The sequence below is a fragment of the Saccopteryx bilineata genome, chromosome X, assembly GCF_036850765.1.
Source record: "Saccopteryx bilineata isolate mSacBil1 chromosome X, mSacBil1_pri_phased_curated, whole genome shotgun sequence".
Classification (NCBI taxonomy): Eukaryota; Metazoa; Chordata; class Mammalia; order Chiroptera; family Emballonuridae; genus Saccopteryx; species Saccopteryx bilineata.
Window position 1 is genome coordinate 44,060,826 of NC_089502.1, and position 288,358 is coordinate 44,349,183.

The following is a 288,358-nucleotide window of genomic DNA, read 5'->3' on the forward strand; positions in this document are numbered from 1 at the left end:
ATCGATGTTTCACTTTTTCTTTCTCTCTCTCTCCCTTTCTTTCTCTCTAAAATCAATCAATCTGGCACTGGTCTGCGAAAAATTTCAAGTCAGTCCATGAAGAGTTAACCATCCTGATGTTGTATGAAGATTATAGACCCAATTATTACAGACTTTATAATCTTGCAACATCAGGGTACTTAACTCTTACTCAGACCTGCATGAAATTTCTGGCAGACCAAGACTGGTCCACAGACCAACGGTTGAAAACTACTGGGTTACAGTATCATCCTAACAATATGCAAGTTGTGGGTTTGATCCCCAGTCAGAGAACATACAGGAACAGAACGATGTTTCTGTCTTTCTCTCTCTCTAAACTCAATCAAATTTTAAAAAGTGCAAATCTTTGGTTGTGTTAGGGCAGTAACATTACATGGGATTTCACTTTTTTTTCTCTTTTTTCCAAATGCTTCTTAAAGGGCTTACATTGTGTTTAGATTTTTCTTTTAAGTTAAGGGTTAAGGTACTCAGAAAAAAAAATAATAGTTAACTTCAAAAAAGCAACATTAAAAATGACAACAGAAATAATAGAAGTCAAAAGACAATGAGATGATGTTGTCAAATAGCTGGAAAAATAAAACCAAAAAAAGCAATGTAGAATTTGATATCCAGCAAAAAATATCTTTCAAAAATAAAAGTGAGCCCTGGCAGGTTGGCTCAGCAGTAGAGCATCGGCCTGGTGTGTGGAAGTTTGGGGTTTGATTCCCAGCTAGGGCACACAGGAGAAGTGCCCATCTGCTTCTCCACCCCTCCCCCTCTCCTTCCTCTCTGTATCTCTCTTCCCCTCCCACAGCCAAGGCTCCACTGAAGCAACGCCCCAGATAGGCAGAGCATCGCCCCCTGGTGGACATGCCGGGTGGATCCCAATTTGGCACATGCAGGAGTCTGTCTGGCTCCCCCTCCCCTTCTCACTTCGGAAAAAAAATACAAAAAAAATGAAAGTGAACACACACACAGATACATCCAATTGATTTTTGACAAGCTGAGAAAGCAATTCAATAGAGAAAGGCAGCCTTCAGAAAATGGTGCTGCAACAATTGGACATGCAGAAGCAAAAAATTAACCTTCACCTAAACCTTGCAGCTTATACAAAAATTAACTTAAAATGGATAACAGAAAAATGTAAAACATAAAATTATAAAAGGTTTAGTAGAAAACCATAGCAGTAAATCTTTGGGATTAAATAAATAATTCTTAGACTTGACTCCAAAATCATTGTACCATAAGGAAAAAATGAAAATTGAGCCTCATCAAAACCCTGTGAAATACATCAATCTGCACACTGGGCAAAAATATCTGCAAATCACATAGATGACAAAAGATTCACATTTAAAATATAAAATGAAATCTCAAAATTCCACGGTAAATAAAGTCCAATTAGAAAATGGTCAAATTCAACCTGACCTGTGGTGGCGCAATGGATAAAGTGTTGGCCTTGGAATGCTGAGGTCACCGGTTTGAGACCCGGGGCTTGCCTGGTCAAGGCACATATGGGAGTAGATGCTTTCTGCTCCTCCCCCTTCTCTCTCTCTCTCTCTCTTCTCTAAAAAACTGAATAACATTAAAAAAAATAAAATATATTTTTAAAAAAAGATTTAAAAAAGTCAAATACATGTACAGACATTTTGCCGGAGAGGACATACACATGGTAAATAAACACATGAAAAGATGTTCAACATCATTACCTATATTAGTTTGCTAGGACTGCCATAACAAAATACATGGCTTAAACAGAAATTTATTTTCTCACACTTCTGGGGCAAGTCGAGGTTTCTTTTGAAGCCTTACTCTTGCTTGCTGGTGGCTGCTCTTGAAGCTTCCTTACATAGCCATCCGTCTATGCACAAGTGCCCCTGGTGTTTTTCTCTTCTTATAAGGATACCAGGCATATTGGATTAGCTTCCCACCCTAACAGCTTCATTTCAAATTGATCACGCCTTTGAGACCTTATCTCCAGATACAGCTACATTCGGAAGGACTGGGGGTTAGAACTTCAACATACAAATTTTGTGGGGAATGCAATTCAAGCCATAACACTGACCGCCATGGAAATGTAAATGAAAAACACAATGAAATACCATGCCATGCCTATCGGACTGGCTAAAATAAAAATAATGACAACACCTGATACTACAATGGCTGCAGAAAAGCTGTATTACTTACATTGGAGTATACAATGGTACAGCCACCCTGTGAAAAGTGTACAACAGTTTTTCACAAAATTAAACATGCACATGCCATATGACCTAGCAATTCCATTTTTGGTCATTCATCCCAGACAAATGAAAAGTTATGTTCACACAAAATCTTGTGTTTATAGCAGCTTTATTCATAATATCCAGTAACTGGAAACAGTTCAGATGTACTTAACTGGGTGAATAGCTAAAACTGGAGTATTTCCACACCATGGGAAACTACTGAACAATAAACAGATACATATGACAACCTGAATAAACCTCCAGGGAATTGTGATGAATGAAAAAAAGACAATCCTTAGAGGTCACATACTGTATGATTCTATTTATACAATGTTTGAAAAAATAAAATTTTAGGAAAGGAGATTAGATTAGTACTTTCTGGGAGATAGGGTGTGTGGGAGATGAAGATGGCTGTAAAAGGGCAGCACCAGAGCACTTGTTATATAGAACTGTTCTGTATCTTGAATGTGGTGATGGCCACATAGAATTGCATAGAACAAGATACATGCACACACAAATACTATCAAAACTGGAGAGAAATATCAATAAGTCAGTATACTGAATCAATATCAATTTCCTGATTGTAATACTATACTATATTTATGCAAGATGTCACCATTGGGGCAACTTGGTAAAGGGTATATGGGATCTTTCTCTATTCTTTCTTTTTCCCCCCTTCTTTTTCCAAGTGAGAGGAGGGGAGATAGAGAGACAGACTCCCAAATGTGCCCTGACTGGGATCCACCTGGCAACCCCCATCTGGGGGCAATGCTCTGCCCATCTAGGGCCATGTTCACAACCAAGCTATTTTTAGCACTTGAGGCAGAAGCTCCACGGAGCCATCCTCAGCGCCCAGGACCAATATGCTCAAACCAACTGAGCAATGGCTGAGGGAGGGGAAGAGAGAGAGAAAGACAGAAGGAGGAGAAGAAGGGGTGGAGAAACAGATGGCCACTTCTCCTGTGCACCCTGACTGGGAATCAAATCCAGGATATAACATCCATACACCAGGATGATGCTCTACCACTGAGCCAACTAACCAGGGTTCTATATTATTTCTTACAAGTGCATGTGAATCTAAGTTATAAGAAAAAAATAGAAAAAGGCCAGCTAAAGTCATTTTCACAAACAAAAACAGAAAAATCTGTTATCAGCAGACTCCCATCTAAAGAAACATTAAATACAAATGAACTAAGATGGAAGCTTAGAGATGCAAGAAATAATGAAGAACAAAAATAGTAACTCTTGATAAATTGAGGTATATATCGACTGAATTTATCAACAATAATAATGTCACATAAAGTCAATAATATACAGAAAATTAATTACACAGCAACAATAGCAAATAAGTCATGAGGAGAATAAATAAGGTTAAAGAGTTCATGTAAAAAAATGAACTAAAGATAACAAGGATCATTTCATAAGGACAATACATTCAACCCACCAGGGAAAAATTATATATATATATATATATATATATATATATATATATATATATATATATATATATATATATATAAATTATATATCTATGTATGTATAATTTTAAGGTACATAACACCTAGACTCAAAAATTTTAAACCAAAACTACATAGAAATTAGTCATAAGACAATTGTATCATACTTATTTCTATAAATGACAGATCAAAAATAAGTAAAGCTATAGAATTGTGCAGTCTACTTACAAGAAATGAACCACACCTTTTTAATCCACTCATCCATTGACAGACACTTGGGCTGTCTCCAGATCTTGGCTATTGTAAACAATGCTGCAATAAACATGGGGGTGCGTATTTTCTTTTGAATCAGTGATATATTCCTAAAAGTGGGATGGCTGGGTCAAAAGGCAGCTGTCAGAGGGAAGGGGAATGAAGGGATGGGACCAGAGAAGGTGAAGGGATTAGTGAAACAATATATACATAACACAAAGATACAGATAACAGGACAGAAAATCCCAAAGGGAAGGGGGGAGGGAGATAGAGGGAGGGGAACAAAGGGGGTGTCAATAGGAACATGGGGGTGGGGGTGAGGGTGTTACATTCAGTGGGACACTTGAATCCATGTAAACACAATAAATTAAACTTAATAAAAAATTTAAAAAGAGTAAAAAAAAAGAGAAATGAAAACATATGACCACACAAAAACTTATATCACAAACACACATACCAACATTACTGATAATAGCTAAAATGTGTAAATTATCAAAGTGTACATAAGTTGTTGACTTTATATACAGATCATGATATATCCACACAATGGAATACAACTCAACAATGAAAAAGAACTAACTGCTAATAGTTAGCTACCATATGAATGAATCTCAAAAGCACTGTGAGCCTGACCAGTGGTGGCGCGGTGAACAGAACGTTAACATGGGATGCTGAAGTCCCAGGTTCAAAACCCTGAGGTCACCAGCTTGAGTGCAGGCTCATCAGCTTGAGCACAAGGTCATCAGCTTGAGCATGGGATCATTGACATGATCCATGGTCACTGGCTTGAAGCCCACGGTTGCTGGCTTGAGTAAAGAGTCATTGGCTTGGCTGGAGCTCCCCAGTCAAGGCTCGTATGAGAAGCAATCAATGAACAAATAATGTGCTACAACTATGAGTTGATGCTCCTCATCTCTCTCCCTTCCTCTCTGTCTCTCTCCCTCTCTAAAAAATACAAACAACAACAACAATTGTAAGTGAAAGTAGCCAGATGCCAAAGACAAAATATTGTATTACTTTGTTTATATGAAATGGCCAGAAAAAACAAACTAATATAGACTTTAAAAGAAAATTCAATATTCATGTGTAAAAGAATAAAACTTGACCTTCATCACACACCACAAAGTTACAGCTGCTATGAAAAACAGTATTGGCCCTGGCTGGTTAGCTTAGTCAGTTGAGAGTATCGTCCTGAAATGACAAGGTTGTGGGTTCGATCCCTGGTTAGGGCACACACAGGAAGTGACCAATGAATGTATGACTTAGAGGAAAGGCAAATGAATGCTTTCCTTTCCCCTCCCCTCTCTCTCCCTTACTCTCTCTTTTTTTTCTATCAATAAATAATAATAATAAAAAAATTAAGCCCTGACTGAATAGCTCTGTTGGTTGGAGCATCCTCATAAAATGCAGAGGTTGCTGGTTTGATTCCCTGGTCAGGGCACATATGGGAGCAGCTTGATGTTCCTCTTTCTCTCTCTCTGACTCTCTCAAAATAGAAATAAAAATAAAATAAAATAAATAAAGTAGAATAAAATAAAATAAGAGGGAAAAAAAGAAAAAAAAAGAAGAAAAACAGTATGACAGTGCCTCAAAAAATATAAATAGAATTACTGCATGACCCAGCAATTCTACTTCTGGCAATATAGCCAAAGGAAACAAAAACATTAATTCAAAAAGATATATCTGTATCGTCATGTTCACAGCAACATTATTCACAGTAGACAACTCGTGGAAGTAACCTAAGTGTCCATGATGGATGAATGGATAAAGGACTTGTGAGATGTGTATTATTCAGCCATAAAAAAGGAAAAAATCTTATCATTTCCATGGACCTTGAAGAATCTATGCTAAGTTAAATAAATCAGACAGAGAAAGACAAATACTGTATGATCTCATTTATATTATTTGGAATCTAAACAAAACAAAACCCACCAAACTCATAGAAAAAGAGATCATATTTATGGTTACCAGAGGTGAGGGGTGGGAGAAGGGGACTCGAAGAAAAGTGGTCAGAAGGTACAAACTTTCAGTTGTGAGGTAAATACTACAGATGTAATGTACAGCATGATTATAGTAAAACTGCTGTATGATATATAGGGATGTTTTTAAGATAGTACATCCTATGAGTTTTTATAACACATAAGATTTTTTTCTTTCTTTTTTTATTATATCTATATGAGATGAATATTAATGAAACCTATTGTGATAATCATTTCACAATATATGTAAATCAAATCATCATGCTGCATACCTTAAACTCATATAGTGAGACATGTAAATTATTTTTCAATAAAACTAGATTTTTTTTTTTTTTAGCGAGAGAGAAAGGGGGAGGACAGACAGCAACAGACAGACAAGAAGGGAGAGAGATGAGAAGCATCAACTCATAATTGTGGCACCTTAGTTGTTCATTGATTGCTTCTCATATGTGCCTTGATTGGGGGGCTCCAGCCAATCCAAAGACCCTTGCTCAAGCTAGCAAACTTGGGATCAAGCCAGCGACCTTGGGCTTCAAGCCAGCGACCATGGGATCATATCTATGATCCCACGCTCAAGCTGGTGACACCACATTCAATCTGATAAGCCCTCACTCAAGCTGGGGACCTCAGGGTTTCGAACCTGGGTCCTCAGCCTCCCAGGCCAACTTTCTATCCACTGCACCAGCACCTGGTTAGGCAAAACTGGAATTTTTTTTTTTGTATTTTTCTGAAGCTGGAAACGGGGAGGCAGTCAGACAGACTCCCGCATGTGCCCGACCGGGATCCACCCAGCACGCCCACCAGGGGGCGATGCTCTGCCCCTCCGGGGCCTCGCTCTGTCGCGACCAGAGCCCCTCTAGCGCCCGGGGCAGAGGCCAAGGAGCCATCCCCAGTGCCCGGGCCATCTTTTGCTCCAATGGAGCCTCGGCTGCAGGAGGGGAAGAGAGAGACAGAGAGGAAGGAGAGGGGGAGGGGTGGAGAAGCAGATGGGCGCTTCTTCTCTGTGCCCTGGCCGGGAATCGAACCCGGGACTTCCGCACACCAGGCCGATGCTCTACCACTGAGCCAACCGGCTAGGGCTGGAATTTTTTAAATCAGTGTAATTTTCTAATATTCTTCACAAAAGAATATGTAAGAATGGCCCATTGCAAATTAGATGCTGAATGTCATTAGTTGTCATTGAAATACAAATTAAAACAACTTTTAAATACTACTACACACCCCCTAAAATGGCCAAAATTAAAAAGACAAAATTTAAGAATGCTAAGTGCTGGCAAGAATGTGTAGCAATTGGAGCTCTAATCTATTGCTGATGGAAATGCAAAACGATAGAGTGATTTGGTGAACCATGTCATCCCGATAAATAAAAATAAATTTCAAAAACTGTTTGCAAATTCCTTATGAGGTGAAAAATAAATTTATATGTCCCATCGATACCATTCCTGGGTATTTATCCTAGAGCAGTGGTCGGCAAACCCCAGCTCATGAGCCACATGCAGCTCTTTGGCCCCTTGAGTGTGGCTCTTCCACAAAATACCACATGAGGGCGCTACCTTGATAAGGAATGTACCTACCTATATTGTGTAATTTTAAAAATTTTGGCTCTCAAAAGAAATTTCAATTGTTGTACTGTTGATATTTGGCTCTGTTGACTAATGAGTTTGCCGACCACTGTCCTAGAGAAATGAAAACACATTCACAAAAAGATTTGTACACAAATGTTCTTAGAAACATTATTCATAATAGCCAAACCTGAATACAACTCAAATGACAGTGACCAGGTAAATAGACATACAAATTGTGGTATATTCATACTAATAAAATACTAAAAAGAATAAATTTCTGATGTGGGCAACAGCATGAAATAATCTTAGACATTATGCTGAACAAAAAATGACAGACATAAAAGAGAATTTACTATGTGACTCAATTTCTATGAAACTCTATCAAATAAAGATAAACTAAATATACGACAGAAAGCAGATCAAGGGTTGCCTGGGCCCAGGGCTAGGGGAAATTGACTTGACTGGGGGAAAAGAATTTTTTAGGGTGGTGAAATATTTCTTTTTTTTTTCCTTTTATTAAGCGAGAGGAAGCAGGCAGAGACAGAATCCCACATGCGTCTGGACCAGGATTCACCTGGCAAGCCCTCTATGGGGTGATGCTCTGCCCAACTGGCAACTGAGCTATTTTTAGCCACAGAACCATCTTCAGTGCCTGGGGCCAACTGGCTGGAACTGATCAAGCCATGGCTGTGGGAGAAGAGAGAGAAAGAAGGAGGAGGGAGAGGGGAAGGGGGAGGAGTGCAGGAGCTGATGGGTGCTTCTCCTGTGTGCCCTGACCAGGAATCAAACCCTGGACATTCACAGGCTGGGCCAACACTCTCCACTGATCTAACTGGCCAGGACAAAAGCTTTCTATACTTGGATTGTGGTATGGTTGGTTACAAAGGTGTATAAATTAATGGAACTCATCAAAATCAAAACTTTAACTCAGTGTACTAATTTGTATGTAAATTATACCTCAGTAGTTTAAAAAAAAAACTCAGGGATACGCAAATTAAAACCACAACAAGATACCTTTATCCATGCAGCCAGATGGCTAAGATGAAAAAGGCAAATCATTCCAAGTGTTGGTGAGGATGCAGAGCTACCAGAATTGGGAATTATGATTGAGGTGTGTTAACTGGCACAGCCACATGAAATAGTGTTTGGTGTCCATGATTTCTGCCTCTTGATATTCATGCCAATGTGTAATCCTCTTCCCTTGACAATGATAGGGATCTGTGACTTGCCCTTTAATCAACAGAATATGGCAAAGGAGATGAGAAAGTCACCACTGTGAGCTTAGATAAGGCACCGTCTTGTTACCAGAATTGCTCTACAGACTCCTTGCTGGATTGATGAGGTGGCCATTTGGGGGCAACCCACATGGCAAAGAAATTTGGGCAGCCTGAAGAAGCTGAGGACCACTGTTAGAAGACCAGTGAAGCCAGGAACTGAGGGTGGCCTCCAGCTGACTACTAGCAAAAAGTCTGGGCCCTTCAGATCACAACCATAAGGAAATAAATTCTGCCAGCAGCCTGAGTAAGCCTGGAATGGATTCGTCTCCAGTTGAGCTTGTATGTGAGAACCAGCTTGGCTCACACCTTGGTTGTAGTTTTGTGAGATCCTAAGCTAAGGGTCCAGCTAAGCTGGGCCCAAAGACTTAGCCATTGAAATGGTAAAATAGTAAATGTGTGTGTGGTCATTTGTTACACAGCAATAGAAAATAAAGTGTCCAATGTCCATTCCAGCCTCATAGTGTGCCTTCCTGTATTACAGAAGCTAAAAAGCTAAAGGCTGTTTCCCAGATTCCCTTGTAACATAGGCCAGTCAGATGCACAATCGGGAGACTTCAATAACAGAAGGGAGGTGGAGGCTATGCTTCCGCCATTTCTTTTTTGTTATTTTATTGTGTTTATATAGATTCAAGTGTCCCACCGAATGCATCCCCCCTCCCCCGTGTTCCCCTCAACATCCCCCTTGTCCCCGTCCCCCAATGCCCTCACCCCTTCTGTTCAGGATTAGCTTTTCTGCTCTCTATAACTCTGTGTTATGTATGTATAATTTCACCAATCTCTTTCCCTTCTCTGATCCCATCCTCTCATCCCCTTTCCCTATGTCCGCTTTCCCTTTGATCCCACCTCTGTCTCTATTCCGTTCCTCAGTTCACATTGTTCCTTAGATTCCTCAAATGAGTGAGGTCATATGATACTTTTCTTTCTCTGCCTGGCTATTTCACTTAACATAATAGTCTTCAGGTCCATCCATGTTGTTGCAAAAGGTAAGATTTCCTTCTTTTTCATGGCCCCATAGTATTCCATTGTGTATATGTACCACAGCTTTTTAATCCACTCGTCCACTGATGGACACTTGGGCTGTTTCCAGATCTTGGCTATTGTAAACCCATAAATATGGGGGTGCATTTCTTCTTTTGAACTGCCTTTTGACCCAGCCATCCCACTTTTAGAAATATATTCTAAGAACACCAAATCACTGATTCAAAAGAAGAAATGCTTCTGCCATTTCTGCTGATAAACATTGTCGTGAAGATGTTTGGTTTTCTACTGCAATTTAGTTACTAGCTTGAGGGTACTGAGCAGCATCTATCTATTTACCTGGTATAAATCAAAGCAGGCGCAGCCCGATTCTGGAAGTAGCAGCTGTAGTGCTGGCTTTTCATCATGACAGTAGGAAGTAGCCGTTTCCTAGTCATAGAATTAGCAACTTCCTTGGTGGCCTGGTTCTGTGGTGGAGCTTTGGAAGTTGTTCTTGAAGCTCAACTTAGAGTCAGTTCCCTTGATAATTCTGTAAACCACTTAATATCTGGTAATAAATATTTTCCTAACTAATTAGAGTGAATTCTACTCTCTGAAACTGAACCTTAACTAATATAGGAAGGAATTCCTCAAATGATAACTGAGTTAAGTGTAAATAAAAATACTGTACATTGTAACAAGTAACATGACATCTTTAAGTAAACCATTTTTCATGTTTATTATAATAGATTTATATTTATTTTATAAAGACAAGTAAAGCCACTTGTAACATATTTAATTTAATATATAAGGTATAATTCGTCAGTTCAGTTTGACATAGCTACATAAGATTTTTAATATTAAGAACAACCCATTTGGTCAACAAGGCAGCAACTATAAAACTATGTATTTAGCTTATTTCTCCTATAGACTCAGAAAATAAACGTTTGTCTTTTTAACTTGCACATATAGTCTTTTTGCAATTCAAAAATTTCTTTAAGAATTCCATTTTAATTAATCTAGGCTACAATACAATACTAAGATAATCTTTAATATTCTGACTTTAAAATATCAAATATTAATAGCATATGCTCTTAAGAAAGTATCTTTAAAAAATACAATTGACAAAATATTCAACAAAATCTGTGCAATAGTGCCTTTGTATGTAAGCATAGAGCCTTGTGTCTTTCTAGAGTTACTTAAGTCTAATTTATCAATCACTGCACAAAAGCAAATGTGTGGTTACCAAGAAACTACTAACTAAACTCTAAAATGTGGACATGTTTCAGCACATCATTTCTGAGAAAAGGCATAGATGCTATTTACCAAGCATCTTTTTAATTGGTAATTACCTTGAAAAGGCAAGGTTGACTAAATTGTTTGAAAGACAGTACTAGTAAGTGTTTGGCCAAGTACAATTTATGAAATTTTCAAAGGGTCTACTTAAAAAGTCTTGAGTCTTTGTGAAAATAATATATTCTATGCTGACAAAGCCCTCTTGTGTTAAGCCTTGTTCACAGTAGATTCTTGTCACAGGCCGACTATAACAATTTCTTTCAGAAAGGGAGACTTTTAGGTCACTCTAAACTAAAGGATGTCTATCCTTTCACTGTTTCATATCTGAAAAGTCAAAGGACTTAAAACCAAAGTCTTTTTTGAAAAAAGAAGCTCAATGGATGAGTTCTCCCCATAATTCCGAAGTCAACTGATTACTAAATTGCTCCTATAAGAAGTATAGTTTGCTTATTTTTTTCTTTAAAGAGCTAATGAAGCCCATCATTTCTACATTGACTTTCATTGCAATGACTGATATCTAAGCAGCATAAAGTGCAGTATATAGGAATTATATATCTAAATCAGATAGTCAAAACTTTTTAGATACCAACAATTCTATACATTACCTTAACAATCATTACAGACACAAGTATACTTTATGAGCTTCCCAGACTAATAGAATAATTCAGTCTATCTAATATAATTTAAAACAGAACTAGTGAAAATCCAAAAGCTAAAGCTTGAACCAAAAAAGTCACAAGCTATTCTGAGACAACTGCCACAAACAGCAGTGTTCAAAAGAATTTCAAGTAACTTCTCAGTTTAATGAGAAATCTATACAGTTAATTGAATTGTTTCTTAATCCTTCTGAAAAGGCTGGCTTTATTCAGCTTCAATCTAAATCCAATATTGTTTTTCCTTAGATTAGCCCACAGTTTTGAGTTCTTGATTTGTTTTTAATCAGTAATAGAATTAGAAGTGTGAGTCAGCAGCTTACGAACCACTCAGGTAGGGAGAATTCAGAAGCTACCAAAAAAATTACTATTAGATGACCGAATGAGGTTAATATTAATTCAGTTGGATAACTCGAAAATGAGCCTCCCAAATGGTAATCTTATAGATAATTAAGGCTATAAAACTAAAAGCCTGGTTTTCTAAAGCATTCTAAGAGGACTGTGGCAATTTGGAAAATAGCATTTATCAGTATGACATATCATCATCGTTAATACTCAAACATAACACCACATTTTCAAAATTATCAGTAATTCATATGTAAATAGCAGCACAAGCTAAGAATTTCATTACCAAAAGTGATATGTTGGTGCCCTCTAGTGGTATCATTTAGCATACTCCCATGATATTTCATATTTTGAAAGGTGGAGGAATTAAAAAGTACAAATTGGTAAATTACAAAACAGTCACCGGGATGTAGAGTACAGCACAGGGAATGTAGTCAATAATGTGGTAATAACTGCGTACGGTGCCAGGTGGGCACTGGAAATATCAGGGGGAACACTTTGTAAAGTATATGATTGTCTAACCACTATATTGCACACCTGAAATAATACAACATTGAATGTAAACTTTAATTGAAAAATAAAAAATTTAAAAGTATATTTGTATTGGAGAATATCAAAATTAGAGATTACCACAAAGGAATGGTTCATTGTGCTTCCAAATATCTTTTTTAAACCTTCAAATACATTGGTAATATGATATATCCCTGTTTTTTACTCCCAGGAATCACGCTGACAACTATAGGGATTTTAGTAAACTTGCCTCATAAGCAATTACTGCTAAAAGATTATATCTTGTTTCTAGAACTTAAGTGAGACGTTTTTGCATTTTCAAGTTTGGCTTTTACATCTATGGGTTTCTCAAAAAACCTCACCACTGCTGGTTCATTCAACAAAGATGCAAGGATCTGTTCAAATGCAAATGACCACTGATGTTCTTCCCTGAGCAAAGAGGGATCTTTCTCCAAGGGGCTCTCCGTTTTCCCTTCACTGGGTCCTCCAGAAGCACAAACTGTACCAGAGAACCCTTTGGCTGATGATGTAGGGCTATGAAGTGTCCTTCCAACTTCTTCCATTTTGAGCAAAAGTCTGGTTACAACAGCTATGGCTCGATATAATGACTCTTCTTCAGGGTCCCCATGAAATAAGTTATAAAGGGTCTTTGAAAACTGAATAAATTGTGACTAGAAGACACAAGTTAGAAATACATTTGATATTAGATTTAGTAAATACAAAGAGAATTTAGAATAGTCACCTATTTAGAATTTGTACCACATAATCTTCACCACAAAAGTTACAAGAGCTGATGATTAATCCCCAAATAAAGCTCTGTTCTGGAAAGATGAATATCAACAATAGAATAAAATCACATTTAAGTTATCTTATTTGTTGCCCAATAGCAGCATTATATACAATAATTTTTGGACATTCCTTCAATGTTACCTGGTGCTTCTAATTAAGCAGTTTCATATTTCCCTATGTGTATATCATTCATTCATTAATCAATCTTTTTTATTATTATTAAGTGAGAAGCAGGGAGGCGGAGACAGACTCCTGCATGCACCCTAATGGGGATCCACGTGGCATGCCCTACCAGATGGGCAATGCTCTGCTCATCTGGGGCCACTGCTCCATTGCTTAACAACCGAGCTATTTTCCCCTGAGGCCATGGTTGCAGGGGCAAGGGGAGAGAGGAGAGAGGGAGAGAGAGAGAGAGAGAGAGAGAGAGAGAGAGAGAGAGAGAGAGGAAGTAGGGGGAGAAGGAGGATGAGGAGGGGTGGAGAAGCGCCCATCTGTGTGCCCTGACCGAGAATCAAACCTGGGACTTCCACACACTGGGTTGATGCTCTACCACTGAGCCAACTGGCCAGGGCCTCATTAATCAATCTTAATAAAAGGATTTGGGACCTATCTCCTAGTACAAGGTAATTCCAAGGAACCCATTTGGACATGCTTCTCTGCCAAGGTGGAGCCCAAGTGGAGAAGTCAATTGATTTTTTTACTAATTTTCCCTGGATAATCCACAGACATTCCTAGAAAGTATCTGTCAATTAAGAAAACAGAGTCCAATGTAAGAGTCTCTTAAATCAATCCTACCAGAAAATTTTATCTGTAAATAAAAAGAAAATACAAGGATATACCTACTCCATAAAATATACATTATATTAAACTTTTAAGTTTCATTTCTCTTTTTTCCTTAGTCTATAGTACTGTTTACTTATAAAAAATCCTCTCAATTCATTTTTTTAAAAAGTACTTATTGAACTATCAAATTACCTAGTCCATTGAGAAATACTAAGCTATTTGATAGTTCTCATTTTGGTAGGTTACAGAAATTCTAAGTATCTATATTAACAGATTTTAACTTAAAAAATATAATAACATTTACTGACTGAATACTGTGTAAGAAAGAGATGGATTTACAGGTTCAATCAAATACAAGATGATTGGGAACCAGGATGTGAATTATTTTAGTAATTTCTTATTCATAGTGCCAAGCATTGGGTAAGTCTTTTAGTAGTCACTAAAAATGTTTACTGAACAGATAAAAATTTCTAATAAAGCTGGAAGTAGAGAACACTGACATTTATGTTACACATTATCCATCTTTCCCATAGGTACACACGTCAGAGCACAGGAGTTACACTGAAACACTAGATGCATTTAAGTGTTAAAAAAATTGCATTCCATTCTTCTGTGCTCATATGAAACTTAGAGCTAATACACAAATTACTTAACTATTTTTGTAACAGCATGTGAGCTATTTTGAATCGGATACACTCACATTCATAAAAATATAAACAAACACCTAGAATTTTCTTCTTTGAAAGTACTATACCTGTTTCATTCTTGGTAAATCCTTAATGTTTTCTTCTTTTTTGAAAAGCTCATCTTGCCATTGACTTAGATATGCTTGCATATCAACTTTTTCTTTGCCTGAATGAGGAGAATAAAACCATTTAGAATGAACAGCCCACTATATTTCCCCAGATCTCAAAAAAGTAAATATTACTGAAAGATATTTCACTGAGTTCTAAGATTCTACCTATTTTTAATCCAGGAAATGATCTGAATTTACTTTTCATTTCACCTGCTGGCTCTCAGGATACTTTTTCATTTCCATTAAACTAAAACTTTTACTTTGGGAAGGTTGGGGATTAGGGAAGCTATAAAACAAGATTAAGAAGGATGCATTTTAGATTAAACAGTACACCCTGACTTGATAATGTAAATTTCATGTAGACATTTTCATGCATACTAGGTTTAAAACAGCTTCTATGTGATGTTCCTAATATGTGAAATTAAGTGGTCTTCAGTGGTTCTTTCTGAAAACTTCAGAATACAACTTATTCATTCATTCCTTTAAAGAGTTTAATTAAGATGATGTCACCTGACCAGGAGGTGGCACAGTGGATAGAGCGTTGGGCTGGGATGTGGAGGACCCAGGTTGGAGACCCCGAGGTCGCCAGCTTGAGCGTGGGCTCATCTGGTTTGAGCAAAGCTCACCAGCTTGGACCCAAGGTCGCTGGCTCGAGCAAGGAATTACTCGTTCTGCTGTGGCCCCCGGTCAAGGCACATATGAGAAAGCAATCAATGAACAACTAAGGTGTCACAACGAAAAACTGATGATTGATGCTTCTCATCTCTCTCTGTTCCTGTCTGTCTGTCCCTATCTACCCCTCTGACTCTCTGTCTCTGTAAAAAACAAAACCAAAAAAAAAAAGATGATGTTAATGTGACTTTATTAATAATTATATAAGATCCCTTAGAAAATTAGGTGGCTGTACTGAACAACCTGGAGAAGTTGTCAGAGATGAACAGATGTTCAGCAATTAATTATGTTTTAACTAATTACTAATTAGTTACTCAAAAACAAAAAAAAATGATGGATTTTTGGAGAGCAATTTGACAGTCTCCATCAAAATATTAAACGTGCACAGTATTTGTGAAATAGCATTCTCATAACAGCATTTTCCTACCCCAAATAAATATGTAAAAGTATGCTAAAATAAAGGTATAAAATGTTTGTTGTAGCAAGAGTTTGCAATATAAATCATTAGAAACAACATAAATACCCATCAGTATTGGGCTAGTTATTGAAGTAAATTATGGTATGAAGAACCACGAAAGCGACGAAGTAGGTGGAAGTGACATTAACATCCTCCCAAGTCCAAACTGCATTACAACTAAACGTAAGTCTAATAAGCAATGATTTACAAAAGCCACACCGAGACTGGTAGAGGCGCAAAAAGGGCTGGCCCCTCTCCTTTGTGCTGTGGCTGAGAATGCAGAGGGATATCTCAGCTACAAAGGTTCCTCCTTGGATGGATGGGGTCTCAATCCCATGATGGATACCCTAGACCAGAGCACCAGAGCCAGGAACAGACGCCCATATAGCAACTGGTTGTAAAAATCAGTGGGGATTCTGTCCACTAGGGAGAGATGGGAGTCTGCCAGCAACTCAGGTACCCTCTTAAAGGGGCAATGCATAAAATCTTGTTTGCAGTGACTCACCCTGGGTTCCGGGGAAGGGAGGGCAGAGCAGATTAGAGTCTGTAAAAAGAGACTGGCATTTGTGGCTCTGGGGGGAGGGCTAAAAGGATAGCCAGAGTCCCTGTGCTCAGTCCCTCCCCCACACTGCAGATGTCGTATTTCTTGGGTGCAGCATTCTCCTTCTTATGCCATCAGCTGTGGAAAATGCAATAACCTCACCCTCTGGATTCACTGTCACTCTACCCGGTGTAGCTCATGCCTTGAGTAATAAGCTGCCTGATCCCGAGATGGAGAGGTCCAGGTGGACTCAGGTTGTGCTGGAGACTGAGTTGTATGGTTCTAAGGCAGAGGCCATTCCCACCATCTTCCCAAAAGCTTGACTGGCGCCACACTTTTCTCATAGGAGATCCACTAGCCCAGGGGTCGGGAACCTTTTTGGCTGAGAGAGCCATGAACGCCACATATTTTAAAATGTAATTCTGTGAGAGCCATACAACGACCCATGTACATTACGCATTATCCAATAAAAATTTGGTGTTGTCCCGGAGGACAGCTGTGATAGGCTCCAGCCACCCTCAACTGTGAACATGAGCAGTAGGAAATGAATGGATTGTAATACATGAGAATGTTTTATATTTTTAACATTATTATTATTATTTTAACATTATTATTTTTTTTATTAAAGATTTGTCTGCGAGCCAGATGCAGCCATGAAAGAGCCACATCTGGCTCGCGAGCCATAGGTTCCTGACCCCTGCACTAGCCCCACCCTTCCAACTCTCCGGTAGCCCTACCCTATGAAACTCAGGCTCTCCAAAAGGTCAGGGCAGAATCCAGGGCAGATTGAGTTGTGTGGATCTAGCGAGGGGGCCATTTTTTCATCATATACATGTCCGTTGCAGAACCCTCCCTTCACAGCGCCAAAACCCAGTCTGCTTAGACCTAATAAAGTAGGCTGGCCTCCCCCTGATAATTCCAAGGCCCCACTCTACCACAAATGTCTACGAGCTCCTGGCAGGTGCTAGTTGGCCTTGATGTATCCTGAGACTTTTGCTGAGTGACCTCAGCTGGTGACTCAATGAGAACCTGCTTCATGCAACTAGCACACCATTGTACCTCTGAAGGCTCTTTCAGTGATTGACCCTAACAAGCAGTCGGCAAGCAGAGGTGAAACTGGGGTGTCTTGGGCCTTTTGCCTACCTGCCCCTGACCGTAGTACTGGTAGAAGCCCAATCTGGTGTACAGCTTGGCTCCTCTCACACACACTCAGGCCTAGTAGAGGCAGCAACAAGCTATAGATAGCTTTGTACCTTAAAACAGGTAGGCCAGGGTTGGTCACAGGTAATGCCTGACCATGACATGAACCAGAGGCCCTCAGAACAGGCCCTAGAGCCAATACATCCTGTGGTGGAATTCAGACCAAATCAGAGCACAATTCAATTACCGTTAAGATTGGCATACCCAAAGGGAGATCTTGGCAGGCACCAGATACTACTGGGTTGAATTCTACTTTGTGGGGTCAGCTACCTACAGGAGCTCATACTCTGTGGTCGAGGTTAATCCTCATAGTCAGCCAGTGAGAGGATCAACCTAACTCACAGGTGGACTGACAGCAATCAAGACTCAACTACAACAGGAGGGTTCACGTAACTCACACAAGAAACATTCCTGGAGTACTTAGCTCAAGTGATCAGGGAGACAGTGCCACTTAACCCCCACAAGACACCTTACTTCATAAGGACACCACACCAAGACTGGGAAACATAACAGATCTACCTAATACATAGAAGCAATTACAGAGGGGCATCCAAAATGGGGAAGCAAAGAAATGGCCCAAATGAAAAGAACAGGAGAAATCTCAGAAAAAGAACTAAATGAAATGGAGGCGAGCAATCTACCATTATTAAAAAAATTGCTATAAAGATGCTGAATGAACTTATTAAAAAATAGATAAACTCGAGGGAACTAAAAAAGATAACCAACATAAAAAAGAACATAAATACCATAAAAAGAACCATCCAGAAATGTGGAATAAATTGTCTGAAATGGAGAATATACAAGAAGGCATCTACAACAGGTTAGTCCCTGGTCAGCAAACTGTGGCTTGCAAGCCACATGCGGCTCTTTGGCCCCTTGAGTGTGGCTCTTCCACAAAATACCATGTGCGGGTGCTACCTCAGTAAGGAATGTACCTACCTATATAGTTTAAGTTTAAAAAATTTGGCTCTCAAAAGAAATTTCAATCGTTGTACTGTTGATATTTGACTCTATTGACTAATGAGTTTGCCGACCACTGGGTTAGATGAAGCAGAGAATAAAATCAGTGATTTGAAAGACAACGTAGCAGAAGACAATCAGAGCAGCAGAAAAAATAAGATAAAACAAAATAAACTAAATAGGATAGTTTAAGAAACTTCTGGGACATGAAGCATGAGAACATCTGCATCATAGGGGTAACTACCAGAAGGAAAAAAATAGAGAGGAATGGATTAAGAACTTATGTGAAGAAATAATGACAGAAAACTTCCCTAATCAGGTAGAGGAAAAGGACACATGAGCCCAGGAACTGTGGAGAGTCCCAAACAGAATGAACCCAAAGAGAGCCAGACCAGGACATTTTATAATTAAAATGTCAAAAAATTAACGACAAAGAAAGAATATTAAAAACATCAAGAGAAAAGAAGTCAGGTATCTAACAAGGAAGCTCCTGTAAGTCTATCCACTAATATCTCAAAAGAAACATTTCAGGCCAGAAGAAACTGGCACAATATATTCAAAGTTTTGAAAAGCAAGGACCTACAACCAAGTTTTACTCTACTCAGCAAAGGTGTTATTTAAAATTGAAGGAGAAATAGCAAGCTTTCCAGACAAGGAAAAAGTAAAGGAGTTCATTACCAACAAACCAATATTATAAGAAATATTAAAAAAAACTTATATATTAAAAAGACAGTCAAAAAAGAGGAATATAGTTATAAAGAATAAAATGGCAATAAATATGTAACTATCAACAATCAACTTTAAATGTAAATAGGTTAACACTCCAATCAAAAGACATAGGATAGGTGGATGGACAAGAAAACAAGACCCATATACATGCTGTCTACAAGAGACCCACCTCAGAATGAAAGACACACACACACACACACACACACACACACACACTTAAGGGATGGAAAAAATATTTTATGCTAATGGAAATAAATAAAAGCTGTGGTAACAATATACTTATATCAGACAAATCAGACTTTAAAACAATGGCTAGAGACAACTAAGGGCACTACATAAAGATAAAGGAAACAATACAAGTGGATATCAACCTTGTAAACATTTATGCACCCATCAAAAGGAGTGCCTAAATATATAATGCAAATCTTGATGGTCATAAAGGGAGAGAGTCACAGTAATACAATTATCATAGGGAATTTTAACACCCCATTGATGTCAAAGGAGAGATCTTTCAGAGAGAAAATCAAGAAAACAGTGGCCTTAAATGACACACTAGACCGAATATTTTTATTGATATTTGCAGAGCATTTCACCCTAAAGCAGCAGAATATACACTCTTTTCAAGAGCATGTGAACCATTTCCAAGGGTAGACCACATGTTAAGGCCACAAAACAAGTCTCAATAAATTTAAGCAGAATGAAATCATATCAAGCATCTTCTCTGAACACAATGGCATGAAACTAGAAATCAATCACAAGAAAAAACTGAAAAACATGCAAACACATGGAGGCTAAATAACATGTTACTAAATAATGAGTGGGTTAACAATAAGATATAGGAAGAAATCAAAAGCTACCCTGAGACACACGAAAATGAAAATAAAATGATACAAAATCTGAGACACAGCAAAAGCAGTCTTTTAAGGGGGAAATTCATACCATTCCAGGCCCACCTCAGGAAACAAGAAACATTTCAAATAAACAATTTAATCTTACACCTAAGGGAACTAGAAAAAAACAATAACAAAGACTAAAGCAAGTAGAAGGGAGGAAATAAAAAAATCAGATAGGAAATAAATGATAAAGAGTGAGTCTAAAACAACATACAAAAGATTAAAAAAAAACAAAAAACAAGAGCTGGTTCTTTGAAGAGATAAACAAGATTAATAAATCTTAAACCAGACCCATTAAGAGAAGACAAAACAAATAAAATCAGAAATGAAAGGTAAGTAAAAACTGACACCACAGAAATACAAAGAATTATAAGAAAATATTACAAATTAAAAAAAATCTCCTAGAAACATACAATCTTCTAAAACTGAATCAAGAAGAAACAGAAAATATGAATAGACTGTTTACAACTCATGAAATCAAAGTAGTAATGAAAAAACTGTAAACAAACAAAAGTCCTGCACTGAATGGCTTCCAAAATATTTAAGAGGAGGGAAGAATTCTAAGCTCCTTTCTACTAGGCCAGCACTACCCTAATTTCAAACCAGATAAAGACATTACAAAGAGAAAATTATAGACCAATATCCCTGACGAACATAGATGCTAAAATCGTTGACAAATCATTAGCAAACCAGATCCAGCAAGACATTAAAGATCACACACCATAATCAAGTGGCATTTATTCTAGAGATGCAAGGTTGGTACAATATTCGCAAATCAATAAATGTGATACATCACATAAACAAAATGAAGGATAAAAATTACATGATCGTATCAATAGATGCAGAAAGCACTTGATAAAATCCAGATGGGAGTGTGGCTATGTGAGGTAGGCCCTTGCACAGCAGATCCTCTAAGGTGGTTGTGTTTAACCCACACAGCTGATCAGCCTGGGGGTAAATCCCTCCCACCGACATAACAAGAGCAATCAAGGCCCAATTACAAGAGAGCATTTAAGGCCCAATTACAAGAGAGCAATTAAGGCCCAATTACGAGAGCAATCAAGGCCCAATTACAAGAGAAAGGTGCACACAGCCCACAGCTGCAGGAGGGCACGTGGAGCACCCAGAGAGGCTGCACCACTAGGCCCTTTAGGGTACCTACTTTACAAAGACACACTACCAAGACTAGGAGATATATCCGCTCTACCTAACACATAGAATCAAACGCAGGCAGGCAACAGAAAATGTGGAGACAAACATGTCTCAAATGAAAGATCAGAACAAACGTCCAGAAAAAGAACTAAATTAAATGGATATAAGCACTCTACCAGATGTAGAGTTCAAAATACTGGTTATAATGATGCTCACTGTTCTTACTGAGAACTTCAACAAAGACACAGAAATATAAAAATGGAGACAGAAACCATAAAAAAAGAAATAACCGGAAATGAGGAATACACTAACTGAAATAAAGAATACATTACAGGGCATTGCCCTGGCCAGACAGCTCATTGGGTCAGAACATCATCCCGAAGCACAGAGGCTGCTGGTTCGATCCTCAGTCAGGGCACATACAGGAACTGACTGATGTTCCTGTCTCTCTCTCTTTCTCTCCCTTCCTCTCTTTAAAATCAATAAAATAAACATTATAAAAAAGAATACATTACAGGGCATTAACAGTACAGCAGATGAAGCAGAGGATAAAATCAGTCATTTAGAAGAGAAGAAAGCTGAAAACAGCCAATCAAAAGAGAAAATAGAAAAATAATCCAAAATAATGAAAATTGTTTAAGGAGCCTCTGGGACTACAGGCATAGCAACATTCATATCACGAGAGTGCAGGAAGGAGAAGACAAAAAGCAAAAAATTGAAAACCTATTTGAAAAAAACAATGATACAGCCTTGGCTGCTTGGCTCAGTGGTAGAGTGTTGGCCTGGTGTGTGGATGTCCTGGGTTTGATTCCCAGTCAGGGCACACAGGAGGAGCGACCATCTGCTTCTCCACCCTTCCTCCTCTCACTTCTCTATCTCCCTCTTCCCCTCCCGCAGCAAAGGCTCAACTGGAATAAGCTGGCCACAGGTGCAGAGGATGGCTCCATGGCCTCTGCCTCAGGTGCTAGAATGGCTCTGATTGCAGTGGAGCAATGCTCCAGATGGGCAGAGCATCGCCCCCTAGTGTGAATGCTGGGTGGATCCTGGTTGGGATGCATGTGGGAGTCTGTCTCTCTGCCCCTTTTCCTCTCACTGAATAAAAAAGAAAAAATTAATGATAGAAAACTTTCCTAACCTGGTGAAGGAAATAAGACATACAAGCCCAGGAAGTGCAGAGTCCCAAACAAGAGGAACCCAAAGAGCCCCTACCAAGACATATCATAATAAAAATGCCAAAGCTTAAAGACAAAGAGAGAATCTTAAAACCATCATGAGAAAGTCAGTCACCAACAAGGGAGCTCCCATAAGACTGTCAGCTGATTTCTCAACAGAAACTTTGCAGGTCAGAAGGGAGTTACACGAAATAGTCAAAGTGATAAAAAGCAGTAAACTACAACCAATACTAGTCCACTCAGCAAGGTGTCACTTAAAACTGAATGAAAGGTAAAGGTTTTCCCAGACAAAGCAAAGCTAAAGGAGTTCATCACCACTAAGCTGGTATTATGAAAAGCGTTAAGGGGTCTTCTTTAAAACGAAGAAGAAAAAAAAGATAAAAATATGAATAATAAAATGTCAATAAATATATCTATATATCGACCATTTCTTTAAATGCAAGTGGATTAAATGCTTCAATCTGAAAACATATGGTGGCTCAATAAATAACAAAATTAGACCCTTCTATATACTGTTCATAAGAGACTCACTTCAGGTAGAAAGACACAGAGACTGAAAGTAAAGGGATGGAAAAAAATATTTCATTAAAATGGAATCAACCAAATAAAAAAAATCTGGGGTAGTGAGTAATACTTATACCAGATAAAATGAACCTTAAAACAAAGGCTATCATGAGAGACAATAAAGGACCCAGCAGTAACACTTTTGGGTAATTATCGAAAGAAACTTAAAACACTAAATTGACATAGACATATGCATCCCTATGTTCACTGCAGCAGTATGTATAATAGCTAAGATATGGAAGCAACCTAACTGTCCATCAGTAGATGAATGACTAAAGAAATGGTGCATATATACAACGGAATAAAACTCAGCCATAAAAAAAAAATCTTGCCATCTTCAATAACGTGGACAGGCCTAGAGGGTAGTGTGCCGAGTGAAATGAACTCAGAGAAAGACAAATATTATATGATTTTACTTATATGTGGAATCTAAAGACCAAAATAAAAGAGCAAACAAAACTGAAACAGACTCAAAGCCACAGGGAACATACTGATGATTGCCAGAGGGGAGGGGTGTTGGGGGTGGGTGAAAAGGTGAAGGGATTAAGAAGTACTCATTGGCAGTTACAGAACAGTCAGGGGGATGTAAAGTACAGCAGGGGATATAGTCAACCATTGTAATAACTGTATGGGGCCAGACGGGTACTAGATTTATTAAGATGATCACTTTGTAAGTTACATAGATGTCTAATCAGAAGGCTGTACATCTGAAAGTAATACAATATTGTACGTCCCCTATAACTGAAAAATAAAAAGTTATTATTATTTTCGATATATTTTTCGATTGACTTGAGAGGGAGAAAAGAGAGGGTGAGAGAGAGAGATAAGCATCAACTCATTCCACTTAGTTGTGTACTCAGTGGTTGCTTCTGCTTCTCGTACGTGCCCTGAGCAGAGATCAAACGTGTGACCACTGTGTGCTGGGACGGTGCTCTATCCACTGAACCACCGGCCAGGGCCAAAAAATTATTTTAAAAAGTTAAATTAAATTAAAAGGTCACATAAAAGTGAATATGCTTTCCCCCTTTGTATAGTTAACCCCCTCCTTTAAAAAAAAACCACCAGTATTTTAAATGATATTCTTTGATCATAGTACCTTTTTCAGGGCTGTTTTTCACTGATTCTGCTTCCTTTTCACTTGCAGACTTGGAAACTAGAGGAAAAAAGGACAACTGCAATTTGTAAAATATTTAACAAATAGCTTTTGTAAAACTTTATTTTATATTAAGGCTTACCGGCATGTAATTTTCTTCAATTTATCAAATCAATTTTAGCTGACCTGATCTCCTATCATTAGAAGACAAAGTATTCAAGAACTTCTATAGTAAAAAGAACACCAGGGGGAAATCCATATTAAAAAAAAAATTCCTAGGAGGAAATATATCAAATCTTTAATATTTCTTTCTGGGTGGTATTTTCATCTTTGTGACTTTCCTCAAATTAAATTATTGCTTTTATTAGGAGGGAAAAAACCATGCTGGAAGTCTGAAGACTGAGCGAACAGTCCTGATTGTGGTAATGACTCACTGTGAAACCTTGCACAAGTCATTATGTCTTTCTGGATCTCAATGCCCTAATCTATATAAATAAGGGACTCAAGTAAATGATTTGTTAGGTCTCTTCAAACTTAGCGTTCAAACACTAACATATAGTAACCATAAACATATATTAATCAGAACTTTTTCCCCTATAAGACATTCATATTTATGAAAAAGAAGCAAAGGACACAAAAATAAACTCATAACCCTTTCAAATTATGTCTTGGAGGTAGAATCATCCCTGTCTCCTCTTTCTATAATGATTTAAATTTTTCCTTCCCCACAATATTTGTGTGTGTGTGTGTGTGTGTGTGTGTGTGTGTGTGTGTGACAGAGAGGGGCAGATAGGGACAGAAAGAATGGAAGGGAGAGAGATGAGAAGCATCAATTCTTTGTTGCAGCACCTTAGTTTTTCATTGATTGCTTTCTCATATGTGTCTTGGCCGGGGGCCTACAGCAGAGCAAGTGACCCCTTGCTCAAGCCAGTGACCTTGGCCTCAAGCTGGCGACCTTGGGGTTTCAAACCTGGGTCCTCCACATCCCAGTCTGACCCTCTATCCACTGTGCTACCACCTGGTCAGGCCTCTTATAGTGATTTATAGTAAGTATTCACCGTTTCAATAATAGCCATGACCTTAAATCACCCAAGATTCTGTTGTCTTTGTTGTGTTTTGAATAAGGCATAAAAATAATCTAATACATTTTAGAAATTTCTGCAACATAAGTAGGAATAAACTGCATTTTCTTTCTAATTCTCCATTAAACAAATTCTATTCATCAAAATCCAAAATGCAGTTCAGTTAATCAGTCAAGTGTTTGTGAAGTACTTACCATGTATTTAGCACTGTAATAAGTGCTGGCATAGCACAAAAAGAATCATAAGGTTTAATTAACTCAAATTTTATTAGTGGTAACTGGGTAAAGAGTATTTACGCCAGGAAGATGTCTATTGAGTGACTAATCATCAAGCAGATGTTTTTGAACAGATATTTACCATGGAGCTGACTGAAATACAGTAATTCTTCCTCAGAAAGTTCATCTCCCTTCGAAGGGTCCTTCGATTTCACTTCAGTATAAGCTGAAAGCAGATTATCCAAATCAAATTTACTAACAATGAGAGACAGAAACAGGTCCTTTAACAGCTCAGGTAAATCTGGGGGGGGGGGGTGGCAAAGAGCTAAGTAAAGGGTTTCTGTAAGAGAAAGATATATGAAGAAATGTGGAAGTGGTACTATCCTCTTGTATAGTAAATTACCAAGATATACTTCATCACTCTGAATTCTATCATTTCTCCTACTTGCTTTTTAATAGTTGTCCGAGAGCCATTATAAGTCGATATAAAAAAATCCAGCATTTGGAAATCTCTGAAAATGTGACCTCAGTCATCTGAAAACATCTTCAATAATTTAAAAAAAAAACATGAATTTGAGTGTTCTAACAGCTATGTAGTGTTCTATTTTTGATCCTTCTATTGAAAGCATATTCATTACATGACAATATTAGACATTTTAACTGCAATTTGACTTGACCATGTAAAGTCATTCATAATTAAACTATTAGGTGTTTTGTCTTTTGTTTTTAAAGCTGCATGCTGTGTTTGTGATCTGAGTGGGTGAAGAGTTAAAGATGCCCTTTAGGATTTCTGGTCTGGTAAAAAAAAAAAAATGGTTTCTGGCTATCCTAGGAAGACTCTAAAGAGATTCCAGGTGTAGTTATAGGCAGTACTGTTTGTTTTTGTGAATTACCTTATCTAAGCTAAAAGATACTTTTGCAATGCTCCCTTAGTTTAAAGCCTAAGACTGTTTTCCCACAACGTGGGTCAGGCCTGGGAAAAGGCAGCCTCTCAAGGTGAGAGGGAGACACTTAAACTGGAATGGTGTGCTAACACGGAGATAGCACAGTGGTGTTCACCGCTCTCTGGAGCCAGAACTCTGTGTGAATCCCATCTATGCAATGTATTAGCTGTGTGATCTTCGGCAAATAATTTAAACTTTCTGATCCTTAGTTTCCTTATTGTCAAAATTGGAAGTATAACACCACCTTTCGGGAATTGTGAGAATTAAAAATATAAGAACGCATGTAAAGTAAAGGGCTTGACAGAACAAATAATCAGTGAATGGTGGCTTTTATTTTGTTTCCTTTTCCACTGTTTCAATGTTTCCTGTTTCACTAGCCCTGGCCTGGTCTCATTTTTCTGAATAACCTGTAGTATTTCACAAGTTTGGCAGTTTGTCTAAAGTTAATTCTATTTTCTAATGACAATACAAAGTCAACATTATACTAATATTCAAATGATAGGTAGTTCTTATATACAAACTATATTAAATTTATAGACCACCAGCAGGAGGGAAACTTGGGAACCCGTTTGTTACACAGACTCTCTTCCATAGATTTCACTGGAGCTGAATATCAGCAAAAGTACTGGGAGGGTGATCCCTGGGCCACAATAAAGAAATGACCTTACATACCGAACATAATGCAATTAGTTTTGTGTGTGTGTGTGTGTGTGTGTGTGCGCGCGCGCGCATGACAGAGACAGAGAGAGAGAGAGAGAAGGACAGACAGGGATAGACAGACAGGAAGGGAGAGAGATGAGAACCATCAATTCTTTGTTGTAGCATCTTAGTTGTTCATTGATTGCTTTCTCACATGTGCCTTGAGCAGGGGTCTATTACAGACCAAGTGACCCCTTGCTCAAGCCAGCGACCTTGGGCTCAAGCTGGTGAGCCTTGCTCAAACCAGGTGAGCCTGTAGTTAAGCCAGCGACCTCAGGGTTTCGAACCCAGGTGCTCTGCGTCCCAGCTTGACGCTCTATCCACTGCGCCACCACCTGGTCAGGCTGAACGTTATGCTATTTGTTAAAGTGGAACTGTATCTGTAATTACACTTGTTAAAATGAATTTAACTCCTAACATCACTGAAGAATGTTGAACTCTTACCTGGAGGAATATGCAGCTTAAAAAGTAGTTTAAGCTTCTCAGTAAAACTTCCATTGTACATTATGTCTGTTCAATAAAATTGAATAGCAAGTAATTACAGATCCAAAGGACATTCAACCAATTCCAGCAATACAGATTACGATAGTAGATATGAGCCAGGAAGTAGAATTCAGAAACCTTCTTTTACTTAAGCTAACAGTTAAATAACCACCCATTATCTCGGGGATAAAATGTTCTGCTTATGTCCCTTCCCCACCCTCAGATTTCTTTTTTCTTTTGCAGGTGGACTAGTGTCTCATTTGAAGAAAGGACTCCTCTTCAAGGGACAACCCTGATAAGAAAGCCTGCCAAGTACAACAAGTTTCCTGGACATTTCTCTACCACTTTCCTTGGCTATGTGGTTGGATTTTTACTGAGGGACAAAGTCCTCCTGAAGTATCCATTTGCCTGAGTATGAAAAATAAGGACATGTTCTTCCTTCATGTGAACAGTTAAAACATCTGTATCCGCCCTGGCCGGTAGGCTCAGCGGTAGAGCATTGGCCTGGCGTGCGGGGGACCCGGGTTGGATTCCCGGCCAGGGCACATAGGAGAAGCGCCCATTTGCTTCTCCACACCCCCCCTTCCTCTCTGTCTCTCTCTTCCCCTCCCGCAGCCAAGGCTCCATTGGAGCAAAGATGGCCCAGGCGCTGGGGATGGCTCCTTGGCCTCTGCCCCAGGCACTAGAGTGGCTCTGGTCGCGGCAGAGCGATGCCCCGGAGGGGCAGAGCATCGCCCCCTGGTGGGCAGAGCGTCGCCCCTGGTGGGCGTGCCAGGTGGATCCCGGTCGGGCGCATGCGGGAGTCTGTCTGACTGTCTCTCCCCGTTTCCAGCTTCAGAAAAATACAAAAACAAACAAACAAACAAACAAAAAAACCCATCTGTATCCAACAGCTGGCTTTCCTGGAAGGGCTGGAGTAAAATGAGACAAATATACTTAGATTTAGCAACAAACATGGGAAAATGTCCAGTTATTGCTAAAGCTAGAGACAATGTAAGTCAGGCAGATAAAAATCTGACTAAGTTGGCAATAATAGGCAGTTCATGTTTTTTTTAATTTTTCTTAAGTGAGAAGCGGGGAGGCAGAGAGACAGACTCCCACATGAGCCCAGACAGGGGTCCACCCAGCAAGCCCCCTATGAGATGATGCTCTGAACATCTGGGGCGTTGCTCCGTTGCTCAACAACCAAGCTACGTTAGTGCCTGAGGCAAGGCCATGGAACCATCCTCAGTACCGGGGCCAACTTGCTCCAACTGAGCCATGGCTGCCAGAGAGGGGGAATGAGAGAGAGAGGTGAGACAGGGTGGGGTAGAGAAGCAGATGGTTGCTTCTCCTGCATGCCCTGACAGGAAATTGCACCCGAGACATCCACACACTGGGCCAAAGCTCCACCATTGAGCCAACTGGCCAGGGCCAGTACAAGTATTTTTAGAGGTACCTTTATTTTTGCCTTAAAACAGAAAATTATTCAGCATCATCCTACCAATTGCAGAGGAGAATTCTTTGAAGTTTATAAGGCAGTCAGAGTTCTCGTCCAACAATCTGAATGTCCACAAAGCTAGTGAGTCTCTGTTTGCAGAAGGAGCCCAGGGACTCAACAAGTGATATAACACTCTGAACTGCTGGCAGTCAATCTGATACTGTTCCAAATATGGCAGGCTGGGGTCATGGTGCTTCAATACTGGACAACTCAAACACCAATAATAGGAATAAAACAGCTCTTTCTATTAAAAATAAAAAAGAAAAGGCATTAAATTAGAAAAAAAATAATTTTATAAGATTTTTTTATTCTTTTAAACATATCTACTAAAATAATTAAAGACAAAATATTTAAGGGAAGTTATGGTAAAAATTCTATTAAAAGAGTACTATTTAAAGAAGAACAGTACCTTAAAGATGACATAAAGTTCATCCAGTTCATGAAGGCTCAATTTCACATCTTGTGATACAACACGCAGCTTGAAAAAAGTTAAAAGCACTTTAGAATTGAACACTTCAGTATAGAAATTCTCTAACTCCATTTAGAAATCTCCCTCTGCCAGAGTAAAATATTTTATCTCAAACTTTTAAAAGGGATAACAAAGTAAATGTACCTATTTTGCTCTTTAAAAGGGCTGCACATAGAATACAGCTGAACTCCACTCTTATATGTTCAAAAAGTATTAGAACTAATGATAATCAGTAACATGGCCACTTAATAAAGCAACAAAAACAAATTCATAGCTTTTATACAGACAACAACAAATTAAAAATGTAAAGGGCAAAACATCTCATTTATATTAGCATCAAAACGATAGTAGTGGATAAACCCAACAAGAATGTATAAGACCTATATGATGAAAACTATAAATGCTTACTAAAAGACATTAAAAACATATCATTAAAATATATATATATATATATTTTTTACAGAGAGTGAGAATCAGAGAGAGGGATAGATATAAACAGACAGACAGGAATGCAGAGAGATGAGAAGCATCAATCATCAGTTTTTCGTTGCGACACCTTAGTTCATTGATTGCTTTCTTTTTTTCTTTTTTTTCTTTTTTTTGTTGCATTTTTCTGAAGCTGGAAACGGGGAGAGACAGTCAGACTCCCGCATGCGCCCGACTGGGATCCACCCGGCACGCCCACCAGGGGCGACACTCTGCCCACCAGGGGGCGATGCTCTGCCCATCCTGGGCGTCGCCATGTTGCGACCAGAGCCACTCTAGCGCCTGGGGCAGAGGCCACAGAGCCATCCCCAGCGCCCGGGCCATCTTTGCTCCAATGGAGCCTCGGCTGCGGGAGGGGAAGAGAGAGACAGAGAGGAAGGCGCGGCGGAGGGGTGGAGAAGCAAATGGGCGCTTCTCCTATGTGCCCTGGCCGGGAATCGAACCCGGGTCCTCCGCACGCTAGGCCGACACTCTACCGCTGAGCCAACCGGCCAGGGCCTGATTGCTTTCTCATATGTGCCTTGACTGTGGGGCTACAGCAGAGCAAGTGACCCCTTGCTCAAGCCAGCGACCTTGGGTCCAAGCTGCTGAGCTTGGCTCAAACCAGATGAGCCTACACTCAAGCTGGCAACCTCAGGGTCTCGAACCTGGGTCCTCTGCATCCCAGTCCGATGCTCTATCCATTGCGCTACTGCCTGGTCAGGCAAAAATGAATATTAAAAACTTTTTAAAAGCCTTATCAGATTTAAAAATGGATATAAAGTCATAGTAGCTAAATCAGTGTGCTGTTCTTACAAAAAAAGAGACTCCAGTAATAAACCAATATATGTATATAACTATTTAATATATGAAAAACAGAATACAGTAAAGATGGACTAGTCAATAAATGATATTGAGCCTAACCAGGTGGTGGTGCAATGGATAGAGTGTCGGCTTGGGATGCTAAGGTCTAAGGTTCGAAACCCTAAGGACACTGGCTTGAGTGTGAGCTCATCCAGTTGAGTGCGGGCTCACCAGCTTGAGCATGGTATCATACACATGACCCCATGGTCACTGGCTTTAGCCCAAAGGTCACTGGCTTAAGCAAGGGGTCACTGGCTCGGGTGGAGCCCACTGGTCAAGGCACACATGAAAAAGCAAACAATGGCCCTGGCCGGTTGGCTCAGCGGTAGAGCGTCGGCCTGGCGTGCGGGGGACCCGGGTTCGATTCCCGGCCAGGGCACATAGGAGAAGCGCCCATTTGCTTCTCCACCCCCCCTTCCTCTCTGTCTCTCTCTTCCCCTCCCGCAGTCAAGGCTCCATTGGAGCAAAGATGGCCCAGGCACTGGTGATGGCTCCTTGGCCTCTGCCCCAGGTGATAGAGTGGCTCTGGTTGCGGCAGAGCGACCCCCCAGAGGGGCAGAGCAGAGCATCGCCCCCTGGTGGGCAGAGCTTCGCCCCTGGTGGGCGTGCTGGGTGGATCCCAGTCGGGCGCATGCGGGAGTCTGTCTGACTGTCTCTCCCCGTTTCCAGCTTCAGAAAAATACAAAAAAAAAAAAAAAAAAAAAAAAAAAAAAAGCAAAAGCAAACAATGAACAGCTAAGGTGCTATAACAATGAGCTGATGCTTCTCATCTCTCTCCCTTCTTGTCTGTCCCTCTCTCTTTCTTAAAAAAAAAAAAGGCATTCAAACAATAGTCTGTTTCAGTTGGGAAAAAAAAGTACCATTATAGACCTATTTCACACTAGAAACAAACTATATACTTTAGGTGTAGTAAATATCTCACATGAAAAAGTATGTTTCTAAATTATATAACTTTATAAAGAAAAGACTGCTTGCTATGTTTGACATGAAACCTACACAACATGTAAGAAATATAATACATAACTACAAAAAAATTTGAAACTTATACACTCTAAAATATACCCTAAAGAAAATTTAAAAAGATTGAAGGAAAATATTAACCACAAATATAACTGACAATGAATTCATGTATATGAATATATAACATATAAAGAGCTCCTATAATCAATAAGAAAAAGACAAAAAACCTCATAGAAAAATGGGCAAAGTCTATGAATAGACAAGAGAAGAAATTTAAAAATCTAATAAACGTGATCAGTGAAATAAAAAGGACAATCTGTATTTTTTTCATTCAAGTTGGCACAAATTAAATTTTTTTTTTTTTTTTTCCGAAGCTGGAAACGGGGAGAGACAGTCAGACAGACTCCCGCATGCGCCCGACCGGGATCCACCCAGCATGCCCACCAGGGGGCGATGCTCTGCCCTCCAGGGGGCGATGCTCTGCCCCTCTGAAGCATCACTCTGCTGCGACCAGAGCCACTCTAGCGCCTGGGGCAGAGGCCAAGGAGCCATCCCCAGCGCCCGGGCCATCTTTGCTCCAATGGAGCCTTGGCTGCGGGAGGGGAAGAGAGAGACAGAGAGGAAGGAGAGGGGGAGGGGCGGAGAAGCAGATGGGCGCTTCTCCTGTGTGCCCTGGCTGGGAATCGAACCCGGGACTTCTGCACTCCAGGCCGATGCTCTACCACTGAGCCAACCAGCCAGGGCCCAATTAAATATTTTTAGTATCTAATGTTGGTGGAAATGTGGAGAACAAGGAATTTTTACACACTGTTGGTGGGACTTGTAATTTGGTACAGGCCCTGGTTGGATAGCTCAGTTGGTTAGCGTGTCATCCCAATACGTCAAGGTTGTGGGTTCAATCCACAACGTTGTGCCCAGTCAGGGAACATATAATCATCAACCAATGAATGCATAGATAAGTACAATAACAAACTGATGTTTCTATTTCCCTTCTACTCTCTAAAATCAGTCAAGAGAAAAATGTATAATTTGGTACAAATCATTTAGAGGATAATTTGGCAGGACCTGTCAATTTTCAAATGGGCAAACCCTGACCTAGCTTCTACTTCCAGGAATCTACCCTATAGACATCCTCTTACAAATATGTAAAAATAGATATACAAGGATGTTTAGATAAGGTATTACTTATAAAAACCACAAAAACTTAAATGTATACCTATAAGGAATAAAGTATAGCATATCCATACTATAGTATATTATTCAGTACATTAAGAAGTGAGGTAGATATGTGTATACTAATATACAGTAGCCATGATGTATTTTTGAGTGAAAAGTTACAGAACAAAGTGACTGGTATGCTCTCATTAAAAAACAAAAACAAAAAACAAACAAAAAAAAACTATGTTACCGGTCCCGACCCCCACATAAACATTTATATCTATAGATACACAGAAAAATGATCTGGAAGAATACATGCCGAATCACTTTAATACTGGGCACTCCTGAGGCAGGAAGCCTTTACATCTTTACATTTCTGGGATATTTGAATAATTGACAATAAGAATGCATTACTTCAGTATTTTTATTTATTTATTTTTCCCATTGATTTCAGAGAAAGAGAAGAAGAGACGGGGGGGGGGAGGGAGAGAGGGAGAAAGAGAAGTATCAACTCGTTCCACTTAATTGTTTTATTCAGTTGTGCACTCATTGGTTGTTCTCCTATGTGCCCACACTGGGGATCAAACCTGCAACCTCAGCATGCCAGCATGACACTCTATCCACTGAGCCACCTGACCAGGGCTACGTCTATATTTTTAAAAGTTCATATATAAAAACTAAAACCAGGTGGCTCTATGCTAACTATGTCACAGTAACAACACCGGTTGAATCAAAATCTAAACTGGAATCTTAAGAAATGTTAAATTCCCCAGATTTGTACCTCTGAGAACTTGGCCTTTAAGCAAGTAGGATCACAAAAACAATACATGTTCATGATAAAAACTCAAACAGTACAGGACGATATATATATAGTGAAGTAAAACTCTTCCTCTTCTGATCATCAGTCTATTAATCCCACTCACCAGAGGCAACCAATATTAACAGCTTCTTATATTGCCATCCAAATATTAAAAAATGAGAGTATTAAAAAAACCACTGTTGTCTGATCAGGCGGTGGTGCAGTAGATAGAGTGTTGGACTGGGATGCGGAGGACCCAGGTTTGAAACCCTGTGCTCACCAGCTTGAGTCCAAGTCGCTGGCTTGAGCAAGTGGTCACTTGTTTTGCTGGAGCCCCCCGGTCAAGGCACATATGAGAAAGCAATCAATGAACAACTAAGGTGCTGCAACAAAGAATTGATGCTTCTCATCTCTCTCCCTTCCTGTCTATCCCTATCTGCCCCTCTCTGTCTCTGTCACACACACACAGCATTGTTTTAGACATTTTCCACTTTACTATAGGTATCCTGGGTAATAATATATATGTTATATATATCTAATATACATATTAGATATATATAATATATATATCTCCTTTTTATAATATATAATATATATATTAGAAGCACTAATAATATATTATATATATATATTAGAAGCACTGATTACTGTTTTTATTGACAAAGAACATCACAAATGTTATGCTTAAATGCCTATATTATAGCATTCACTACTGAAGGTCAGATAAAACAAAACACATTGGAGAAACTGACATAATGGACTGGGGTGTAAAAGGTGAGGAGATTGAGAAATACAGATTGGTAGTTACAAAACAGTCACAGGAATGCAAAGTACAGCACAAGAAATATAGTCATTAATATTGTAATAACTACCTAACTACCGTATGTATGGCGCCAGGTGGGTACTGGAAATATCAGGAGGAATACTTTGCAAAGTATATGATTGTCTAACCACTGTGATGTATGCCTGAAACTAACACAAAATAATATAGAATATAAATTGTGATTGGAAAAAAAATTTTTATCGCAAAAAGAAAATAACTTATTTTCTCTCAAAAATTTATAGTAAGCTCAGCTGTGGCAAGAATCTAGCTCAAAAGTTTATTTATTCTCAAATTTTTTTACATGGAATGGTAATTGTTAAAAGGAAGGGAAAGAAAAATTGTCATTCCAGTTGCCTCCTCCCACTGGGTGGTTACTCACCACATTCTGTTTCGTCGTCTCCTCTAGGGTCTGTATCACATATAACCTATTTCGACAGCGCATGCTGTGTATATCTTCACAACGAATATAACCATATTTCTGAAAGAAATATGATTTCAGTGGATACTCATTCATAATAAACATCCACTTCTCTTACAACTGAATTTCGTCAAACTCGATTCTCAGAAGCCTTTGTTCTATTTCTAGCTATTTTCTTAACTTGTTCAGTGATTATGCAAATTTTCAACTCCCACATTTCATTTGCTCTACATACTTACTGGAGAGAATTCCATCTACTACGTGTCTAGAATAAGTACAAGAACATTGGTAACATTCTTAGTCTATAAGAAGAGAATAATTTTCTCCTTTTTATATAGTGATAGATATTTAAAAGCGGTCATTTGTGAGAGCAAATTTCATTTATATAAATTTATATAAATTTCATTTATATAATGAAAAGCAAATGGAAGCAGAGGAGACAACATAACCTACAAACTGCACAGAACTCATTGTTAAATTGAAGTCATAATTTAAAATTATGCTTTACTGGTATTATTATTTTACTCTTAATATACCACTAGAGTCATAACTGTAATATTGATTATTTAAAATATGCTATTTAATTATATATTTATTTAAAAATTACCTCATTTGACTCTCTAATCAAGTCTGTAATATCCACTCTTATATGGCTGCTTTTTCCATCACTCACATTTGAACCCTGCTGAACATTTGAAGGCAATGGGCTATCCTTATTGGTGATACTGTCAAAAAACCTATCCAACAGTGATAGCAAAACAATAATTAGTGCAAGTAAGATGCAGAGTAAATGACAGCTAACTTCTCCATAGTCAGGGGTTCATTTCAACTGAGAGGACGAGGGACGGTCTTATGAAGTAAATTTGAAGACAGTCTGGAATTAGGAAGACAAGGGAGTAGGGAATGGGATGAAGAAATGATTTCGGAGCTGGGGAGAAGAGTGTGATGGAAGCAAACAGTACTCTCAGAGTACTCAGCAAATACCACATATCTCAGTGAGGATGGAATATAGGCTTTGTAGAGGCATGTAAGGAGAAATAAGTTAAGAATAGGTACATCAAGGCCTTATCATAGTTCGATATGCTAGAGTGGGGTATTTATATTTTATTGTGTACATAATGAGATTTGATGCATCATTACAAGTTACCCAATCAAATATGCATTCATTTAATACACACACACACACACACACACATATACACACAGCACAGTGCTTTAACACAAAACAGCATTCATGAAAAAGACACTAGGAAAATAAAGCTCAGTCTACCACTTGGAAACCAGAGCAATTTCCCCCACTGGATATGTAACATTACCACTATCCATTCTCCTTCAAATTACTTTTTTAAAGTGACATTTTATGACTCAATCTGGGGCTAGGAAAGTCTCAGAATAGAGAATCAACAATATTAGTGGCTTCCTTTAAAATAATTTCCTTTTGTTATATTCTGTTTGGAAACAGAGAAGTGGACTTCAGGCCTAGATTTCTCATTCAAGTAGCTTTGTGACCCAGGGCAAACTGCTTCAAGTTTCTAGGCTTCCTTTTCTTACCTGTAAAATAAGGGAATGAACAACATAATCTCTAAGGAACGCCCCAGATTTAAATGTTGTGATTCCTTTAGTACCTGTTCAAAGCTGTCACAGCTTCAGCATCATCTCTACATGTCAGCAGTTTGTCCAAATTGTAGTCAAGTATGGCCAATCCCAGTTGTAAAATGGCCTTTATCCCATCATAGAAGAAACAGTCCACCACATTCACTGCACTTTCAATTGGTAGGACACTAATAAAAAGTGTGAGGAACCATGAGAGAGAAACTGAGGAAAAGAATGTCATATCAGTCATGTGTTCTGTCAGTTGGGGAAGGTGATCCCTGATCAGTTCTTCAAAGACGGCCTGATCTACCAAGGCACCTAGAAAACATAAAAGAAGTTTAAAAATGAATACTATTCAAAAGGATTTATTTCAGATAATTCCCACTCCTGTTAGTATGTTGATATATCTTATTTTTCTTCCTTAAATTATGTACTTCTTCAGTGCCTTTTCTATACTATACAAATCTCTTTATCTGCTAGCAGTGTCCTACATCAAGAAGCACTTCAGCCTGACCTGTGGTGGTGCAGTGGATAAAGCGTTGACCTGGAATGCTGAAGTTGCTTCTTCAAAACCCCAGGCTTGCCTGGTCAAGGCATTTATGAGAAGCAACTACTATGAGTTGATGCTTCCCACTCTTTCCCCCAAATCTCTCTCTCCCTTCCTCCCCCCCTCTCTTTCTCCCTATCCTCTCTCTAAAAATCAATAAATAAAAATATTTAAAAATATTTTTTTTTAAAAAAAGCATTTGAGAAACTCAATTCAAATTCATCTGAAGAGAACCTGTCCGATAGCTCAGTTGGTCAGAGCACTGTCCTGATATGCCAAGGTTGCAGGTTCGATCCTCACTCAGGGTACATACAAGAATCAACCAATGGAAGCATAAATAAGTGGAACAACAAATAGATGTTTCTCTCTCCAAATTCATTTGAACAATTATTTATTGAATCACTATGTGTAATATACCAATTAATGAAGTGGTCTCATCTTCAATAAGTTCAATATCTAGGACAGTGGTCGGCAAACTCATTAGTCAACAGAGCCAAATAAGAACAGTACAATGATTGAAATTTCTTTTGAGAGCCAAATTTTTTAAACTTAAACTATATAGGTAGGTACATCCTTATCAAGGTAGCACCCACATGTGGTATTTTGTAGAAGAACCACACTCAAGGGGCCAAAGAGCCGCATGTGGCTCACGAGCCTCAGTTTGCCGACCAGGAATCTAGTAGAACTTAAGATAAATACACAAATAACTAAGATGAAAGATCATACAATCAATGACCTAGCCATGATGCTTAAGGCTTATGAGGGTACAAAGGAGAGATTATCTATAGTTTTAATGTAGGGGATAACAGAGTTATAAATATTTGATGACTAAAGAAAATATTACACAATTAAGAAGTCAAGAACTTGGTCCTTTCAAACCTTTCAAATATCTATACAGTTCGTATAAATATAGCTGATTAATATCTATCTCTCATCAATAAACTATGAAAATTATCCAGCAGCTCTCAATGCTTCATTCAGATTACCATTGTTTTAGCAATCTAAAGAGAAGAAACTTAAATTTTCTATTCATTAAAAAACAGACAAGATATTTTATTTTTTTAAAAGCAACATATTAAATAATTTTCCAAACATTATTCAATACAAAAAGCTCTTCTCTCAACCATGTCAGTGAATGTGATTTTTTGATACTACTTACATTTTGTATATTTTAAAACCTAACTGATCAGTTCTTCCATGATAGGTAATTAGATAGACAAGAGGCATATAAATTGTTAGAAAACATATATGTGTTTTTACATTTCTTTTACCAATAATTCGACGATTAAAGTAATCAGGCAACATTCGTTCACATACAGCAACCAGAAGCCAAAAAGCTTCTTCCTCTTTTGCGTACAGAAGCAACACTGAAGTCAAAATATTCATTGCCTAAAATTCACAGGAAAATAAAAAAATAGTCATTTAGATAATTCATTCATTTAAACTACTTTTCAAAAAAATCCTCTATTCGTAAGTTACAAGGAATAAATAGGATCTATATATAACAATTATGGGTGCTCAACCCATTATAAATGATTCTGTGGCAGAAAGAGCTAGCTATTCACCATAATCCATACCACTTCTTCAAAGTACCTGTACATATGTGTGCTAAGCTGTATATTTTGCAGACATCTTTGTATATGGGTATGGCCATGAGACCAAGATCTTCCAACAGAATATAGGTGAGACATCAAAATAACAACTAAACTACAGAACTATCATTCAGAACCACCTGAAATCTGGCTGAACGGAAGTCCTACAACTAGGGAATTAAAGGAGTCATATAGAGCCTGACCAGTTGTGGCACTGTAGATAGAGTGTTGACCTGGGACAGTGAGGTCCCAGGGTCAAGACCCTGAGTTCGCCGGCTTGAGTATGGGCTTATTTAACGTGAGCACAGGCTTGCTAGTTTGAGCATGGGATCACCAGCTTGAGCACGAGATCACTGAAATGATCCCATGGTTGCTGGCTTGAGCCCCAAGGTCACTAGTTTGTGCAAGGGGTCACTGGTTCAGCTTGAGCCTCCCTCCCAAGTCAAGGCATGCATGCAAAGCAATCAATGAACAGCTAAAATGATGCAACTACAAAGTTGATGCTCCTTACCTCCCCCCTCTCAAAATAAATAAATAAATAAATAAATAAATAAAGCCACATCAAGATTGGTAGGGGTGGCAGAGGCAGTTAATGGGCTGGTTTCATGCCAATGTATGGAAGATTAAATATTGGGAGGGATATCTTGGTTGCAGAGGTTCCTTGCTAATGAGTGAGGCCACCCAGCTCAGGGTTCCAGAGCCAGGAAGAGAAATCTCCATAACTTCTGGAAGGAAAAACCAACTGGATTGAGGCTGAGGGAGATGGAAGCTGTTGGAGTCCTAGGCAGCTCCTCTTAAAGATCCCACACACGGACTTACATGAACTAACTCCTTCTTAGCTCCATTGCTGGGGCAGCAGCTCAAAAGGCATCTGAGTCATATGAGGAGGAACTGAATTGTCCAGCATCAGAGCAAGAGCTGGAGGGGGGCAGCTTTCTCCCAGACAGAAGTGCAGACAGAGGCAATTGTTCCTTTGATTATCTACCCCCCAACAAAGGTGGCAGGTAAATGCCATAATTGAGTCACTATCCACCTGGCTCACACTATTTATACCCCCCACCCCTAACTCCAGTTATTTCCTGAGGCCCTGTCCCACCCAACTTTCAGGCCCACTCAGGCTATTTCCAATGGCTTTGCCATATGGCCATTCATGCTTCAGATTTTCCTAAAAATCTCTCAAACAAGCATCATCTGGACTCAGCATGCCCTGTTCGTCTTGCTGAGTGGCCCCAGGCCCAGCACAAGAAGCTGCCAGACTTGGTTTGCAGCTTAGACTCACCTGGGCACCTCTAAAACCTGGGAGCTATAGAGTAGCTATCCACATATCACTTTATAACTCATGCAGGGAGGCCCTAGCAGAACACAGGTGATTCCTGACCTTGGCCTAGACCTCCTGGGAGGCCCAAGAGCCAGTGCACCCAGTGGACAGCTTCATACCATGTCAAAGGACAATCACCCAAACAACCTCCACAGACACACACTCAAGGATCAAACTCAGCGGGCACCACAGCCTCACTGAAACAAGTCTTACACTGTGGGTGGGCCCCTGCACAGATGATCCTTCGTGTGGTCAGTGGTTAGAGGTCGGTGATTGCAGCCAGTTCCTGTGGCTGATTGGCCTGGAGGTAAATCCCTTCCACTGATGTGTCAATGCTAATCAAGGCTCTACTACAAGAGGAGGGTGTACACAGCCCACATGGAGGTGGGGAGATCTGGAGTGCCCAGCTTGGATGATCAAGGAGGATGTACCACTGGACCCTGAAAGACACCTACTACATTAGGCTACTCTACCAAGCCTGGGAGATGTAGCAGCTCTACTTAATACACAGAAATGAATACACGTAGGTGCTAAAATGAGGAAACATGTCCCAAATAAAAGAAGAGAACCAAACTCCAAAAAAAGAACTAAACAAAATCAAGACAAGCAACATACTAGATGCAGAGTTCAAAACACTGGTTGGTCATAAGGATGCTCAATGAAGTTAGTGAGGACCTCAACAGCATATAAAAAACTAGTCTGAAACAAAGGATATACTAACTAAAACAAAGAATAATGTATAAGGAGTCAACAATAGAGTAGATGAAGTCGAGAATCAAATTAGCAATTTGGAATATAAGAAAGCAAAAAACACCTAATCAGAACAGCTAAGAGAAAAAAGAATCCAGAAAAGTAAGCCGAGTGTGAGGAGCCTCTGGGACAAATTCAAGCATACCAACATTCACATCAGTAGGGTGCCGGAAGGAGAAGAGGGGAGCAAGAAATTAAAAACCTATTTGAAATATGACAGAAAAGTTCACTAGCTTAGTGAAGGAATAGACATATAAGCCCAGGAAGTACGGAGAGTCCTAAACAAGATGAACCCTAAGAGGCCTACATCAGGACACATCATAATTAAAATGCAAAAGGTTAAAGGCAAAGAAAGAACCTTAAAAGCACCAAGAGAAAATCAATTAGCTATAAGGGAGTTCCCATAAGACTGTCAGCTGATTTCTCAACAGGAACTTTGCAGGCCAGAAGGGATTGGCAAGAAATATTCAAAGTACAGATATTGATCGACTTATGACCTATGCAACTTATGACCATTCGACTTTATGACCACAATCGCTAGCCACGACTGCTCCGCATCTGGCAGCGCAAGCGTTGCCCAGCTGGGTGTACGACAGTGCGGACCAGCTTCCGGCAGCACTACCATCTCCGCATGCACCGTTTCAACTGTTATCCCAGACTAGGTACAGCAATTTGTATTTTGTGCCTTGGCTATTTTTTATCAAACCCCTCCCAAGATGTCTACCAAGAGGAAATTGTCTTTGTCTACACCTCAGCTTGCCAAGAAGGAAAGAAAGGCCATCGATCTCGACATGAAAATGAGTGCGGGCTCATCCGACTTGAGCATGAGTTCACCAGCTTGAGTGCAGGGGCGCTGGCTTGAGCATGGGATCATAGACACGACCCCATGGTTGCTGGTTTGAGCCCAAGGTCACTGGCTTGAACAAGGGGCCACTCGCTCTGCTGTAACCCCCTGGTCAAGGCACATATGAGAAAGCAATCAATGAATAAGTACGAAGGAGGAAAGAAAGTGAATGTGATTGCACATGTTTATGAAAAAACCAACTCCGATAACCCCAACTGCTGCCTCAGATGACGACATCAATGATCCACAGCCAAGCACCAGCGGCCAATAAAATGTTTATAAATGATTCATCTTTATATAGCCTTTACCACCTAGCACAATATATTTTACAGAGCAAGAATTCAATAAACATTGGTTAAATGTAAAAGAAAAATAAATTCATAAAAGTCAGCTCTCCTAAATATTCCATCATTCTACTTAGATTAATAATATCCACTATTAATTGCAGACCAACCTCTGTCTTTATCACAATTTTCAAACTGGTTGAGTTGATTTTGATGTGATTTTTATTCCTTGGAACATGCACACGGTTGGGTTCATAATAAAGTCATACCTGGCAGTATCCAATTTTGGGATTCCTATGTGCATAAGCTGTGAGCACCCGCCTCAGAGCAGATATGCCAGTGTCGCTCTGAAAGGCTGGGTGTTCAGGCAGGGAGCGACGTAAATCCCGTTCAATTTCTTCAGTAGCCAAGTTGCAGGTCCCTAAGGACTGATCAACCACTTTAGCATAATAGCCAGGATTCGCAGCCATGTCATTAACAGCACCTGTAGAGATAACTGCATTAATATACAGAAGAAGAGGAATACAATAAAGCTACTACTTGCATATGTGTGTCTGTGTGTTTACAGGGAGTCCCTGGGTTATGCCAGTCTCAATATATGATGTTTCGAGTTTATGATGCTCATCCCATAAAGACTTTAAAAAACTGAGACATGTTTCGGCTTATGCCACTAGCGTCGTACTTACAGACTACATGGGCGAACTAGTTTGGTTATGTGTGGTGAAAGAATACACAGTGCAGTATATTTATGTCCTTTTCCTTTTTCTGTGGCTTAGTTGTGTTTTTATGTTCTAGATTGTGATTTTATAACTGTGTTAGAATAGTTAAATGACTTAGGGTCGGGTGTGTTTCTACTTACATGAAAATTTGCGTTATGTTACTGTCGTAGGAATAGAACTGTGCCATAATCCAAGGACCCCGTGTGTGTGTGTGTGTGTGTGTGTGTGTGTGTGTGTGTGTAGAATTGAAATGCTTTTAAACGTAGCTTTATGCTCAGGTGATGTCTGAGTACAAACAAAAGAATAGAAAAAGTTTCACACTGGAATCTATAACATGAAAACACTAATCTTATCCAACAGAATAACATTTTCATGAACTTGTTTTCCTGTGAACTTTTCCTTTGACACTAGAGATAGAGATCTTCCCCAATCAATTAGCTACAACTTGCCTAATAAATTAATCTGCACAGACAATGGATGTGTGGATATATAGCTAAGTATGCATGATTAGCGTACCCTCTTTGATTTGTTTGGACTCATGATCGGTAAAACTTTGACCTAGCCATCTTTGCAATTATTTTTATTCAAGTTGGTGCATAATTCCTAAGAGGGCCATAATTAAGGTTTGTTAAATAAATAAAGTAAATAAATGTAATACCTGAAAAAATCATCCAGAGTTCTCCTCTTAAGGTCTCTGGAATCCCTCTTAACACCAGATCTCGAGACTTTTTAGTTCGAAACATGCTCACACCACGCCCACATTCTGTAAATAGGATGTTCCAGAATTGTTCCTTCATCTTTTCTTTCAACTATAACAACAACAAAAAAATCAAAGTAACTAAAATAACAAGAAATTAATTTCTTTCAAATAACTTGATAACTCTTCACCATGAAAACATATATCTCGAAATCAACAACATAGGAATTCAAAATCAGTATTCAGAGGGGCCAAACACCAGACTACTGTCATCACAAAAACCTTTTAAGTTCCATGTGAGCATAATAGACTTAACTTACTGTTTTAATTCTTAGCTAAACTCACATAAAATGTGAAAAGCATTACACTTAGTAGGTAAAAGCTTTGAACCATCATTCTTCCCATATCACCTTGATTAGAACTGATTAGTAGAAATCCATGCAATTAAAACCTAATATTCAAGTTTCAGCCTTTATCTTAATTCACGACAATAGTCCTTTTGTTTTAATGGAACCAAACAAGTCACACAGTAGTACGTGCTGGAAAACCTTTCCAAGCCCCGAAAGTAGAGTATTCAGTTGTGGTACCTTCTAATCTGCTCTAAGATTTTTCTTTTTGATCCACTGTTTCAGTCCACAGATGTAAATATTGTGTCCTCTTACCATTTTGGAATCAAGATTCTCCATGTTCTGAGGGTGATACACAGCCATTAAGGCTTCAGTGTGCACGGTTTCACCGCGCTCTCTCTGAGATGCTGAAGACTGCACCTCAGTGTTATCACCTGGATCTACAGAATCAGAACTAACAGGAATCTGAAAAGAAAAAAAAGTACAAACGTTTTACTGTCATTTATAAACCACAATTTACATGCACAATAAGTATTATTAAAAGCAATGTCTCAGGTAGATAGGAAGATGTTGCTTTTCTATCAAAATTAGAGAAGATACAAACTAATGTCTGTAACAGAAAATTCAGGACCTAAGTGAACCCACTCCCCTACAAAAGCAATAAAATACTGGCAAAACACTGAAAAAAATACAGAATATAGCAAATTAACCAAAGGTACAGAACAAACTGAAAAGCAGCAATTCAAGTAAAATTAATGAATCTCTACAAGAACAGCACAGCCTGTGAAGTTTTAACTTGAGGCTATTCCAGTCCGCTGCCCTCCCAAGCTCAGAGGCGTGGCAGCCATGAAAGCAAGCATTACCAGAGCCAAGGAAGGACCCTTTGGAAGGTCACTAAAATCCTCATCCCTCCTAGGACACAGTCAGTGTTCTGACTGATCTAGCAGCTCCCTAGAAAATCTCCACCCCTACCCCCTTGTTATCATTTGATTTGATTCAAAGCTCAGCTGTGGGGAAAAAAGTCCCTTTCCCCTGGCATCAGAGAAAGCCATAGCAATCTGTGAATAACCTCATCTGCCTAAGGCTAATTATGTAGGGGGAAAACAAGAGCCTTACTAAAAACGTAAAAGACCTGGGAGCTAGATGGCCACAGCGAACTTTGAGAGGATTCAACACATTCTTGAGGATGTAAATGCACGCGCGCAAGTGCAGGGCTATAAACTTACTCAGGGGGAAAAAAAAGGACAAGAGAAAGACCCAGTCACTCAACTCTGGCTGACTTTGCAAGTAAGAAATGAAAGCTAAGGCTGATTTATAAACTGCCAGAAGTCTGAGGTATACCTTCACACAAAGAATCCTTTGGCAACAGGTGGAAAACTTAATGGTTTAAAGCAGGGGTCTCAAACTCGCGGCCCGCTGAACAATTTTGTGCGGCCCGCAGACTAATCCACAAAGTTCAAAATATTTTGGATAAAATTAAGTAAGCCTAGGGGCCTACTTGTATTTTTCATTTCTCTAGCATCCCAGCTAGATATTAGCTTAGTTAACAGCAGTTGTGATGCGAACTACAGTTTCTGGTCGTTTTGTGACACTGAGTAAACTGCATGTACGATTGTGCTTGTTGTACTGATTTTTTTTTGTTTACAACTGCAGTGAGAAAAGTGTTGCGTAACAGTTGCCTTTTGTAGACCTAGTGCGGCCGAACGGCTGTGATCTTGCTCTGCGGCCCACATGCTGAGCTGAGTTTGAGACCCCTGGTTTAAAGCATTTAAGGAAAGCTTCTGATGCATTTTGGCTGACCACTAATTTTTACTAACCTAGTGGCTGATCCAAGCAAGCCAGGCTTAAAAATAAAAACAAGAAGTATATACAAACAAACATAAACAACCACCTAAAAATGTCCTTGGAGGGAACAGTTCTTGGACTTTGTATTAAAAATGTAAAGCAGCCTGGGCTTGCCTGGTCAAGGCACATATGGGAGTTGATGATTCCAGCTCCTCCCCCCTTCTCTCTCTCTGTCTCTCCTCTCTCTCTCTCTCTCTCTCTCTCTCTCTCTCTCTCTCTCTCTCCTCTCTAAAATGAATAAATAAAAAAAAATAAAAAAAATAAATGTCCTCTCAAAATAAAAATGTAAAGCAGCCATTATAAATATATTCAAAGAAATAAAGGAAACTTAATAAAAGAAAAGATTCAGTTAAAAAGTGGACAAAAGATCTAACTAAATAGAGACCTCAACAAAACAGACATAAAGATGACAATTCTCTGCTCACAAAAATCAGGGGATATTTTATCGCTTCATATTCATTTTGAAATATCCTGATTTTTGTGAGCAGTATATATGAAAAGATGCTCAATATCATACGTCATTAGGGGATTACAAATTAAAACAATGAGATATCATTTGCACACCTATTAAAATGGCTAAGGTCTTGCCTGACCAGGCGGTGGTGCAGTGGATAGAGTATCAGATTGGGAGAGGAGAACCCAGGTTCGAGACCCCGAGGTTGCCAGCTTGAGCACGGGCTCATCTGGTTTGAGCAAAGCTCACCAGCTTGAGCCCAAGGTCACTGGCTTGAGCAAGGGGTTACTTGGTCTGCTGAAGGCCCATGGGCAAGGCACATATGAGAAAGCAATCAATGAACAACTAAGGTGCCGCAACGAAAAACTGATGATTGATGCTTCTCATTTCTCTTCATTCCTGTCTGTCTGTCCCTATCTATCCCTTTCTCTGTCTCTGTAAAAAAATAAATAATAAATAAAATAAATAAAATAAAATGGCTAAAGTCCCAAACACTGACAAGGACACCAAGTGCTACTGTGGATGTGGAGCAACAGGAACTCGTATTTACTGCTGGCTAGAATACAAAATGATACAGCCACTTTGGAAGATTGTTTGGCAGTTCCTTACAAAACTAAATACAGTCTTACTATATTATTTAGCTATTGTGCTCCTAGGTATGTACCCAGATGAGTTAAAAAGTTATGTCCACACAAAAACCTACATATTAACATTTATAACGGCTTTATATATAATGACCAAAATTGGAAGCAACCAAACCACCCTTTAATATGTGAATTTATAAACATTGTGGTATAATTGGAAAATGGAATACTTTTAAACAATAAAATAATTGAACTATCAAAAAAACTAAGAATTTTTTCAAAAAGATAAACAAAATTGACAGAACTTTAGCTATATTTACGAAGAAAAAAGAAAGAGGACTCAAACAAAATAAAACATGAAGGAGGAAACATTATGGCAGAAATACAAAGATCATATGAGACCACTATGGTCTCATTTATATGATTAAAGTTTTAATTTTGATGTACTCCAATTTGTGTATTTTTTTCTTTTGTCATGTATTTTTGGTATCACAGCTATGAAAAAGTTGCCTAATATAAGGTCATGAAAATTTACTTCTATGTTTTTTTCTATGTGTTTTACAGTTTCAGCTCTTACATTTAGGTCTTTGGTACATTTTGAGTTAATTTTTGTGTATGATCCTACTGCATTTTTTTGTATGTGGATAAACACTTTCTAAAAATTAGTAAGAAAAAGTAGAACACCTTAGAACTGTGCATATATCTGAAAATAAAGACCCATTTTGAAACAAAATCCTTTTCTGATAATTGAGCATACTCAACTACCAGAGTTACCCAAGAGTTTTCAAAAGAAAATACAAATTCTTATGATTTAAGAAACATAGGTAAATTAAAGGAGAAGGAAAGATAAACAGAGCATTAAATCTAACACCGACTGAATCTGAAATGCAACAGGACAGGAAAAAAGTGAAATAAGAAAGATTATGGGGAGCCCTGGCCAGGTTGTTCAGTGGATAGAGCATCACCCTGGTATGCCAAGGTCGCAGGTTCGATCCCCAGTCAGGGCACAGAAGAGAAGCAACCAATCAGTGCACAACTAGATGGAACAACTAAGTGGAACAAGTTGATGCTTTCCTCTTTCTTACCCTTCATAACCCCTCTTTCCCTTCCTCTTTCTCTCTCAAATCAATGGAAAAAATTTAAAAATTTTAAAAGAATATGGGATCATTAAAAGAAAAATTAGTAAGACTGACCAGATTTTACTTCTTTCTTTACATCAAACTAAAGACTATCCTGGGTACATACATGAAGAGAATGAAAGATTAGAAATTGGGGCAATAACTCTTGATGGCCAGCATGAAGGTTCTGTGTCTGGAACTGAAATAATTAGTCACATGTTTTCATTGTACTTTTCTATAATCAAAAGGAAAGTTAGTCTTATCAATACTGCATTATAATTAACTTAGCATAGTATTTTCAGTCTCTAGTCTGGAGAGAGAGATCTAAGTATCTATAATCCAATCCAAATAAATTAATATAGCTAGTAAAGCCAACACCAATTTTTTCTTTGGATTTTAATTAAAATATAAAGAGTTATGAAGTCATAAGTTTTGCCCATCTATTAAAATATGAGGTACCTAGCCACTGAAAAAGAAAATTAATTTGAAATTATCTACATTTCCATGAAAAGACATACTAAATATCAAAATCACCCCAATATTCAACCTTTCTCATCTCACGGCACACATAAACTACTAAAATTCTGTGGCACACCGAAACATATATTTTTTGCCAATATGACCCAAAAAAGGGTATGATTTGGATTCATTCACACCAGACAGCTATTATTGTGTTGGCTGTAGTCCTTCAATTTGAATCTAAAGAAAAAAAATGTCAGTGCACCTGACTAGTTAGGTATTACATGTTTTTTATTTTATTTTATTATTATTTTTTTTTTTGTATTTTTCTGAAGCTGGAAACGGGGACAGTCAGACAGACTGCCGCATGCGCCGGACCGGGATCCACCCAGCACGCCCACCAGGGGCGACACTCTGCCCACCAGGGGGCGATGCTCTGCCGCGACCAGAGCCACTCTAGCGCCTGGGGCAGAGGCCAAGGAGCCATCCCCAGCGCCCGGGCCATCTTTGCTCCAATGGAGCCTTGGCTGTGGGAGGGGAAGAGAGAGACAGAGAGGAAGGAGGGGGGTGGGGGTGGAGAAGCAAATGGGCGCTTCTCCTAGGTGCCCTGGCCGGGAATCGAACCTGGGTCCCCCGCACGCCAGGCCGATGCTCTACCGCTGAACCAACTGGCCAGGGCCACATGTTTTTTAGAGATTATTATTTATTTATTTATTTACAGAGACAGAGAGAGAGTCAGTGAGAGGGATGGACAGGGACAGACAGGAACGGAGAGATGAGAAGCATCAATCATTAGTTTTTCGTTGCACATTGCGACACTTTAGTTGTTCATTGAATGCTTTCTCATATGTGCCTTGACCGTGGGGCTACAGCAGACTGAGTAACCCCTTGCTCGAGCCAGGGGCCTTGGGTCCAAGGTGGTGAGTTTTTGCTCTAACCAGATGAGCCTGCGCTCAAGTTGGCAACCTTGGGTCTCGAACTCGGGTCCTCCGCATCCCAGTCCGACACTCTACCCACTGCGCCACCGCCTGGTCAGGCAGGTATTACATATTTTAAAAATTCTTGCAGCACACCAGTTGAAAATCACTGCCCTAAAGCAATAAGAGGAGAATCTTTTTCCTAGGCTTTGTTGAATTTTCAAATATACTGTTCACAAAAATTAGGGGCTATTTCAAAATGAATTAAGAAGCAATAAAATATCCCCTAAATTTTGCAAGCAGTATATATTGTTTGTTAAAAAATGTATTAAGTGAAAGTACAAGGTGTGTATATTTGATAAACAACAAACACAGTCAAGAAAGGTCAAATGGTAATAGTTTTTTAAAGTATGAGTTCCTAAGAATTAAAACTGTCATTATTTGAAGATGAATAATACTGTATATAGAGAACCCTAAAGATTACATGAGAAAATTACTAGAACTGATACATGAGTTCAGTAAAATAGTAGAATACAAAATAAATATTTAGATATAAGTTACATTTTTATCAACCAATGATGAATTATCAGAAAGAAAAACTAAGAAGGCAATCCCATTTACAAAAGCCTCAAAAAACACTAGGAATAAATTTAACCAAGGAGGTCGAAGACCTATTCATGGGGTCCTCAGGTTATGATACAATTCCATTCCTATAACAGTGCTATAATCCAAATTTTGGTGTAAGTCAAAACATACCCTAGCCTAAGTCACTTACCTATCCTAACATATTTGTAAAATCATAATCTAGAACATAAAAACACAACTAAGCCATAGAAAAAGGAAAAATATATAAATATACTGTACTGTACACTATACTGTAGTATGACATTAAAGGCCAGGCCGAAAACCCTCACATCTCCATTTTTTTAAGTTTCTATGAGAGTGAGCATCGTAAACTTAAAACGTCATATGTCGAGACTGTTGTAACCTGAGGACCCCCTGTAATTGGAAAATTATAAGACAGTGAAGAGAGAAAATGAAGAAGATACAAACAAGTAGAAGCATATATTGTGCTTCTGGAAAGGAAAAATTAATACTGTTAAAATGTCCATATTGCTCAAAGTAATCTACAGATTCAATGCAATTCCTATGAAAATAGGAATGGCTTTTTTCACAGAATTAGAACGAATAATCCAAAAATGTATATGGTACCACAAGAGATCATGAATAACCACAGCAATCTTAAAAAAGAACAAAGTGGGAGGTATCACACTATCTGATATCAAACTATACTATGAGGCCATAGTAATCAACACAGCATGATACTGGCATAAAAACAGACACATAGATCCATGGAATAGAACAGAGAGCCCAAAAATATGCTCATGCCTATATGGTCAATTAATATATGACAAAGGAGGCAGGAACATACAATGGGGTAAAGGCAGTGAATTCAATAAATGGTGTTGGGAAAATTAAACTGCTCGTGCAAAAAAAAGAAAAAAGAAAAGAAAAGAAAAGAAAAAAAAAAAGAAAAAAAGAAACTCGATCACCTTCTTATACCACATACAAAAATAAACTCAAAATAGATTAAAAGGCTTAAATGTAAGACTTGAAACCAAAGAAATTCAAGATGAAAACATAGGCAGTAAAATTACTGACATTTCTCTTAGCAATATATTTTCTGACATATCTCCTCAGGCAAGAGGAAGAAAGAAAAATATAAACAAATAGAAATACCTCAAACTAAAAAGGTTTTTCATAGCAAAGGAAATAATCAACAAAACAAAAAGATAACCTACTGAATGGAAGAATTTGTCAATAATACATCTGACAAGGGATTAATTATACAAAAATTTTAAAAAATCATACAACTCAACACTGAAAACCACAAACAATTCAATTAAAAAATGGGCAGAAGAATAGAGACTTTGCTAAAGATGACATACAGATGGCATATATATATATATATATATATATATATATATATATATATATAAAGATGCTCAATATCACAAATCATTAGAGAAATGTAAATTAAAACAACAATGAGACCTCACACTTGTCAGAATGGCCATCATCAATAAATCAGCAAACAACAAGTGTTGGTGAAGATTTGAAGAAAATGAAACCCTCATGAACTGTTTGTGGGAGTGCAGATTGGTATAGCCGTTGTAGATAACAGTATGCAGATTTCTCAAAAAATTAAAAATGGAACTGCCTTATGACTCAGCAATTCCACTTCTGGGTATATATTTGAGGAAACCTAAAATACTAATTCAGAAATATATATTCACCTCTATCTTCATTGCAGTGTTATTTACAATAGCCAAGAAATGGAAGCAACCCAAGTGTCCATCAGTAGATAAGTGGATAAAATGTAATGGTATAGATATACAATGAAATATTACTTGGCCATTAAAAAGAATGAAATTTTTGCAACAGCATGGATGGACTGAGAGGGTATTATGGTAAGTGAAATAAGTCGGTCAAAAAAACACTAATACCATACAATTTCACTCATATGTGGAATCTAATAAACAGAATAGACAAGATTGCTAGGTTGGCTGGAGCATTGTCCTGATAAGCAAAAGGTTGCTGGTTCAATACTCAGTCAGGACACATATAGAAACAGACTGATATTTCTCTCTCTTTTTTCTCTCTTTCTCCCTCTAACCCTCCCTCACTTTCTAAAAATCAATAAATAAATCTTAAGAAATAAAGAACAGAGCCTGACCAGGCGGTGTTGCAGTGGACAGAGCATCAGAGAGGGATGTGGAGGATCCAGGTTTGAAACCTCGAGATCATTGGCTCGAGCTCAAGGTCGCTGGCTTGAGCAAGGGGTCACTCATTCTGCTGCAGCCCCCGGGTCAAGGCACATATGAGAAAATAATCAATGAACAACTAAGTTGCTGCAACAAAGAATGATGCTTCTCATCCTCTCCCTTACTGTCTGTCTGTCCCTATCTGTCCCTCTCTCTGTCTCTGTCATACACACAAAAAGAAATGAAAACAGAATAAATAAAATTGAAAAAAGGTGAAGAGATTAAGTAGTACAAATTGGTAACTACAAAATAATCATTGGGATATAAAATACGGCATTGGAAATATAGTCAATAACATGGTAATATCTATAGATGGTACCAGGTGGGTACCGGAAATATAGAGGGAACACTCTGTAAAGTATATGATTGTCTAACCACTGTGCTGTACTCCTGGAACTAAAACAAAATCATATTAAATGTAAACTGTAAATGAAAACTAAAATTTGAAAAAATAAAGGATGAGTTCCTGAAAAAGGATAAATTCCTTAATTTACAATTCTGATTTTTATAATGGGACTTAGATATAATTTCTTTTGTATTAGTTTTTAAAAAAAGATAAACCTAAGAATGGATGGGAAAGGCTCTATGAATTCTATTTGAAATAATGGACCACACACAAAACAAAAACCTTTTTTTCAAAATAAAAATTTGATTGCTATATAATTACCTCTGTGATAATATCATGATATTGATTTGAAGCTGCCCCACAGTTGAGCCTGAGTTTTGCCACCAGATGTTCAAAGTCTGTAACTTCACTGAAGCGAAATGCTGTTTTCCCTTTGATACTAACGATGACAGATCTGCTGGAATCATTTGTCGTATCTACTGCTAAGACCTGGGGGGGAAACATATTATAAATGAATCACATCCTCTATTGATGCTGATATCTTCAGGCAAAACGTGTTTAGCTTATTCTTTTGTAGCTAAAAGTTTAAGTCCCTTGTATGACTTATTAAGTAAATAGACTTTGGGAAACAACAATGAGATCTCACCTAACACTTGTCAGAATGGCTATCATAAAAAAAAATCAATAAACAAGTGTTGGCAAGGATGTGGAGATAAGGGAACCCTTGTACCCTATTGGTGGGATTGAAAATTGGTACAGCCACTATGGAAAATAGTAAGGAGGTTCCTCAACTAATTAAAAACAGAACTACCATATGACCTAGCCTTCCCACTTCTTGGTATTTATCCAAAGAAATCCAAAACACTAATTAAAAAAGGTATACACATGCCTCTGTTCATTGTGGCATTATTTATAATAGCCAAGATATGGAAGCAACCTAAGTGCCCCTAAATAGATGAATGGATAGAGAAGTTATGGTACTTATATACAATGGAATATTACTCAGCCATAAAAAAGAATGAAGTCTTGTCAATTGTGACAACATGGATGGACCTGGCGGGTATTGTGCTAAGTGAAATGAAGCAGACAGAAAATAGAGAAATACCTTATAATTTCACTTACACGTGAAATCTAAAAAAATAAAACCAATAAAAAAACAAAACAAAAGGAAACTCATAAATACAGAGAACAAAGTTAATAGTTGCCAGTTGGGGGGGGGACTGGGCAAAAACGGTGAAGCAGTTAAGAAGTACAAATTGGCAGCTACAAAACTGTCACAGGGAAGTAAAGTACAGCATAAGGAATATTGTCAATAATAGTGTAATAACGATGTATAGTGTCAGGGTGTTCTAGACTTATTGGGGTGATCCTTTCATAAGTCATATAAATGTTTAAGCACTATACTTGACACTTGAAGCTAATGTAATATGGAATGTCAACTGTTATTGAAAAAAATTTAAAAAATAATAAAATTTCCTACTTTCCTAAAAATAAAATAGACTTTAGGTACTAGTTGTACCTCTGATACAAGTAACCTCAGTGCAAGTTATTTCACTTGTCAAGGAAAAGTCTTAACATGTAGTCTTTAAAAATGATACCAATGTAAAAATTCAGCACTGCAATACTGATTATTTCTGACTTCCACAAAAGCTATCAATTCTTTTTTTCTTGAACACATACATCAAATGTCTAAATTTTGGTATTCATGTCATAAATGTCTGAGTCGTCATATTCTGATCTGAGACATCCTAAACCCTTACCTTATTTCTACATTTTAATATATTTTTTCTTTTTTCACTTCCAACAAGAGCTATAAGGCTCTCATCCTAGCACTCTTTTCCTGAAGAAGAATGCTGGACTTAAAAAATGATTATTTAAAAATTACTAAAATAATGTGGCATATTGAGTTTTTAATAATTTGCAAAATTAAAGGACATTTTTCTGTGTGAATGATAATATCTTCAAACTAAAAACTGGCATGTAACCAAATTTACATTACCTCTCGAAATGGAATGATTACATGACAGAGACTGCCATCCTGGCTAGCAAAGCAGATATAGTTTTCTGAGATGCACATTTTGCCATGAGCACTGTAGTGGCTGAATGGTACCCATAAAAAACATTCATGTACTTCTTTCAAAGTCTCTTCTTTGGGCAGCCTAAAAAAAGCATTAAACTGCTCACTGTGGGCTCGATCTTCCAGACCTCTGTAGGAAAGCAAAAAGGCAGGACTTAAATAATGACTTCTAAAATGTACACATGTCTATATTGATTATTAATCCAAATGCACTTGCTGTAAAGCAAAAGCTATGCTCTTAAACAAATTATGACGTGGAATAAGCATATTGATTCCTAACAAATTAATTTTGTTCCGATTTCATTTCAGTAGTGGATTACAATGCACCAAAGTTAGAGATGACATAGGTCTTCAAAACATCTGTTAAGTTATTTTTTGGAAGAATATTATATTATTATATAGTCATATTATGTGAATGGCTAAAACCAATCTTGGCAAACAGTGATTTTTATATCTGGTTATCAGAGAATCACGAGTGACCCAGTTCAAAGAAAATAAAAGAATGAAAATTTATGAAGTCAAAATTCTGACAGGAATAATAGTGTGTAAAAGCTAATATTAATGTTTAAAAATCCAAAGTAGGGGCAAGATAAAACAACACTTGCTCCATACTGGGCATAGGATAGATGTCAATAAACATAGATTACTTGTTCAGTTATATATAAATATATAAATAAAAACCAATTATTTAAGACAGTACAATTTCTCTAGAAGCACTAAACACTTGAACTAAGCAGCAATGCCATCTAATAAACTATGCAAGTTCTAATTCAAAGCCAACAAAATTATAACTAAATTAATCCTTCTGGCACACACTACTTGAATATGAGAGACTTCATCATGTCTTTCAAAATAATTCTAATATAAACAAGAAACCACATTAAAGTATAACTCATTTAAATTGAAATTTGGTGGGTTATTTCATTACTATTTATAAGGATGAGGTCTATTTATATCAATGAAAAGATTTCCATGATAAATTATTTCAAGGGAGGGTAAATTATAGAATAATATGTGATATTTTGTCCAATTCATGGGTTTTACAAATATTTTTTAATTCATGAATTAAAAACATGGAAGGATATGCACAACTTAACTGTAATTATTATGTTTCTGTATTGTTTAAGTTAAAAAATAATACATATTTGTAAAAACAATAAGTGGAAACATCAGATAATCCATTTTAGACTTACTAGTCTCAATAACTAGTCTTTTTATTTTACTAGAAAAAATGATTTAGATATATATATATAATTTATATATATAAATAATTTTCAATAGGTATTTTTAAAAATGCACATAGACAAAAGTGGATTTCTTGTATCCTGTATCTAAATGCAGACTTGGTAATGAATAATTCATTGATAAGTGGCCTTGTAGGGGTTAAGGGAAATAAAATGGCTAAAAAGTTTATGTTTATGGTGCCCCATCAAAAAATAAATAAAAACTACAAACAAAAATGCCCAACTATAACAAATAGGATTCTTAATCCTTACAGAGTTCTATTTATAAATCATGCACACTGGGACCTAATTTTGGTAATATATGTAAAAAATTCACCTCACTGATCTACTTTACAGAAAAGGAGGCATGCTCATAAAGGAATCCTTATGGATACAGAGTTTAGGAATACTTTAAGACTAGGCAATAGGAATGACTGTACCTAGTTCAGATTACACCAATCACACAACCTTCCAGGTCACTTGTTCTGTCTATCCATAGGATCGTGGCTTAGATGCCTCCTCACTTCCCCAGACAGTCTATACCCTCATCCTCCTTTCCAGAAGCTGCTTTCACTAGCTGTTTCTGGATCCTCTCCTGTCTCCCTCCCCTTTGGCATGCTCATTTCAGTCAACTGTTCAGAGTGTTGAGCAGGAAGAAAGTGCACTGATCAGTTTCAGCAAAGCAAGTACAGTGGCAAACAGCTATCAGACAAACACGTCTGATGCAGGCACTAATAATGATTAGCATGTATCTCGTGATTTGTATTTTACAAAGTACTTTCACACATTATATTGCAAAATTCCTTGAAGGCGCTCTCTGAGGTAGAAATGACAGATGAAGAAACAGAGGTCCTAAGAGATTACGACATCCAGGAGTTCCTCTACTCTCCTTCTAAAGACTATTCTCCACTGACTCCACAAACTTGCTTCTTCATAAAAATCTATGCTTTTTTTGGCCCTGGCCGGTTGGCTCAGTGGTAGAGCATCGGTCTGGCATGCAGGAGTCCTGGGTTCGATTCCCGGCCAGGGCACACAGAAGAAGCGCCCATCTGCTTCTCCACCCCTTCCCCTCTCCTTCCTCTCTGTCTCTCTCTTCCCCTCCCGCAGCCGAGGCTCCATTGAAGCAAGGTTTGCCTGGGCACTGAGGATGGCTCTGTGTCCTCTGCCTCAGGCACTAGACTGGCTCTGGTTGCAACAGAGCAACGCCCCAGATGGGCAGAGCATCGCCCCCTGGTGGGCGTGCCGGGTGGATCCCGGGCGGGTGCATGCGGGAGTCTGTCTGACTGCCTCCCCGTTTCCAACTTCAGAAAAATACAAAAAAAAAAAAAGCTATGCTTTTTATAAGTTATGTTTTAAAATAATACATTTAGCAATTTTGGACTTGAAACTATCTAGACTACTCATACAAAAATTTAGAGTCAGACTACCCCTCCACACATAAATCTCTAAATTTCTAAAAGCACACCAGGGCAAATCCTACTGGTATCTCAAGAAGTCATTTTCAAATTTCTATTACTTCTTAGGATTAAATTTCATGGACAGAATACTACTTGCAAAACACAGATGAACAAACTTAAAAAAACATTAATAATTAATTTCAAAGGAAAGCTATCATAATGTAAAACAGTTAACTTTTAACACTAATCAATGCTACTGTTCTTTGGTCAAACAATATTTTTAAAATGTAAGTATTAATTAAGCTTTGAATACCTTTTGGTGATTTGTAGAGGATCATCAAGAATTGGGTCATTATCAAATGTTTCCTTATCAAAAAGTCTCTTGACAGCATAGCTTGCCAGCTGTTCCATAAGAAGGTACGTTTCGTTAATATGCAGAAACATTGAAAAGTAGTGACTCTCCCCTTGGGAACACACATGAATACTCTCTGTCAGTATGACATTTGAGGTCTTTTCAAGTTTTGAGACTGAATCCCAGGAGATAATGAGTTTTACTGCAAATAAGTTATAAAGAGATATGAATAAATTTCTCAATATTGATTGATGTTTATCAATCAGATCTTTACTTGAAAAATGCTATTAACAACTAAAACACTTGAGTTCAAGATTAGCTTTAATTTTGATTCATAACCGTGAACATACATAATTGGTGATTCTAGGAATAGTTATCACTTTAAAGATTAAAAAAATTATTCTGTTACTTTACCTACTCACTGGTACTTATACTGTATGTTTAAAGCAAGGATTATAGCATGGTCTGAAGAAAGTAGGTAGTATAGAACAACAGAATAAAAGGAGTTACCTGCCAGATCACCATCATCATTTCATATTCATTCACTTCCTACAATATGTAAGGCATTCTATAAACACTTTTTTTGGTTCTTATGTTAAGAAACCAGTCTAAAAATGATTCTTTCTCTAGGTGAAGTGATCTTTTAAGGTACAGTTTAATTACCCTTAATATTAATCCTATTACTTTATATACAACCTAACACCACTACAGAGTCGATATATCAGTCAGCAAGCTCCAAGTCATAGTAAACAATAGAATCCACTTACTTTCTGAGCCCAACAAAAAAGAATAGAAGCTCAGGAAGTTGGTGCTAAGATAAAGCCAGCCCTGACAAGGAACCCGTCCTCTCCAATAACTGCATGAGTAATAGGTCACTAACTTCTCCTGTTCTGGTAAACCAAAACATTTTTCAAATTTCAAAAGAGCTTCTCGAAATTTTTCAGGATCATCTTCTTTTGCAAAAGAATGTTTTCCCTCTTCAGCAATTAATCCCTAAGGGAGACAAAATATTTTCTGAAAATTAATCATTGCCTATCACAAAAATATATTTTGTATATTTAAACAGTTCATCAAATACAACTGTATATCTACACAGTAAATTTGTCTTATGTATATGTGTGCATATTACATATTTAGGACAGAGGGGAGCAGATTTTCTTTTTCTAATGCCTCCTAAAGAGCTATCACAAATATAGGTGCTAAATATTGTTTTTGATTAAGTGAAGTGCTAACTCAAACTCCAAACTCAAGAGATATTAAAATGAAAATATTCCTCTCTCAAGGGCGCCAAGGACTAACCACCAACTTTGCACATTTCTTTAGCACTGATTCTGACACTCAGGTGTACGCTTCTGCAATCCTAAAAGGTGCCAATAAATCACTGACCTTCCATGCAGCCTTTGATCCTCAAGTAACAGGGTCAGGGATTCTTGCATCCCATCTACAAATTATACCCATTGCCACTTACTCTTATCTTTCCTTGTACAAAATTAGTAATATCTTCACTCGAATCAAACACAGATAAGGTCTTCATGATATTTTGTTCCAACCAATCCCAATGCTTCATTATTTCTTCTCTGCTGGCTCCTGATTAATAATGAAAGAATAAAAGACTCAAGAAAAACTCCACAACAAAACTGCTCTTGATGTTTACAAGCTTATTCAAAAGAAATAAAATTATATTTGCTCACTTTCAAAAATAATATTCATAAAAACAAAGGTATTCCATTTATTCTCTACTTCATCCCTATATGTGGTCATGACCACTATTTTCATTATAAATAAAAAGAATAAAATATTTAATGAAAGGGGAGAAAAGTAAATATAACTTATGAAGAAAGACAAAATTCTGAAAACAAGATGCCAGTAACGGATGCCTACAATAACCAGTATCTTTTAATAAAATATATAGAGTACCAGAACAAAAATAAACATAATTTAAACCTTAGTCTTAAAATAATATGTAGTACTATGTCTATAATCTGTGTGACTGAAAGGAGCACACGTGTGGCAACCCAACGCACACTGTATAAATGTGGATTTCAACTGCGCAACTCAACTTATTTCAGAAGGTATGAAGCCTTGGCCCAAAGTCACCCTTAAATTAAAAATCCTAGTCACTTAAAAGAAACATCATGAAAGATGTCAGAAATCTTATAGCAGTGGTTCTCAACCTGTGGGTCGAGAACCCACAGGTTGAGAACCGCTGTCCTATAGCAAGGTTAAATTCATGTTACCTGCTAAATCAGGGGAAGGTGGTTTATTGGGGCTCATATTCAATAAATTAGCTCTGGGTTACTTTGGCTTGAAGAATATTACAGTTATCAATCTCCACATATGACCCACGTAACTTTAATGATCTCTCCAGTAATGTGAATTATACAAATATCAGTCAAAAGAAATACCTTGACTTCTCAGTATGTTATATAATATTTGGAGAGTAACACTTAAAAAAAAATTATTGAAACTGCAAAATTGCTGCCTGACCAGGCAGTGGTGCAGTGAATAGAGCATCAGACTGGGACGTGGAGGACCCAGGTTCACTGGCTCGAGCAAGGGGTCACTTGGTCTGCTGTAGCCCCCCCCCCAGTCAAGGCACATATGAGAAAGCAATCAATGAACAACTAAGGTGCTGCAACGAAGAATTGATGCTTCTCATCTCTCTCTTTTCCTGTCTGTCCCTATCAGTCCCTCTGTCTCTCTCTCTATCACAAAAAAAGAAAAAGAAACTGAAAAATTGCTCATTTCTTATAATTCAGTTTGAATTTTATTCATGTTAATTTTTTATTGGTTTTAGCCATATAGGAAGGGGGGGCGAGAGAGAGAGAGAGAGAGAGAGAGAGAGAGAGAGAGAAACAGGAAAATCAATCTGTTCCTGTGTGTGCCCTGACTGGGGATTGAATCAGTAATCTCTGTGCTTCCGATTGATGCTCTAACCGAGCTATCCAGCCAGGGCATATTCATGTTAATTAAAGTCACCATATCAAGTATAATAACTTTAATAAACTCCACGGGAAATTTTTAAGGCCTTTATTTTGGCTCTTTATGTATAAAAAAGCTTCCTCAGTAGGTAACTATTGTATTTCTGTATTAAGTCAGTTTGGAGGATTAGTTATATAATCATTCTTTAAAAAATAGAAGTAGAAAGGACATTATTTTTCTAAATAATTTCTACCAACCAAATTGACAGTTGAGGTTACAGATGTCTCATGATAGCAGCAGGTTTTCTTAATTTAGTTTAAATAACATTCAATATCAGGGAATCAGAAGAAAATACTCACCTGCAACACTAAAGGAAATTTAGAGGCAGATGTGAAAAGCAAGCAACATGTCTTTAAAAATTAATTGTATGCTGCAGCTATATGTTCGTACACATGAACTATCCAAAAGTCACATGAAATTTTTGAAAATATATGTACTTTTGAAGAGAGGAGGAGAAAAGAAAATGAGAAAGAAAAGAGAGCCAGAGAGAGAGAGAGATAGGAACAGACAGACAAGAACAGAGAGATGAGAAGCATCAATCATTAGTTTTTCGTTGCGCGTTGCAACACCTTAGTTGTTCATTGATTGCTTTCTCATATGTGCCTTGACTGTGGGCCTTCAGCAGACCGAGTAACCCCTTGCTGGAGCCAGTGACCTTGGGCTCAAGCTGGTGAGCTTTGCTCAAACCAGATGAGCCCTCGCTCAAGCTGGCAACCTCAGGGTCTTGAACCTGCATCCTCCGCATCCCAGTCCGACACTCTATCCACCGCCTGGTCAGGCAAAAAAAAAAAAAAAGTCTTTCAACACTTAAAAAGACAAAGGTCTGGGATTCTAATTTAGGCCAACATTATAATGGCATCATAAAAATAGTAATAAACTGTCATGGTTTTTAAAAAGTTTTTGAGTTGCTTTATTAGGAAGAATTATCCTAATTCCTTTTCTATCCACAATATAAATAAGTGGAAGCATCAGAACTGCTCCAGGGGGAATGAATATGTAGCATTACCTGAAACATCCCCCTTCCTAAGCATTTCAAGGATATGATGCCTTTTGTGAGAAAGTAGGTATGCAAGTAAAAACGATTCAATTTTTCAGGCTTATACTTTCTTAGAAAATGACTTTTAAGTTTTGGGCTTGATTCTCCTCATCTGAGTTATTACAGATGAAGCACAGTATTTTATGAGATGTTCCCATCTTCCCTACAGTTCGGTGAAGCACGACGAATAAGCTGAGAAAGGAGTTATAAAGCAGCATCAATGATCAAAATATGCTCAGAATGAGCACTGCTGGCACACGTTTCAGGTCCCTCACACTGATCAATGTTTTAAAAACCATAATAATCTGTAATCCTTCTTAAGTAAACAATTCGATGTCTTCCCATTTTCTCAAAGTAGTGTTCACAGTTCACAGTTCACATTTAACTCTTTTCTAAATCAAAATAACTGAGTAGTATCAACATATTTATTCAGCTGGACTGGTGGTGGTACAGTGGATAATGTTGACCTGGGATGCAGACGTCCCAGGTTCGAAACCCTGAGGTCGCTGATTTTTGCATGGGCTCATCTGGCTTGAGTAAAGGCTCGCCAGCTAGAGTACAGGGTTGCTGACTTGAGTGTGGAATCATCAATGTGATCCCATGCTCTCTGGCTTGAGCCCAAAGGTGGCTGGCTTGAAGCCCAAGGTCGCTGGCTTGAGCCCAAAGGTTGTTGGCTTGAAGCCCAAGGTCACTGGTTTGAGCCCAAAGGTCGTTGGCTTGAAGCCCAAGGTTTCTAGCTTGAGCAAGGGGTCAATGGCTTGGCTGGAGCCACCCAGTCAAGGTATGTATGAGAAGCAATGAATGAACAACTAAAGTGCCTCAACGATGAGTTGATGCTTCTCATTTCTCTCCCTTCCTGTCTCTCTCCCTCAAATAAAGAATAATAAATACATTTATTCAATTTATTTGTGTTCTTATTGGTTTGAATTACACATCTTAAAAATCATACTTACCACATGCAATTGACAGGTAAATTTGAGAATCTGGTGTCTGGTGTAGAATACGGAACGGAGCTACTTTAGCTGTAGAATCTAAGACTGAATCAAGAGTCCCAACCAGAAGCCCTGTTGTAATAAAGAGACTGTTGAGATAAGGATTTTACAAGAGATGAAACCAATACCACTTCATATAACAAAAAACAATGGACTTATTTTTATGAATTTCTAGCCCGAAGTTTCCTTTTAGAGATTCTTTTCCTGAAGATAAAAGATATTCTTGATGAAGAAATTAGTGTTCCGATATGAGTAGTGTTTGAGAAAATAATCTTTCAATAAAATAAGTCAGGTTCAATTGTCCAAATCTCAAGATACATAATGCAGCACTTATGTATATAACCCCTTTACAAGGTAGTGCATATAACAGGTAAGAATGCATATTCTGGTACTAGAGGCTACCTGGGTTTGAAGCCTGGCTCTGTCACTTGCTTATGTTAACTTGAGCCAGTTGTATATAACTTTTTCTTTAGCTTGTTTGCAAAATTAGGGGGTTAAAATAGAGCCTACCACAAAGTGTTGTTGTAAAGATAAAATGAGTTATTATTACATATAAAATACTTAAAACAATGCTTACCATACAGTAAAACACTCAGTTAGCTAAAACTAATATTGGAAAAATCTTAGTTATTTAAACAAGATAAAACCTTGATTAACTAAAATGCTTAGATAAAAGGATTTCCAACAATTAATTCTTTTTTTTTTAACAGGGACAGAGAGAGAGAGAGTCAGAGAGAGGGATAGATAGGGACAGAAAGACAGGAACAGAGAGAGATGAGAAGCATCAATCATCAGTTTCTCGTTGCGACACCTTAGTTGTTCATATATTGCTTTCTCATATGTGCCTTGACCGTGGGCCTTCAGCAGACTGAATGACCCCTTGCTTGAGCCAGTGACCTTGGGTCCCAGCTGGTGAGCTTTTTGCTCAAGCCAGATGAGCCCGCACTCAAGCTGGTGACCTCGGGGTCTCGAACCTGAGTCCTCCACATCCCAGTCTGATGCTCTATCCACTGCACCACTGCCTGGCCAGGCTTAACAATTAATTCTTAATTCTTCATTTAGAACAGTGGTCTCCAACCCCCGGGCTGCAGACTGGTACTGGTCTGTGGGCCATTTGGTACCAGTCCGCAGAGAAAAAATAAATAACTTATATTATTTCCATTTTATTTATATTTAAGTCTGAATGATGTTTTATTTTTAAAAAATGACCAGATTCCCTCTGTTACATCCGTCTAAGACTCACTCTTGACGCTTGTCTCGGTCACGTGATACACATATCAGTCCCACCCTAAAGGCTGATCCATGAGAATATTTTCTGACATTAAACTGGTCTGTGGCCCAAAAAAGGTTGGGGACCACTGATTTAGAATACAAAGCTTTTTGATCAGTAAGTTGCAATTTATTGACCTTATTATATTTCCTACTCTTCCTTAGAACAAAGTTGGTTGTTGTCTTAAACAACCAACTAGTTTCTCCCTCAGGGTCTTTGCTAAGCAATTATCTTTTTACCTGGAAATGCAAACACAAGTCTTACAGCCTAGTGCAGCTAATCTAAATTCTACATTTTCTTCAAGACCCACTTTCCCCATAAAATCTTCAGTGGCGACCCCAAAAATAATGTCTTCCCTTTTCTCTGATTAGTTAACAGCACTTACAGTCTATACAACAAAACCTATCATTTTGACTGCTAGGCTTATTACAACTACTTGCTAAGTACTTCAGGTATATTATCTTGTGTCTTCATCTGGATTCTCAGTTCTCTGAGGGTAATTACCACATCTACCTCTGGGTTTACATCCTTAACTTTCAACATATTTCTGGGCACAATAGGAGCTAAACTATCAACTTAATTGTATCAATGGATAGCTGAAATATAAAGATCAAACTTTCCTTTCTGGAAGTTTTGATTGCTTGAGTGTTGGTTTTATTTTATGAGGCATTTCTCTAAATTAGAGTGCAGACTTTTGAGAAAAAGCATTCAATCATTGTAAAGCAGGCTTTTTGGCTATTTTCCTATCTTAACATGTATAAAAAGAGTTGAATAAGAACATGGGTAGGTTGGCAGACATGGTAGGAAGTTATTATAAGCTTAGAGGGAGGTAAATTAGAAGAGCAGGAGATAGAATAAAGAGATAAGAGATATTTGGCTTAGCTGAAAGGAAAGGGTGGGAGAGTGGATGTAGCAATTGGCAAAAAGTAAAAATAGGGGTCACAAAAGTGGCATAATATCAATTAGCCATCCGACATAGGGTTTTGCTAGTGGGGATAAAGTATCAAGAGAAAAAAAAATTGGCAATGGCAACATGCACAGATGAAAGAAGTTATTTGATATGAAAAAAAAAAGTTACTGTATAAGTTAAGACTTTAAGAAATAGAAATAAGAAAAACCGCCCTGGCCGGTTGGCTCAGTGGTAGAGCGTTGGCCTGGCGTGCAGAGGTCCCCGGTTCGATTCCCGGCCAGGGCACACAGGAGAAGCGCCCATCTGCTTCTCCACCCCTCCCCCTCTCCTTCCTCTCTGTCTCTCTCTTCCCCTCCCGCAGCGAGGCTCCATTGGTGCAAAGATGGCCCGGGCGCTGGGGATGGCTCCTTGGCCTCTGCCCCAGGTGCTAGAGTGGCTCTGGTCGCAGCAAAGTGACGCCCCAGAGGGGCAGAGCATCGTCCCCTGGTGGGCAGACCGTCGCCCCCTGGTGGGCGTGCCGGGTGGATCCCGGTTGGGCGCATGCGGGAGTCTGTCTGACTGTCTCTCCCTGTTTCCAGCTTCAGAAAAATACAAAAAAAGAAAAAAAAAAGAAATAAGAAAAGCCAGGCAAATATTATGAAAGAGGCGGTGTGAGGGAAGAGAGAAGGGGAACGAGGATGAGAGACAGGAAGTTACTGGAAAGTTTGGAGATAAAAGGAAAAATAATTTTATCACATCCAACATGAAGAAGTCACTGTGAGAAACTGGAGATTTGGCCAAATCAAGAACTTAGAAAGTGGCAGCTGGTCAAAAGTAAAGTGGGAGCTAAACATATGCAGGTAACCTCCTCAAAGTAATGTAATAGAAATTATTTAAGAAATGGAAAAAAGGAGAATATTATCAGTTTGAAGACAGGAAAGTGAATACACTGAAAAGAAAGCTAAAAGAGTGGTAGTAAGACAACCAAAAGTGGTACTTTCTTCAGGTTGAAAACAGAATCAAGTGTATGACTGCCTGTACATATAAATATACATATAATCACTTGACAAAATTGTCAAAATACAGGAAAATGAATTATAACTTCAAATAAGACCATTTATTAAACAGAGCCCTGCTTTAGCTGTTAGATTTGCCTCCCAAGACTTCAAATTCTAAAAATGTTTTCAAAAAAGCATTTCCAAATTTATGAGAAAAATCATTTATTTCACCCTTACCACGTTTTCCCTTTTTTTCTTAAGGGTTACTGGATCATGTTAAGGAATTTATTTATTTTAGCTTTTATTAATTGAATTTATTGGGATGACACTGGTTTGCAAAACCAAACAGGTTTCAAGTGTACAACTCAATACAGGACTGTCTGCACACTGCACTGTGTGCTGTCCGCCCCAAGCAGTCTTTCCCGTCCCCTGCCCACTGCCCATCTGCCCATGTCCATCTAGCTGCCACCTCCTCTTTCCCTCTGGCTATCACCACACTGTTGTCAGGGCCTGATATTAAAATATATATATTACATAAAGTTACTGAACTCAAGTTTCATTCATCATAAAATTCATACAACTCCTCGTCACTGTCTAAAACTCCCATCCATTAGCTTGTCCTCATCTGTGTCTGATGACAAATCACTGTCTTCATATATTGCCTTGTCCTCAGTTCCATCTAAAGCATTTGAAATGCCACAGTCACTGTATAAGATGCACCCAGTTTCTGACCCCAAATTTTTCGAAAAAAAAGGTGCGTCTTATACATGAGGAAATATGGTCCGTGGTTTTGGCTAATCCCCTCACCTTCCTTCCTCTGGTGCCCTCACAACTGTCCCCTCTCACAGCTTTCAGTCCATTCCACCTGTCCATGCCTCTGACCTTTACCACACTTTCAATAAAACTAGCTCAAATCTGATTTCCTTATTTATATACACAGCAAAAAGCAGTATTAGAAGAGGAGAAAGAAAAAAAGGGGTAGAAAAAAGTTTGACTTAGATGAAAGATAACAGGGGGATGTGTAAAGAGGCCAAGGAAAGGAGAGGCAACAGATAATCATTCCTGAGTACCATTCTAATAATTAGTTCACAGACAGAATGTTTTCAGGTTGGGGACAAAGCAGTCAAAATCACTGGCAAAAAAAAAGGTCATTTCATTTGCAGCAGAAGTGTTTGCGAGATAAGTGCCTTGCACTATGTAGAAAGGATATTGTTTGGTTTTTATGAGTGCATTAAATTAGGCAGTTAGTATAAAATTATGCAACAAATAATTAGAAAACTAGTTCTAAAATACATTTCTAGTCACTTGGGAACTCTTCCAGCTCATTAAGCTATAATCATCAAGTCTCTGCAAGTCATTCAGGAATTAATGTGTGCCAATGTCTAGGTTCTAAAAGTACAAGAAAACAAGCTGACAACTTTGGGTGGCTTTTCCATGTACACATAGGTTTATCATCTGACGGCCTGAACATCCAAGGTCATGAATCTGCCTACACATGGAAAGTTCTCTAGTCATAGTAAATTTGGAAGAAAATAAATACTGTTTCTTAGCTGCATGATAAAACAACAGATTTAACAATAACAAGAAATATCAAGAAATTCAAATCATACTTTGAATGTCTGTAACTGAGTAAGGTAGCGATGTTTTAGACCCTGCTGAAGGTCTATGGGTTTTTTGATAGCATCCTACCTTACAAGTAATACCAAACTGTTAAAGGAAATTCAGCACCATAATTGATGTAAAATACTTTTTATTAAATGGGATAGCAAGATAACAAAAAAATCAAGCCTCCATGATAATAATAAAAAAAGGCAATTTCCAGGTAATTATTATCGTTCATGAACCAACTCTTTTTGGCTAGGTAGAGATATAGCACTCTTGACTTTACAGATGAAACACATCCTAACAAGTCCTGTAGTCCAAACTCCAGCGCATTCATCTACCCTATAGTATCCCTGACCGAAAGGCTAGTTTTTGCCTTTATAACTCCAGAGTTTACCTATCCCACGGCAGCCTACTGCATTGGTGAGAATGTCATTAATTGGAAAGTCTTTTCTAAAATATGAAAGGGTTTATATATATTCAAACGGCTCTTTTTTTGTTTTTGTTTTTTTGTGGCAGAGACAGAGAGAGTCAGAGAGAGGGACAAATAGGGACAGAAAGACAGGAAGGGAGAGAGATGAGAAACATCAATTCTTCGTTGTGGTTCCTTAGTTGTCCATTGATTGATTTCTCATATGTGCTTTGACTGGGGACTACAGCAGACCGAGTGACCCCTTGCTCAAGCCAGGGACCTTGGGTCCAAGCTAGTGAGCTTTGCTCAAACCAGATGAGCTCGCGCTCAAGCTGGTGACCTCGGGGTCTCAAACTCGGGTCCTCTGCATCCCAGTCTGATGCTCTATCCACTGCGCCACCACCTGGTCAGGTTATATTCAAATGTTATAATCAGGTCTGGTTTCATAAGCTTCATGACTTGTCCATAGCACCCCATGCTTGGTTAAATGCTCTGTGGTCATGGTCCTGAACTTAATTTTTAAACAAGAGCCCTGCTTGTTCATTTTGCACTGAGCCCCACAAATTAGGTGATTTATTTTGTTCAGAGTGGTTATCTCTGGGATATTGGTGGGAAAATGGGTAATCATTATTTTCTTTTATATACTTATACATGTTTTCTGAAATTTTTACAATAAACATTTTTAACCTTTAAGATAGAAAAATAAAGCTATCTTGCCTGATCTGTGCTGATGTAGTGGATAAAGCGTTGACCTGGAACATTAAGGTCCCTGGTTCGAAACCCTGGGCTTGCCCCAGTCAAGGCACATACAGGAAGCAACTAGGAGTTGATATTTCCTGTTCCTCCCCCCATTTCTCTCTTGATTCTTTTTAAAATAAATAAATATATATATATAGATATTTTTTTTTTTTTAGAAAAAGAAAGCTATTTCTTACACATTTAAAAAGGAAGGTCATTCTTAGAAAATGTTACTTCTTTGCAATTGTAAGGCAATTCTATTCAACATGATGGGTCTTCAAATATGATTATAGCTATCTTTTCTCTGTCTGCTTATTTTTCTCTTTTCCTATCTTCAAATATACCTAGGTCTTTCAATCGTTTGCTGTACGAGATTGCCTGAGCCTCTTATTTCTTCTGCCATTTTCTTAACATATCTATCTGTCAAGGTCTCTTAATAAAATGTGTCATTCAAACCTGAATATTAAATATGGTCTGAACAATTGTAGTTTTTATTTTTATATTTTGGGCTTCGTGGTTCTATTAATGCAGTTTAAGAGCATACTAGCTGTTTTTTGGCTACTATATCATATTATCATACTAAGCTTATGATCAACTAAGCTACTTTGATATTTTTCACAAATATAAGCACCGACCTATGTATTGTCCTATACAGCTAAAAAAAAAACACCCCAAAAAGACAATAAACCCAACTTAAAAGCAGTATACAATTACCCATGATAAATTTTATCTCATTGATTTCAGCTGAGCATTCTAACTTGCCCAGATCTCTGACTCTTGATTTTATCTTCTGTGATAGTGATTCTCAACCCAAACTGCAAATGTGATCATTTGGAGGAGGTTTTAAAACTACTCAAGCTCAAGTTTTCAAACTATGAAAGCCCAAAGATTCTAATTTAATTCAACTGGGGCAGGAATTGGGTATTCTATTTTTCCCTTCAATCATACAAAAAGTAGAGAATAATATATTTAAACTTCTTCTACGTGTCCATCACTGAACTTCAATAATTAGGATCACTGCCCTGGCCGGATAGCACAGTTGGTTAGAGCATTGTCCCAAAGTGCAGAAGTTGCTAGTTTGATTCCCCAGTCAGGGCACATATAGTAATAAATCAATGTTCCTGCCTCTCTCTTTCCCTTCCTATCTCTAAAATCAATCAAATAAATATTTTAAAAAGTAGTTATCATCACTTTGTCAATCTTCTGTCAATTACCCCATTTAAAGTAAATCCCACACATCATATAACTTTACCCATACTCTAGTGTCATTTAGTGTACTTTAAAGTTTCTCAATTGAATCAAATATGCAGCCAGTGTGGAGGAAACTGATCTATGGTAGTAATTGTCACTTGCGATTTTCAGACCCTGGCAAATTTAATAAACATTTCTTTTTTTGTTAGGTCAGTGATAATGGTGAACAGGTAGGGCCAAGGCTTGCGTGTTGGAGAAGAGACCATTAAAACAGCCACAGCTTGAAGATGTTACTCATTATCAATGTGCTAGTTTCATACACTTTAGTTTGACAAGTGGCTCTTTTTACCTGTAAACTAGATTGAGGGCACTGTGTAAGGCAACACTGCCCTAGCTGCAGAAGAGTCATTTAAATGAACTTTCTAATTACAAACAAGATTTATTTCCAGTTTAAAACACATGTTGAATTATAAATTTTGGCCATATGAATGGAACTTGATAGTGGATTCTGCATCTTGCCATAAATTGCCATGTTTACAAAGTCAAGCAAGTACACCTTTACTGAATTTTTTATAATCTCAACTTCATTAAATGTTAATGAAGAAACTAGTAAACTGCCAACACACTTAGTAGGAAATAGATTCAAATAGGAGAAAGTATTCTCAGTAGAGGTTGTGGGTTTTCCTGATTCTACTGCTTCTGCTATCACATCTAAATCCTTAAAAAGGACTATGCATGCTTATTCTAGAATAGTCTAATAGCCAGAGTTGGAATTTGGAAAGCTGCTAACTTAAGGAACATTGGAAAACAGTTAATAATAATTCTTCTTTTGTCCTGTTTTCCCTCTCCCTGCATTCTCTTAAAGACACTTACTTAAAAACTGGAAATACATAAACTCATTTCTTTCCCTAATTGAAATATTTTCTCATTAAAGGATTTACAAAAAAAAAAATAGGAAGTAACTGATGCCACAAATAGCAGATTACAATGACATTGGGGAAAAAGAATGTATGAATTATTAATCAAACCCAGCTCTATTTCTAAAGATGAAAACACAGGGAACTCTAAGAATTGCCATCTTTATTTACAGCGCCTTCTTACATTTTAAGACTTATGCATTAACATACAAAAATACTAGCCCCACAGAAAACTAAATACAATACAACATCTGAATACACAGGTGCAAAGTAACAAGCAAGTGTGGCAATAAATGCATAAATTCATATACAGTATAGTACGTTGTAAAAAAATCAACAAATGCAATTATCCCTTGTTTTAAAAATTCACCAGTTTTGTTCAGGTAGCTCAATTGGTTGGAGCATCGTCCCAATATGCCAAGGTTGCAGGTTCGATCCCTGGACAGGCCACATACAAGAATCAACTGGTGAATGAATGGATAAATAAGTGAAACAACAAGTCGATGTTTCGTCTTATTTTTCCTTTCTCTCCTTACCTCTCTCTCTAAAATCAACAGAAAAACTTTTTTTTAAATTAACTTCTTTTTACTGGAGTAAGAAAACAAAATAAAACCATCTAGGCTGGAGTTGAAAGAGCTATGGAGACAAAAATAACAAAGGTTTAATTCTCAGGTCCCTTTAATTCTCTATCTCAGGTTTTCATCTTCCACAAATGAGGTCATTGCTCTTCAACCCTTTCTAACTGCTCAGGACTCTCTCTCTCTCTCTCTCTCTCTCTCTCTCTCTCTCTTTTAGTGAAAAAAAAAGATGTCTTGTTAAATGATACAAATGTCTCTCTCTTTTAGTGAGAGAGAGAGAGAGAGAAAGAGAGAGAGAGAGAGAGAGAGAGAGAGAGAGAAACAGAGAGACAGGAAGGGAGAGAGATGAGAAGCATCAACTCATAGTTGCAGCACCTTAGTTGCACACTGATTGCTTTCTCATATGTGCCTTGATGGGGAAGGGGGCTTCCAGCCAAGCCAGTGACCCTTGTTCAAGCCAGCAACTATGGGGTCATGTCTATGATCCCAGGCTCAAGTCTGAGACCCCACACTCAAGCTGGCAACCTCGGGGTTTTGAACCCAGGTCCTCAGCGTCCCAGGTCAATGCTCCATCCACTGCACAACCACTGGGTCAGGCAGGACACTATGTCTTGATTCTCATATTTTCAATAAAAAATAAATGAATCTGGAATACTTGCTAAGTCCCCAACAACTGCCATTTTTGGCTTCTTCACTATCATATTATTCCTCCCACTTTGAATGTCCTCCTCACCACATCCCAGATACTGTTAGTGCTGATAGCTAGCTAATTTAATTTAAGAACAATCCAAACAGGTTTTTGGCAAGTGGTGCCACAGATGTCACACTGAAATTCTGTCTGACAATAGCAGAATAGTGTCTATTGTTATTAACCACTGCTTTCAGGAAATCATTGTATCATTTAACAAGACATCTTTTTTTTTTCTTCTTTTTTTCTTTTTTTGTATTTTTTCTGAAGCTGGAAACGGGGAAGCAGTCAGACAGACTGACTCCACATGCACCCGACTGGGATCCACCCGGCACGCCCACCAGGGGGCGATGCTCTGCCCTTCTGGGGCTTCGCTTTGTTGCAACCAGAGCCATTCTAGCACCTGAGGCAGAGGCCACAGAGCCATCCTCAGCGCCCGGACCAACTTTTCTCCAATGGAGCCTTGGCTGCAGGAGGGAAAGAGAGAGACAGAGAGGAAGGAGAGGGGGAGGGGTGGAGAAGCAGATGGGCGCTTCTCCTGTGTGCCCTGGCCGGGAATCAAACCCAGGACTCCACACCAGGCCAACGCTAACAAGACATCTTATCAGCATACTTTATACCAGTTATGGGCCTTGGAAAACTGCCTTTTGTGTTTCAAACATCCTTTATTTGTGACTATTAAGAAGCCACCAAAACAAGGCTGATATTATTGACTACCCTAGTAATTATACATGTTTGCTTATTTGTTTATTATCTGTCTGCCCCACCAGATTATAAACTCTGTGAGGGTAGGAACTATTTCTGTTTTATTCACCACTGTATACCTAACACCTAGCACAGTAGTCAGCGACCAACCCATTTTTGACAGCTTCCCTTCTCAGCAAAATTCCTAGAAAGAATTAAGCCTATTTCACTCTGCCCCCAAATATTTGCTTGGCTCATATACGCTCGTCTCTCTGGTCATAGGTTACCTTAAAGAGGCCTTTTCAGACCAAATTTATCTACAATATCAAGCCGCTCCCCACTCTATCCTTATATGTTATTTTATATTTCTTCATATTGCTCACCACCACCAGCAATATAATAAATTATTTTTGTTGTTGTTGTTGTTAGATACAGAGAGAGGGACAGACAGGAACATACAGACAGGAAGTATTGGGCAAATGAGTTTGTACAATTTGTATTTTTTGAGTTTGCTCATGATTATTGTTGAAATGGTGCTGGGTAGCGCCAGGTATGGGTATGTGATGTGAGAAATTATAAATTATCTTCCTGCTTGGGAAGGGCCATTGTCTTGCTAATGTGTGCTGAGGAGAAAGAAGCCATTTTTGCAGGGAGAGCAAAGAGAATGCAGAGTGCTGAAGGAGAAGCTAGGGAACAAAGGGTGAGGGGTTTTGAGACTGGTGAGGACTTTGATTCTAGGAGAAACCAGATAAGATTCTCCTGGTTGTGGAACCAGATAATGTGTCAGTAGCTTTGTGAGCTCTGAGCGAAAGAGAAATGTTTTCCTTGTGTGTTGCTCATCGGCCGGTGTAAGACTAGAATAAAGAAATATTTTTTGGCTCCACTGTTTTTTTACTATCTGCCTGAATCTAATGGGAACCTGCACCTGCATGGTCACGAGAGCAGTGACTACTGGCCACACAGGAATGGAGAGAGATGAGAAGCATCAATTCTTCATTGCGGCCCCTTAGTTGTTCATTGATTGCTTTCTCATATATGCCTTGACCAGGGGGCTATAGCACAGGAAGTGACCCCTGCTCAAGCCAATGACCTTGGACTCAAGCCAGCCACCATGGGGTCATGTCTATGATCCCAGACTCAAGCCAGCAACCCCACACTCAAGCTGGATGAACCCATGCTCAAGCCAGCGACCTTGGGGTTTTGAACCTGGGTCCTCAGTGTCCCAGTCCAATGCTCTATCCACTGTGCCACCACCTGGTCAGGTAAATTATTTGTTTATTTGCCTTCCTCAACTAAAATTTTAACCCATGAGAACAGGAGTTTTGTTTTGCTCACTATTATCGCCAGCATCTAAAAGTGTTTGGTTTTTAGCCCTGGCCGGTTGGCTCAGCGGTAGAGCGTCGGCCTAGCGTGGGGAGGACCCAGGTTCGATTCCCGGCCAGGGCACACAGGAGAAGCGCCCATTTGCTTCTCCACCCCTCCGCCACGCTTTCCTCTCTGTCTCTCTCTTCCCCTCCCGCAGCCAAGGCTCCATTGGAGCAAAGATGGCCCAAGCGCTGGGGATGGCTCTGTGGCCTCTGCCTCAGGTGCTAGAGTGGCTCTGGTCGCAGCATGGCGATGCCCAGGATGGGCAGAGCATCGCCCCCTGGTGGGCAAAGCATCGCCCCTGGTGGGCGTGCCGGGTGGATCCCGGTCAGGCGCATGCGGGAGTCTGTCAGACTGTCTCTCCCTGTTTCCAGCTTCAGAAAAATGAAAATAAATAAATAAATAAAAGTGTTTGGTTTTTAGAAGGCACCTGTAATTATCTGTTGAATGAATATTATCTCATACCATCATATTTCCCTTTGTGCTTATATAAGAGCAGCAAAAGGTGGAAATGTGGGCAAATTTTCTAACATAAAGGTAATATAAAACCTATGTCATAGCTGTATAACAACATGATAAACATTATAGTACCCTTTATTTTGTTATTAATTTTTAATTTACTTTACATCCATAGTTCTTCCACAACTTTCCAACAGAAGCATGGGTTTTCACCAGTGGAATCATTTCTTCAAGTATTCCGTTTAAAAAAATATAACTAGGATAACTAAAGTTATATGTACTCTTTAATTCCACTCAGTAAGACAAGTGATACTTATATCTATAGAAACTGTTTAAGATCCTCTTGGTTTTTGGCAATTGTAGATCAAAAAGTAATGCTGTTGTGATATTTTATTGCAATTGCTGTACATTATTCTGATTATAAAACATAAATGCACAGTCATCATCATACCAAAATTCTTTAATAATTAACTAGCAGTGTTTTGCTTTTACAGTGGTATCATTGCATACTGGACATACTAAATGCTACTAATTCCAATCAATTTCTATATACAACACGGGAAAAGTAATTACTAGGGAAAATGGTACTTAACATCTTACTCTTTCTTTCATAGATAAATGAATATCAAATGTCTATATATAGTTGCTCACAGGTTTCAAAACTCACTTCATTCACATAACAATGTCATGAGGTAGGGAAAATAAGTTTTGTTCCCATTGTACAGATGAGAAACATCTTTTTCTTTTTTTTTTTTTTTTTTGCATTTTTCTGAAGCTGGAAACAGGGAGAGACAGTCAGACAGACTCCCGCATGCGCCCTACCGGGATCCACCAGGCACGCCCACCAGGGGGCGATGCTCAGCCCCTCCGGGGGGTCGACATGTTGCAATCAGAGCCACTCTAGCGCCTGAGGCAGAGGCCACAGAGCCATCCCCAGCGCCCGGGCCATTTTTGCTCCAATGGAGCCTTGGCTACGAGAGGGGAAGAGAGAGACAGAGAGGAAGGTGCGGCGGAGGGGTGGAGAAGCAAATGGGCGCTTCTCCTGTGTGCCCTGGCCGGGAATCAAACCTGGGTCCTCCGCACGCTAGGCCGACGCTCTACCGCTGAGCCAACCGGCCAGGGCGAGAAACATCTTTTTAAAACAAGACTTTTTAAAACAATTACAACTAAGAGGCATCAAATATTAAAGAATTAGGAAAGATAAAGGAAGCAGGGTTATTTCATTAAGTCGAACTGCTGAACTCAGTGGCGTACTCATGTATTTGGGGCTGTTGGCTTGTAGTTAACTTATTAAAAAGAAAATCTCATAGAGTAACCCCTGGGGAGGGCAAGCACACTGTGTTCCTGTCTGTCAGATCTCCCTAAAGCCCGTGCTCTACAGCACTTAACAGAACCTAAGTGCTTAATTCCACTCATGTAGTAGTTCCCATCTGCCAAGCAGAGTAAATTGATTTGTGCTTAATAAGCCAAACATGCATGAATTATTTTTAATCACATAAAACCAGGTGCTAAATTTAGATGCCATAGAAGAGATATTACCCTTAATCAGGCAGGAGGAACAAGGAATAATGGAAGGTAATTGCAAAAATCCAGGATGGTGAATTACTTCTCGAAATGAAAGAAGATAACTTTATCTGTAAAATAAGCCTATGTATAACAAAAATTTCCACAAAATAGTCCACTCTATTGTGAACCAGGACTATTAAGTAAGATAAAGTTAGGAAAATGGTAAGTAATCTACCAGATATCCACAAAAAGTGTTTCAGAATTTTAAAAAGGGCCTGAGAATGCTAACTGCCAATCTTGTCTCTTATTATAACCATACTAGGGTTTTCTATAGCTCCAATTCCGTTATTACAAAAAGAAGACTCACTAACTCCACAACAAAGTTATTACACTGCTGGTGGTTATTGCCAATTACCACAAGGCAAAGAAATGAAATCTTAAAGTACAACCATTAACATTTTATATGTTCATTATATTTTATTAAACAAAATGTACAAACGAATCTTTTAAAGAAGTAGCCCACAGAATTGGATTTTAGCAAATAAAATGGACAAGGGCAAGCTTATGCTGGCAACAAAGTCCTGTGAGATCTAATCCACATGTAAATTCGTGATAAAGTACAGCAAAGCTCTTGGTTTCACAATTTCAAGAATACATTAATGTGCCTGACCTGTGGTGGCGCAGTGGATAAAGCGTCGACCTGGAAATGCTGAGGTCGCCGGTTCGAAACCCTGGGCTTGCCCAGGGTCAAGGCACATATGGGAGTTGATGCTTCCAGCTCCTCCCCCCCTTCTCTCTCTCTCTGTCTCTCCTCTCTCTCTCTTTCTCTCTCTCCTCTCTAAAAAAATGAATAAATAAATAAATAAATAATTTAAAAAAAGAATACATTAATGTATTCTTCAAATGGAGCAGCCATGAAAATTAGCACACACTTTAGCTCTAGACCGAAAAAAACAAAACAAAACAAAACAAAAAAAAAACATTTTCTTTGCTCCTTTGTTACCCATTGTTTAATTTACATGAAATCATGAAATATAGTGGCAGCTCTCACTGGTGATTTCAAGCATCTTGACAATACCACAGGTAAACAAGCATGCAGAGATATAAACTGACCACAAATATAGGGCTATGGCTATTCTCAACATTCATGTGAGGCAGAAATCTTGGTTCATTTCTTCAGACAAATCTCTTACACTAGAGATAATGGGGGAGAGTAAATAGATGGGATAGAGATAAGAAACTGGTGCAACTGGTCCATGTTTTAAGAAATCATGTCAAATGAAAAATCAAACACATCCTGCAAAGTGTGGTGACTTCTTGGTAGAAAAGCTTCTAAGAAATTGTCCCCAAACCCTTCTTGCTTTTATTACCCAGGGAGTACATGCCTGTCACTGCTGAGGTCTGAGGCAAGACATCCACACCAACCACAATTCAGGGTGGTAGCAGTCCTTCTGAGGACTTCCAAGCAACAATCATTGTGTCTTGTGAGCATTACCCATTGCTAGGAATTGTTTTATGTATTTTCACTTGTAAAACAAAAGTCCTTTAAATCATAAAATAACTCTAAATATTATCAGGTTCTCCAAATAGCCCCCATACTTCAAATCAAGAATAGTTAATATGAATTTTGAAAATTTATTGTTTATTACAATCTTTACAGCAGGGGTTGGGAACCTTTTTGGCTGAGAGAGCCATGAATGCCACATATTTTAAAATGTAATTCCGTGAGAGCCATACAATATGTTTAACACTAAATACAAGTAAATGTGTGCATTTTATGTAAGACCAACACTTTTAAAGTACAATAAGTCTCTGAATTCTTTTTAATAACGTTGTTATGCTGTTGCTAACCAATGATGGATAAAGTACTTCTTACCATTAAAAAAAAAATCAAACACAGCCTGACTGGTGGTGCACAGTGGATAGAGCGTTGACCTGGGACACTGAGATCCCAAGTTTGAAACCCTGAGGTCATCAGCTTGAGAGAAGGCTCTTCAGCTTGAGTGTGGGGTCACTGGCTTGAGCATGGGTTCATCAAAATGATCCCATGACCCGGGTTCGATTCCTGGCCAGGGCACATAGGAGAAGCGCTCATTTGCTTCTCCACCCCCCCTTCCTCTCTGTCTCTCTCTTCCCCTCCCTCAGCCAAGGCTCCATTGGAGCAAAGATGGCTCGGGCGCTGGGGATGGCTCCTTGGCCTCTGCCCCAGGCGCTAGAGTGGCTCTGGTCGCCAGAGCAACGCCCAGGAGGGGCAGAGCATCGCCCCTTGGTGGGCAGAGCGTCGCCCCCTGGTGGGCGTGCCAGGTGGATCCCGGTCGGGAGCATGCGGGAGTCTGTCTGACTGTCTCTCCCCGTTTCCAGCTTCAGAAAAATACAAAAAAAAAATGATCCCATGGTCACTGGCTTGGCTGGAACACCCCACCCCTCCCTGTCAAGGTACAGATGAGAAGCAATCAATGAACAACTAAAAGTGATGCAACTACTAATTGATGCTTCTCATCTCTCTCCCTTCCTTTCTCTCTCTCGCTCTAAAAAAAATCAAACACAGAAAACAAGGAGTGATTAAATAAAATGTGCAACAAGTACACCATTTAATACACTATAGTGATTTGCTTCTCAAGAATACCTTGCCTATTATTTTTCGGGAACATGGTTGTACAAAGCAAAATAGACTTTTTAATCTGGGCAAATGTAAGCAAGAACAGCAGAAAACTTATGGTTAAATAAAATTATGGAGAACCAAAAAACACTGCTCAAAAAAATTAGGGGATATTTTATTACTTCATATTCATTTTGAAATATCCTCTAATTTTTGTGAGTAATATATTATGCTGTAGCAGAGGACTATAATGATCTATTTAAATATATTCTGACGTATTCTCAATGGACTAAGAGGATAAATTACATCACTAAGTAATTATGAACACTGACTCTTAAATTTTGGTCTGGAAAATAAATGCTATTAAATGGAAAGATTCCTTTGGAAATAACACTTGCAACCTTTAAAAACCAGAAAAAGTCAATTTTAATGAGGCAATTTTCATTGCCATATTTTCAAGAGAGCCTTTTTTAGAAACTAGATGAGATAGTTCTGGCAAGATTTTTAAAAATGTCCTGTAGAGCCTATAATTCTCTCCACCCTCAGGGTGGCTTGAAAAAAGAAAATAATAGCACACATCTTAACAACATACATTGATTTGGCACCTGTTATCTTTCCCTTTATCCTCTCAACCTCGTGATGTAAACACCATCTTGCAGAAGAAGAAAAGCAGTGTCATCTCCTCCATTAATCTTAATTCAATCCTTCAGTTATTTGGTTCAAATTAGAATTTAACTGGTTTACTAGTTACTGGTTATAATTATAATCTGGTTTACTGGCTACTTTCCCCTAACCTGACCCTCTCTGACATAGCAGAATTACAAGAATTATTTCAGTTCAAGGCTGGGAACTGAAATCTTAATTGTCTGTACATCCTAGAACTACATGTGGCACATAGTAGGCACTTAAAGTTGAATAAATGAAAGATTTTGTCAAATGACATTTAAGAAGAGATGTGCCTGACCTGTGGTGGCGCAGTGGATAAAGTGTGGACATGGAACGCTCAGGTCGTGGGTTCAAAATCCTGGCCTTGCCTGGTCAAGGCACATATGAGAGTTGATGCTTTCTGCTCCTCCCCCCTTCTCTCCCTCTAAAATGAATATATAAAATTAAAAAAAGAGAGAGACGAGAATGGGACTAAAATGCAGGGTTTCAGATTCTTCCCTCTTTCTGCTACATCACACTGCCTAAATTAAGCCTGGTCCACCACTTCAAGGCCACAACACCAAACTAGAAATTGTCACGAAATAAAGCTCTGGTCCTCCCAATGTCCAAAACTTTGAACATTCCTACCTGAGACGAGTAGTCTAAAAATCAAGTTCTTTGGTGGCTTTAAACGTTTGACCAAGGAACATTTCTTGATTTTTAAATCAAAGAGCTGAAGACAAGATGGATTAGGCGGGAAGAGTTCAACTTCCGTTTGTTTAATTGGTTTGCTTACAATCAAGGTTGTGAAAGAAAGGACAGCTCCAAACACTCAAGACAGAAATGAACTGCAAAGTTCCTTTGAGAGGGAAGCCCAAGGATGGAAACCGTGGAGACGGAGTAAAAGGTGCTAAACTGGGAGGGGGCAGCAATTTGGAAGAACTCTCGCTCTGTCTCCCCCCACATCCTAATCTCTCATTTGAAGCCAGTCCTTCTGAATGTGATGAGGCTCTTTCCTTTTTCACCCCCTACCCCGCTACACACACACACACACCGACTCTTACACTCCTCAGGGTGGCAATTATCAATAGGGGGGTTTGTGAAAATAGTTCAGTCCACAACTGCGAACTGGCCCCAGTCACCAGCCTAAATGAGACCTGTCAAGATCCAACATTCGTCATCAGCCCCCTTCCCTATAAGAAACGACAGGGCAGGTACTTTGCCTTAGAAAGAACCCGTCCTCCCTTTCCCTGTCCCACTCAAAGAGCAACTGCTGATCCAGATATGCAGTCTCAGGACCCGCGGAGGGCAACGCAAAGGTGGTGTCAGGAGAAGGAGCCCAGCCGTCCGCCCGGGGTTTTGGATCCGTGGCGGGTGGCGACAAGTAACTGTTCTCCTCATCACCTTTTCAGTATCAGCGACCACGGCCCCGAGGGGGGTGGGGTGGCCACAACTCACCTGTGAGCCCCACTCCGCCTTCCTCCCCGTAGCCCCGACGCCGCTGCAGCACGAAGTAGTCGTTGGACCTTTCCATCAGCCACAGCTTCAGCGCATTTTTCAGGAGCACCTCTTCAGGCTTCAGCCACATCGCCAAAAACTTTATGCTGCCCGCAAGCAGCGACCTAGAACCTCTCTTCACTTCACCCTCCACCCGCCTTTTCCTCTTTACTTTTCCTCCCACCAAATCTTCCTCAAGCGGCAGTAGCTCAGATTCAGGTTTTCCACACTTCCCCCAACCCTCCCTTCTCTCCACGTAGGCATCAAGATTGCCAATTCCCTCCCACAGCGCTAACGCCAGACTGGGAAATAGTCCCGCTTCTTCGTGTCTGGGAATTGTAGTTTCCTACCCGCTCTTCTGTACTGATGCTACCGGAGCGCAGGACTACTCTTCCCACAATCCACTGGCGTGAGAATTGGGTGGGTGCTTTCAAAGTGTGTCCCGCCACCAATTAAGTGTATTTTGCCTATCTAAAGTTTAGAACGGTTTTTGCTGTTGCTGTTCAAGTAAGTGAACACCCGGTATAAAAGTTTTTCTTCTTCTCATCTCTTTACAACCGAAGATGTTAAACTTAAAAAACAAAGTTTCTGGAATAAGTAATGTCCATTCTGGGAAGCGGCAGTAGCACCAACTAACATTTAATGAGCTCTTATTATGTACTAAGAAGATTTCGCGTACGTCATCTCACATAATCCTTCTAAAAGTCTTGCCAAGTATATTTTATTCCCTATTATGTATGTAAGTAAACAAAAGCGCGGAAAGGTGAAACGGCTTATCCAAGGTCACACAGTAAGGGAAGTCATAAAATTCATTGTCTAATTCAGAACCTTCTTGCCTGACCAGGCGGTGGCGCAGTGGATAGAGCGCTGGACTCCGACGCAGAGCACCCAGGTTTGAAACCTGGAGGTCGCCAGCTTGAGCGCGGGCTCATCTGGCTTGAGCCAGGCTCACCAGCTTGAGCCGCAAGTTTCTGTCTTGAGCAAGGAGTCATTCACTCTGCTGTAGCCTCCTGGTCAAGGAACATATGAGAAAGCAATCAATGACCAAGTACCGCAGGGAAGAATTGACGCTTCTCATCTCTCTCCTTTTCTGTCTGTCTGTCCCTGTCTCTGTATCTGTCATACACACAAAGAAAACAAAACAAAAAAACCTTCCTTATATTAAGTTCTTTCTGCCCTTACAGGAAGAATATCAAATCTCCACAAGCCACCCAGTTTTCATCAGGCGCGCGCCCTTCCCTTTCCGCACGGTCGTCCTAATCTGTTTACTTAACTACTGTAATTAACCACCAAATGTTTTGTCAGACCTTTCTTTTCAGAATCTAAACAATTTGTGAGCAATATTTTTTTTCTTTCTTAAACTCTTAAAAAAAAAATAATCCCTTGCAGAACAGACTTCACGTCTTTGTACCTTGGTAATAATACATAGCTGCTTAAACACTTAAGGTAAATGATTTCAGTGATTTGCAGGACCTTTTTATATATTATGATAACTGAGCCCATTAAAGTTAAAGAGCACACTAAAAGTGAGGACAGGTTTATAAGAAGGAAGGAGTTGGGAGGCAATGTACCAAAATTAAGGGGCTCTTGGCAAGCTATTTTGAGAATGAAGTCTCAAGGCCATTTGGCTTAGAAAATGGGGTGGGGCACACCCACAGCCAAGTCGTGGAGCCAAAGAACTCTGCCTCGGAGCACGTCTCCGTCTTACACTTCTCAGGATGTGGGCCAGCTCCAGGGAGGCAGAGTGTGTTACAAGCAGAGATTTTTTTCCTTCGGGTGAGAACAGGGTCAATTTGCAATTCTTTTCTACTAAAAGGCAGTAAATAGTCCCAGGGCAGCTTTCTGGAGAGTATGGGAAGAGGTAATTTTCCCAGAGTCTAAATCCCAATGTATCTCTGAGAAAAAGCCTTCCCAATGTGGATGTGTACTAAGGAAGATAATTTCTTTTCCTGGTGAAGTATCAGTAAATGTGGCAAGATGTAGAGAGATATGAGGTGCCCTTCTTTTCTTTTTCCCTTCCCTTCCCTTTTTTATTTGATGAGTGCTTACTCATCAAACCACATTCTTTTTCAAAACCTCTTAAAAAATTCTAGTTGTGTCAAGTGCTGTCCAGGGCTGAATGGTTCCTCTGCCTTTTGATTCTGCAACTCCATCCAGATGAGCCCACATGCTCCCCACCTTTAGCTCGGCGGGACATTTGGAGAGCTCCTGCTTTATTTAGTAAATGTTTCACTGATTATGTAAAGAGACATTTTTTAAAATTAAATTACCCTGTGATATAAATTTTGGCTTGATCATGAACTATATTTCAAGCCTTTGCAAATCAAAGTATTTTTCGTAAAGCACCTTAAAAACAACAGAGCGTGTCACTCTATTCAATATTCAATTGTGTACATTAATGTAATTTGTTTTTAGGGAAGAAGGACTGGAATTACAAATTCTTTTGGATATCATTGCTGGTACCATACTGGACATATAAAATATATAAATATTAGAGAGAGAAAGATTGATTTAATTTTGATTAGTAAATACCCATTTTTACATCCTTTTTTTACAGATGAAGAACAGGAGACTTAGAAAGTTAAATATCTGGCGTAAGATCACATAGCTAAATAAAGAGCAGAGCTGGGATTTGACCCTGCATTTGTCAGATGCAAACCATGACACTATACTATACTTAGGCATATGGTTTATAAATACCTCACATACAACATATACAAATCCAAATTTATTTCCTCACTATCCCCCCTGCCCAACGTTATTTTTTTTTCTCCTACTAGGTTCTCACCTTGGAATAATCTTAAACTTCTTACCTGGCCACATCCACTGTCACTCACACACACACACACACACACACACACACACACAAACACACACACACCCGCTACTCTTTTTTTTTTTTTTTTTTTGTATTTTTCTGAAGCTGTAAATAGGGAGGCAGTCAGACAGACTCCCGCATGCGCCTGACTGGGATCCACCCGGCGCGCCCACCAGGGGCGATGCTCTGCCCATCCGGGGCGTCGCTCTGTCGCGACCAGAGCCACTCTAGCGCCTGGGGCAGAGGCCAAGGAGCCATCCCCAGCGCCCGGGCCATCTTTTGCTCCAATGGAGCCTCAGCTGCGGGAGGGGAAGAGAGAGACAGAGAGGAAGGAGAGGGGGAGGGGTGGAGAAGCAGATGGGTGCCTCTCCTGTGTGCCCTGGCCGGGAATCAAACCCGGGACTTCTGCATGCCAGGCCTATGCTCTACCACTGAGCCAACCGGCCAGGGCCCTGCTACTCTTTTTTAGAAGTCCAGCCAATTTTCCCATTATAGCTTCAGATTAGTCCCACCATCACTTTCCCACTATACTATTATATGAGCAACTCATCTGTTTGCTTCTAGTTTTGTTTTCTGATCTAAGCCATATAAGTATTTATGGACACATTATACTATGCACAGATGAATAATACCTCTTTTATCTAGAATCAGTCTTCCAGCTGAATCAGCCTTCTAAACCATAGCCTCAAACACCTCTGTAAAAAGGCGCCAGGATCCATGTTATTGTAAATGATCTGATGTCATCATTTCTTATGGCTGAGTAGTATTCCATAGTACATATGTACGAAAGCTTTTTAATCCACTCGTCCTCTGACGGACACTTGGGCTGTTTCCAGATCTTTGCTATTGTGAACAATGCTGCTATAAACATGGGGGTGCATTTCTCCTTCTGGAACTGTTCTATGGTGTTCTTGGGGTATATTCCTAGAAGTTGGATGGCTGGGTCAAAAGGCAGTTCGATTTTCAATTTCTTGAGGAATCTCCATACTGTTTTCCACAGTGGCTGCACCAGTCTGCATTCCCACCAGCAGTGTAGGAGGGTTCCCCTTTCTCCACATCCTCACTAGCACTTATTCTGTGTTGTTTTGTTGATGAGTGCCATTCTGACTGGTGTGAGGTGACATCTCATTGTGGTTTTAATTAGCATTTCTCTAATGATTAGTGATGTTGAGCATTTTTTCATATGCCTACTGGCCATCTGTATGTCCTCTTTGGAGAACTGTCAATTCATTTCTTTTGCCCATTTTTTGATTGGATTGTTTGTCTTTCTGGTGTTGAGATTAACAAGTTCTTTATAAATTTTGGTTATTAACCCCTTATCAGACGTACTGTCAAATATGTTCTCCCATTGTGTAGTTTGTCTTTTTATTCTGTTCTTATTGTCTTTGGCTGTGCAAAAGCTTTTTAGTTTGATATAGTCCCATTTGTTTATCCTGTCTTTTATTTCCCTTGCCCGTGGAGATAAATCAGCAAATATATCGCTATGAGAGATGTCAGAGAGCTTACTACCTATGTTTTCTTCTAAGATGTTTATGGTTTCACGCCTTACCATTTAAGTCTTTTATCCATTTTGAGTTTATTTTTGTGAATGGTGTAAGTTGGTGGTCTAGTTTCATTTTTTTTCAGATTGCTGTCCAATTTTCCCAATACCATTTGTTGAAGAGGCTGTCTTTACTCCATTGTATGTCCTTACCATCTTTGTCAAATATCAGTTGTCCATAGATCTGTGGGTTTATTTCTAGGTTCTCCTTTCTGTTCCATTGACCTTGATAACATTATACAGAGTGAAATAAGTGAATCAGAAAAGACTAAGAACTATATGAACCCATGCATAGATGGGACACAAAAATGAGACTCAGAGACAGGGACAAGAGTGTGATGGTAACAGGTGGTGGGGTGGAGGGGTGGGGAGGGGGCGAAGAAGGAGAGGGAGGGGGTAGGAGGAGGGTAGGGGCACAAAGAAAACCAGATAGAAGGTGACAGAAGATAATTTGACTTTGGGTGAGGGGTATGCAGCATAATCAAAAGTCAAAATAATCTGGAGATGTTTTCTTGGAACATCTGTACCCTGATTTATCAATGTCACTGCATTACAATTAATAAAAATAAGATTAAAAAAGAGAAAAAGTAAAAAAAAAGGTGCCAGGAAACCCAAGATAGCAATTCTAAACCATGTGCCATGGAAAAGCTAAGGCTGGCTGTCATGATTTTACTGGCTTCCTATTTGAAATGAATTTTACAAGCTTAGTTAATCCTATACAGTCTGCAGCAGGTTTAGAATAAGTAATATTCAAAACAGGAGAAACTTTAGTAGAGGAGGATTATTTAAGGCTTTGCTATTCAAAATGGGAATCCCAAGTCAGTAACCCGTGCATCACCCAGGAGCTTGGTGGAAATGCAGAATCTCAGACCTCATTCCAACCTTGTTGAAACAGAGTGTGCCATTTTAACAAGATGCCCAGGTAATATGTTGGCACATTAAAGTTTTAAATGCACTAATTTAAAGCAAAATAAGATATTTGAAAATCAAACTCTACAACAAATTGGAGGTGATCACATTTTCATGAAGACATACATAGGCATCTTTTAAAAGATAAGCTCTGTTAATGAATTTTAGCTGACCACATTGCTTTTTTTTATTTGGAAATTAAATGGCCTGACCAGGTGGTGGTGCAGTGGATAAAGCGTTGGACTGGGATGCAGAGGACCCAGGTTCTAAACCAGGGGTCCCCAAACTTTTTACATAGGAGGCCAGTTCACTGTCCTTCAGACTGTTGGAGGGCCGTACTATAAAAAAAACTATGAACAAATCCCTATGCACACTGCACATATCTTATTTTAAAGTAAAAAAGCAAAATGGGAACAAATACAATATTTAAAATAAAAAACAAGTAAATTTAAATCAACAAACTGACCAGTATTTCAATGGGAACTATGCTCCTCTCACTGACCACCAATGAAAGAGGTGCCCCTTCCAGAAGTGCAGCGAGGGCTGGATAAATGGCCTCAGGGAGCCGCATGCGGCCCGTGGGCCAGAGTTTGGGGACCCCTGTTCTAAACCCCAAGGTCGCCAGCTTGAGCGTGTGCTCATCTGGTTTGAGCAAGGCTCACCAGCTTGAGCCCAAGGTTGCTGGCTTGAGCAAGGGGTCACTGGGTCTGCTGTAGCCCCCAGATCAAGGCACATATGAGAAAGCAATCAATGAACAATGCAGAATTGATGCTTCTCATCTCTCTCCCTTCCGGTCTGTCTGTCCCAATCTGTTCCTCTCTCTGTCTCTCTCTGTCTCTGTCACAGAAAAAAAAAAAGAAATTAAATGTAATGGGGTGACATTGATCAATAAGAGTGCATAGGTTTTAGGTGAACATCTTCATGGCATTTGAATTGTTGATTGTGTTGTGTACCCAACACCCAAAGTCAAATAATTTTATGTCACTGTATATTTGTCACTCTTTACTCCCCCCTGGTCCTCTTCCTCCTGGTAACCACTTCACTTTTATCTATGTCCATGAGTCTCAGTTTTATATCCCACCTATGTGGGATATATACTAAATTTTTTTAAGATTTTTTTTATTTATCATTTTAGAGAAGGGGGGAGAAAGAGGAGGGGGAGGAGCAGGAAGCATCAACTCCCATATGTGCCTTGACTGGGCAAGCCTAGGGTTTCGAACCGGCGACCTCAGCATTCCAGGTCGACGCTTTATCCACTGTGCCACCACAAGTCAGGCTAAATTTTTTTTTATTTAAAGTTTCTATCAGGACATGTCCACTAAATTATTCTAAGGCAGTGTTTGAGAACTGAGATATCAGTTGGAGGAGAACTTGGCACAAATTATCCATGTTAAATCTTATTTATATATATTACTCTACTCATTAAAATCTGTGTATGTCCACAAGTGTCTCACATTCATGAGATCATATGTTTCTGTAGGAAAAAGTTAAGAACTAGTGGGTACTGTTTTTCAAACTTTTCACTGAATTAGCTATAAGGTAGAAGACAATGAACTTTTATCTCTGAAAGTCAAAGGGCCCTCCATAATCATGAATTTCTTTTAAATTTCATGTAGTATGTAAACCTAAATTTTATATTAATGTTTTAAAATATTTAAAAAATACACTCCAAATATAAGAGGTAAATAATTAAAAATTTTGTTATAGCCTAAGGTAATAAAATTTCTTCAGATGTTGTAGAACTGAATTAAAATATTTAGTAAATGAACCAAAAGTAGATATGGGGGGGGAGAATATTCCCAGAATTCCAATTGTATCTTTAAATGTATTTTTACTGATTTATCTGGGAACCATGTATATTCCTAGTTACAAGATAATTCAGCCTGACTTCTGCTAAACTTGGAAGTGACCTCTTAGAAAGCCCCTCTTTCTTAAGTTACAGAGTCCCTATACTGGGGTCTTTGGGTTACAACAGTCTCGACATACGAAATTTTGAGTTTATGATGCTCACTCCCATAAAAATTTTAAAAAAATTCAGACATGTTTTGGCTTATGCTGTTAGCATCATACAGCAATGACAGATTCAGTAAGGTCTACAAACCTGTATGGACGCCTTGTAATTCTATAGGCAGATTGTGGAAGAGAAGAAGTCATTAACCTTCCAGACTAGCCTGGAAACATTCTTGAAGGTAGAGAGGCTTGCAACAGATCCTGTACCCTCTACATCAGCTGCTTCTTGAGATGAAACACCTGTAGTACAGGTAGAACCATCTCCAGCATCTCCTGCATGTTCCTTAGGCAATCCTGATTCACCTGACCCAGTATCTCCAGCACTGTCTGCAGGTTCTCCTGTTTTTCAGCTTCCTCCTCCCAACAGGTTACTCTCTCCCACCTTGCAATGCCCCTTCCAGTGTGCAAGCCAACCATAGGAATAAAGGTAAGAAATTTATTTTAACACTAATTTTTTGCATTTTTTCCTGTTACTTCAGTACAGTGTACAGTACAGTGTATTTATGTCCTTTTCCTTTTTTGGTGGCTTCGTTGTGTTTTCATGTTCTAGATTATGATTTTACAACTGTGTTAGGATAAGTGACTTAGGCTAGGGTGTGTTTTGACTTACACCAAAATTCAGGTTACATCACTGTCTTAGTAATAGAAATATGTCATAACCCGAGGACCCCCTGTATTTACAAATATATCTACTACCACTTAAAGGAATCAGCTTGTATTTTGATTATTATGTAATAACATCTGTTGTTCAAACTATATTTTTCATTATCAGAAGATGATAGCTGAAAGAAAATTCACAAGTGACATGGAACTCCTCTCTTTTGTATATACCCAAGAAAATAAAAAAACATACACAAAGACTTGTGCGTGAATGTTCATAGCACCATTATCCATAATGGCCAAAAAGTGGGAACAACCCAAATGTTCATTAACCAATGAATGGATAACCAATGTAGAATATTAACATAAGGGGTATATTACTTAGCAATGAATAGGAATAAAGTACTGATGCAGACTTCAAAATGGTTGAACTTTGCAAGTATTTTGCCAAGAAGAAAAAGTCAGTGAGAGAAGACCATGTATTATGATTCCATTTGTATGAGATGTCATGTATTGGCAAATCTAGAGAGACAGAAAGCCGAGGGCTGGGAGTGAGAGCAGAATTGACTGGGAATGATAAATAAAATGTTCTAAAACTGGATTGTTGTAAAAGATACACAACTGTATATACATTTGCTAAAGATCATAGAACTATTTATTTAAAATGGGTGAATTTTGGCCCTGGCCAGTTGACTCAGTGGTAGAACATCAGCCCAGTGTGTGGAAGTTCCAGGTTCCATTCCTGGTCAGGGCACACAGGAGAAGTGACCATCTTCTTCTCCACCCTTCTCTTTCTCTCTCTCTCTTCTCCTCCCATATCCATGGCTCGATAGGTTCGAGTGCATAGGCCCCGGGTCCTGAGAGGATGGCTCCATGGGGCTTCCACCTCAGGTGCTAAAATAGCTCAGTTGTGAGCATGGCCCTAGATGGGCAGAGCATCAGCCCTAGATGGGGTTGCCAAGTGGATCCCAGTTGGGGCACATGGGGGATTCTGTCTTTTTATCTCCCTCATCTCACTTGGAAAGTAAAAAATAAATAAAATGGGTGAATTTTGGATATGTAAATTATACTTCAAAACAACTATTGAAATTCAAAAGATTATAAATCACCCCACTTAACTCTCTAAGGATATATGCCAAGTTGCTAGTATGGCATCACACACACATATATCTGGCAAACTCCCACATAAGACATATGTGTGCCCTGGTTTGATAATCATGGTTCTGAGGTGTTCCAAGCATCTGTTTATTCCTGATATGTTTGACAAATGAAAGAGAAGCACTTAACTCATTAACAGCATCCCAACAATCATGCTGCCAAAGAGAAGGTTGAAGGAAAAGAAAACTTTAAAGTAGTAAAATGGTCTTAAGTCTTGAGTAGTATGAAGGTGGACTGGTATCAAGGTCTTTTTGTAACCTTATATTGTTATAAGGTTCATATAACCTTATTATTTACTTTGCTGACATTTTAAAATAATTCATGGTAGGGTCAGTCATATTATAATGGCACCAGTTTCTATGTATTGAGATATGTAAATGTATATCATAATAAAGTTTTAGTTTTTATTTAGCAAATATATAAATTACCATTTTTTCTCCCAAATCCAAGCGTATGAAAAGTCAGAATTGATTGTTAAACTAAACACTAGACAAAAAAGTTTTATTGGAACATTTTATTTACATTTTATATTTAAAGAGAATCAATACAAATCAGGATATATTTACAGCATTTCAAATCAGTATATAAGAATGCAATGGTTTCATCTGTTCTACGTTTACCAAACAAACAGACAAACAAAAAATACATGTCTGTTCTGCATTTGTCTAAAGTCTGCTGGAATTTGCACTGGAAACAAAATTCTAAAACCAAAGATAAGCCACACAGAATACAAATAAAGTGCATTTTTAAATAGCTCTATTTAACTTTGGTGGATGAAGCTTCTAACTTTATATTAAGGCACCTGGAGTTATGCCCCCTCCCCCAATTCTTTTTCAAACACCAAGAAAATGCATTCATAAAATTTATAGCTACGTGGACAAATTTTTAGTTTACCTAGTGTAATTTTAGCCCATTTAGGTAAAATGTAAACTCAATTTTCAAAGTCAACATTGTTTGGAAAACATCTACAGACTATTTCTGTAGACTAATTCATACACAAAGGTCAATTACCAATTTTTGTGTGACTTATCCTTCTCAAATAGTATAATAATTCATGTACTTTGCTTTTGAAAATCCTATAAGTCTGAGAAATAGTTATACAGCAGTTTTGTAAGGAAACTTTGTCTATACCTTTGTGTCAAATTAGTGTCACTAATATACCAACCAATCCAGTCCAGTCTATGTTCCCTGATGAACTATGTTCGACACTTACATGAAGTACAGTTAGCCTAATTTTTTTAAAAAGAAATAGTTAAAATGATTATTTTGCATTAATCTTGTTCTATCAACTTAATGTAGCTTAAGTAGTCATTTCATGAAGGACTAGCCTAAGTTTGCTCTGCTTTTTACAATACAATTCCAGATCAATATAAGCACCTGGAGAAAAACCCTGACACATATAGCCCAAGCTAAAGTAGAGTAGTATTTTAATTAAGATACTATCATAAAATAAAATGATTACAACTACCTCACATTTTTAAAGCAATGTTCTTATAAGAAAATTGTTATAAATGAAAACATGACTCCTTGAAGACAGTTTTGAATGTTTAAAAATCTTACTATCACTATTTGGAGAAAACTAGCCTATGAAAAACATTATAATGAGTTTGTGAAAAAAGTTAACAGATTAACTATATTAAGAGATTTAAGTAGAGCATAATATTAGTCATCTCAGCAGTTTCAGTATCATTCTTTATTAAATTTATCCAATTCATTAATAGGAGACTAGGCCCTGATTGGCAGTTCTGTTATTACTAAAGTTTCAAGTTTTCTATTGACACAGAGTTTATGATTTAATTTCTCGAACAACAGTTTCTTGATCAGGAGTTTCATCTTCTTCAAAGGTTGGATTGTCAACGTGAGGAACAACATTCACTGCCACAGAACTTGCTTCATGGTTTACCAGCTGTAGATTTTCATCTTTAGAAAGAAATAACAATTTTAGAATGATCTTAACCCTCTCTTCTTTCAGATAAAATTCAACACTCATGTCTAAGAAGCCTTTTTTGTCTAATTCCATAATAGTCTTATTATTACTCTTATATCCTATTCCTTTACAAATTATGATTAATGCTATATCTTTCATAAAGCACCTATGACATTATTATATTAATTTACAATTACTCTTTTTTGATTCACATTTGTGTTTACTAGCACCTAAATTATAGCCTCATTAAAAGCAAAAGTTATGCCTTCTTCTTGTATTCTACCCTAAATATAAGAGTTCTTAAATCTAGCTTCACATTTCAATCACCTGGGCACTTGAAAAAATTACCTATGCTGGCTCTGGCCAGTTGGCTCAATGGTAGAGCACCAGCCCAGCATGTGGATATCCTGGGTTAGATTCCTGGTCAGGGCACACAGAAGTGGCCATCTGTTTCTACTCCCTCCTACTTATCTCTCTCTCTCTCTCTTCCACTCCAAAAGCCATGGCTTGATTGGTTTAAGCCATCATCCCCAGGCCCTGAGGATGACTCCATGGAGCTTCTGCCTCAGGCACCAAAATTAGCTCAGTTGCAAGCATGGCACCAGATGGGCAGAGCATCAGCCCCAGACAGTGGTTGCTAGGTAGATCCCAGTTGGGGCGCATGTGGGAGTCTGTCTATCTCCCTTCTAACTTGGGAAAGAGGGGAAAAAATTACCTATGCTTTTCCAAATGCATAGATAGACAGACAAAAGAAAAGAAAAAAAATGAAAACAAAATGAAAAAACCCTAATAACAACTGGGAAGTCAGGGAGAGTGCCCAAAATGGTATGCAAGTGGTAACAAATGAACATAATTATATTACAGATGAAATATATAACCATCCTGAAGATAGAGAAGGACTAATTTAAGTAACATTGGTAAACAGTATTTTGACTATATCTTATAAGGTTAAAAACAAAAAGAACTGTAAACAAGTTAGTGAAATTGTTTTTCACAGGGTTGCGAGTTAGCAATTTTGAAATTATTTTTGTGTTTTAGGATTGAACAAATATGTAAATATATTGTCGATAATGTGAATCATGTTTCTCACTGTCAGAGAAAGAAATTACAAATAGAGAAAGGGAAAGGCTAGAATAAACTCTGTGGTGGTGTATTAGAAATGGATGTATCAGTATAAGTTCACTGTTTTCTGGATGGATGGATGGATGATGAATGGAAGGATGGATAAATGGATGGATGGATGGATGGATGGATGGATGGATGGATGGATGGATGGAAGGAGGCAGATGTGTGTATATATTTGTGTGAGTACATATTTCCCAGCTTTGTTCATTAAAAGTGTTAATAGCAATGAGCATACCTAGTGCCCAGATCTTGGTTTCAAAATACTGTTCTCCAATAAAGGGCTCCTTGAAGAAATGGCCGATTCTAGGGCTAGGGCAAGGAGAGTATAAGATTAACCTAGATTCTAGCCTAGGGTTAGAATCCATAGCTAAGAATGGTTTCATTTTTTTTAAAGGTTGTAATACAAACAAACCAAAAAATGCAACGGAGACTTATGGCCTCCAAAGCCCATCTAGCCCTTTATAGAAAATGTTTGCCAGTCCCTGGTGTAGAACATCTTGTGATGCCAGAAAGTAAGGAAGGGATCAAAAAAAAAAAAAAAAAGATACGCATGTTGAAAGAAAACAGACAACAGACACCTACCTACTTGAGAGAGTCCTCAATGACCAAATCTAGGACAAGCTAAGTAATGGATTGATCATGAAAATAATATTATAGAATAAAAGAAATATCTATAAATTCATGCTATTATAAAAACTGAATAAATAAATGGAAAAAGGGTAGTTCTTCCTTAAAATAGAAGCTTAAATAATGTGGAAAGAAGGATGGAAATTTAAAAATTCAACACTGACATACAAGTAAGAAGCACCAATGATTGCTAAAATTAGTGGGTAAAATATGATGAGAAACAGGATATTTTCATAGTCTCCAAGTGTTTCTCTTTATAATAATTAATAATTACAAAGGGAAAATAGTAACTTTAAGAAGAGAAGCTTGATGGACAACACCTTAACCAACTGAGCAAAGTTCAAACCATCAGTAATTAAGACATGGACATCATGTGACTCATTATATGATATGAGGCAGAAAAGGGCACATCATTTCTGTGGTATTCTTGCCTAAAATAGAAAATGACAATGAATTTAATCATTGAGACAAGTAAAAATTGAGAGACATTCTACAACATAACTGACCAGTAGTCTTTAAAAGTGTCAAGGTCATGAAAGGCTAAGTCTAAGGAATAGTCACAGACTGGAAACTAAGAAGACATCACAAGTAAATGTAATGTGAACCTCTCAACAAATTAGGTATAGAACATATCCAAACATGATAAAGACCATATATGACAAACCCACAGTTCATATATACTCAACAATGAGAAGCTGCAAGCTTTTCCTCTAAAACCAGGAACAAGACAAGGGCTCCCACTCTCACCACTCTTATTCAACACAGTATTAGAAGTCAGAGCCAGAGAAAATAGTCAAGAAAATGAAACAAACCCAGAAAATCAGAAAGGAAGAAGAAAAACTGTCTCTATTTCCAGATGACATAATGTTATATAGAAAAAATACTAAAGATTCCGCCAAAAACTATTTGAACTAATACATCCAATTCAGTAGCAGGATATAAAATCAACATGAAAAAATCATTACTGCATTTTTGTACACTAACAATGAAATATCTGAAAGAGAAATATAGAAAATATCATTTACAATAACATCAAAAATATAAAATTCCTATGAATTAATTTAACAAAAGAGGTAAAAAAAAACCCTGTACAATGAAAACTATAAAACATTGATAAATGATACTGAAGAAGACACAGATAAATGGAAATATTCCGTGTTCATGTATCATAACAATTAATATTATTAAAATGTCCATATTGCCCAAAGCCATCTGTAGATTCAATGAAATCCCTATCAAAGTTCCAATGCCATTTTTACAGAAACACATTTTAAAAATCCTAGGCCAAAAAAATCCTAGGCCCTGGTCAGTTGGCTCAGCGGTGGAGCATTGACTGAGCGTGTGGAAGTCCTGGGTTCAATTACCAGTCAGGACACACAAGAGAGGAGGCCATCTGCTTCTCCCCTGTTCCCCCTTCCTCTTCTCTCTCTTTACGTCCCACAGCCATGGCTTGATTGATTTGAGCACATAAGCTCAGGTGCTGAGGATGGCTCTGTTGAGCCCCCAACTCAGGTGCTAAAAATAGCTTGGTTTCCAGTGGCCTCAGATGGGCAGAACATCAGCCCTACATGGAAGTTGCTGGTTGGATCCAGTTGGGGTGCATCTGGGAATCTCTCTATTTCTCCTACTCTCACTTAAAAATGAAATCCTAAAATTCATACGGAACCATAAAAAGACCCAGCTGGCAAAAGCAATCCTAAGAAAGAGGAACAAAGTGGGATGCATCACATTTCCTGGTTTCAAACTACACTACAAAGCTATAGTATCAAAACAGTATGGTACTGGCATAAAAATAGACACATAGAGAGCCCAGAAGCAAACCCATGCATATACAGTCAACTTATTTTTTTTGACAAGGGAGCCAAGAACACTCAACGGGGAAAAGATAGTCTTTTTAATAAATGGCATTGGGTAAAGTGTATATTCACATGCAATAAAATGAAGCTGAACCTTTACTTTACACCACTCACAAAAATAAACTCAAAATGGATTAAGGATTTAAACGTAAGAACTAAAACCATAAAACTCCTAGAAAAAAACATAGGGAAAAAGCTCCTTGACATTCATCGTGTGACAATTTTTTTGTCTATGGGACCAGAACACAAACTACAAAAGCAAAAATCAACAAGTGGGACTATTTGAAATTAGAAAACTTCTGCACAGCAAAATAAATTTCAACAGAATGGAGAAGCAACTTACAGAATGGGATAAAATGTTTGCAAACCATATATCGTGAAGGAAGTCACACAGCTCAACAACAGAAGAATAATCTAATTAAAACATGAGCAGATGAACTGAATAGATATTTTTTCCAAAGAATACAATAAAATGGCCAACAATTACATGAAAAGGTGCTCAACATCACTAACCATCAGGGAAGTGCAAATCAAAACCAAAATGAGATATCATCTCACACTTGTTAGAATAGCTGTTATCAAAAAGATAGGAGATAAGTGTTGGTGAAAATGTAGAGAAAAGAAAAACTTAAGTGTACTGTTGGTGGGAATTTAAATTGGTACACTATGGAAAACAGTATGAAGGGTCCTCAAAATATTAAAAATAGTACAACCATATGATCCAGCAATCTCACTTCTGGGTATATATCCAAAGGAAGTTATATTACTGTCTTGAAGAGATATCTGCATCTCCATGTTCACTTGCTGCAGCGTTTTTCACAATAGTCAAGATATGAAAACAACCTAACTATCTATTGACAGATGAGTGGATTACAAATTTTGGTTATATATACAGGGTATTCTTTAGCCATGAGAAATAAGGAAATCCTGCCATTTGCGATGACATGGATACAGACCCTGAGGGCATTGTGCTAAGTGAAGTAAGCCAGGCAAAGACAAAGACCATATAATCTCACTTATATATGGAATCTAAAAAAAGTAAAAAAAAAAATAAAGAATGCCTGACCTCTGGTGGCACAGTGGATAAAGCGTCAACCTGGGAACACTGAGGTTGCCGGTTCAAAACCCTGCACTTGTCTGGTCAAGGCACATATGGGAGTTGATGCTTCCTGCTCCTCCCTCCTTTCTCTCTCTCTCTCTCTCTCTCTCTCTCTCTCTCTCTCTCTCTCCCTCCTCTCTAAAATGAATAAATAAAAAAATAAATAAAATTTAAAAAAAAAAATTAAAGAAAGCCAAATTCATAGAAAAGAGAGCACGATAGTAGCTGCCAGGCACTGGGGAGTAAGGGAAATGGGGAAATGTACAAAGGGTTCAAACTTCCAGTTATAAGATTAATAAATTCTGGGGATCTAATGTACAACATGATGACTATAGATAACAACACTGCATCATATACTTGAAAGTTGCTAAGAGAGTAGATCTGAAATGTTTTCACCACATGCAAAAATTTTATAATTATGTGAGATGATGGTTTTGTTAATTAACATTAATGTACTATTTACTTTGCAATATATACATGCAGTAAATCATCATGTAGTATACCTTAAACTTACACAATGTTATATATCAAGTATGTACCGTATTACCCCATGTATAAGATGCAAACTTTTTTCAAAAAATTTGGGGTTTAACAACTGGGTGCGTCTTATGCAGTGGTTGTAGATTTTTTTTACTTGCATTTCCCACTTTTTGGTGCTTGTTTTTGCGCTCACTGTTGAAGACAGTGATTCATCATCAGACACAGATGAGGACAAGCTAATGGATGGGAGTTCTGACAGTGATGAGGAGTTGTATGCATTTTATGATAAATAAAACCTGAGTTCAATAACTTTATGTAATACATTTTTTTTCAAACTTCGGGCCCCCAAATTAAGGTGAATCTTATACATGGGAGCGTGTTATACATGGGGAAAACGGTATATCTCAATAAAGCTGGGGGGAGGAATAAAAAGGAAATACAATGTGGGATTCTGGGACAGAAAAACAACATTAGTAGGTCACTTGGTAAAATTTGAGTAACAACTTTAGTTTAGTTAGTATTTTATTACTTAAATTTCCTGGCATTCTTCATACTATTTTTGAAGCTTTTTTTGTCAGCCTGATATTTCAAATTAAAATTAATAAAATTATTAAAAAATTAGAAACCTGTTCTTGGTCCCCACACCTCATATATTTTGATTAAACAAATTGGGGGTAGAGCCCAGGCATCAGTAATGTTTAAAGTTTCTTTGGGTGAGACTAATGTACAGGAAGGTTTAAGAACTAAGATCCTTATTTAGTGGTTCTCAAAGTGTGGTCCCTGGGCCAGCAGCATCAGTATCACCTGGGAAGTTATTAGAAATAAAAATTCTCAGGCCGTGCCCCAGATCTACTTAGTCAGAAACTGGTGGTAGCCCCTCTGTTTTAGCAAGTCCTCCAGGTGACTTAAAGCATGCCCAAGTTTGACAACCAATGATCTAACAGAACTTAGTGCGATGATAGGACACACAGATATAAGCTGATCAATTATATGTTTACAAAATTATTTAAATCAACTATCACCATTATAATCAATGATTAATAAGCAAGAGAAACAAACTGGTAATACGTAATCACATATAAAATTAAATCGGTCCTAGGTGGTCATTCATTCAACAATTACATGAGTATCTATTATGTAGCAGACTATGCTAAGTGCAGATAATAAGATACTGTCCCTGCCTATTGGCCATCTGTATGTCCTCTTTGGAGAAGTGTCTATTCATTTTTTTGCCCATTTTTTGATTGGACTATTTATCTTCCTGGTATTGAGTTTTACAAGTTCTTTATAAATTTTGGTTATTAACCCCTTATCAGATGTATTGTCAAATATGTTCTCCCATTGTGTAGTTTGTCTTTTTATTCTGTTCTTATTGTCTTTGGCTGTGCAAAAGCTTTTTAGTTGGATATAGTCCCATTTGTTCATCCTGTCCTTTATTTCACTTGCCCGTGGAGATAAATCAGCAAATATATTGCTGTTCAATATCATTAATTATTACAGAAATGTAAATTAAAACCACAATGAGATACCACCTCACACCAGTCAGAATGGCGCTCATTAACAAAACAACACATAATAAGTGCTGGTGAGGATGTAGAAAAAGGGGAACCCTCCTGCACTGCTGGTGGGAATGCAGACTGTTGCAGCCACTGTGAAAAACACTATGGAGACTCTTCAAAAAATTAAAAATGAAACTGCCTTTTGACCCAGCCATTCCACTTTTAGAAATATATCCAAAGAACACCAAATCACTGATTCAAAAGAAGAAAGGCACCTACATGTTTATTGCAGCACTGTTTACAATAGTCAAGATCTGGAAACAGCCCAAGTGTCCATCAGTGGACGAGTGGATTGAAAAGCTGTGGTACATATATACAGTGGAATACTATGTGGTCATGAAAAAGAAGGAAATCTTACCTTTGAAACAACATGGATGGACCTGGAAACTATTATGCTAAGTGAAATAAGCCAGGCAGAGAAAGAAAAATATCATATGACCTCACTCATTTGAGGAATCCAATGAATAATGTGAACTGAGGAACAGAATAGAGGCAGAGGCAGGATCAAAGGGACCAGAGGGAAAGCAAACAGAGGGAAAGGGGATGAGAGGATGGGATCAGAGAAGGGAAAGAGATTGGTGAGATTATATATACATAACACATCGGTATAGAGAGCAGGAAAGCAAATCCTGGAGGGAAGGAGGATGGCACTCTGGGAGGCGGGCAAGGGGGATGTTGAGGGGAACACGAGTGTAGGGGGAATATATTCGACAGGACACTTGAATCTATGTAAACAGAGTAAATTAAAATCAATAAAAAATAAAATTAAAAAAAAAAGATACTGTCCCTACCCAAAGGAACTGTTAAAAGTTTTAATACAATTCAGTGCAATAAGTGCAATGATAGAACTTCTATGGATACAGACAGTAGAGCCACACATGCAAGTCAGGGGAGGCTTCCTCAAGGCGGACTTTTTAAAGGAAGAACAGGAGTTGGACTGGGCTTCGGTGGCAACACTTGGAAGAGGAAGCGTGGAAGAAATGCTCAGAGAAGAGACAGTGGCTCAAACTATGACTGTGGAATTAAGGTTGCAAATTAGGGAATAGATTAGAAAAAAAAGAATGTTGAGTCAATAGAAAAGGGGAGAGGGAGCGACCAAGGATCTACCTAGTTTCAGGTTTGAGGCACTTGGGTGGTTGTTACTATCATTCATCCAGATGAAGACTACAGGAGGAGGAACGCGGATCATCATTTCATTTGTTTCTCGTCTCTGTAAAAACTCTTCTGCTTAACACCCTCCCCCACAAGAACAGAGCACAAAAATAATACGTTGGAACTTTTTAAAACAAGCCTAGCAATAAACTGAATTATCTTGTATACTCTTCTTTATCTTCACTGAATTCTATTACCACACAGTTATGGGAACAAAATTTCATCTGGGGCAAATAGAAAATGATTTCCTCTTATAGGCAGAACAATCCAGAAATAATTACGATTCTTATGATGACGTTATACTTTAGGATATGTCTGAAGATTAGATTACACATAATAAATGGTATGTATTTGTGATAGTTTTCCTCATGAGATCTTCAGAAATGGTATCTATGGTACTGATAAGTGTACAGAGGACAAAGGTTTGTGTCATAGGAAGCTAACACTTGACATTTCACAAGTCATCTTGACATTTAGTTTTTCGTCTACTTGTATTCCGGAATTAGTTTTTCTCTAAATGAGGACTAAGGAAAAAAATTTCAAATAATCAAAAGTCTTGGGGACTTTGGAAGCTAAAGACATGGAAAATAATTTGTATAGAGGATTTTTAAGGAAAAAAGGAACAGAATTCCCTAAAATTTCTTTACTTCTATGATATTACTAAGCTACAATACTGAATTTTGAAAGTAATATACAGTAGTCCCCACTTATCCACAGGGAATTTGTTCCAAGACCCCCAGTAGATGCCTGAAGCTGTTGATAATGCTGCATTCTATATTTACTATGTTTTTCCTATGCATATGTATATATGATAAAGTTTAATTTAGAAATTAGACAGAGTAAAAGACTAACAACAATTAAGAATGAAATCGAACAATTACAACAATATACTGCAATAAAAGTCACATGAATGTGCTCTCTCAAAATATCTTATTGTACTGTATTCACCCTTCTTCTTACAATGCCTATGTGATGAGATGAAGTGAGGTGAATGATGTAGGGATTGGGGTTTTTTTGTTTGTTTGTTTTTTTGACAGAGATATAGAGAGTCAGAGAGGGACAGATTGGAATGGATAGTCAGGAAGGGAGAGAGATGAGAAGCATCAGTTCTTCGCTGTGGCATCTTAGTTGTTCATTGATTGCTTTCTCATATGTGCTTTGACCGGGGGGCTACAGCAGAGTGAGTGACACCTTGCTCAAGCCAGCACGACCTTGGGCTCAAACCAGTGACCTTTAGGCTCAAGCCAGCAACCATTGGGTCATGTCTATGATTCCACGCTTAAGCCAGTACCCTGTGCTCAAGCTGGTGAGCCCGCGCTGAAGCTGGATGAGCCTGCGCTCAAGCCGGTGACCTCAGGGTTTTGAACCTGGGTCCTCCACGTCCTAGTCCGATGTTCTATCCACTGCACCACCCACCGCCTGGCCAGACAAATGACATAGATGTTATGACACAACATTAAAGTACTACAAGTATTACTTCAACACAAGCACTGTAAGACAGCGACAGTCAATCTGGTAACTGATGTAGCTAATAAGTGACTAATGGACAGGGAGCTTATACAGTGTGAGATTTCATCACACTACTGAGAATGGCATACAGTTTAAAACCTTGGAATTGTTGGCCCTGCCCGTGTAGCTCAGTTGGGTGGAACATAGTCCCGATATACAAAGGTTGTGGGTTTGATCCACAGTCAGAGCACATACACGAATCAACCAATGAATGCATATATAAGTGGAACAACAAATTGATAGTTCTCTCTCTCCTCTTTCCTCTCTCTCTAAAATCAATAAAACTGAATAAAAATTTAAAACTTTTGAATTGTTTATTTCTGTAATTTTCCATTTAATATTTTCAGACTGTGGGTAACTGGAACCACAGAAACCAAAACTGTGGTGAGGGGACACTACTGTATTCAGTTTTAGTTTCCAAGGTTTGCTCATTTCATGGTAAATAATCAAAAGGAGGCAGCAATACTATCCTTCAAGTTTCAAAGTATGCAAAAGATGGGTTCCTGAGTTGTGTATAAATCAAGCTTTTGTAAAGTGAATTCTATTTTATCATTTTATAACTCCTTTTTAAATTTCTGATTGGTCTGCAATAAACAATGGCTTCTAAACTTTAAAGCTTCTCCTTAGCCTCTGTAAACTAGCAAGCCCACACTTAAATGCATAGAGAGAAACTTTCCAATGAACCTTTATCTTCTGTGAATAATTCCCACTCCTGATGTATTTCATTTCAGTTACATTTGAGTAGATGTATATTAAGTTAAGGTAGGAGTGCATCCTGCATCACACTGTTGTTCATAGAGAAAAATCTGAAATGTATTACTACATGACTGGAACAAATGCTAAAATCCACAATGGATCATTTGTGGGGCTCTTGACCCTCAGCATGGTGCTTACTTGCTGACTGCACATGTTCCTCCAAAGGTGGTTCATCTGCTCCCTGAACTGAGGCATACCCAGATGACGCGGTCTCACTGTGATTATCCTCTTCGTTAGGGGAGGCACTATGGGATGTTTCATTAGATACGGGGACTTGTAAAGACACTGAGCCATCTTCAACATCCACCTTTGGAAAGTATTTGAACAAATTAGAAGAATCTCAGAGTACATGCTTTTCCTTGACATATCATACAGATTTTATTCATAGGTGGGTTATCACAGCAATGCTTTTATACTTTTAAACCTGTAATCCCTCTTAATAATCACAAAAATCTCTTGCTGGTCAGTCCAAGCCAGAAGAGTTAGAGAACTGGGCTCACTAATGGGGCTCTACTAAAAGATATTGCAAGCACACTGTCTTCACACCTGGCATATTCATCTGGGTAATCCAACACTTCACAATATAGTGCCTGGTATAAGGTAGTCAATGAAAAAAAAAATCTCATGCTATTCCCTAGGAGAATTAAGAATCACTGTATTCTATATATCTCCTAAAATCAGAAAGATTTTGTTAAGCTTGACTTTCTGTTGTGTGTCCTGTGGAAGAGGTAGGTTTTTTTTTCATTTACCAAATGTAATTTAATATTTATTTTATTTTCTGAAACTATACATGCTTATTTAGCTACAAGTTTGGCTGCTATGGAATAGTAAGGCAGAAAAATGAGAAAAGAGTATCAGGAGCTGGTTAGCAGTTTAGGTCATTACTTCAAATTCTGACCAAAAAATAAGTACATTTGAGGAAAGGTGGGAGGTGGAAAGTGCAGGATTAACATAGCACCTCACTGTCACTATGATATAAACAGGTCCAACTTTTGGTATAAACTGTAAATCTAGCACACTACATAGCTAAAAAATAGGGATGTTATTCCCTTGAAGGCCCAGGTACATAAATAACACATAACTTGAGTCCCTTCATATAAATAGTTTAGAAATGTTTACCTCAATTCCCAAAGCTTTGAGTATGTCACATTTGCACATGGGGCAAGTCCTATGTTCTAACAGCCATGGGTCAACACATGTCTTATGGAAAATATGGCTAATGAAGGAAAAAACACAATTTAATTATCAGTTGTGAAACAGCAACAACACTTTGCCCAATATACTAACAAGTTACTCTGTAATTTTACTTAGCTTTTTAACAAGTGTTTTTTAATCCTTTTAAACACAGTATTACAACAGCAATTTCTATCCTTTTTCATCTGATGACACACGTAAACTAATTACTAAAATTCTGCAGCACATCAAAAAATATATTTTTTGCTGATCTGACAAAAACTACATATAATTTTAATTCATACTAGCGGCTATTGTTGTGTTGGTTGTTGTCATTTTTTTTTTTTTGACTAAGTGAAAAGGGGTCAGTATCCCTGACTAAATAGCCAGATATTGCATATTTTAAAAATTCTTGTGGCATACTGGTTGAAAATTGCATAAATACTAAGAAGGAGGCAAAGAAGCAAAATTTGAAAATGACATGATATAGTATTTTAAAATACAAAGCCTTAGGCCCTGGCCAGTTGGCTCAGTGGTAGAGCATCGGCCTGGTGTGCAGGAGTCCTGGGTTTGATTCCCGCCAGGGCACACAGGAGAAGTGCCCATCTGCTTCTTCACCCCTCCCCCTCTCCTTCCTCTCTGTCTCTCTCTTCCCCTCCCGCAGCCAAGGCTCCATTGAAGCAAAGTTGGCCCGGGCACTGAGGATGGCTCCATGGCCTCTGCCTCAGGCGCTAGAATGGCTCTGGTCACAACAGAGCAACGCCCCAGATGGGCAGAGCATCGCCCCTGGTGGGCATGCCGGGTGGATCCCGGTCAGGTGCATGCAGGAGTCTATCTGACTGCTTCCCCATTTCCAACTTCAGAAAAATACACACACAAAAAAAATACAAAGCCTTATTACATTAGCTTCAAAACAGTTTCAGTACTCATTATTTGAAAAATGGCCAAGACACTGCTGACCTAACGCTTTCTTCAGTATTTCAGATCTTAATTGTATGGCATTCTCTAACTGTAAAACAGTGCAGTTGGTAATTCCCAATAATATAGTAAGTACAATCTAGTATTGAGTACAACATAGTGCTGATGCTTTAGGCAATGTGATACATTCCTACAGCACCACTATTTAATAGCTAAAAGAGTGTTAAGAACAACTTTTCAGAGAGGGATTTTAAAAAAAAAAGAATGAAGATTTCCAAATGGGTACTAATAAGTTGATTTTATGTGTTTTATTTTTATTAATAGGATTCTTAGAATGAGTTTAAATAATCCAGTATATATATAATTGTGGTGTTGACTAGTTTCTCAGTTTTATATTGGACTAGTTTCCAAATTGTGTCGGATTATGGAAACTTTATATAATTAGCCTTATACCAATGTCCATGATATTAAAAATGAACAATATATTTAAATGAAAATAACAAAATAAATATTTTACTTACAACAATTTGGAAACATTCAAATTAGTTTCCCTTCATTACAATCATTTTTGTAAATCAGCTATTCTTTTCCATGATAGAAATAAAAATCAAACTTACTTGCAGGTTAAGATGCGCACTAAATCATTCGGTTTATATAGTTCAATACACACAGCACAACTATCTCCATCAGGGCCAATTTCCTAGGAGCAAATAGTTATTGTTACTTTGGCGGATAAGAAACAATACATTAAAACTACAGAGCAAGATCAGAATATACATGTATTTAAAGTGCATAAATTCTTATAGAAGGAACATCATATCACTAAATGACTCTGTTTTAATAAGCAATTTAAAATAATTTAGACATAACTGAAATCTGAAAGGAAGTCAAACTTATGGAAACAGAGAGTAGAAAAGTAGTTGCCAGGCACTGGGGGTGGGGTTAATAGGGGAAAGTTGGTAAAAGAGTATAAACTTTCAGCTATAAGGTCTGAGGATTTACTGTAAAACATGGTGACTATAGTTGATACCACCACATTATGAAATTGAAATTTAAAATAAAATTCTTTAGACTTAAAAATGTAAAAGAATAAAGTCAACAGAAGGGGAATAGCACAAAGAGAAACATGGAGCACTGATTTAAAGTGTTTTTCTAGTTTTAGAATTTACAAAATGATATTTATATAAATTCTTTAGCTATGTTGTCCTATTGAAAGAAAATTAAGATATAATTCACATACAGTAACATTCACTCTTTTTAGTGAATTTGCAGTTTTGCAAGTTTAGACAAACATGCAGTCAGTTAATCGTTACACAATCAAGATGTAAGACAGTTCTATTACTTCAACAAATGCCTCTATGCTGCTTTGTAGTAAATCTCTCCTTTCACTCCCACCCTCTGGCAACCACAGATGTTTTCAGTTTCTATACTTTTGGCTTTTCCAGAATGTCCTTCAAATGAACTCCTGCATTTGAGTCTGGCTTCTTTCACTTAACATAATGCATTTGAGATTCATTCATATTGTTGTTGGTATTGGTAGGGTCTCCTCCATTTATATTGCTGAATAGTATTCCAGGATATGGACGCACCACAGTTGTTGATCCATTCACTAACTGAAGGATAGTAAGGTTCTTTCCCATTATATATCACTATTAATAAAGCCAAACAATTGTGTACAAGTGTTTTTGTGGACACATTTTTTCCCTCTAGGGTAAAATATTTAGTAGAGATTGCTGGGTTGTTTGGAAAGTGTATATTTTACCTCATAAAAGACTGCTAAACTGTTTTCCAAACTGGCCGTACATTGCATTCTCACTAGCAAATGCATGAGAGTTCCAGTTTTACCACATCTTGGCCAGCTCTTAGTATTCATTTTGGCCATTTTAATGAATGTGCTGTGGTATCTCATTGAGGTTTTTATTTGTATTTACCTAATGATTAAATGACAGTGAACATCTTTTTATGTGCTTTTTTGCCATCCATATATATTCTTTGGTCAAATGTCTGTTTTGCCCATTTTCCACTAGAATTTTATTTTTATTTTTTTTACTGTTGAGTCTTGAGAGTTATTTGTATATTCTGGATAGAGTTCTTTATCAAATATAGGATTTGCAAATATTTTCCCCCAGTATGTTGCTTATCTTTTCATTCTCTTAATAGTATCTTTCAAAGAGCAAAAATTCTTAGTTATGACAGAGCTAATTTTCTGATTTTTTTCTTTAATGGACATGTTTTTGGTATCACATCTAAGTAATTTTTGACTAACCCAAGTCATGAAGATATTTTTCTCTGAAGTTTTTCTCTAAAAAATTCTTAGTTCTAGGTTTTCTATTTAGGCCTGTGATCCATTTTGAATTAATTTTTACAAAGGTATAAAGTATGGATAGTGGTTTATTTTTCACATGGATATTCAATAATTGCATATGGAAAGCTAACAATTAGCTATCCTTTCTTCACTGACTTGCTTTTGTACCTCTGCCAAAATCGATTAATTATATATGTGTAGGTCTATTTCTGGACTCTTTCTTCTGTCCCATTGATTTAAATAAAGATCTCTCCTTTCTCCAATACCACAATATCTTGACTATTGTAACTTTAAAATAATTCTGTAAATCAGGTCATGTGAGTCATCCAAATTTGTTCTTCTTTATAAAAATTGTTTAGGTTATTATAGTTCTTTTGCTTTTCCTTATAAGTCTAGAATCATTTTGTCATTTTTCTACAAAAGATCCAACTAGGATTTTGATTAAAACCAAATTAATCTATAGATTAGTTGGAGGGATTGACATTTTGACAACAGTGAGTCTTCTGACTCATGCACAAAGCATAAGTCGCCATTTATTTAGGTCTTCCTTATTTCCTTTTTCTTTTGTGTGTTGAAGTTTTCAGCATATATAGATCTTGTACATATTTTTAAGATTTATACCTAAGTATTTAATGGTTTTGGTACTATTATAATTAATATTTTTTTCTTTTTATTATTTTTTTTACTAGAACATGCTGAGCTGTGTCATGAAAATTTATGCAGCCACACACTCTGTCCACACACCCTATACTACTTATGACCAACTGGTGTAACATTAAAGGCCAAGTCTACACATCAGCACAGATCTTATTGATTGCTAAGCTCAAACTTGTGGCCATAGTTGCTATCACTTTAACATCCTGATCTCACCAACCAACAGGCCACGTACACACTTTCATTCTGTAGCTGATTTAAAATGAAGAGCATCAGAATCAATATAGCATGACATGGCATAGAGAAAACCCTAGGGAAGATTAGTCAAACCTGCTCATTTTTCAAGCTTGTGCTGTCCAATATGGTAGCCACTAGACACATGTGACTATTGAGCCCTTGGAATGTGGCTCATTTGAACTGAAATGTACTATAAGTATAATAAAATATACACTAGATGTTGAAGACTTAGTACAAAAATAAATGTATTGGCCCTGAACGGCTGGCTCAGAGGATAGAGCATCGGCCCAGTGTATGGATGTCCTGGATTTGATTTCTGGTCAGGATATACAAGAGGCAACCATTTGCTTCTCTCTCCCACTCTCTCCCCCTTCTCTCCTTCTTTCCTTCCTACAACCAGTGGCTTATTGGTTGAGTGTTGGCCACAGACGAAGGTTGTCGGGTGGATCCTGGTCAGGGTACATGCGAAAGTCTGTCTCACTATCTTCCCTCCTCTCACTTAAAAAAAAAATAATAAACTGCAGGCCCTGGCCGGTTGGCTCAGCAGTAGAGCATCGGCCTGGCGTGTGGGGGACCTGGGTTCAATTCCCGGCCAGGGCACATAGGAGAAGCGCCCATTTGCTTCTCCACCCCCCCCTTTCCTCTCTGTCTCTCTCTTCCCCTCCCACAGCCAAGGCTCCATTGGAGCAAAGATGGCCGGGCACTGGGGATGGCTCCTTGGCCTCTGCCCCAGGCGCTAGAGTGGCTCTGGTCGCGGCAGAGCAACGCCCCAGAGGGGCATAGCGTTGCCCCTGGTGGGCGTGCTGGGTGGATCCCGGTCGGGCGCATGCGGGAGTCTGTCTGACTGTCTCTCCCCATTTCCAGCTTCAGAAAAATACCAAAAAAATTAAAATAAAATAAAATAAAAAAGTAATAAACTGCAATTTTTTCAATTTATTGAGACTCTGCTTCCTGGCAATTGTTGACAGTTTGTCTCAAATAAACTCATAAAAAATTCCTACAGGTTTGGAAGTTTCTTATGTTGACATTTGTATTTATACACTCATTGGTTGATTATTGTATGTGCCCTGTCTGGGAATCAAATGAACCCACAACCTTGGCATATAAGGATAATGCTCTAAGCAACTGAGCTACCTAGCCAGTGCTATTCCATTTCTTAATAACCATGTGACAATTTCCACCCTGCTGGGATAAGTCCTGTGACTGTCCCCAGTTTTCCTTGTCCCCATCAATATACTTCTTAAACTTAAAGTATAAGAAGAACTTCTTATACTTTAAGAACTTCTTCTTTTGGGGAAGAACTTCTCAAGTCATCCCTCTGCCTCTTCCCATTTTCTTGTTAATTAAAATAATGTTTTTATTAGCATCTGTGAGACCCATAAGGGGAAGCTGAGATAACAAATCTGATGTCTTCTCCAACTGTTCAATTTTGTAGCAATACATATATGCACAAGGGAAAAATGTAAAATATTGCATTAATAATTATTGATTACATGTTGAAATGACTATATTTTAGATATATTACATTATATATTAAAATTAACTTGCCTTTCAAAAAACTTTTTAAATGTGGCTACTAGAAAATGTACTTTATTTCCTTTTTATTTTATTGAGTTGGTATTTTTTATTTCAATAAGTTCTATAGACATTTTTGATACACATCTTATACATTGATGGTAGTTTCCAAATGTCTTAAATCTGAACTTATTTGTTCAAGTAAACTTATACTGAAGTACTGTATTAGTTTCCTGTTGTTCCTATAACAGATTACAGGTATTGATCGACTTATGACCTATGCAACTTACAACCATTCGACTTTACGACCACAATCGCTAGCCACAACTGCTCCACATCTGGCAGCGCAAGCATTGCCCAGCTGGGTGTATGACAGTGCTGGCCAATAAAATGTTTCGTACATGTTTATATATTTTGATATGTTTTGCAATTGGGAAAATGTTTCCTATGGTATTTTTTACACCTGTATTTTTGTATGCACCTGTATTTTGTAATTTTGTATGTTTTGCAAATATTAAACCAGTTGTACTGGTAATGCAGTGTTTTACTTAAGCTTGACGAGTGTAAAAATAAATAAAATGGTGTAGAGATGATACAAATGGCATAAAATGAACAAAGAAAATTATGATATATAACAATGAAAGAAAATTATGATAAAATATGACTTAAAGATTTTTATAACATCATTTTACAGTACTGTACATATAGCCTACTCAACTTACGATCAAATAGTGTTACAACTGGTCTGTCAGAACCAATCGTGGTTGTAAGTTGAGCACTAGCTGTACTATTACTTAATGGTTAAAAATAACAGAAGTTTATTCTTTCATTGTTCTGGAAATCATAATTTTAAAAATCAAGGTGTTGGCAGGGCTGCACTCCTTCTGAAGGTTTCAGGGAGAATCCCTTTTCCAGATTCTAACAGCTGCCTTTATTCCTTGGTTCACGGTCCCTTTCTTGCATCACTCCAACCTCTTGCTTCCATCTCTTGCTATACTTTGGTCAAATCTCCCCCTTCCTCCCTTTAACAATAATACTGTGATTATATTTAGAACCCATCTGAATAATCAAGGATAATCTCCTCATCAGGATCCTTAATTTAATCACACCTGCAAAGTTCTTTTTTGCCATATAAAGTAATATTCACAGGTTCCACAGATTAGGGCCTAGATAACTCTGAGGGCAATAATTCAGTTTACCTCCAACATCAAACAGATTTTTAAAAGTCAGTAAGATTTATAAATTCCAATGAATAGATGACTTTGGAAGGATATTTAGCTTTAACAATGGCTTGCTATGTATTGCTTTAAAACAAAAAGCATTTTCAAGTCATAAATGTACCTTGTCTCCTTGTTTCAGGGTGCGTAATTGAAGCCTTCCAATTGCTTTTTTAGCATCTGCTTTTAATTGTCTCTGTAATAAAAGAGAATAGGTATTTAAAACACTATTTGTTAAAAAATACAATGATAAAGTTAGAGGATTAATAAATATTCAGTTAAACAATATTTTAAAAGATAAAATTTAATTAACTAAAATAAATGTCCTACTTATTTGATATAAGGCAGTATTTTTCAAATTACTGAAACTTTTCACTTAATTATATTTTCCTACCTTCTTAAACAACATCTTTGGACTACAATGGTAAAGCCACATTGAACTCCAAATTGATTCAACTGCTATGTTTTTTTTCTTTTTTTTAATGAATATATATATGTATATATTTAAGATTTTAATTATTAATTTTAGAGAGTGGGGAGAGAGAGGGAGGGAATGAGAAAGAGAAATGGGGAAGGAGCAGGAAGCATCAACTCCCACATATACCTTGACCAGGCAAGCCTAGGATTTTGAACTGGCGACCTCAGCATTCCACGTCAATGCTTTATCCACTGCACCACCACTGGTCAGGCCAAATGCTATGAATTTTCAAAGCATTTTTTCTACTTTCAAGTTCAGAAGACCTTAAAGTGAATCTTTTCCCTTTTTTTTTTTTTTTGAATAGTTTCTTATTTGGTAGAAAGTACACAGGATTTGGATTTAAATTTAGATGGACCTAGATTCAAAATCTGACTTTATTACTTATTAAATGAATAATCCTGGACAAGTCACTTAGTTCTTTGGGCTTGTTCAGCACATGTATAAAAATGAGGATAATATCAGTACTTACAGTGTTATTTGGTATTAGGAACCAAAATTACTATTTATAATCACTACTGCCTTATAAGAATGGCCGCTGCTTAGAGTGGTAGGTTGGTTTTTTTTTTTTTCCCACTGAGCATATACCTAGATGAATCTGGTATATATAGCTATTATATATATATATATATATATATATATATATATATATATATATATATATATATATATCTATAGCAAATATATTTTGGAATAGAATAATACATAAATATAGGTATGTGAGGAAATTCCCTAAAGTCCAAACCTACCTCTTATATAAGATGAAAGGTATTTGGCTTAATGCCAATAAGATTACTGGCCAAAGTATTTCTTTGCTGTCACAGGAACAGCAGAAACTTCTCAGATTTTTACCTGACCAGCAAATATAACTTAATAGAAACAGTTAATAGGAAGGCCTGGTCTTCAGAAGGAAAGCAGTGCCAATCCAGGCCCCTTCATTCTCACTTCGGGACTTCATTGTGAGTTAATTCACAAGGAGAATTCTGTGATGGCACTTAATTTTCCCCTTCTGTTTTGTTCTTTGCATCATAAGTAAATAATAGAGTGACAGTGAAAGGAAGTAAGGAAGTACACTTAGGATCTTTTTTTTTTTTGTATTTTTCTGAAGTGAGAAGTGAGGAGGCAGAGACAGACTCTGGCATGCAGCTGACCAAGATCCACCTGACATGTCCACTAAGTGGCGATGCTCCGCCCACCTGGGGCAATGCTCCATTGCAACCAGAGCCATTCTAGCACCTAAGGTGAAGGCCATGGAGCCATCCTCAGTGCCTGGGCCAACTTTGCTCCTATGGAGCCTTAGCAGCAGAAGGGGAAGAGAGAGGCAGAGAGAAAGAAGAGGGAGAAGGGTGGAGAAGCAGATGGGTGCTTCTCCTGTGTGCCCTGACCAGGAATCAAACCCGGGACTTCCACATGCTGGGCAGACACTCTACCTCTGAACAATCTGGCCAGGGCCCACTTATGGTCTTTAAAACTGGAAGAACTCTTAAGAGTTCAACCTTGCCTGATACCTAATCCGACAGATAAGAAAACTGATGCCCGGCCTGACCTGTGGTGGCGCAGCGGATAAAGCGTCGACCTGGAACACTGAGGTCCCCGGTTCGAAACCCCGGGCTTGCCTGGTCAAGGCACATATGGGAGTTGATGCTTCCTGCTCCTCCCCCTTTCTCTCTCTCTCCTCTCTATAATGAATAAATAAAATCTTTAAAAAAAAAAATTTAAAAAAAAAAAAAAAAAAAAAACATCTTGAGAAAACTGATGCCCAAAGAGCAGGAATGCCTTGCTCAAAATCTGAGTATAGTGGCAGTCCCACTGAACACCAGAGTTAAAAGTGTTTCTTCCTAACATGAAGGTAACCATCTTTTTTTACTCTGGCTTGGGGCAGGAAGCTAATACTACTTCCTTATTTTTATATAGTTATCTTATGATTTTAAAATGTTATATGTTACCTCACTTAGTCCTCACAACAACCTCCTGAAAGATAATATCCTTGTTTTAAAGATGAGTAAATGGAGGTTTGGAAAAGTAAAAAATAAAAGCCAAAACAAAACTCATTCAAAAGGGAATGCAGCCTGTAAATGATAAAGCTGTTAATGGAATTCTTCCTATTTCAAGATTCCATTACAATAAACCCAATCATAACTCAGCTACCTTTTGCAGTTTTCCCAACTCCTGGATTCTATGGTCTGTCAAATTGTAGCCAGTCTTTAAAGTCAACAACCAGTATGCTCACAGGACCCTGGCCCCGGCCTAGACTTCCAAAGGTCACTACTCTTTTCATACAGATCATGAGCTATTTAAATACCAAGATTAGAAAAAAGCAAATGATAAATAGAAGAGCCAAGAAGAGAAAATGGGAAAAGAAAAACATGGAGTTGATAAGTCTTTGCTAATCATTTTATACTTTGTCTTACGACCTCTTCTGTGTTAGGCTTAAGTCACCAACGAGCTCTACAACACAATTGAAGAAATGTGCACTCACAAGGAAGTGATACACCTCTAGTGTATTTACTTATATTAAATCTATATAGTTTGATTTCTTATTTTAAAATACTCAATTCAACACACTGTAAATGCCCAAATCTCCACTGCTAGTGCTTATCAAATTATTAAGAACAAATTATAAATATATAACTTTATATGCAAGACTAATGCAAATTAATTTGAGGGATTAGATTGAAGGCAAGCTTTAAATGTAATGTTCAAGTCTCTGCCAATGAGAAGAGAATTGACAGTAAGACTGAAGCTAAAATAAAGTCAGGAATATAAAAATTCAGGGCGAAACCCAAGATGCCAGAATATTCTAAGCAGAGGACTTTGAATATGAAGAATTTATAAAAGCTTTGCAGTGCAGTAGAAACTACAAAGCATCTCTGGAATAAAAAAAATCAAATCATGTAAAAGGAAATTTGGATAATTCCAGTTACTTCTCCTCAGTGTGTGTGTGTGTGTGTGTGTGTGTGTGTGCCATTTTCTTTTCTTTTTTTTTTTACACAGACAGAGAGAGAGAGTCAGAGTGAGGGATAGACAGGGACAGACAGGAACGGAGAGATGAGAAGCATCAATCATTAGTTTTTCGTTGCACATTGCAACACCTTAGTTGTTCACTGACTGCCCTCTCATATGTGCCTTGACCGTGGGCCTTCAGCAGACCGAGTAACCCCTTGCTCGAGCCAGCGACCTTGGGTCCAAGCTGGCGAGCTTTTTGCTCAAGCCAGATGAGCCCGAGCTCAAACTGGCAACCTCAGGGTCTCGAGCCTGGGTCTTCCGCATCCCAGTCTGACGCTCTATCCACTGCGCCACCGCCTGGTCACGCATGTGTGCCATTTTCTTTAAGTATGGATGTGAAACAGGTGATTTTGGTAAAAAGCACAAACTATATTTTTGGACCTTGGAAAACTGTGATTAATACTCAAAATATTCCACTGTTGCCCTTATAGCAAGGTATTCCAAGATACATTGATTCCTAATAAAACTAAAATATGAGAAGAACATTAAGACCAAGTAGTTTATATTACATACATATGTTTAGAAAATATTATTTAAGTCAAACTCCTAGGTGCTCAAATATGCTGCAACATTTAAAGACAATAATGCCTCAATGCAAACTCTAATTTATATATTATTCCTTTAAAAAATTTTCAAGAATATATCTACTTTGTTACAGAATTTATATCAAATACTTTTTCAATGCCTCTGCACCATATCATAATTCTCTCCTACTCTATAAATTCCAAAAGGACATTGTTTTTACCTCTTATCATATTCTGTTATCATATTATTCATGTCTTCCTCTCCCACTAGATTGCAAGGACTGGGCCTTAATCATTAAAAAAATTCCCATAGTGCCTTGTCATTGATCAAAGGTTATCTTCTGAATTTAGAAAATTAAAATAGATTTTCAAGATTTTATCATCCAAGTCACAGTTTTACTCATTAAAAGCCTCTACTCCACTACATTTGGGAAAAGAAAGACTTAGAGAACACATATTGGGCTCCTACTACAGGTCAGGTTCAATACTTAGCTTTAAAGCTTAGTGTCGTCCTGTTTAATCATTAACAACCTTATGGAATAGGTATTTTAATATCCAAGTTTTATAGACAAGAAAAGGTTCAGAAGCTTGACTAAAGTCCAGGCCGCCAGTTAGTTGTAGAGCTGTGATTCAATTCAAGCCCAGGTTTTAACTGGCTTTAAAGCCCATGATCTCTCTACTATATTACACTGCCTCCATTGTGCAATAGCAATGAAGCCTTTAAAAGGCTTCACATTCCTTATGAAGGAGATAAGTAAAAGAAATGAGAAAAAAATCTTAAAGCAGCTATTGTACAATATTCAAATCCTAATTTGGCTACTTACTGAGATGTGGGGAACTCTTTTTGCTCTAGTCACTGAAGAATCTCAGCCATATATATATATGGTTCTATGTGAAACTTTTTTGAGCTGCAAATGATATTCTGCCTAGTTCATTTGTGTATTTATATCCAATTAAGTAAAATAAATGTTTCAGTCTGGTGATTTGTCAGTTTGGTTTTGGTTCCAAGGCATTCAGCTTTTGGTTTAACTGAAACCCAGATGTATAACACTAGGCATGTAGTCAAACCTAATTACTTGATAGGGGTAGAGCCTGCAAAATCAAGAAAGGAGGGTGGATATAAGCAAGCTAGATTTTCCTGCCCTTAAGTCACTACTTTATTTATTTATTTATTTATTTATTTATTTATTTATTTATTTATTTTTGAGAGAGAGAGAGAGTCAGAGAGAGGGATAGACAGGGACAGACAGACAGGAACGGAGGGATGAGAAGCATCAATAATTAGTTTTTCGTTGCGCGTTGGGACACTTAGTTGTTCATTTATTGCTTTCTCATATGTGCTTTGACCGCGGGCCTTCAGAAGACGGAACCCCTTGTTGGAGCCAGCGACCTTTGGTCCAAGCTGGTGAGCTTTGCTGAAGCCAGATGAACCCATGCTCAAGCTGGTGACCTCGGAGTCTCGAACCTGGGTCCTCTGCATTCCAGTCCGATGCTCTATCCACTGCGCCACCGCCTGGTCAGGCTATTTATTTATTTTTTGTGACAGGGACAGAGAAACAGAGAGAGGGACAGATAGAGACAGATAGGAAGGGAGAGAGATGAGAAGTATCAATTTTTGTTGTGGCATCTTAGTTGTTCATTGATTGCCTTCTCATAAGTGCCTTGACCTTGACCAGGGGGTTACAGCAGACTGAGTGACCCCTTGCTTAAGCTGGCGACCTCAAGGTTTCGAACCTGGGTCCTCCGCATCCCACTCCGACGTTCTATCCACTGCACCACTGTCTGGTCAGGCAAGTCACTACTTTAAAAAAAATTCATAAAATTTGGCTCAGAATTTATAAAACACAATACTTAAAATCAGGAATTATAGCAAGAGGATTTTTTCCCCCTCCTATATTCCTGTGAACAAAATCAATGTCTAAGTCATGTGGCTGCTTAGATCTATAAAAACTGAATACCCTGACCAGGCAGTGGTACAGTAGATAGTGTGTCAGACTGGGACGCAGAGGACACAGGTTCAAAACCCTGAGGTTGCCAGCTTGAGCTCGGGCTCATCAGGCTTGAGCATGGGCTCATCAGCTTGAGCATGGGGTTGGTGGCTTGAGCAAGGGATCATAGTCATGACCCCATGGTCACTGGCTTGAGCCCAAAGGTTGCTGTCTTGAAGTCCAAGGTCGCTGGTTTAAGCCCAAGGTCTCTGGCTTGAGCAAGACGTCACTCACTCTGCTATAGCCCGCTGGTCAAGGCACATAATGAGCAAGCAAACAATGAACAACTAAGGTGCCACAATAAAGAACTGATGCTTCTCATCCCTCTCCCTTCCTGTCTGTCTGTCCATATCTGTACCCTCTCTGTGTGTCTCTATTTGTCTCTGTCACACATACACAAAAAAATTTTTTTGAAGAACTGGAATAAATCTATTTTTCCAGTAAAAAACTAAGCATAAGCCCTGGCTGCATAACTAGATTGGAGAGTATCATCCCAAAGCTCAGAGGTTGCCAGTTTGATCCTTGGGCAGGGCCCATACAGGAACAGCTTGATGTTCCTGTTTCTCCCTCTTTCTCCCTTCTTCTTTCACTAAAATCAATCAATAAATTTTTTTTTAAATATGCATACTATTTGAATGAAAGTATCCCTAAAGGAAAGAGGAGGTATAGGCTATAAATCACCTTCCCATAAATGTACAGAACTCCTAAGATTGGGGTAAATAGAAGTGCAGACCACTTGGATGCAGCTGATCACTGTGAAAATTGTGTGAGAATATTCTATGTCAGGAAAAGCAGTGAGGAAAAGGGGATTTCAACATGGTAGATAGACTATGGCTCAGATTATAGAATTTTTCAAAAAAAGATAAGCAAAACCTTTAGAATTACTATATAAATATAAAATTAGAGTAAATAAATATATAAAAATCCTGAGACCCATAGGAGTTTTCTTTTGTTCAGTGAGAAAATAAGAGAAAGACTATAAAACTATGTCCTACCCATACAAAAATCTGTTCACTCTGCTCTTCTCACATAACAGCCAAAATAATGATTTTGTAAAAGGCGTTAATTAGTTCTCAAATATAGGCAGAAGCAGATACATGCGTACAAACACAACCACCACAAATGTGTATAGTATATTGATAGTGTATGTAGACAACTGATAAACCTTCCAGTTAATTAACATGGAGAGGAAACTAATATAACCAGAAATATTTCAGATATTTTTAGTCACCCTTTAAGTTCAAGGATAAGTTTTATGAGAATGTAGTTTAGTTTTTCCTTGTCTGAGACCTCACAGGAGTGCTATCTCTTTTGTAGGGAACTACAAGGACATGTGTTACATATCTCTGCTCAGGGAGCCAATTTGAGTCTCAGGGTCTGAGGCTGAGATTGGAGGGTCTGGTCACTAGGTAATTCTGCTAGCAACTGGCCGTGCTGCTGAAAATCAGGAGCCCAGCAATGAAACTAGCTGTATATCATCAATCATGATTGATCTGTCAAGCAACCTTGACAAGTTGGTACAACATGGTCCATTGCTCTAGGTGTTTATAACAAAATCATCAATAACAACATAATGAACACTTTGAGTGCCATTTATTTGGGGTTGGCTAAGGGCCAATCATCCATCCGTTGATGATTTGTAAGGAGTAAGCAAGTAGATCTACTGTGTTATCTGCTCAAAATCCAACCCCTTGTTCTTGGTCAAGGTCTTTTAAACAACACAATAGTCATAGTTATTTGGGCTTTTACAGTTAGTACAGCATTTATATACCAGGTACAGTAAGAACAAGGCAAGTATATGTAATACTTTAGAAGCCAACAAAGGGTGAAAATAGGCTCAAAGAAACAACTTTTTCAATCTATAGGACAATTTCAAATATATTTATATCGATGTACCCATTTAACACCTGTTTCCTCCCTTGATCTTTGCCATAAACTGTATACAGGTTTTTAATATAGTAATGAACTAAACCTAGTTCTTCCTCAGGCTAATTGCTCTCCATTATTACCATACATCCTGGGAAGATTTTAATTTTCCAATAATTCAATTATCATATGATTTATTTATATACAATGTTGTTGAATATTACCAACACTACTATTATCACACCATATTACAATGTAGTTGTGATAAAGTTTGGTCTGGTTACAAAATAAATCAAGAAGTACCACAGAGTACTTATTAAACTTCTTAGAAGAGTTGTTCTTTGCCCACATACCAAATATTATGTACAAATGTTATCACCCATGACAATAATTCTATCATTTCTAGGTTTCATATTAGCTGAAGACAAACTCAATCATTTGTCTCAAATCATATTATTATATAATTAATAAGATCGCATTTACTGTTGTGTAGCAAGGCCATCTCCTTTGCCTGGAAAATATATGAGTATCATTCAGTTTTATTCCTATTCCTAAAAGCTAGTTTTATTTTGGTCTACCCTTTGGTCAAGATCAGTTAGAGATCAGCAATGTAAGTTATAAATTCCACCCAGAAAATTGTCATAAATTTGGGGATCTGCATGTATCTCAAAGATGTGCTCTCTGAGCTTCCATCGCTAAAAATGGAAGGCCATTAGCCCAGGGTTACTTGTGCCTCCATTAGCAGTAAAATAGTTAACAGACTCTTTTGTGCCAGAGTATCCCAGTCTTAAGAGCTGGTATACTCTAGCATTATGTATTGGGTCTGTATAACTATATTATCAAGGCTTTATCCTCTTTCCAAGTGGATTCTCATTCTTTTCCTTCTTTTTGGAAGATGATTCCTTCTAATCATCTTCCTTTTTATAGAGAGTAAATTCTTTTCTTCTGAAAGTCACTCTTCATTAAAAGTAAATTCAGCTTGTTCCATTATATGTAGGCCAGCTTTTACTTCACTAAGAGTCCACTTTTGTTTCACTAGCCAATGTAAAATCCAACACATGCCTTGTTGCCGTTGAGTATTAATTGCTTGAATATAGTTAGGATACATACACTGTACCTCCAAATGCTGGGTGTTCCATGCCAAAGCCAAAAGTATAGTAGTTACTCCAAAATTCAGTTTAGTATGAGCATACCATAAGGTTTTCCATAATCCTCCTTGTCTCAGGTTAGGGTTCTTCCCAGTGGAGACACAAATCTACCATGTAATGCCTAGTACATTATTTTCATTAACAACCCACGGCTAGTTTTCATCTTGTTTGAAAGCTTTCCATACACACAAAAAAAGAGATAATATGTGTTCTTACACATCATATTATAACATGTCAGGCATAAAGTCACTATGTGCTGCTCATTTTTGGGGGGCATTTTGAACATCAAAATTTATGGTTATACATTTATCAGTTTGCCTGACATTATACACTATGCATCATAATGGTTTATAGGGAAGAAATTCTTGAATATTCTAATAAATTCCTAACATTCTAATGAAGGTAAGTTTTTGTAACTCAGTTTCATTACCATTTCTACCTGTAAAATGGGAATAATGCAATTAAATATTTAGTGATACTTACAGCCATCATACACATCAAGCTCTCTACCCTTTAAAAATAAATAGGAAGTCAGGAAAATTAACATGTGAATAACATTCTAGTACTTTCAAGTATTTATTAGCAAGAGGGGTTATTATTCATATATTTAATCCTTTAGTCACCAAGGGATAAACAGATAAAGATACAGCCCACTAAGTAGTGACAGAGGCCTTTTGAAAAGCCTTCACTAGAATGTCAGAAGTAATGTTATTGTTTACCATTTGTACAGAATTAATTTTCATAAATTATACTATAAATTATGAAAATTACTTAAATTAACAATAAGACCAGAGTTAAATATCCAATGAAAGTTGTGGGCACCAGACAGTTCTTAATTAACTGTATTACTTGCTGACAGGGTTTAGTGCCATGTTAATAGAATTTTTATAACACTTAGAATATAGAAACACAGACACCACTATAAACATAAGCAAACCAAACACTCTTGTCATTGTAACTATAACTTGGGTAGTTACTCATATATGACATTTCTTTCCAATCTCAGAGATAAAAACAGCACAATATACAAATGTCAAATATTAACACAGTGTGAAATTATTGAATGGCCTGGCACAGGAATTTGAAACATCCTTTTGACTACAGCTAGTAACAGCTGAATCTGCCACCAATGTGATAGCTGCTTCTCTGTGGAGGTTAGAAGTCAATTAATTTTAAACATTGAAAAAATCATCACTCATTACCATATACTTGAATTTAATCATAATGAAGATTTTATAAGATTTCAATTCTTATCTGTTCCTAAATTCAATGGTCTTCCTTGCCATAAAGAAATCCTCACTGTTTCTCCATTCCCAAATAAACTGGGTTCACCTTTGCTTATTGGAGAAAGAGTGCACGAAACGGTGAGAATTTCACTGTCTTGGAAGGATTTTCTTAATTCACATAAAAATGTATTATTGACCCCTATTGAACATTCTGGAGACATAGCACATCACTCAGTTGCTATAGTGAAAATATTTGAGAGGGGGAGGAGTGAAGAAATAATGGTGGCTTGGACTAGGATGGAAGCAATAACATTGGAAAGAAGTAACCAGATTTTGGGTATATAATGATAATATAATGCTCACCAAACTTAGGGGATCAGAGAACATGCAGATGTTCCAGTACTTTTAGCCTTTTATATAGTGCATTTTCACAAAAGAAATAAGTTGGTTTTGCATCTCATTTGCATAATTGAATAACTTTCTTTGACTTGTCATTTGCTTTTCTAATATTCTTGTTTAATAAAAAAATTAAATGCTTTTTTTATTGCTTCATATTCATTTTGAAATATCCCCTAATTTTTGTGAGCAGTGTAGAATTGACAAGTTTTGCTTATAAAGGTTATATGGGAACTGAGAGAAAAAGAAGAAAAATAATAACTTCAAGGTTTCTGGCCTAGAGTCAAGAGAAATTCTTTTGAAAATGGAAGCAGTATTAGCATATTTCTGTGTTCACAGTAACAGAGGCCAAGGCAGAGGATACAGAATAGAGATATAGAATGCAGTTAGATGAGTAGGTATGGTAAGAACTTGTGGAAGCATTCTTTTGACTACTTCAATTTTCTCAGTGTAATAAGATAAAAAATAAAAGTTGAGAGTACAGTTGGAGCAGATGTTGGAAGTTAAAGAAGGAAGGAACACTTAGGAAAACAGGAGAGAAAATGGCTAAGAAAACATGGTATGATTGTTGAGCAGCATTAAGGGATAACTCTGAGTTCATGGTCAGCCTATCTATGTCCATGTTTTTCTATTAGCTCAGCTACACAAAGTGCAAGTAGAGAGTAGGTGAGAAACAGGATTTAACCAAGGTTGGATTTTGATAGCTAGTATAACAAAGAAAGAGAAGTGCAAGGAAACTGAAGATGTATGTGTGGGAGTAGCCATGGAAGTTAAGCTGGGTAAGGACAGATAGTTTAAGAGTGGTAGGATCAAAGACACACAACAAGAGGTACTTCCATAGTCAATGATTTGGTATTTTTGCTCTATTATTTATATACTTTGTACTTGTTTATATATCAGTTGTTAAAATATGGTGGGAATTAGGAACATGTGACTCTGTTCGGAGCCTAGCATTATATCATATTTAATTATATTTTTAAACTTTCTTTCTCAGGACCTTCAGTATAGTCTCTTTTCCTGGACCTGACCCCACTCCCCTACACATACACACATGCAAACACACACCTGCTTGGGCACACGCATATATACCTGTAAAATAACAGTGGTTACCTTTGCGCGGTGACTAGTTTTTATTATATGGAGTTTTGCATGAAGTTTGTTTTTCCCTTGCACTTTCTAATTTCTAAATTTTCTATATTAAGTATAAAATGCTTTTGCAATTTAGAAAATATATTTAAAAGAACATATATATTTATACCCATATATAATTAAATGCTGGCTGTGCCCCATAATGAGATGTCAGAAGACTTAATCAGAAAGGATTAAGGCTATAGACAATTTACAGAAAATAAAAGATTTGAGAGGATGAAAGCTGACATACATTTAAAAACCATAAGCTTTTATAAAACATATGTATGGATCATTGTCTAGCAAGTGAAATGATTAAAATGCATGACACTGAAACTGCAATTAAAATAGTAAAGTATTTTTAAATTAAAAGAAAGGACGATTACTAACCTGTTTTCTGTTTTGAGCCCTTGCATTCCGTAATCTTCGAGCAGAATAAAAGATAAAATAGCCCACAGTTGCTGCCGTAATAATAAAAAAGGACACAGAAACAAGGAAAATTGAATAGTGATTCACCCAAGGGCCATGTTTCTTCCCTACTTCGATGATCATTGTTACTTGTATGCCTCTTTGAATCGATTGTAGTATTTTTGTGCCTTTCAGATTGCCAATCATAATTGCAACAATGTCTCCTGCACCTGTAAAAGAAAAGGAATATAGTTTTAGTTTAGCAAAGCATTCTTATTATAAAAAATTTAAATGCTAATGTGACTTTAAATGAGGCAGGATACTAAGTGATTCAATTAACGTTTTTGCGGCATCTACTACACATATATAAGTTATAGGGATATAAACATGCTGACACTTGGTTACTGATCATAAGGAATTCAGTTTAGTAAGGAAGCTATGATATATAACAAATAACTTTCTTCTCCTTAGGTTAACCACTTATAATTCAACAGTACTGAGGTTGGGTCCCAATTTGCCTCTCAAATGGAGGCTTTCTGACAGATTAATAGTCCCCTGGATGATACAAAATAGGGCTTACATCCTAGGAAATCTGAGATTTGGGAAAGGAAAATATTTAACTATATGTTTTCCAATTTATAAGGTGATAGACTATCTTATGAGCTCACTACTAAAAAGTTCATTGTAAGAATTTACATATCCAGATTAGTAATTTGAAGCAAATAATGCTTAGAAGCACAAATGTACAACATATTGATAAAAATATTTGTTACTATTCAACACCAACTGAAATCAAGTCTGAAATTAGACTAAATTTAATACTTAGTCTAATAGTATAAGTCTTAGTCTTATTGACCTTGAGAATGAAGATACCTAGTAAGAAGGACTCCTGGTGGCTGATTGGGCTCAAATTTATACACAGAGCCTAGCAGTCATTGATGAACAAAGGCCTCTCACTTAAGCTGTGCTTCAGGGAGAAGCATGAATTAAACTGCCTGTGACCTGCACTGAACTGCCCTGTTGTACTGTGCCCCTGCTGTCTGAACTAATTTTTATAAAGGAGTTCCTGGAATTGTATTTCAACTGAGACATTCCCCATTCAATTGAAGATGCATAGTTATATCCTCATCAGCATCTTCATTGAACAATCAGAGTGGCTCCATTTCAATCAATCAAAACAGTTCTTTTTGAACCAATCAAATTGTGAGGATTTGGCGTCCTCATCTGCATGAGAACAGACCAATGAGGGACAAGTGGTGGGACTTCAGTATATATAAATAAGCTCCCCTCTGACTTTTGGAGCACACTTTCCCTTTCCACTGTAGATTGCGTTTGTCCAGCTGGAGCTGTATCACCCATGCTGCCTTGTTCTCTCATGTTGGACTGACCCGACCAGAGCAGAGCTCTCTATGCAGGCTGGAGTAGAGCAGAGCTATTTCACTGGAGAAGGGCCAGCAGCTGTCTGCACTGAATAAAATCTCCTCCTTCACCATACTCCAAACTGGGGATTCCTGTTGGTGTTGAATTGATGCCACTGACCATCGGTTGACAGTCTAAAGGCCTAATCTCTGTAACACCTCCCTCTCTACCTGACCTTTTACTAATCTTTGTCTTCCCTGACCCCTAACTGTATAAATCTTGTGAAAAAATAAGGGACAAACATTATTTTTGCCAATGTTATGAGGATGTCAAATTACTCATGCCATTTCAATGCTTATCAAGGTTTATATTCCTTCTAGTTTATATGACCTGATACCAATAATCTGAAGCAAAATAATAGAGTTCTTTGAAAGCTAAGAGATTACCAACCAGAGAAACCTCCCACTGATATTAGGTTAGGGTACTATTTCAGTTAATGATCAAACTCAAATCTGGAAGAAACAAAACAACACACCCAAGTGCATGCACATGTGCGCGCGCGCGCGCGCACACACACACACACACATACACACACCTCTAAAAGGCCCTTAGAATATAATTTAAATACAAAAGTACAATATGAAAATAGTATTCCCACTATCAATAATCAAAGAGGCCTGACCAGGCAGTGGCGCAGTGGATAGAGCGTCGGACTGGGATGCAGAGGACCTGGGTTCGAGACCCCGAGGTTGCCAGCTTCAGTGCGGGCTCATCTGGTTTGAGGAAAAGCCCACCAGCTTGAACCCAAGGTCGCTGGCTCCAGCATGGGGTTACTCGTTCTGCTGAAGGCTCGCGGTCAAGGCACATATGAGAAAGCAATCAATGAACAACTAAGGTGTTGCAACACGCAATGAAAAACTAATGACTGATGCTTCTCATCTCTCTCTGTTCCTGTCTGTCTGTCCCTGTCTATCCCTCTCTCTGACTCACTCTCTGTCTCTGTAAAAAAATAAATAAATAAATAAAAATTAAAAAAATAATCAAAGAGTATAAACCTTAAATGGCAATATACATAGCAGAATTACTACCCAAGTAATCCCTTAAATTTATAGTCCCTAGTGGCCAACATCTTCAAAAGATCAAGATCCTTTTCTTACTTGAAGTTACTAATTTAAAAACAATATTGCCTTGGCTAGATGGCTTGGTTAGTTAGAGTATCGTCCCCATACACAAAAGGTTGCTGGTTTGATCCCTAGTCAGGGCACATACAGAAACAGATTGATATTTTTGTCTCTCTCCCTCTCCCTTCTGCTCTCTAAAATCAATAAACAAATTAAAAAATAATATAGTCAAAAGGTATTACTTCAGATTTTTTAAATTCTGAAAGACAATTTGTATGTATGATAGCTATTTAATTAAACCCTTTCATAATGTACTGACTCATTTGCAATTATTCAATTTGGTAGACAATGACAACTTACTCTTCTCATTTACATGGGGAAAATTTAAAAAGCAATGGAAAGTCTGAAATGGAAAGGAGTCTGAAATGCCTTCTGTTGCTTATTTTTCTTCTATTAGTATATGATCCAATATCCTTCATGGGGCTAGAGAATTGGTGACTTTGCAAGAAGAGTGGCTCATATTTCTATTTATTTGCAGGCTGCACATTTCTAGCTTTGCCACTAAAAGCACAGACTTTGTCTTTTCTCTATAATACATCTGTCAGGAAGATTTCTTGTTATAAAGTTTTGATTAATTATATAAACTTGCATTCATTTCTGATGGTATAACCTGTATAATCTTTGAAAGCACGGACAATTCTAAAAATTAGTTTGGGGAACATATAATTTTACAGATTTATTTTTTTATCACAGATGTGTTCTTCTAAACTTTTTTGAATAATAGAAATAAGTTTTCATTTCTTTAGAAGATATGAGGTGGGTAGCAGGGGTGGATACTCAGGAACATACTGGCCATTGTAGTCAGATGGAGATTAAAAACAATGATAGTCAAGAAATACATTGTCAATCCATAATGAACAACGCTGTGCTTCAATTGCTCTATCCATATTCATACATGGTATATATAGTCCAATTATTTAATTAGCTCTCTAATCCTATGAAAGACCTACTTCTAAGCATTATTATATGTCTTCTCTTCTTCACACTACTGCATCTATTTAAAAATTGCTTCTCCTCCAGTGTTCTCAATAACAGTTAATGGCATCACAAACCTCTGGTCACTTGGTTTAGAAACTTCAGAATAACGTTTGAATACTTACTGCTAACCTACTAAGTCATGTAGATGCTACTTCCTTGACATCTCTCATTATCAGATCCTCCTTTTCACTTCTGGTGCCTACTTTCAACTCAAAACACTCAACCAAACTTGGGTCTGAAGAAGTAAAACAGCCTTTCAGGGAAAGAGCTTGAGGGCTTCAGTGCAAGTGCCCTCTGATATTTATATTGGTTGCTCAGTGATACTTTGTTTACGGCTTCAATCCTGGCTATACTCTGGATAACTGAGGTTGCCAGATAAGATTTATCTATAAACTAGACCCGGGGTCCCCAAACTACAGCCTGTGGGCCGCATGCGCCCCCCTGAGGCCATTTATCCGGCCCCTGTCAGTGAGAGGAGCATAGTTCCCATTGAAATACTGGTCAGTTTGTTGATTTAAATTTACTGGTTCCTTATTTTAAATATTGTATTTGTTCCTGTTTTGTTTTTTTACTTTAAAATAAGATATGTGCAGTGTGCATAGGGATTTGTTCATAGTTTTTTTTATAGTCCAGCCCTCCAATGGTCTGAGGGACAGTGAACTGGCCCCTGTGTAAAAAGGTTTGGGACCCCTGAACTAGACCTTGTTCGAAGTGCTTTATATCCATTAATATATTTCATTTTCACATCAACCCTATAAGGTAGGCTTTTCTATTATCCCTTTAAAGATAACATTGACTGGCCTGACCTGTGGTGGTACAGTGGATAGAGTGTTGACCTGGAATGCTGAGGTCACCAGTTCAAAACCATGGGCTTCCCTGGTGAAGGCACATATGGGAGTTAATGTTTGCTGCTCCCCCCTATTTTTCTCTCTCCCCTCTCTAAAAATGAATAAATAAAATCTTTTAAAAAAAGATAACACTGACTGACTTGCCTAGAATAACATAAGCTAGTAAGTGGACCACTGATACCTGCTTTATACCACTATTCTACAGCATTTCTTTATCTTTAATAAATATAAAGATATTATTTGACTGTAAATATGTTAATTAAATAGATACATTCGAGGGGGTTGTGGTAAATGTTTAAAAACTGGCTTTTGGTGTGGGGAAGGGGGAAAAGGAATCCTTGATTTCTATTATTTTCCAATTTCCGTGGTGTAAATACTACCCCCATGGCCATATGAATGTGGATTTGGGAAAATATGGGTACAACTGGCTAAGCCATATGACTCTAGTATACCACTGGACATTAGAGTCAAAACTTAAATATAAGTAGTATAAAATTCAAAACATAACAGAGTTATTTTGCTTATTCATTTCACTTATTCACACCTACTTTGAAAGACCAAAGTTCATGTACAGTATCATGTTAAATTTATTCTAGTTGTTACTCTGACGTAAACCATAAAATATGTATCATAAGTTTTCTAAGAAAAACAATCAGACTTCTTTTTGTGGAACACGGGGGAAAAAAATACTTTTCTGATTGGTGTGTGTGTATGCATTGCTAAAGCAGGTTTTGCTGAGCCTTTTTCTCTCTTAAGCTTTTTCTGTCCTTAAAATACTAGAGACTGAAGATTGAAGCTGTTACTATGCTGCAGCTAATTCCAAAACTCTCATATTAAAATTAGTGACTTTGTAAGTGATCTTCTTAAAGCATCACAAAACATATTCTGCACATACAGTTAGTCATTTATTATAAGTACCCTGTATGTGGTCGTGTTCGGAATTTATTCTGAATGTTTGATCTCCCTAATTTCTTGTGTGCCAAGGAATAGAAAGCGAACATAAAAATACACACACAAAGGCCAGAAGTTTTCCTCATTTTAAATAAGATTTAGAAGATGTGAAGGATAACATTTTCTCAAAAGGATGAATAGAATATAATCTTTTGCCTATTTGGAAGGATGTAGTACTGATACTCCCTTCCTAGGGAAACTCAAAGCACTTCTTCAAGTGTTTAGGAGAATTGATCTTCCCTGAAGGTGGGAGTTCAGACCCTCAAGAAAACAAATTCAATTAACAGATAACCAACCTATATCATGGAATATATGTTCTTTATGTGTTTATGTTTATTCACTTATAGTAGCACAACAACATATTAAATAGAAAGTTATATTACAATCTTTAAAATTATTAATATTTCTTCAAGACATCCTGATAGTTGATCTTTAAAACCAATGTTGATAGACTAATATATTGACTCTTGTACAAGTTGCCAGTCTTTTCACTTTTCTATCCAAAATTTCAGTATACCAACTCTCTCCTCTGGAAAGTACCAGGCTTAAGAAGCCAAATATGGGTTGCACACATTAGCTGATTAAAAGATAGTGCTAATGCTAATAAGATCAAGGTTATGGTTCAATTAACTTTCTTATGGACCAATTAAACAAAAGAGAATACCTCTAATCTCAATTCATTAAGGTTTTTTTAAAAAAATAGTTTTTTTAATTAATTAATTTATTTATTTAGTATCTATACACGTGCCAAACACTATGCTAAGCCTTAGAGTTACAGAAAGGAATAAAATGTAGTCTCCTCCCTCTAGGCACTTGCAAGTGTTTTCTCTATGTGAGCTATTCGTTATTACAAAGAATAAGAACTAAGCCAGTGAAACAAATTGTGCACATTTATTATCACCTCCAGTAGTAGGAAGAAATAATTTCCAAATCACATTCTGAACTTACACGAGGTTAGTATTTCTCCCTATATAAAAAAGAATACTTATTTTTCTTTAGTGTCCAATAATTTGTCAAAATAATAAATTGTACTTGTTTAGATAGTTCTGAATTCAGTAGTGCTCTTCATTTAAAAATTGGTAACCAGGCCCTGGCCGGTTGGCTCAGTGGTAGAGCATCGGCCTGGCGTGTGTGGGGGGGGGACCCGGGTTTGATTCCCGGCCAGGGCACATAGGAGAAGCGCCCATTTGCTTCTCCACCCCCGCTTCTTCTCTGTCTCTCTCTTCCCCTCCCGCAGCCAAGGCTCCATTGGAGCAAAGATGGCCCGGGCGCTGGGGATGGCTCCTTGGCCTCTGCCCCAGGCGCTAGAGTGGCTCTGGTCGGGGCAGAGCCACTCCCCGGAGGGGCAGAGCATCGCCCCTGGTGGACAGAGCGTCGCCCCTGGTAGGCATGCTGGGTGGATCCCGGTCGGGCGCATGCAGGAGTCTGTCTGACTGTCTCTCCCCGTTTCCAGCTTCAGAAAAATACAAAAAAAAAAAAATTGGTAACCAAAAATAGATTAGAGTTTGGGCCAGGGAAGATGCATAGTGCAGCAAAAATAACAGAGTTGCAATTTTTGCCTAGAGAAAATAGGGCTGTAATAAATTTTTAAAGGAATATAACTACATTTCTTCTTCTATCCCTTTGTAATTTCTAAATCAACTATTCATTTCATTCTTTTTTTTTTTTTTGTATTTTTCTTAAGTTGGAAATGGGGAGGCAGTCAGACTCCCGCATGCGCCCGACCAGGATCCACCCGGCATGCCCACCAGGGGGCGATGCTCTGCCCATCTGGGGCGTCGCTCTGCTGCAATCAGAGCCATTCTAGCACCTGAGAGAGGCCACAGAGCCATCCTCAGTGCCCGGGCAAACTTTGCTCCAATGGAGCCTCGGCTACAGGAGGGGAAGAGAGAGACAGAGAGGAAGGAGAGGGGGAGGGGTGGAGAAGCAGACGGGCGCTTCTCCTGTGTGCTCTGGCCGGGAATCGAACCTGGGACTCCTGCACGCCAGGCCGACGCTCTACCACTCAGCCAACCAGCCAGGGCCACTACATATCCACCTCAATGAAAAGGAATCTATGCTATAAGTATCTGATGATGAAAACTGACCCTTAATTGGACAATAAAACTCTGTGGCATAAAGCCCGATCACAGAACAGCTGTCATTTAGGGATTTCAATCTCTAAACCTGCACTTTGTTTCAAAGGTGAGTGTGAGCTCATTTACACACTTTTCCTTCTTGAACTGTTAGGCAAAATCATTAAGACAAACTATAAATTGCATTAGTTATATGCCTCACTATCTGACTTGTAGTGATAAATCAAGGATTTATTCATAAATACTAATGAATTGTATCTGATAGCTCAATTTTCAAAGTGGAATATCAGAAAGTTGTCATTTTAACAATTCAAATATATCAATAGCACTTTATATTTGACAATTGAAAGGTCAAGGTTATCTAATCTGAACCCTAATTGCTTAAACACCAGCCCGAATCCAGTATATCTCAAACCTCACTTATCTTTTTAACACAACTATAGCAGTCACTCAAGTTTTTATTATTTACTTATTCAATTTTTATTGAATTTATAGAGGTGACATTTGTTAATAAAATTATATAGCTTTCAAGAGTACAATTTTATAATACATTATCTGTATATTTTATTGTGTGTTCATCTTGAACTTCCTATTTAAAATCATTAATAACACAATATGGCTCACGTTTTTTATATTTTCACTCTGCTATCTAAAGTATTTTGGGAGAAGAGACTGATCAGGAGTAAGTAGCAATTACACAGCACAAGAAATACAGACTCCAATTTCAAAGGTTCAATAGTGAATAAAGGTTTTGGCATTTGCCTATCTCAGGAAAAAAGGTGATAAAATATGGTGTAGCAACTCTTACTACTGTTACTGAATATCTTTCAATTAAAATGTTAATATAAATAAAGGATGTCTCTTCTGGGCCCTACTGGCAAAAAGTTTTTTCTAGTTATTATTCATAATATATAGACATTTGATCAAGGATCTTGCTGGTGCTAACCCCTTTCATGTCTTTCAAAAAATAATGATATAACAAAAATAAATCAGTCAGAAAAAGACAAATAGCATACGATTTCACTTATATTTGGAATCTAAAGAACAAAATAAATGAACAAACAAAATTAAAAGACTCGTAGGCACAGAGAACAGACTGATGGTTGCTAGAGGACAGGGAGGTTGGGGACGGGGTGAAAAAGGTGAAAGGATTAAGAAGTACAAATTGGTAGTTACAGACTAGTCACCAGGATGTAAAATAGAGCATAGGAAATATAGTGAACAGTATTGTAATAACTATGTATGGTGCTAGGTGAGTACTGGAAATATTGGGAGGGAACACTTTGTAAAGTATACGATTGACTAACCAGTATGCTGTATACCTGAAACTAACACAAAATAATATTGAATGTAAACTTTAATTGAAAACAAAATTTTAAAATGCTAATGATATTATGGTTTTGGTATAATTTAATTATTTATTTGTGGCCCTGTGTGTGGTAGTCTCAGGTTCAATTCCTGGTCAGGGCACACAGGAGAATCAACCATTTGCTTCTCCACCTCTTCCCCTTCTTTCTCTCTCTCTCTCTCTCTCTCTCTCTCTCTCTCTCTCTCTCTCTCCTCCCCTTTTGCAGCCATGGCTCAAATGGCCTGGGTGCTGAGGATGACTCCATGGCCTCTCTCAGGTGCTGAAAATAGCTCAGTTGCTGAGTAATGGAACAGCAGCCCCAGATGGGCAGAGTATCACCCTGTAGGGGGCTTACTAGGTGGATCCCATTGGGGATGCATGTGGGAGTCTGTCTCTCTGTCTTCATGCCTCCCTCCCTCTCATTTAATAAAAAAGTAAAATAGCCCTGGCCTGTTGGCTCAGCAGTAGAGTGTCATCCCAGTGTGTGGAAGTCCTGGGTTTGATTCCTGGTCAGGGCATACAGAAGAAGTGACCATCTGTTTCTCCACCCCTCCTCCCTCTCTCTCTCTCTCTCTCTCTCTCTCTCTCTCTCTCTTCCTTTCCTGCAGCCATGGCTCCAATGGTTCAAGCAAAGCTGGCCCCAGGCACTGAGGATGGCTCCATAGCCTCAGCCTCAGGAGCTAAAATAGCTTGGTTGCTGAGCAATGAAGCTGAGACCCAGCCGGACAGACCATTGCCTGGTAGGGGCTTGCCAGGTAGATCCTGGTCAGAGTGCATGATTCAATCTATCTCTGCCTCCCTGCCTCTCACTTAATAAAAATAATTATTTATTTGTGAATGCCAACAAATTTATTGAAAAAAAATTATCAAGTGAAAATTCTGTAGTAAGTTCTGTGCTTCTGGACTTTTATTTAAATATTAACATGTTAATGTAAAATGTATTCATTTTTTGTGACAGTGACAGAGAGAGGGATGGATAGGGACCAACAGACAGGAAGGGAGAGAGATGAGAAGCATCAATTTTTCATTGTGGCACCTTCGTTGTTCATTGACTGCTTTTTCATATGTGCCTTGACCAGGGGGCTACAGCAGAGTGAGTGACCCCTTGCTCAAGCCAGCGACCTTGGTTTCAAGCTGGTGCTCAAACCAGATGTGCTCGTGCTCAAGCTGGTGACCTTGAGGTTTAGAACCTCAGTCCTCTGCATCCCTCTGCAATGCTCTATCTACTGCGCCACTGCCTGGTCAGGAATAAAATTTTAAAACCTTTTACAATATATTAAATATTCTAAGATTTAATGATGGCATACTTACAGCATCTTGGCATTCAAATGCAGAATACAAGAAGGCGAGGAAAGCTGTTTAGCATCTCTTTCAACCAGTAATCCAGTTTTAATATTAGAAAAGAGAGTAGTCACAAGGAATGACTAAACAAGAAGTAAGGGCAACTGAAGGCTAAAGTAGCTCTTCTAAAACTAAGCTTACATTCAATACTGCCCAATATCTTGAGAAAATTAGTTGGGTCAGTACTTCTGAATTCACGCGTATCTAGAATGAACAAGATCAAGTTATGAAGCATTCCAATGTAATTCTCTAGTAAATATTTCCTTCATTAGAAAATCTGAAAGCGGCCCTGGCCGGTTGGCTCAGCGGTAGAGCATCGGCCTGGCGTGCAGGGGACCCGGGTTCAATTCCCGGCCAGGGCACATAGGAGAGGCGCCCATTTGCTTCTCCACCCCCCTCCCCTCCTTCCTCTCTGTCTCTCTCTTCCCCTCCCGCAGCCAAGGCTCCATTGGAGCAAAGATGGCCCGGGCGCTGGGGATGGCTCCTTGGCCTCTGCCCCAGGCGCTAGAGTGGCTCTGGTCGGGCAGAGCATCGCCCCCTGGTGGGCAGAGCATCGCCCTTGGTGGGCGTGCCGGGTGGATCCCGGTCGGGCGAATGCGGGAGTCTGTCTGACTGTCTCTCCCCGTTTCCAGCTTCGGAAAAAAAAAAAAAAAAAAAAAAAAAAAAAAAAAAAGGAAATCTGAAAGCAATTGAAGTGGGCTTCTGAATATCAACTTTGTCCACAGTAGCTTTCAAGGGCTCTGTTTTTCCTCTATGGCCTGAACTCTTTGGGCAACTAGGGAAGGCCAGTGTATTTCAAAGAGGGAAATAGAAGCTTATCAAAGCAAGCATTCTTTATGTTTTTTTAAGTGGAATGTTTTTTTTTTTTTTTGAAAGAGAGAGAGAGAGAGAGAAGTGAAATGAGGAGGGGTGGAGAAGCACATGGGCACTTCTCCTGTGTGCTCTGGCCGGGAATCGAACCTGGGACATCCATACGCCCAGCCGACACTCCACCACTGAGCCAACTGGCCAGGGTTTCAAATAAGTTTAGATGGTACATAGTCTTCCTTGAAACTATACCAAAACTCAACACATGGTAATTTCTTAAATGTTAGGTGCAGGGTAGAGTTTGAAACCATACCAATAAACTCTGTACTTCCTTAAATGGGGTCCTTTATATATACGTACATGGTTTAGTAATATTTACATTGGTCATTGGAAAGTACTGCTTTATTAAGTTATTCATATCTCACAAATGTGACTCATTTCAAGATGATACAATACCAAAAAAAATCTGTTGTTTTTGATATTGTATCACCATTGCTAGCATCAGACAAATGTAAGTACTAGGATGTTGTCAAGCTCGCATGGTAGGTAAGGTTAATAAAGTTCTAATTTTTGCTTGAATACTTAAATTTTGTCATTAGCAACAAATTTTGTCATTTATTTTCCTTGACAAAATAGGCTCACTTAGTTCATTTTGGAGAAAAAGTCTTCCAAAATGCCCATGTCGGGATAACCACTGTTTGTTAACAGTTCTTTCAAGTTAAAAAGAGGTTGTTTGAAGAAAGTGGCTAGTTCAGCTCACAACGCAGTCATACAACTGCTTCCCATTTAATTCACCATCATATTTTGGTCTGCTCCGAAGTGTTTTTATGCCTACTTCACATTTCATCACACAGAATATGCAAAAATACTGTGTATGACAGGGTAAGATAAATAATAGGATAATAACATTAATTATTCTTACTGATTTATCAAGGACATTCTTAAGTAAAACTGACATTTTCTTTTTTGCTGTAAATGCATGGAGGTACAATACAGTTTGGTGCCAGTGTCTTAATTTGTGCTAAAGGGCTTGCAGTTTTTTCCAACCACTGCTTTTCCACCTTCTGAGTAAATGTTAACACAGTGAATATGGCAAATAATGTCTATATATTACTATGAAAATAGTTTTGACCTCATGAATCCCAGATCATATTTTGAAAACTGTTGGGCTATATCAATGATCCCCAAACTTTAATATGCATGAGGATAACCTGAGAAACTTGCTAAAACACTTTACTCCCAGGTGCACATTTACTGACTCAGTATGTCTGGCTGGAGAATCTGTACTTTAACAAGGTCCATGGGTTCTTTGGCTGCATGTTATCTGTGGCCCATAATTTTATTAATTTTCTTAGTGAAACACTTTATTTTGGTAACAAGGAGTAATAAAGAATTCTTAATTCCTTTTCTTTCTAGTAGTGACTGAACTGGGAGAGTCAAATGGATAGCAACATACAAAAATTCACTTGCAGTCCTTAATTTTTTCCAGAAATGCGAAGATGCCTGAGTTATGTGACTTGCAATTGTTATTTTCGCTGCAGCATATCAGCAGTTGCTCCATTTTTCTTCTTGTCTTCAGGTTTTATGGAAGGAAATAGAAGTACTTCCTTGATGTTATTGGAGTCTGTGAGGAACATGGTGACTTGGTCAATGCCCATGCCCCAGCCAGCTGTGGAGAGCAGCCTGTATTCCAGGATGGTGCAGAAGTGTTCATCTAGGAACAGAGCCTCATCATCACTAGCAGACTTGGCCTTGGCCTGTTGTTTGAAAAGCTGCCACTTCCTCATGAAGTCATTCACCTTGGTGTAGGCACTGCATATTTCCTTCTTCATGATATAGAGCTCAAAGTGCTCAGTCAGATTGTCTTCAGAGCCATGTCATTTAGCCAAAGGGTTCATTGTCGTAAGAGATCACAGATGAATGTAAGGTTGACGCAAAACTTCTAGGAACTCCATCAAAAACTTATCAAGGAACCTGGCTGTGGTCCAAGCTGGAGGGCATTCAACAGCCTTTGCCATGCAGATATCATCAAGAATTTTGTTTCTTCAGTTTTGAAAGGCTGTTTTGGGCAGCTTTTCTCAAGCTCTTTTACCATGCTGATCCTCTGAAAGGGTAGTGTGACGTTAATAAGTGACCTTTTAACTGCTTATAATGTGCCTCACTATTAACCCTGAAGCCATCTTTTTTTGTGTGTGATTTCCATAAGATCATGATAGCTTGTAGGACTTACAGGTGGTGAACTCAGAATTGTGAATCAAGTCAATTCCTTCATTCAGGAAATGGCCCCTAATTTTGTAAATCTGGTTAATGCCACCAAACCCAAACATCTTATGGAAGAGTTATGAAGCAATTCTCATATTTAAATTCATGTCTAGTTTGTTGTGGAAACGGCATGGCCACAACTTCTCCCAGGGAGATATTCATCACGAAAATTGGAATCTCTAGGAATTCCAGCTCACCCAACAAACTTCTTTTATACGTGATGATTTCAGGGTGAATAATACATTTCTGCCTTACAAAGTCATTAAGGATCAAGCTCAAGAATCTCTAATAATATGGTGTTTCCTTATCTTTGAAGCCAAAGTGAAGATGAGGTTACATATGCAAGCAAGGAGACAGCGGTATGATTTCTTAGGGAATGATTCTCAACTCATCCTTCTTGGTTTTCCTAGGATTCCTCTGAATTCCAATTATGTCTCCCTGACCCAGTTTGTTATTGATACAAATAAATTCTTCTAATTTATAATTCCTGTAACTGGCTATGACTTGCAACTTGATCCTCTCTCCTCAAAGGCCAGGGAAAATGAGCTTTCCCTAAGAGCTCTTTAGTCATGGATCCTACCCACCACCTTTAAGATGATGTCCTTCAGGTGGTCAACAGGCTGCAACCGACGGTATTCTTAGATGAAATGAGTGAGAGAGACATCTATATGGAACTTTTATGGGTATGGGTCTTCCCCATTGACCTTTAGTTGGTGGAATGCTTGGCTTTGGATACAAGTAGTATTGGTTTGGATCCAGATTCTTTTCCTTGACACGCAAATCATTGTCAGTGATGGGGTGAGTGGCAACAGCATTGACCTGGCTTAGTTGTTCTCACTGAGCTTCTCATGCTTGGCCTCCTTCTCCACTACGTTCTTCTCAGTTTTCAGGTGTCTTTTTAGCTCATTTCTTTTATTAGAATGTAGCTTGTCCTTGTGAAGTGCTGTGAAAGGAGCAAGTTGATCCAATTGCAGCTCTCTCTGCCCTCACTGTGCTCAGGAGACTGGCACAGGGACTTCCTAAGAAGCCTTACAGCAGCTTGCACCAACATGTGAGAATACCCAGGAACTAATGATTACCACCACTGTTGCTCAGCTTCAGCTCACCACTGTCACATTTATCTAAGGTCCCTGCATTACAGCCATCTCTCCAGAGGCCCTGACCTGAAAGGTATGGCCCATAATTTAAGAAATATTAGGCTGGAGTTTGATTATAGTTTCAGTTTCAAGGTTATGATCTGGTCACTCTGCCCAGTCCATTATACTGCATAGAAAAACTCTATCAATAGTAGTATTTTATTTTTATCAGTAAGTACTTCACATAGAGAAGTTTGAAAATTAACCACATCAGAAACAGGCTCATTCTATTCATGTTATAATACAACTCTACTGTCATGATTATCTCTCAGCTTAATCACTATAACAGCTTCCTCACTGGTTTCTAAAATTACCAGTATCAGCCTTACAATTTATTCCCCTCACAGCTACGAGATATATTTTTCTAAAAGGCAAAAAGTGTTATCTGGAGAGTGTTATGCTAAATGAAATAAGCCAGTCAGAGAAAGACAAATACCATATGATTTCCCTCATATGTGGAATCTAATGAACAAAATAAATAAACAAAATAAAAACAGACTCATAGTTATAGATAACAGACTGATTGCTGTCAGAGGGGAGAGGAGTTGGGGAGCTGAGTGATAAAGGTGAAGGTATTAAGCAAAAGAAAAGAAAAGAAATACCACAAAAAAAAAGAAATACCCCCCCCAAAAAACCCTCATAGACACAGACAACATTGTGGTGATTACCAGATGGAAAGTGGGGTAGGGGGAAGCAGAAGAGGGTAAAAAGGGAATAAATGATGATGGAAGGAGACTTGACTTGGGGTGGTGAATCCACAATACAATATACAGATGATGTATTATAGAATCGTACATCTGAAACCTATACAATTTTGTTAACCAATGTCACCCCAATAAATTAAAAAAATAAACAGAGAAATAAAAATAGAAGAAAAATGTACATATTATTCCTTTGCTAAAGGCCCTTAAAGAGTTCCATTTCACCTAAAGAATAAAGTTCAACCTCCTTTCAAAAGATTTTGGCCCATCTTGGTTATAAATTCAGCTTTTTCACTGTCTGGTGCAGACTTCCCTTGAGGTTATCTGGTTTATTTGAGTTTCACTTAATCTATTAACTCCTTAAGCTTAGTTAGGGACTGGGTCTTTCATCGATGTATCTACAACATCTAATAGAGTATCTGGAATGTAACATGTGTCAAATACATGTTTGATCAATGTAATTTTAAGTATGTTATGTTTAGTGATAATTTGAATCTTGATTCAATCTGAAAACAAATTAATCCTTAAAGATGATTATAATGAACAGATTCTAAGGTACACCTCCTCCCTACATTCAAAGATGGCATATCTTGACAGGACATGTCTGCCTACAGCAAGAATCTATCATATATACATAAGATAAAAACTTGAACACTAATTCTACTATATAGACATTGGGTTTAGTGAGATGCACACTGCCATACTGCTGATCCCATTGAAATGACCATACTGCCACAGTAGCACTAACAATGGTGGCAAAATCTCTCTCCAACAGGGCTTGACTATACCTAAGTTTCCTTAAATATTGTCAAACTCTAGAGAGGGCCATTTTGGGGTATATCTAAAAATCCCTAGCTAAATTGGCATTTGAGTGCCAGACTCATTTATGAGCTAACATTTAGGAGCTAATACAGATGACATTTTAGTCCCAAGCTCAATTTAGAATCTAGTTATTTTTTGGTTCAATAGGAGACCAGTGGTTTGGTCACTTAAGAAGAAGTTCAGAGGTCATAAAAGAGAAGTCTTAAAGTAGTTGGAAGTGGTTGAGTGTCTATACAATCTTAAAATAGTGCTGACACCGAGGAAAAGGAAATTATAAGACAGGCTATTGCAAAACCATGCAAAAATTGTAGTATATATGTTATTTAATTGTAGTATATATGTTATTAATTAATTAGGTATCCTGTAATTGTATTACAATTTTTATAGTAAATTTTTCTATTGTCATAGTTTTGGTTTTGGGGTAGTAAGGTTTCTAGAAACCAAATTCAACATTTGTTGTTGAATTTTTAATGTTTTCTGGAGGAATGAGAATCAGTTAACTCCAAGCATCAATGTTTTCCATCATTTGGGAAAATAAATTGTGCAATATCCAGAGCTGTTCAGAATCTGATAAGAATATTTGATGGTACAAGGTGAAGCAACTACTGAGTAATGATATATAAACAGCAGATCGAAAACAAAGATATTTGTTGAGCAGTATAAAAGGGTAAACAGGAGATTTAGGGGTTTCAGGGGAAAAAAACTCTTATCATTAGAAATTATGGTATATAGGCCCTGGCCAGTTGGCTCAGCAGTAGAGCTTTGATCCCACGTGTGGAAGTCCTGGGTTTGACTCCAGGTCAGGGTACACAGGAGAAGCGATGATCTGCTTCTTCACCCCTCCTCCTCCTCCTCCTCTCTCTCTCTCTCTCTCTCTCTCCCTCTCTTTCTCTCTCTTTTCTCTTCTCCTCCTGCTGCCAAAAAGAAGTGATAAAATATAAAACAAAACAAAACATTAGAAGTAATAGTATAAAAAATTAAAGTTTAAATTAAAAAGAGAAATTATAGTGATCCGAATAGAACTGATTCTATTTTCTTGCAATGTGAGATCTTGGGAAGGAGAGTTACACTGAATAAACTGTTGTTGTATAAAGAAGAAACATATAAGCACAAAGCCAAACCATGGCTTAGACTTACAATAAAAATGGGACATGGCTTCCACTACTTGCCACTTTACCCTCAACCTTTCAGACCAGGTAAAACTAGTATAAGAATGTATCAAAAGAACAGACATGCCTCTGTACCTTAAATATTGCCAAACTCTAGAGAGGGCCATTTTTGTGTAGATCAGAAGCCTTAGCTAAATTGACATTTGAGTGCCAGACTCAAATATCATTATTGCCAAAAAATGCAATAGAGCCTGAAAATATGAGCTCCCTGGAAGGAAAAGACCACATCATTGTTTATCCTGGGCTACTCCCTGCTCATTCTTCTCCTCCTACCACAACATCCAGCACAGTGCTGGTCATAAAGGGGTGTTTAAATTCTTGTTGAAATTGGAACCGCTTTTTGTGTACATTCTCTTCAGGTATACTTTCTAATAGGAAAATTAGGTTGGAAATTGCATTAATTATTAAAATTAGGGAGAGCAAAATTATGTTCAAGATAGGATATTTATTTTGGTCTGGCCACAAGACCCTAAGGGTACAAAAGTTAGGGAAATCCAAATAGTATTACTCTATTAAGTGTTCGAATTAGAGAAAAAGAGATTTTGGTATGGCTCTGAAGAAATTCTGGCATTATTTAGTATAAAAATTGATAAATAAGAATATCCTGCCAACTGAAACTATTAAATTTCTTCCTATATGAAGTATTATAAATGCTAACCTCTGTGCTAAGAACCACATACTAATTATAAAAATGAACACAAACTTGTCTCACTTGTGGTTTTATCCTTTCACAATAAATTGTTTCTGAAAGTCAATAAGAAAGATGAACCTATCCTTTAGAACTACACTTTTTTATTATACTTATTGGAGTGACATTGGTTAATAAAATCATGTAAGTTTCAGGTTTAAAATTCTATAATATATCATCTGTATATTGTAAGGTATTCACCACCCAATGTCAAGTCTCTTTGCATCACCATTTATCCCCCCAACACTATCCTCTACTACACCCACCTCCCTTTCCCTCTGCTAATCACTATACTATTGTCTGTGTCCATGAGGGTTTTTTTCTAAATCCTTTCAATTCCATTTCTGAGAATATATTCAAAGAAACCCAAAATGCCAATTCAAATAGATATGTTTGTTAGTTCATGATGTACACCTGAAACTAATGCAATATTGAGTGTCCACTGTAATTGAAAAATAAAATGGTTTTCAAAGAAAAATTAAATTAAAATTTTGAGGGAAAAGAAAGAAAGAATATATGCACCTCTATGTCCATTGAAGTGTTATTTACAATAGCCAAGATTTGGAAGCATCCCAAGTGTCCATCAGTAGATGAGTGGGTAAAAAAACTGTGGTACATTTACACAATGAAATACTACTTGGCCATAAAAAAAGGAAATCTTACCCTTTGCAACAGCATAGATGGACTTGGAGAGCATTATGCTAGGTGAAATAAGCCAGTCAGAGAAAGACAAGCACCATATGATTTCACGTATATGTGGAATCCAATGAACAAAATAAACGAACAAACAAATAGAAACAGACACATAAATAGTGAATAACTATCTGAGAGAAAAGAGGTTGTGGGGCTAGGTGAAAAAGGTGAAGGGATTAAGTAGAACTGCGCTTTGAAATCACAGGAACCTGATACAAAAGACACTGTATTAATACAAAGAAATATAATTAAAATGTTTGTCATCACACTGAAAAGATTCTGTTGTTATCATAGTGAGATAATTGATTTAATCACTCACTGACACTGACGAAACTTTTTACAGAATATAAGGCTAGTGTAATAAAATGAGGGACAGAGAAGTTATCAAGTTCATGGCAATTCATTCTTTTTTCTTTCCAATTAGTATTTCTTTTGTGATATGCATTGCCAATCTCCAAGACAGGGCTAGAGATGATGGTAAGGAGGTGGGTATCTTTTAATGAATCTGGCCGCATAGTCAGTATTTTCTATATACTGCTCACAAAAATTAGGGGATATTTCAAAAATGAATATGAAGCAATAAAATATCCCCTAATATTTGTGAGCAGTATATTATCTAATTTATCCCTCACAATAACAATATAAGGTAAGTAAATTATCATCCCCCACTGTACAGATTTAAAAACTGAGTTACGAAGAGGTTAATTTGGCTGAAGTCTGAAAACTATTACATGATAGGTTGGAATTCAAGTGAAAATTCATTTGATTCCTAAGTCCCCTCTCTTGACCACTGTTGTCATCAAAACATCCAAAAGCCATTTCTATTGTTAGAGGTTATCATCTTGATTTTAAGCTGTTGTTGATGCTAAAAATGGAAATACAGAGTGAAGAAGGAGAAAGTAGTTGTTTTAGTCAGTTAGTTATGTAATTTCTCTGTATTTCTCAGAAACTGCCTAGAAAAAAACAGCAATTTGGTTGTGCCAACTTTTTTTCTGCTTCTGCATATAAAACAATTACAGATTTTAAAATGTAGTGAACAGATAAAATTACCAAAGGAGACATATTATGTTTAGTAATAAAATTATTAGCAAAAGGTTCAAGAAAACTAACATTCAATAAATGTCCACTATGTGTCAAACACTTTATTTACAACATTGTAGAAAATGAGAATTATTATCCTCCCTTTTATAAACAAGATAAATGAAGTCCAGGTTAACAACTTGCTTAATGTCACATATTTATTAATTGGTAGATCTGGAATTCAAGGCAAGCAGTCGAACTCAAGGACACCTGTCCTCCCATTGTAATAAGTTGTCTCCCAATTTCAAATGGAGCACATTCATCTTTGGTACAATAGATTGAGATAAAAATAGAGCAATCATGGAGTTTTCCTTACCATCAAAGGATAATCCACTAGCTTTTAATTACATTACTCAAGGTAAGTCAATTTCTTTGTCTTGTTTGCCAGTTTAACCAAACATTAGCCAGATAGAATCAGCAAAGAGTGTGGGACACGGATGCTTGCTAAGGCAATGGAGGTGACCGGTGCTTTTGCACTAGCCAGTTTCTGTCTCTCTTACACATCCTGTTTCTTTGCCAAAATTAAATAGTGGTGGGAAAACAAGAATTCATAATACCCTACAACTTTAAATATTTTGGAACTGTGTTAAACATAGCTTGTTTGTAGATCTATAAATGAAAACCTCACTCATATATATAACCATACTTTTCTAGCCTTTATTTAAATGACTTTTGAAATTCTCTAATGGGAAAAGATGTACCGACCTGGAAATGTATTAATGGCTAACTAGCCAGAAATCAACGCTATCTTCTTTAAAAATTTAGAAACATTACAAGTGCTATTAAAATAAGCCAATTCTTTTCAGATCACCACAAGTTTGGGAAACGAAATGCAGTCCATAAGGTGAAGCACATGGAAAAAGTGAGCTAGAGCTTTGATTAATATTATAAAGAAACGGAACAAGTAAACTCTCTAAAGAAGCATGATTGGGAAGAATATATAGTTGACTCTTAAAAATTGGGGGGTTAGGGGTGCTGAGCCACACACAATTGGAAATTCGTGTATAAATTTTGACTCCCCCAAAACTTAACTACACTTGTCCCTTGTTATCTGCAGGGGATTGGTTTTCGGACACCCCTTATATAGAATGGGTATGCTCAAGTGCCTTAGGTAAAATGGCATAAAACAATGCATATAGTCAGTCCTCACCATCCACAGAATCCCACCTGCAGATCCAAAATATTGTTTTCTATCCATGGTTGATGTGAAACCCAGGGATATGGAAGGCCATTTTTGATACATACTTTGAATTAGTATAGATATTTTAGACAATACTGTAATTTTAAGGGAGTTCCATATTATTATATCAACAGTGTGCATTTCTGAAAGAGGCAAAACTGAGCACCACAGTATACAAATAGAAAGACCATGCTTGATTTAAGAAAACAGAAGTACACTAAGGATGTACAATATATTCGAGAAGTTCTTAAGCCTTATCCTCCCCCTCCTCCACCTCTTCAAACTCCTACTGTTTATAGGCTGTGCTGTTCTGGTACCGCTGGTACTTGAACGCCAGGTTGTTCACATTGTTCTCAGCCTCAGTGAACTCCATCTGTCCATGCCCCCCTCCATGTACCAGTGCAGGAAGGCCTTGCGCCAGAACATAGCCTTAAACTACTCTGAAATGCATATATTTATTTAAAAAAATCGTGTATAAATAGACCTGGATGGTTGAAACCTGTGTTGTTCAAGGATCATTTGTAATAAACTATATTTCATGGGCTGTCATTGTTAACACTAACTACAACAGAAACACTAATGGGTTGTTCTTTGGAATTATAAACAATACATTTTCCCATAGTAATATTGCTAAACAGTGTTTGAGTTCCCAAATGAGTCCACAGATTATTACACGTGAAATGCTTTGAGGGCTAAAAAATGCAAATCAAATATAAATTATTATTATACCCATATTTATAATAAAACTTTTTAGAAAACAATATCATGAAAATACCTAAAGCAAAACAAACAAAAGCACTTAAAATTTACCTTAAATTCTGGGACATAAGAAAAATGTATATTTAATCAGAAAAATTACATGGTTGATGACAGGTTTTTTCAGAGATTGTGTAAGTGAGTTATGGACACATTCAAGGTCCTTAGATACTGAGAGCACTGGTTTGTTTGTTAACTACACTTCAAAAGAAGTGGAATCACATAAAAGGAAGCTCAAACTTTTTGAAAAGATGGGGCCCCAAGAAGGGGTGTGTGTGTATTTATGTGGGTATGTAAGATTACTTAAAGTAGAATTAATCAAGCTATGGAGGAAAGATGAAAGGGATAGAAAAGTAGGTCATAAAACATGTCCCAAAAGAAAAAGAAATTGTACAGAAGCTGCCCTTGAATTAGTTTCTTGTGTGAACCACCAACTGGTGCATTTCTATATGGCAGAATATCATTTCAAGAGAAATGCTAATTATAAAAAACAAGTATACTTGAAATCTATACAATTTTATTAACTAATGTTACCCCAATAAATTCAATAAAAATTTGAAAACCAAGTTAATTCAATTTTAATGATGTCTTAAATGCTATTTTGATGTTCTGCATATTATTAATAAAGTGTACAATAAGAACACCATGATACCTCTCTGTCCTTATCCTAAAAATTTGTGCTGTTTTCTAGAATGACAAAAACTGCTGTCATCAGATGAACCCAATGTGTCATGGGTGAAAACTACTAATATATTGGTTTCTTCATACTAAGCTGTGAAACTTAGCACTAATCTGAAAAGTATTGAAAATGATGGATATTGAGGGGAGCTAGTGAGGGGAAGAAAGCTTCTAATGAGAAAAAAACAAAAATTCTAAAAATGGTGAGGTGTGTGTATATATGTGTGTAAGGCAGGAAAAAAAATACAAATAGTGATACAAAGTATAAAGAGAAGATAAATATTCCATACTAAAATAGGAAAATTAAGTTATTCAGTGTTTAAGGTTCATTTTACATATTAAGAAACTAGTGTTAACAAGAAAGGGCCATGTTAAAAATCATATGGGTTAGATATATTCAAAAAGCCAAACCAATTCTTTAAATTCTCATAGTAGTCTGTAAATCATTTCTATTATCAGATATGCTCTGTTCCTATTGCTGCTATAGTCACATCATTAATGTTTTCTTTAAGATTTATTAAAACCATAGGAGTATTTTGTTCCATTTTAATAACTTATTTTTCTTATCATAAGCATAAAGTTTCAAGTATTAAAAGTTCAGAAAATATATAAAAATAATGAGAGAAAAATAATCACCCATAATTCAACCACCAGAAATACCAAGGGTAATTAATATTTTGGTGTATTTTCTTTTTAAAATCTAAGACATTTAGGTGCAAGAAGGATTTAATTAAGCTGCTTCAATATTTTATCTGAAATTATAATGATTAATATCTTGAGACAGACATACACACAAGTGAGTTCTAGTACCATCATCTTTCAAAAAAGGTCAAAATAAATAGGGTTAGATAGTGTTTTGAAAATCACTGATTTATATCTAACTTGAGCATTCAAGCATTAAAACCAAGTAAATAATGACTAGATTGTGAACTTAACAGCCTCCATCAAGTCAGGCATAAATCACCAAACTTTCTTTTTGAAAGAAATGAATATTGTAACAAGCTTATGGATAAATTCAAGCAATAACTAACTACTGTATATACTACCATATATAGAAAGATATCCATAGAACCAATAAAGAAAAAGACTGAACAGGAAACGGAATAGTAACAAAGAGCCCTTGTGCTCTGCTTTAACCAAGGGCTCCAAAGTGGGTGTTAATAAAAAATGTGGCAACTCCTCTGCCTCTATTCCTTTCCTCAGTTCACAGAGGTGGGATCAAAGGGACCAGAGGGAAAGCAGACAGACAGAAAAGGGATGAGAGGATGGGATCAGAGAAGGAAAATAGATTGGTGAAATTATACATACATAACACAGCGTTATAGACAGCAGAAAAGCAAATCCTGGAGGGAAGGGGGGAGGGTGTTGGGGGAGGGGGACAAGGGGGATGTTAAGGGGAACACGGGGGTGGGGGGATGTATTCGGTCAAACACTTGAATCTATGTAAACACAATAAATTAAAAATCAATTAAAAATTGTGGCAACTCCGAACTGGCTTAGTAGCTGCATCAAAAGTACATTTACTCTATAGTTGGAAATAATTCCCTATAGTATATAGTTGAGGATTGCTACAGTTAACTAGCTTCAATGCCGTGAAGGAAGACTGTTTCCGTGGGTGACTAAGCTCTTACCACATGCGGCAAGACATGATTTCCTCAAGAGGCAAAGTTGACAATTGTGCTGCTGAAAAATTCTTCATCTTGGGGTGTAAAATAGTGTTCTGGAGTATTGGTTCTGTTCTGTTTCTTGATTGAGGTGCTAGTTACACAGGTGTGTTCACTTTGTGGAAATTCACTGAGCTATACACTAATGATTTCCATATTTTTCTGGTATGTATTTATGCTTCAATTAAATTTACATATAAAAAAGTAGCCTAACCAAGCGGTGGCACAGTGGATAGAGCATGGGACTGGGATGCAGAGGACCCAGGTTCGAAACCCCGAGGTTGCCAGCTTGAGCACCGGCTCATCTGGTTTGAGCAAGGCTCACCAGTTTGGACCCAAGGTCGCTGGCTTGAGCAAGGGGTTACTCAGTCTGCTGTAGCCCCCCCCCAGTCAAGGCACATTTGAGAAAGCAATCAATGAACAACTAAGGTGCTGCAACAAAGAATTGATGCTTCTCATCTCTCTCCCTTCCTATCTGTCTGTCCCTAGCTGTCCCTTTCTCTGTCTCTGTCTCAAAAAAAAAGTATTCATCCTTAGGCAATACTTGTGGTACTCCATCAAGTAGACTTTGGGGGAAACCCCAACAATAGTTTATAGTTAAGTGGTCATCATGAAATAAGAAAGCCATTTTAGTCAATTCTATGCTACTTAACCAAGCAACACAGAAACTTGGTGCAAACCTTATTTGTGGCAAAGATATCAGGTACAGGAATTTTATGGGAGGGAAGGAACTAAAGTGCAAATGGTGACAAAACCTTTTGAAAGACCAAGGCCACAATATACAATTCACGTGGGTTAGACCAGATAAAATGTATGGCTAATAAGTATATATATATCTTTATATATATATATTTCTTTATATTTTTTTCTTTTTTTTCCAAGTGAGAGGAGGGGAGATAGAGAGACAGATTCCTGCATGTGCCCCAACTGAGATCCACCTGGAAAACCCCATCTGGGGCCAATGTGTCCTCTATCTGGAGCTATGCTTACAAAGGAGCTATTTTTAGCCCCTGAGGCAGAGGCTCCATGGAGCCATCCTCAGTGCCTGGGGCCGATGCAGGCTAGAACCAATCAAGCCATGACTGCAGGAGGGGAAGAGAGAGAAAGAGAAGGGAGAGGGAGGAGTGGAGAAGCAGATGGTGGCTTCTCCTGTGTGCCCTGACTGGGAATTGAACCTGGGACATCCACATGCCGGGCTGACACTCTACCACTGAGTCAACTGGCCAGGGTGTAAATATATTTTTATGTAAATCTCTGCAGTGCATATTCCAATTTTCACCACTACCTGTCAACATTTCTGCATTTTCTTACTGTTACTTGATGGAAGAAATGCTCAATCTGCCCCCCATTCAAAGATTACCACCTTCAACTTATAACAGAACCTTCTTTCTATTTTTAATTACATGGGGTAATGCTTACAATAAACAAACAGGATACAAAACTGAATATACAGTATATAATTCTTTAAATAACAACTATCCAGAACAAAAGGAGGAAATTGCAACAAACATGCTAAAATGCTAAAATGGTTCTATTTATGCATATTATATTTTCCTTTAAATTGTATATATTTTCTTTTAGCGAAAGAGAGAGAGAGAGAGAGAGAGAGAGAGAGAGAGAGAGAGAGAGAGAGAGAAGGCAACAGACAGGGAGAGACAGACAAGAAGGGAGAGAAACCAGAAGCATCAGTTCTTCATTGCAGCACCTTAGTTGTTCATTAATTGCTTTCTCACTCGTGCCTTGACCAGGGAGCTCCAGCCAGGCCTGTGACCCCTTGCTCAAGCCAGCGACCTTGGGCTCAAGCCAGCAACCTTGGGCTCAAGCCAGCAACCTTGGGCTCAAGCCAGTGACCTTGGGCTCAAGCCAGCGACCTTGGGCTCAAGCCAGCAATCTTGGGCTTCAAGCCAGTGACCTTGGGTTCAAGCCAGCGACCTTGGGCTTCAAGCCAGTGACCTTGGGCTTCAAGCCAGTGACCTCTGGGCTCAAGCCAGCGACTTTTGGACTCAAGCCAACCAATGACCATGGGTCATGTCTATGATCCCACGCTCAAGCCAGCGACCCCGCGCTCAAGCTGGTGAGCCCACGCTCTAGCCTGCAACCTCAGGATTGGAACCCGAGTCCTCAGCATCCCAGGACGACTCTGTCTCCACTAAACCACTACCTGGTCAGGTTTTATGTATTTTCTTAATACAATGTTAATACTCATGAAAAAATAATCATTATGATAAAAGTAGGATACAAAACTATACCTATACATGAAAAAAGAGACAGGAAGGAATATTAACAGTACTACCTTTGTGAAATTATGCCATTTTTATTTAAGAATATTTTTGTATTTTCTAAGTTTACTGCAAGAAGCATGATTAATTTCATAATAGAAAAGAACATGGAAAGTGTCTTTGATACTTTCCTCTATTTCCTCCACAAGCCTAGGAATAGAGATTAAATACAGCATTCTGAATAATAGAGATTTTCTAGGGATTAGGGGAAAAAAAGGTTTTTTTATATGCTTAGAAAAACAATTTGCTAATCAAGCAATATTTCCTTTTTTGAAAAGTTTTATATTATAGAATTCCACATTTACTAACGTGTTCAATGGAAACATTTTAACTGGAGACATAAATTAACTGCTGATTTAATCAAGCTTTTAAAATATCCAAAAATAGAATGGGAAAAGTTCAATGTAAAAACTCATTGTTATTATTTCTTTGTTACCTAGGTTGTTTTGCTATTAGAAACCCAGAAACTGGCCCATATTGGTGATTGCCATAAAAATTAGAAAAGTTGCAGTCTTGAAGAATCTGTACACTCTTTTTCCCCCTACTTTACCTTAACTATTTTGTATATTCAGTCAAGTAGCACAGTGTCTAGCATAGAGTAGACCCTTGATAAATGCTCAGTGAATTGAATTTCAATCCCCTTCGACTAGATACTCTTCCACTGAATCTTATGACACTCTGGCATTCTTGGGTACTTAAGACAACTCTATAAGGATTTCCAGAGCACATACAGTACAAAGATTCCTTTGGGGAGTATGAAAATTAATAGAATAGTAAAATTATTATGATCCAGTAGGCAGGTAAAATATATAAACAAATAACTACCATCAAAATGCAGGAAGTACTATAAGAGATGAAGTGCTAAGGGAGCAAAGAAAAGAGATTATTTCATTTTTAGTGTGGGCTATGGTGGGAAGAGGAAAAGAAGGAATTGAGAAATACTTCAAAGATAAAGAGGCATTTGTGTTGGGTTTTAAAGGAGAAGTTTTGACCAGCAGAGCTAGGAAGAAAAGCGTATGTAGGCAAAAGCAGAAATATAGGCAAAGGAATGGTAATGGGAAAGGAGAGAGTAAATTTGGCGATCAGCAGGAGAGGAGAGGTATTAGATAGCTTTAAAAGTAGGCTGGGACTAGATTAAGAGTCTTCTGGGAAATGTAGTTTAAAATTTTTAAGTAATGGGCTTTTGAGTAATGGCATATATGTGATGCAAGCTGTGTTCCAGTGGCAATGCAGAAGAACTGGAGGGAAATAACCACTGGAGGCCAGGAGACTAATAAGGAGGATAAGCATGTGTTTCTATGAGAAGACATAGGAACTAAAATCAGGGTAATAACAGTTGTAAGAAAGAAGGGAACGCATGTTAGAAGATTTAAAGTGACAGAATCAATTGGACGTGGCAGTTATTTATTGGAGGGGGAGTATTTATTGAGGGCCTAGGTTTGAATGCAAGGGATAAGAGGTGTTAGGTGAATGAATTAATAAAATAATAAAAATAAAACTAAACAAAAGAGAGGCAAGAAAAGCAAGAAACTCTTTGGGAAAAGGTTTCAAAGGAGTGGTCAATAGTATCAAATATAGTAGTGCAGAGATATCAGAAAGGATGTATCTGCAAACAGATTTAGGAATGGTGCTTTACTTTGGTAAAGCATCACACCCAATCTCTTCTTCTCTTTTGAACCTTTCACTCTACTGAAAAAAGTTCATTTCAAAGTCAACATCCTAGAAAACAAAAACAGAATAAAAACTAAATATTAAGTGGTTTAGAAGGGATTAGGTGGTGATAAATCAGTGTAAAATACTATCCCATAGTCCTTTGTGAGAAAAAAAAATTGGTAGAAGATTGAAGGAGAAGCAGTTATTCGAGAAAAAATGACAAACACAGGTGGGTCAAAACATCATCTTCTCATAAGGAATTCAATCTACTCACACTATTCCTAAAGAGTTTAATTTAGGATTTCAGGCAATGTGGACTTTGAAGTACTCTAGGCCAGTGTTTTTGATCACCAGTCCGGGGACCAGTACGGGAAAGAGTTAACCACCCTGATGTTGTATGAAGATTATAGACCCAATGATCTTAGTTGAATTCACTTATGCTCAGGATAATTTCTGCCTTAGAGGTACCTGAAATAATTCTCCTATTTTCATCGATCCCCAGTGTAAAAAAGATTGAAAAGCACTGCTAGGCTATTCATTTGCAAATTGTGTACTACAAACCTAAGATTCAATTTTCATTTTCTAAATACATTTAACTAACTTAATTGTGATAGAAAAAAATTGCAGCAGTTTCCTATAAGCCAGGCATTGTCTTAAACATTATCTGCACTATATAGCTGATTTAATTCCAGCAACCTTATATGGCAAGTTTATTATGCCCATCTTGCCTAGGAGAAAACTGAGACTTAAAGAAGTAAAATAACCTGTCTAAATTTTTCAGAATACTGACAGAGCCTAACCTCTTAATATGCTCTATTGCAGTGGTCCCCAACCCCTGGGCCACGGACTGGAACCGGTCTGTGGGCCATTTGATACCAGTCCACAGAGAAAGAATAAATAACTTACATTATTTCCATTTTATTTATATTTAAGTCTGAATGATATTTTATTTTTAAAAAATGACCAGATTCCCCTGTTAACATCTGTCTAAGACTCACTCTTAACACTTGTCTCGGTCACGCGATACATTTAACCATCCCACCCTGAAGGCCAGTCCGTGAAAATATTTTCTGACATTAAACCAGTCCGTGGCCCAAAAAAGGTTGGGGACCACTGCTCTATTGTCTTTCAAAAATGTATAGAAACAACTGTTTTCCACCCAACCATTAATTAAAATACTTAGTTCATTTACTTTCTTACAGCCTTCAGGAATAATGCTCTCTTACCTTCCTATCGAATATGTTTCAAGTTCCTGTAAATGTGTTATGGATTATAAAAGTTGTAGCTCTGTACAGGTCTTTCAATAAAGTCATGCCTGCACATGTTGACTCAAAGAAAATTGCACAAGCAAGTATCTACACCACTTGAACCCACGGGCTATTCTCAATTAGACAGCATGCAAGGCTCAGACCCATCTATATGGTGAAAACAGAAGTTAGTTGCACAATAACAATACCATTTATACCTGTCTCACTGTGACAATCTTACATTTTAGATGGCTTTAATACTTAGTTTAAATTTTGGTTGCTTCTTTTTCTGATTTTCATAGTTAATACGTATGAATAGCAAATGGACAGCTGTCAGAGGGAAGAAGGAAGAGGAGACTGGCTCAAAGAAGGTGAAGGGATTAGCCAAACAAAAACAACAACAACATATATACATCATACATATATACAGAGCAATAGCCAGAGGGAAAGGTGGTGGTGGGGGTGGAGGTATGGGATGGGCAGGCAAAAGGGAAGACATGGGGGTGGAAAGATACTTTGCAAGGGACATGGTGGGTATGATACGGTGTGTAGACGATGTTACATTGAGTAGGACACTTGAAACCATGTCAACATAATACAATTTAAAAAAGACATATCAAGCCCTGGCCGGTTGGCTTAGTGGTAGAGTGTTGGCCTGGCGTGCAGGAGTCCCAGGTTTGATTCCCGGCCAGGGCACACAGGAGAAACGCCTATCTGCTTCTCCACCCCTCCCTCTCTCCTTCCTCTCTGTCTCTCTCTTCCCCTCTCGCAGCCGAGGCTCCATTGGAGCAAAGTTGGCCGAGGCACTGAGGATGGCTCTATGGCCTCTGCCTCGGGCACTAGAATGGCTCTGGTTGCAACAGAGCAACGCCCCAGATGGGCAGAGCATCGCCCCCTGTGGGCATGCTGGATGGATCCCAGTCGGGCGCATGCAGGAGTCTGTCTGACTGCCTCCCCGTTTCCAACTTCAGAAAATACAAAAAAAAAAAAAAGTTAAAAAAAAGACATATCAATAGTAATTAAACTTTGAAACCAAAATGTTCTCTTAATTTCTTCCAGGTTTCTGGATTGATCTGACTGAAAAATATTGAGATTGCAAGACAAATTGTTAATAAATGTATATCATTCACAATTATCTGTGTGAATCAGGATACCCTGGATACTTTGCAACCAAAATAATATTACACATAAATAAAGTACATGGGTTGATACAAGGCTAAAACTACCTTTTTTAAAAATGTTGGTACACATAAAAACAGCCCCATTTTCCTAATCAATTGCTTTTAAATAGTGGAGTTTCTCTCTGATAAACAATTTTAAAGTAACTGTTCTAAAACAGTTCTAAACCAGAACTAAACTGGCTACTTCTTTTGACTTGGAACAAATAGGTCTTCACGGTCACAGGACTGTAACAGGTAAGAGTGCGGATACTCAGCACAAACTCCAACAAAGGCCGAACAATTCAAGCACAGTCTCCTGTGAGAGTGGGCGAAGAAGGATTTTTGTGAGAAAAGAAGACAGCATTGGCTTTTCTACATTTGGTGGCCCTTGTGCAATTCACAGCAATCTATCATATATTGAGATAAACAGCATTTAACCTTTAGTCTTACCTCTCTGCCACTAAGATACAAGATAGGTAGTTTTTGACCAGAAATTACAGTAAACTCCAGGATTTATCTCAGGAATGAGCAAAGTAAACAAAACAGCACTTCAGGGGAAAAAAAGTTCAACAACACACATAAATGAAATGCAAAGTGATTTTCCCCCTGTGTTGAAAAGTAGTTTCTCCATTCAAGGGAGAAATAAGATTCCACACCTCAAATAACTAGATAGTTTTTTTAACCTAGTTAGTTTAAAGGTAAACTTTCCTATAGTTATCATTTCAGATAATAATAATTTTTTAAAGTATAAAAATTCCTTCTCAATATAGTTTAATGAAATGATCGATATTTAGGGCATTATTTCTATACAGTATCCTGAAGCAAAACCGCCATGATCAGATTCCCAGTGTATGTCTTCAAACTGACAGTTCCATAGTCACATATTTGCAAGTTAAGTTTTTGCATCTTGTTAGCATCCACCTATTATCATAACTAACTTTGAGTGTTTATTATCTGCTAGGTAGTTTACACATATTATCCTAGCAATCACAGCAATGTAATATTATCTCCATCTTATGGATGGGAAAACTGAGACTCAGTCAAGTTAAATAATATGACCAAGGACACAAAGTTGTTGTATGGTAAATCCAGAAATTGATTCCCGTTTTTTACTACAATGCCTGTGCTTTTCCTAGCATAATATACTGTCTCTCAATAAGGTATAAGAAAGATGTATGTGGAGTGCCTGGCACAGAGTGGGAGTACAACAAGAATTAATTTTACTATTCCCTAAAACTTTCAGGTAAATATTAAGCTTATATCCTTAACAGAAGTAAGATGAAAACAGTCTGAATAGAAACTCTCTAATAAAGAGTTCTCCTCAATTCCAAATCACATATGTATGTGAATCTCATTTTGGAGGCAATAAAGTCAAACCCTTGCATTTAGGTAGCCAATTCAAATGTAAGGACTTTAAAATTTACCAAGTCCTTATCCTTCATTTTTATTAGCCTTTAAGAAGGGAATGAGCAATAAAATAAGAGAGAAAAAAACAAAACTAAAAACAAAACAAAACCCTCATAGACACAGACAACAGTATTGTGATTACCAGAAGGAAAGGGGGCTGAGGGAGGTAGAAGCGGGTATAGGGGAGATGAATGGTGATGGCAGGAGACTTAACTTGGGGTGGTGAGCACTCAATACGGTATACAGGTGATGTATAGAATTGTACACCTGAAACCTATATAATTTTATTAATCAATGTCACCCCAATAAATTCAATAAAAAAGAAAACGGACAAAAAAGGAACTTCATTTTAATCAATGAATTATCAACCAAGAAAGATACAGTTGCTTCTTTAATCAATATAAAATCTAAGAATCACAGCATTTTAGAACTGAAAGGGATATTACAGTTCATCTAATTCACATTTGTCTCTGCACACTCTGCCAAATTGGCCTCCAAATCCTACCTCTATACTATCATTTGACTAGTGAGTAACTAGTACAAGGTCACACACTGGTAGAGGCAAAGAAGAGACTAAAATCTCCTGAGTTCCAGTTCAGCCTTCTTTCCATTATGCCACCCAGGCACTCAAAGCAAGAGCTCTCTAGGCAGTGCTAAACACAGTGTTTTAGGGCGAAAAACAAACAAAAAAATACCTCTAAGTATTTAAGTAGATTCATCTCTCCAATGACTCTTAAAAGACTAATCCTATTAGCTAAACTTTACTGAGAAGGATGATGTGTTAAATTCTTTCTAGGCATTATTTTATTTCATCCTCAAGGCAAACCTATGGGAGTAGTTATTAGTTCTCTCCCATTTGATTGATGAGGAAACCCAGACTCACAGACTTTAAATAAGTTGCCCAAGGTCACACAACTAGTCAGCAATGGACTCAGAATTCCAAGGTCTGACTTGAGGCTCAACTCTAAACAACTATGATATACTATCATGTCTCTTTTTTTTTCCTTCAAACTTGTTTCTTTATCCTTTGGGGCTTAGGATCATTATACATACAGTATGTATATCTAATCACAATTAGGGAAAAGGTTTCTGGAAAGATAACTGCAGAGAGAAAAATAGTAACCCACATCATCTCCACAAATTTAAGACCCACTTGTAATACTTTTTCCAAAGTCTAGGCCTTTGCTCTCGTCATGCAAAAGCCTCTTCTTTTTTCAGTAAAATTAATCACCTCTTTTGTCACTCAATAACACTAAATCAGATTTTTCAAAGGCAAAGGAAAGCACTGATACCAACAATCACTTGAGACCTGAGACCTCTGGGCAGAGAAGAGCCCAAAAGCTAAGCAATGTTTCCACCAAAACTGCAATGAAGTTTACAGGGCAGTGACACAATCTTGTACCTGGTACTAGGAAACAGGGAGAAAAAATCAAGCAAGAGCAGAGGGGCAAATATGCTGCAGGCCCCAGGCTGTTAAAGAGGAAAAGAATGAGGAAGGGATTTTTAGGCAGTCTTCTCCCAAGTCATTTTAAAGCCCAAGCCCACCACCAATTAATCCAATGCATGACACCCTTGTGAAACACCAGGTAAAGGCGACTCAAAGAGCCCCAACACTCCTTCCCGAGTTGCCAGCCTCCGCACTGTTTGTCTTACCCTTTTCTACCAGAGGCAAATTCTAAAGGATTTTCCTGCCCAACCCCCCACGCAGGGTGAATCTCAAGGAAGAGAGGACCTTGCCTCACTCAGAGAGTATAGAAAGACACTCGTTCTATTTTCTTTCGGAGCAAGGGTATAGGAAGAGGAGGAGGGCACCAAGGAAAATAAGAGAAACTGGCTTTGGAAGGGGGTTGGAAGGGCGCAATTTAGTAACTGCACTCACCCGGGTGAGACATGGGAATGACCTCATTGCGGGTCCCCGGGAAGTTAAAGATGACGGCTCCAGACGCCCCTCTCTCGTAAGCCAGATGGATCTTGTCTGCGAAGGTGCAACCCCCTCCGCGCTGGATGAGGGCCAACCAAGCGACTTGCACCGTGTTTCCCCAGTCCCCTGGGACGGTGGGCACCGTGAAATTCGTGTGTGGGTTACAGGCATTGAGTGCTCCCGGCCCGTCGGGCGGCACCAGGACCCCAGCCACAGGCTGGAGCGGCGAATCCTGACCGTACACGCCCTCCTCGCTCAGCTCCCACACGGTGCGGTTCACTCCGGTGTGCGGAACTCGCCAGGACACGTTGAGGTACGCGGTCCACACAGCTTCGGCTCCCCGGGAGCCGGGAGCATACGGACTCAGAGCCAACAGGAAGCACCACGCCAGCAATCGGGAAAAGCCGCAGCCCCCGCGGTAGGAGACCCTGGCCCCGGGCGGTGGCCCCATGGCGCGCTCGCTCTGCGGTTCCCTAGGGCCCGGGACACGCGTCCTCCTTGCTAGCGGCAGGACCCTGGCCTTGACCAGGTGCACGCCAGGTGGGGAGAGAGAGAGGAGAGACTGGCACAAGCGGCGAGCTAGGTTCAAGCCCAGAGGCACGTAGCTTTGGTAGAGATGTTGCCGCAGAAGCAGCTTTTCGCAGCTCCAGGACTCTTCGCTCCGCTGCGGCCGTGTCGGGCTCTGGGGCTTTGGCGTGAAGCTCCGCCCAGCCGACTGGGGGTAGAGGTGGCTGGGAGGGAGGAAAGGACACTGCGGGATCCGCCTCTTAAAAGGGTAACAGGATGGACAAGCAGTAGAGTAGGATCTGAGGCTGTGTGGCCAGGTGTGTCGCGTGGTTTTAGGAAAAATGGACAGGTGAGGGACTATAGAATATGCGAACATTCAAAAGCTCTTTGGTAACATTCGAGTTCGTTTTGAATTTCAAGAACACATTTTTCATCCTAACATTTACCTGAAGGGCGCTTCAAACTTAAAGTGCCCGAATGTGAAAGTACCAATAAAAAGCCTAGATCCGAAGGGTCTGAGTTGTAGTCAAGAGACTTTGGGTAGGTGGGTGATGCTGGAGGCCCTTTTACTCAATCTCTAGACGCGTGTTACCATTTTTTTAAAAGTAAACCCTTCTCCTTTCTTGCTCCAAACAAACACCATACCTGTGTATTTCTTTGTTATCCTTACCCCATATAAATATACAGCATCAGAGGCCCCTTCTGAAAGTAATCTTAGTCCTCAAAAAAGAATTACGTTTTCATACATGTCAAAGCTAAGCCTCTTTTCTTAGTCTTCCGCAAACCAGCCAAAGCCCCTGAATGGATATAACTGCACAATTTATGACATTAACTACATCATTTTTCTCCATTTCCCACTAACTAAAAGAAGTGTGATTCGCCTTAGCAATTCAGTCATGGCACTATTGCATTATGATTTCTCCTTACTTTAAGTGTACAATTTTTATGCACTCTGTTAGGTTTTTTTATTTAGTAGGTGCTCAATAATTGAATTAAAGTGAGTTAATACACCTGGTTTCAGATAATTTTGACCTTGGGGAAATTACTTCTTTATGCCTCAGTTTCCTCATCATCTGTAAAATGGGGACAATAATAATACCTACCTATTAGAGTTGTTCAGATGATTAGAAGAGTTTACATGTGTAAATCACTTAAAATAGTGCTAAGCAGAATGTAAAATTTATAGTTGTTAAATATTATCATTAAGCAGGTTCAGGGACCTAATACTTTTAAAATAATCATAAAGTTGTCACTTTGAGGTAATAATCAGAAAAAAATGACGTTCAGAATGCTAAACTTTAGCCACTTTTTCAGTTCAAATAAATATTGTTTACTTTATCCAGCCTAACATTTGTTAAATTCTTGATCAATCACTCCTTTCAGTATCAGCCCAACATTTACTTAATATTATTCCCAAATATTAAGCATGGGACAATTCTGCACTTGATACTTTTATAGCTTGAGAGAAGCCAAAGAAAGTAAATAGCATAATCAAACAGCACCTACAATCCAAATAAATGGGAACTTCTGTGAGACATGAACTCTAGGTATTGAAAGGGACTTTAGAGGTCAATGGGGTAGGTATATGGGGCCAGTAGCATGGCACTCCTAACTACTGATGATGTTAACTTCTAAGATAAAAATTAGCTAGGGAAAAAGAAAATAATAGGATCAGCTACTTCACAGAAATGGTACAGTTCCAGAATTTGTCTGAATTCATTAGTGAAGAGCTCTAAAAAGTTAATCAATATTACCTGCATGACAATCAACTATATTGAATTGAATAAACAATGTGTTCAAAAGAAGAGATCTTTTCTAAAGTACCTACAAAAATGAAGTTTGGAGAGACATTTGTTAACATTCATTCTTTCTTTTCTTAAACAAATCTTTATTGCACACCTACTGTATACCAACCATGGAATAAGCATTGGAGTAAAAAATCAAATAACATGTTAACTCTGCTCTCAAAAAGCTCATGAATTGCCTGACTGGTGGTGGTGCAGTGTATTGAGCATCAGCCCAGGACTCTGAGGACCCTGGTTCGAAACCCTGAGGTTGCCGGCTTGAGCATGGTCTTGCCAGCTTGAGCATTGGATCATTGACATGAGCCCAAGGTTGCTGGGTTGAAACCCAAGGTCGCTGACTTGACACCACCAAGGTCGCTGACTTGAGCCCAAGATCGCTGGCTCAGCTTGAACCCACCCCCACCCCCGTCAAGGCATGTATAAAAAGCAATCAATAAACAACTATACTGAAGCAACTATGAGTTGATGTTTCTCATCTCTCTCCTCCCCCTCTCCTTGTCTCTCTCAAAAAAGAAAAAAAAAGCTCATGAATTAACTTTGATGAAACAAACAAGCAAACTGATGACTGCAGTATAGAGTGTTCTACGTGTAAATACTCTGATAGCAATATGCATAGGGCAGTAGTGGGTAATAGAGAGGAGGATCCTAACCCACACTGCAAAATAAGGAAGAGCTTTCCAGAGGAGACTACACCTGTGCTGAATTTGAGAGGGTTAGCCTTCCTAGGCAGAGAACAATACAAGGAAAAGTGTTGAGGCATGAAACTGAAAATGTTGGGTAAAAACAAGTACTACAGGCTCTGTGAACACAATATGGTTGGATGCAACCCAGAGCACAAGACATAAAGTTGTAGAGTTCCACAGGGGGTCAGTTCTTGAGAGTCCTTTGGGTAAAGCTAGGGAATTTGGACTTTAACCAAAAGCAAGCAGTAATATAATCAGAGTTTAGAAGGGAGTAATATATCATCAGATTTGAATTTTAGAGATCATTATGGCTTCTGTGTGGATAGATTGGAGGGGACAAGAGTAGAAGCAGCGAGCCCAAATAGAAGATTGTTGGCAGTGCTCCAGGTAAGAGATGAAGGTGGCCTGGACTAGACAGGTAGAGGAAATGAAGATAAGCAGACATATTGGAAATGTATTTTGGAGGCAAAATCAACAAGACTTGTTTAGAGGATGAAAGAGAGAAGAATTAGGGATTTCTCTGAAATTTTTGGCTTGGAAGACTTGCTTAATCAGGAAGATTTGAAATGTATAGAGCAGATAAGAGAGAGATATGAGTTTGGTGTAGATATTGATTTTGAGGTACCTATGATGTAACTAGGTAGAACTCTCTGGTAGGCAGTTGGATTTTCTGATTCCTGAACACCTACTAAGTGTAAAACACTGAGAAAGCATGGGTATACAGAAAAAAAGGAAACAGTTCCTGCCCTCAATGGGTTCACAGTTTAGTAGGAAAGTCACAGAGGTAAACAGACAATAACGTACAGTGTAATAAATGTTATGACTGAAAAAAGCAAATGATGCTATGGCAACATAGGTGTGGCTGAGTCTATAAGAACAAATAGAGTTAATCAAGCAAAGAGAGTAAGGATATTCAGGCATATGCAATAGTATATTACATGAGAACACCAGGAAATATCCAGAGAGCTAACATTCAGTACTTAGGTATGGCAGAGATGTAAGTTGCTAAGTGGAGCCAAGGTAAGTAACACTGGTTAAGTAAGTTGTGCCAGAACATGAAGAGTTTAGAAATCTGTCTTAAAAAGTATGGACTCAATACACATACAAACATGTTTGCATACTCACACTCATGCATAAAGTAAATATGGCAAAATAATAATTATTAAACCAAGATGGTGGGTATGTAAGTGCTCAATGTACTATTTTTCAGATTTTCTCTATATTTTAACCCACAATGCATGAAACTGAAAATGTTACTTTTTGTAATGATGAGTTTAAATTTGTGAATTTATATTAAAGTATGTGGAACAAATGTATATGATCAGACCTAAGACTAAAAAGATCCACTGGATTGTATGAGGGCAAGACAGGACACAGAGAGACTAGTGAGGAAGCTAACATTCCCGCTACTATTCTGGAGGTCTGGTCCAGTTGTGGAGATGGAGGTATCAGACTATCATAGCTTGATGACATAAACCATTAAAATCATCCCATGAACTCTCCTTGTTACAAGTCCATCCTCACCAAGCAACCTTCTTATTATCATTTAGCTCCTCATGTAAATATGCCTACAGAGAGATAATGCACCTATGGGCAAACACTAGTATTTGGTCCACCTGGAAGTTATACTTCTCATTATAAATTAATTAATTAGCATTCCGGTTTACACATTGGTGTCTTGTGAATTTACTTAAATGTGAGTCAATCCAGAGGATGCCAGTTTCTGGTTATACTACCAATCAAATTTCAAAGCTTGCAAAGCTAAGAACCAGACTCCATTAAAGTCCTTCCATTCTATGGAGATTTGTCTGGGTAACTCTCTGGATTTCTCCAACCATATTCCTCTCTTTCACTGTGATTTCTTTTCAAAATTCAACCTAGCCTGGCTAGGAATTAGGTCTCTTGATTGGAAGCATCAGCATCATTGAGGAGCTCAAAAAAATTAAGAATCTTGAGAACCACCCCAGACCTGCTGAATCAGAATCTGCCTTTTAACAAGATTCACAGGGGATCTGTATGCACATTTACGTTTGAGAAACCTTGGAGTAGACTAGAATATTCCTGATGGGAAGTCAGCACCCAACCTCGGCCTGAACACTCCCCATGTCAGAGCTTACTACCTCACGAAGTATCACATCCTGAGCAGTATTATACTTTTCTTGTTAGAAAGTACATGTAAGTATTGTTTAACTTTGTTTCAGTCCTTTTTCTTCCTCCTACCCAACTCTTCCACCCCGGGTCCCCAGAGTTTCCATGCTACTCCCTGGTTCTATCACCACCTCACCAAGGCTTTTGCTCTGAGCAGTTTCCCTGTATCAGACCTCACCTGATTCCTGACCCTCAAACCCAATTTACTAGTCCTAGATGTATTCCCTCAGGGCACTTCTGTCCCTAAGGCTAAGAATAGCTACTGCTCATTTTGAACTCATTTGATCCTCACAACCCATCAGTCATGCTCCCCATTTTCAGAAGAGAAAACTGGCTCAGAGAGAATTAGCAAGTTACCTAAGATCATATAGCTTGTAATCGAATTAAGATTCCAATGTAGTTCTGACTGTATTAATAGCTGAATAGTGACTCAGTATATTCCCTCTGGAGAGTGACATTTGTACTTCAACAATTGTCTTATACCAAAAAAAGAAAGTCCAAGTGAAATGTTTCTTTTATGCATTTCAGGCACTGTGACCAGAGAGGAAGATATATTTGGGCCAGGAGCCTTTATGAATTCCTCAAATCATACCACAAAGGCTATCCCTGCCAAATATTTGTATTAGCAATACTGAACAGAAAGTTGTCCTGAGCAGTGCACTAAGGATGAACTGATAAACAGAGTAGCATCCTGCAGAAGCAATAGCAGGGCACCACTGTTGCCGATTAAGTTTCCAGTCACACTGAGTTTCTGCAGAGGTGCAGAGATGGACAATAGTGTTCAGCCTTTGATATGTCTGCAAGAAATGAGACATCACATGTGGCTTCTTATCATTAAATGAATGGCAAAGCTCCATCTGGTACAATTAGTGTCCTGGCATCTAAGCAATGCTGTGGCTACACAGCTTGACAAAATGGGTGTGGAGAATGTGTGGAGAAGAGATGACAATATATTTCCACTCTAGGCAGCTGCCCTATCTATACCAAGAAGAAAATGATGGGGGTGTGCAGAGACAAAGCAGAAGAAAAAGCCAAATGTGAGACTGCAGCATATATCAAGTAATATAACATGGCTTGTAAATGCAAGTAAACCTCAGTCAGCTCAAGTGGAAACATTAGAAAACAGAGGATTTTTTTTCTTTTTAAATTTTATTTAGAAATTTTAATTTAATGAGGTGAGAGGATTTTTTTAAAACAAACCTTTCATGCACTTGAAGAAAAGGCAGAATGTCACAGAAGAGCTTTACAACAGTAATTGTGCTATATCTGAAGCTAAGAAGAATCTTTTCATATCCATAACATTAATAGCTGACATTGAGAGTCTGCTATGGGCCAGGTACTTTATACCTATGACATAAGTATTATATGCTAAATCTTAGAGAAGAAGAAACTGAGGCTCAGGTTAAGTAATTTGTTGAGTTCACCAAAGGTAACCAAATGACTGAATTAGAATTTGACCCCACATCTTAGTACAAAACTACACTCTTCCCAATGTAATACTTTCCACTCTATACAACACTACCTTCAAAAGTAGAGGTAGGAAGGAAACATTTGTTGAGAATCTACTATGTGTCAGACACTTGACATGCATTGATTATATCATTTGGTTCTTACAACAGGTAATAAAATTCCATTATATAATAATTCCTATTTTCAGACGAGGAAAATGAGACTCAGAAAGATGAAGTGTCTTTCCAAAGGTAACACAACTAGTAGGTGACAGAGGTGGAATTCACATGGGAGTATGTATGAGTCCAAATTCTATGTCATTTTCACTCCGCTGTACTACTCTTACACATACATGGTGAGGATATTATTACAAAGTGGAAAGAATGCATGTTTTTCAGGCACATCTAGTAATACATTTTAGCACACTAATAAACCTTTCACTAGATGTCTTTGAATTTCTTCTGAGCAGCCCCAGAAATCCTAGATAACAAAGATTATGGGAGTAACCTATTTAGTCGAGTTGCTTCATCATCATTTATATATGTCTACATGTATGTTGTATACACACTCTCAGATGAAAATGTGGAGAGGAGTGCCTGAACCTGTGTTATGTGCAGAAAGGGTGTTTTATGTCCACTGGTGAAAACAGGTACAGAAAGGACTTTTATTGATGGAGGAAAATGCAGAAAATTTGAGCTAAATTGTGCTGACTTGATTGCTACTGGAGGATCAGGTTAGCTATCTTGAGTGTGAGGGGGGGGAGGTGATTAAGGGGTTTCCAAATGGCTAAACAGAGATAAGAGTGGAGAAAGGCCCAAGGTGCAGGAGTATGAATGGCTTCAGGGGGAAGTGGGGCAGGGAAGCTGCTGGAGGGAATGATGGACATGAATAGTTTTTGCTCTCTGCTGTTATCAGGGCAGTCTACTTGAGAAACTCATTTGGTTTCATGCTGTCTCCTCTCCTTTCTTTTTCAGGTTTCTAATGAGCTGAAAATTTCAAAAGAATTAAATCTTTGACCACAAGAGATTTATGCATGTTATTTAAAGAAATTACTTGGGGAGCCTGACCAGACAGTGGCACAATGAATAGAGCATCAGTCTGGGATGCTGAGGACCCAGGTTTGAAACCCTGAGGTCACCAGCTTGAGTGCGGGTTCATCCGGCTTGAGTGTGGGCTCACCAGCTTGAGTGTGGGGTCACTGGCTTGAGCATGGGATCATATATATGACCCCTTGGTCACTGGCTTGAGCTCAAAGGTCACTGGCATGAAGCCCAAGTTGCTGGCATGAGCAAGGGGTCACTGGTTTGGCTTGAGCCCCCTGGTCAAGGCACATACAAGAAAACAATCAATGAATAACTAAAGTTCCACAACTATAAATGAGTTGATGCTTCTCATCTCTCTCCCTTCTTGTCTGTCTGTCCCTGTCTGTCTTTTTCTCCCTCTCTCTTGCTTAAAAAAAATTCCCTGGGGAAACTGGGAGAGAAAAATGTTTTTCAATGAATTGTGCCCTACAGATAAGACTACATATTTGAGGTTTACTTCCAATCCATTCATACTACTCAGTAGACTAGATTCACACAGCTCCTCCATTCTAGTCTATTATTTTTAACTATGCTGTTGACTGGTTATGTGACACCAAGGAAGTTTCTCTCTCTTTTTTTTCTCAAGTACAAAATAAGGATAATTATAACAAAAATTTGTATAGATATATTTGAACTACTTAATATTCCTTCATATTAAAGCGTAACAAATCAAATAGTATACGTGTAATGCTGGTGGCCAAGGCTAGGCAGGTCCACACTGGATTCGGAGAAATGGTAGGGAAACTATGGAACCAAAGAGCATTGGGCCATTCCCATTTAGTAGATTCTTGCAACAGGGGACGAGCAAACAGGCAGGGGGAACCCTCCTCTCACAGCAGCAAGTGGACAAACAGCATAATGGCTCCTCACAATGGCAGACAGGCAATCTGCCATTCTCTCTCTGCAATCGCACGGGGTGCAAGCACCCATAGCCTTACATAAGCTATGCACATATGCCTCTGCCACATAATCACACACTAATCAAGCATTGTCCTTGCAGCCCATGAACCTGCGAGCAAGCCTAACAGCTGTTTTCCTAACAATATGTAAAATAAGTATCTATGATTTTCCCACTGCCTAGGACAAATGACAGAAGAGCTGTGGAAGAGAGTGGGCCTGGCAAGCATAGATATGATCAGTTTACTAAATTAGAGAGGAATTAAGTTCTTAAAAATACACATGGGCAATGAGTTTATTTTAACCTACAAATAGAATGGGATTTCTTCTTAATAGGAACCAAATCTGATAATTTTTCCCAGGAATGTTATGGTCCTGAAAAGCAAATTAAGAGTAAACATGCTTATATTATAGTGTATAACCACAATCACCTACTGAGGTCAAGGCTTACCCTTTAGAAGCTAAAGTGTGCCTGAATGTGGGCAAAGGCAGCCTTTGTATTCCAAGGGGCAAAGTCACAAATTCACAGCTGCCAACTATATGCATTAGGATTAGCTACAGCTGGTCATGGCGCAAAATTGATCAATAACTCGGAGTAAACAAGCATTGGCGGTAAGTGACAAGGTGCTAGCACATAGTTGAGACAACTGAAATCGGCTGTCTTACCACTCATGATTCACATAGTAATTAAGTTTTATCACAACAAAATTAGGTAACTATTATGGTTATGTTTGTTGCAGGAAACAGGCTAGGGACAAGCAAGCCTTCAATATAATGGTTTTTATGACTACAAAAATTACTTTGGTTGGACTTCACTGCAAATCATGCAGTATAAAGTATAAGAACTTGTAACGAGGAAAAATACTAATGGGAACATCAAAAGAGAAAGTGCTCAGGCCCATTGAACTACAGCACACTCGAGTCCATAAAATCACTCTTGCTTAGCTGACAATCTTCCAATTAGCAGGAGGTAAATACACTGTTTTCCTAAATTCTCTTTGTGTTATTTTGGGTGCAGATAACGTCAATATACTTTATGTTGTTCACAGAAAACAAGTTCAGGAGCAGGTCAATGACTCTTTAATATTCTGGAGGCTGTTAACTCTAGAGCAGTGGTCTCCAACCCCCGGGCCACGGACTGGTACCGGTCCATGGGCCATTTGGTACCGGTCCGCAGAGAAAAAATAAATAACTTACATTATTTCCGTTTTCTTTATATTTAAGTCTGAACGATGTTTTATTTTTAAAAAATGACCAGATTCCCTCTGTTACATCCGTCTAAGACTCACTCTTGATGCTTGTCTTGGTCACATGATACATTTATCCATCCCACCCTAAAGACCGGTCCGTGAAAATATTTTCTGACATTAAACCAGTCCATGGCCCAAAAAAGGTTGGGGACCACTGCTCTAGAGCCACAGAAAGTTTTTCATGAGAAGCAATGAGGAGGCTCAGGAATGTTTGCTTTTTGTGGAAAGAGAGAGAGAGAGAGAGAGAGAAAGCAGAAATTGAAATCCTAAAGCTCTTGTATGTTTGAAGAAGAGGCTCATCAAGTTTACCTACAGTGATTCCACTAGTTGATTAAAACTCTTCATTTTTCTTAGGTGGTGACATTTGAGGTGTTTAGAGACCTGATGAGAGCATATGTTTGGGCTCTACATGGTGTTCAGGTCACACTACCCTGCTGGTTTTAGGACCTTTTATTTTGTTGAATAGGCAGGATGAAAACTTTACAGCATGCACATTCCAGAGAGCAGGCTGTCATATATTAGTGCTTTTAATTAATCCCCGCATAAGGCATTTTCAACGGAGGGTTTCAAGTTTCAAGACAGAAGTAAGTATCAATTTCCTAAAAGTAGTATACTGGAAAATGGATTGATAATGCCTGCTGTTATCCAGATTTCTTTTAAACAGAATCTTACCCTCTGTCACTGCAAGTTGTTAGGTAATAGTGAACAGGTGAAGAACAAGCAGACTTCATGAGGAAAATATGCTAGACTAATCCCACCTGATCACTACAGTAGTATACAAATTTAGGAATAAACATTTTTGCTAAACTTGACCCTATGGGCTGTCTGGTATACAAAATTGTAAGTGACAACCATCATAGGGTATACAGGAATAATATATTTTTTCTTTTGGAGTTTCAGTGATTTTAAAAAGATACTCATTCTTCATTTCATAATAAACATTTTTAGAGCTTCTAATGTCTATAGTCTTATCATAATTGCTGGGGAAGATAAAAAAGATGGATGCAACAAGGTCCCTCCATTGAGTATCTCAGGGTAAGTTCTATCAGGACAAATTTTGTGGGCCTTCCCATAGTTTTTGCCTAGAAGCATTTAGATTATGAGCATTACAAGCTTTAACTGAAAGTATAGTCTAATCTCAATTGTCTCCTAATGGAGAAGTGATATTAATTTTTTCTTAGACTATTGTAAATAGCCTTGTAATTGATCTCCTTGTCTTTAATCTCTCCTCCACTCCAAATCATTCTTCATATTATTGTCATTATACTTTCTAAAACATAGATGCCATATGTCACTTCTCATTGCATATTGAATTAAATGTAAATTTTTAAGCTTGGAAGGATAGGCCTTCAACAGTCTAAGCCCATCTCACCACTACCCCCTTTATACCTCAACTATATCCAACAATACTTGTAATATATGTAACATCTTCTATACTATGCTGCATTTATTTATTTACATACGATTTTCCTTAATCAGGGAGTGAGTTCCTTGAGAGGAGAAACCATGTATTTTTCTTTTTTGTGTCTGAGTTGGTTGCCTGGCACATTATAGTGTGTGTAAAGAACAAGTAAATGGATGGCAAGAACTGCAAGATAGGATAGCTAGTTTGCTAACTATGTGGTATAAATTTTTTCATTGTTTTAAAGGTATAATTTACATAGAGTAAAATTCACCCCTTTTATTGTACAGTTTTTATAAGTTTTGATAAACATAAACAGTCATCTAGTCACTACCACAATCAAAATATAGAACAGTTTCATTATGCCCCCCCAAATTCCCTTGTGTTGTGCTTTTTTAAGCAAATCCTTCCTCTCACACTTAATCCCTGGGAACTTTTTATCTATTTTTTGTCCTTATGATATTGCCTTTTCCAGAATATCATATAAATGAAAACATTCAGTATGTATCTGTTTGTGTCTGACTTCTTTCACTTAGCACAATGCATTTGGGATTCATTCACGTTATTGCATTGGCATAACATTTAAACAAAAGAATGGTCAGAGAGATGGGTCCTGTGTGAGAATAGAGCAGGAATGTTTGCTTCTGGCTCAAGGAATTAGGGGAAGTTTCATGGAGAAAGTAATATATGCGTAGGACCTTGAAAGATAACTGGGGATATAGCAGGAGTAAAAGCTCTGAGTCATAAAAGAGCAGACCAAATTTGGAGAACACTAGTTTGGCAAGAGCACAAGAGAAGGAGTAGTGGGAGACAGGACAGCAAAGGTTAGGCAGTAGATACCCATTGCAGTTTTTGATTCAAGCAGTGTAGTTCTGTCTGCAGGTAATTCTGCTGGCCTGCCTGAACTGAAAGACTACCTCCCATCTGAGTGAGTATACAAAGGTTATCCTTAAGCAAAGCAACAAATGACATCCATCAAAATATATCAAAAGCATACTTAGGATCTAAAATATCTGAACTACTTTTACTTGCTAGAAAATGTGTTCATGAAATAACTGAATCCAATACGTAGCAAAGGCTCTCTTAATCTTTCCATTCATTTATATTCTTTCAATTTTCTCTATGGCCAAGGTATCAAAAAGCCAAGTATCGTTCCCATATTCTATTCTCCTCGTCCTCCACAGAAACATCTTCACTGGGGTAAGAATTAATGTTAGGGCTTCTGTCTTATCAGATAGGCAATAAAAATTCCAGTTGAACAGCATTTCTTTCTTTCGTAAGACCAAATTATCCACTGATATTACGCAAATTTCTATGTAAAAAGAACACATTCCTATTTTGAATGCTTTTTTCCCCTTTTTGGACAAAAACAGACATTTCATGAAAGAAGATATATAAATGCCAAACAAACACATGAAAAGATGTTTAACATCATTAACCATTAGGCCCTGACCGGTTGGCTCAGTGGTAGAGCGTCGGTCTGGCGTGAGGAAGTCCCGGGCAGGGCACACAGGAGAAGCACCCATCTGCTTCTCCACCCCTCCCCCTCTCCTTCCTCTCTGTCTCTCTCTTCCCCTCCTGCAGCCAAGGCTCCATTGGAGCAAGGATGGCTCCATGGCCTCTGCCTCAGGCGCTAGAGTGGCTCTGGTTGCAACAGAGCAATGCCCGGGATAGGCGGAGCATCACCCCCTGGTGGGCGTGCCAGGTGGATCCTGGTCAGGTGCATGCGGGAGTCTGTCTGACTGCCTTCCCGTTTCCAGCTTCAAAAAAATACAAAAAAAAAAAGGAGCATCATTAACCATTAAGGAAATGCAGATTATAACCACAATGTGATAGTGACATCACTTTATACCTACCAGAAGAGAGAGAGAGAGAGAGAGAGAGAGAGAGAGAAATAGAGATAAATAAGTCCAAATTATGATGAGAATGTGAAGAAACTGGATCACACATACACATACATTGTTATGGGAATATAAAACGGTACAGCCAATCTGGAAGACAGTCTTAAAATTTTTTTATAAACATGCAACTACTGTATGAGTCAACAATTTCAGTTATGGCCTTTTATCTCAGTTAAATGAAAACATATGTTCACTAAAACCTGTATATGAATGCTCATAGAAGCTTCATTCAGAATTGTCAAAACTTGGAAATACCCTAAATATGTAAATGGTTGAACAAATTGTTATACTGTATAGCTATGCCACGGGATACTACTAAAAAATAAAAAGGAATGAATGATGAATATATGCAAAAATATGGATGAATCTCCAGAGAAATATGCCAACCGAAAAAAGCCCATCCAAAAAGGTTAAATGCAATATGATTCCACTTATATAACATCTTTTTAAGTGAAAACATTATAGTAATGGAGAACAGATTAGTGGTTAGGAGAGGGTGTGGGGTGGAGACATGTGTTGCTAAAAAAAGGCAACGTGACCAAGACCTGTTGTGATGAAAGTGTTCTGAATCTTGACTATGGTTGTGGTCACATTAAACTACACATATGATAAAATTGCATAGAACATACAAATTAGAGCATGTAAAACTAATAAAATTTAAATAAGGTGGATGGATTATATCAGTGTCAATCTTCTGGTTGTGATATTGTACTATACTTATGTAAAGTGATTCTATTGAGTGAAACTGGGTGAGTAATATACAGGTTCTCTATTTCTCACAATTGTGTTTGAATCTATAATTTCCTCAAAATAAATTTTTTTTCTAAAAAAAGAGGAATATGAGTTGGTTGTAAAAATATATAATACATGACTTGAATTTAATTTTAAGAAATAATTTTTTAGATATCTAAAACAATAAAAAAGATAAAAAAATAAAAATAGCATGAAATTATGTCAAGAATGTAGAGAAACTGTATCACACATACCCATACATGAATAACTTTTAGAAATCAATTTGAAGCCCTGGCCGGTTGGCTCAGCAGTAGAGCGTTGGCCTGGCGTGCCTGGGACCCGGGTTCGATTCCCGGCCAGGGTACATAGGAGAAGCGCCCATTTGCTTCTCCACCCCGCCCCTGTCTCTCTCTTCCCCTCCCGCAGCCAAGGCTCCATTGGAGCAGAGATGGCCCGGGCGCTGGGGATGGCTCCTTGGCTCTGCCCCAGGCGCTAGAGTGGCTCTGGTCGCAGCAGAGTGACCCCCCGAGGGGCAGAGCATCGCCCCCTGGTGGGCAGAACGTCGCCCCTGGTGGGCGTGCTGGGTGGATCCCGGTCAGGTGCATTCGGGAGTCTGTCTGACTGTCTCTCCCCGTTTCCAGCTTCAGAAAAAAAAAAAAGAAATCAATCAATTTGATTCTATTTGGGGTGTTTTTTTTTGCTGAGTAATTTGAATATTTTTTATGACATAATTTTAAAAAAACACAAAATTTACCAAATTTCTAGTTTTAATCATGTTGTCAAGAAACTTAGAGCCCAAACAGGGTCAGCTAATTCTACTTCTGTCATAGTGGTTCTTAACCGTTTTGTGGGTTAGAGTTATTTCTGAAAACTTAATAAAACCTATGTACAGAATAAATAAACACACCATTTTGTGCATAATTTCAAGAGTTTTATGGACTTTATGAAGTTTATCCACTGACCCCATGTTAATGTTCATCTACTGTTTGTTAAGCTATTCCAGTGTTTTTTCAGCCGTTGGTCTGTGAATTGGTCTGCCAGAAATTTTGTGCTGGTCCACAGAAGAGTTAACCACTCTGCTGTATGAAGATTAAAGACCCCATGATCTTAGTCCAATTCGCTTTTTTTCAGGGTGATTTTTGCCTTAGCAGCCCTCAAAATAATTCTATTTTCATAGGTCTCTAAGTGTAAAAAGGTTGAAAACTACTGTGCTATTCAGTATAGTAGCCAATAACCTCATGTAGCTATTTAAAATTAAATAAAATTAAAAATTTAGTTCTTCAGGTACATTAGCCACAGGTTACTCATTGCTATGTATTGGAGATCACAGAGATAGACATTTGTATTACTGCAGAATGTTCTCTTGGACAACACTGCTCTAGAATATTTAGGATAATATTTACGTTTTGGTATTATAGAGATTGTATTATTTAAACCTTTCTTTCACATTCCAATGATTTCTTAATCATTGATGATATGAAAGACTTTCTTAGACTTTTATTATCAATAAATCAACAAATAGCAAGTGTTGGTGAGGATGTGGAGAAAAGAGAACCATTGTGCACAGTTGGTGGGAATGCAGACTGGTGAAGCCACTGTGGAAAGCAGTATGAAGTTACCTCAAAAAATTAAAAATGGGACTGCTTTATGACCCAGCAATTTCACTTCTGGGAATATATCTGAAGAAACTCAAAATACTGATTTGAAAGAATGTTCATTGCATATTCACAATAGCCAAGATGTGGAAGTAGCCTAAGTGCCCATCAGTAGATGAGTAGATAAAAGAAGCAGTGGTATATTTATAAAATGGAATAGTATGTATCCATAAAAAAGGGACATCTTACCTTTTGTGACAGTATGGATGGACCAAGGGAGTATTAAGCTAAGTGAAATAAGCCAGTCAGAGAAAGACAAATACCATATAATTTCACTTATATGTGGAATCTAATGAATAAACTAAACTAACACACAAAATAGAAACAGACTCATACATACAGAAAACAGACACAGCTGTGAGAGGGGAGGAGAGTTGACGGGCTGGGTGAAAAAGGTGTAACAAATAAACAAATACTTATAGGCACAGACAACAGTATGATGGTTACCATAGGAAAAGGGCAGTGGTGGGGGGTAGAAGAGGGTAAAGGGGGGATAATGGTGATGGATGGAGACTTGACTCAAAGTGGGGAACACAAAATAGAGTATACAAACAATATATTATAGACGTGTATACCTGAAACCTATATAATTTTATTAACTAATGTCACTCTAATAAATTCACCAAAATTTATTTAAAAATAGTAAGTAAAAAAAAATCTTACTTTTACATTCCAAAGGTTTATTAATCAGTCATGGTATGAAAGATTTTCTTAGACTTTTCTTAAAGCAGGTCTGATTCAGAAAGGAGGATTTTTACATATTCTAAGATATCTTAAACTATACAAGATAAGTTAGCCAGGAAATTATCACTTGGTTGTAAGATTCCATTTGATGGTTTTGGTTTATATTCATTGAACCCTATATAGAAAATAAGGATATTTCAAGAATATCAAAATATCATGAATGTTATTTTAAAGATTTTTGAGTGGAAAAAGTTTTTTATTCTAACAAAAAAAAAGGGAGAGAATGGTAATCTTGAAATATCCTATGTCCTGGGGATATATTTATCCATGTCTTTGCTATCATCAGCTTTTCTTAATGTTTTTTTTAATTGTAATACTCCTGGAATTTTAATATTCTCATTAAAGTTAGTGGTGCCATACTGAAAGGGGCCAAATGAATGGCTAAATTCACAGCATCACCATTCAGATGTCCATTGTATGTATGTATGCATGTATGTATAAATTTTTGTGTATCCTATTTCAACTTTCTCATTTCTTTTTAAAAAATTTATTAGGGTATAGTTGGCATGCAATATTAGTTTTAAGTGTACACATAGTGATTTGACATTTATATATTTTGCAGTGTGATCACCACAATAAGTCTGGTAACTGTCACCATGCAAAGTTGTTAAAATTTTATTGATTTTTAAATTTTTTTTAGATTTTATTTATTTATTTTAGAGAGAGGAGACACAGAGAGAGAGAGAGAAAGAGAGAGAGACAAAGGGGGAGAAGCAGAAAGGATCCACTCCCATATGTGCCTTGAATAGGCAAGCCTGGGATTTTGAACCGGTGACCTCAGCATTCCAGGTTGACGTTTTACCCATTGCACCACCACAGGTCAGGCAGTTTTATTGTTTATATTCCCTGCACTGTATTCTACATCTCTGTAGCTTATTTATTTAAGTTAATTTATTTATTTTACTTATTTCCTGGGGTTTTTTGGTCCTTTTTTGCTCAGTCCCTCTACCCTATGCTTATATATTTTATAGCTGAACTAAAAGTATTCTGTGCAGGGAATGAAATGATCAACAAAACAAACAGACAATCTACTGAATGAGAGAAGAATTTTGCAAGTGATATTTCTAATAAGGGGTTAACATCCAAAATATATAAGGAACCCATGTAACTCAATATTAAAAAGAATCTACTTAATGAATGAGCAGAGTTTATGAATAGACATTTCTCCAAAGAAGACAACAAATATGAGCAACAAAGGTGAAAAGATGTGCAACTTCCATAATGATCAGGAAAATGCAATTCAAAGCCACAATGAGATACCATTTCAATTCAGTCAGGATAGCTATTATCAAGAAGTCAACAAATAACAGTGTTTTGAGGTTTTGGAGAAAAAGGAATCTTCGTGCACTGTTATTGGGATTGTAATTTGGTGCATCGATTATGAAAAACAGTATGAAGGTTTCTCAAAAAATTAAAAATAAAACTACAAAAAGACCCAGAAATTCTACTTCTGGATATTTATCCAAAGAAAACAAACACTAATTTGAAAAGTTATATGCACCTCTTTGTTCATTGTAACATTTTTTACAACAGCCAAGATATGGATGCAACCCAGGTGTCCAATGATACATGAATGAGTAAAGAACATGAAAAAAATATATATGGAAAGGGATATTCATCAGCCATAAAAACAATAAAATCTTGACATTTACAACAGCATGGATGGACCTAGAGTGTATTATCTTAAGTGAAAACATTAGACAGAGACACAAAAATACCATGTGATTTCACTTATATGTAGAATTTAACAAAACAAAACAATACAGAAAGACTAAAAAATATACAAATGAGACTACCTTAAACTAAAAAGCTTCTGCACACACACACACACACACACACACACACAGTATGGGAGAACATATTCGCTGAGATATCTGATAAGGGGTTAACAACCAAAATGTATAAAAAACTTTAAAAAGTCAACACAGGAAGACAAACAACCCAATTTAAAAATGGGCAAAAGACCTGAACAGACACTTCTCCAAAGAGGACAAAGAAATGGCCAATAGGCATATGAAAAAATGTTCAACATTACTAATTGTCAGAAAAACGTAAATTAAAACCACAATGAGATGTCATCTCACACCTTCCAGAATGACTATCATTAACAAAGCACAAACAAGTGCTGGCAAGGGTGTGGAGAAAAAGGAACCCTCCAGCACTGCTGGTGGGAATGCAGACTCATGCAGCAACTGTGGAAAACAGTATGGAGTTTTCTTAAAAAAATTAAAAATCGAACTGCCTTATGACCCAGCTATCCCACTTCTAGGAATATATTTTAAGAATCCCAAAACACTAATTCAAAAGAAGATATGCACCCCCGTGTTTATTGCAACATTTTTTTATAATGGATAAGATCTGGAAACAGCCCAAGTGCCCATCAGTGGATGAGTAGGTAAAAATGTTGTGGTACATTTACACAATGGAATACTATGTGGATGTAAAAAAGTAGGAAATCTTACCTTTTGCAACAGCGTGGATGGACCTGGAGATTGCTATGTTATATGAAATAAAAAAGGCAGAGAAAGACAAATACGACATGATCTCACTTACATGTGGAATCTAATCAACACAATAAACTGAGGAACAAAATAGAAACAGAGACAGGGTCACAGGGGACAGATGGAGAGCTTCCAGAAGGAAGGAAAAAGAAGAGACTGGATCAAAGAAGATGAAGATATTAGTAAAAAAACATATATACATAACATAGATACAGACAACATGGTAGCAAAAGCCAGAGGGAAAGAGGGTGTTGGAGGAAAATGATGGAGGCAGGGCAAAAATACTCTACATGGGGCACGGGGGCACGACACAGTGTGTAGAGGGTGGTATATTGAGTGGGACACTTGAAACCATGTCAACACAATAAATTAAAAACTAAATATTAAATAAAAAAGAAAGACTCAGATATTAACAACAAACTGGTGATTGCCAGAGGGGAGGGGTTAAGGGGATGGGTGAAAAAGGAAAATTTACTTTATTATTATTTTTTTTTGTATTTTTTTCTGAAGCTGGAAACGAGGAGAGACAGTCAGACAGACTCCCGCATGCGCCCGACCGGGATCCACCTGGCACGCCCACCACGGGGCAACGCTCTGCCCACCAGGGGGCGATGCTCTGCCTCTCTGGGGCGTCGCTCTGCCGAGACCAGAGCCACTCTAGCGCCTGGGGTAGAGGCCAAGGAGCCATCCCCAGCGCCTGGGCCATCTTTGCTCCAATGGAGCCTTGGCTGCGGGAGGAGAAGAGAGAGACAGAGAGGAAGGCGGGGGTGGGGGTGGAGAAGCAAATGGGCGCTTCTCCTATGTGCCCTGGCCGGGAATCGAACCCGGGTCCCCCGTACGCCAGGCCGACGCTCTACCGCTGAGCCAACCTGCCAGGGCCTACTTTATTTTTAAAATCAGTTTAATGTACTTATAACTTCAAGACTATTTCAGCTGCATAAAAATCCTGTATGGCCCATCTGTGTGCTTCCAAGGACCCCAGCTTATGAATACAGTTAGATGGATTCTATTTTACCCACAAATGTTTTATTTTGTATTGGCTTTCTTTAACCAAGAGACTAAATTAAATCACCTTTGAGTTAAGTAGGCTATAGATCCTAAATTTTTATTATTTCAATTTTTTATATACAATGGCAGAAAAAGACAGGGCTTGCACTTGCAAATAGGAAGAATTGCTTCAAGTGCATTAAGTATTTTTGAAGGAACACAGACATAGATGTAAAGTATTAGGAAATAGTCAAGGGTCAGGCCTTATCTAAACAAAACCAAAATGGTTTAAAGTGAAATATTATGTTGTTTTGCTCAATTTGTATTTTTTACTTAGTTTAGTGTCATGTGAACATATATGATACTAATGGTGGCAAAGTGTTATTAAAATGATGGACAGACTCGGTGGTAGAACGTCGGCCTGGCGTTCAGGAGTCCCGGGTTCGATTCCCGGCCAGGGCACACAGGAGAGGTGCCCATCTGCTTCTCACTTCTCCCCCTCTCCTTCCTCTCTGTCTCTCTCTTCCCTTCCCACAGCCTAGGCTCTATTGGAGCAAAGTTGGCCCGGGCGCTGAGGATGGCTCCATGGCCTCTGCCTCAGGTGCTAGAATGGCTCTGGCTGCAACACAGCAACGCCCCAGATGGGCAGAGCATCGCCCCCTGATGGGCATACTGGGTGGATCCCGGTCGGGTGCATGCGGGAGTCTGTCTGACTGCCTCCCCGTTTCCAACTTCAGAAAACAAAAATAAAAAATAAATAAAATGATGGACAGAGGAGCAAAATTTTAAGTTTTGTGAAGGGAAAATAGCTGAGTTGAGTAACATTTTCTATGTGTAGGCAGAAAAAGGGTGGAGAAAATGTAAGGGAACTGTGTCTTTTTTTATTATTGATTTTCATTTATTGTGTTTACATAGGTTCAAGTATCCCACCAAATACATCCCCCCACCCTCGTATTCCCTCTACATCCCCCTTGCCCCCTCCCTCCAATGTCCTCACCCCTTCCCTCCAGGATTTGCTTTTCTGCTCTCTATAACGCTGTGTTATGTATATATAATTTCACTAATCTCTTTCCCTTCTCTGACCCCACCCTCTCATCCCCTTTCCCTCTGTCTGCTTTCCTTCTGGGACCTTTGATCCCACCTCTGCCTCTATTCTGTTCCTCAGTTCTCATTATTCCTTGGATTCCTCAAATGAGTGAGGTCATAAGATATTTTTCTTTCTCTGCCTGGTTTATTTCACTTAGCATGATAGTTTCCAGTTCATCCATGTTGTCACAAAAGGTAAGATTTCCTTCTTACTTATGGCCGCATAGTATTCCATTGTGTATATGTACCATAGCTTTTTAATCCACTCATCCACTGATGGACACTTGGGCTGTTTCTAGATCTTGGCTATTGTAAACAATGCTGCCATAAACATGGGGGTGCATTTCTTCTTCTGAATCAGTTATTTGGTGTTCTTGGGATAAATTCCTAAAGGTGGGATGACTGGGTCAAAAGGCAGTTCCATTTTGAATTTTTTGAGGAATCCCTATATTGTTTTACACAGTGGCTGCACCAGTCTGCATTCCCACCAGCAGTGTGGGAGGGTTCCCTTTTCTCCACATCCGCTCCAGCACTTATTCTGTATTGTTTTGTTGATGAGCGCCACTCTGAGTGGTGTGAGGTGATACCTCATTATAGTTTTAATTTGCATTTCTCTAATGATTAATGATGTTGAGCATTTTTTATATGCCTATTGGCCATCTGTATGTCCTCTTTGGAGAAGTGTCTATTCATTTCTTGTGCCCATTTTTTGATTGTATTGTTTATCTTCTTGGAGTTGATTTTTACAATTTCTTTATAAATTTTTGTTATTAACCCCTTATCAGACGTATTGTCAAATATGTTCTCCCATTGTGTGGTTTGTCTTTTTATTTTATTCATATTGTCTTTACCTGTGCAAAAGCTTTTTAGTTTGATATAGTCTCATTTGTTCATCCTGCCTTTTATTTCACTTGCCTGTGGAGATAAATCAGCAAATATATTGCTGTGAAAAATGTTAGAGAGCTTATGGCCTATGTTTTAAGATGCTTATGGTTTCATAACTTACGTTTAAGTCTTTTATCCATTTTGAGTTTATTTTTGTGAATGGTTTAAGCTGGTGGTCTAGTTTTATATTTTGCAGGTAGCTGTCCAATTTTCTCAACTTCATTTGTTAAAGAGACTGTCTTTACTCCACTGTATGCTCTTACCTCCTTTGTCAAATATCATTCCATAAAGGTGTGGGTTTATTTCTGGGTTCTCTGTTCTTTTCCATTGATTTTTATGCCTGTTCTTATGCCAGTACCAAGCTGTTTTGAGTATCATGGCCTTGTAGTATAAATTGATATCAGGAAGTGTGATACTACCCACTTTATTTTTTGTTTTTCAAGATTGCTGAGGCTATTTGTGTTCTTATATGATTTCATATATATATTTTAGGAATATTTGTTCTATATCTTTGAAGTATGCCATTGTTATTTTAATAGGAATTGCATTGAATTTAAAAATTGCTTTGAGTAATATAGACATTTTAATGATATTTATTCTTCCTATCCATGAACACAATATATGCTTCCACTTGTTTGTATCTTCCTTGATTCCTTTTATCAATGTTTTATAATTTCCAGAGTACAAGTCTGTAACCTCCTTGGTTAAATTTACTCCTAGGTACTTTATTTTTTGGTTGCAAAAGTGAAGGGGATTGTTTTCTTAATTTCACTTTCAGACAGTTTATTGTTGCTATATAAAAATGCCACTGATTTGTAAATATTCATTTTATATCCTGCCACCTAGCTGAATTCATTTATCAAGTCCAGTAGTTTTTTGACTGAGACTTTAGGTTTTTCTATATACAGTATCGTATCATCTGCAAATAATGAGTTTTACTTCTTTTCCAATTTTGATGCCTTTCATTTCTTCTTCTTGTGTGATTGCTGTGGCTAGGACTTCCAGAACTATGTTGAATAAGAGTGGTGAAAGGGGGCACCCTGCCTTATTCCTGATCTTAAGGAAATTGCTTTTAATTTTTACTCATTGAGTATGATGTTGGCTGTGGGTTTCTCATAGAAAGCCTTTATCATGTTGAGGTATTTTCCCTGTATTCCCACTTTGCTGTATTCCCAGTTTTGATCATAAATGGGTGCTGGGTTTTTTATAATGCTTTTTCTGCATCTATTGATATTATCATGTGATTTTTCTCCTTCCTTTTGTTTATATCATGAATCACATTGATTGATTTGTGAATATTGTACTAGCCTTGCCTCCCCAGAGTAAAGCCCACTTGATCATGATGTATGATTTTTTTTTTTTTTTTTATGTATTGCTGGATCCGGTTTGCTAATATTTAGTTGAGAATTTCAGCATCTAAATTCTTCAGGGGTATTGGCCTATAGTTTTCTTTCTTTGTATTGTATTTGCCTGGTTTTGGAGTCAGAATTACGCTCGCCTCATAAAAGGAGCTTGGAAGTCCTTCTTCCTCTTGAATTTTTTCAAATAGCTTGAGAAGAATAGGAGTTAGTTCTTCTTTGAATTTTTGGTAGAATTCACCAGTGAAGCCATCTGGCCCAGGGCTTTTGTTTGTTGGGATTTTTTTGATAACTCTTTCAATTTCATTTGTTGTAATCGGTCTGTTTAGGTTTTCTGATTCTTCCAGATTGACTTTTGAAAGATTATATGTTTTAAGGAATTTGTCCATTTCACCTAGGTTGTCTAATTTTTTGGCCTACAATTTTTCATAGTATTTTCTTACAATCCTTTGTATTTCTTCTCTGTCAGTTGTTACTTCTCCATTCTCATTTCTAATTTTATTTAGTTGGCTCCTCTCTCTTTTTTTCTTAGTGAGTCTGGTTAAAGGTTCATCAATCTTGTTTACCTTCTCAAAGAACCATCTCTTGGTTTCATTGATCCTCTGTATTGTTTTTTTAGCCTCTATTTCATTTATTTCTTCTCTGATCTTTATTATTTTCTTTCTTCTATTCCTCTGGGCTATACTTGCTGTTCTTTTTCTAGTTCTTTTAGATGCAGAGTTAAATTGTTTATTTGAGCTTTTCCTTCTTAAGGTGTGCCTGTAATGCTATGAACTTCCCTCTCAGGACTGTTTTTGCTGTGTCCCATAAATTTTGAGTAGTTTTGTGTTCATTTTCATTTGTTTCAAGAAAATTTTTATTTCTTCTTTGATCTCATTGTTAACTCATTTGTTATTTAATAACATGTTATTTAGTTTCCAAGTGTTTGAGTGTTTTTTCAGTTTTTCTATTGTAGTTGATTTCTAGATTCATGCAATTGTGATCAGAGAAGATGCATGATATGGTTTCAATCTTCTTAAATTTATTGAGATTCATTTTGTGTCCTAACATGTGGTCTATCCTAGAGAATGTACCATGAACACTTGAAAAGAGTGTATATTCTGCTGCCTTATGGTGAACGGTTCTCAAGATATCTATTAAATCCAGTTGATCTAGTGTGTCCTTTAAGTCTGCTGTTTCTTTGTTAATTTTCTTTCTTGAGGCTCTATCTGGTGATGTTAGTGGGGTATTTAAATCCCCTACTATTATAGTATTGCTGTTGATTTCGCCCTTTATGTCCATCAAAATCTGCTTTATATATTTAGGTGCTTCTATATTAGGTGCATAGGTATTTACAATGGTTATATCTTCCTGTTGGATTGCTCCCTTTATCATTATGTAGTGACCTTCTTTATCCCTTCTTATAGCCTTTCCTTTAATGTCTATTTTTCTGATATAAGTATTGCTACCCCAGCTTTTTTTTTCATTTCCATTTACATGAAATATTTTTTTCCATCCCTTCACTTTCAGTCTATGTGTATCTTTTGTTTTGAGGTCAGTCTCTTGTAGACAGCATATATATGAGTTGTGTTTTCTTATCCATGCAGCTACCCTATGTCTTTTGATTGAAGCATTTAATCCATTTACATTTAAGGTTATGATTGATATGTAGTTGTTTATTGGCATTTTATTCTTTAAATCTACTTTTCTCTTTTACTAGGTTATTTTTCCCACTTTGTCCTGTTTACAACAGACCTCTTAACATTTCTTACAGCCTTGGTTTGGTTGTAATGAATTCCTTAAGGGTTTTTTGTTTTTGTTTTTGTTTTTTTTTTGTCTGGGAAGCTTTTTATTTTTCCTTCAATTTTAAATGATAGCCTTGCTGGATAAAGACATCTTGGTTGTAGGCTCTTGTTCTGCATTACTTTGAATATTTCTTGTCATTCCCTTCTGGTCTCAAGTGTTTCTTTTGAGAAGTCAGATATCATCCTTATGGGGGTTCCTTTGTAGGTAATTGATTGCTTTTTTCTTGCAGCTTTTAGTATTCTTTCTTTATCTCTTAGCTTTGGTATTTTAATTATGATGTGTCTTGGTGTAAATCTCTTTGGGTTCCTTTTTAATGGGATTCTGTGTGCTTCTCGAACTTGTGTGACTTTTTCCTGCATCAATTTAGGGAAGTTTTCAGCTATGATTTCTTTAATCAGGTTCTCTATCCCTTGTTCTTTCTCTTCTCCTTCAGGAACCTCTATTATTTGGATGTTGTTTCTCTTCATGTTTGTCACAGAGCTCTCTTAGAGTTTCCTCAGACTTTTTGATCATCTTTTCTTTTTGCTGTTCTGCTTTCATGCTTTCTCTTATCTTGTCCTCTAAATCGCTGATTCAATCTTCTGCTTCATCCAGCCTGCTTTTAATCCTTCTAGTGTAGTCTTCATTTTTGATATTGTGTTTGTCATTTCTGTTTGATTCTTTTTTTATGATTTTAGTGTCCTTTTTGATGCCTGCTATCTCTTTGTTTAGGTGCTCATTTTGTCCATCTATCATTTCTCTAAGATCCTGAGCATCCTAACAATCATTATTCTAATCTCTGCATCCAGTATCTTGCTTATTTCCATCTCATTCATTTCTGTTTCTGGGATTTCTCTTGTTGATTGATTTGAAATGCATTTCTCTGTCTTCCCATTTTGTCTCTGTATATACTGATCCTTTGGATGTGTTTTGTAGCTATCTGAGTATAGGGTTGGTGTTGTCTGCCTCCAGCTTTCAGTTGTGTTGTTTCTAGATATTCTTGGGTTGGCTTACACTGTTTTAAATCTGCTGTGGTCTACTTGTCTGCTGCTACCACTCTTTTTTCTGCTTATGACAGCATTTTTCTATGCCTTAGCTGGGTCAAGTGTGAGGAGCCTTACCCTAAGACACCACTCTAACTACGGTTGTTAGGTTCTGAGCTGATGCTCTCCATATCTGGCTGCTGGATGTACAAGCCCTGGACATCCCTGGCTGGAACCTGGTGCAGACCAGTGGGAGTCACTGCTTTTGACTGGCCCTTAGCAACCTTCTTGGAGTTACAGGTACTCCAGAATTTGTGGCTACCTCTGCTGGGCTGTGATGACATTTTAAATATCAGCTGTACTCCTAAGCTGGCTTTTATTTACTCTTGGCCAGTGTGTGTGGCCTCTCTATTCCTGAAGTGTGGTTTTTCCACTGGTCCCCCACTGCCTTCACCTCTTCAGGTACTTGGGCACTGGCTTGAGCTCATGGGCTGCAGCTCTGGCAGCTCCACAGGTGCAGGACACTCCTCGCCTTGCTGGACTCTGCCCCCCGCAGGTGTGCAGAATGCCTCTCTGGGCTCCATCCCTCGCTGTCGCCATGAGGCCACCTGGCATTGCACCCCACAGGGGTCCAGGACCCCTCTCTGGGCTCTGCCTCCAGTGGGCATGTGGGACACTTTGACCCTCAGGGTTCCGCCTCCCAGAGGCCTGCAAGAGGCCTCTCAGGGCTCTTCCCACTGCCACTGTCACACGTGCTGACTTGCTGGGTCTACCCCTATCTGCTGTGCAGGCCAAGTGCTGCGGCCACCACCACATTCAGCCCTCTCGCCCTTTGTAGGGTACTTAGCAGGTTGGAGGGTATTGTAGCCAAACCTCAGCACTCAAAACCTGTGTCCCTGCTGCACCCCCTGCTTCTAAGTGTATCTCTGTACTGACTGGAGCAGGAGAGCTTCTAGTTGGTGGGGTAATTGCTTCCCTTTGCTGGCTTGGTTCTTCCAGGAAGAATGGCCACGTTAGGTTTGGAGAGTGGCCCAGTACAGGGATCAAGGTGGCTGTCCCCCACAGTACCTTCCTGTGCCCCTGAGACTACACTCTCCTCTCACAACTCCAGTCCTCTCAGTGCTTCTCGCTCCTGGAGCCCCAGGTAAGTGGCTGTGAATGAATTTTTCTGCATGGTCCCTTTAAGATGGAGCCTGGGTCTGAGAGTTCTCTCTCCATCTCACAAATAGTAACCTGGCTCTTCTTTCAGCTAAATACTGTCTGTATGCCTCTTCTAGTCTGGGGTTCCAGGTTGTGGTTCCAGTCCTGTGGCTGAGGACCCACAACTCTCTAGGCAACCCACCCCACCATGAGAGACCCTCTGGGCCACCTCTCGCTTCTGGGAGTGGGGCAGTCCTTTCTGCATCTCTGCCTTTCCCACCAGCTCAGTGTGGTTCCTTTGGTGTTGCTTGGTTATAGATTCCTCGTAGTTTAATCCAAAGTTGGTTTTTCAAGATTATTGTTCCTAAGTTAAATTGTAATTCACTTTGGTTCTGGGAGATGGGAGTTGTAACATCCACCTACTCCATCGGCATTTTCCCTAAGGAGGAACAGTGTCTTGCAAGAAATACCTTTTTAGCTCATTGTAGTCTCTCAAGTATTTTGGAACAAACTTTGTACTTAAAGTGGTAGTCATTTACCAAAGCTCTGATGACCTTTTTCTTATTAGAAAAATTATTTTCTAAAATTTAAACAATATTTTTGCATTCCTGGCTTTCTTCTTCAAATATCAAAATCAACTTTTTTATTTTTTGAATTGAATTTTATTTTCCACCTGAAGCTGGGTACAGCTTATTATATCGAAGGTATAGTTTTTCTCAGGGTCATAATTTTTCTCAAAAAATTGAGATCCTATCAGATCTCAGTTATAGATACCAGCAGACAGGAAGCTGTGATATAGATAATACAAAAGACACTTCAGTTTGGCTTTGAGGTTTTGGTTTTTCATTTTTCAGCACATTTTCATCTTATGTTTTACATAGGCATTACCGTCAGGCCCATAAACTGTAACTCTGAAGTGCTTGAGTGATTAAAGACAGCCTGAGATTTAAACACCAACAGTGAACTGGCTGCATGCAGATAATTAAATTAATGGAATAACTTAGTATATTTATATTCTGTATATCACCTTACTCCCATGGGCATGTAACCACTATAGAGAATCTATGGACTCACTAGTCTTATTCTGGGAATTTATTCACATCTTGAAGGTGCTCGGTTTTAAAGTAATCAGTTATATTGATTTCTGGTTAATTTAAATCTATTTTGCTTGACCTTGACTGAGTCCTTTGGCACTCTCTTAACTGAAAGAGTTGTCTTATAGCCTGACTGGGTGGTGGCACAGTAGATAGAGTGTTGGACTGGGATGCAGAGGACCCAGTTCGAAACCCCAAGCTCTACAGCTTGAGCACGGACTAATCTGGTTTGAGCAATGCTCATCAGCTTGAGCCCAACGTTGCTGGCTTGAGCAAGGGGTTACTTGGTCTGCTGTAGCCCCTGCTCAAGAAACATATGAGAGAGCAATCAATGAACAACTAAGGTGCCACAACAAAAGAATTGATGCTTCTCATCTCTCTCCCTTCCTGTCTGTCTATCCTTATCTGTCCCTCTCTCTGTTTCTCTCTGTCTCCGTCACAAAAATGAGTTGTCTTATAGTGTCAGAAGATACTAGAAATTTTATTTCAGATGCAAATGATAGCATGCTACTATTTAAATAGGCTTGAGAGATTCAAGTTGTTTGTATTAGCCATGAAATTGCTCAACTTGCCCTCTGCTGGATCTTTATTTTATAAGTTTGAAACAGGAAAATGCTGTGTCATCTGGTTGCACAGTGGTTTGGGAAAAGGAATTCCACTATAACTATCACATGTGTTGAATAAACCTAAAATACAAATTCACAAGTCTTTCTAGCATGCTTAAGTCTGGGTCACTGAGCTAGTTTCAAAAGTAAAAGGAAGATTTAAAATGCTATATAGATACAAACTTTTTTATGTGCTTAAGAACCCCCTTGTATTTTATGAAATAAGATAATTTTATTATTGTTAGGTAATCTTTCCATAAATGTGTAAACTAAGTAAATAATTCTACCATTATTATGTAAACCAGCTAAATAATTCTGCCATAAGAAGATAATGTGTGAAGAGGTCGATTTTAATACAAGATTTTTTCAGGGTTTGCAAAGATGCATTTCCACCTTCTGTCTCTATCCCCAGGGTTTTATCTGAGCCTTAATTCTATAAATCAGCACATATTCTTATAATTTTTCCTTGTGGAGATGAATGGGGATTAGATTTAATTTTTTCTTTAGCAAAAATTATTTATATGTTTTTCTTAATTCAAAATATTTTTGAGTGTCCTGTGTGATAAAGTAACAAATATCCAACCATTATCTTTTCAACAGTTTCCAACACAGTCAAATAGGATTGTACACAGTTCAGTTATAAAAACTGCACACATAGCCACATTTTATTTGACCAAATATTCTAGCTTATAGCTTCAGAAGAAACAAATTATGAAAGTATGTAGACAGAATCTAGAAAGCCTATTATTTCCCCTCTCCTCAGTGTCAACTGGCACACAGAAACTAAAACTAGCCAGAATATAGCTGGCTATTTTCTCTATGAATTTCTTTCTAAAGCACTTTATTTCTTTTTCTGTTAAATCAGCTTCTCATACTTCTGTGAGTAAAAACATTTTCATTTTATCAAACTAAAATTCTTCTGGACTTATTTAAGTCAATGTTTTCAATTAAATTATTGTTCTCTGAGTTTTCTAAAACATTGTCCTCAACTGCTTATACCATTAACAAAATAAATAATAACAGGTGCAAAAGTAATCCTTAGGAGGACTATAAATTAACCTTTGGTGTGTATTAATCTTCACTCTATTCTTTTGTTTATGAATGTCCGTGGTATGTCAAAGACAAAGGTAAACCTGACTCAAGAACTGGAAACCAAATATGTTAATAATGGATTTCAATTTGTCTATTTTTTGTCATATTTCATTAGAACATAATATTTTCTATTTAGCTTCTTAGAAATCAGAATACAATCTACACAGTCATTACATTTATCTGAAAGTGAACTTAGGGAAGTGGGATTTTTTTTTTTGTCATTTTGTTTAGCTTAAGGCAAAGATGTTTGAATTACCCTTTGACTCTAATAATTTTTATTTCTTTAAAGTGAAAATAGAGTATGTGATTTGAGAAGACATTTTAAAAAATATACTACCTTCAAGATCTCACTGTAACGAAATGGAAATATTCCCATAAGAATTGATAGCATAAAAATATTCTAAGTGAATGTCCAATAAAACCCCACAAAACTCCATTTTATGTTTTTTTCTAAATTTTGTTTATTGATTTTATAGAGAGGGAAAGAGAAAGATTGTAGGTACCTCACTTCAGTAGTTCATTGATTGCTTCTTGTATGTGCCTTGATTGGGCAAGCCCAGGTTTTGAACCGGCGACCTCAGTTGTCCAGGTTGATGCCTCATCCACTGCACTACCACAGGTCAGGCAAACCACTTCATGTGGTTTACATTTTAAAATGTAACTATAGGTCATGGCCACAGATCAGTTAAATGGAAGCCTAAAATATCAGATTTTAAAATTATTTCTGTTTGAAAGAGTTTTTGAAAGAGACATGCTTTGTAAGTATTTACTATTTTACTAGTATTTTAAGTATTCACAGAGTGAAGATTGCTGGACTGGGACATCAGTCAGTTTTTTGTCTTGTTGTGTTTTTTTTTTTTTTTTTTTTTTTTTTTTTTTCAGAGAAGTATCAATAGGATAGCAAAAAATTTAAACAATTTTCACAAGTGAACAGTGTGGATATTCTTTTAGACTTAAAATTTATTTTAATTGCTAGAAGTACCATCCAAACATACAAAATAAAGAAAACAACATGACCAGTGTTGGTACAGTAGATTGAGTGTTGCCTGGGCCAATGAGGGGCCCCGTTTGAACTCCGAGGATGCTGGCTAGAGTGCGGCTTGAACTCAGGATTGCCAGCTTGAGTGCTGGGTCACTGGCTTGAGTGTGGGATCATGACTTGAGCCCACGATCACTGGCCTGAAGCTCAAGGTTGCAAGGTCACTGGCTTGAGCAAGGTGTCACTGGCTCAATTTGAGCCCCCCACCCCAGCAAGGCACGTATGAGAAGCAGTCTGACAACTAAAGTGAAGCAACTAAGAGTTGATGCTTCTCATCTCTCTCCTCCCTCTTTCTCTCCCCTGTCCTGTCTCAAAATAAATTAAATTAAAATAAAATAAATAAAATAAAAGAAAATAAAACTAGATGGTTGATTATATTTAAAAAAGAAAATAGAACTCTATTTTCATTATGAAATCATTTTGCAAATAGTGTAAAACTTTACTAAAACTACTTGGTTAAAGTTGGAAAGTTTTATAACTGGAATTATATAATGTAATATATCATTATTTTAGAGAAAGGCCAGGACTCATTCTATGATGAAAGGAAATTCATGGTGTAGATAAGTTCTGCACTGGGATCAGTTACTTTATACAAGAAAACCAATTTTTTTCTAGTGCCTTAGTAAATATTTATTTACAGAAAAGCAATTAGATTATAAATTAAAATCATTTACATTTTTCTTTGAAGCAGATTTATATATTTAATTAACTGATTATATTACTGTATATGCCTGAAAAATTATTTTTAAAACACCCAACCATATTTCAGAGATTTTATGGCAGATAAACTTTCCTCTTAAAGTTTTAACAAAATAAAAAAAACCACACAGCTATATTATTTTCAAGTAATACAGTTATATAAATAAACTGCTACTAAAATCATGCTAAAGAGAAGCACTCACTGCTGGATATGTGTTAATAATGAATAGGCAAAGATTGTTTGCAGGAAAATTGTTGCTTTTATGTTAAAAATGAGTTTCTATTCTCTGAAGGCAGTTAATCAACTCCCCACTCCTCTAAGTGCTAACCCTACATTGTTAACTTAGATTAAACTGGTGAGAATTAAAGAGATTTTTATTATACTTCATCTAAATTCACATAGTATTATTCAGATCACTACATCTACAATAGCTTATATAAATAAGTGAAAGAATAGAGTTAATTTCACAATATTGTGCAGGGAAACAACATATGAACTAGAATTTGGTTTCTTTACTCCCGGACCCTGTGTAGGTGTAAGCACTCTGTGTAGGTGTGTTAAACACAGCTGGTAATCTAGGCAGTTCCTATTGCCAGAGCTTTATATAGAAACAGCCTAACAAAGAAGTCATGTCCCTAACTGCCAACTGAAGGTGAGACACCAAATAGCTTCAGGGAGAGGTGATAGAGATTTAAAGAACAACAATAATACTGCTAATAGACAGCAAGGCTGTCATTAAGTTGAGGAACCCCAATATTTCTGGTGATACCACACTCCACTGTTTACAGACAGAATTGTGAAGTAGGTAATATTTGTTTGGGAGAGAATATTCTCTCTTTTTCAGCCACATTCATTCATTTGTTTATCAAAGAGGGCCTAGTGTTAGTCACTCTGCTAAGTACTGTGTAGACTGAGATGACTGAAATAAGGTCCTTGGATCTCCATCAGTGTAATGCTGTTTCCAGGTCACATATCATCCTATCTGCTAATTTGCACTCACGTCACAGTCAAGAAATCAATTCTTGTTTTGGTATCAGTTGTTAAAGTTACGATGTTACCTTTCCCAGGACCATGTGCCTTTTTAACAGGAACTCCAAACCTTATAGCTTTCAAAACCCAAATAAATGCTGCTTTAATAATAGATAAAATTTCAGATAATATATCATAAGCATGAAGATATTGTTGGGCAGGAGAATTCCTGGGACCCAGCAAATCACGTCACACAGGTGACTGGCTCCCCATTCCTTGTTCAAGACACAAAAAGTAAAGTCATTCTTGAGAAGCAAAGGAAAGAATCCTCCTGATTAACAGGAAAAAAATACACACAAAATTTTTAGTGTTAAGAAACATTGATGTTCAAATTCTACCATTAATAAATAGTAGAAAAGTCAATAACACTGATTGAGAACTGAATGGATGGTATAAAGCAAATAGAAGACAACCTCATGTAGAGAACAGTTTAATGTCCTATTTGTTCATTGTACAAGTGAAAGTTAGAGGGTAACACATTTTGGTGTAGTTTGCTGTATAGCAATGAACTGAACTGCCTTGTGAGGTGATAAATTCTCTGTCACTGAAAGTATGCAAGTACTGTAGTAAATGGACAGTCACCAGACAAGATTTTAGTTGAAGGGATTTCTAAAATATATGAAAGATTTATGTTTTAATGTTCCATCTGTAAATCTATTAGTCAATACTAAGTAGAAATCCAGGAAAAACACAAATGGATACAAAAGGATACATAAAAATAGGCAAAAAGCAAATTAACATGACCTAAACTACGTTTGTAAGTGTTGAATAGGTGCCAAAGGAGAGAGCAGGGTAAACCATTAATCAAGAAAGGCTTGTAATATGAAATAAATTTTGCCCAAGATTTTTAAGTGAGAAAAAGACATGCGTAGGCAAAGAATAAGGAGAATAAACCAAGAAGGAGAATGACTTCTTCAGCATCTTTTATTACCAATTTTTGGAATGTGTACTATAGAATACGCACCATGCTAAGTGATTTGTTTAGTTGTGTTATCTCATTTAATCCCTACAAACACACTATAAAATAGTACAATAGTATTCCCACTCTATAGATGAGATAACTTAGATGAGAAGGCTGGAAGTCAGAAAGGTTAAATAACTTGTCCCCAAGATCACAGATAAAAAAAATAGTAGATCTGGTGTTCAAATCCAGGTCTATTTCCCTACAAAGCCCATGATGTAAATCACTACTACATACCAATGCTTGTCAAAGAACCCATGTTGTATGCCTGAAGGAAGGCTCAGAGAACTGTGAACTGTAAAATGTGGGAAGACAGGACAAATAGTTGGTCCTCAGTAAATATTTACTGAATAAGTAAACCCTTGCTCTGTCGATGGAAAAAGAACCCCACATTTTTATGTCCTTTTTTGTTCCTGTATTGGAAAACTCAACTGTGAGCCAGTTTGTTCTCCCTTAAGAGCTTATCTCCTAGCCACTGATTGCACAGCTAGCTTCCCTTACCCAGGCTATGGATATGTAAACAAGAACAAATAGCACTCCAGGGCTTTATCCTCTAGGGTTTAACCTCACCTCTTGTATCCCAGGTGAGTGAGGTATCATGTGGTAATATGCAACACGTTAGAGCCCTACTGTTTCTATTTAGGCCTTGTTTAAGCTTCCCTTGTTGAGCCAAAGGGCTGCAGTTTTCAGGAGAGAAAGGATGCATTCTTTGTGAGATGGTCAGAAAAACTACACCTCTTCCTTTAGCCAATATTCAACTTACCCCTCTCTATATTTGAATTCTGTTTCAAGAATTCTCCATGAAGCCATTCGGTAAATATGGCCTTTTTAGCATATCCTGGCTTTTTGATAAGACTAATTTTCCAAGAACATTTGCCTGTGTGGTTGAAATGGTACATTTCTCAGAATTAAACATTGTGGTCTTCAACTGCAGCTAATCTTACTGTTCATTTAGATGCTGATTATATCCTATACAAGACTACTAAAAATAATCAGCAGAGAAATTAGTGTGACAAATGGTTATTTGGTGCATGTAGATATTTTTAGAGCTAAAATAATGTCAAACATCCTATTTCACTTGATTCTACCCTTCTCTGCTTCCTTCTCCACCAAAATGATTGTTGTTTTTATGACAAATACAGGAAAAGACAGAGAGAGGGACAGATAGAGACAGACAGGAAGGGAGAAAGATGAGAAGCATCAATTCTTTGTTGTGGCACCTTAGTTGTTCATTGATTGCTTTCTCATATGTTAAGGTGACCAATTGTCCTCCTTTAGAGAGGAAAGTCCTTCTTTTGGAAGTTCTGTCCTCTCTAGAAGAGTGTCCTCCTACATGTCCTCCTTTTTGATATTGGAAAACTAATCTGTAAATGTTTGTATTCTACCAATGCAGAGTAGATCCATTGCGTGTGATGTGACGTATTTGTATCTAAATTAGTACTTTTTTCTTACAATTTTTATTAAAAATTAATAGGCATGTAAAAAATTACAATATAAAATATTACAAATGTTTTTATTAGGCATTTATCATATTAGAGTATATTATTGTTGCAATGAATAAAATGTTTCTTTTATTGATGATATTGTTTTCTTCTATTTATATTTGTACTCCTTTTCATTGTAAAAAAAATTGGTCACCTTACATATGTGCCTTGACCGCGGGGGGGCTACAGCAGACCGAGTAAGCCCTTGCTCAAGCCAGCAACCTTGGGATCAAGCTGGTGAACCTTGCTCAAACCAGATGAGCCCATGCTCAAGCTGGTGAGCTCCAGCTTTTGAATTTGGGTCCTCTGCATCCCAGTCTGACACTCTATCCACTGCACCACCACCTGGTCAGGCTGAAATGATTGTTTTGAGGAAAATAACTCTATTTACATTTTCATTTAAAAGATAAAAATATGTAAAAGTAAAAAGCAAATGGAGATTAGATTCAATTCAATTCTATAATGCAGTGCATCCAGGAAATTAATGATTGAAATTTTGACATCATAAGACCTTGACTAGGTTTCTACCAGTTTTTACTAAAATCTGAATCTCCTCAATGCAGATAAGTAAATGACATTACTCATAACAGTTTATTCCTCAGAACATTTAGTTTATTAAAATGAACCAAAATAATTTTGTTATGTGATCTTTCTCTATAATTTCATATTTTTTATGAAATATCCTTCAGATACGTAGGTAACACTCAAGCCCCAACTTCTGCCTGATTTAAGAATTCAAAGCAGTTCCATTTGGTTTTATATTCAGTTGGTTGTCTTTTCATTTTGTTGATGATTTCCTTTGAGGTATATTTACTAATACATCTAACAAGGAGTTAATATAAAAAATTCATAGACATCTTATAAAATAACACCACAAACAAACAAACAATTCAATTAAAAAATGGGCAAACGTCCGAAGTAGACACTTCTTCAAAGAGGACAAACAGATGACCAGTAGACATATGAAAAGATGCTCAATGTCACTAATCATCAGAAAAATGCAAATTAAAACCACAATGAGATATCACTCCATACCTGTCAGAATGGCTGTCACCAATACATCAAGAAACAACAAGTATTGGCGAGGATATGGAGAAAATGGAAACCTTGTGCACTGTTGGTGGAAATGCAGATTTGTGCTGCCATTGTGGAAAGCAGTATGCAGTTAACTTTAAAAATTAAAAATGGAACTGCCTTATGACCCAGTGATTCCACTTCTGGTAATTTATCCAAAGAAATCCAAAACACTAATTTGAAATAATATATTTACCTGTATGTTCACTGCAGCATTATTTATATTAGTCAAGATATCCAAGTGCCCATTAATAGATGAGTGGATAAAAAGAGATGTGGTACATATATACAGTAGAATATCATTTGGCAATAAAAAGAATGAAATTTGACCATTGCAACAGCATGGATGGGCCTAGATGTTAATTAAAATAAGTTGTCAAAGAAAAACAAATAGCGTATGATTTCACTTACGTAGAATCTAAAAAAAGCAATGTAAATGAGTGAACAAAACAGAAAGAAACTTATAGACACAGAGAACAGACTGATGGTTGCCAGAAGGGAGGGTGATTGTGGGACTGAATAAGAAAGGTAAAGAGATTAAACGGTACAAATTGGTAATTACAAAATAGTCACAGGGATGAAAAGTACAGCATAAGAAATATAGTCAATAATATTGTAATAACTATGAATGGTGCCAGATGGGTACTGGAAAAATTAGGGGAACATTTTGCAAAACATATGATTGTTTAATCGCTATGATGCTGTACACCTAAAACTAATACAAAATAATGTTGAATGTAAACTGCATTTGAAAAAGAAAATTAAAAATATTTTGCTTATAAATCTGCCTTTTTGCCCTTTTTTCTATTTTTTATCTTATATTTATTTTATTTTTAATTGAATTTATTGGGATTTTTTTATCTACATTTATTATTCTTTACTATTTACTATGGCACTTTATCTTGTTTTAAGAACCATTTTTTTTCTAATTTTTGAGATGCTTTTAAATTTTGTTTGGGTCTTACAACTTTACATTCAACTTGAAGTCACAGATATAAGCAATAAATCTGTTTTTTATCTTTTTATTCAAGGCAACAATAAAACTATATCTGAATAATAAAAAAGAGAAATTGTCTTTATGGTTTCTGTATTTCACTTTATTATTTCTCCTAAGCTGACAATAAACCATTAGCTTTCCGTTTGGTCATATGCTACAATAATGTATATATAGTCCTGTGCTGCATAACAATATAACTATCCTACCGATTGCATTTACAATGGTGGTCTCACCCTAAAAGCAACAGGCTATATTATATCACCTAGGTATGTAGTAGACTACACAGGCCAGATTTATGTAAGTGTACTTTATGATGTTCACACAATGATGACATCACCTAAGGACACATTTCTCAGGACATATCCCCTCTGTTAAGCTGTAGATGCCTGTATCTGTATTTATATGTTGATGTACCCACATACATATATCCATAAATATTTATAGTCTAACTTGCCAGTAATAGTAACAAGATTCAAAAACCTTACTAGTGTCCTGAAACTTGATAAAATATACCAAGTTCTATCAGACAACACTTAATGCAGTACAGTGGGAACATTTTTTAAGTAAAGTAAGGAACAACTCAGCAATGTACATGATTACCACTACTGGAGCCTAAGACAATAGAATAAAACCACTACAAAGAATTAAGAGACACAATTAATATAAAAAAGAGGCAAAACTTTGTAGAGAAAATGATCATTTTAACTTGAAAAATTAAAAGTTTCGATGGAAAAATATTAAAATTAATAGGAGTTCAACAAAATGGTCAGATGTAAGATCAACATCAATAATGATGCAAAGTCAATATTAATAACTTCCTTAGGTATCAGCCATAATTATATTCATTGAAGTGTTATCTGCAAATTAGCAGAATTAAAAACAACCCAAATGTTCATTAATAAGGGAGTGGTTAAATAAATTATGCATGTGTACACACTATGAAATAATATGCAATAGTTAAAAGAATGAATTAGACCTAAATGTAAATTTATTGATAAGGCAATAACACTAATTGCTACTGTTGAGTGACAGAATAAAGCTACAGAATTACTTTGTATTTTGTTAATGTCAAATATAAAACACATTTTGACTATGTAGTATATATATACATAGATATGCACATGTATATACATATACATATACATATACATATGGAAGAAGAGAGGGAAAGAGAAAAGCCTGAAAGGTTAGCTACCAAAATACATAGCAATAGTTATGTCTTTGAAGAGCTGTGGAGTGAGATTGGGGGTGGTAGTCAAAGGGGACTTTAATTGTATCTTTATTTTTTTTTTTAGAAAGTATTGTAAAAGTAAAAACAATCTTAAGGCCCTGGCCGGTTGGCTCAGCGGTAGAGCGTCGGCCTAGCGTGCGGAGGACCCGGGTTCGATTCCCGGCCAGGGCACACAGGAGAAGCGCCCATTTGCTTCTCCACCCCTCCGCCGCGCTTTCCTCTCTGTCTCTCTCTTCCCCTCCCGCAGCCAAGGCTCCATTGGAGCAAAGATGGCCCGGGCGCTGGGGATGGCTCTGTGGCCTCTACCTCAGGCGCTAGAGTGGCTCTGGTCGCAACATGGCGACGCCCAGGATGGGCAGAGCATCGCCCCCTGGTGGGCAGAGCGTCGCCCCTGGTGGGCGTGCCGGGTGGATCCCGGTCGGGCGCATGCGGGAGTCTGTCTGTCTCTCCTCATTTCCAGCTTCAAAAAAAAAAAAAAAAACAAAAACAAAAAAACAAAAAAAACAAACAAACAAAAAAAACAATCTTAATGCAATGGGTTGCTGAGTTCACCTAATTAACTTTATTTAAACCTGTCAACCTTTTTATATATAAAATGGAATTGCTTTCTAGTTTCTTAGACTTTCTTTTAATCAACCACTAGTGAAGACCAGGCACAAGGATCACTATAATGGATACAATGGCAGGCATGACAGACATTGTCTCTGCCCTCCTGGAACTTACAATCAAATGGAAGTGTTACTGTAGACAGGGAGAATGGGCAGGCGAGTCTTCCCCACTGACCAAGATGGCTGCAGGTGGACGTTCTTTAACCCAGTGCCAAAAGCTAGAAAGGTGAATGGACAGAGCCCTACTGCTCCAAAAGTTTGAAAAATGAATGGACGGGGCATGAAAGCACCAAAAGCTGGAAAGATAGGGTTGAGGCTGGCCAAAAGCTAAAAAGAAAATTGGATAGAGAAAAAAAAGCCCTCCCCTCCGTATCCCTAAAAGAACATGGGCTTGAGCAGGAAGGGGAGATGATCTTTAAGATGGAATTCCACCACTCTCTCAGGTTCACGGCACCTTAATAAACCTCTTTCCTTTTGCACCAGCACCTGTCTTGATTTTGACTTTTGTTGCAGAAGGCAGCTGCACCTGTGTTTAGTCTTCACAGTTACAGGAGAGACATATTATAAGCAAATAACAAAATAATTACACATTATAAGAGATTTAATCATAAGTTAACAGTGGGGCCTGATCAGGCGGTGGCACAGTGGATAGAGCATTGGACTGGGATGCAGAGGACCAAGATTGGAAATACCGAGGTTGCTGGTTTAAGCACGGACTCACTAGCTTGAGCGCAGGGTCACTGCTTGAGTGTGGGATTATAGATATGACCACCATGGTCGCTGACTTGAGCCCAAAAGTCGCTGACTTGAAGCCAAAGGTTGCTGGCTTGAGCCCAAGGTTGCTGGCTTGAAGCCAAAGGTTGCTGTCTTGAGCCCAAGGTTGCTGGCTTGAGCAAGGGGTCACTCGCTCTGCTGTAGCCCCCCCCCCCCCAGTCAAGGCACATATGAGAAAGCAATCAATGAGCAACTAAGGAGCAGCAACGAAGCAACAAAGAATTGATGGTTCTCATCTCTCTCCCTTTCTGTCTGTCCCGCTCTGTCCCCCCCTCTGTCTCTGTCTCTGTCATAAAAAATAAAATAAAAAGGCACTTTCTTCATATAATAAAAATGTAGCCAATTTAAAAAAGAAATGAACAATGGGTTTTGATGGGAAATAATGTGGTCGAGGGAGACTTCTTAGAAGAGTCCTTTAAACTGATTTGGAGGACCTGTTATGTGTTATAGTGATGGTGGTGATGGGAAGAAAAGCATGCAAAAAGGGTCTCACAGAGAAAAAGCTTCAGGTGTTGAAGAAAATATCTGAAATTCAGAGCATTATGAGGAAGAGGGAGAGTTGCACTGATAAGTTAGAATGGTTGGCAGAGGACAGATCACGCAAATTCCTTTTAGACATGGTAAGTTTAGATTTCATTAGAAAAACAATAGAAAGTCACTGGGGGCTTTGAGTATAGGAACCATGTGATATAACCTATATTTTTAGAATATCACTCTGATTGCCATGTATAGAGAAAATATGGGGTAGGCAGCAAGAATGGAAGCAGGAGTTCGGTTTGGAGGCCATTTATAGTAGTCAGTGTGAAAGACAATAGTAGTCTGCACTGGATTGGTCATGTTCATGTGGTTATATTTTTGCAGGCAGCATTATGTGCAAATATAAAGGAAAAATGAATGACTTAGGTAGAGGAAACAGCAGGTACAAAAGCTTGCTTATTTTTCTCTATTGGTTTAGAAACAGAAAAGTAGGGTGTCTGAATCAAAGTAATGTGGGAGATAGGGGCATGGAATAAGGTCTGATCATATAGGGCCTTGTAGGACATGGCATGAAGACTGGATTTTATTCTAATGGGGACTGAATTATATTTTCCACAGGATCCTTCTGGCTGCTATGTTTATTAAGGGGCAAGAGTAGAAGGGAGACCTCTAGGGAGACTATTGCAGTAATCCAGGTGAGAGATGATATTGGCCTGGGCTTGCATGCAAGCAACAGAAGTGGAACCAACAAGACTTTCTGTTTAATGAGATGTAGGAGTGAAGAAGGGGGAGGTATCAACTCCTTTCAGGCTCAAGGAAGGAAGAGTTTAGTGGAATTGAGAAACTTGAAGGAACCCAGTGTTGCTAGCACTAGTGAGTGTGTGGGGAGATGAGAAGAGCTGAGACCAGAGTAGTTGGCACGAGTCAGGTGATTCACATCTGGGTAAGGACATGAACAGAAGTTTTAATTTACTTTAAGTGCCATAGGAAGCCACTGAAGTATACTGCTCACAAAAATTAAGCGATATTTCAAAATGAATATGAAGCAATTAAAAAAAAATATTTTTTTTTCCTGAAGTTGGAAACGGGGAGGCAGTCAGACTCCCGCATGCGCCCAGCCAGGATCCACCCGGCATGCCCACCAGGGGGCAATGCTCTGCCCATCTGGGCATTGCTCTGTTGCAACCAGAGCTATTCTAGTGCCTGAGGCAGAGGCCATAGAGCCATCCTCAGGACCCGGGCTAACTTTGCTCCAATAGAGCCTTGGCTGCGGGAGGGGAAGAGAGAGACAGAGAGGAAGGAGAGGGGGAGGGGTGGAGAAGCAGATGGGCACTTCTCCTGTGTGCCCTAGCTGGGAATCGAACCTGGGACTCCTGCATGCCAGACCGACGCTCTACCACTGAGTCAACTAGCCAGGGCTGATTTTTTTTATTAAACAGGACATCAGAAAAACAAACAAGGGGTCAAAGAAAGTTGTTTGATTATGCAAATGAGATGCAAACCAACTTTTATTTCATTGGTGAAAAAGTACTATACAAAAGGCTGAAAGTACTGGAGTATCTGTACATTCCCTGATCCCCTAATTTTTGTGAGCAGTGTATTTTAAACAGAGCAGTTTATATTTTCTAAAAAGCCCTTTTGTTTTCAGTGTGGGGCATGGGCTTGGGAGGAGACAAGAGAAACAAAGAAATCAGGACGTTATTGCAGAGGTCTGAGGATGAAGTCTTACAGATGAATACATCTAGATAGATTTGAGGTTCATTTGAATTAGAACTGATTAGTTTTCTTGAATAAACTCTTCTCTATATGTATATGAGTCTAAGCCTTATTGAAGTTTTTTATTACTTTTTCACTTAATTTATATATTATTTTTTATTTCCTCTCTCATTTATAATTTTTTTAAATCTAAATCATGTGATTTTGCTTCTCTAAATAAACCCTTTCCATGCACTTTTTTGGTCTGGAATTGGTGAGTTTTGGGAATTCTGAGATGCTACAAATCTCACTTCATTGGACATAGTCAAAATGATAAAAACGTGAGAACTATATTATCCCTCCCAAATTCCTAAGTTCACTGAAATAAACTATTTAAATTTAAGCGTTTCTTAAAGCAATTTAACAGCATACTTAACTTTCAAAACCTGTTTGCTCAGCAAGTAAGTACTAATCTTGTACTGAATTTTTTGCTTTAATAACTGAGGAGTCCTGACTTTTCTTATACATCTGGGACACAAGTGGATGGATGTTTCTGAAGCATTTGGAAAGTATTGTTAAGTTACATGCTTACTTAAGGATACCATGAGCATATCTTTTTATTTGCAACCCTATTAGAATGTCAAGTCAAAACACACTGCAAATTGGGAAATTTTGATTTAAAAGTTTACCTCCAAGTGTTAGGCTATAAACCATTCCTTTTCAGTGGGAGCTCTTCTCAGACTGAAGTTCTCCCTTTCAGAAAAGGAATCCTGCTAATAGAGAGGCTGTAAATAGATTGGGCACAGAAGTAAGAACATTCTGTCCACATAACATGAAACCATGGGAGGCAGAGGTGCAAAAGAAATCCTTAGGCTTGTTTGGGACCTTGAAGGCAGAATATAGGGGATGTGGAGGCATAGAAATATAAAGTGGGGAGAGTAAATATATTTGAACAACAGTAAGGGCATGAGCATAGTGCATTGTCGGTGAGAAAGAGACATGCAGCCCTTGACATCTGGGACCTGGCACTATTGATCCAGCCTTGGTGTTTTCTTGTTGAACATAAACAATCTCACAGAACATCAACATGAGAAAAGGTCATTCTGTGACCGTGATAGATCAAGGCAAAAACAAGATCACTCCATCATCACGTCTGAACACAGTCAAAATATGAACAACGTCCAAGCCACAAATATGAACAAACATTTGCCATACTAGCTAACATGAGTGACTGTTGCTTCTTTACCAATTATAGCTGTAGCTTTGGGTTAATCTTCTCCACTTACAAATTTAAAATTTATTTTAAAAAATCCAATCACTGAATTACCCCCACTTACTAACAGCATCCAAATCTAGAACAAAGCCAGCTAGAGTGACCAACTTAGTCTGGTTTTCCCAGGTATTTCCTGGTTTTAACACTAAAAGTCCCACATTCCAGCCTTCAGTATTGGGCAAAATGGAATGGCTCTTCAATAACTTGCTTTCTTAAACTCTCCCCCAAATAATGTAACACAAGGCCAAATCCTGTAAGTATTTTCTGTCACCTTCTCATTGAGATACCCATAGTTTCCCTTGGTATGCATTCTCCTTTTGCTGCAACAAGTACTAACCTCAACTTTTCAAATACATTTCTCTTCCTAGTTGTCTTTTGTTGGAGGGCATTGACATCAGTAATAAGTAAGGAGGTACAACATTGTGAAAAAGCTAGTAAGGCTTAGCTAGCATGGAAAAATGGGGCTAAAAGAATGAAGAGATGCCTGACCTGTGGTGGCGCAGTGGATAAAGCGTCGACCTGGAAATGCTGAGGTCGCCGGTTCGAAACCCTGGGCTTACCTCGTTAAGGCACATACGGGAGTTGATGATTCCAGCTCCTCCCCCCTGTCTCTCTCTGTCTCTCTCTCCCTCTCTCTCTCCTCTCTAAAATGAATAAATAAAAAATAAATAAATAAAAAAAAAAGAATGAAGAGATGGGGAAAATCGGTGAGAATGAAAAGGTGTCACAGTCTTTAGTAGTCTAGAGCAGGGGTCCCCAAACTTTTTACACAGGGAACCAGTTCACTGTCCCTCAGACTGTTGGAGGGCCGTACTATAAAAAAAAACTATGAACAAATCCCTATGCACACAGCACATATCTTATTTTAAAGTAAAAAAACAAAACGGGAACAAATACAATATTTAAAATAAAGAACAAGTAAATTTAAATCAACAAACTGACCAGTATTTCAATGGGAACTATGCTCCTCTCACTGACCACCAATGAAAGAGGTGCCCCTTCCAGAAGTGCAGCGGGGGCCGGATAAATGGCCTCAGGGGGCCGCATGCGGCCCTCGGACCGTAGTTTGGGGACCCCTGGTCTAGAGTGTGGTTTTCTGAAAAGGTGGTTTATAGGGGTAATAAAAGATGAGGTGAAGAAAGGTGAATGCTGCGCTTTTGTAGGAAAGAGAGGAATTGTTGCCCCACCCTGTGTGCCTGAACCAAAAGAAACACTAATGAAAAGACAGCAAAACAAACAAAATTTTGGCTTATGTTATAAAATAATGACTCAAACTTTAATGGCCTGGAGTAGTGATTTTCAAACGTTTTCATCTCCTGGCACACTTGTAAACTAATTACTAAAATTCTGCGGCATAGCAAAAAATGTATTTTTTGCTGATCTGGCAAAGAAAAAGTTATAAATTAGATTTGTTCACACTAGATGGCTATTGTGTTGACTGTTAAAATTTTTTTTGGACAATCTAAGGGAAATGAGGTAAGTGCCCCTAACTAGTCAAGTGTTAAATACTTTAAAAATTCTTGCAGCATATTGGTTGAAAATCGCTGGCCAAAAGGCTGACCATAGAGCTCAAAACTGATCTGCCTATGTTTGTCAACTGAATCACATAATAGTTTCTACATACGGGAAATTTCTGGGAAGCATTGTAATGACACACTCGTGGACAGGTGTTATAAATGCAAGACACTAAACTTACTATTTTAATTATTTGGGGTTGAGATCATCTAATGTTAAATATCAATATTCATTAAATATCATAAAGATTCCAGAACAGCGCTTGACATAGTAAATGGTAATAAATATTAACTATTGCAATTAATATCATTATACTATGTTTTTCAATGTGCTTATTTTAAAATGGGCAATGCTGTAGTTTTTAAAAATGTTTTTGATCACATATCCTTGATTATGTTTGGAGATATACATTGAATAATAAATATAACTTCCTTGTTCTTTAAACTTGGCTGAAAGTCACATATTCAAATGACTGTGTGCATGCCTTTTGGCGAGGTTTACTGTAAATGACCTTTGGGAAATCTTTTAAATTCAGTGACTGAGTACCTACATTCCACTAGATGTTAGCCCCCACTGTATGTTGCAAAGCAAATTGTGAAACTAGGACTACCATTTAGTTTCACACTTTGTGTACTTTAAAAATAGTTGGGGAGTGAACAATCAGAATGTGATTGTCCATGTAAAAGGAAACTTAGAGTATTAAGAATCTAGAAGTTGAAACATAAAGGAAGATGTTTCCTTAGAACAGGTTTAATTTCTAATTTTCATCAGAAACTGCTTCATTTATTTCTACAAAAATAAAAGTTATTTGTAAAAATATAAGAACACACAGGGAATACTTGTAAAGTGCTCTTAAAAATAAAGTGAATGTCTGAATTCTAACAATGTCTAAGATTTGTTACAAAAGGTAGCAAGTAGAATTTTGTATGTTTATGATAATTTTGTACAGCTGAAAGACCATCTAACCTGGTTTTTTAATACCCAGAAAAACAAGCAGCTTGTTTTTCAAACATTACTACTAAATTATCATATTATATGAGTAAATATAATATGGAATGTTACAATCCCTCTGCTACTCTCAACACAAATTTGGTTTTCCTTTTGATAATTCTGACACCTGATTAACTTAATTTACTTCTTTTTCCCAGAGACCAGATTTAGCAGTGACAACACCAATAATCCTGATGTTGTGTTCTGTCAACTCTTACCTTGTTTGTTATTGTTACCATTTTTTGGGGGGAGACAAGTTCGAGGCCAAAAAATGCCCATACCCACCTGCAGTATAAAAAACTTGGGTAAAAAAAAACCCCAAAAAAACTTGGGTCAGAAGTTTACTTCTTCAGTGGTTTAATATAATTTTTTTGGAATGTGGCATTTATTTTTACAAAATAAAATAAAAACAGTAATTCTCAGAAGTAAATCTCTTTATAAAGTTAATAAATTGATAATTATATTTACTTAAGATGTTATAAGTAAACATTTCTAAAGAAGGCCTTTACTTTTGGTATAAATTATACACTTATCCTATTTCTGTCATATGCTTTTCAATGTGTAATGCTTCTTAAAGAGTAGTTTTATATGTATTACTCCCACAAACAGATTCAAATCTCACCTGCCTATAGCAGACAGTCTAATTTTCATTTCTGTAAGTAATTTTTACACTTGCAATGTGCTATTGTTAATCATAATGAGTCTGTTTTGCATCTAGAGCATACTTGAATACATACAGCTCTATTTTGTTTGAGAAAAATGAATCAAACTGGAAAGTACAAATTAACAGTGATATAAAATTATTTGTTTTTGTTAATGTTTAGAGGTAAATGAACATATTATTAAAACACAATTATATAATACACACTGAGAAAATGAATCCAGCTAAGGAAATCGTGAAAGAAAATAGGAACCACTTCATGAATTGCTTTTGTCCTTGGACCAAATTAATTACAAAAGTCAAGTAATAGTAAATTAATTTCAAGTAGTGCCAGGTAAGAATATTTAAATTAATATTATTTTACACCCTTGTTGCCAGATTAATTCTAGATGGAAATACCATTTAAAAATAAAGAAAGGCATTAACACTTTTGGGGAATCAATGTATTATTACTTACCGAAATTTGCCATCTGTATCGTCTGGTTGCCTGTCTCTGGAGCGTTGTAAATCACAACAGCATCAGCATTTCTTCTGCCTGCTGTTTGAATTTTTTCTGTAAATGTACAATTACCTCTTTCTATCAGTGCAATCCAGGGCTTCTCCGTAATAGTGAACTCAGTGTTGTAGTCACAAGCTTGGTAGCTATTGTTCTTAGGGATGCCCACCACCCCCATAGCATTAGCTATTGGTGAGGCTAATCCATAAACCCCACATTCACACGACTCTGTTGTAGTGTAGTTGCTGGTTTCATTGTAATATTTCACAGTCACATAGGCGTTCATTGGAAAAGATACTGTGATTTTAAATAAAAAGGTAAAAATTACAAGCAGCCAAAAACAACTAGACTTATTCTCCTGGTTCATTGCTTGTTCATTTGAGCATAGAATTTAAGATGTCTGCTGATATTTCCAACTATCAGTCACCATTTGTCCACTCAGGTCCCCACTAAGCAGAAGTTTGAAATTTCAGTTGCAAGCAGGTAACTGATCTCACCTCAAGCAACATAAGCTCTGAATACATCAGCTCTATTTCACTTTAGTTATCTACATTCCCATTGGCCTGCCCCTCCTCCAACTGTACACACCCATAACCCTTAACCAGGACTACCTTAGTAATAAATAACACCATCAACTTTATTCTACATGTCAACTTATCAAGGTTGGATGACTTCCTGCACTGACATTTTTTTCTTCCTACTGTTTCAGCTAATGCACTTTCATAAACATGGAGTGGATTGGAACGAGGAACTGGACTCTTGGGAATCCCACGTGACAAGTCTGAAAGTCACCTCTCTCAGAATATCTGAAACACCAAACTGGTTTTCCAAGCCCTGCTGAAATATGCTATCAACCAGTTTAGTCAGGAGTAAGTTAAGATCCACAATTTTAATTGTTATGGCATTAATGGAACTGATTTTACAGCCTTTTTTTCACCTTCTTATTTCTGTTTGGAATTTTTCTTAACAAGCTCCCCAAGGACTACCTTCTACCACCTTGTTTATTCATTGAAAAATACACATATTTCAGTGGCTAAGGATCTTTTTCTTTCAAATACAGTGCCTTGCCCATGGTAAGCACTCAAATATTTGTTGATTGACTAATACTTATGAGCTGCTGCATTCCATTAATTTTTATGCCCCATGTATTATACTCTAACAAGATGGTTCAAGGTTTAATTTTTTAACATTAAGAACTTTAGATTTTAGTTCTCTCAAATGCACAAACAGATTTATTTATTTCAGCGTTTTCTTTATTGTAAGCTCTGTTTTAACCAAGAGCACACTGGACACTAGAAACACTCAGACATTGTTACAGGGTCAGTTGCTCTGGGCAAGTTGCTGGGATAGAGAGATTTCAATGTGTGCCAAGGGCTGGTGAAGAAATAGATAAATGGACAAGAAGACAAACAAAGATACCAGGAGTCTGATTAAGTCAAGAGTCAGCAAACTAGACAAGCAGACATCAGACCGTTGCAGAAGCAGAAAGACACTGGGTTAAAAGGAGAGCAGGCACAATGGTAGTCTCAAGTCTAAGGAAAGTAGTCTGGAATCAGGAAGACTACTAAAGTCAAGGGAACAGGACAACAAAAAATAGGAAAAGAGGAGATATTGTTTAAGGAGATAATCAATGAGGTTATTTCTTCCTCCTACTTCTTGTCTGTTCTTAGGTACCTGAGATACTACTTTGGAATGGAACTTGTAGGTTGGAACCAACAGTTAACAATACTCAACAGAGATGAGGAGTTCAGGGAATCCACATTTGAACCTAATTAATAGACACTAACAGAAACATAATACGAATATAAACTTTTCTATCATATTATAACTGCCAATTATCATCTATTTATCCTTTCCCCTACAGTACCTGCCTAGAATTAGTGGCACTTCACGCATAATAGTCACTTAATATAGTAGTTATTCATTACATGAATTGAAAAGCTTAAAGGTCTTTTGTATTAGCTTATGGTCTATTTATGAACAAACATAAATAGTTTATTATTTTGCTATTAGCACTATCATTTTGATGTTAAAACTCACAGTAAAGTCTGTATTCACAAGACAAAAAAAATCTATCAAACTGAAAACAGAAGTGTTATTGTCAAAACCATTAGTTTGCAGAATGTGAACAGACATCTCTAATAAATTCAACATCAGCATTCAAAATGTAAATAATTAGCAAGGTCTTCGAAATTGGTTTTAATTTTTATGAGTTATTAAGGTGTTTCTAAAAATATATATTCTTGAAGTTGTTTCAAAACAGATTAGTGAGAAATTAGCTAAATCCATTAGAAGTCAAATTTTGTTAAATAACAACCCACTAGTTTCAAATCTTTACATATATTTTGCACAAGGTAAATCATTATATGCCTTTAAAATGATGACTTTACCTTAATACTTCATAGCAATGCTTGTATATTAAAGAGAATTTTATTGAACTATCTCAATTTGCTCTGGAGGTTGAAGTGCATGACTTTATATGATAACTGGCATTATATACCATGTATATGTGTTTTTATGTTTCCTTTAGTGTCTTTCAGTGAGAGAATCATAACTTACAAAGATAATTATATATATTTTAAAATATGCATTTAAGTTAAGTTGGTCCTGGAACAATAAATACCCATCAGTGCATTTTTTCTGTTAACCTTTACAGCAAGTTCTTAAAGAATGAGCGGTTTAGTGTTTATTCAGCATTATTAAATTTTTGTCTGTGGAACACCTACATTAGACTCACTTGGAAGTTTATTGAAAATGAAAATTTCTGGGTCATCCTGAATCAGAATCTGAAGGAAATGTCTAGGAATCCACATTTTAAATAAATTCTCTTGTATAATAACCTTATACCCTCTGATCTTATTAAATTCACTTTTCAGTCTTAAAAATTAATTCTCCAGGTAATTCTTATGTACTTTACAATTTAAGAACTTTTGATCAGACAAATTGTACATAATGAATAGTATGGGATTTAGTTCTAATTTTGACAGGTTAACTGCTGTCATTTTATTTCAAACTATTTGTTGTTCAACTTCTAATTTATAAAGGTTTGATGTTTATTTGTACTTGAGGTGCTATTCTGAATATTTTAAAAATGTCTTAAAAACGGTAAGTTTGCACAGTACTGATGATTCTAAAACAACTAATATTATATCCTCAGGAAATAAAAACCTGCCTGGGACTTTTTCTTCACTTTTACAATAAAAGAGGTTGGATTAGAATTTATCTATCAGGTCTTATCTAGAATTGACATGTTAGAACTCCATGAAAATAAAAGTTGTTTAGAAATGATCAATTTTTATTATTTTCCCTCCTATCAGTACAATTCATAATGAAGCTGCAGAGAGTAGATGAAATTGTAAGAGGTAAGTTAAAAGTATTAGGTAAATCTTGAGCATTAATAAAACTAACAAGTGCTTAAAATAGTATCATATACCAGTGGTTTCTAAACTTGTCTGCACATTAGAATCGCTTGAGGAGCTGTTAACACTCTTGATGTCCAAGCCACATCCCAATCAGAAACTCAGGATAATATTTAAGCATAGTAATTTTTTAAAATTGAAATTATTGGGGTGACATTAATAAAATTATGTGGGTTTGAAATGTACAATTCTATAATATATCATCTGTATGTTGCATTGTATATTTACCATCCAAAGTAAAATCTCCTTCTGTCACCATGTATTTGATCTCCTTTACCCTTTATTACCCTCCTACTACCCTTCCCTCTGGTAATCACCATACTGTTGTCTGTGTGTATGAGTTTTTGTTTGTGTATTTGTTGCTTTCAGTCTTATATTCCACATGAGTGAAATATGGCTCTTGAATTTTTCCGTCTGACTTTGCTTAGCCTGATATTCCCAAGATCCATTCTTGTTGTTGTAAATGGCAATACCTGTCTTTTCTTATACCTGAGTAGTATTCCATTGTATAGACATACATCTTCTTTATCCAATCATATATTGAGAGACACTTCGGTTGTTTCCATGTCTTGGCCACTGTGAATAATGCTAGGTATAGTAATTTTTAAAAGTCTACAGGTAATACCAATATTTAGCCAAGTGTGAGAACCACTGCCATAAAAAAAACTGAATGGGTCTGTGAATTTGCAAATTTTACAAATAAGGAAATTAAAGCCAAACAATTCAAGTGGCTTTTGTTTAAAAGGTCTACAGGGATTTAGGGACAGATCTGTAGCTAGCTTAATTGCTTTTTCAAAATCTACTTTTTATTTCTTAAATATAAAGAAAAGAAAAAATTTAGGGCTAGAAATGGTATCAATATAACAATGTAAAAGTGAGGGATAATATAGTGAGTGGTATGACCTGGACCAAGAAATAAGTTTATACTTAATGTTTTTATTATGGAAAATTAGCACAAATATGGCTTTACTCAAATGTAATCTCAAATAACTGGAATCATAAAAGATTGTCCCTAAATCTTGTTATATTTATAAATTTTAACCTTTTCTTAGATTTTTTTGTACTAAAAATAGTTGATTACTGAAATAAGCAGGAGCGAATAACACATATTTCACCTCCTATCAATTTATCTGCAAGTTCTTGGGTAGCAGTGCTAAAAAAAGAAAAGAAAATGTACCTGAAAAGGTAACCAGCGAGCCTGACCTGTGGTGGTGCAGTGGATTAAAGTGTTGACCTTGAATGCTGAGGTCACCGGTTTAAAATCCTGCACTTGTCTGGTCAAGGTACATATGAGAGTTGATGCTTCCTACTCCTCCTCCCCCGTTTCTCTCCCTCTCTCTCTCCCTCTCTAAAATGAATAAAAAATATTTTAATGTGCATATCCCATGTGCCATATAAAATTAGAAATTTCAGTGAGAGACTTTCATCTTCTAGTAGACTATGTAGTATTTCATAATTAATTAATTGATTTGTTAATATGAAAGTGACATCACAATAGTATATTTGTGTTGGCTTTAGAATTAACACATATTGTCACTTGAGGATAACTTCTTCTGATAGTAGCTTGCTATTTTTCTTAGGAAACTGCCACAGTAGTGATCTAATTTTGCCACATCTAAAAATAATGACACAGATATTTAACTGCAAATCTGGATAAAAACATTACTAGAATAGAAAATATATTGCTAAGAAATTTGCCTTTAAAACTCCTAAATTAAAAAAAAATGCTCAGCCTCACTGGAAGTTGTGCAGTGGAAAGAGCTTCAACCTGAGATGCTAAGGTTCCAGGTTCAAAACCTCGAGGTCACCAGCTAGAGTGTGGGCATATTTGGTTTGAGTGCAGGCTCATTAGCTTGAGCACAGGGTTGCTAGCTTGAGCATGGAATCATTGACATACCCAAGGTTGCTGGCTTGAGCCTAAGATTACTGGCTTGAGCAAGGGGTCACTGGCTTGGCTGGAGCCCCCGATCAAGGCACGTATGAGAAGCAATCAATGAACAACTAAAGTGCCACAACTATGTGTTGATGCTTCTCATTTTTCCTTTCCTGTTTCTCTCCATCTCTCTCTCACAAAAGAAGTTCATATTTCTCATTCAATATGAGAACACAAATTATTCCTATTCAAATGTGTATTTTTGAAATCTCAGTTTGAAGTTTTAGTCAATAGCTACTTAAGGATTATTTTTCCCTTCCCCAACAATTATTGGCATTAAAGTTGAACTGCCTTATAAAGTTTATTATAGCTAAATACAAAAGCCCAGATTTTGTTTGAAAACCCATATCAAAGAATCATATTGGCTCATTTAGCAAGTACATGTTGGTCTCCCATAGGAAAGAAAACAAACCCATTCAAAATGAGAGGTGTGACTAAAAAAGTTAGTGTTTTAACTTCTTTAATAATACAGTGAATATTTTAACATGAGGATTCACAATTTTAATTAATATTTAAACACAATGATAAATAACAAAAGACTGAACACATTTATGAACAAATCACAGCTTCTGTCTTTATGTTCATGAGATATCCCGTACAATATAAGCGTATGAATAAATGTACAAATATATAGCATATGAAGTCACAGTACTATAGGGCTAAAAGGCAACCATTCATTGGGCAAGATGAACCTATCATCAGATTCACCTTGATACAGATTAATTTTTAACTCATGTGATGGTCATAGATGCATACAGATGTCAACCACATAGATGTCAGCCAAAGGGCCTTGCAAATGTGGAAGGTTATTTATAGTGAAAATAAAGTAGAGTTAACAACCAGAATAAAATCAATTCCTTTAGTTACTGTTGTATATTTTCAACATGAGCTCTTAAAATATTAATATGAGGTAAAAGTTCACTATTTAAATTCACATTTCATGTACCAAAATTACAAATTAGTACAGCAAGGATATAAGCATACTGTAGCCTCTGGCTTTAAGATCACAGACTGGCCAGAACATTTAGAAATTCAAACACATGAAGTCACAACAGGGTGTGGAGAAACCTTAAGACAATTTAATTTAGCATGCACATTGTACAGCTAACCAAACTGAAGATGGGGCAGCTAGACTGTGACAGTGCTTGTGTGCTTTTAAAAACAATAGAAACTTGCTTGCAAGAATTGAAAGCTGACCGTTTTAGAAGCATTTAAGCTTCAAATTGGCAATTCAAAATTTTCCATTATAGATGAATAAAAGCGACAGGATGTTAAATGTCTATGAAAAGTTACTCTTCTAAGTCAGGATGCCTTATGTTGGGGCTTTAGAAAAAACATACACTTCACAAAGAAGAATGTGAATATAAATTATTACAAGTCAAGATAACAGTCATATTGGAGTAAGGTAAATTTTCTTGATACACAAAATTTTTCTGATGACTGGTTCAGTGATGAATTTAAAATAAAGTGTGTCAACTCCAAATACTAGACAAACATTAAACCACTTAATATCTTGAGAGCTTATGTAATATTTTTGCAGAAAAAGTTACTGAAATCACCAACAAAATGAAACAGTATCTTTAAAGTAGTGTCTGCTTTTAGACAGACTTGTCTTAATTCCACTTGCTGATTTTTAAGAAGTAGTATCTGGTGAATAAATTTTATGCAAGTAGACTTCTACTTTTCTGTTACCCAAGTTACAGATATCCAAGATACAGACAACATGCGCTTTATCCAGTTTAGTTGCTGCTGTTATAACATCACCTAAAAGTAAAAAGCAGATGGTAAGTATTGCTATATAGTTAAATATTTACTTGTATTTAATATCATATAAGCAAATGTTTTTTTTCTTAAAATATTAACACTGTACTTCATCTTCTCCCACTTCCTTCCAATTCATCACATACATTCATCAAAGTTATTTTATAGTAACTCCTTCAGAAAACAGATGCAACCGATAATGTCAAGATATGTGTCAAGATGGTCCTTCAAAGCTAGCACATATTTAGTTCTATTTAGTTCATTTATTTTTTAAATTTAGTTTCTATTTATTTTTAAAATTTTGTAGTGGAGCAAAGTAAACATACATATTTCCAAGGCAACAAAAAGTAGTTTGTAAAAATGTTTTAAAGATGACACCAATGTTTTATTATAAGCCAATGCATTATATTATTCTGTACCTATTTTATTTCATTTTGGAATCATAGAATGAATGACAAAAATTTTTTTAAAAGATTTTATTTATTAATTTTACAGGGGGGGGAGTATGGAGTATCAACTGATAATTGCTTCACTTGAGTTGCTCACTGCTTGCTTGTTGCTTGTTGTGTGTGCCTTGACTGGGCAAGCCCAGGGTTTGAAACCGGCAACCTTAGCGTTCCAGGTCAACGCTCTATCCACTGCACTAGCACAGGTCAGGCATCAGTGTCAAAGTTTTAAATTAGACAGATTTGTCTTCAAATCCTGGCTATTACCATGATGGCAAATCCTATTTTCGGTCTAATCATATTTAAATAAGATATAACAATGCTCATTTTTGCAAGGTTTTTATTAGTGTTAGTCATAACTTACAAAATTGTTCATGCATAGTACTTGGCACAGAGCTATATTATTTATAATGTTATGTCATGAAAAATACACAATCATTTTGCTTTTGATTACCACATTACTTTTCTAGTGATTCTTGCCCTTCATCTCCTAAATATTAACTGATTTAGCAGAATGGTACCAAATATTTTCATCTGACCATGTTATTGATGTTGGAAGAACATTGGCACTAGCAACTATTTAGGTAGCTGAGAAGTTTGCCTTGATATTTTATTTCAATAATAACATATACATAAAGCAGAAGAAATGTGACAGAAGTAGATATTACATGAAGCAAGTTCTGAGTACACAAATATTTAGAGTTCACAACTAAAGATCTGGAATTTCTGGAAGTCTAAGGAACTGATAAGTAGGAAGTAATACTGCAAGTCAACTAATAATCATCTCTAAAGTAGACTGTGGGGGGAAAAACAACAACATCTCACCTCACATAATTAGCTACTCATGTTCAGTTTGCAGTAACCATTAATGCCAAAAGTTACTTAATCATCAGGCACAGCTCATAAGACTTGTTTAAAAACAACACACACTCAAGAGTACATCAGCATAGAAAGACCCACCACAAAATCCTAAGATAATAAAGACTTTCTTAAAAGTTCTTTTAAATGTAATATCCTTATAAGCTCAATGAAAATTTCTATAAACTTTATCACATGCTTAGGAAATAAAAGATTAAGGTAATTGTGGACACATAATTTTATAGGTATACAGAAATAATTTTGGTATACAGAAATAAATTTGGTATATTATGTAGTAACCTAAACAATTAGTTGGTTGAAGGGTTTTCCTATTGGGATTATATACACTGCTAGTATTCTTCAACAAATTTATGTATAGCACTTGAATAACTAAATATTTATAAGAGAAAATAACTGTACTATGCTATATTATGGAAGTATTAAAATTTCAGGCAATTATAAGGTGATAGGACATATTGTCTTACCTGAGTTAAAAGGAGAAAAGAGTAAAATCCATGAGCATACCACTTAGTTCCAATGAATACTTACATTGAGAATTGTATTATAAGAAAACATTTTTAATGCTTGCCTGGGATAAAACAATTAATCCATTAAATTCTATTTAAATATATTTTTACTTTGAAGTCTTGAGGTATATTTACCAAATAATCCTTTAAAACAGTGTCCCCAACCTTTTTTGGGCCACGGACCGGTTTAATGTCAGAAAATATTTTCACTGACCGGCCTTTAGGTGGGACAGATAAATGTATCATGTGACCCAGACAAGCGTCAAGAGTAAGTCTTAGACGGATGTAACAGAGGGAATCTGGTCATTTTTTAAAAATAAAACATCATTCAGACTTAAATATAAATAAAATGGAAATAATGTAAGTTATTTATTCTTTCTCTGCAGACGGGTGCCAAGTGGCCCATGAACTGGTACTGGTTCCGCAGCCCGGGGGTTGGGGACCACTGCTTTAAACTATACTAAATGTTTAGGCTATAACTGTTTATATAATAAAATCTTAAGGTTAGAAATGTGTAAAATATTAATTCATTTTGTTTTCTGAATGATAAGAATACTGAGATGGTCTTACCTGCAATTGCTCTTGAACCTGGTACCCTCTCCCAATCAGTTATTTCCTGTGGATACGCACAGCTGAAATTCATGCAGGATAATAATGTGTCTACTTGAGATGTTCGGATATCTTCTGAAGAATACATGGGTAGGAATGCAACATCAATTGCTATCTCATGGTTCAGACCTGTTATAGAAAAATCACACTTTATTAAAAAGTTAATGGGTTGGTTTATGGTGCTGAGGAATCCAAGTTTGCTGGTGTGATCCTAACATACACCAAATAGCTTCACACGTATTAAAAATTGTTTCAAGCCTGTCCAGGCAGTGGCGCAGTGGATAGAGCATCATACTGAGACACAGAAGACCCAGGTTCAAAACCCCAAGGTCACTGGCTTGAGCACAGGCTCATTCACCTTGAGCGTGGGCTCATCTGGCTTGAGCACGGGGTCGTTAACTTGAGTGTGGGATCATAGACATGACCCCATGGTCATTAGCTTGAGCTCAAAGGTTGTTGGCTTAAAGCCTAAGGTCACTGGCTTGAGCAAGGGGTCACTGGCTCTGCTATAACCCCCAGGTCTAGGCACATATGAGAGAGCAATCAGTGAACAACTAAGGTGCTACAACAAAGAATTGATGCTTCTCATCTTTTCCTTCCTGTCTGTCTGTCCCTATCTGTCCCTCTCTCTGTCTGTTTCTGTTACAAACAAAACAAAACAAAACAACAACAACAAAAAACCTGTTTCAAAACTGTGGATTAAACCCTTAGCTGTGCAAACATTTATGAATACATGCTAGTAGTTGAAAGAGAAGACACTTCAGTGCAATCTATCACCACTGTTGGGTATAACAATCCAAAACCTTTTCCCTACTGATGAAACATTGAAATCTTGATACCTAAAGGACAGTTTAGTCACATAAATTAAGAAACATACAGTGCTTTCTTGGTCATTCATGAGAAGACTATTGGTTCTCTTATTACCGTTTGGACTTAAGGAAATATGGTATGGTATGGTATGGTATGTATGGTAGTAACTTGGTCCAATCTGTACTCAAATATATGAGTTTCAATAACTTACCTTTAGGATTATAAAAGGCTGCAGTAGAAAAAGTGTCTATACAGAACCAACCAAAGTGAATCCTCACCTATTACTGTCATCTCTTTATGTGGGTCTATGTCATCTAGGGTGGACAAAAAACTTCTTAGAGACAAGAGTTTGAGCTGTGTACTAAAGGTTGTATAGCATTTAAGTAAACAGAAGGGTATTTCAGGCAGGGCAGGGAGTAGCCAAAAGTATAGACCAAAGTGAGGAGCCCATGTTGCTGAAGCAAGGGAAACACCTAGAGCAAACCTTTAAAGCTCTATAAATTCTACCTACTCACTCAAACCAGAAACCTGGAGCTATTCATAACTCCTCCCTTTCATTTTTCCTTGATACTGGTCACAGAGCCCAATAGATTCTATGACCTTAATATCACTCCTATTCATCCTTACAGTGATTCTTAAGTACTGAGTATGGTACAATAAAGTGTAAACAAAGCCTTTCCTGGAGAGCTGTAATCTAATCTAAAAATATAAGTATATTAGTTGCTTAAAATTCCATAAATTTAATATAACATACAACTAAAGGCTACTTAAAAATTTTTAGCAATTACTAAAAGTTGGTATTCATAAACTAAATAGTCACAATATCTAGAATTCACTGAGGAGTCCAACTCAGTATTATATATAACAAGTGAAGCTACCCATGAATCTTAACAATGGTATAAAACCCACGTGTATGTGTATATTATGCTATTTTATTTCATTGATTCTAAGCTTAAATTGAACTCTCATATATACCATCAATTTAATAAGTATTTTAAATAAAAGGTAAATACTACATTAAATGTACCCATTGACCATAAGATGCAATCTAATTTGCAAATGTAAAAAAAAGAAGAAAAGAAACAATATGAAAAAAGAAGTATGCCTTAATCAAGAAAATATCCAAAGTTGAAACTCCTGATATTTTCAGGAAAGTAGCTTTGTTATCAGCATGCCATTAATACTTCTTTGAGTTGCTTTCTCAATTGTAAAATAAGGTGATTCAGATTCAATATTATTAGTAACATTTGTCATGAGTTCTTTGGTTAAAACTGGAATTCAGAGTTTAGTTAGAAAAATCAATGGTTCCTATATATGGCTGTTTTCTCTGTAATAGAAGATAGGTTTAGACACTGAAGAGACATAATTTTTATGAACTAGCCTGGCTTCAATCTAGCCAGAAAGTAGGACTAGAAGAGATCCAACTTTATTTTAATTCTACAATATTTTATCAGGAAAAAAGTCCCTTTTCTCCCTTCCTGCAGAAAGCACAAGAAAATCACTACCAAATGGTAGAAAATGTTTTTGTTTTTTTTTTTTTTGGAAGTACCTAGTAACACTTACTTTTCCTGTTTCCTTTTAAACATTTTGTTTTGTTTTATTCATACATATTTTTTCACTGTCTTTTATCCTGTTAACTATCGTAAGTCCTTGAAAACAGACAAGATATAAAATAGTATAATTCTAGCATAGATTAAAGCTGGTGGGGCAGAATGATAAATTTGCCTTCTTCACATTTGATTCTTGCTTTTATGCGGTGCATAGCAAAGCCCATAAAGGACAAAGGTTTACAATTACTTGTAATTACAGTTGAGATATTTAATGGACCAATAACATGTTAAAAAGAAAAAAAATAATTTCTGTGTTTCCAGATGAACTCATGATTTTCATGATTACTTTTTGTAATTTATGGGAAATTGTTGCTGTCATATCTTTTTCTATATATAAAACTAAGACTAATAAACTATTCAAAGAGACCAAGTAAAGCAGTCTAGTGAAAAGAAGCATTTGAAACTTAGGTTAGATATAAGACTGTCTAACGAAGTCAGTAGAATTTCACATTTTCAAGATTGTACACATATACACAATTACATGTATGTGCTTATTTATGTGTAAGAAGGTAAGGAGGTGGGAGTGGGAGAGAGTAAAGGGATAAACGTTATCTTGATACAGGTCAAGGTAATTCATTCCAGTAGACAGGATACAAAAATCTATGAACTGAATTTTGTTTCTGGCATTCAACTCATTTGGCAATTATTTTTCCTCATTCTTTCATTTTTAAGGTAACAAGGCCTTCCTTTTAAACACAAATACAAGTAAAATGTTTTCCTTGACTTTAAGGTTAGCTCATTTTAGTTAAGATTTTAAGTTAGAATTAATTTTGTGTACATTTTCACTCATTAAAAACAATGTGAGAGAGAGAGGGAGAAAGAGAGACACACAGGGACAGATGGACAGACAGGAAAGGAGAGAGATGAGAAGCATTCAAGTCATAGTTGCAGCACCTTAGTTGTTCATTGATTGCTTTCTCATATGCGCCTTGACACAGGGGATCTCCAACTCAGCCAGTGCCCTTGGGCTCAAGTCAGCAACCTTGGGCTTCAAGACAGTGACCTTAGGCTCAAAAAGCAATTTTGGGGCTCAAGCCAGTGACCATGGGGTCATGTCTATGATCCCACACACAACAACCCCACACTTCAACTGGTGAACCCACACTCAAGCCTGCAACCTCGAGCTTTCGAACATGGGTCATCAGCATCCCAGGCTGATGCTCTATCCACTGTGCCACCGCCTGGACAGGCATTAAAAACAAACATAAAAATAAATATAAGACTGAAAAAAATGTTTTGACTCCTTTACATTTCTGTAAGTTCTGTAGCCACTTCTCAATTTTGAACAACCTGAGGAAATCATCTCATTTTTTTTTTATCAGACAGGGGAAGTTTATTCACTAGCTTCTTTCTGTTCAATTTGAGTTATTTGAGAATTTTATTTTCTTCAGGATCTAAACAGACCTGTGTTTATAGGAACTTCCTTTTCCCCTTTAACTTACATTTTACCTTTCAATGGCTCAGATACTTTGAGAAAAAACAGAAAATATGGGCAAGAAAGTGGTGGCTAACGAAGAACAGGATCAGTTTTAGAAGTAGTCAGGTAGTCAGGAATGAACACAGTTTCTTAGGTTCACATTCTTTCCCCCAAAACTTTCCAAAGACTTGTCAATGTTTTAATGTCCACAATTAGAGCTTAATGTATTCCAGAATTAGTGCTCCACTCTTTTGGTTTGAGCCAAACAGGAGTTCTCCTTGAGCTTAATTTTTGAAGGGTGTGTAATTTTTGAAGCAAAATACTATCATTAGCATTTAAAATATGTATGTTAAATTAATAATATTCAAAGAAAAAAAAGAATTGACTTACCCAGGATGGTTATTTCAAAATGTCCAAGGCTTCGAGCACTCTTAAAATCACCAAGTTTGGGGGGTTTTTCTTCTGGTGGTCTGTATTTTGCAGGCTGAGAATTATACTGCTGAGTAAGAAAATTTTTGTGGCCTAAAATAAATATCCGTGGAATACTTTCAGGATAAACACTGCCGTATTGTAGATGATCTCTTAAGCCAAACTTTTTCTCTCTCCACAGCTCACTTTCCCACCTATTACTTAGAGTTTTTCTGGCTTTCCCTTGGAGACTACTGCTTGTATTTTCTCTATCTGTTAAAGACACAATGACGTAGACACAATTAACCTATAAACTAACGAAATCAAATCATTTTCTACAAAAGAGCACAGATTAATGAGGATAGTGTAATTAACTTTAAAAGTCAAACAACCACCTAAATATGTGAATTGAGTGTCTAAAAGATAATTTTCATTAAAGTGAAGAAAGAACTAAATTCACTTTCAAAATAAACTTTCTAATGTATTAAAAAGTGATATTGTTTTCTGTTAATTGCCTTATGGATACTTGTTAATCATCTTTAAATCAAAAATGAAAACAAACAGACAAAACCTTTGATGAGGCAGAAATGAGCATCAACTGCAAGGTTTCAGTGTGGTTAATATACTATTTCTGTTTTCCATATTTCTGTTTTATTCCATATTTTTAGACTATTTCCTTTTTTCTAGCAAAAGTGAGTGATAAAGAGACAGACAGACAGACAAACAGACAGACGGGGATAGACAGATAGACAGACTGAAAGGGAGAGAGATGAGAAGCATTATTTCTTCATTGCAAACAACCAAAAAGCCCTTCAACAGACGACTGGATAAAGAAGATGTAGCACATATACACTATGGAATACTACTCAGCCATAAGAAATGATGACATCAGATCATTTACAACAAAATGGTTGGATCTTGATAACATTATATGTAGTGAAATAAGTAAATCAGAAAAAACCAAGAACTGCATGATTCCATACATAGGTGGGCCATAAAAATGAGACTAAGAGACATGGACAAGAGTGTGGTGGTTACGGGCGGGGGGAGAGGAGAGGGAGGGAGAGGGAAAGGGAGAGGGGAGAGGGTCACAAAAAAAACTAGATAGAAGGTGATGGAGGAAAATCTGACTTTGGGTGATGGGTATGCAACATAATTGATCGACAAGATAACCTGGACATGTTTTCTTTGAACATATGTACCCTGATTTATTGATGTCACTCTGTTAAAATTAATAAAAATTAAAAAAAAATCTTCATTGTGGCACCTTAGTTGTTCATTGATTGCTTTCTAGTATGTGCCTTGACCTGGGGGCTCCAACTGAGCCAGTAACCCCTTGCTCAAGCCAGAGACCTTGGGCTTTAAGCCAGTAACCATGAGGTCATGTCTATGATCCCATGCTCAAGCCAACAACCTTGGGATTTTGAACCTGGGACTTTAGTGTCCCAGGCCTATGTATCCACTGTGCCATTGCCTGGTCAGGCCAGACTAACTTTCTTGGTTTCTTAAACCTAAGGAAGGGACTTACTAAAAATGTATTACAAAGTATAATACTAGATCAAATTGTAAGAAAAGAATAAGTTGAACACATACTTTTTACTCACCAGGTATTAAAAATACTGCAATATTACAAAATGGTTTTTTAAACTCAAAATTCAGTTTATAAATGTACTTGTAATAAAATGTGTGACAACAAAAAGAATAAAATGTTTAATCATACGTGAAAAGGAAAGGATTCAATCAAAGCTATAAGAAAAACTCAAAGTTAATAGGACTAAACTGAGGATTAAGCAATGATTTATTTTTTTCTAGAAATAAATCTCCCCTCTTTAAACTAATAATAATACATAATTAGAGCAGTGATAAGTAGCTATGACAATGACCCAAGTTATATTGAGTGTTCATGATTGAGTCGTTTGAACATGTAGCATAGAAAGACCAAGTGATAGGCAGTTTCCATTTTTAAAAATGAAGTAATTATGCCCTTTGCCACATTGCTCAGTTGGTTATCACATCATCTGGAAGAGCGGAGGCCACTGGTTCAACCCCTAGTCAGGGCACATACAGGAACATATGTTCCTGTCTGTCTCTTGCTCCCTCCCTTCATCTAAAATCAATAAAAATAAAAATAAAAAATTAAATAATTACATTTACCTTATAAAATTCCTATTATTGATTCTGTCAAAAATAAGTCAGAATATTTTATATGCCTATTTTCTTTATTGAATGATAATATTAAGGACTGACAAGGTATAAATATTTATATGAAAAATTTCTCTGAAAAGTCATGCTTTGTTTTTTAACTTAGTAACTTGGCACTGTAATTACCTATCTTAATTATATGTTTATAATTAATACAAACTGGTGTAAATTCAATAAAAAGATATTTGGAAACACTGGTTATGAGCAACAATATTTTAAACATAATAATTAGAAAACATAAAAAATACATCTGCAGTTCAGATTTTTCTAAAAATAAGATAGAAAATTATGAACCAGAATTCTTTTATTTTTATCTTGAATACCACTAAAATTATCATATGAAACACATGTTTTTAAGCTTAATGCATGACTAAGACACAGGTTAATAATTTCGAAAAACTATATATTGTAATTATAACAATAACTGTTATGATAGTGACTCATTTTACCCTTCTTTCTGGTGACAACAGGTTTATGTTTTAATGAGGAAAATACTCAGAAGACCACAATTTGGAGACAAGATGGTGATGTAGTAGGCGGATGTACCAACTTCCACCTCCCAGAACCAAAGTGAATTATAAACTAAGAACCATCATCTGGAGAAACCGACTTTGGACAAAACTAAGAGGACTCTTCAACCAAGGATCACTGAAGAAGGCACACTGAGACTGGTAGGAAAAGCGGAAACATGGAGAGGGCTGCCCAGCTCCCCAGAGTGAACTGCAGCTGGGAGAGACTCGCATGGTGGGAAGTGAGTTTAGCAGAGAGGGGAGGGTCCTGAGTCCCAGGAACAAAGCCCCAGCCTGCAGCCCCAGAGCTTAGAAGAGGTGTATGGACAGTATTTAGCTGGAAACAAGACAGGATACTGTTTGTGAGAAAGAGACTGATTTCTCAGACCCAGGATTCTTCTTAAAGGGACTGCACAGAAAACCTCTCTTACAACCACTCACCCAGGGCTCTGGGGGGACAGGGAGAGAGAAGAGGACTGGAGCAGCGGGAAGAGAGTGTAATCTAGGAGGCACGGGGAGAAACATTTTGACAGACAGCCACCCTAACCCCTGGGATGAGTCACTCCCCAAGTCTGAAGTGAATATTTCCCCTGGAAACAGCAATACCAGCAAAGGGAAGCAGGACACCAGCCAAACAAGCTCTCCTGCGGCACTCAGAGCAGAGTTGCTTAGAAGGAGGAAGCTTTTGGGACCACAGTAGTGAGTATTAGGGTCTGAGCTGCAGCACCACTACCCACACAGCTGAGGGCTCGCCGGATGGCAGGCGGTGGTGGGATGCGGAAGTGCAGTTCTGTTGGCAAGGGCAGAAGCCAGCTGGCCACCACTGAGGCCCAGGTGTGAGCTCAGTCTTGCTCGGCTGGGGAGGAGGAGACGTGCAAACATGGTCAAGCCCAGATGTGGTCAAGCCCAGCTGCGGGCCATCTGAAATCCAGCCTGCAGGGGAAGGGCAGGAGCCCTGGAAGGGGTGGAGACCTGCCCTTGAGCAAGGGCACAGGAGTGCAGCCTTGCCCCACCCGTGGAACCAAGGCTTGTGGCCTGACTCCGGTGATGGCTCCTTCCACGGGGGTGGAGCCAAAAGCCAAGAACAGGCACAGTCCCACTACTGAGCATGGGCATGCAATCCTGCCCAGCCTGGGGAGCCAAGGCTTGCAACCATCCCACAAGCAGGCTCCTCCTGCAAGGGTGGGGCTAAAGCCCGAAATCAAGCGAAGACCCACAGCTGAGCAAAGGTGCTCACCCCTGCCCTCAGGGCCGAGCATAATGCCACCTACGGGGGCGGGGCAAAGGCCAAGGCCACCAAGGCTTGTGTACCCGAGCAAATGATTACAGCCACTCCTGTGAAGGAGAGGTGAAAACCACAGCAACATCCCGAGTGGGCAGGCACCGGCAATGCCTATTCCCAAATGCCCTAGGCAGCAACAGTAGAGGGGGTGGTGGACTTGCAGACAGACCACACGTAGGGAACACAGAGGCCACACCCAGTAGACTCCAGTGGTCAAAACCTTCTTTTACACAGACAAAATGAGAAGGCAGACAAATGCAACACAAATGAATCAAGAGAAATCCCCACAAAAGGACCTGAATGAGCATCTGAGAAGAAAACATAGGCAGTAAGCTCTCTGACATCTCTTGCAGTGATATATTTGCCGATTTAACTCCATGGGCAAGTGAAATAAAAGACAGGATAAACAAATGGGACTATATCACACTAAAAAGCTTCTGCACAGCTAGAGACAATAAGAACAGAATAAAAAGACAAACTACACAATGGGAGAATATATTTGACAATACGTCTGATAAAGGGTTAATAACCAAAATTTATAAAGAACTTGTAAAACTCAATACCAGGAAGACAAACAATCCAATCAAAAAATGAGCAAAAGAAATGAATATAGACACTTCTCCAAAAAGGACATACAGATGGCCAATAGGCATATGAAAAAATGCTCAACATTAGTAATCATTAGAGAAATGCAAATTAAAACCACAATAAAAAAAAACACAACAAAAAAACCCCACAATGAGATATCACCTCACACAGGTCAGAATGGTGCTCATCAACAAAACAACACATAATAAGTGCTGGCAAGGATGTGGAGAAAAGAGAACCCTTCTGCACTGCTGGTGGGAATGCAGACTGGTGCAGCCACTGTGGAAAACAGTATGGAGATTCCTCAAGAAATTAAAAATTGAACTGCCTTTTGACCCAGCTACACCACTTTCAGGAATATACCCCAAGAACACCATAGCACTGTTTGAAAAGAAGAAATGCACCCCCATGTTTATGGCAGCATTGTTCACAATAGCGAAAATCTGGAAATTGCCCAAGTGTCCATCAGTGGACGAGTGGATTAAAAAGCCTTGGTACATATATACTATGGAATACTACTCAGCCATAAGAAATGATGACATCGGATCATTTACAACAACATGGATGAACCTTGATAACATTATACTGAGCGAAATAAGTAAATCAGAACAAATTAAGAACTATATGATTCTATACATATGTGGGACATAAAAATGAGACTCAGACATGGACAAGAGTGTGGGGGTTACAGGGAGGGGATTGGTGGAAGGGAGGGGCATGAAGAAAACCAGTTAGAAGGTGACGGAAGACAATTGGACTTTGGGTGATGGGAATGCAGCATAATCAAATGTCAAAATAATGTAGAGATGTTTCCTCTGAGCATATGTACCCTGATTTATCAATGTCACCCCATTAAATTATTTTTTAAAAAAGACCACAGTTTGGTTGCGAGGTAAAAAAAGGACACAGTATAAATGCATGTATATAAGCATGGTGGTTTTTTTTCTTCAAAAAATCTATTCTGAGCATTTCATTATGTAGATAAGAGTTATAAGTAGAGGTGTGTGGAAGCATGGAAGAGTGAGAAAAATTATTTTCTTTTCCTCTTCCTCTTTTGCTTCTATTGATCCCACCCTGGAGCAAGATCTAAAAAGCTAGAAAAAAAGGTATTCTAGTCAATTGTCAGGTTTATAATTAGTAGCAAGATTATAACACATTTTTAAAAGATTGTACAAGTCAGAGCTTACTTGTAAGTCTTGTATCTCAGTAGTACCATTTTGTTTATTATTAACATGCAATGTATGTCTTATCTACTTATCTAAGTTACTAGATAGAAATAATAAAATGTTAAACTTGGTAGCCTTCAAAAATCCCAGAACTATAAAACCACACACACAAATTGATTGTATATTCACAAACTAAGTGCCTTTTGGACAGTAATTTCCAAAACCATCTTGACACATATTTAGGACTACATTAGTATCCATTTTAACACATACTCTAATTCATCCATTAAACTGCAATATAATAAACAAGTGGGACTACATCAAACTAAAAATCTTTTTCATAGAAAAGAAAAAATGATCTACTGAATAGTTAGAAATAACTGCAAATCATATAAGGGGTTAACATCCAAAATATATAAATAACTCATTTTACTTAATAAAAAAACCCCAAACAGTCTGATTTAAAAGTAAACAGAATCTGAATAGATATTTTTCCAAAAAAAATCATACAGATGGCCAACAGGTACATGAAAAGATGTTCAACATGACTAATCATCAGGGAAATGCCTATAAAACACAATTATCATCTCATACCTGTTAGAAGGGCTATCAAAAAAAAAAAAAGACAAGACATTACAAGTGTTGTTGGTAATGTAAAGTGGTGCAGCCACTGTGGAAAGCAGTATGGAGGATCCTCAAAAAAGTAAAATCAGAACTACCATGTGATCCAGGAAATCCATTTCTGGGTATTATGCAAAGAAAATAAAAACTCTTACTTGAAAAGATATTTGCACCCCCATGTCCATTGTAGCATTATTCATGGATGAACGAATAAAGAAAATACGATTATATAATAATGAAACATTACTCAGTCATTAAAAAGAATAAAATATTGCATTTCCAACAACATGGATAGACCTTGAGGGCATTGTGCTAAGTGAAATAAATCAGATATAAAATATAGAAATAAAAATACTCACTATTAAATTAATTTTTTTGTTTCTGGCAATAGGTAATTTTCATTCTTGTATTAAGTTTATTTATATGTTTATATTATAATGATTTTCCCTTTATTTTTTATGTTTTTTGGGGAAGAGGAGTTGCAGACTTCAGATACTTTTGTGCATTCTTAATCTGCCAGAATAACTAGTGGTCAAATAAGAATAACTCAAAAAGCAAGAAGGACATAAAATGTTAAAAAGTCTAGTAAGGAGAGGTGACCCCTTGTAAGATTTGATTTAAACCAAATCACTCTAAGGATATCTTACCAGAACTAAATTGTTTTATGAAATTACTTCAGAAATGAACCCAGAATACAAAGCAGTCAACCCAGCAGCAAAGAAAGAAACTATAACAATGTTTTAAGCTTTACCTATATTTATTGTCAAATTAAAAGTATACTTTCTATTTTATTATTCCTCTGATAATTAAAAATAGTTCATTTCAAGGGATATGCTACCAAAGAAACAAACTGATAAGTACAAGTTTGTTTATATTTAATTTTACTTTGGTGATACTATCTTATTGTTCTAAATTTTGACTGTTATTTTTGACAAGGACCTGAGTTAATATAAATGAAAATCAGTAACAAAAATAACTAGTTATATAACAATTTAGAACACTTATATATACTATGCTAGTGCTAGGCATGACACAAAAATGCATAATCAAACAGCAACCTTTATATAATAGTGTTCCATAAAGATTTCATTAATACTAGTACTAATAATAATTAAAGTGACATACATTGGAGAATGCTTGGCATGCTTTGTCCATTTCTTTTTGGTTGTGCAGAAGTTTCTGGCTGAGGAACAGGAACTCTAAAAAAGATTTAAAAAAAAGGGTAACCAATAGTTATAAAAAGAGATTTTAATGAAACAAATTATTGGTGCTATTTAGAATTTATTCAAATTCAATAAATTTAGAAAATATATAGTTTTAGTTTCTTAAAATAATGCTTTAAAAATATAAGGAAAATTCAAATTACAAACAAATACCCATATATAGCAATTCAAATATTGTGATAGGTTTAAATATTCTTTCAAGGAGTATTCCACAAAGAGAAGTATACAACTTTATATTAAATATCAACTAAAGATGGATAGTTCATTTTTTGTGATAGGAATTTAAAAAATAGCTCAGTGAGCTAAATTCATGTTTGATTTGTTCAAATATTCTGGAAAATATATGGTTTACCTTTCCAATTCAATCCAGAGTTTTTTACAAGCCCCATGTTACTTCAAATCTTCATGCTTTTCTTTCTTCTGAGAACAACCTTATGCCCTTTTTTAATTAACTCTTATCATCCTTCAATTAACTCTTATCATCCTTCAAAATTTAACTCAGGCATTATTTCCTATAAGAAGCCATCCTTGCTTGATCTCTAGTCAAGACTCATTGTTTCTTGTGTATACTCTCATAACACCATGAATAAACTTCTAGTATAGTATTCATCACACTGTAGTAAAATTACCCGTTTATAAGTTTGTCTCTTCCACCTGATTCTGCTATAATCTCCACAAAACACAGACTTCATTTTATTCATTCTTTTATCTCAACATATTATCTACTCACTGTTTATTGAAGTGAATGAAGAAAAAGGAAGCATTTTATTTTGCAGCGGAGGCAAAGACTGCTTTTATAAGGAAATATTTCTATTGATGGGCTTTTAGCATATTTTTGTGATGACTTTTTCTGTTGTATTTCTAAAATTAAAAGCTTATAAAAACCATAAATGTCATGTTGTAGAATGTCACATAATAACTGATTTTTTATAATAGCAACTTATTAATTCACTAAGAGAAGTAATTTTCATGAAAGACTAATTAATGCATGTATTTAACTATAAAACTCCAGCAAAAACATATTTATAGTTTTAATTTTTTAATTATTAAAAACATGGTTTTTCTAGAAATTAGTGAACCAAAAACATAAATTCTGAGAGAAATGTAAATAACTAAAAATAATTAAGTTACATGTATTTTGAAATTCTTTTTTTAATACATGTGATTAAAAATAGTTTTTATCTGAAACAAATTAGAAGAAATAGTGTTTCAAGCTATCACAGCAATATGATATTATACAGAATTTTGCAAAGTGGTTTAGAAAATTTTTACTGGAATATTAAATCATTTATTTATATGACTTAAATGTATATATTAAAGGTGCTAAATGACAGAAGTGGAGTATAAATGTATATGAGTATCAACTGAGGAAATTTTTAAAAGAGAAATAAAAATTTAAAAAGTATAGAAGGATAACTGAGGATGGAAGGGTATAAGAAGGTTAAAGAAAAAAATACATATGATGAGTAGTGGCAAAATATTGTAAAAGCTATGTCAGGCAATATGTTGCACTCTAACATTGCCCTTTTCACATATAGATTCTATTATATGTCACTCCCTCATTTATATAACAGGATTATAGTCAATATTATTATAGTCTTATAAAGTATCTATTATGCAAAGAAATTAAAAGTACTTACTATACATACACACATGCTTAAATCCCATATTTTATCCTTTCTGAATCTCAGAATCTTCATCTACAAAGTTGAGATAATTAATCTGTGCCTCCTTCACAGGAATGTTGAACATCAAATGAAATAATGTAAGAAATCATATATTATGTATTAAAATACTCTATACAATTAATTAGAGGAATGTTCTCGGTGCCTTCTGCCTAAGAAAAGCATAAGACACTATACTAAAAGAACAAGAATATAAAGTTGTTTTAAGAAGTTGCTTATGTAAATTTATAATGATCAAAGATGTACAAGTTTTTTGTGAACACTGATTCAAATTAGCAAATGCTTTTAAGGCAATAGTCAGTATTTAAATATCTTTCCTATAGTGCTTTCTGCTTTTCTTAAGAGACACTGAAATGATTTTGAAGGATTTCTATAACTGTGGTGTGGTTGACCTCTCTGTACAGAGTAAATATCATCAATAGAAAGAAGTGAAGAGGTTTTAATGCCCCATTTAATGTATTTTATTTCTCAGTGCTAACTTTTAAATGAGTTGATAAATTTTTACATATTTTAATATTTAAAAGAGAGTAGCATGATTCACTACCATTTGGATTAAAATGCTGGTTGATTCAAGCTTTTATTGGTCATATTTAGTATTATTGTACCAACATAAGTAAACCAACAGATGAACCATATAGTGGAGTTAGCAGGCTAGGACTAAAAATACAATGACTAGTATATTCAAGAAACAGAGGGAAAGATGGACAAAACAGATACAAAGTTTCAAAAGAGAACATTTAAAAAAGAACAAAGTGGGCTTTCTAGAACTGAAAAACAGAATAGCTGAACTTAAGAACTGTGGCACAATAAAGTATGTATCTGGTCTTTGTCCCTGGTTCCTGGCACACACCTTCAAAAACCCTTAGAATTTCCTCAGTTATTGGAGTGTCTTTGTTAAGCTAATGAGGTAACTCATGGTGAACCATTAGACAGCTTGAAGATGGGTACCATTATCAGAAAGAAAAAACATATGATTCCAAGGTTGGAATACAGGGCCAGCCAAACCTTCATGCAGGAGAAAAGAGGGCTGAAGACCAAGCTTAATCACATGGTCAATGATTTAATCTATCATGCATAAGTAATGAAATATCCTTAGACCTCTGAACGTCAAGACTTGGTGGAGCTATGTGGTTGGTGAACACATTGATGTGTCAGTAGAGTTTCATGCCTGTATTCCATGAAGAGAGAATACAGAAACTCTGCATTGCATTCCCTATTTGACTTTGCTCTATGTTTCGCTTCATTTGGCTTTGTCTGATTTTTACCCTTTATAGTATGATTGTAAATGTAGTGTTTTCTTAGTTCTGTGTATCATACTAATGAACCATTGACTCTGAGGTGGTTGTGGGAACCCTTGAATTTGTAGCTAGTTCATTAGAAGTGTGGGTGGCTTGGGGACCAACTGAAGTGTGATTATCATCTGAAGTAAGGACAGTTTTGTGGATAACTGAACCCTTAAACCTGTCGAGACTGATGCTAACCCTGGGAGTGACTGTCAGAATTGAATTTCAGTACAACTAGTTGAGATGGAAACAAAACAAGAACTCAGTAAAATCAAGTAATAAGATTAATACCAGGCTAGACACAGTGAACATAAATGCTTAGGTTAATAATAAATATCTAAACTGAATAACAGAATAAAAAATAATGAAATATGTATATGAAAAAACAGGAATACAATATAAAAAACATGTGGGTCACAGAAGTGCTAGTATATATGAAATTGGAATTACAGAAAGGGAAAAATAATAGGGCAGAAACAATATTTGAAGAGATAATGGTGGATAGTTTTCCAAAACTGATGAGAGATATTAATCCACAGATTAAAGAAACTCAGTAATCAAGGTATGATAAAAGAAAGAAAAATATTCCTTGGTACATCATATTTAAACAGTTGAAAATCAAACACAAGAGAAAATATTAAAAGTACTTAAGAAAAAAGGATGCAATATTCAAAGAAGAAATTACCAGACATTTGTCTTACTTCTTAAGAGAAACAAATAAAAAAAGAGAAATAAAACAGTGGAATGAGATTTTTTAAAAAATCTGCAATCTAGTAAAACATCTTTAGAAATAAAAGTGAAATAAAGATGTTAAACAAACAAAACCAGGGAATCTATGATCATGAAGCTGCATTAAAATAAACGCTGAGAGGATTTTTTCAGTCAGAAAGAAAATTATACCAGAGAAAAGCATGGCAGGAATGAAGAGAAACTAAAATAATGTGTAAATATGTATAAATGAGTGCTGATCCTATGAGAAGTAAATACTAATAATGTCTCATGAAATTTAAAATATATGTACAATTAAAATGCAAGACAAAAATAACAAAAATGGGGGTAAATGGAGTTGAAGTGATCTAAGGTTCTAGCATTATCAGGAAAATGGTAAAATAATTTGTATTTAACTATAAGTGTTTGAGTTGTAATTTATAGATTAACTACTAAAGAATATGCTACTATCAAGAAAAAGGAAATTGAATAATTAAAATGTTTGATTAAGTAAACATAATTTCAGCAAAAGTGAATGGAATAAATACTCTAAGTAAAAGACTAAGATTCTTACATTAGATTAAAAAAACAACAATATGCTGCTTGAAAGTGAGAGTGAAAACCTTAAAAAAAAGTGGTAACCTTAAATATGAGGTCATTGAAAGGTCCAAAGTAAAATGGATGGAATATATATTCATATATGTGTGTGTAAGGCCTAATCAAAAGAAAATTGGTACAAGTATATTCATACTACACAAAGTAGACTTTCAGACAGAAAGCATTGTAAAAGATGAAAAAAAAGTATCATAGTTAACAAAGGCATCGTCTGACCAGGCAGCAGCGCAGTGAATAGAGTGTCTGACTGGGACGCAGAGGACCCAGGTTTGAAACCCTGAGGTCGCTGGCTTGAGTGGGGGTTCATCTGGCTTGACCACAGGGCTCACCAGCTTGAGCGTGAGGTCTCTGGCTTGAGCATGGGATCATAGACATAAACCCATGATCGTTAGCTTGAGCCCAAAGGTCGCTAGCTTGAAGCCCAAGGTTGCTGTCTTGAGCCCAAGGTCACTGGCTTGAGGAAGGGGTCACTCGCTCTGCTATAGCCCACTGGTCAAGGCACATATGAGAAAACCCTCAATGAACAAGTAATCAATGAACAAGTAAGGTGTCACAATGAAGAACTGGTGCTTCTCATCTCTCTCCCTTCCTGTTTGTCTGTCCCTATCTGTTCCTCTCTCTGTCTCTGTCAAAAAATCCCCCACAAAACAAACAAAAACAGAAAAACAAAGAAAACAATTTATCAAAAAGACATGACAATCTTAAATCTATATGTATCCAGTACTAGTATTTCAACATATTTGAAGCAAAAATCGACAGAACTAAAAGAAGAAATCTTCAATCATAGTGGAAAATGTTAACAGTATTACCTGTCTCAACTAGGTGATAGGAAAAGCAGAGGAAAAAAATCAAGAAAGATATAAAAGAAGTGATCAACATAATTAGCATACTTAGACCTAATTGATATTTATAAACACTGCACTCAACAATGATGGAATTCACATTATTTTGGGGGGGGCATATGAAATATTTACTGAAATTAAAAGGCTTTTCAACACATTTCAAATAATTAAAATAATTCAGAATATTTTCTCTTTAGAGAGTGGAGCTAAGCTGAATTAAATAACAGTATGTAACTACAAATTTTCAAGTGATTGAAAGTTAAATGGCATACACATTCCATTAAGTCATAAGTCAAAAAAAGTCACACTAAAAAAGAACAAAAAAAATTGAACTGAGTGAGAATGAAGTAAGAGGTAGTTTAGAGCAGTGCATAGAGAAAAATGTAGAGCAAATGTGCACATATTAGAAAATACCAAAAATCAACGATTTAAGTTTTTAGCTCAAGTAGCTAGATTGAAGCTTAATATACAACTCAAACCTGAGTCTTACTGGACATTGCTACTATAGAAGTTTAGAGTTTTTTTCAAAAAAAATCAAAATGATTCCGTACTCCATTTGGTTTATTAGTTTCCCAGTTTTGCTGTTACTGCAAAAAAAATCAAAACTGTTAATCATATACAATTTATAATGGAGACGTTCAGGTAAGAAAGATCAATCTTAAACTACTGGTGAAAAAAATTTTAATTAAATACATTTAGAGTATTTTATTATTTATTTTATTTTATTTTTTTATTGATTTTTTAATTGATTTTTAGAGAGAGGGGAGAGAGAGAGAAGGGGGAGGAGCAGGAAGCATCAACTCCCATATGTGCCTTGACCAGGCAAGCCCAGGGTTTCGAACCGGCAACCTCAGTGTTCCAGGTCGATGCTTTATCCCACTGCGCCACCACAGGTCAGGCCCTAGAGTATTTTAAATTAAAATACAATTAAAATGTTTAATTTTTGGTAATCCCTCCTATTAAATTAATTTTCAATTAGTCCATGTTAATCATGGCAGACAGAACTTCTGTTATGTGTTGAATTGTGTCTTCCCATAATTCATATGTTGAAGTATTAAACCCCAGTAGCGCAGAATGTGACCTTATTTGGAGACAGGTTCACTGAAAACTTAGTTAAGATTAGGTCATACTATAGTAGAGTTGGCCCCTAATCCAATATGACTGATGTTTTTATAAAGAAAAGAGGATATGTGAACACAGACACAGGTTAAAGTAATGTTTCTACAGGCACCAGAATGCCAGCAAATCACCAGATGCTAGGGGAGAGACATAGAGCAGATTCTTCCTTATAGTCATCAAAATGAAGCAACCCTACTGACACCTTGATCTTGGACTTGTAACTTAGAGAACTGTGCGACAATAATTCTGTGTTTTTAAAGCCATACAAATTGTGGTACTTTGTCTTAGCAACCCTAGAAAACTAATAATACAGTTTTTGGTACCAGGAAGCGGGGTGCTGCTGTAACAGATATTTAAAAATGTGGAAGTGGCTTTGGAATTGACTATTAAGTGGAGGCTGAAAGAGTTTTGAGATATAGAATAGTAAAAACTTCAACTGCCTTGAAAGGAATGTTGATAGAAATATGGATTTTAAAGGCAAATCTGTTGAGGGTCCAGAAAGAAAAGAAGAAAGCTGTAGACAAAGCTTCTGTTGTGTTAGGAAATACACATATTGTCATGAACAGATTGTTGCTAGAAATATGAATGTATATGGTGTTTCTGGTGAGGTCTCAGACAGAAGTGAAGAATGTGCTATTGGAAAGTGGATGAAAGGTGATCCTTGTTATAAAATAGCAAAGGATTTGGCTAAATTGTGTTTTGTTGGATGGAAGGTGAAACTTGTATGCAATGAATTTGTGTATTTAGCTGAATTTACAAAGTGTTGAAGGCATAACCTGGTTTCTCCTTGCTGCTTATAGTAAAATATGAGAGGGTTAGAGATATTTGAAAAAAGAGCTGTTAAAGAAAAGGGAACCATAACTCCAATACATAAAAAAATGTTCAGCCTCCTCAACTCAAAAAATGAGAAAGTTTGCTCTGGATTAAATACCAAGGGTATTGCTGGACAACCATTTGCTCAAGAGATTAAGCCTGTGACCTGTGGGTCCAATCATCCATCTTAGTTGGAATGCTGCTAGGTTAGACCATAGGGATTATAGCTGAAATGAAATGATGAAAGGCTGTCGGACTTTTAGAATTCTAAAGTCAGGTAGTGAGCTGATAGAGATATCCAGCTGTTATTATGTATTATCCTTCAAAGAAAAGAAAGAATGAGCCTGAGGGTAAGGCCTTTTCTTTAGTTCCACTGGGTTGGGCCACCTCAGTTACAGAAGGCAGGGCCCTTTCCATAGTTCCAGAGTAGAGAGTGTGGGTAATAAAAGAGCCACATGCTGAACCTGACAAGTTCAGGGAAAGCCGGTGTGGTCGCCTTGCAAACTCAGAGACCTAAAGTAATCACACAGGATGGTTTGCAATTAAACTTTCTAACTAAAAGGAGCTCCTGATAGGTAGTCATGTCCTAGGGAAGTTGTTTTTTTTTTTCTGAAGCTGGAAACGGGGAGAGACAGTCAGACAGACTCCCGCATGCGCCTGACCGGGGATCCACCCGGCACGCCCACCGGGGCGTCGCTCTGTCGCGACCAGAGCCACTCTAGCGCCTGGGGCAGAGGCCGAGGAGCCATCCCCAGTGCCCGGGCCATCTTTGCTCCAGTGGAGCCTCGGCTGCGGGAGGGGAAGAGACAGAGAGGAAGGAGAGGGGGAGGGGTGGAGAAGCAGATGGGCGCTTCTCCTGTGTGCCCTGGCCTGGAATCGAACCCGGGACTCCTGCACGCCAGGCCGACACTCTACCATTGAGCCAACCGGCCAGGGCCTAGGGAGGTATTTTTGATAACAAAATTCAATGTTTACCTTAATTGAGACTGCCTGTTGTCTTTTGCATCTACAATAACATGCCTTTGAAATGTAAGAGTAATCATCTTTTCCTGTCCCTTCAGGATGCAATTACCCCACTAGAGCAGAAACCACAAATGCTCTCATTGTTATTGTTATAACGTTAGTTAACTATGAACTATCTTATTCCTGCTTTAGTAAAAGAAGTTCCAGTAAATACATTTTTACTTTCTTTCCAACCCCACAGATTCCCCTGTTTTGCTTTCTCCCACCTCCCTAATCTATCACCAATCCAATGAATTTCATGTAACTCCCTTACAACTCTGCTAAAATAAGTGGTAAATCCACCATTTTCTAGAGCACTTTCTCAGTCAGTTGAGACTATGCTTCCTGGCAACTGTCGACAGTTTGGCTTAAAAAAACTCATAAAAAATTCTTACAGATTTAGAAATTTCTCACATTGACAAGAGCCAGCCACCACTCAGGCTGCCACCCTGGTGGGCCTGGGACATAGTATCATGCCAGAGAGGATAATTCTGGAGCTTTAAAACCAACTGGTACTTCCTAGGTTTCAGACTTGCTTGTGACCTATACTTTTTATCTTTGATGGAAAGGAATTTTGCCCTAGGTTGGATTACCTTGTATCTCATCCGCACGTGATTTAGAAGAGATTTAGATAAGATTTTGGATTTAGAGTTGATGTTGGTATGGGTTAAGACTTTTCGGCATGTTGTGATGGAGTGAATGTATTTTTTATGTAAGAAGGACATACATTTTTAGGGGACGGAAGACAGACTGTCAGGGTGTTGGGCAGATAAAATGTATTATGCTCACTTTGTAAAAGATAACGCTGCCCACGTGGAGGTGCCCAGGTGATATTAATGTGTGTTGGGGGCAGGCAGAATCGTTGTAGCCTGGGGCTTGGTTTTGGGATTAAGCCTTTCTCACCCTTTTTGATGTGGGGTGGTGCAATCCTATCACGCCTCAGAAGGTGACTTTGTAGTAGAGACTTCCCTATTTTGTATATTGGATTAAAGGTTTGGATTTCTACACTATAAAATAGGGGCAGAACTGGAGCTTGCTCTCTTGGTTCCTGGGATGATTAGCATTAGAGGAGAGAGCAGAGCAGAGAGCAGAAAGAGGCCACGTGGCCAACAGAAGCAGCCAAGATGGCGGAGTGCTGAGTGAGATGCCAATTTGTGCAGAGTTTGTATCTGGGATAAGGAAGGAGATGGGGAACTGAGGAGAATAAGGCTGGTGAGCTAGAAACCTTTGATTCTAGGAAACTCGGATAAGTCAGTGGCTTTGTGAGCACTGAATGTGAGTGGGTTTTGGAGCTCAGTGTATGTTTTTACTTGCCCGCCGGGTGCAAGCTAGAATTAAAGAAAATGGCCTATCAGTTTTTGGTTCCGTTGTTTCTTTACCGACTGTCCGAATCCAATGCGAACCTGCATGGGCCAGGCTGCTGTGATGGTAGCCCTGGTGGCTGGCTTTACACAGGGGTTGAATTACGGCTTGCCAAATACCAATATGACTACCAATATGTAACTGATCACATCTTCAAAGACACTGAGAACGTGACCTTATTTGGAAATAAGGTCATTGAAGATATAAGTTAAGATAATACTGGAGTAGACCAGTACTCCAGAGTGGATCCGGAAATATGGATATAGATATTCACACAGGGGGAATGCCAGGTAAAGATCAAAGCAGAGATTGGGGTGATGTTTTCATAGGCTAAGAAATGCCAAAGATTGACAGAAAACTACAAGAAGCTATGGGAGAAGCATAGAACAGATTCTACTTTGCATCTCTCACAAAGAATTCACCCTGCCAATACCTTGATCTCGGATTTTGGCAGCCCTAGAAAACTAATCCAGCTTTTAGTACAATTGCTCATTTCACAGGGTAGAAACAAAACAAAAAATTAATATATTATTTATATACTTAATACAAAACACTTACAGTCTGGCAAATGGCCCTTGCAGAATCCTTTTTTTCGTGGTAGGGCTCAAACTTGGATGTGTAGTTTGACAAAACTGAGACCTCACAGCACCATCACCTTGGTTCTGTCTACCATCTTGTTCCTGACTTTGACATTCTCTTATTGTTACTTGGGATACCGCGCGTTGGTTAGCATTCTAAAACCAAAAATTTAGAGAAAATAGTTTAAACTAATTATAAAAATTATCTCTCTTAACAATCTACAATTTTAGTTTACCCACTTTTCATAATCGCAAGAATTGTGACTAAATGTTGAAAGCATAATAGTGCTTTTATAAAGACGACTTACCCTAATTAATTTTCTATTAAAATATTTAACTATATTTTTTAAAATTTTGAAATTAAATTTAATATGGTGACATTGGTCCACAAGAACATATAGGCTTCAGGTAATCATCTCTATAGAGTTTGAACTGTTCATTGTTTTGTGTGCCCATCACCCAAAGGCAAATCATTGTCTGCCACTGTATGTATGGTCCTCTTTACTCCCCTCCCACACAACCCCTTCTCTCTGGTAACCATTTCATTTTTGTCTATGTCCATGAGTCTCAGTTTTATATTATACCTATGTGTGAAATAACATAGTTCTTAGCTTTTTCTCATTTATTAATTTCACTTAGCATAATAAAGGAAGATAAACAAAAGTCCCTCTTATATTAATATAGATGAAAAATTGAATTAGATATATATCTACATACAAATAGTAATCCTAAAAATCATTTTTATAAAGATAAAACCATTGAAAAAAATTAACTAATTTGTCTTGATTGTGTCTAAATTTCAGAAGTGGTGACTTCTACTAGAACATCTATTTTACAAGTCATTGTTAACTGTTATACAACCTGGCTAAGACTGCCATGTCAGACATAGAAGTAAAAACCTCCTGTGAAAGTGTTTCTACAGCTATGGTCTTGACAAAAAGTTAGAAAAGAATACACAAGCACACCTTGTTTTCTTGTGTTTCACAGATACTGCATTTTTTAAAATAAATTGAATGTTTGAGACAACCTTATGTGGAGCAAATCTATTCACACCATTTTCCAGTAAGTTCAGATGATAGTTAATATTTTTTTAGCAATAAATTATTTTTTAATTGAGGTATGCAAATTTTTAGACACAATGTTTTGCACATTTAATAGACTATAGTATAGTGTAAATATAACTTTTACATGCACTGGGAAAACAAAATCTTCATGGGACTTGTTTTATTGCAATATTTGCTTCATTGCAGTGATCTGGAACAAAACCCGCAATATCTCCAAAGATGCTTCTAATCATATGTACCACTTGGGAGTTTAAATAACGACAATCATGACAGGCTCAATTAAGAAGAAAGCAAAAACAAGATACCAAATTTTGAGGGCTTTGGGAAATATCAGAGGCTGTGACCTTCTGCCTAGTGTGCTCCAAAAGAATAAATGACAAAAAAGGAAACAAAAAACAACAATGATTTTTTTCTCCTCTTAATTTTATACCATTAATAATCAATAAAGAGAGATGATGTCAGAGTAATGGCAGTGTGAAAGATATCCTTGATCTTTTCCCTTGAAATTTCAAGAAATTGAACACCAGTAACTCAGAAAAAGAAACTCAGCTGGGCTTGCAGGCTTGCCTGTAAAGATCTGCAAATGAACTTGATTAAAGTTGGGAAGGGTAAAAACAGGGAGCAGAGGATAAGCCCTTGGTGGGGATCCAAAGAGGAGAGAGGCCCAGACTGTTTGGGTTTTCATCTGCTGAGGCTCCAGAGAAGGGAGAAACTTAGACTTTATTCTTCAACCAGGAAGAGCAGAGAGATTGGGGGGGGGGAATCTGGAAAGATATTGAACCAAAGCTACGGCAGAGTGTGGGATCACTGCTAGTGTTCCCATGGTCTTTCAGCAGCCCACATTCAGGACAGAGAGAAATACAAAATGCAGTCCTCAGACCCCCAGTTCCCACCTTTCTTCCCACATAATACAAAGAGTGGCAGAGACATACTCCACAGTTAGCTTCCCAGAGCCACTCTTTCCCCTGAAGAACAGGTCCCCTGGTCTGTTAAGACACAGGGAGGAGTGCACAGTGGTTTGAGATCACCATTGCTAAAGTTGTAAAGCCCTGAAAGAACTTCACACCCATTATTAGGACTGTTGCCTTGCCTCCATTATTGGACTGCAGCTTCTCAGCAGAGGTAAGCCTGGAGATTTTATAGAACCAAAACTTGTATACCGTTGTACAAAACTTGTAATCCAGTGCCATCTACTGGACAAAAATAGGAAAAGCTACTGCAAGTGCAACCAACAACACTACATTTTTATTTGCTTGGGTTGATTTTTTGATGTTGTTGCTATTTTTCTTCATTTTTCATTATTGTTCTTTGTTCTCTGCTTTTCCATAGTTATTCTTTTTTAAATTTTATTTTTTATTTAATTTTTAACTTTTTTTTTTGCTAGTTGTTGTTTGATTTCTTAACAATATTACTCCCAAATGATATTAGGCAGAAAAAACAAATATCATAAAAACACCAAAAAGAGACACAGTTTGGAAAGAAAATTAAAAAATCTCCCAGAAAGCAAACTCAATCAACATAAAATCTTCGGAGTTAATTGATAGAGAATTCAAAATAGAAGCTCTGAAAATACTCAACAAGACATGAGAAAACAATGGTAGTCAATTAAAGGAGATCAGAAAACAAAACAAGTACTCCACGAAGGAAACTGAAATTTTAAAAACAGAGGTAAAGATCTTAATACATGAACTGAAAAGTGAACTAGCTAGTTTAGCTAATAGAACAGGCCAGCTAGGGGAGAGAATCAGTGACATCGAAGACAGACAACTAAAGATGATACAGAGGAAAGATGAGAGAAATGCAAGAATTAAAAAAAATGATAGAGCTCTATGACAATTGTCTGACTCCACTAAAAAGAGTAATATAAGAATAATGAGTATTATCAGAAGAAGAGAGGGAGAAGAAAATAGCTTATTCAAACAATTGATGAAAACCTCTTAAACCTATGGAAAGAGTTAGAGCCTCTAATTCAAGAAACAAACAGAATGCCTAGTTACCTCAATGCAAATTGGCCTCCTCCAAGGCACATTATAATAAAACAGTAAAAAAATCAATGACGAAGAGAGAACCCTCAACGCAGCTAGGGAAAAGAGGAACATAACATATAAAGGAAGGTCCATCATGTTATCATCAGACATCTCAGCAGAAACTCTACAAGCCAGAAGAGTATGGACCCAAATATTCAAAATATTAAAAGTGAAGAATTACCAGCCATATTTGAAGTTATCCTTCAAAAAAATGAAAGAGAAATAAAAACTTATGTATACATATAGGAACTGAGGGAATTTATCACTAGAAAATTCCAGCAGTAGAAAATACTTGAGCCAGTTATTCTAGCAGATAAAACAACAAAAGAAAACTACAAGTAAAGACTCCATCAAGGTTACACTATAAACAAGGATAGTCTATGACAACAAAAAAAGGGGTGAGGATAAAGATCTGGAGTAGCAAAGGAGGATGGAGTGCAGAAGCGTTCATAAGACAAAGAACTCCTGTATAATGAATTTTTTTCTTAATAACAAAGGGTAACCAACCATGAAAAAAAATACTGAAATACATAGCTTAAAAAAAGAGAAAACAGAAGAAAGAATTATGGAACACCACCAAACAAGAGCAACTGACAGAAACACAAAAGGAAGAACCAAAGGAGACATAAAACTACCAGAAAATAAAACAAAATGGCTATAAAAATCCTGATGCATCAATAATTACTCGAAATGTAAATGGACTGAACTAACCTACTGAGAGGCACAGAGTAGCAGATTGGATAAAAAAAAAATCCAACCATATACTGACTTCAGGAGACACACCTAAGCTGCAAAGACAAAAGTAGACTCAAAGTGAAAGGTTAGAAAATGATTCTCCAAGCAAATAATACCCAAAGAAAAGCAGGTGTAACCATACTCATATCTGAAAATGATGACTTCAAGACAGCAAAGGTAACAAGAGACAGTGATGGACATTTCATAATGATAAAGGGGACACTATATCAAGAAGATGTAACACTTTTTAATGTATATGCACCAAATCAGGGAACACCAAAATATATATCTATTAACCGATCTAAAAATATAAAGAGACAAAAACACTATCATAATTGAAGATTTCAGCATATCAGTGACATTAGGGAAAGTATATCACATAACACAGAGAGATAGAGGGCAAGAGAGTAATTCATGGAGGGAAGAGGGGGAAGCGGTGGGGGGAGAGGGCAAAGGGGGTATCAAGGAGAATACAGGGGGAGGGAGGGAGATATATTTGGGGGAACACTTGTAGCTATATAAACACAACAAATTAAAAAAAGAAGCAGCCAATGAATGCATAAGTAAGCAGAATAACAACAACAACAAAAGAAATAATAGAACTACCATATGACACAGCAATCTCTGTACTGGGTATCTACTCCAAAAAACTAAAAAAACATTAGTATGTTAAGACACATGCACCCCCATGTTCATTGCAGCATTATTCATAGTGGCCAAGGCATGGAAACAATGTTTCCTTTAATAGAGGATTGGATAAAGAAGATGTGGTACATACATACAATGAAGTATTACTCAGCCATAATAAATGATGACATATTGCCATTTACAACAACATGGATGGACCTTGAAAACCTTATACTGAATGGAATAAGTAAATCAGGAAATGTTAAAAACTATAGTAGTTACTAGACAACACAGACAAAAAAGCAGGTACACAGAATAGGAACTGACAACTATAGAAAGCATTTTTCTTTCAGTGTTTTGACATAGGAACATTAATTACTTATTATGAATGTGTGGAAATTATAGAATTGAATATTTACACTTAGTTTACAATATAGACAAGCTTATTAACATATTTATCTAAATAAATGCATTTGTCTAATTTATAATCACATTTACACATACAATATATGATTTCAAACACAGGTAGTATATAAAACTGAGACTCATGGACACATATAAAAGTGAAGTGGTTACCAGGGAGAGGGGGATGAGAAAGGGGAGTAAAGAGGGAAAATGATTTGACTATGGGTGGTGGGCACACAAGGCAATCAATAGTTCAAATGCTATAGGAAATTTTACCCGAAACCTATGTATTCTTTTTTTATTATTATTATTAAATTTAATGCAGTGACATTGATAAATCAGGGTACATATGTTGAGAGAAAATATCTCTAGATTATTTTGACATTTGATTATGCTGTATACCCCTCCCCCAAAGTTAAATTGTCTTCTGTCACCTTCTATCTGGTTTTCTTTGTGCCCCTCCCCTCCCCTAACCCCTCTCTCCTTCTTCACCCCCTCCCCCCTCCCCCAACCTACCACCCCTGTTGCCATCACATTCTTGTTCATGTCTCTGAGTCTCATTTTTATGTCCCTTCTATGTATGGATCCATAAGAAGTAAAACCTATGTATTCTTTATTGATCAATGTCACCCCATTACATTTAATTTCTTTAAAAAAAGTCAGTACATGTGATTTCTGAATAAAATGAACAAGGTACCCATTGTAATTAAGATTATAGTGCTTTCAGAGATACAGTATTAATCGCCTGGTCCCATACCTGAAGATTTTCTGATGCTGAGGAACTTTCAGTTGCAGTACTATGGGTAATGTATTTTATAACAGTAATTATACCCTGAATTGCAATGCGTTTTTGTTCCCTATACTGCAAGTCTTCAATCTCCTTCCTCACTTCACTTATAGCTGTCAGGGGAAACTCAACTGCAAAAAAGTAATTCCATGGAAATTTAAAATTTTAAAGAACTGAAATGATAAAAATGAGAATTACATATGCAATATATTTTCACGATACAAAATTATAAACTTGCCACATAATTTAATTTGTGAGAATTTGTCTTACGTAATTTTTATAAAAAATAGGCAAAATGTATTTATCAGTTAAATGGTAATACAGTCTTCTAGTCTGGGGTTTTAATTTGAAAAATAAATTCTGTAAATTAAATATAATTGATATATTATATTTCAGACTATAAAGTGTTGCTTATTCACTGCATAGACACACATATTTTAATATTTCTAAATATATAGTACATATTGATGGCATTATAAAGTACAAGAGCATAGCAATACAGAGTGGGGCAAAGTAGGCTTATGGTTGCTTGTATGGACTATAATGCAATAATTAATAAATACTAATACAAGAATAAATTCTGTGTTTTGCATACTCACAAATGTAAACCTATGTTTGCTTTACCCTGTATTTAGATGACAATAGATCAGTATTTCAAAGTTTCACTTTTTTCTCTCAAACAATGCAATTATACATACTTTAAAAAGAACAACATACTCATGTTAAGCTTTTCAACTTCTGTATCTTAATTATACTAAAATTCATTAACGGTAAGCCTTTCAACAGTACTTACTCTGCATCTCATTTATTTTGGTTTCATTTTTATTTAAATGTAGTACTTGCTTGTGTTATATCTAATGCACATTACCCCACAAGAGTAGCGTAATACAGTTGTCAGGATCTTGATATCAAATCGCCCAGTGTCCCTTTAAATATCTTAGTCTCTCTATGTAATGTCATAGGAGTTGAAATCTACTAAGGTCAGATTAGATCTCAATGACATTAAATTAAGATATTATCTCTAGTAAGTCATTGTTTATGCTCTTTCTCTTCTTCCAGTCTAATAAAATAAAAATATTAACCTTTAGGAGGCATGACACCTTTAAATCTTCATAAAGACAACATTATTATCACTCTCATAAGCTAAAAGAATAAGGAAGACTGATATTTCATATACCATTCATATAGCATATAAACATATCATTAAAAATAAGCAATTATTCAGTACCTTTAATAGAACTACTATACTTTGAAAATGTCTCTGGCACTGGTGGATAGGGGTAATATCCACCAATAACAGTGTTCTTTACTTCTCCAGAATTGGTCCTTGTTTTAGTCCACTGAATAAAATTTTTTACCTTTGGATCGTTGATATACAGCTGGTCTCCTTGACCTATTCGCAAGAAGGGTAAAGTGAAAAAAAAAAGAGGGGAAGAAAAACAAATCACTGTAATAAACTGCTTGGACATTTTTTGTATAAATACAGTTCAATATGAAAACAGTTTCTTATGTCACCAAGAGAAGAAGTACACTTATTTTCTATGTAGCAGATAAATGTAGTTAATATGCATAAAAATCTTATCAAAGAGAGTAAACAAATACTAAGTCAAGGAGGAAATCAGACATACTAGTCTTTAGGGCCTAAACCAGTGGTAGTCAATCTGGTCCGTACCACCCAATAGTGGGCGTTCCAGCTTTCATGGTGGGCGGTAGCAGAGCAACCAAAGTATAAATGAAAAGATAGATTTAACTATAGTAAGTTGTTTTATAAAGATTTATTCTGCCAAGCTTAGCAAAAATCCTACATAAAGTACTTGGTAAGTAATTATTATTATATAATTTAACTTGCTGTAACTCTGCTTTATAAATTTTATAAAGTAAAATTACTTCCCTACTTTATAAATCACCATTACTGTGGAACCAGTGGGCAGTTAGAAAATTTTACTACTAACAGAGATACAAAAGTGGGCGGTAGGTATAAAAAGGTTGACTACCCCTGGTAAACTGTAGCTCTCTACAGGATACTAAAAACCATAAGGAAAATAAAACTAATTGGGATTTTTCTAACTAAGGGTTGACATCTTTTTGAAAATTGCTTTTTTTAAAATCAGGTATTATCTTAAAAGTATAGCATCGTGTATAAACTAAATTGTCTATGAGTATAACTCAAGATTTAAATTCATGTTCTTAAAACATACTTGACAGTGCCATTTATACTTGGTGTAATTAGTACTTATAAAATGAAGTACAGTATTGACAAGGATGTGCTTTACACACTTCCTAGGACTCTTCTTTGACAAAGTTCCTAATTTCCAATATGGTAGCATTCTAGCAAACAGATTATTTCACACTACTCCCTCATCATCTGGAAACTTTTATCTTTGTTGTTTTGACCCCATTATCAAAGGGACTAGAGAAAAATAATGTACTTACAGACAAGTACTGAGACTGTTTCTGCTATTTAAGTAAAATAGATTCTGGGCCAAAATTTGATGCACACTTTTGTTTTATTTAGTATTTAAAAACATCATTAATTGAATCCATATTGTAATATAGGGCCTACTACTCTTCAATGTATCAAACAATTATCTACCTTACAGCAAGCAGAAATTAAAATTAGCCAAATATAAACACAATCTTCAGAGAGTCACAAAATCATAGCTTCAGTTGTAAATAATCTAGAAGCAATATATTTCATAGGCTAAATATTTTCTATTAAGACATTCTTTTTTTTCTGACAGAGATAGAGAAAGAGACAGAGAGAGGGACAAAAAGGGACAGACAGAAAGGAAGGGGAAAGATGAGAAGCATCAATTATTCGTTGCGGCACCTTAGTTGTTCACTGAATGCTTTCTTATAAGTGCCTTGAGCGGGGGGGGGGGGGGTGGTGACAGCAGAGCGAATGATCCCCTGCTCAAGCCAACAACCTTTGGGCTCAAGCCCCCGACCATGGGTTCATTTCTATGATCCCATGCTCAAGCTGGCAACCTCGGTGTTTCAAACCCAGGTCTTCAGCATCCCAGTCTGATGCTCTATCCACTGTGCCAGCACATAGTCAGGCTGTTAAAACATTCTTATAGAGATAAAAAAAATTATCTTATAGCAGCGGTTCTCAACCTGTGGGTCGCGACCCCGGCGGGGGTCGAAAGACCAAAACACAGGGGTCGCCTAAAGCCATTGGAAAATACATATTTATTATATAGGTTAAGAACCGCTGTCTTATAGCGATAAAAATGGTCAAAATAGAACTATGCTGTGATTAAATGTTGTAATATAAAAGTTAATTTAATGAAGAGAAAATATATTACATTTCCAATAAAGTATTTACAAAAAAATTGCTCACCAGTAATTGACACTCGACTCTCAGTTGTGGTGGTGAGGTAAAGAAGGTTAGGTACTTGACTGTTATTTCTGACAACTTTCAACTGTGTACACATGAAATATGTCACTGTAGAAAATGAAAATACTTATTTCAAAGAGGACATACTGCATTTCAAAGAGGACATACTAAGATCAGGATTGAACACAGTGCTTCTCAAACTTTAGTAAAGATAAGAATCACCTGGGATAACTGTTAAAATGCAAATTAAGATTCAGTAGTTTTAGGGTAGGGTCTGAGATTCTCTATTTCTAATAAGCTCCTAGATGATACTAGTGCTGCCAACCTCTTGACTACACTTGGAACAACAAGGATTAAACACTTAATTTTTCCTTTAGATAAAAGATCTAACACTTACTTCTCCTTTAGAATGTACAATGGCCGCACCTAATTGAAGTTATTGCTTGCTGTACAGTTAAAGAATGCAAGGGTCTTTCTAATGGGGCACACAATGCTATGTGAATAGCTATTTCCCAGAGAGAAAAAAGGCTTAGTTTCTCCATGATGCTTTTACTGACTAACTCAATTTAACACTGATCCCTCAATTACTCTGACTTCTTTCACCAGATAGGGCTATACGGTATTAATTTGAATTTGCTTATATGAGTATTTCACATGTATTGATCTTAAGTCAACTTTTAGCCTCAATGACAGGGCATACACTACCTATTCTTTTCTGTTCACCTTGCTAACCAATTTGATAGACTAAAAGGAATCCCTGAAAATAAGATTATAATGTCTATAGACTTCAACTAGTTTGTTCAAGAGCTATTAATTGTTTTTTAAATATTTATCAGGTAATTTGGAAAAATTTAATTAATACAACAATTTTTAAAAACTTTTAACTCATTGCATGGCAAAACAGTTCTGATCTTACAAACTCAGAAATGAAGAAAAAAATGTTAATACTTGTAATCCACAATAACAGTAAATTTTCATTTGAGAATAAGTATTTCCCTATAGCATGATACAACTATAAATTCACTTCCTATATCTCATATTTACTAGATCTTTATTTTGCAGCAATGAAAATAAAGGGAACCTGTTCAAATGACTAAGAATAGTTCTAAAAAAAAAAGAATAGTTCTCTTAATTTATATCACTTTTATTTCAAAACCTGCACAAATGTTCGAGTATTCATGGTTAAACTCTTTATATAGGAATATTAACAAAATGTCTTTTTTCTAATTTCATGGCTATTAAAATCAGACATTAATATCTAACACTTAAGAGCTGTTTGACCTCCAGGAAATCACTTAAATCTTCTAGACCTGTTTCCTCATCTGTGAATTTGTAAAACCATCAATTCTTTAAAAGAACTAAGAGTACAAAATAAGATAACATCTATGAGCATTTGGTATATAGTAAACAATACTGTATTAGTTTTCCTTAGTTTTTCACTGATCTTAAAAGTATAAAAGATGCCCTACTGCAAAAGGATTCTGGTATAATTCTAGAAGACCCTTGTTTGTGTTCCCCTTCATAAGCCTAAATAGCCCCCTTAATACTCACCATTCATTTAATTATGTTTTCTTTCACTCTTGGTCAAAAGATGAAATAAATTGTGATTGTTGTCATCTACTGTATTAGAGAAAATCTTACCAAAGTCCATGAAAACCTTTCTTAGAAAGCTACTTTTCACATTATCACAAGAAATAAAACATGCATGCTTGGCAACATTTCTGTGAAAAAACATTATCTAAAACCTGTGTCAGTGTGTTGTTTAAAAGTGGCTACAAAGAAAGAGAGATCTGGCCATAAGACTCAACTAAAATGAAGTAATAGAATTGTCATCAGAGTTCATCACTAGCAATCATTTATATACTTGGAAAAGTTATATAGCCCCCCTCACCTTAGAAGACCACGCCTTGGTTTTGGCTAAAAATGACTTTCTGCCTTTTTCCTCAGTAATTGGAATGAAGTTTGGTTACATTAAGATATATTTAAAAATTAATCTCACAGAAGGTAGGAGCTAATGAAATAATATTTGAATACTGTTTTGCAATAGAGAATAAATGGGTAGCAGAACAGTCCTATACATAGTCTCTGGGTCTCCTGATCTACAATTTCTACCTTGTCGTTGATTTAAAAAGAATTGCAAGTAGTCAAGATTGAGAGTTTCCCCAATGTTAATAGACAGTCATTTAACAATTGGTATTTAATTTATATAATCATTTGGAAAATAGCAAGATAGTATACCATATCTAAAATAGCTTTATGCTATAAATTCAAGTAAGGAAATACTCACTGGAGTTGTTAAAACATATTTTGCATACCTTTTTTCTAATAATACTATAGATCTAAAGACTAACTTGCTATATAAAATGTTTAATAGGGCACACTTAAAATGTTTTCAAATAAATAATATTAGTGGAAAAAACACCTATCTATTTGAATGAATGCAAAAGGAAAAGGTCAATGAAAAGTTGAGTAAAATATTAGCCAGCTGATGTAATGCCACTAAACTAATATTAATTTAATACTCTAATGGAATCATACTTATTATTGTCAGTATTTAATTACACAGCCTGACAATTTGCTGCCAATTAATTTTACATCAGGAAAGTCTTCATGGTCTTCAATGGGGTCTACTTAGTTCAATTTCCCAGTGTACACAAAGGGAATTAACTGCCTATGTTTTAGTTTCATTGAATTTTAAGCTTTTATGTCTGAAATGTTAACAATAAGAATTAATAAGAGCACCTACTTTCTGGAAAAAAAATTAGTTCAATCCCAAATTAATACTAAATATAATATTAATATAAAAATTCAAACATGTTATTAGACTGATTGAAATTGCTAACTCAGTGTCATGACACTATAATTAAGTTTACTATTATTTAAGTTAATGCTCTCACTGGCAAAATAAAAAGATAAAAAGTATTAGAACTTAGTACTTGGGTAAATATTTTCAAAGATTTCCGGCTGAGATGTAGAAAACAGTTCCACTATGAATGGTTGTTCTGAAGTTCCATCAGCAATATGAATCCAGCGATACGACCAAAAATCTTCACTGTTTTCTATATGAATATAATATTAGAATAAATGAAGGTAACTGATTATGCACATATGAACACAGAAATATTCACTGAAATATTTCATTTGACTTTCAATTCCAAAAGCTTACCTTTCTTTTTTATCCGCTGGACCCTTCCTACAAAAACTAAAATGCCAATAACATCACAGATTTGATTTTCTGGCATATCATCCAGTTCTGATCTAAAAAAACCAAATAGTTAAATAGACATTGTATCTTTAAACAGTGAAAAAACATTTATAAATTTAGTTTTGAAAATATACATTCATATAATTACTATAGCCAAATTTTGGGTAGATTTTGAGCAAATCATAACACATTATTTCAGTGACTAACATTGAAACATTATTTTACAGGAAGCTCTTTTACCTTGTGGTAAAGCGGTAATTTAAGTTTGGCAATCTCCATTCTGGTTTCACTTGCTTTTCTGGAATGATTGTTATATTAGTTGGAGGATCTCGAAGGTTCAGGCAGATTTCTGAAAAACAAATTTATTACTTTAATATTATATTTAATGCATACAAAATATACATATGTATAATTTACACAGAAAAATAATAGACTGAACACTTTGAAGCCCAACAGAAAACTTAAGAACTAGACCATTATCAATAGCTTTCTTCTTCTTACCGCTACACTGTCACATCCATTTATCTCTTCACCAATGGATAACCATGCCTTAAATTTTGTATTTTACCATGTCCTTAATTTAAAAAAGGATTTTTAATCACTTGTTTTTGCCCAAACAAGAACACTGTTTGGCTTTCTTCGTTTTTGAACCTGAGTGGATGGAATCATATCATATAGAGTATTCTAAGGGTACTGTTTTCACTCAGCATTACGGTCCTAAAATCCATTCATTCAGCTGCACATAGTAGTTTTTCTTTCTCATATCCATTGATGAATAATGTTCCAGGGTGTTGGTATACTTAAATTTTATTTACCCATTATCATGTTGATAGAATTTGCATTATTCCCAGTTTTTGTTACTATAAACAAGGTCACTATGAACTTTTTGTACATGTCTCTCTGTGTATACAGGTGAAAGTTTCCTAACATATTATAACCAGGCAGGAAACCCTGGATTGTACAATATGCAGAGTTCCACTTGACAGGATAATTCAAGACTATTTTAAAGTAGAGAACATTTTTCCGTTCCATAAACAGTGCTCAAGAATTCCTATTGATCCACATCCTCTCCAAATTCTGATATTGTCAAACTTATTTGTCAACCTAGTGACACTAAATGACAATTTGTTAGGGTTTTATTTTACAGTTTCCTTATTACTAATTATTTTGAACAACATTTCATATACTTATGGTTATTTCAAGCCTCTTCTTCTGTTAATCATTTGGGGTTTTCCAATTTAAACATATATTTAAGGAAATAATGAACAAAGACAACATCCTTTGAAAATTTTCAAATTAATTAAGCTTATTGGATTAACTAGGAAATTTAGAATACACAAAAATACAGGTTAAGTATAAAACTATTATAAGCAAAAACAATACTTAAACTTGTTGAGTTATGTAATCTATAACTTTGAAAAATGGAAATGTGAAAAAAATTATATCCAACTCTTAAAGCAATCACTTAATATAGTAATATTAATGCTCCCAAAATATTTAGGACGATGCTAATATGTCAAAACTTTGACTTTAATACTAATTAGGAAGAGTCCTTTCAAGATTGAAGCCACTGTTAATATTTGAATACTGGCTATTGGTTAAATAACTGTATTGCATTAATTTTACATTTTTTGTTTTTGATAACTGTACTGTAATTATGTAAGAGTGTTCTTGTCCTTAGCAAATATAGACTGAAATATTACTGATGTGTTTAAAGGTAAAGAGGTATGTATAATGGCTGCCACTTACACTCAAATGATTCAGAGGATAAAGTAAAGAAATATATATATAAATATATATGTGTGTATATGTGTGTGTGTGTGTAGATATGTGTGTGTGTATATATATATATATATAGAGAGAGAGAAAGACAGAAAATGATAAAGCAAAAGTTAAGTGTTAAAAATAATTGCATCTGTATAAAGGGTTATAAAAGAGTTTTTAATACTATTCTATTAATTTTTATGTAATTTTGACATTAACTCAAAATAAAATATTGACAAAAGTCCTTTTGAGTAGTAGCCTGAAGTAACAGAAAAGTATATTCAAATCATTAACTTAATATTATAATGCAAAAAACAAAAGATAATAAAAATAAGTAATTTTAAACAGAGCTCATTCATGAATTTCATTAATTAACAATAAGTATTTCAGATAATTTTTCTAAATAATGTAATAACAAATAGCATATTCATTAGTGATTGCTTGAATATTTTATAAATACAAGAATTTAAAGGTTTGTCAGATTCTAACATATTCAGTACTTTTAAGTTTTTGACTGATATGATACCTTGTAAATTTATAAAAATATATAGCCATAAAAATATACTGAATACTTAACCCATAGTAGAAATTAGTTTGATCTCTGGATCCACAGGGAGAGGTTGAAGCCTGAATGGATAACTCTTTTTAACAGAATAATCTTGAAGCAGAAGAACTAAACCAACCCGCAAACTTTTATACCATTCAGGACACAGGGCATTCCACATGATAACTGACACAGTGCCTGAACTGTCAGCAACTTCCAAAAAGGTCTAAAAAAAAAAGTAAAAACAAATGTATATTTGTTACTTTTATTTACAAGATGTTAAAAATTTAAGAACGAGGAAGTTAAACTATAAGGGATTGACTAAATAATTTATAATACATGATAGAATCTATATGAAGTTATCATTGAAGAATTTTTGTGATATTAAAAATACTTAAGAAAATGTTATGTGACACAAAACTTTATGTACTATGTTACTACCAATTTGTAAGATAATTTAATATGACATAAATAGTCATGAAATATATGACATAGATACATATATATATACATAGATGTGACATATATTATGTACATATGATATCACAGATATGTGCATTTGATAAATGTGTGTGAATATATGATATATACACACAAAAAGGGAATAAAACACACTATAATATAAATAGTGGTTCTCTCTGATTAGTATGATTTAGGGTGGTATTACTTATAAGCCTATTTACATATCATCCTACATTTTCCAAAATATCTAAAAGAATGCACTTTTATTTAAAAAGTTTAATAAGACATTCAAAATAATTCTTGATAACAGTTGAAAATAAAGTTAAATAGTAAGTGAAAAAAGGACAGAGATGAAGAAAATGTTTATTATCAGCATTATATGGCATAGACAATTGAGATAACAGAAAAGTGTCAGATAGATTTAAAATTAGGTCTCTAGTGACCAGTGGAAGAAAAATGCCAAACTAATTGTGTTGAGAAGTAAATGGGAGACAATTAAGTGAAAACATGTAGTGTAGACGACTTCTTTAAGGAGCTTGCCTGAAGAGAAGGAGAGAAGGAATAGAGGAGACTGAAGTCAAAGGATAATTTTTTTTTTCCTTCTGAAAATGGAAGACTAGAGACTGTTTATATGTTGGTGTAGAAAGTACAGTAAAAAAGAAAAGGTTGAAGATATGTAAAAAGGTGTGAAGAAGACCAGCTGGATCAAGGAATTAAAGGTTGGCGACACAGAAAAAAATTATTTTTATAAGAAATTACATAAAAATACCTTGAAACATACATGTATGTACATTTTTAAAATTACTAAATTGAATATATAAATGTTATTTAAATGTATATTATTCTGGCCCCGGCCGCTTAGCTCAGTGGTAGAGTGTCAGCCTGGCATCTGCATGTCCCTGGTTCGATTTCTTGTCAGGGCACACAGGAGAAGCACCCATCTGCGTCTCCTCCCTTCCCCCTCTCCTTTCTTTCTACCTCTCTCTCTTCCCCTCCTGCTGCCATGGCTTGAATGGAACAAGTTGGCCCCAGGCACTGAAGATGGCTCCATGGCCTCTGCCTCAGGTGCTAAAATCTCAGTTGTGAGCATAACCCCAGATGGGCCGAGCATCGCCCCCTTGTGGGCTTGACAAGTGGATCCTGGATGGGGCACATGCAGGAGCCTGTCTCTCTGCCTCCTCTCCTCTCAGTGAATAAAAAAAAGAAAAGAAAAGAAAAGAGAAGAAAAGAAAAGAAAAGAACCCATAAATTATTCTAACATGGAGTCAGGTCTGTAAATTATAATCTATAACTGTTAAGTTACATAGAATATTTTATCATTGCTTATACCTGGTATGGCTCAATCATCTTTTTATCAGGTTTTCCATAGTATCTCAGTCTTGATTTATGCAAAATTCTTACAAGCAAAGCAGGAAAATTCCTTCTGCTATTCCAGGTCGTTTCAAGGTGAGAAAGAGAAATTATTTTGGTATCTAGAATACAAAAAAAATAAAAATAAAAATCCTTAATATGTCATTGTAATTACAAAATTCTATTTTAATGGTTAAAAATGGTAGCTAGATCATACCCAAAGCCAAAGTAACTCCTTTTTACCAGCTTAAGTCAGTCTATTTTTTCTCATATATAAAATAATACATACTATCCCTAATAAAAATAGCGTGTGTGTATGTATATATATATGCACACATACACACACACACACACACATGACTTACTATGTGTCTGGTACATAGGTAAATACCTGTATTAATTAACACACTGCTTTATCTAGAAATGCCCTCCACCTTATCAAACTGTTTATTTCTTTGGAGACTTGGATCTAAATTCACCTCCCTTAAGATATTTTGTGGAAAAAAACTCAAATGTCATGAATTATTTTTCCACTACTAAGCACTTTCATATTTAATTTATACAACTGTTTTATGTTATATTTCTGTATTGCCCTTAACTTAGTTTCCATCTTTCCCAAATAGGCTAGACATGGTCCTTTATCAGGGTCTTCTGCACTTGTTGCTACCTCTGTCTGTCTGTCTAGACTCTAGAATGTCTTCCTCTTAGATACCCAAGTGACTTCCTTTCTCCTAAGTTTTGCTCAAAGGTCACTTTCTCAGTGATGTTATCTATCTCTAACCACTCTACTGAAAAATTATCCCTTTACTTTTCTCCCATACCATTTTTTTTGTGACAGACACAGAAACAGAGAGAAGGACAGATAAGGACAGACAGACAGGAAGGGAGAGAGATGAGAAGCGTCAAATCTTCTTTGCGGCACCTTAGCTGTTCATTGATTGCTTTCTTGACTGGGGACTACAGCACACCAAGTGACCCTTGCTCAACCAGCGACCTCGGAGTCATATCTATGATTCCACCCTCAAGCCAGTGACCCTGAGCTCTAGCTGGTGAGCTCCTGCTCAAGCGTGCAACCTCAGGGTTTCAATCTTGGTCCTTCAAGTCCCAGTCCGATGCTCTATCTGCTGTGCCACTGCCTGGTCAAGCCCATTTCATGTATTTTTCTACATAGCACTTATGTCTTATATGCCATAAAACTTAATTTGAGATGTCTTAATCCCTAACCCTGCAGGCAAGTACAAAATCTGCTTAAAAGGTATTCATCATCTTCAACAGTTTAACTTGTGTTTCTGGTTTTATTCTTTCTTGTATTAAAAAGAGATCCAGCCTGACCAAGTGGTGATGCAGTAGATAGAATGTCAAACTGGGACGTGGAGGACCCAGGTTCGAAACTCCAATGTCGCCGGCTTGAGTGTGGGCCCTAGGTCGCTGGCTTGAGCAAGGGTAACTCGCTCTGCTGTAGTCCCCAGGTCAGGGCACACAAGAGGAGCAAGCATCTGCTTTCTTTTTTTTTTTTCTTTTCTTTTTTTTTTTTTTTTGTATTTTTCTGAAGCTGGAAATGAGGAGGCAGTCAGACAGACTCCCGCATGCGCCCAACCGGGATCCACCCGGCACGCCCACCAGGGGGCAATGTTCCACCCCTCTGGGGCGTCGCTCTGCCGCAATCAGAGCCATTCTAGCGCCTGAGGCAGAGGCCACAGAGCCATCCCCAGCGCCTGGGCCATCTTTGCTCCAATGGAGCCTTGCCTGTGGGAGGGGAAGAGAGAGACAGAGAGGAAGGAAAGGGGGAGGGGTGGAGAAGCAGATGGGCGCTTCTCCCGTGTGCCCTGGCCGGGAATCGAACCCGGACTCCTGCACGCCAGGCCGACGCTCTGCCACTGAGCTAACTGGCCAGGGCCAAACATCTGCTTTCTACCCCTTCCCCACTCCTCCCCCCTTCTCTCTCTCTTTCTCTCTTCCCTACCCACATCCATGCTCGACAGGCTCTAGTGAGTTGGCCTCAGGTACTGAGGACAGGCACTGAGGACGGTGCCATGGCCTCCACCTCAGGTGCTAAAAAGTGGATCCTACTGTATTTGAGCAACAGAGCAAGGGCCTCAGGTGGGCAGTACATTTGCCCTTTAGTGGGCTTGCCGGGTGGATCCTGGCCAGGCATCTGTAGCTCTGCCTCCTTTCCTTTCACTAAAAAAAAAAAAAAAAAAGGCCCTGGCCAGTTAGCTCAGTAGTAGAGCATCGGCCTGGCGTGCAGAAGTCCCGGCTTCGATTCCTGGCCAGGGCACATAGGAGAAACGCCCATTTGCTTCTTCACCCCCCCCCTCCTTCCTCTCTGTCTCTCTCTTCCCCTCCTGCAGCCGAGGCTCCACTGGAGCAAAGATGGCCGGGGTGCTGGGGATGGCTCCTTGGCCTCTGCCCCAGGCGCTAGAGTGGCTCTGGACAGAGCGACGCCCCGGAGGGGCAGAGCATCACCCCCTGGTGGGCAGAGCCTCGCCCCTGGTAGGCGTGCCGGGTGGATCCCGGTCGGGCCCATGCGGGAGTCTGACTGTCTCTCCCTGTTTCCGGCTTCAGAAAAATACAGAAAAACAAAACAAAACAGAAAACAAACAAAAAAATGCCCTTTATTGCTGAAATTGGTGGAGGAAAGGGTTAGAGATGAGGTTAGAGAGGTGAGAAGGGGGATTCTGTAGGGCAGTGGTCAGATTTGCCCAGGAGACAAATCTGGCTTGCTGTCTCTTTGTAAATAAAGTTCCATATAAATTCTAGTGGAAGAGAGAGAGACAGAGACAGGCAGACAGGGAGGGAGAAAGATGAGAAGCATCAATTCTTCGTTGCGGCACCTTAGTTGTTTATTGATTGCTTTCTCCTGGGGCTACAGCAGACTGAGTGACCCCTTGCTCAAGTCAGCGAACTTGGGCTCAAGCTAATGAGCCTTGCTTAAACCAAATGAGCCTGCGCTCAAACCAGTGACCTCTGGGTTTTGAACCTGGGTTGTCCACATCCCAGATGGATGTTCTATCTACTGCGCCACTGCCTGATCAGGCCTCAGGCTGTATTTTTTTTCTTTTTTTTTTTTTTAACCAAGTGCAGCAATGAATATTGTCTTCAGGTTAGTCCCAAAAGATGATTGCCATCATTTCACTCAGGCTGTATTTTTAAAGACTCACTTTACTGCGTACACATTATACCTTAATAGAAAAGTTTTAAAAAGACAAAAATGCACTATAAACATAGGTAAGACAAAAGAGACAGAATATGAGAAAATAATTTGCAACTGTACAGCAGACAAAAACTTATTATCCATTAGCAAAGTAATCCTATAACTTAATTAGAAAAATTAAAAGATATAATTTAAATGTAGCACAATAGGGGGAAATGGGCATATATATATATATTTGTTGGAATGTAAATTACTACAGCTTTTTCAGAAGATGATTTGTCAATATCCAATTTCATTTCTAGTTATCTGTCCATTCAACAGAAACATTTAAACATAGTGAGAACATATATGTATATCGTGATGATGTTCAGCCCTGGACCTAAAACTGAAAGAAAAAAATAACTGCATAAAAGTACAAATTACCAATTCGCATGGGAATGATTATGTACATAATCGAGTATCTATACTATGGAGGAATGTATGAACAGATGTACATTAAAGATGCTTAAGATAAGTGGAAATACCAAATTTCTGTTTCTCAAAGATACACACCAAATGGTTGACAGTTTGGAGTTTTAAGAAGGAAGCTGAAAGCATAAGAAGAGGTAAAAGGGTTTTTTAATCCTGATGCAATCTTTATTAAAAATTTCAAACATATAGCAATCCTGAAAGAACACCAATTTACCCACTTCTAGATATTTTATAAAAATATTACTATATTTGGGTCTTACATTTTTAATACAATATGCTTTTTTAAACCTTTGGATGTTTTTTAGCACAGGCACATTGTTGTAATTAAGACATGCTTTCAACAATGAATAGATATTACTTTCATAATCAGAAAAATGAAATATATTTTAAAAATTCTTATTCCCCTCAATTCTTGTAGCATTCCATTTTTTCATTTATAAGTTCAATTCTAAAAATAAAAAAATGCTAGCACTTAAAAGAGTAATGCACTACTGAGATAAAAAAATCACTCCATTATTTCACCCCTGACATCTTTTATTTAAAATTTTTTTTTATTCATTTTAGAGAGAAGAGAGAGAGAGCGAAGCGAGAGGGGGAGGGGTGGAGAAGCAAATGGATGCTTCTGTGTTCTGTAACTCGGAATCAAACTCAGGACACCCACAGGCCTGGCTGATGCTCTACCACTGAGCCAAACAGCCAGGGCCCATCCCTGACATCTTTTAAAGCTTGTTATTTAAATCATCCTTTGCTACTTATTTTTATAACATCTTTTCCCCCCTTTTCAACTGGATATTACTTTAATTGTATATTTTATACATAGCTATCTTTTCACTTTTAAGTTTGTTGCTGTTACACATCATTGTAAGATTATCTATGGTCTACATTAAAACCCTAAATTTTTTTTAAATCTGAAAAGTAGTAAATGTAGAATATTATTTTTCTCCCTCCAGTACTTTCACCTTTATTTTATTTTTTTGCATTTTATTTTTCCCCATTCTACACATGTATGTGCCTATAGTAATATCTTTCCTTTTACTTCCATCTTTTAAAGATAAAACATATTTTAAAGCAGTTGCTGATGACCAGCTGGCATTTTCAGGTTAAATTCCTATTTCTGATACAGAAGAATTGAACTTCTTAGATCAGTATTACTCATGGTCATAAGAAACATAAAAATGGGAACTCCAAACCTTCCCACAAAATCACACATTCAAGATGCTGTTATTTACATAAGTGCTACCCTCAAAGACATGAAAATGGCTTTTCATTAATGTAAATTATTAAAGAATAAATCACAAAACATGCTTTTTGAATTAAGATTAAAACACGCAAAACCACAAGTATTTACAACTTTCAAGCCGAATTCAACCCTATGCAAGCAACACTGCTAGTACTATTTCCACGACTGGAATGGAAATGACATTAAGATTAATTCCACTGGACAAACCTATAATGAACACACGAGGACTACTGATAGCAACACCACTATATTTGCCAAATCAACTTTAAAATATATTCAGACACTTCCTCAATGGCCACTTATACAATCAAACAAGACAAGGGCTGTGCAAATTTTATTAAGCAAGTGTGTCTTGGTCACTCATGAAAAATTGTCTACTATCACTCCCAATAAACAATACTAAAGCACTTTTGTTTCCTTTCCTATTAAGGTAAGCACCTCAAAACTACTGCTCACAAAAATCAGGGGACATTTCAAAATGAATATGAAGTGATAAAACATCCCCCAATTTTTGTGCGCAGTATATTTTACCCCCCTCCTCGTCGTTCCCTCCAATTACTTACCATTTAAATTGTATTCCTCTGGTTGCTTGTCGTTTAACCAGATATCTCCATATGGATCTTCGTTATTCCACAGGGCCAGGTAATGGCTCTTCCCGCCCCGTAAAGGCCTCTCCGGTATCTCTTCATGCGCACTATTTCTGAAGGGAGTTGCTAAAGAAATGTTGTCCAAGGTCTCCCCACATTGGATGTTATCTATGCACAGTATCCCTTGGCCTATACGTTTCTCATTGTAAAGACATGAGACTCTGGAAATTTTCATTTCTATGCCGACTTTAAGAATATTTTTATATACAAGAAAGTTCAGTTTAGGATCAAGGTAGCACTTCTCCTGGTACACTCCGTCGGAGATCGTCACATCATAGCAATAAAGAGGAGGTTTTGGTATCCTATCCTGCGGCTCATCCTCTAAAAGGTACCTTTGGACGGCCAGCACAGCGACAGGTACCACCTCCGACGGAGTGACCCACTGAAGAGGAGAGTCGGTTATTTGCTCAAGAACCTTTTGGATCCAGGACGTGGGCCCTTGGGCACCGGCCCTTCGGATCACTCCTCCCGGGACGCAAGCCCGATTTCTCTCAGGGTTTTGCGGGTCCAGCCCGGAATGTGACGGGCCGGCCTGAGGCTGGTCTAACTCACCTAACATGGTGGGGGTATTGCGTACCTTCTTCACTCCCCAAAGCTAGTTTGCTGTGTCTGAAGCTGAGAGACTAAAAAGCCGCGCGCTTCAGCGACGACAAACGTTAGTCTGCCCCCTGCAGACTGTTGAAAGCTCCGCTGCGGGCTAGATATAGAGGCTGCAGACTTCCCGCGCGCGCGTCAGCTCTCTCGCCCCACCCCCTCGCAACGCCTCATGCTTGGCTCTCTTCCAATTTTGAGGCACGGTTACTAAGCATACTGTGTGGTCCTCCGACCTGTAGCTCGCTTGATTGCCAGCGGAGGAATAGGAAGGGAAACATTGGTTGCCATGGTTCCCAAAGCGTAACAAGGGGAGGGAGAGGAGCGTTCCGTGGCTTTTCCAGAAAGGAGCCTGTGGTGATACAATGAAAGAGAAAGTGGCTGGAAACGGGGTGCAAGTAATATCTCAGGGTTATAGGGGTTTAGGCCTTGGGCCAGGAATAGAAAGTAAATTAGAGTTGGTTAGTATACATGAATGTGATAACATGGATTTTCTGTAGTATGATTGAAACCAGATAATATATGCACAGTCTTCAGTACAGTCCTTAGCACAAAAAGTCCTCCAGAAACGTTAGTTGCTATTGCTGTTATCATTAGCACAATTGTAGTGGCTATCTTAGTGCAGGATGGGTGAATTAATGATTAAGGGCAAATGAAAACAGAGAATTATAGAACTGACTTGGCAAAGAGCTGCCTTTAGATTAGATTTCTTAAAATGTACTTCTGTTTTATACAATACATGGCTTAACATATAGCTAAGATATAGAATTTCAGAAACTACATTTCTAAACTACGAATAATGTATATGGAATGAATGTAAAGTGAAAAGGCTGGTAAGTTTAGTCAGCACTGGAAATAAAACATGTTTTATGTACCCAGACATACCAGTATATAGAGAATATAGAGATTGCTTTATGAATTTATTCCAAACATCGTTATAGGCTTGTTTCGATTATATTAATCTCCATTTGCTTTCATTTCATCATTATATAATCACTATTTATTAAGTCCTTACTATGAGATAAGCACTGTTCTAGGCCGCAGGGGTAACAGTACTTAAGCTCATTTCATCAAGTTTCTCATTGCTTGGGGTGAAAACACTTGTCATTATTAATATTTAGCTAATTCACTCATTCTACACGTATTTATTTTTTTTCTTTTTAAAATTGAAGTTATTGGGGTGATACGCTTTAACATAATTATACAGGTTTCAGGTGCTTAATTCTATAACAAAGCTCTGTACATCATACTGACTACACACATTTCTTGACTACACACATACTGACTACATCTGTTCTTGGCCTGATACAGTTTAGTTATGGAGATCAAAACACATAATAAGGGAAAAGGGAGTGAAAGAGCCATGAATTAATATTTTATATTATAGAGTGTGATTAGGGAACGGCTCTATATGAAGAAATCGAACAGAGTAGAAACCTACAGGAAGTGAGGGAGTGGGTATGAAGATATCTTAGGAAAGGGCATTTGAATCAGAGAGAACAGTAAAAGCAGATTTTATGAGACAGATGAATGCTTGATATTTTCTTTTTTTTATTTATTCATTTTAGAAAGGAGAGAGAGAGAGGGGGAGAGAGAGAGAGAAGAGAGAGAAGGGGGGAGGAGCAGGAAGCATCAACTCCCATATGTGCCTTGACCAGGCAAGCCCAGGGTTTCGAACCTGCGACCTCAGCATTTCCAGGTCGACGCTTTATCCACTGCGCCACCACAGGTCAGGCAATGCTTGATATTTTCAATGAAATGCAAAACCCAGTGGAGGGAGAGTAGAATGGTAAGAATTGAAGTCAGAGAGGTAGCAGGGCTCTGTAGGCTTTCCTCTGTTTTGAGAAGAGTGACATATTTCAGCTTGAGCCTCACTTCTTTCATGAAGCCTTCCATAACAATTCATTCTAGAATGAACTTTCTTTTTTTTTTTGAATTTTTAAAAATTAAATTTATTGGAGTGACATTGGTTAATAAAATTATATAGGTTTTAAGTGTACATTTCTATAATCCATCATCTGTATATTGCACTGTGTGCTCGCCACCCAAAGTCAAATCTCCTGCTGTCACATTTATTTGATTACATTCACCCTTTATTAACTCCTCTTGATATCCCTTTGTCTGGTAACCAACATACTACTTTCTGTGTCTGAGTTTTTGTTTGTTTTTCTTGATTTTTTTCCCACTTGTTGCTTTCATTTTTATATCCCACATGAGTGAAATCATATGGTTTAAAACTTTTTCCGTTTTACTTATTTTGCTCAAGATCCATCCATTTGTCAAAATGGCAGTAGTACATCTTTTCTTATGGCTGAGTAGTATTCCACTGTATATACTTACTACAACATTTTTATCCAGTCATCTATCAAAGGAAACTTTCATTGTTTTCATTTCTTGGCCACTGTGAATAATGATGCCAGAAACATAGGGATACATACATTTTTATGAATAAATGTTTTCAAATTATTTGGTAGATATCCAGAAAAGTATTTTATTGTTTGGGGGTTTTAATTTAGGTCTTTGATAATTTTGAATTAATTTTTGTGTATCATGACAAGTAGAAGTCTAATTTCACTCTGTTGCACGTGGTTTTCCAATTTTCCCAGCATTATTTATTAAATAGGCTTTATTTTCTCCATTGCATGCTTATTTTTTGGCTTTTTTTGTCAAAAAGTATTTGTCCATGTACAAGTAGGTTTATTTCTGGACTCTCAATTCTGTTCTATTGGTTTCTGTGTCTGTTTCTGCTTTGTAGTATAATTTGAAGCAGAATGATCTTTTTTTATTTGTATCCCCTTGTATATATCACTCATTTAACATTTTTCACCTAATACTTTGTAATTAAAAACAAAAATTCTTCAAAAAATTTATTGGGGTGACATGGGTTAATAAAATTATATAGGTTTCAGGTGTACAAATTATGTAATATATCATCTGTATATTATATTGTGTGTTCACCACCCCAAGTCAAGTCTCTTTCCATAACTATTAAACCCACTTTACCTTCTTCTACCTCCACCACCCCTTTTTTCCTACTGTAAAAACAAAAACTTCTAATGTGTGTAGCTTGTTTTTCTTGCTCAGGGTTTCTCATATTGGACATTTACAACATTTTGGGCTAGAAAATTATTTGTTGTGGAGATGTCCTGTGTACTGGAGGATGCTTAGCTGTATTCTTGGCCTCAGATCTGGACAATTTGTTATAGTGCTCTCTGGAGCTTAAAATGCTCAAAACAGGCAAGATAATACTGTTTTTACTATTAAAACTCTGGAGAGCACTACAGCATATTAAGTAGTGATGTTCTAATAAATTGAAAACACTGTAAATGTATCATGAATTTATTTCATTTGTCCACTAAATTTGGTCCTGATGTCAGCCACATTGATTTTCCTCATCTTTAAAATTGGACTAATAAAAGTAGGTACAATTTTTGGAAAATTAAGTTAGTATATATAAAGTGCTTAAAACAATGTTTAACACATAGTAAGCATTTAATAAATGCTAACTTGTTACTATTATTCTAAAAGGCAGAGATAAAGGCATAACATAAAATTATACAATTCTAGAGCTATAGGGAGTCATTTGATAACCACTAGTTCAGTGTTGGTTTTCTTCCTGTAATTTTCTGAAGTGAGAAACTGGGATGCAGAGAGACAGATGCCTGCATGTTCCCAACTAGAATCCACCAAGCAAGTCCACCAGGGGACGATGCTCTGCCCATCTGAGGTGTTGCTCTGTGGCAACTAGAGCCATTCTAGCGCCTGAGGCGGAGGCCATGGAGCCATCCTCAGTGCCCGGGCCAGCTTTGCTCTAATGGAGCCTTGGTTGCGGGAGGGGAAGAGAGAGAGAAAGAGAGAAAAAGGAGAGGGAGAAGGGTGGAGAAGCAGATGGGTGCTTTTCCTGTGTGCCCTGCCCAGAAATCGAACTTGGGACTTCTGCATGCTGGGCCAACCAGCCAGAGCCCAGTGTATTTTAAACAGTGGCTCATGAGGCATTAATAGGGTCATGAAGTCAATTTATTGGGTCACAAGAACCAGCAATTCAAAATATGAAGAAGAATAAAACAAAATTTCAGAGTGCATTACACAGGGTAAGGATAATGTTTGCTTCATATTTTAATTTTCAGATTTATTGGTGTGTGTGTGTGTGTGTGTGTGTGTGTGTGTGTGTATGTGTACTGGGTTGTGATGTAAAATGTTTTTTTTTACTATAGATTGTGGCCAGAAAAATTTAAAACAACTGTTATAATTCAAACCTTTTTTATTGTTATTATAAATGAAGAAATTGAAGCCCAGAAAAGGTGACTAACAGAACCAAGATCACGCAGCTTTAAGTGACAGCATCAGAACTACTAGCCAAGTCTCCTGACTACTAAGCCAAAGTGTTTTTCATGAGATAAAGTTGTCACTATGGATTTGTTTATATTTGGGGATTCTGGATTATCTCCCAAATATATCCATTTTTATTTAAAAACCCTTGTTTTGGTTGGTTTCATTTTGGTTATTTTTACGTGAACAACTTTGTTTGATATTCTCATTTAACTGTCCTTTTATTGATTTTTTGCTTGGATAGGCAAATTGTTGTCATTCCTTGACCTTAGACAATGGGCATTTGAGGTACACTTGTAGATTCATGGAATTGGTAAAATTATGACAGTGTGGGTAGAGATGTGGAGGAGGAGGAAAAAGAAATGGCTTGACTGGTTGGTGCTAAAAGGATTTGTAGAGTTCAGATGCTATCTCAAAGAGTATTTCGTTAAGCTCTCCAACATCACCACGGAAACAAAAGAGCCTGATGATGGCTGCCTGGCAACCAGAGCACTAAGACCTCCAGCTCAGTGCTGCCCTTTTCCAACATTCTTCTCTTTCAAAGCTGCTCTTGATGATTTCATTAACTAAATTGCCTCAATATACAAGGATGAGTCTGCATGTTTATAATGTCTCCTACCTCACTGGAATCAGGGATGTTTTTATGTTACTTTTCTATCAGATGCTGAATATGTTTTGATTTATTTGTTGAATATGCATAAACAAAAGTCTCTAACACAAGCTCATCATAACAGCGATTAAGGATTCATCAGTATCCCAAGTAAATGCTTATATTTGTCCCAGAGCCTTTGCTTATTCTGAGCACATATTAGATACATAATGTATGGTTGATTGATGCTTTCTCCTTGCTTCGGTTCTGTCTATTCAAATCCTACCATTTCTCAAAAAGGTCTTAGTGTGTTAGCTTTTTTTCTGATTTTCAATATGATATTTCATAAAATACTGGATTTTAGAATATAGATTTTTATCATTTTCAGTTTATTAGATCTTTGTTTCCTTGTTTATTAGAAATAACGTTACTGCCAATATATCCCCAGGATTCTACAGATTAGCTTATTTCCATTTACCCTAATTTGTCATCTTCATATGACTTATTTAGCATGTTTCAGTGTTTATATTCCTCCTCTTAAGAATTTTTGTTTGGGCCTGACCAGGTGGTGGCGCAGTGCATAGAGTGTCGGCCTGGATCACTGAGGACCTAGGTTGAAACCCTGAGGACACCAGCTTGAGCGTGGGGTAGCTGGCTTGAGTGTGGGATTGTACACATGACCCCGTGGTCACTGGCTTGAGCCCAAAGGTCGCCGGCTTGAGCAAGGGGTCACTGGTTCTGCTGTAACCCCACCCCCCCATCAAGGCACATGTGAGAAAGCAATCAATGAACAACTAAGGTGCTGTAGCTATGAGTTGATGCTTCTCATCTCTCTCCCTTCCTGTCTGTCTGTCCCTGTCTTTCTGTTTGTCTCTCTTGCTAAAAAAAAGAATTTTTGTTTGGGCCTAGCCAGATAACTCAATGGATATAGCATCATCCACCTAGTAAAAGCAATCAATGTGTACACAACTAAATGGAACAACTAAGTAAAACAGAGATTTGATGCTTCTCTCTCTCTCTCTCTCTCTCTCTCTCTCTCTCCCTTCTTTCTTTCAAAACAATGGAAAATTAGTAAGAAAAGAATTTCTACTTGTTGAAATATATAGCTAAAATTTGATTCTTTGTTGGATATCTGAAAACTTGTGTGTATACTGGGTTACTTTAGCTGAAATAAAGCTGGATCACAAAGTCAGTTCTCACTAGGCTATTTGTTTAAAGATTACTGTATTAATTTACTTTAAAAATAATAGCTTTATTGAACTATAATTTATAGAACATACAGTTCACCCATTTAAAGTGTCACCTGTTATATATCCCAAAAACTCAGAAACATTGATACGTAAAGACACATGCAGCCCCATGTTTATTGCAGCATTGTTCACAGTGGCCAGGACATGGAAACAACCAAAAAGCCCATCAATAGATGACTGGATAAAGAAGATGTGGCACATATACACTATGGAATACTACTCAGCCATAAGAAATGATGACATCGGAACATTTACAGCAAAATGGTGGGATCTTGATAACATGATATGAAGCGAAATAAGTAAATCAGAAAAAAACAGGAACTGTATTATTCCATACGTAGGTGGGACATAATAGTGAAACTAAGAGGCATTGATAAGAGTGTGGTGGTTATGGGGGGGAGGGGGGAATGGAAGAGGGATAGGGGGTGGGGAGAGGCACAAAGAAAACAAGATAGAAGGTGACAGAGGACAATCTGACTTTGGGTGGTGGGTATGCAACATAATTGAACGACAAGATAACCTGGACTTGTTGTCTTTGAATATATGTATCCTGATTTATTGATGTCACCTCATTAAAAAAATAAAATTATTAAAAAAAAGTGTCACTTGTTTAATTGTTTTAGTATGCTTAAAGAGTTGTACAAACATTGCCAGAATCTAATTTTAGAACACTTTATCATCCCATAAAAAAATCCTATATATATTAGTAAACATTCCCAGTTCCAGCTCCCTACCCAAGACACTGGCAGCCACTAATCTAATTTTTGTCACTATGGATTTGTTTATTCTAGAAATTACATAAGAGTGGAAACACACATTGTGTCTGGCTTCTGTCACTTGGCATAATGATTTTAAGGTTCATCCATGTTGCAACATACTTCATTATATGTCTTTGGTGAATAATATTTCATTTCATTGTTATATTATTTTCATCACTCATTAACAGATGAGCATTTGGGTTGCTTTCACTCTTGCTATTATGAATAAGGCTGCTACAAATATTAATGTAGGAGTTTTGTGTGGACATGTTTTCAAATATCTTATATACATATCTAGGACAGAAATTCCTGGCTCATGTGACAACTCGATGTTTAAATGTACAAATTTCAATTTTTCTACATCATTGCAAATATTTTCTACTGTATGTCTTTGTTTATTGTAGTCACCCCAGTGGGTATGAAGTGGGTCTCGTTGATTTGCATTTTTTTTTGTATTTTCCTGAAGCTGGAAACAGGGAGAGACAGTCAGACAGACTTTCGCATGTGCCCGACCGGGATCCACCCGGCACGCCCACCAGGGGGCGACGCTCTGCCCACCAGGGGGTGATGCTCTGCCCCTCTGGGGCGTTGCTCTACCGCGACCAGAGCCACTCTAGCGCCTGGGGCAGAGGCCAAGGAGCCATCCCCAGCGCCCGGGCCATCTTTGCTCCAATGGAGCCTTGGCTGCGGGAGGGGAAGAGAGAGACAGAGAGGAAGGGGGGGTGGAGAAGCAAATGGGCGCTTCTCCTATGTGCCCTGGCTGGGAATCGAACCCTGGTTCCCCACACGCCAGGCCGACGCTCTACCGCTGAGCCAACTGGCCAGGGCCTCGATTTGCATTTTTAATAGCTAATGATTTGAACATATTTTCATGGGTTTAAAATCTTCTTTGGAGAAATATCCCTGCAGATTCTTTGCTTTTAAAAAAATTGATTTATTTGACTCTTTATTATTGAATCATGAGAAATCTTTATATAATTTATATATTTTAGATACAAGGTCCTTATCAGATATAAGATTTAAAAATATTTTCACTGGCCATGTGGGTTGCCTTTTCATTTTCTTGATAGTGTCTTTCAAAGAGTAAAAAATTTTAATTTATATGTGGTACTATATCATTGTCTCTCGCCATATCGTGGTTCACTTTTTACGGTGTCACTGTATCACAGATTTTAAAACTGTATATATCTAATTTTGTATTGCAGATTTTTTGCTCTGTTGCAAGATTTTGTGGTATATAGGCATCTTTATATATTTATTATTTTAACTTTTTGTGGTAAAATAAGCATTTTCTAGCCTTAAAAGTTGAAAACAATATAAAAAATATAAAAAGTATTAAATAAAAATATTTAAAGTATTTTAAATCAAAATAAAATACAGATTATACAGCAGATGAGCTGTAATGCTTTTCTTGACTGTGCAGTACATTCATCACATCACCATCACCTTCATCATCATCACTACTGCACAGCTAATTCATCATCTTTATCATTTAATTTATAGTATATTCACTGGTGAGTACCTATATAGAATTTTATATGTTGTTAAAATTATGTAGGCTTACGAGTGTAGAAAGTATTTAGGAGCATAGAAAGTGTTTATAAGAGTGTGGGAAAGGTTAATGACAGTGTGGGAAAGGTTTATAAGAGTGTAGGGAGGGATTAAAAAACTTTAAAATATATATAAATAATATAATAAGTATAAAATCAATACTTTGCATATTTTTGCCTATAGCAGGGTATTCTGGAACCTAACCCCTGCGATAGATGAGGAACCACTCTATGTATGTGTGTGTATGTGTGTGTGTGTGTATATATATATATATGTTTATGTATATGTATAAATATATGTGTGTATATGTATATCTTGATGTACTTGCAGTGCCATATATTTATTTATTTGTTTGTTTATTTATTTATTTGACAGAGACAGAGTCAGAGAGAGGAACAAATAGGGACAGACAAATAGGAAATGAGCTAAGAAGCTTCAATTCTGTGTTGGGGCATCTTAGTTGTGTGTTGATTGCTTGTTTATTGATTGCTTTCTTATATGTACCTTGACCAGGGAGCTACAACAGAGTGAATGACCCCTTGCTCAATCCAGAGACCTTGGGCTAAAGCCAGTGACCTTGAGCTTCAAGTCAGTGACGTTTTGGCTCAAGCTAGCGACCATGGGGTCATGACTATGGTCCCACACTCAAGCCAGCGATCCCGCATTCAAGCTGGTGAACCAGAGCTTAAGCCGGGGACCTCGAGGTTTCAAACCTAGGTTCTCCTTGTCCAAGTCCAAAGATCTATCCACTGTGCTACTGCCTGATCAGGCAGGCCTCTTGTAATTTATATGTGATATCATATTTAAGAAAACATTTGCTAATTCAAGATTACTAAGATTTACTTTTATGCTTTTTAAATTTATTGTTTGAAATTAATTTTTCTTTATCCATTGAATTTGTTTGGGCTACATTGGTTAACAAATGTTATTCAAGTTTCAGGTGTACACTTTAATAACGTATCGGCTATATATTGTATTGCATGTTTACCATCCAAAGTCTAGTCTCCTTCGTCACCATTTATTCCCTGTTTACCCTCTTCTACTTGTCCTCACCCCTCTTTTCCTCTGGTCTATGAGTTTTATTTTTCTTAATCCCTTCATTTATTTCACCCAACTCCGCAGCCCCCTCCTTTCTGACAGCTGTCAGTCTGTTCTCTGTATCTATGGGTCTGTTTCTATTTTATTTTGTTAATTAGATTAAGCATATAAATTAAATTATATGCTATTTGTCTTTTTCTGACTGGCTTATTTCACTTATCATAATACCCTCTAGAATAGATTCATCCATGCTGTTGCAGAAAGTAAGATTTCCTTCTTTTTTACAGCAGAGTAGTATTCCATTGTGTAAACATACCATTGCTTTTTTATCCATTCCAAATCTTGGCTATTGTAAATAGCATGACAGTGAACGTAGAAACACATATATTCTTTTGAATTAGTGTTTTGAGTTTCTTCATCTATATTCCCAGAAGTGGAATTGCTGGGTCATAAAACATTCCTTTAAAAAAAAAAAAACAAAAAACTTTATACTGTTTTCCATAGTATCTGAACCAATCTTCATTCTCACCAACAGTGCACAAGGGTTCCCTTTTCTTCACATTCTTTCTAAAACTTGTCATTTGTGGATTTATTGAAGACAGCCATTCTGACAGGTGTGAGGTAGTATCTCATTGGTTTAACTTGTATTTTTTTATGGTTAGTAATGTTGAGCATCTTTTCATATGTCTATTGGCCATCTATATGTTCTCTTTGGAGTAGTGTTTATTTAGAGTAGTTTCTCTGTCCATTTTTAACTGGATTGTAATTTTTTTGTGTTGAGTTTTATACATCTTTTAAAAAATAAAGTTTGGGTATTAACCTGTTATCAGACTTATCATTGGAGAGTATGTTCTCCCTTTCAGTAGATTGCCTTTTCATTTTGTTGATCATTTTCTTTGCTGTGCAGAAATTTTTTGGTTTGATGCAGTTCCTCTTGTTTATTTTTTTCTTTTGTTTCCATTAGAGATATATCAGAAAATATATTGCTACAAGAAATGTCTGAGTTTTTATTTGCCTATGTTTTCTTCTAGGTATTTTGGTGGTTTCAAGTTTTATGTTTAAGTCTTTAATTCATTTTGACTTTATTCTTTTGTATGGTGTAAGAAGGTGGTTTTGTTTCATTTTTTTTTTGCATGCATCTGTTCAATTTTCCCACTACCATTTATTAAATAGACTGTCTTTATGCCATTGTATGTTCTTGCTTACTTTGTCAAATAGTAATTGACCATAAAGACATGGATTTATTTTGGGCTTTTAATTTTGTTTCATTAATCTATATGTCTGTCTGTTTTTATGCCAGTAGCATGCTGTTTTGATTACTATGACCTTGTAGTATAGTTTTATAGCAGGTAGCATAATATCTTCAACTTTGTTCTTCTACCTCAAGATCGCTGAAGATATGCAAGTCTTTTATATTTCCACATATATATATATATAGTTAAAATAATCTTTATAGTTCTGTGAAATATGCAGTCATATGTTGATAGGAATTGCATTAAATCTATAGATTGCTTTGGGTAGTAAGGACATTTTAATAATGTTAATATTTCTTTTCCATGAACACAATATGTGCTTCCACTTGTTTGTATCTTCCAAAATTTCTTTTCTCCATATCTTAAAATTGTCCTAGTACAAGTCTTTTACCTTCTTGTTTAAATATATTCCTGGATATTTTATTATTATTATTTTTACAATTATAAATTGTATTGTTTTCTTAGTTTATTTTTTTGATAGTTCAGTATTGGTGTATAAAAATACCACCAATTTTTAAATATTAATTGTGTACCCTGTTATTTTACTGAATTCATTTATCAGTTTTAGTAGTTTATTGATGGAGTATTTAGGGTGTTCTATATACAGTATCATGTCATCTGCAAATAATTAGAGTTTTACTTCTTCCTTTCCAATTTGGATGCCTTTTATTGCTTCTTCCTTTATGATTGCTGTGGCTAGGATTTCAGTACTATTTTGAATATAAGCAGTGAACATAGACATTCCTGTATTGTTCTTGGTCTTAAAGAAATGCTTTTAATTTTTGCCCATTGAGTATGATTTGGCTGTGGATTTGTCTATATATCCTTTAACATGTTGAGGTATATTCCCTCTATTCACACTTTGCTGAGAGTTTTTATCATAAAATGTACTGTATTTTATTAAATGCCTTTTCTGTATCTATTGATATAATCATGTGATTTTTATACTTCATTTTGTTTATGTGGTATATCACTTTAATTGATTATTTTAATATTGAACCAGCCTTGCATCCTTGAGGTAAATCCCATTTGATCATGGTATATGATATTTTAAATATATTGCTGGATCTGGTTTGCTAATATTTGCTTGAGGATTTTAGTATATATCTTCATCAGGGATATTGGCCTATAGTTTTCTTTTAATCTGTTGTTTTTAAGGAGAAGTTTTATAGTTTTAGCTGTTCCATTCCAAGTTAATATTTTTATGTGGGGTGAGGCAGAAGAACAACTTTATTGTTTGGCTTGTGGATTTAGGTGTCCCTCTACCATTTTTGAAAAGATTTCTTTCCTCGTTGAATTACCTAGCCACTTTTGTTGATAAATCAGTTGATCATAATTCTAAAGGTTTATTTCTGGACTGTGAATATTATTCCACTCATTCACAGATCTATCCTATACCAATACTCCACATTCTTGATAGCTATAGCTTTACAGTAAGTTTTGAAATAAAGAAGGCTGCGGGCTCCAATTTTGTTCTTCGTTTTCAAGATTGTTTTACCTATTCTGGGTTCCTTGCATTTCCATATAAATTTTAGGATCAATTTATCAATTTGTGCAAAAATGACAGCTACAAGTGAATTACAGATGTTAGTTCATTTACATTTTCCAGCTTTATTGAGATATAGTGACATGTATAAGTAGCATTGTTTAAATTTCAGGTGTACAAAGTGGTGATTTGGTGCATGAATATATTGCAAATGATTACCACAATATGGTGTGTTAAGAAATCCTTCACCTCACGTAATTACTATTTTTGTTGATATTATGGTGAGAACATTTAAGATGTACTCTCTTAACCAACTTTCAAGTATTCAATACAGTATTATTAACTATAGTCCAGTGGTAGTCAACCTGGTCCCTACCACCCACTAGTGGGCATTCCAGCTTTCATGGTGGGCGGTAGCGGAGCAACCAAAGTATAAATAAAAAGATAGATTTAACTATAGTAAGTTCTTTTATAAAGATTTATTTTGCCAAACTTAGCAAAAATCTGACATAAAGTACTTGGTAAGTAATTATTATTATATGCTGTAACTCTGCTTTATAAATTTTATAAAGTAAAGTTACTTCCCTACTTTATAAATCACCATTTCTGTGGAACTGGTGGGCGGTTAGAAAATTTTACTACTAACAGAGATACAAAAGTGGGCAGTAGATATAAAAAGGTTGACTACCCCTGAACTATACCCACATGCTAAACATTACATCCTCAGTACTATTCCTCTTATAACCCAAAGTTTGTAGCTTTTGACCAACATCTTGTCATATACATCACCCCATTGCCCCTGGCAATCACCAATGCTCTCTGCTTTCTCAGGTTGGCTTTTGCAGATTCCACCTGTAAGTCAGATCATGCAGTACTTTTATTTCTCTCTGTAATTTTTTTTCACTTAGCATAATGCTTTCAGGGTTCATCTATGTTGTCACAAATGACAGAATTTCTTTCTTTTTATGACTAAAATATATCTATAATCTATCTATCATCTATCTATTGATTGATAAATTAATCTATTGATCTATTAATCTACCATCTGTCTGTCTATCAGTTTCTTTCTTTTTTTTGTGTATGTGTGACAGAAATAGAGAGAGACAAAGAAAGGGACAGATAGGGACAGACAGACAAGATAGGAGAGAGATGAGAAGCATCAATTCTTTGTTGTGGCTCCTTGATCTCCTTAGTTGTTCATTGATTGCTTTCTCATATGTGCCTAGACTGGGGGGTTACAGCAGAGTGAGTGAACCCTTGCTTAAGCCAGTGACCTTGGGCTCAAGCTGGTGATCTCAAGCTGGATGAGCCCGTGCTCAAGCCAGCAACCTCGGGGTTTTGAACCTGTGTCCTCTGCATTCCAGTCCAACACTCTATCCACTGCACCACTGCTTGGTCAGGCTACTTGTCTGTTGATTTATTGATTATAGCCATTTTGACAAGTGTGAGGTGATAATTCACTGTAATTTTCTTTATATAGGTCTTTGTAGATCTTTTTTATGTGTTTTTTTTTTTTTTTTTGCATTTTTCTGAAGCCGGAAACGGGGAGAGACAGTCAGACAGACTCCCGCATGCGCCCGACCGGGATCCACCCAGCATGCCCACCAGGGGGCGATGCTCTGCTCCTCCGGGGCATCGCTCTGTCGCGACCAGAGCCACTCCAGTGCCTGGGGCAGAGGCCAAGGAGCCATCCCCAGCGCCCGGGCCATCTCCGCTCCAATGGAGACTCGCTGCAGGAGGGGAAGAGAGAGACAGAGAGGAAGGAGAGGGGGAGGGGTGGAGAAGCAGATGGGTGCCTCTCCTGTGTGCCCTGGCCGGGAATCGAACCCAGGACCTCCACATGCCAGGCCAATGCTCTACCACTGAGCCAACCGGCCAGGGCATTTGTAGATCTTTTTTAAAAAATTAAATGTATTGGGGTGACATTGGTTAATAAAATTATATAGTTTTCATCTGCATTGTGTGTCCACCATATATTTGACCCTTTTATCCCTTTACAATTTCCCACTGTCCTTTGCTCTGGTAACCACCATACTGTTGCCTGAGTCTATGAGTTTTTGTTTGTTTGTTTTGTTTTGTTTTTCTTGTTTGTTCATTTGTTGCTTTCGGTTTTATATCCCACATCTGAGTGAAATGTGGTTCTTGACTTTTCTGTCTGACTTATTTATCTTAGCATGATATTCTGAAGATCCTTGCATGTTGTCACAAATAGCAGTATTTCTTTTTTTAAAAAAAATTGATTGATTTTAGCGAGAGAGGAAGTGTGGAGAGAGAGAGAGAGGAGGGGGGGAACATTGATCTGTTCTTGTATATGGTCTGACCAGGAATCAAACTGGCAATTTCTGTGCTTCAGTATGATGCTCTAACCAACTGATCTATCCAGCCAAGGCCTAATGGTAGTATTTCATTTTTTGAATTTTTTATGTGTACATCTTTATCCAGTCATCTATTGAAGGTTTTTTCAGTTGTTTTCGTGTCTTGGCCACTGTGAATAACACTGCAATTAATGTAGGGGTGCATATATACCTTTGGAAATAAATGTTTTCAGAATTTCCAGGTAGATACCCAGAAAACAAGTTGCTGGGTCATATGGTGACTCTATTCTTAATTTGTTTGAGGAGCCTCTATACTGTTTTCACAGTGGCTGTACCAGTTTACATTGTCACCAGCGGTGAATGAGGGTTCTTTTTTCTCTATAACCTCTCCAACATTTGTTATTACTTGTCTTGTTGAGTATAGCTATCCTAACAGATGTAAGGTGATATCTCATTGTAGTTTTAATTTGCATTTCCCTTATACCTAGTGAAGTTGAACATCTTTTCATATATTTGTTTGTCTTTCTGAGTGAAGTGTCTGTTCAGAACCATTACCCATTTTTAAATTGGATTAATTTATTTTTACTACTTTTTTTGCATATTTTGGATATTAATCCATTGTCAGACCTGTTGTTGGCAAACATCTTCTTTATTCAGTTGGTTGCTTTTTTGTTTTGTTGGTGGATTCCTTTGTTGTGCAAACACTTTTTAGTTTTATATATTTATTTATGACTTTACTTCCCTTGCCTTTGTGATATTTATAAAATATTTTCTAAATTTAAGATCATAAGTTTAGTTCCTATGTTCTCTTCTATGATACTTATTGTTTCATGATCTATATTTAGGTCTTTAATCCGTTTTGAGTTTATTCTTTGTGGGGAAAAACAATAGTTTAGTTACTTTTTTTTCTTTTTTTTTTTGCATGTGGCCTTTTAATTTTCTCAGCATCATTTGTTGAAAAGCCTTTCTTTTCTCTATTGTATATCTTTGACTACATTGTTGAAAATTATTGGCCTATATACATGTGGGTTTATTTCTGGGTTCTAAATGAGGCTCCATTGGTCTGTATGTTTCTCTTCCTGCAAATACCATGTTTGTGTGTTTTTTTTTTACTAGTGTCACTTTGTAGTACAGTATAATTTACAGTCAAGTAGTTTTTCTTTTTTTTGTATTATTCTGAAGTGAGAAGCACGAAGGCAGAGGGACAGACTCCCACATGCGCTCAACCGAGATCCACCTGGCAAGGCCACAAGGGGGCGATACTTTGCCAACATGTAGCATTACGCATTGCAACCAAAGTCATTCTAGCTCCTGAGGCAGAGTCCATGGAGCCATCCTCAGTGGGCCATCCTAACTTTGCTCCTAACTTTGCTCCTGAGCCTTGGCTGCAGGAGGGGAAGAGAGAGATAGAGAGAAAAAAGAAAGGGAAGGGTGGAGAAGCAGATGGGTGCTTCTCCTGTGCGCCCTGGCCAGGAATTGAACCCAGGACTTCCACATGCCGGGCCAACTCTCTATACTGGCCAGGGCCTAAAGTCAGGTAGTTTGATACTTCCAGCTTTGTTCTTTTTTCTCAGGATTGCTTTGGCTATTTGGGTTCTTTTGTGATTCCATACATATCTGATGATTTGTTTTTGTTTTATTTCTTTAAAAATTTCACTGGGGCTTTGGCCAGTTAGTTCAGTAGTTAGCATTGACCTAACATCTGAACACCCCAATTTTGACCCCTGGTCAGGGCACACATTAGAAGTGACCATCTGCTTCTTTTCCTTTCCTTCTTCCCCTTCTCTCTCTCTTCCCTTCTTGCAGCCAATGGCTCAATTGGTCCAAGTGCTGGCCTCAGGTGCTGAGGATAGCTTGGTTGATTTAAGCATTTGCCCCAGATGGGCGTTTTCAGGTAGATGCCAGTTTTGGTGTATGCAAGAGTCTGTCTTTCTATCTTCCCTCCTCTCACTTCAAACAAACAAACAAACAAACAAAAAATTGGACTTCTTTTTGTGTGTGTGTGTGTGTGTGTGTGTGTGTGCCAGAGACAGAGAAATGGACAGATAGGAGCAGATAGGAAGTGAGAGAGATGATAAGCATCAAGTCTTTGTTGTGGCAACTTAATTGTTCATTGATTGCTTTCTCATATGTGCCTTGACCAGGGGGACTACAGCAGAGTGAGTGACCCCTTGTTCAAGCCAGCTACCTTGGGCTCAAGCTGGTGAGCCTTGCTCAAACCAGATGAGCCCACGGTCAAGCCAGTGACTTTGGGGTTTCGAACCTGGGTCCTCCTCATCCCAGTCTGACAGTCTATCCACTGTGCCACTGCCTGGTAAAGCTCATTTGGCTTTTAATTGTGGTTGCATTAAATCTGTTTATTGCTTTGTGTGATAATGGCATTTTAACTATGTTAATTCTTCCAATCCATGAACATGGAATATCTTTTCATTTTTTTGCAATTTTTTCAATCTTTTAAAATAATGCTTTGTAGTTTTCACTGTACAGATGCTTCACATTCCTTGCGAAGTTTATATTTAGATTTTTTTTGCAATTGCAAAAGGAATTGTTTTATGTATTATTTTCTGAAATTTCATTTTTAGAAAAAAAATACAATGAATTTTTTGCACATTGATTTTGTATAATGCAACTTTACCGTATTCATTTTATTGTTTCTAATGGTTTTTTGGTGGAGTCTTTTGGATATTCTACATAAAAAATTATGACATCAGCAAAAAGTGAAAATTTTATTTCTTCATTCTCAATTTAGATACCTTTAATTCTTTCTCTTGTATAATCATTGTGGCTCAAACTTCCAGTACTATGCTGAATAACAATGGTGAGAGTGGACACCATTGTCTTTTTTTGTTATCTTAGAGGAAAATGCTTCAGTTTTTCACCATTGAATACAATATAGCTGAAGGTTTGTCATATATGACCTTTATTATATTGAGGTACTTTCCTTCTATATCCATTTTATTGTTTTAATTATAAATAAATGTTGTATATTGTAAAATACTTGATTGTGTATCTATTGGTATGATAATATGATTTGCATCTTTTATTCTGTTAATATGGTATATTACATTTATTGTTTTGTATATGTTGAACCATCTTTGTGCCCCTGGAGTGAACCCTACTTGATCATGATGTACTATTTTTAAATATGGCATTGTATTTGATTTGCTACTATTTTTCTTTAGGATTTTTACATTTGTATTTATCATAGATATTGGACTGTAGTTTTCTTTTTGGTTATTTTGCCAGATTTTGGTATCAGGGTTGTGTTAACCTCATAAAATTGTTAGGAGATACTGCTATTTTAATTTTTTGAACAATTTAGGAACCACGGGTATCAAATCTTCCTTGTATGCTTGGTAGAGTTCACTAGTGATGCCATCTGGTTCTGGGCTTTGAATTTTTGAAAGGTTTTGATGGTTATTTCCATTTCCTCATTGTGATCAATCTATATAGATTTTCCAGTTATTTGTGTTTTATTCTAAGAAGATTATATATTTCTAAGAACTTATTCATTTATTCTAGGTTATTGAATTTGGTTGCAGATAGTCTTTCATAATATTGTTGGATGTCTGTATTTCTGTGATGTCTGTGATAACTTGTATTATATTTCTGATTTTTTCTCTTTCTTTTTTATGGTTTTTCTTCTTTTCTTAATGAAAGTAACCAGAAGTTCATTCATTTTAGTACTTTTTTCAAAGAATCATAACTTTGTTGCATTAACTTTTGTATATTCCTTTTGTTATCTATTTCATTTAATTCTGCTCTAATTTTTATTATTTTTTTGTAATTTTTAGCTGATTTTGTTCTTTTTATACTTCTTTAAAATGTAATGTTAGATTGTTCACAGGATATTTTCCTTGTTTCTTGAGATAGGTATGTAATGACATAAACTTCCCTTTTATTACTGCTTTTGTTGTATCCCCAAATTTTTGTTGTATTGTCATTCTCTTTTGTCTTTATATAACTTTGATCTCACATTTTATTTATTCTTTAACCCAGCCTATTATTTATTTATTTATTTATTTATTTATTTATTTATTTATTTTGACAGAAGCAGAGAGAGAGACAGAGACAGATAGGGACAGACAGGAAAGGAGAGAGTTGAGAAGCATCAATTCTTTGTTGCTGCACCTTATGTGTTCATTCATTGCTTTCTCATATGTGCTTTGATGGGGGGGGGGGATTCCAGCAGAATGAGTGACCTCTTCCTCAAGCCAGCGACCTTGGGCTTCAAACCAATGATCTTTGGGCTCAAGGCTGAGACCATGGGGTCATGTTTATGATCTTACCCTCAAGCCAGGGACCCAGGGTTTTGAACCAGGGTCCTCTTTGTCCTAATTTGATGCTTTAACCACTGCGACACTGCCTGGTCAAGCCTTAGGTATTTTTTTAATGCAATTGTAAATGAAATTGTTTTCTTAGTTTTCCTTTCTGATAGTTCATTATTGATGCATAAAAATGATACCGATTTCTGAATATTTGTTTTGTATTCTGCCATTTTACAGAATTTATTCATCAGTTCTTGCAATTGTTTGGTAGAATCTGTAGGGTTCTTTATATACAGCATCCTCTTATCTGCAAATAATGTCAGTTTTACTTCTTTTTTTCAAATTTGTGTGCCTTTTATTTGCCTTGTCTGATTGCTAAGGCTAGGACTTCCAGTACTATGTTGAATAAGAGTTGTGAAAGTGAACATCCTTGTCTTGTTCCTGACCTTAACAGAAATGGTTTGTTTTAGTTTTTTTGCTATCAAATATAATACTAGCTATGGGTTTGTCATATGTGGCCTTTATTATGTTGAGGCATTCTCTCCATTCTTAATTTTTGCTGAGAGCTTTTTATCAAAAGTGTGTTCTGGATTTTGTCAAGTGTTTTTTCTGCATCTAATGGTTTGAACACATGATTTTTATCATTTATTTTGTTTATGTGATATATCATATTAATTGATTTAGGGATATTGTACTGACTTTGCATCCTTGGAATACATTCCACTTGATCATGGTGTACGATCTTTTAAATGTACTGCTGGATTTAGTTAGGTATTATTTTGCTGAGGACTTTAGCTTATCTGTTCATCAGGGAAATTAATTTATCTGGTTTTGGAATTAGGATAATGTTGGCCTTGCAAAACGAGGTTGGGAGTCTTTCCTCCTCTTGAATTTTTGGGAAGATTTTGAGAGGTATAGAAGTTAGTCTTTTTAAATGTTTGGTAAAATTCACCTGTGAAGATATACAGTAGTACTTCTTTTTTGCTGGGAAGTTATTCTTTGTTTTTTTGTTTTTGTTTTTTAATACTGTTTCAATTTCATTGATTGTAATCTCTCTGTTTAGATTTTTTGTTTCTTCTATATTCAGTTTTAGAATAATATATGTTTCTAGGAATTTACCCATCTCTTTCTGACCATCTAATCTGTTGGCATATAGTTGTTTATAATATTTTGTTTTAATCCTATTTATGTGGTGTTATTTGTTACTTCTCATTCATTTCTGATTTTATTTATTTGGATCCCCTCTTTTTTCTTGATGAGTCTGGTTAAAATTACATCAATTGTGTCTACTTTTTTTCAAAGAACCAGTTCTTGGTATCATTAATCTTTTTTTTTTTTCTGTGTGTGGCAGAGACAGAGAAAGAGTCAGAGAGAGGGATAGACAGGGACAGACAGACAGGAAGGGAGAGAGATGAGAAGCATCAATTATCAGTTTTTTGATGTGACAACTTAGTTGTTCATTGATTGATTTCTCATATGTGCCTTGACCGGGGAGCTACAGCAGACCTAGTGACCCCATGCTCAAGCCAGCAACCTTGGGTGCAAGCTGGTGAGCTTTTTGCTCAAACCAGATGAGCCCATGCTCAAGCTGGAGACCTCAGGGTCTCAAACCTGGGCCTTCTGCATCCCAGTCTGATGCTTTATCCACTGCACCACTGCCTGGTCAGGCTCATTAATCTTTTGTATTATTTATTTTTATATTCTCATTTATTTGTGCTCTGAACATTTTTGTTTTGCTTAATTTTTATTGAATTTATTGGGATGGCATTAGTTAATAAAATTTTACAGGTTTCAGTTGCACAATTCTATATTACATCATCTTTATATTACATTGTGTGTTCACTACATCAAGTTAAGTCTCCCTCCATCACCATGTATCTCCCTTCTACCCTTCTCCACATCCCTCACCCTCTTTCCTCCTGTAATACCCACACTATGTCTTTTAGTTTTTTCGTTAACTCTTTCACATTATTTACCCAGCCCCGACCCCCAGCCCCCATGTCCTCTGATAGCGCTCACATGCTAAGTGAAAAAAGTCAAAGAAATAGAATTGTCATATAATTTTACATATATGTGTAATCTAATGAACAAAATATACAAGCAGTCAAAATACAAATAGACTCATAGGTACGGAAAACAGACTGACAACTGATGTGTTCTTTATTAATTTCTTTCTTTCTCTCAATTTTGGCTTTGTTTGTTTTCTATTTCCTTTATTTTTTTTGTTCTGCTTGGGTTTTTTCCCTACATTTTTTTATTATTTTTATTTAAAAAAACTTTATTTAATTAAATGTGTTTACATAAATTCTAGGGTCATCTCGAATGCATCCCCCTCCCCCTATTCCCCTCAACATCTCCCTTGTCCTCCTCTCCACAGCGCCCTCCACCCTTCCCTTCAGGTTTATCCCATCCTATCATCCCCTTTCCTTCTGTCCTCTTTTCCTCTGGTCCCTTTGATCCCTCCTCTGTCTCAATTCCATTCCTCAGTTCTCATTATTCCTTGGATTCCTCAAATGAGTGAGGTCATATGATATTTTTCTTTCTCTACCTGGCTTATTTCACTCAACATAATAGTTTCACGGTCTCTCCATATTGTTGCAAAAGGTAATATTTTCTTCTTTTTCATAGACTCATAGTATTCCATTGTATATATGTACCACTGCTTTTTAATCCACTCGTCCACTAATGGGCACTTGGGCTGTTTCCAGATCTTTGCTATTGTGAACAATGCTGCCATAAACATGGGGGTACACTTTTTTTTCAGTCAGTGATATGGTGTCCTTGGGATATATTACTATAAGTGGGATGGCTGGGTCAAAGGGCAGTCCCATTTCTAATTTTTTGAGGAATCTCCATACTGTTTTCCACAGTGGCTGCACTAGTCTGCATTCCCATCAGCAGTGCAGGAGGGTTTCCCTTTCTCCACATCCTCGCCAGCACCTATCCCGTGTTGTTTTGTCAATGAGCAGCATTCTGACTGGTGTGAGGTGGTATCTCATTGTGGTTTTAAATTGCATTTCTCTAATGATTAGTGATGTTGAACATTTTTTTCATTTGTCTATTGGCCATCTGTATGTTCTCTTTGGAGAAGTGTCTATTCATTTCTTGTGCCCATTTTTTGATTGGATTGTTTGTCTTCCTGGTGTTGAGTTTTACAAGTTCTTTATAAATTTTGGTTATTAATCCCTTAGATATATTGTCAAATATGTTCTCCCATTGTGTGGTTTGCCTTTTTATTCTGTTCATATTGTCTTTAGCTGTGCAAATCTTTTTAGTTTGATATAGTACCATTTGTTTATCCTGTCTTTTATTTCATTTACCTGTGGAGATAAATCAGCAAAAATATTGCTGCGATAGATGTCGGTGAGCTTACCGCCTAAGTTTCCTTCTAGGATACTAATGGTTTCACGATTTACATTTAAGTCCTTTATTCATTTTGAGTTTATTTTTGTGCATGGTGTAAGTTAATGGTCTAGTTTCATTTTTTTGCAGGTAGCTGTCCAGTTTTCCCAAAACCAATTGTTAAAGAGACTGTCTTTACTCTACTGTATGCTCTTATCTCCTTTGTCAAATATCAATTTTCCATAAAGATGTGGGTTTATTTCTAGGTTCTCTGTTCTGTTCCATTGATCTATATGTCTGTTCTTATGCCAGTACCAAACCGTTTTGAGTAGAATGGCCTTGTAGTATAACTTGATATCAGGAAGTGTGATATCTCCCACCTTATTCTTCTTTTTCAAGATTTCTGAGGCTATTTGTGTTCTTTTTTGTTTTCATATAAATTTTTGGAATATGTGTTCTATATCTTTGAAGTATGTCATTGATATTTTAATTGGTATTGCATAAATTGCTTTGGGTAATATAGACATTTTAATGATGTTTATTCTTCCTAACCATGAGCACGGTGTATGCTTCCACTTATTTATGTCTTCCTTGATTTCTTTTATCAATGTTTTATAATTTTCTGGGTACAAGTCTTTAACCTCCTTGGTTAAATTTACTCCTAGGTACTTAATTTTTTTTTTTTTGCAATAGTGAAGGGGATTGTTTCCTTAATTTCTCTTTCTGATAGTTCATTGTTCATGTATAAAAATGCCTCTGATTTCTGTGTATTAATTTTATATCCTGCCACCTTGCTGAATTTGTTTATTAAGTCCAGTAATTTTTTGACTGAGACTTTAGGGTTTTCTATATACAGTATCATATCATCTGCAAATAATGATAGTTTTACTTCTTCTTTTCCAATTTGTATGCCTTTTATTTCTTCTTCTTGTCTGATTGCTGTAGCTAGAACTTCCAGTACTGTGTTGAATAAGAGTGGTGAAATGGGTCACCTCTGCCTTGTTCCTGATTTTAGGGGAATTGCTTTTAATTTTTGTCCATTAATTATAATGTTGGCTGTAGGTTTGTCATAGATGGCCTTTATTATGTGGAGGTATGTTGCCTGTATTACCACTTTGCTAAGAGTTTTGATCATAAATGGGTGCTGGATTTTATCAAATGCCTTTTCTGCATCTATTGAAGTTATCATGTGGTTTTTCTCCTTCCTTTTGTTTATATGGTGAATCACATTAATTGATTTACAAATGTTGTACCATCCTCGCATTCCCAGAATAAATCCCACTTGATCATGATGTATGATTTTTTTCATGCATTGCTGGATCCAGTTTACTACTTGTTGAGGATTTTAGCATCTAAATTCATCAGGGATATTGGCCTATAATTTTCTTTCTTTGTGTTGTCTTTGCCTGGTTTTGGAATCAGAATTTTGCTCGCCTCATAAAAGGAACTTGGAAGTGTTCCTTCCTCCTGAATTTTTTGAAATAGCTTGAGAAGGATAGGAGTTAATTCTTCTTTGAATGTTTGGTAGAATTTACCAGTGAAGCCATCGGGCCCAGGAGTTTTGTTTTTTGGGAGCTTTTTGATAACTGTTTCAGTCTCTTTTGTTATAATTGGTCTGTTTAGGTTTTCTGATTCTTCCAGATTGATTTCTGGAAGATTATATATTTCAAGAAAATTGTCCATTTCACCTAGGTTGTTTAATTTTTCGGCATACAGTTGTTCATAGTATTTTCTTACAATATTTTGTATTTCTTTTGTATTGGTTGTTATGTCTCCACTCTCATTTCTAATTTTATTTATTTGAGTCCTCTCTATTCTTTTCTTGGTGAGTCTTGTTAAAGCTTTGTTGATCTTGTTTACCCTTTCAAGAAACCAGCTCTTGGTTTCATTGATCCTCCATATTTTTTCTTTAGCTTCTATGTCATTTATTTCCGCTCTGATCTTTATTATTTCCTTCCTTGTACTACCTCTGGGCCTTACTTGCTGTTCTTTTTCTAGTTCTTTTAGATGAAGGGTTAGGTTGTTTATTTGAGCTTTTTCAAGCTTCTTAAGGAATGCCTGTAGTACTATGAACTTCCCTCTCAGGACTGCTTTTGCTGTGTCTCATAAATTTTGAGTTGTTGATTGCTCATTATCGTTTGTTTCTAGGAATTTTTAAATTTCTTCTTTGATTTCATTGTTAACCCATTCGTTATTTAATAATATGCTATTTAGTTTCCATGTGTTTGAGTATTTTTCAGTTTTTCTGTTGTGGTTGATTTCTAGTTTCATGCCATTGTGATCAGAGAAAATACTTGATATGATTCAATCTTTTTTTTTTTTTCATTTTTTCTGAAGCTGGAAACAGGGAGAGACAGTCAGACAGACTCCTGCATGCGCCCGACCGGGATCCACCCGGCACGTCTACCAGGGGCAACGCTCTGCCCACCAGGGGGTGATGCTCTGCCCATCCTGGGCGTTGCCATGTTGCGACCAGAGCCACTCTAGCGCCTGGGGCAGAGGCCACAGAGCCATCCCCAGCGCCTGGGCCATCTTTGCTCCAATGGAGCCTTGGCTGTGGGAGGGGAAGAGAGAGACAGAGAGGAAAGCGTGGCGGAGGGGAGAAGCAAATGGGCGCTTCTCCTGTGTGCCCTGGTCGGGAATCGAACCCTGGTCCTCCACACGCTAGGCCGACGCTCTACCGCTGAGCCAACCGGCCAGGGCGATTTCAATCTTCTTAAATATTTTGAGACTGCTTTTGTGTCCTAACATGTGGTCTATCTTAGAGAATGTACCATGAGCACTTGAAAAGAATGTATATTCTGCTGACTTAGGGTGAAAGGTTCTAAAGATATCTATGAAATCAAGTTGATCTAGCGTGTTCTTTAAGTCTGCTGTTTCTTTGTTAATTTTCTTTCTTGAGGATCTATCTAGTGATATTAGTGGGGTATTGAAATCTCATACTATTATAGTATTGCTGTTGATCTCACCCTTTATATCCATCAGAGTCTGCTTTATATATTTAGGTGCTACTATATTAGATGCGTAGATGGTTATAATAGTTATATCTTCCTGTTAGATTGCTCCCTTTATCATTATGTAGTTACCTTCTTTATTTCTTATTATAGTCTTTGTTTTAAAGACCATTTTCTCTGATATAAGTATTGGTACCCCAGCTTTCTTTTCATTTCCATTTGCATGAAATATTTTTTCCATCCTTTTACCTTCAGTCTATGTGCATGTTTTGTTTTAAGGTGTGTCTCTTGTAGACAGCATATTTGTGGGTCCTGTTTTCTTATCCAAGCAGCTACACTTATGCCTATTGATTGGATCATTTAATCCATTTACATTTAAGGTTATTATTGATATGTAGTTGTTTATTGCCATTTTATTCTTTAAAGCTGTATTCCTCTTTTGCTATATTCTTTTCCCACTTTAATCTGTTTACAACAGGACCCTTAACATTTCCTGCAGCATTGTTTTGGTTGTAATGAATTCCTAGAGGTTTTTTTTTTTTTTTTTTTTTTTTGTCTCGGAAGCTTTTTATTTCTCCTTCAATTTTAAATGATAGCCTTGCTGGGTAAAGTAGTCTTGGTTGTAGGCTCCTGTTCTGCATTACTTTGACTATTTCAATTTCCTTCTGGCCTCATGTGTTTCTGTTGAGAAGTCAGATATTATCCTTATGGGGGCTCCTTTGTAGGTGATAGTCTTTTCTCTAGCACCTTTTAACGTTTTCTCTTTATCGCTTAGCTTTGGTATTTTAACTATGCTGTGTGTTGGTGTAGGTCTTTTTCGGTTTCTCTTTAGTGGAGTTTTCTGTGCTTCCTGAACCCTTCCTTGCATCAATTTAGGGAAGTTTTCAGCTATGATTTGATTGAATAAAGTTTCTATCTCTTGTTCTTTCTCTTCTTCTTCAGGAACCCCTATGATGCGGTTGTTATTTCTCTTCTTGTTGTCACAGCACTCTCTCAGAGTTTCCTCAGACTTTTTGAGTCTCTTTTCTTTTTTCTGGTCTGCTTTCATGCCTTTGCTCATCTTGTCCTCCAACTCACTGATTCGATCCTCAGCTTCATCCATCCTGCTTTTAATTCCTTCCGTTGTGGTCTTCATTTCTGATATTGTATTTGTCACCTCCGACTGATTCTTTTTTAATATTTCAATGCCCTTTTTTATACTTTCTATCTCTTTATTTAGGTGTTCATAATGACCATCCATTGTTGTTCTAAGATCTCTAAGCATCTTAACAATCAGTATTCTAAACTCTGCATCTGACAGTTTGGTTATTTCCATATCACTCAGTTCCTTTTCTGGAGATTTCTCTTGTGGTTTAACTTAGATTACACTTCTTTGTCTACTAATTATGTCTGTATGTTTGGGTGTGTTTTTTGTAGGGCTGGTTGAGTCTAAGTTTGGTGTTGTCTGCCTCCAATTTTCAGTTATGTTATTTTTAGGTCTTCTTGGGTTGGCATCAGCTGTTATTTGTAATCTACTTTCAGATATGGGCTGCTTTGAAGTCTTGATTTGTTCGTTTTCTTCTCATTTGTAGTATTGTTCACTGATCTTAGCAGGGGGCTATTTGAAACTGTATTCAGGAATGCAGTGGGTGTGATCTGAGACTCTGAAGGCCTTATCTGCCAGTTACTCTCTCTGGAGGCGGGGTGCTTTCTCTGCTTCAGTAGGGGGAGGTGTATCTCAGATTTCCATGGAGACTTGAGTTACTGCCCCTCCTCCCCACTTCTTGTTTTCAGCTGTGTCTTGTTGCACTGATTGGAGCTGGAGAGTTGTCTGGAGATGTATGATCCAGAAGCACTTTAGTCTTTTGTTGTGTGGAAGGATCAACCCTTCCCCCAGCTATGGCCGCCTCCAGCACTGGATGAGTCAGCTTCTCAGGTCCTCCCATGCATTCTTCTTCCAGTCATTGTCTGTCTCTCTCTCCCCCTTTTCCTTTTGGAAGATAAGCCAGTCCTTTCAACACACCTTGTTCCCAGGTCCCCAGGCAAGTGGCTGTGAGTGATATTTACTACTCTTTCCTTGGCATGAGAGCTCTTCTGGGCTCTCAGCCTCACACCCCCTTTGTTTCTGTAAGCAGGGGAGACTCAGCGCTCCTTGGCGTTCCCTACCAGGCTCAGTGTGGCTTCTTCTTTGCTCCTTGGTTTTTGAGAGCTGGTCTTATAGTCCAGAGTTGGTTTTGCACACTGATTGATCGTAAATTAATTTGTAATCCAGTTTGGTGGTGTGAGCTGGGAGTCTGTGCATCTGCCTACTCCACTGCCATCTTCCTGGATCTCTCTATTTCCTTTAAAGATAACATTAGATTGATATTTGAGATTTATTTATTTATTTATGTATTTTTGTTTCTTTTTTTTAGCACTTTTTAAAATTTTTAAATTTTTTTATTTTTTTATTTTATTTATTCATTTTAGAGAGGAGAGAGAAAGGAAGAGAGAGAGAGACAGAGAAGGAGAGAGAGAGGAGAGAGAGACAGAGAGAGAAGGTGGGGAGGAGCTGGAAGCATCAACTCCCATATGTGCCTTGACTAGGCAAGCCCAGGGTTTCGAACCAGCGACCTCAGCATTTCCAGGTCGACACTTTATCCACTGCGCCACCACAGGTCAGGCCTATTTTTGTTTCTTGAAGTAGGCCTGTAGTGCTGTGATTTTCCCTCTATGAACTTCTTTTTTTATGTCCCAGAGATTTTGGGTTGTTGTGTTCTTATTTTCATTTTTCTGAAGTTATCTTCAGATTTATTCTTTGATCTCATTGTTAAACAATTCATTGTTTAGTAAAATATTATTTAGCCTCCATGTATTTGTGGTTTTTAGTTTTTTTCTAGTTATTGATTTGTTATTTCATATCATTGTAGGCAGAGAAGATATTTGATATAATTTCAGTATTCTTAAATTTATTAATACATTTTTTAATATTCTAACATGTAGTCTATCATAGAACATATTCTATGTGCACTTGAAATGAATGTATTTCTGCTGCTTTTGTGTGAACTGCTCTGAAGATATCAGTTAGATCCATCTGATCTAGTTTGTCATTTGAGGCTTCTGTTTTCTTGTTGATCATCTGTCTGAAAGATCTATTCATCAATTTTAATGGAGTGTTAAAATCTCCTACTATGGCTGTATTACTGTTATCTTTTCCTCTATGGCCAAAAAGAAGATTTGCTTTATATATTTAGGTGCCCACATGTTGGGTGCATAAGTCTTTACAAGGGTTATATCTTTGGTTGGATTGATCTCTTTTATTACATAGCTTCCTTTTTTGCTATTGTAGCCTTTGTTTCAAAGTCTCTTTGTTGGGCACTGTAAGGTATTTTCCCCGCCGAGGAAGAAAGAAGGGCATAGCCACCAAGCATGGAATAGCAAAAGTTTTATTTAGTAGAGCGCTTCCCAGACAAGCTTCTCTGGTCCGCCTTCCCCTGTTTGGGGGTAATTTATAGGGTCGGTAGGGTGAAGGTGAGTTGATATGATGTGGCAAAATTTCATTGGGTGACAGACAGTTGTTCTTTTTCAAAGGGCTCTGAGCTGTTTCTTTTTTGGCGGGCATGGATGTGGGTGGTTCCAGCCAAAGTTCCCGGGCCTGGTTCCTCACATGACTTTCCCCCATTGCCAACCAACTTCAAAGGTACAATTATTGCTACCCCCGTTTTTTTAAAAAAATCATTTGCATAAAATACAGTTTTCAATCCCTTTTCTTTTATTCTCCATGTGTCTTTCATTCTGACATAGGTCATTTGTAGTCAGCATGTATATGGTTTTTGTTTTCTTATCCATTCATCTACCCTTTGTCTTTTGATTGGAACATTTAAGCCATTTACATATAAACTGGCTATTGATAAGTATATATTTATTACCATTTTATTCTTTATAACTGTTCTTTTTTTAACTAAACCATTAACATTCCTTTGAATACTGGTTTTGTGGTAATGAATACTTTTGGTGTTATATTGTCTGGGAAGCTCATTATTTGTTCTTCAATTTTAAATGATAGCTTTGCTGGGTTAAGTAGTCTTTCTTATTGGTCATTGCTTTTTATTACTTTGAATATTTGTGCCAATAGTTTTTGGCCTGAAATGTTTCTGTTGAGAAACCAGTTGACAGTCTTTTGGGATCTCCCTTTTAGGTAACTAACTGTTTTTCTCTTGACATTTTTAATATATTAATATATATTTATTTTTCTTTAAACTTTGCCATTTAAATTATGATGTGTCATAGTGTAGGTCTGTTTAGGTTTATCTTGTCTGGGACTTTCTGTGCTTCCTGGAATTGTGTGTCTTTTTCTTTCACCAGGTTAAGGAAAATTTTAGTCATTGTTTCTTTAAATAGGTCCTCAATCCCTTTTTCTTTCTCTTCTCCCTCTGGTACCTTTATGATACAAATGATGTTATGCTTCACATTGTCCAATAAGTTCCTGAAACTATCTTAATTTTTATTTTATTTTTGCTACACTGGTTGGGTGTTTTCTGCTACTTTGTCTTCCAAATCACTGATTTAACTTAGTGTTTATTCTTTGTAGTGTACTCTTCATTTAAGATATTGTTTTCTTCATTTCAGACTGGTACTTTTTTATGGTTTCTGTGTTCCTTTTTAGGCTGTTGAAGTTTTCATTAAGTTCCTTGAACAGCATTATAACCCTTGTTTTCAACTTTGTTTTCTTTTTTTAATATTTTTTATTTATTCATTTTAGAGAGAGAGAGAGACAGACAGACAGACAGAAAGGAGGAGCATGAAGCATCAACTCCCATATGTGCCTTGACCAGGCAAGCCCAGGGTTTTGAACTGGCGACCTCAGTGTTTCCAGGTTGACACTTTATCCACTGCGCCACCACAGGTCAGGCTGTTTTCAACTTTAGATCTGGTATATTGCTTGCCTCTATTTCATTGTTCTTTTTTCTGGAGATTTCTCCTGTTTTTTTCCTTTAGGGCCTGTGTTTTGTTACCCTATTTTGTCTGCCTCTTTATGTTTGTTTCTCTGTGTCATGTAGTTCTGCTGTGTTTCTCAGTCTTGGTAGGATGGTCTTTTTTAGTAAGTGTCCTCTGGGACTCAGTGGCACAGTATTCCTGGCCACCTGAGCTGGGTGCTCTAAGAATGTCCATTGTATGATTTATGTGATCTTTATTCTTGTAGTTGAGTCTTGATAGCTTTTTGCTTGTTTGTGTGTAGGGTTGACCCTCAAACTAGCTGACTTTGAAGACCAATTTTGATGACAATATAGGACTTGCTGTGCAGGTGCTTATCACATGAAGCAGAATTTGCCTCAGCATTGTTTGGTGCCTGCTGAGATCTCCCTTTGGATGTGCCACTATGGAATTAATTAAATCATCCTCTGATATTTTTTGACATCCACCAGTAGGTGGGTTGGTTCCCAGGCTTTTGGGTACATGTGAAAATCAGACATGCCTGTGACTGGCCTGTTCCACCTGTTCTAAGATACAAAGTGATCTACAGTTTGTGGATGCCTCTGCATGGCCTGGGTATGCATGGGAAATGCCAAACCACATTCCAAGCTTGCTTCCACCATCACCAATCCCAAAGGCAGGACATTAAAATGTCGAAGGCACCTAAAATTTGCCTCCATCTGTCTAAACATACCAGTTGCCTGTTAAGTTCAGTGCCTGAAAAAGCCTCTGGTAGTACATGAGTTGTATGAGGCAGATTTTCAGTGAGTCACCAAGTAAGGGCAGTATTGTTTGCCAGATTGATACAGATTCAAACTCAGTAGAAGTGCTAAGTCTGAGGCCACTCAGGAAAAGTCTCATGACTGACCAAATCTAGCTGCCTTCTGCTGGGTGCGTGCACACTTTTTTTTGGGTGGCTCAGGGTCTCAAGGAAGTTGTCAGAGTGAGGTCAGCAGAGTTTATGAGGCCCAGATAGACCAAGATTTGGCTATGTAAATAGAGGGCTCTGTATCAGTTGGGTATGATAGAAAAACTGGCCTTACATAAAGTAAAAAACCTCAGTCTTCCCTGGATTCTGCCTTGACTTCCTGGAGATACCAAACTTAACACTATGGGGTTTCCAGGGTCAGGAGGGTTTGACTTTTGAAACTCTTGTGTCTGGAGATGGCACTGGTTAAGCTCTCAGTAAGGTGAGGGAGGATGTCCCCTGCTCAGAACCATACTACACAGTTTGTGACATCCACTGAGTTTGTTCAGACCTCTATACACTAGTCCCAGGCAACTGACTTCTCACCAGATGTGAGCTCTGCAGAGTAGGGAGACATGGATTTGAAAGATTAAGGCTATTGCATTCTACCAATCTGATGTCCTATGGAAGGGAATGCTCAACCCAACAATAATGTGGTATGGGACTATGCACAGGGATCCCGGTGGCTGCCCCTGGATCTTTCTCTTTAGAGTCAAAAACTCCAGTCTCTCTTCACATGACTCTAGTCTGCTCTGGCTTCCCTCTGCGGGAGTCAGGATAATGGCTTTGAATGAGATTTTGTGCACTGACCCTTTAAAAAGACACCTGAGTTTCTAGCTGACTCCATTTGATCCCTGGCAGACAGAATCCATGCTGATTTTCAGTCACATACTATGTGGGCTCTTCTTCTAGACTCTGATGCTTTGGGTTTGGAATCCTGACATGTGGGTGATTGCACAGAGGAGACCTTTATAGCTGAGATAACCCTTTGGATTCTCAGCCACTGCACATGGGTATGGAGCCAGCCATTTTTATGTTTCTGCCTTTCCTATCAGTCTTGATGTGGCTTCTTCTGTAAATCCTTGATGTTCAGCTAGTCTTCAGTTGGTTATTCAGGTTGATTGTTCTGTATTTTAGTCTAGTCCTGGAAGAAAGTGAGTATAACATCAACCTACCACACTGCCATGTTGGAGAAGCAGAGTTTGTCTTTAAATAAAAGGAATATTTTACAATGAATTCCTGAGGAAAATATACAGCTATACAGCATGCTTTCAAAAGCAATGGTTCTGATCCTTTGTTCTCCAAGGGGCCAGAAACAATCAGCAGCACAGGGTGTGAGGTCTACTGAGAAAAAGAGAAAAAGTCATGGTGGAAAAACTATTAAAAGTGGTAGTGTGAGAGCCATGGAAGTGTTGTATCAAACAGCAGTAATGTGTTCAGCTATCATTTTTTTAATTAATTTTTTAAAATTATAGTTTACATTCGGCCCTGGCCAGTTTGCTCAGTGGTAGACCGTTGGCCTGGCGTGCAGGAGTCCCTGGTTCGATTCCCGGCCAGGGCACACAGGAGAAGTGTGCCCATCTGCTTCTCCACCCCTTCCCCTCTCCTTCCTCTCTGTGTCTCTCTTCCCCTCCCGCAGCCAGGGCTCCATTGGAGCAAAGTTTGCCTCGGGCGCTGAGGATGGCTCTGTGGCCTCTGCCTCAGGCGCTAAAGTGGCTCTGATTGCGGCAGAGCGATGCCCCAAGACGGGCAGAGCATCACCCCC

The 288,358-nt window shown here is 37.3% G+C and overlaps 3 protein-coding genes, 1 non-coding gene and 1 pseudogene across 7 annotated transcripts; all 5 read right to left on the minus strand.

Annotated features, from left to right (window-relative positions):
• Positions 1-10,462: 10,462 nt before the first annotated feature.
• Positions 10,463-80,769, minus strand: TBC1D8B (TBC1 domain family member 8B). Of its 2 annotated transcripts, none has more exons than XM_066249928.1 (21): positions 80,486-80,769; positions 62,448-62,558; positions 58,945-59,063; positions 58,244-58,469; positions 57,438-57,678; positions 54,427-54,634; positions 52,749-52,916; positions 44,195-44,344; positions 43,494-43,644; positions 42,386-42,600; positions 38,600-38,717; positions 36,814-37,099; positions 35,796-35,925; positions 35,150-35,248; positions 29,642-29,710; positions 29,236-29,476; positions 27,714-27,779; positions 25,769-25,852; positions 24,333-24,389; positions 14,855-14,952; positions 10,463-13,199 (listed from the first exon to the last, which is right to left on the minus strand). In XM_066249928.1, the coding sequence occupies exons 1-21, from the start codon at positions 80,613-80,615 to the stop codon at positions 12,804-12,806; spliced, it is 3,363 nt and encodes a 1,120-aa protein (XP_066106025.1). In that variant the 5' UTR covers positions 80,616-80,769; the 3' UTR covers positions 10,463-12,803. The 2 variants fall into 2 exon arrangements, with proteins under 2 accessions (XP_066106025.1, XP_066106026.1); XM_066249929.1 differs by having other exon boundaries at positions 62,448-62,575; positions 80,486-80,618.
• Positions 80,770-90,058: 9,289 nt separating this feature from the next.
• RNF128 (ring finger protein 128) lies at positions 90,059-202,624 on the minus strand. Of its 3 annotated transcripts, XM_066249594.1 has the most exons (8): positions 155,176-155,919; positions 121,816-122,063; positions 109,793-109,864; positions 104,358-104,440; positions 102,769-102,865; positions 101,788-101,956; positions 92,847-92,920; positions 91,351-91,479 (listed from the first exon to the last, which is right to left on the minus strand). In XM_066249594.1, the coding sequence occupies exons 1-7, from the start codon at positions 155,666-155,668 to the stop codon at positions 92,847-92,849; spliced, it is 1,236 nt and encodes a 411-aa protein (XP_066105691.1). In that variant the 5' UTR covers positions 155,669-155,919; the 3' UTR covers positions 91,351-91,479. The 3 variants fall into 3 exon arrangements, with proteins under 3 accessions (XP_066105692.1, XP_066105690.1, XP_066105691.1); XM_066249595.1 differs by lacking the exons at positions 92,847-92,920; positions 155,176-155,919 and adding an exon at positions 201,933-202,624 and having other exon boundaries at positions 90,059-91,479; XM_066249593.1 differs by lacking the exon at positions 92,847-92,920 and having other exon boundaries at positions 90,059-91,479.
• Positions 134,248-142,825, minus strand: LOC136317268 (lysine--tRNA ligase pseudogene; annotated as a pseudogene).
• Positions 202,625-208,723: 6,099 nt separating the features above from the next.
• On the minus strand, positions 208,724-255,786 carry RADX (RPA1 related single stranded DNA binding protein, X-linked). The gene is made up of 14 exons (XM_066249702.1): positions 255,106-255,786; positions 249,657-249,799; positions 247,899-248,091; positions 245,798-245,906; positions 245,519-245,610; positions 245,289-245,411; positions 242,356-242,460; positions 240,241-240,405; positions 238,983-239,143; positions 233,348-233,523; positions 223,263-223,336; positions 215,752-216,042; positions 211,486-211,653; positions 208,724-209,087 (listed from the first exon to the last, which is right to left on the minus strand). The coding sequence occupies exons 1-14, from the start codon at positions 255,746-255,748 to the stop codon at positions 208,957-208,959; spliced, it is 2,574 nt and encodes an 857-aa protein (XP_066105799.1). The 5' UTR covers positions 255,749-255,786; the 3' UTR covers positions 208,724-208,956.
• On the minus strand, positions 252,754-252,815 carry LOC136318063 (small nucleolar RNA SNORD2). The gene has a single exon (XR_010728025.1). It is a non-coding gene; the product is annotated as a small nucleolar RNA SNORD2 (small nucleolar RNA).
• Positions 255,787-288,358: the final 32,572 nt, after the last annotated feature.

Coding starts and splice junctions, on each gene's coding strand:
- RNF128 (XM_066249593.1), bottom strand. CDS start 155,668: ATGGGGCCACCGCCCGGGGCCAGGGTCTCCTACCGCGGGGGCTGCGGC. Junction 104,441..109,792: donor CCCTGAAACAAGGAGACAAG/GTACATTTATGA, acceptor ATTTGCTCCTAG/GAAATTGGCCCTGATGGAGA. Junction 91,480..101,787: donor GGAACATGTGCAGTCAGCAA/GTAAGCACCATG, acceptor TTCTTTCTAAAG/ATGAAAATCTACAGCTGGTA.
- TBC1D8B (XM_066249928.1), bottom strand. CDS start 80,615: ATGTGGCTGAAGCCTGAAGAGGTGCTCCTGAAAAATGCGCTGAAGCTG. Junction 42,601..43,493: donor ACTCTGGATGATTTTTTCAG/GTATTACATTTA, acceptor TTATCTCTACAG/GTGCTGTTAATGACATGGCT. Junction 37,100..38,599: donor CTTTAATCGTCGAATTATTG/GTAAAAGAAATG, acceptor TATGTTTTCTAG/GTGCCTTGGTAGATCAGGCC.
- RADX (XM_066249702.1), bottom strand. CDS start 255,748: ATGTTAGGTGAGTTAGACCAGCCTCAGGCCGGCCCGTCACATTCCGGG. Junction 240,406..242,355: donor GAGTCGAGTGTCAATTACTG/GTGAGCAATTTT, acceptor TCTTGCGAATAG/GTCAAGGAGACCAGCTGTAT. Junction 216,043..223,262: donor CATGCCAAGCATTCTCCAAT/GTATGTCACTTT, acceptor TGTCTTTAACAG/ATAGAGAAAATACAAGCAGT.